The sequence below is a fragment of the Hesperophylax consimilis genome, chromosome 10 (genome assembly GCF_061612785.1).
Source record: "Hesperophylax consimilis isolate HC1 chromosome 10, BYU_Hcon_1.0, whole genome shotgun sequence".
Lineage (NCBI taxonomy): Eukaryota > Metazoa > Arthropoda > Insecta > Trichoptera > Limnephilidae > Hesperophylax > Hesperophylax consimilis.
The window spans coordinates 18,031,916-18,320,273 of NC_142845.1; the positions used below are offsets into that span (position 1 = coordinate 18,031,916).

The 288,358-nt window shown below is 34.2% G+C and overlaps 7 protein-coding genes and 2 non-coding genes across 9 annotated transcripts; 6 read left to right on the forward strand and 3 right to left on the reverse strand.

Moving 5' to 3' along the window:
- Positions 1–18,683: 18,683 nt before the first annotated feature.
- Positions 18,684–18,802, forward strand: LOC149420403 (5S ribosomal RNA). Its single transcript, XR_016302739.1, has one exon. It is a non-coding gene; the product is annotated as a 5S ribosomal RNA (ribosomal RNA).
- Positions 18,803–19,124: 322 nt separating this feature from the next.
- LOC149420404 (5S ribosomal RNA) lies at positions 19,125–19,243 on the forward strand. The gene has a single exon (XR_016302750.1). It is a non-coding gene; the product is annotated as a 5S ribosomal RNA (ribosomal RNA).
- Positions 19,244–20,138: 895 nt separating this feature from the next.
- Positions 20,139–42,848, reverse strand: LOC149420405 (putative inorganic phosphate cotransporter). The gene is made up of 10 exons (XM_089636127.1): positions 42,633–42,848; positions 40,008–40,144; positions 39,159–39,338; positions 37,641–37,779; positions 31,263–31,483; positions 25,250–25,423; positions 23,162–23,294; positions 22,553–22,677; positions 21,354–21,473; positions 20,139–20,967 (listed from the first exon to the last, which is right to left on the reverse strand). The coding sequence occupies exons 1-10, from the start codon at positions 42,700–42,702 to the stop codon at positions 20,830–20,832; spliced, it is 1,437 nt and encodes a 478-aa protein (XP_089492253.1). The 5' UTR covers positions 42,703–42,848; the 3' UTR covers positions 20,139–20,829.
- Positions 42,849–59,712: 16,864 nt separating this feature from the next.
- On the forward strand, positions 59,713–60,564 carry Lamtor4 (Late endosomal/lysosomal adaptor, MAPK and MTOR activator 4). The gene is made up of 2 exons (XM_089636690.1): positions 59,713–59,972; positions 60,396–60,564. Exons 1-2 carry the CDS (start codon positions 59,839–59,841, stop codon positions 60,562–60,564), a joined length of 303 nt encoding a protein of 100 aa, XP_089492816.1. The 5' UTR covers positions 59,713–59,838.
- A 42-nt stretch (positions 60,565–60,606) lies between these two features.
- Positions 60,607–62,355, forward strand: LOC149420407 (man(5)GlcNAc(2)-PP-dolichol translocation protein RFT1). Its single transcript, XM_089636687.1, has one exon. It carries the CDS (start codon positions 60,607–60,609, stop codon positions 62,290–62,292), a length of 1,686 nt encoding a protein of 561 aa, XP_089492813.1. The 3' UTR covers positions 62,293–62,355.
- A 144-nt stretch (positions 62,356–62,499) lies between these two features.
- Slbp (Stem-loop binding protein) lies at positions 62,500–73,752 on the reverse strand. Its single transcript, XM_089636689.1, has 5 exons — positions 73,420–73,752; positions 72,169–72,373; positions 70,181–70,451; positions 69,324–69,458; positions 62,500–67,146 (listed from the first exon to the last, which is right to left on the reverse strand). Exons 1-5 carry the CDS (start codon positions 73,441–73,443, stop codon positions 66,984–66,986), a joined length of 798 nt encoding a protein of 265 aa, XP_089492815.1. The 5' UTR covers positions 73,444–73,752; the 3' UTR covers positions 62,500–66,983.
- An 8,785-nt stretch (positions 73,753–82,537) lies between these two features.
- Positions 82,538–109,939, forward strand: LOC149420409 (U6 small nuclear RNA (adenine-(43)-N(6))-methyltransferase). The gene is made up of 7 exons (XM_089636688.1): positions 82,538–82,781; positions 82,906–83,119; positions 85,953–86,093; positions 94,618–94,762; positions 103,748–103,864; positions 106,104–106,270; positions 108,490–109,939. The coding sequence occupies exons 1-7, from the start codon at positions 82,695–82,697 to the stop codon at positions 109,281–109,283; spliced, it is 1,665 nt and encodes a 554-aa protein (XP_089492814.1). The 5' UTR covers positions 82,538–82,694; the 3' UTR covers positions 109,284–109,939.
- A 2,585-nt stretch (positions 109,940–112,524) lies between these two features.
- LOC149420410 (EF-hand domain-containing family member C2-like) lies at positions 112,525–126,881 on the forward strand. Its single transcript, XM_089636355.1, has 16 exons — positions 112,525–112,647; positions 112,919–113,074; positions 113,473–113,623; positions 114,107–114,219; positions 114,303–114,392; positions 114,485–114,570; positions 115,134–115,299; positions 116,689–116,860; positions 119,403–119,580; positions 121,934–122,084; positions 123,609–123,797; positions 124,519–124,664; positions 124,747–124,860; positions 125,997–126,176; positions 126,566–126,686; positions 126,774–126,881. Exons 1-16 carry the CDS (start codon positions 112,525–112,527, stop codon positions 126,879–126,881), a joined length of 2,244 nt encoding a protein of 747 aa, XP_089492481.1.
- A 95-nt stretch (positions 126,882–126,976) lies between these two features.
- On the reverse strand, positions 126,977–226,840 carry mol (dual oxidase maturation factor 1 mol). Its single transcript, XM_089636129.1, has 9 exons — positions 225,855–226,840; positions 178,913–179,109; positions 178,033–178,090; positions 152,282–152,416; positions 145,279–145,501; positions 133,452–133,663; positions 130,962–131,154; positions 129,792–130,091; positions 126,977–128,864 (listed from the first exon to the last, which is right to left on the reverse strand). Exons 2-9 carry the CDS (start codon positions 179,075–179,077, stop codon positions 128,810–128,812), a joined length of 1,341 nt encoding a protein of 446 aa, XP_089492255.1. The 5' UTR covers positions 179,078–179,109; positions 225,855–226,840; the 3' UTR covers positions 126,977–128,809.
- Positions 226,841–288,358: the final 61,518 nt, after the last annotated feature.

Genomic DNA, 288,358 nt, shown 5'->3' on the forward strand with positions numbered 1-288,358 from the left:
TAACTGCCTTAGAATTGTTCTTAATAATAACTTATGTATTTTTGCTATATATAGATCACCTTCTTTCCTGAACATAGATTCTTTTTTGAATTCACTCCAAACTGTTATCAGTAGTTCCAATAAATTTGAAAGGCAAATCATTATAGGCGACCTTAATATTAACTCTTTATCTCCATTTCACCCCCAATTCGACGACTACCTATGCATGCTTACAGAAAACGGATTCATAACAACAATCAATACACCTACTCGTGAACAGGGCACGAACAAATCCTGTTTTTTTTTTTTTTTTTTTTTTTTACAGTATTACCGCACAAGAGTCCCAACTGCTCCCGTCTGGAGCCAGTGAGACTATGGCATCCCCAATTGGGGTATGTTGTGAGGCTGAGGGTATTGGGGAGGGGAGGGAGATGGGGAAGAAGAAGGTGGGGAAGTACCTGGCTATTCAGATCTGGTCACCAAACACGGCTAAAGCCATTTCAAGCAACGTTTCAATTCTGAATGGTGGTCTTACACCAGGGCGATACTGAGAGTATCTTCCACTCTGGAACGTGCCGCAAATATACTATATATTATTTTAAATTAATTAATTGTGAAATAACACAAATTAATCAAATAAAATTTATTTGCGCACGCCGGGTTCGAACCCGCGACCTTCGGATCTGTAGTCAAAAGCGTATACCACTAGACCACGCCGGCCGTTTGGATCACATCAACACAAAAATATTAACTTCACTGACTCTTTTGTTATCCACACTTCAATTTCCGACCACTACACAACAGCCCTCTGCTTTAAAGATAAACCGCCCTCAACTGCAAAAATTAAGTACGTCCCTCGAACAAACTACAAGAATTTAATTGAGGACTTGCAATTAGAACACTGGCAAAAAGTATTTGATCAAACTGATACTGACATTGCGATGAACGAATTCATCTCCATCCTTCATACATATATATCTAAACATACAAGTAACAAACTCATACCGAACAGCCAGTTAAAACTTACGCCCTGGATATCTCCCGGCCTTGTCAAATCGATTCACAAAAGAAACCAACTCCACAAAAGGGCGCAAAAGTTTCCAGATAATATTTTAGTTCAAACTCACTATAAGAAATACAGGAACTTATGCAAAACGATTATTAAAAATACTAAAGAAAATTATTATAAAGCGTTCGTTTACGAAAATTCTTATTCTCCAAAACGTATGTGGGAAGCATTTCGTAATATTAGTAAAACAAAAATCAACAGGTCTTCCGAAATTAAATCATTAAATATCGGTAACACAAACTCCTCTAATCCTAAAAATATGGCGAATTTTGCTAATAACTACTTCACGTCAGTGGGAACCACACTTGCCAAGAATATCCTCGATAAATGCAATAAAACTGAAACCGATCTTGCCAAGTTGGTCACCTCTAACCTCAGCCATAAAATAGACAATATACAAACATCGACGAACGAAGTCTTGGAAATAATTGACGACCTAAAGCCATCCAACGCTTGTGGACCAGACAAAGTTTCGACAAATCTGCTAAAAGTAATTAAGTCATTCATAGCAACTCCGATAGCTTTTATCTCAAATCTAAGTCTCAAATCAGGAATATTCCCTAACCATCTAAAACATTCGATTGTTGTATTACTACATAAAAAATGGAGATAAATCTGCGATTCAAAATTACCGGCCGATATCTCTGGTCAATTCGGTCTCAAAAATTATCGAAAAAATTGTCAAAAACCGTCTTAGCTTTTACCTAGAAGATAATAAGATTCTTTCTGAAAGACAATTTGGCTTCCGACCGGGTTTAGGTACCGAAAATGCCATTGGCAATCTTACTAAAGTAATTTCTAATAACATCGATCGAGGAATTAAAACCATCGCGCTCTTTCTGGATCTGGCTAAAGCTTTCGATACCATCTCGCACAAAATCCTTTTGAAAAAACTTCAACGAATCGGTATTCAGGGGCAGTTACTTAAATGGTTAGGAAGCTATCTAGAAAATCGAAGCCAAAGAGTTAATATTAGTGGCACTCTAAGCGATCCAGCCAATATCGAATTTGGTGTTCCACAGGGAAGTACTTTAGGACCGATATTGTTTAATATTTATATTAATGATCTTTGTAACAGTAACCTTGCCGATCATATTATCACTTTTGCTGACGATACGTCTTAATATTTGAGGCGAAAAACTGGTTCGAAACGCATAAAAAAGCCGAAATTGGGATAAACAATGTTAAACATTGGCTGGATAATAATCTCCTTACTCTCAACACGGAAAAGACAAAATTTATACGTTTTAGTGCAACTCAAGCGGGACAACCCAAGGAAATACTGAATATTACTATTCACATTTGTAATGAACCGAATACTTGTACTTGCAAAAACCTAGAATCCGTAGATAGTTTAAAATATTTAGGAATCACCATTGACAAATATCTGAGATGGGAAGAACACATTAACTCAACTGCCTCAAAAGTCAGAAAACTTACCCACCTCTTTATGACCATCAGAAATATTCTCTCTGTAAAAGATATGAAATCAATATACTATTCCATGTGTAATTCCCTACTCGAATATGCATCCCTAGGTAGGGGTGGCTGTGCCAAAACAATATTAGACTCCCTGGTTAAAGCACAGAAATCACTCCTAAGAGTCATCCTCAAAAAACCATTCAGGTACCCCAGTGATGCATTATTCACGGAAATAAAAGTTCTCGATGTTAGACAACTGTATATTAGAAAGATTATATTACTTGCACAAAAACAACGTCAGCATTTCCCTTCCATCGACCACCTTCACGACACCTGACTTTCAAGGAATAATCCAATAGTCCCAATAAAAACCACGACGTCCCTTGGGCAACGGCAATTCTCGTACTTAGGACCTAAATTATTTAATATCATTCCTAATGCTTGGAAAACGAAAAGTACAAATGTTTTGCGCAAATTGGTCAACGACTGGCTCCTTGATTTAGGGAGGGTAAAAAGTGAAGATATGTTGATCAATAGATAATCTCATTATAAAAAATATACATGTACATTATTGTCAAAACACTGATACATAATTTTTTAAAGTACATACAATACAAAAACACATATTTATCACCTCTGAACACAATTGTCAATTCTGTATTAATCTGTACTTTATTTATCAATGCTATCGATTATTTTCTAATCATCCAACTATATTATAAACTTATAAACTACCCTCCCCATTTTTTCTACCTTTTTTCTACCTTACTACTCCTGTCTTGATCTGTCTTTTTATTACAACTATCTGGCTGTTATTTACTTTACCGGTTTGTTTTATATTAAGTACTAAATTATAATATGAACTAAACTTGTCAATTTGACTGGCCTAAAACAGGATCCATTCCTAGTTGGCCAGTCAAAGTTTCCGCATGTTTTATTGTATGATTTTTATGTGAAATAAGTTTATTATTATTATTAATAGAGGATAAAAAAGATATCCAGGAACATTTCTGAATACTTAACTCAAAAATTTAATTTTTTACTTGTGCCACTGTTATCGTTCAAGTGTGAATTAATCAATCTCAGAAACTTATGTTGGACTCTCTCAATTTTTATTTGGTACATATTATAAAATAGAGTCCAGATTGTCCAATTATTATACTCTAGATTGCTTTTTACCATCCCAGTGAATAAACGAATTCATTAATTTTAAATCTTTCATCGTCTTCAAAACAAACCCCAAACATTTCATGGCCTTGATACTTATTTAATTTATATGTAGAACAAAAGTAAATTTACTGTCGAAAATAATACCAAGTTGGTTTTGCTCGACCCTTTTTAGCGAAATGCTGTTAAAGCATAGTGGGATTTTTGATTCGGGGAAAAGTTATCGTTTGACATTTTTCAATATTTAGGAATAGTCCATTACGGGTGCAGCACTCTTGTCAACTCACAAGATTAAACTGTAATACATTACAGTCATTGCGAATAGTAAGGGATTTGTAAATTTTAAGATTGTATCAGACGCAAGTCCTTTACATTGACTGTAAATAGGGGGGTGCTGGATCTTCTAGTCGGTGAGCTGCTTTATGTTCAGGGCCTTTTCCGGTTGCTGTGATGTCGTGTATCCAAGGAGAGAGCAGTAGGTAGTCCAAGGAAGCGCAAGGTCAGAAATCAAGGGCGGTTGCAGTGGTTCCAGCGGGAGAAGCAGTCCAGAGTGAAGCGGTCAGAGTACATGTCGGAAGAGAGAGACTTGAGATCGCTTTACGCGCGGTATATATAGGACTAGCGGGAGCGTGCACACATCGGTGTGCGCGCGTCTGAACCGCCCCACGTAAGCGAGGTGCATTTTTGTGCAGCTTCGTGTGTTTTCATATGACTTTAATAGTCAATATTAAAATTATTTATTGAATAGTACTCTTTACGCCGCTTCATCTCATGACAACTGTTTTTCCCTAGCATTTTTAATGTTTTTATAATAAATTGTACAATATGAATCGGTGGGTCCTCAGACCGACATTGGTGTGAGGAAATCCTTATAACTACTTAATATTAATGTTTACATATTTCAATATTACGTTACAACATAGACGCGAGTCCAACCTTTCAACCTGTATATTTTTATTTAGCATTATTGCGGCGAGACTCACGCAAATCTAACATTAATTTGCACAATTATATATGAAAAGAGAAATATTTCTAGCTTTATCGTGCTTTGCGGTGATTGGCTGACCGTCAGAGGGGATGCGACGTAAATACTGTGTCCGGGCGCGCCTTGTGCTCAGTACACGCCGGCTGGGGAGGGGATACGATGTAAATACTAGCTTTCTTATCCTCCAATGGTCAGAAAGCTGCTTTGCGGCCTTTAGGTAGCATTGCGTAATGCGTTCGATACAAAGATCATCAGTAAATAGTAGTATCATAGCTCTATCAAAAACGGTAGTTGTGTCATTGATAAACAAGGAAAACAATATTGGTCCCAAATGTGACGCCTGTGGAACACCGGTGAAGATTTCAAACTGGTGTGGTTGAGTTATACTGATGTTTTTCTTTTGTGCTGATAAAACTTTTAAACCGTCTCAAAACATTCCCGGCTATTCTAAGAGTTTTTAATTTATGTTTTAGAATTTTATGTGAGACTTTTACAAAAGCCTTAATTGCATATTTTTAATTTTTGAATATTTACAGCTGTTTTAGAAGCAAAGTTTAGATAATTTCAATTTTGATTAGCACAAAATGAAATTAGGTTTTTAATAAATATGTTTTTTGATACCTCGGGGGATGAAAATGTATGTAACAATTGGGTAAAAAGCTTTTTTCAGAACCTCTAAAAATGGCTTAAAGTTCGATTATATCCTTTAATTCTAATTACAGGAGAGTTATAAAAATATCCAGTGTTACAAAATCAACGATGTCCAAATCCCCTATTATTTTTAATGTTTTACAATGCATAAACATTATTTAAATAAATAAAAACAATATTTTAATATACGAAAAGTCTTACATAAAATTAAATTTATTTTCTAACAGCCTTTAAATCAACTTTAGATGGCTGGGATATAGTGGTTGATGGGGTAGAATTAATATTCGGAAAAAACCCTAATAATATTGGCCAAGTACGCTATCCAAACTGGTTAATTTATCTTGAATATTTTCACGTCTATCAATACTAGCATTAATTATCGTCTGTAACAACATTTCCTTTGAGGTTTTTTTTATAGATAAATACATAAAAAAGGTGTTCATCAGACATTAATTTTCAGTAGGCGAACTTCTTAGAATTTCCGAATATTGTTATCTGTTGAAGGCGGTTAAATGTGCAAAACACTGATATATCATATAACGCAAAAAACCGTTGGTCACAGGAGACCATAATGACTATTTATTTTTATTTTTTCGATCTGTTATAACTTTGTAAAGCAACAAATTGCCGAGTGGTGTCCCGTCCAGAGCTGCGCCGCGTGTCGCGCCAGTCGTTCCGCGCCTACCCACTATTTTTGATGACCAAGGAGGATAAAGGTAATCAATGTTATAAATCTAAAGCTAATTAAACTAATTAGTTCGAGAGCATAAACTATGGAGTTCCTCAAGGATCCATACTGGGACCACTCCTATTTTAGATGTATATAAATGATATCTGTCAATTAAAACTAAATGGTGGAATCTTCTTATACGCAGATTCTGCAATATTTTACTACGACAAAAATTTTATTAGAACACTAATTGGTATTTGGTAAAACGCTCATCTTCTACCAGTAAAGAGGGGTTTATACTTAAGTCCCGAACAGTCTCGCCTAAATTATCTGATAAAAATATGGGGAAACACACAAATTACATACTTATTTACAAATAATACAGAGTAAAATAATTTTTTAAAAAATCCTCAACTATAACCCAGATACCTAAGATTCGAAACCCATCCATTCAAAGTTTAGTCAGCCTCCTTATTCACAATTAAAAAATAATAAACTGATTAATTATATAATAGTGTAGATACTTCGTACCCTCGTCTGCCAAATACCAAAAATGAAATCGATAAAATTATTGATTACATTAGGGATACGTGACACAGAATTTTCTCTCCATGATTCTCAGCTAAGCGAAAAATGCTATTTGTCCAGGTAATTCCAATAAATACTATTTTTCTAATATTGAAAGGAAATATAAATATCAGCAACTCCACGAATAAGTAAGATCAGTAATTTCAGAAAATGAAACATATTTCTAAAACATGCAAACGCATCAGCACAGGTTTTCCTAATGGGGTTTTCACAAAATTATTTTACCCATTTACACACAATTACTGATTTGATTACTTGAATACCTTTTTATCGAAAATATTTACAAAAATAGTTTTCCTTCATCAGTAAATACTGTCATAAAATCGTTTAAAGCATATGCCCGGGAAATATTATGAAATCATTCCTTTATCAGAAATATTTTTGTAAACAAATTTCCCTTTGTCTGAAATATTCAAAAATGTAAAACGAATATTGTAATATTACCGAAAAAAAATGAAAATCAATAAATTTAAACAGCAACGAAAATATCACGAAAATCGAATACTTTTATACAAAATATAATAAATATCAAAAACATTCAGTCAAATCATTTTTTTTTTTGTATTAGGCAATTCACCCTAAAGAGAGTGCTATGTGCCGTTAAAGTTAAGGGAGATGGTTATAATTTTATGGGAAATCTATACGGGAATAGGAAATCTCAAATATTGAAGTCATTCAAGTCTATGAACTTGTATAGAACTGAGAAAATGCGAGAATTGTTGAGAGAAAGTAAATAAGGAATACTAAGGGGAGATTGGTGGGTGATTTTTATAAGTACACGATAAATGCCTTTGAAGGATGAATGATTTTTACAATTAAAGAAAACGTGATCAAGAGTCTCATTTTCCATGCCGCACTGGCAGAGTGGACTATCTAGGACCCGGATTTTAAACAAATGGGATGCAATGGAGCAATGACCAATTCTCATTCTCGAGATACAGGATATAAATCTTTTGGATTTTTTCTTGCCGTGGAACCAAGGTTTACTTGGAATATGATTTTGTATTCCAACATAAAAAGCACCAGTTCGGGTTTTCGTATTAGTCCAATTTTCTTCCCAGGAGCGGATCATGTTGGATTTAAGAATTGGGATGACGTCAGAGATAAGAATTCTAAAATCTAAAGGATTAGAGCCAGAAATTGTTCCAAGTTAAGCTAGAGAATCGGCTTTCTCGTTACCCTCAATTCCTAAATGGCCAGGGACCCAAACCAATATTGTCTCGAAATTTAATTCATTTAAAGATTTAAGGGTGTTTCTGATATTATAAATAATATAGTCTTCAGGTTTATGGATATTTGAGGAAATTTTCAACACTGCGCTTAGTGAGTCAGTGCACAGTAAGGATCGTCGAATATTGAAAAGCTGGATTTGGCTCAAAGCTTGTTCAATTGCGAAGCATTCTGCAGTAAATATGGAAATTTCTTTAGGCAATTTATAAGACAAATCTAAATCGAATTCGGGAATGTGTACCGCAGCTCCACAATCTTTGTTATCAGACTTAGAACCATCTGTGTAAATGAGAGAAAATTCTGGAAACTTAGAAGATGTAATGTTTTTAAATTTTTCCTCAACATTTTGATTAGATGAGGTTAAAATATCAGTTCGGAAGTCTGAAGTTATAACGTTGGGGATATAATTGATAGAATCAAATGGGATGGTGAAAATAGGAAGGATAGGATCTTTTTGTAGATTTTGGATGGAAGAAGACAGAGATTTGAATGAAAGAAAACTTTTTAGAAGGAGAGGAAGTCGATTTTTATCTGCCGATCTTTTTTCGTTATTTAAGTAATTGAACAAATAATCAAGGCTTTGTTCTAAAGGGTGACGCGATATAGAAAAAGATTTAAAAATATATTTATCAGCTAGGAATTGTCTCCTTAAAATTAAGGGGGGATCAACACATTCTACCTGGAGAGAATTAATTGGAGAAGATTTCATCGCTCCAATAATTATTCTGAGCGCTTTGGACTGAATTCTTTCAAGTTTTTTGTCCAAATATTTAGGAAGAGGATCAAAAAGAAATGTTCCATAATCCAAATGGCTTCGCACTAGAGCACCATACATTAATTTAAGAGTAGTAGGATGAGATCCCCACCACACTCTGGAAACAGCTCGCATAATATTTAGCCCCTTTTCACACTTAGCCGAAATGTTCTGAATATGCGGGAGCCAGGAAAGTTTATGATCCAAAAGTAGTCCAAGAAATTTAATTTGCTTAACGGTTTGAAGAGGGACATTATCAAAGCAGACAGAAAAGGGGGGTATTTTTCTTTTGCGCGTAAAAGCCACTACTTTGGTTTTAGACGTAGCTAAATTCATCCCATTTGTCAACAACCAAACTTTAATATTATGTAAAGCCAAATTCAATTCCTTCGCAGCGCGCGATAGATTTTTGTGTGATAAATATATAAGGAAATCATCAGCAAAATAAAGTCGCTTGATAGATGAAGGAATTACACCGTCTAAATCACTTATATATATATATATTAAATAATAATGGACTGATTACGGACCCCTGAGGTAACCCCTTCCATAGTTTGCGATTTACGGTTTTTGAGGAAAAGTGGATAATAATGGATCTGTCTGTTAGTAAATTAATAATAAATTGAACTAGTTTTAAGGGAATTTTTATTTTAATTATTTTTTCTTTCAAAATGTTAATTAATACATCGTCGTAAGCTGATGAAAGATCAAGAAATGTGGCCAGAGTGCAAGAATTAAGGGACTGAGATATACGGATGTCTGTTGTTAACACACTTAAATTATCTATGGTTGATTTCTTTTTCCGGAAGCCATATTGATTAGGAGAGATAATTCTGTGATTTTCAACAAACCATTCCAATCTGGTCTTTATCAAGTGTTCTGCTACTTTCATTAAACATGACGAAAGAGCAATAGGACGATAGGATGAGATTTCAGATGGATTTTTGCCAGGTTTTAAAATCGGAAGGATTTTTTGAACTTTCCAGACTTCTGGAATAAATCCCGTTTCGAACATGTAATTAATTAGGGATAAAAAATATTCAACCGACATGTCTGAGAATGCTTTAATGAAACTATATAAGATTCCATCAGGGCCAGGAGAAGAGTCTGGAAGGGAATTGATTACTCGATTTAATTCACTTATTGAGAAAGGAGAGTCCAGCCAGCTAGAGGGAGATGGATAAGAAATAAAGGAAGGCATTTCCTCGCATCTGGCAACTGACGGAGGAGCTATCTTATCAGCAAAACCTATAATAATTTCTTCTGGAATATGTTTAGAACGCTGCGGAGTATATGACGAACCGATTTTTTTAAAATTGGACCATACGGATGACTGGGGAGATTCAGGAGACAAGCGTTCACAGAATTTTCGCCATCCAGACCGCTTTTTGTTTTTCAAAACGCGTTTCGCTTCAGCCTGGTTCCTGGTTCCTGTTTCACAGAAAGGTAATTTTCGAAAGACAAACATTTACGGAAAATGGAAATTGCTTCTCTTCTGGATTTAACGAAACTAGTGCATTCTTCATCCCACCATGGGGTGGAATGTTTTATCTTAATGTTAACATTACGTTTTTTAAGTGTTTTTTCTGCAGCTTTTATTATCATGTTAGGAAATAATTCACATTGTAAACTAGTGTTGACAAGGGAAGACTTAGATGCTTGAACAATGGAGTCTAATTCTGAAGAAAAATTTCTCCAATTCGCGTCTTTCGTTTTAAATTTAAAACTATTGTTTATCGAAAAGGAATGCGTGGAAGATATATGGTGGAAGGTAATTATTATAGGAAAATGGTCACTGGAAAGGGGATCTTTAAGGATGTTCCAAGAACATATGGGAATCACCGAAGATGAGCAAAGAGATAAATCGACTGCACTTTTCCGATGTTGAGGGGCAGTGAAACGAGTTGGAGATCCATCATTTAGTATACATAAATTAAAGGTATCCATAAAATCTAATAGATTATGGCCAGAACGGTTTGTTAACTCACTGCCCCAAGAAGGAGAATGAGCATTGAAGTCCCCAAGTATCATATACGGGGGACGAATCTGGGATATAAATGTTGACCATTCGTTTTCAACAAAAATTGTAGAGGGAGGGATATATATTGATAGTAATGTAATATCAGATATAACAGCAGCTACTATCTGAAAATTGTTAGAGAGAGTGTGGAAAATAATTTGTTTAAAAGGGATAGAATTATGTATAATAAGAGCAGCGCCACCTTTGCCATCCAGTCTATCATGTCTTAGACAATGATATCCAGGAATATTAAATTGGTATGAGGGTTTTAACCACGTTTCGGAGATGGCAGCAACTGAAATATTATGTTCATGAAGTAACTGTACAAGATCAATTTTGTTGGCGAATAAACTTCTACTATTCCATTGAAGTATTTTGCTCATTTGCGGATACATCGGGAAGGCTAGAGAGTAAAGATTTCATATAATCGGCAGCGTTGGACGGTACTTTATTGTTATTTGAAAGGATCGTAATTAATAGGGTAATTAAAGTTTGAATAAAAGAAGAATTTTCAATCGTGACTTTAGGGAAGATATCGGAAGTGGAACAGTTTTTTAAGGCAGTCCCATTGGGAGCCTGGGATTTATTATTCCCATTCGGGTTAAGTAAAAGTTCATTATGTAGTTTTTTATCGAAAGAAGGAATAAATTTTGGATTAGATTTTATCGGTTTGAAAATTGTTTCTTTGTGGGAAGATGATAGAGGGGATTTAGGGGAAGAAAAATGAAAGAGAGAAGCGTTAGACGTTATCTCTGCAAAAGATTTTTTTGTAGGAGCGAATAATTTAGAGGCCTGAAAGTAGGAAATATTGTCTGCAGCCATTGACTGTTTGATATTTCTCTGTCTAGATAACTCTGGACAGGCCACACTAACAGCAGTATGGTTGCCCTTACAATTAATACAAATAGGGTTATTCATGGTATTTTGACACTGTTCAAAGGGATGATCCTCTCCGCAATGGAAGCAACGAGGAGGGGAACGACAAATAGGTTTTGAATGGCCAAAACGGCAACAGTTGAAAGATTGGATAGTCGGGAATCTGTATATTTTAACGGGAAGAGCGTTATAATAAATAAATACACGGGATGGTAATGTTTGACCTTCGAAAGTAATAACAACGGATTGGGAAGGTTTCCATATAGTGGTGCCGGTGGAAGTATCCTTGAAATTCAAACGACGTGCTTTTAAAACTTTTGGAGTTAATTGGGAGTCATTAAGAGCATCTACTATTTCTGTTTCTGATAGATCGGTTGGGATACCTCTTACTCTGCCCATTCTGGTTAAATTGAATGTAGGTATGAAAGATTTAAATTTATTATTTGAAAGAAAACCTATTTTTTTAACAAAACCATTAGCTAATGTGGCTGATTTAAATTCTATGGATAGTTTGTATCGACCTTCCGGTTTTATTGATCCATTTATAATACCGAGGTTATTGAGTTTTGAGCTAAAAATAAATTTACCAAAATCCAGGGGATGAATTATTTTCCCCTGTTCAGTCCTTTGGACATTGACAATAAATGGAGCTGAAGATGAAATAGAATACATAAGCTCAATGGCTTTTGCTTCTGGAGGAATTGTATCATTATAACTTCCATGAGAGATTGGGGCTTCGTTTGATAGTGAAAGAGATTTAATTTTAGGAGGTACGCTAAGGCAAAGCGGAGGACGTCGTTTTCGTGAAGGAAGGGTTACAGAAGTCTGGGTATCATCAGTATCGTAGTCGTCTACAATATTAGAAATGGGCTCAGGGTCCGGAGGTCGATTTTCATCTTCTTCCATTTCAACAAATTTAAAAAAAAATTAAACAATAATTATTATTTTAGAAATAATAAATGATAGAAATAATACACGCAACTTCGTCGCAAACCAATAACACAAACAAAAATAATGAATACGAAAAGGTAACAATAAATAAATCTTATCTGTACGCCGCGCCGCCGTCAAAGTAAGCCGTCAAACACAGAGCACTGGTAAACACGACTGCACACTACCGAGGTTCGGTGACTAATCATCCAGTCAAATCATACCGTGAGTGATAATTGATGGGCTAATGCGTAGTAATCATGTTTAGAGTCTTCATTGGCATTATGTTACTTATGTTATTAATCACATATATAAGTTTTCTAACTTTATTCGCTGTTTAATTAATTTGTTATGTCCATGTAAAATAGTTCAATTTGAATGCTTAAGTATTTGATTACCTGAGATCGTGTTAGTGGGTTGCATAGGCAGCTTTTTCGGATGTGCAGTCGTGTATGTTAAGTTTTCATCTAGTCTTGGTTGTCGACTGGGATCTATGCTAAATGTCATATAATTTGTTGAGTTCCCATTTATTGACAGCAGCTTATTGTCTACTAACCAATATATCATAAAATGTATACTTTTTTGATTATTTAATTTTTTTAACTCTGGAACAATATTTTCACGTGGTATAAAAATAAATAAAAAAATCTCATATATATTGAAAAAAAAGAAGAAGTACCACCTTACACAGTATACACGAATCTTAATCGCTCCGAACTAATATTAAAAAATATATGATTTTTAACCCATGAAATAGAAAGTAAAAAGTTTGTGCGGTGTTTGAAGTGTTTACAGTGAAGGATTTCAATTCAATTTAACTCAAAAGTGACTTGTGTACTGAGAAACATTAATAAACATTTGTGATCCAATGATAAAGTGAAGTGACAATCAAAAAGTGACAGTTCAATGTCTTTTACCAGCTACGATAAATTTGTCTAGCGAAATACATCAAATTCCATTGATATAAAATTAGCTAACCATAATTAAACTATTATACGAAGTGTTTTTGAATCGATGAAATAGGACTCATCCCTCTAAAAAAAAAAAAAATTAAAAGATCAATGAACACAACAATAAACAACTATTTTTATTTTCTTTGCTGCTCGGTTCCTATTATAATCTGATAAATCCACAGATCACCTTGCGGCGTTCGTGGGTCAGTGGTATAAACAGCCGGACGAGTTTATGCAGACATTCTGGTGAAATCAGATCGAATCCTACTGAAGCCCAAAGAAAAAAATATTTTATTTAAATTCATACATTTTTATTTTTAAACTAATAATATCCGATCATCGAACCTTTCTTCAAAATGAATAAGCAAAAGAAACCTCAAAAAAAGGCGCCATCTAGCGACTCAGAAGAAGAAGACACAATGACTAATAAAATGATCAAATGCATTGAAAAAAAATTTAATGAATTAACCAGTCAACTTATGAAATCTTTTAATGAACAAATAAAAGAACTTAAGAAGTCCGTTGAATTTTGTTGCGAGAAACTAGACGAATATGAAGAAAAAAACAAAAATAAAGAAATATTGATTAAAAAACTCCAAGTAGAAAATAAAGAAATTAAAATACAAATTAATAAAATGGAGCAAAATGAAATAAAAAACAACGTCGAAATACAGGGTGTTCCTTTTAAGGAAAATGAAAATATTAAAAAAGTGTTTAATAAGATACTAGAAACACTCAAATGCGATATAGAAACTATTAAAGTGGCAAATATTTACAGAATCAAAAATAAAAACCCGAACAAAACTCCTCCCATAGTAGTTTCTCTACAAAACAAAGATAGTAAAGACGTAATCATAACACATAAAAAAATATATGGTATTTTATATACAAAAAACATAAATTTTGAAGAAAACAGCACAATATATATTAACGAACAACTGACCCAACACAATAAACACCTACTTTACCTAGCTAAATCGTCAAGGCTTGGGTATAAATTTATTTGGGCAAAGAACGGAAAAATTTGGATGACAAAAAATGAAAAATCTCCAATCATACAAATAAGAAGCTCAGAAGACATCCCCTCCGAATAAATAATAATAACACCACATAGCAAACACCAATCAACCTCTAACATGGCTGAAGAAAACCACATACATGAAAATTATAAATGTACCAACCCATATGAACTAAATCTACTTTTAAAAATGTTAATTTCTCTATCTTAAACATGAATATTAGAAGTTTACGGAAACACTTCGATGAGTGATTTTCTCCTAGCATAATTGTTTTGACTGAAACTCAAATTAAAAATGTTATTCCATATAACTTATCAGATTATACCACAATTTCCTCTGCCTGTAAGCATACTGGTCATGATGGAGTCACTGTCTTCTTTCATAATACTCTGAAAAATGTTGCCACTGAATTTATTGAATTTAAGTCAGCCAATGCAATAAAATTAACATTTTTTCAAAACAACTATAAATATCATGTACTAGCCATATACAGATTCCCTTCATTAAATGATTTTTTATTTGTAAAAGAATTAAAATCTTTTGTTAGATATCTTGACAGAAACAATTTTACTTTTTCCATTTTGACAGGTGACATTAATATAAATATTAATGATAACAATATAAATGTAAATTGTCAAAATGAGTATCTAGATTGTTTATCAAGCTCTGGATATATGTCATATATCCAGAGCTTGATAAACAACTGGGAAAATGTAATATCAATAGAAAATCCACATTTAGCATTAGAGAATTTCTATAATACTCTTAGAGATTATATTCTAAAAAGTGAAAGTAAAATAGTTGTCACTAACAGAAAATATAAAAAAATTAAACCTTGGATTACAGTTGGATTAATTATATCAATTAAACAAAGGGATAAATTATATAGAGAAATGATAAAATATCAAATGGATTGCCAAAATAATAATCTCAGAACAATGCCTTATCTGAAAACAAAATATCTAATGTACCGAAACTTACTAAATAGACTGATACGAAACTGCAAAAAGAAATACTATTGTGAACAAATCACAAATATTGTAAAAATAATATTAAAAAATCTTGGAATAATAAATGAAATTGCAAACAAAAAAATTATTTCTTCAAATATTGTAAATGAGGTTAAAATAAATAATGAAATAATAACTAACAAATCGACCATTGCAGAATGTTTTAATAACTTTTTTACAAATATAGTAGACGAGGTACTTGAATCTTCCGGCATTAATGTTAATCATGATTATATGGAGACATCTCCTCAATTAGATTCTAATAACGATTCAATTAACTCTATAGAATATTTTTCTCCTATTACATTTAAAGAAATTGAAAAATATATTGATAACCTAAAACCATCCAACTCTAAGGGAAATGATGGACTATCATGTGATACATTAAAAAAAATAAAACAACATGTATTAACGCCATTACAACATATTTTTAATATATGCCTCAAAAATGGTCATTTTCCAGAACAATTTAAAATCTCCACTATAATACCTATTCATAAATCTGGGGATACGCATAAATTAGACAATTACAGACCAATATCCCTTGTTTCAAACCTATCAAAAATATTCGGAAAATGCATCAAATTTAGAGTCATTGAACACTTAGAAAAATATAAAATTCTATCGAAAAACCAATACGGCTTTCGTAAAGATCTAAGCACTGAGGATGCCATATATGAATTGACAAAAAATATTTATACATCTATCGATAAAAAAAAGAAATGTCTTGCCATATTCCTAGATTTAAGAAAAGCTTTCGACACCGTTAATCATAATTTACTCATTAAAAAAATAACTCGACTGGGCTTCAAAAAAGACACACTAAAATTACTATCAAACAATCTTAAAGACAGAACACAAAAAACAAAAATTGGGAATAATTATAGTTCAGAGACACAGATAAAAAAAAACGGAGTTCCGCAGGGAACTGTTCTTGGCCCGATTTTATTCTTAATTTATATTAATGATTTATGTAATTTTGAAATCCCTGGTAAAATTGTTTCTTACGCCGATGACACGGCAATAATAGTGGATGGTAATAATTGGACAGAAACTTTTTCGAAAGCAACTGTATGCATTTCACTTGTTTCAAAATGGTTAAAATACAACAAACTTGTCTTAAACTACAGCAAAACATTTTACTTACCTTTTTATAAAAAGATGAAAAACAAACCAAAAGACAACCTTAAAATTAGAATCCATAATACAACTTGCAATCAAGAATTGTGCTTCCTGTGCAACGAACTCGCTAATGTCAAAAATATAAAATATTTAGGAGTATCAATAGATATTAATCTTAATTGGAAATCACATATTAATCAAACCACTTCTAAACTAAGATATCTTACCTACATATTTTATAGACTCAAGGAAATTTTAAACGCTGAAAAATTGAAAATGATATACTTCTCTCTGGTGCAATCTGCAATCACTTATAGGATGGGGCGGTGCACCTGATACATTTATTAAGCCTCTACAAATAATTCAAAAACACATAATTAAAGTCATATATAACAAAAATAAAACATTCTCGACCGACCTATTATACAAGGAATCTAAATTATTTAACATTCGTAAATTATTTATATTAAAAACTATGAAATATTTATTTAAAAACAAAAATAATTTCAAAATAAATGAAAACAGAATGAGCAAAAGAACAAATAATATATTTTACACCCCCCAAACCAATACTAAATTAATGCAGACACATAGCAGTTTCATTGGTCCTCGTACATTTAACCTTCTACCACTACAAACTCAAATGATAAATAAAAAGATAGAATATATTAAAGAGGTAAAATTATGGCTAAATGAGGCAGATATTGAAACGCTTTTACTATAAATTTATTGATCCTTTCTACAACTCACTTGCTGAAACTTTATAAACTATTGTACATAATGTTTTCTCTTTACTTTTTATAATAACTATAAACAAAAAAAAAACTTTTCTACTAATGTATATTATAGTTTAGGTACTTGAAATATAGTAATCGTTTTATATTACCCACACTCAGGCAGTGCCTTAGTGGGTTTTCATTTCTTGTGTATACTATTTGGTATTATATATTGTGTTATTATATACTATCTATTAATATGTGTAAAGAAATGGAAAGAAATAAAGTAATAAAAAAAATAAATAATAATAATAAGCATTTGCTACTTAATCACACAATAGAAGTAATCACAGTTTATAGATGTTATATTTCTCTCCGGAAAAGATGTAGTTTTGGACTTGTACTTGGTTCCTTCAGTAGTTATCATATATACAATTGTCCAAGAATCAGAAGTGAAAACAAGAACAGTGTCATCCGCATAGCAAATAACATTACTATCAATGTCTAAGGGCCCGTTCCCACTTCCGTTTTCAAATCGGAGGCGGGTCCCGTTTTAAAAACGGATGGCTAATGGCCCTGTTCACACTTCCGTTTTAAAAACGGACCATACTCTACGAAAAAAAATAGTTGCCGATTCAACCAAAACATGATATTTGCTCATTCTTCAGTAATGGTGCGCAATGGACGACGATGAAGCTCTTGTTGTCATGTGGTACTTATTAAAAAGAAGGAAAAAAGTGAAAAGAAAATTTTGGGTACACCCAATCATAGCTGAATGATTTTCTGTGGGAATTTTCCAAGTGTTAATTGATGAGTTGAGAAGTGATGAAGTAAAGTTCTTTAATTATTTTAGAATAATAATGATTGGATTATTTATATAGCGCCGTTTTCACCGTGAGAAAATCACCTCAAGGGCGCTTAATGTCTTAAGAGAATGTCTATCACTTCCTTTAACCATCTACTGGAATGAGTTTCAGAGAGCTTAACATATCAAAATACAAAATTGAGAGATTGCATTTGTCCTGAAGAAAGGCTATCGATATTTTAAAGTAAGAAAACAATAACAACTCAAATATTTTTTATTATGTGTTTATTAAACTAATACGCTCTTCCGTGCATCGTGCATCTCATTAAAGCTTTAAAATTTAAAAAAAAAATGGGTGTGTCAAGCCTACGCAAGACAGAAGTGAAACTTCTAGTATTCTTCTCTCTCTCTCTTTTCATTTCATTCTCTCTTTTTTTCTGTCTATTGACATATTTATAAGTAGCATGTGATAAAAAAAATTAAAAGTTATAAAAAAAGAAAAAAAAAATTAGTTAAAGCGGGGATCGAACCTCGGTTCTTCACGACCACAGTCGTGCGCTCTGCCTGTAGACAGCGAAGATGAGTTAGGAGAGTGAGTTAAACTAGGTATATAATATTTACACCTTGCTAATGTTTTCAGTATTATTAGGGCTTTTTTATACTAATTTTCATATATTTATTGGCAGGTAGAGTAGAAATTAATATTGTTTAGCGTTTGCCAACGACCATACCATGTTGAACACACCGGTTCTCGTCCGATCACCGAAGTTAAGCAACATTGGGCGCGGTCAGTACTTGGATGGGTGACCGCTTGGGAACACCGCGTGCCGTTGGCCTATTTTTTATTTTAATTTCATGTTTTTTTTATTTTTTTATCATTACTATAATTAATAATATCATAAAATTCTTTAACTTTTCAAGTATGCTACAGGCCTAAAATATTACTTAGTGGATTGATATTATGGTCAACCATTGAAAAAAAAAATTCCTACAAACTTATTAATGTAATTACGATCTTTTTCAAGCGCGTATGTAATGATTATTTTTATCAACCTCGCACACACCTTGCTAATTTTTTCAATATTATTAGGGCTTTTTTATACTAATTTTCATATATTTATTGGCAGGTAGAATAGAAATTAATATTGTTTAACTTTTGCCAACGACCATACCATTTTGAACACACCGGTTCTCGTCCGATCACCGAAGTTAAGCAACATTGGGCGCGGTCAGTACTTGGATGGGTGACCGCTTGGGAACACCGCGTGCCGTTGGCCCATTTTTTATTTTAATTTTATGTTTTTTTTCATTTTTTTATCGTTAACATCATAAAAAATTTTATATCATTCTTTAACTTTTCAATTATGCTACAGGCCTAAAATATTACTTAGTGGATTGATATTATGGTCAACCATTAAAAAAAAAAAATTCCTTAAAAACAAAAAAATAATATTCCATGGCCGAGAATCGAACTCGGATCAACTGCTTCGAAAGCAACTATGCTGACCATTACACCACCAACGCCAGTTGTCGAGATGAGCTAAGAAGCATTTATATTTTACTATATCAAAAATATCCTTCCTTTGAAAAATAATGATTCTCCATAAAAAAGGAGTGCACTGCCCGGGAATCGAACCCGGGTCGCAAGAATGGGAATCTTGCATGATGTGCTTCCGCATTCCTAAAATAATTGTGAAATTATAAATACATCCCGGCTGCCAAAAGTCCATATTGAAAAATTAACAATTTTATGATTTTTTTCAAGTCACTGCTTGTATTTAATAAAATGAATTCTTAAAAATATCACCTGAAATAATCAAAACACAAATTAAATAAAACAGTATCTCAGAAAATTGACCAAAAATAATTTCCGGTACCGGGAATCGAACCCGAGCCTCCTGGGTGAGAGCCAGGTATCCTAGCCACTAGACCATACTGGACTTGCGAAATTGTGCGTAAATACGTTATTTAACTTGTTTAATAATTACAACGAATTTTGTACACCATTTTTCTGAACGGTGAGCGGTGGTGGGGGTACCCGCTTTTTCGTTTCGATCTTGACTCGGTTTTACTACGTTCCCGAAAATTCATTACGCGGCTAAAGAAGTTTCACTTCAAAAAGTAAACTTTAAAAAATTTAAATATAAATTTTGATATACAAATGTTGTGTACGCCAAGTGTTTTGTTTTTATTTAGTTAAAAATAAAATATTACTATACTCTTTCTTCGACCAGTGGTATTAAATTTTCGGGATTTATTTCCTTATCCATTATTGAAGTTTTGATTTATTTACTTAACAAAATAACCAAATACAAGGAACCAGCGTGCCTGCTTCCTTGCGACTGCGAGCGGGCGGGGAGGGGTCGGGGTGTGGCGGGGACTCTGCCGGAACGACTAGACAAGTGTGAACAGCTCCATACAACACTATGAGCGAGCGTGTTCCGACACGATTTGAAAACGGACGCGCTGCGCTGGCGATCCATCCGACAAAAAATGTCGGATCCGTTTTCAAATCGTGTCGGACAAGTGTGAACAGCTCCATACACCCACTACAGCCACTAGGGCATCCGTTTTTGAAACGGGACCCGCCTCCGTTTTTAAAACGGAAGTGGGAACGGGCCCTTACTGGCACAAGGAAAGATGTTTATATCCATCTAGGCTTGTTACGTTTCCCACTTTTGATAAATAGGTGTGGTCAGTTATTTATAATTTCAACCAGTTAAATGCAGTATGTTTATACCCACGTTTACTAGTTTTTTATTTTTATTATATTTCTTATGGGATTACATTGATTTTTAGAAAATCATTATTATTATTATCAATTGAAATCTCTCTTCCTAACACAATAACTTGGAATAATAATTTACACTTCTTCATCTTCGTAAATAGGTTCATCCCAAGATTGTTTCTCGGCGCTTCCGAACACCAGGTAGAACAGGTTAGTGAAGAAGTATACGCCAGCCACGATGTAGAACACCAAATTCCACTGAGAAGGGTCAGTCTGAAATATACAACATAGAATGTATATTATATTTTAATATCATACTCTTAACCAACAAACTCATTCTTAGTGTCATTTAACTGAAAAGAAGAAAAAACTATTACTTTTCCAAATCTAATAAAAATTATTTATTTGATAGACTTTTTGTAACGGTATGAAAATCATTTGGGTGTTTGGTACTTTTATTGGCACTGAATTATTGATGATTCTTAGTTTCTACACACCTAGTTAACTTTCATAAATCTGCCAGTGTGTCCTCTGGTGAAGACTCGGAATAATTTGGCAATCCTATATCCAAAAGTCCTCAATCTATTAAATATGCAAAAGCGTATAATGTGTTTTACTTATCTACTATCAATAACTGTAATTTACACGTATATTCTTACCGAATCTGTGACGATAAATCCAATGACGTTAGGAGCAATAAGTCCAAAAATATTAGCCACCATATTGGTGAGTCCAAACATGATCCCCGCAAAGTTTGGAGACAAATCCATGTGGTTGATCTGAAACAATGTGCAAATGGTTACCTTAATATTCTTCGAAGTCTATAATGTATCCTGAACTCATTTTGAACGCACTTTGTGTAATTTTGTGACATACTTGAATAACTATAATAATAAACTTTCTGACGTACTGCTCCTACACAAAATTATACATGCATCAGTTGATACACCAAACATTTTATCCCAAATTAACATCAATATACCATCAAGAAAATCAACAAGGAGGATGAAAGACATTTTCTTTATTAAAGCCTACCACACAAATACAGGATATTTTTCCCCTGTACCGCGAACATTAAGAAATTATAACATTATACATGGCTCTAATAATGAAATAGACATTTTTAATGACCAATTTAAACACTTCAAAAAAAATGTATTACCTTTAATCATATTAAGCTGATATTGTGATGAAGCCCTTTATTTAAAGAGAAGCAACATTGTACCTACCTAATCAGTGTCTCACCAGTACAGGTGTGACAATAACAAATAGTTTATGAACATATTTGTATTTACCTTTTACCCATTCTTATTTGTTATTTACTTGCATATTTAGCTTACATATTATTATAATAGATTAATATTAATATTACTTACATTTTCCTTTTGTTACTATTTTCGTTATTATCATTTTGTTATTATTATGTATTTAAACATCCATGTATATAAATTTTTGGGCACCATGCCTGTTTTATGTACTTAAATAAAAATAAATAAATAAATAACAATTATTTAAAAAAAACTCCTGATGATACTTCCTCCCAAATCACGGGATATTCTTAATTAGGGAGGTATTAATTAACATCAATAAACATATACATTAACATCAAGAATCATGTTCCGTGAAGTTTCTCAGACGAAAACACAAAATGGTTTCTTATTTCAATTGCTAGGAGAACGTTTGCAAACAAATCAGTTATTTACAATGCTTTAAACTTATTAAGACCGAAGAAGAGGTTGATATACTGATTGGAAAATAATTGTAGCAGAGGACTGGAGGCGAACGCGAATGCAGCCAGTGCATAGCTGTGAAGGAGGCAAAATTCCAGACACAAATGTCAAGTGAATTTGCTTCTTACCCTGGTACCCGTGTTGATGGCGCCCGTGAGCCCCACCGTCGTGATGATGATGACCACCGCCAGAGTAGTTTGGTTGGGAGGGACCATGCACAGTATGACCAGGCTCACGGCAGGGCAGACGTTTGCTGAAAATAACATTAACAGCCATTATTTACAGACATGCATTGGAATCTTTTAGACTTTACAACCAACTCAGAGGACATTCGGTCATGGATAATACGTACTAATAGAAACGAAATTATCAGAATAGATGATGTCTGACAGAATTTAAAAAAAAATTCATTTCATATTTATTTAAAATATTGATGTTACATCGCTTTTCTGCCCTTTATAGAGAGATCCCAATATCTGCTTGGAAATATGCACAGAAGAACGTTCTCTCGACAGTTGAAACTTTTTGCTTAGTGAAAATAGTTATCTGCGCAAAGTACTCATGTTTTGTGTAGAGACAGAACATGCGAATATAACGCTGTAGACTACATAAATGTAGAATGCCATCGATGTGGATGTCGATAGCATGTTTGTACAAGCTTTATATTTACTACCCATCGCTTAGCGCTCGCTGTTGGTGTGGTGTAGTTTTTAGGGTTTAGGAGTTTAGGTACAAACCGATGGTGTTGCTCAATTTCCGAACGTCAGACAGGGACATGATCTTCTTGTTAACGGCAAGGTCAGCAATGAAGGCACTGGAACTGCCCACCACCCACATGGCCAAGTAAGGCAGCGATGTCAGAAGGCCACTCTGCAACAAACAATTCGAAGATTGCTTTTCTTATCCACCGGGCAACACCGGCGGGTTTAGATAACTTATTTATTTATTTATATACGAGCTGACGTGTTTTTGGCCCGGCGTCGCTGGGGTTGCTTTTGAGATATATTATTTTTTTATATAATATTCCGTAGTACGTAATTTTAATGTATCTCATAAGGTTTAGCCAGCGTTAGCAATGTAAGCGCCCGAAAATATATTTTTTAAGACTTGATTACAAACCATCGACTTTTCTCTACTTTCTATAAATAAAATATGCTTGTATTATATGTATTAACCTACTTGAAGAAATTCTTTAAATGATAGTACTAAATCCGTTGCGTACTTTAGTTTAAACGCACAAAGAGACAGACGAGGATAGCGACATTATTTTATACTACGAGTATTTAGAGAAGATTCTACGCCTATACGGGCTTTTACAAACATCTGATATACATAATAGTTCAGTACATCAGTAATCAAGAAATAAAAATTAGTTCTACAGAAATTCAATGCAAATAATAGTACCATGCTTAGCTAGGTTATCAATATTATCGAGGTATGTTACCAAAGAAATCAGAAAACAAGTGTGTGTTTTTTTAAGCGGAGACGGTTTACACGTAGTTCCCGTGAGAACTTCGGTTTACACGTAGTTCCCGATAGCACAAAGGGCCATGTGCCCATTTTATCTCAATCCCTTAACAACAACCCAGTCCCTTTAATAAAGTTCACCAGGGTTGTCATTGGGTATGTGGCTATGTCTTCTGGTTCTACTGTATGTCTCCCCAGGTATCTGAGCCTAGTTCCCACCAGGGCAGGACATTGGCACCATAGGTAAATTGGAGTATCTTCATCCTCTTCACATTTCCTGCATCTATTGGTGTTTTCTACTCCCAATATCTGCATGTGTCTCCTGAGATGGCAGTGTCCCGTTAGTCGTCCTACCAGTTCCCTCAGCGAGTTTCTGTTCATATCGAGTAGTTTCTTGGTTCGTCTAGGGTTTGGTCCTTCTATGAGTACTTTGGATTGTCTCATTCCAGGTGCCCTATCCCATTCTTTGCGGTGCTGGGATTTGACCCACCTATCAATATGTAATTTTGTGTGGCAAGCTGCTACTCCTCCGGTCGGCTCGGATGCTACAAGTGGTGCTTTCGCCCCTTTCCTTGCTAGTTTGTCAGCCCGCTCGTTGCCCTCAATACTTTTATGTCCTGGTACCCAGATAGGGTTATTTTATTAATGGTAGCGAGCTCTGTTAGAACAGTCCTGCATTCCATTACCAGTCTAGAGTCGCATAGGTTACTTCCCAGTGACATTAGGGCTGCCTGGCTATCGGAACATATGCTTATGTTTTTATTCCTGTACCCAATACGTATATTCTCCTGTGCGCAGGCCAAGATGGCTTTCATCTCAGCTTGAAACACAGTACAGTGTGTTCCTAGAGGTATACCGAGTTCCCTCTTGGATCCCTGCAGACAGACTCCGGCCCCTGTTCCCTCCTCCATCTTGGACCCATCTGTGAACCAGATTAGTTCCTGTTTGGAGGTAGGACCTGGAACCGTGTCCCATTCCTCCCTTGTGGGGTAGGTCACAAAGAAGTATGTTACTATAGTATTATTGTAACTGTATTCAGTGCAGTTGAACACATCTACAATTTCTGCAAAATTGTTGCCAAATGAATGTAATATGGGCATAAGTGAGTGTCTAAATGACTCGTGATATTGTTGTTGTAATTATAACAGGAATACCAATTTACCGTGAATACCTTGGAAGTTCATCTTTCTAACGAAGTGTGAATCATCTGAAGGAAGTCTTTTATTGCAACTAGGTATGAGAGTTTACTGGTTATCCTGGGAGCCTTAACTACGAAACAACAAAAAGCATTGTCTTCTCGTTTAGAAACTCCAAAATGTTATATGATTAAATAAAAAATGATATCAGTAAAAATGTACCTGTTTCATGTCGATACCGTGAACTTCCTTAAGATACATGGGAGTCTCCAACAGCAGGGTGAGGAAACCGTAGACGATTCCGCAGTGCGACACACAGGTGGCCAACAGGGGCACTGAGGTGAATATGGCACGCCACGGGGTCACCATCTTCCTCGCTGCGTTGGCAGTTGCTTCCTGGAATGATATCTTTGTTTCATATGCAGCTATACAACACATCATAAGTTGACGGTGGCTTTCGGCTGCCATGGAATTATTTAGGTTGCGCTTTTAAGGCCGAGTGTAGTTTTTTATTAATTTAAAATAATGATTATATTATTAAGCAAATCGATTATGATAGTGTTTTCAACAAGTAAATTTTTTTTTATACATTTTTAAAATTAACATAGGCTTGGTAATTATCAAAATCAAATCGAAAATATGACCTTTTTCAGACCGTAATACGTGCGTTTTAAAAAATACTATTAAAGGCTGAATATCGTCAAAAAATACCTGAAGGGGTTTTCTTTAAACGTACGAAAAAAAAACTAAAAAATAAATAAAATAGGTTCGTAGTTTAATTTTTTCATAAACAATAATTGTACTTGTTTTTAAAATGCAGATTATAAAACTTTGGATACGTTTATTTAACAAAACTAAACGATAAATTATTGGTATTATATTTTTCCATTTTTTAAAGTTAATTTAATATTTTTTAAACTACAATTTAAGAAAGAACACTTAGATTTTTAAATTACTTTTAAAATAGGCTGTCTGCTGGCGCCTATTTGAAATTTTAAATACGGTAGAACATCGAACTAAAAGCTTCTTTTAAATATCCCAACAGATGGCGCTATCATGGTTCGCTATCGACTCTTCCCATGTCCATAAGCCAATATTCAACGTATAAATCGGTTTCAGTTATTCAAGCCAAACGGCCACTGGCTTAGGTTATGCTATTCTGTACACTATACTGTAAAACTCTCGCCTCGAAGTTTGCGGGATCCAATATCAGAGTGGGCAAGTAAATTTTATTTGGTTAATTTGTGTTATTCACAATTAATGAATTAATATACGTATGGTATATGCGCGGTACGTTCCATAGTGAAAGATACTCTCAGTATCGCCTGGTGTAAGACCACCATTCAGAATTGAAACGTTGCTTGAAATGGCTTTAGCCGTGTTTGGTGACCAAATCTGAATAGCCAGGTAGATTCACTTATTCAATAAATAATGCCCGTTCTGCGGTCTAAATTTAAATAATGATTTGTGGTCTTTCATCAGGGCGATACTGACAGTATCTAACGCTCTGGAAAATGCCGCAAATATAATACTTATGTACATTGTGAAATAACTCAAATTATTAAAATAAAATGTAGGTTGGTACTCGTGCACGCCAAGATTGTAACCCGCGACGTCACGGAGGTCGTCATCCTGTTGAGTCGGGCCATATCTCGATATTTATTATTGTTTTTGTAAATTATTCTAAAAAAACATTTTTTTTTTTTTTTTTTTGTTTTTTTTATTAGTAAAAAAAAGATACACGAATTACATAATATTAAAATTACATAATATAATTACACAACATAGTAGGTTATTAATTACATAATATAAGTATTCGATGTACCCCCATAAATAAGCAGGGCTTGTGTGTATGGGGGTGTTGTTATATTTGTTTATATTTGGTACGATTCAGTTCAACTGTTCGGAATACTTTTTAAGGTGGCTTTTGAATTCGTTTATATTTGCATTCATGTTTCTAATTTTTTCTGGTAATGAGTTAAAAAATTTAACTCCGAGATATTCATGGTTGAACTGTCCTATTGTTTTTTTACATTTAGGAGTAGGAAGTATTGACGTTTGTCTAAGATTTCTGTTATTTTTAAAGGGTGCAATTTTATTTTGAATATAGTTTTTATAAATTTGTAATGTTGCATGGTAGAAGTATAATGCACTTAATTTTCTGACCTTAAATTGTTTGAATAAAAGTTCGGACGAATATGAATAGGGTTTTTTTTAATATGGTTTTTATTATTAGTTTTTGTGATATGTAAATTGTTTGAGTTTGATTTTTATATGTACCGCCCCAGCCTATAATGCCGTATTGTATAATTGATTGACAGAAAGCGAAGTATATGGTTCTAAGTAATTTTTCGTTTAAAATATCTCTTAAACATCTAAATATATATGTTAGTTTCCTTATTCTGTTGTTCAGAATATTTATATGTGGGGACCATTTTAAACGCTGGTCTATTGTTATGCCTAGGTACTTAATATCGGTCTTGCTTTCTATGTTTGTGCATAACATATTGCATTTGTGGTTTTCTGTATTTTTCACAGAGTGGATAATTATGTTTATTTCTTTAGGTGTTTCTTGTTTTTTAATGAAAAATGGTAAATAATAAGTTTTTTTAGAGTTTAAAGTCAACAGGTTTTCATCAAACCATAATTTTAGTTCATTGATATCTGTATTTGCCATGTTATTTAGTTCTGACCAGGTGTTTGCTTTTAGTAGAAGGACTGTATCGTCAGCGTAAGAGACAATGTCTCCATATTTGGAAATATTGAATATATCATTGACATATATAATAAATAACAATGGTCCCAAAACCGTGCCTTGGGGTATTGAAAAGTCGCTATATTTTGAATCGCTGACTTGATTGAGTAATTTTACTTGTTGAGGTCTTTTATATAAATAACTAGTTATCCATGCTAAGACTTTTCCACTAATCCCTACTGATTTTAATTTACTTATTATTTTTTTATGTGATATGCTGTCGAAAGCTTTTTTGAGGTCTATAAATATGCCAAGACATTTTTTATCGGAATCTAGGGCCGTATATAAATAGTTGGTTATTTTTGCTATCGCGTCGTGAGTACTTGTATTTTTTTTGAATCCGAATTGGTTATAATTAATTATTTTATTTTCTTCTAAGAATGTCCAAATTTGTTTTTTTACAATTTTTTCATATATTTTTGATATATTCGAGAGAAGTGAAATCGGGCGATAATTTTGTGGATCTTTACGACAGTCTGTTTTATAAATGGGGGTTATAATTGCTCTTTTATAGTTATTGGGAAATTCGCCATTTGCTAGACTTAGGTTTATTATATGTGTTATGGGGTGAATTAAGTATTCTTTCATCGATTTTATTGTTTTAGTATCTATGTTATCAAAGCCGGGGGCAGAATCTCCTTTTAGTTTCGAAATAGTTCTGTCAATGTCGATTTCTGTGACTGGGTGAAATTTATTAATTTGACATTGTGTTATTTGGTGTGGATTAGATATATTGGTCTTATTTATGGATTTTGCTAGGTTTTTTCCCACGTTATTAAAATAGTTATTTAAAATATTACAACATTTTTTGTGTCATTTTGTACGTTATATATTATTTCCCCATCTGAGATTTCTGATATGTGCTTATATTTTTTCTTTTTATTTATTATTTCATTTATTGTTGACCATATTTTTTTATTATTGTCTTTAGCTTCTGTTATAATTTTTGAGTAGTAGTCGTTTTTCGTTTTCCTTATTAGTGTAGTTAGTATATTTTTATACTTTTTATAGTATAATACAATTTTACTGTTAACTAGTGGCCTTTGTGTTATTTTATAAAGTTTATTTTTTTTCCTAGTGGCTTTTATTAATCCTAGAGTAATCCAAGGTTTAATTTTTCTTGTTTTTGAGTTGGGGACAACATGAATGAAAAGACCAAACACAAATAACCTGACTGCCATATGTTGTGGCTAGAGTATTTTGAAAGTCTAAGCGAGCAAGCGTAATTACTAGTGCCACGTGATTATGGTGCAAGTGTGAGTTAACGCTCATAAAGGTCATCTGACAGTCAAACCCGGCGTGCGCAAATAATTTTTTATTTGTTTGTGTTATTTCACAATTAATACATTAAACATAATATAAAGTGTGTTTGCAGCACGATCCAGAGTGAAATTTACTCTCAGTATCGCCCTGGTGTGAGACCACCATTCCGAATGGAAACGTTATTTCTAAGCTTTTGCCGTGTTTAGTGACCGGATATAAATAGCCAGGTACTTTTCTACATTTGTCTTCCCCATCTTCTTCCCCTCCCCAATACCTTCACCCTAGTACCCAGATTGGGGATGCCACAGTCTCGCTGTTCCAGACGGGAGCGGTTGAGACTCTTGTGCGGTATATAAAAAATATATGTTTTATTTTTTTGACATCCAGAAACACACCAGACCTGAAAACAAACTGTCTATTGAAAGTGAGAAGTTTGAATGAATATCTTGTTGCATCTTGTATACAAACGTACCTACAGGGCGCAGGCGTGCGACAATTTTTTTTACACCGATATCCTTAGTAAAAATGTATCATTTCATAACGCGCCAGTTCGCTCCATTGCAGAGGGCGGTCGGACATTTTTAGGTCGGGATATCAATTTACCGTCCACTGTAAAACAACTTACAAAAATTTCCACCCGCGCAAGGCGCTTTATAGTTCTGAGTGCTAAGTGGCATTGTTGTTAATGAACTGAATGTTGCCAAATCTGGCGTTTTGCTTCACCAAGGACTGTTGAATACAAGCGAATTTTGGGCCCGATGGCGTTTCTGTGGGCCTTAGAAAACAATAATGTTATTTATAACGGTTATTGTTGACCGAGGTAGAACGAACACAGGTACTCTGTTTTTTGACCAGATGTAGGTATATTTTTTACAATGCGTTCATCTGACGGCCGGCGTAGTCCGGTGGTGAGGCTTTGGACTCCCATTCCGAAGGTCGTGGGTTCGAACCCGGTGTACGCAAATAAGTATTAGCATTTATATCTGAACCTAGATATTTATTCTGGACCACAGAATCAATAAAATTTTATTTTGTTAAAAGTATTTTGGTATTTAAAATTTAAAGTACTTAAAAAATTATTTATTTATATTATTTCATTTAATTCATTGTTATCTATTGAATTTAATGTGTTAATTATTGTGCATAAAACTATGTAAAACCAAATGCCAAAATGTTTTTAATAGAGATATACATAATTAAGAAATTGGCACATACATTATCATACATGTCATAATATGGAAAATCGGGACTAAAGATATATGAAGAAATAATTATAATATAAGCGATTAGTCATAATAGACCCGATATAGTTTTACATGAAAAAATTAAAAAAAATTAACTTATATCATTGATGTCGCTATACCAAATTCCTGTAATATTCAAAAATCTGTTATCGAAAAAATAAGAAAATACACAGATTTAGGAAATGAAATAAAAAGAATTTGGCATGCTCAGACTATAAAAATATTACCATTCGTTATTTCGGCTACTGGCATTATACCTAGCTCTCTAATTAAAAAATTAGGCGTATTAGATCTTTCAAAAAAATTATATATAAAGATGCAAAAGTCGGTCATTTTGAATACATGTAGGATAACAAAAGATTTTTTAAATATTTATGTTGAGGGATCAGTAGGATTTATAGGCCCTGTTAGAAGTTCTACCGAGCCGAACCCTCTGATATGAAAATATCTGGAGTCGGTGAATTATTTTCCCATTTGATCTTTTCTGAGTTGACGTGTTGTTCTTGTATTGTTTTGTATTTATTTTGCTTATATAATGCACTTACATAATGTTGATTGACTAGATGATCATTTGTGGAAAAGTGAGTGGAAGGGTTTAGTTTTTCCTATGGGGAAGATTTAACCCGGACAACAAAATCGGAAGCATAAAAAAAAAGAAATGTCAGGCTTTCTGTAAAAATATTAAAATACATACAATTAAATTAAATGTTACCTTGTATATATTCGTTTACATTCTAATTAAATAAATAATACAAAAAAATAGTGCCATCTGGTAACTGAAATTCATAACTTTTATAACGAAGATTTACATTACCGCCATCTTACTGTTTTCAGGCAAACGTTTTTAAAATAAATTCTAGTTAGAAAAAATATTGTTTTGGAAATGAACAACAGAGTTCGTGTGTATCGAAAATAGTTGATTTTGTCAGGTATACAATCACTCTTGACACTACAATAACAAAAAAATACTCACATCCTTTTCTTCGTAGTTTCCCAGAGAATTTTCAATGTATTTTCTCTCTACTTCAGAAATAGACTTGTGCTGATTTGGACTGTCTGCTCCATAGTAAAACCAGAGCATGGAGACCAGGGTGGCAAGAATTCCAAACAGATAGAATAGGGACGGCCAGCCAAATGTACTGGCGGAGAGGTATCCTGAGACCGGCATGGCTAGAACTGTGCCAAGTGGAGCGCCTGGGGAACAAACGGAAAAAATTCTGATGAGTAAAAATATTTTACTGGATGAAGAAGAACGACAATTTTTTATTAAATTAGAGGAGTGACAAATTCTTATCAGATTAAAGTAGGCAAAACGGAATTCTGGATCAAAAGCACAGTATTTCTAATAATCCAACAGTACAATAGCATAGCGATGACCTGTATACATTTTGTTTTCAAGCATTCTTCGGTTTAGCCCAGTGATCCCTAGCATTGTACGTTAAGTTAAAAAACTTTGGCAGATATACGTACCTCATCGAAACGCTGCCATCTTGGAAAATCTGAAGCCTTTTACGGTTTTAGAAAATTTATCGAAAAATATTGATTTTGAAAACTAACATTTTTTTAAAAAAACTATGTAAAACCCATTACAGAAATATATCTTTTCTCCGAGATTTTGACCTGCTTCTATTTACTTTTTAAACTTATTCTTTGTGGTTTTTTTCCAGGGCCCTGAATTTGCTGTAGGTAGGTAACAAGAAAGCCATAAGGAACATAATATCTACCAAGTATCGTATCTATTGTATAGTATCGCACTTTATTCCGCCCTAGGTCCGATTTTGCTTTAGGGTGACTTGGACTGTATGCATATTATGGATTTTCTCAATACACCAAATTTTTCGTACCTTTATCATCCAATAATTCCATCCAAGAAGAATTCTAACCCAAACAATAAGAATCTATGTACATGTACATGGAGAAAAATGAGTAGGTACGACTTTTTTATCAAAATAATGTTACTAATGTGACTGCATGCCCATTTCCTAATAAAATGTTAGTCATTCAGAATATGTCTGAACACGTGTTCACGCAGGTGGCCTTGTCCTAATAAATATAATAGACAAGATGCGAAAATTTTATCATTTTTAAGAGCACGTGTTACGACTTCCTCATAAAAAAATCGTATTGTCAATTCATTCGTAATAGGCCTGTAATCCCATCTTTCACGGGAAAACTTAAACAGAATAATTTGACCAAATTTTTAATAAATTTTATCAGTAAGTTTTCTGCATAATGTTTCTCTTACCGATAGTTTTAGTCAATTCATTCTCTATGGTTTACATGGCAAGTTCTCTAAGTAATTGCTCCAGTAATAACAGTGATTATTAACAAAATAAAATAATCTAACCTTACTCAATTACAACTGTGAATAAAGTGATTATAAAACTGTGTTAAGTGTTATAAATTTACACGTTTATACGTCCGTAAACTGCAAAAACAAGAACAAATAGTTACAGACTTGACAGCTGCAAGCCACTATTACAACAATAATATTTCCAATATCAGAAGTAACTGAAATAAACATTAAAATGCATCTTTTCGACAAAACTTACTGTGCTCCGTGAAAAAGGCAACAAACATTGAAAAAGACGTACGTTGTGCAAAATGTAGTATGTATTTTCACACTACATGTAGCGGCCTAACTTGCGCCGAATTACAGTCATTCACGGCGAAGTCGGCTCATACTCTTTCGTTCATATGCGACTTCTGTGTCACGCCAAAAGCTGCCTCTCCTCAGGATGAAAAATTAATAGAGAAGCTGAGCGCCGAAGTGAAAAAACTACTTAAGTGTGAATTGACTGATATAAGCAAAGCAATCGATTTTTTCTCTAAAAAAATTGATGCTTATGAGGAAGAAAAGAAAAGAAAAGAAAATACCAAAAAATAAAAGAAGTACAAAATGAAAACAAAACTTTAAAACAAATGGTCAACAAAATTCAAAAAAATGCTTTCGAGACGTCTATAGAAATCCAAGGACTGGAATTAAAAGAAAATTAAAATCCTTACATACCGGTGGAACTCATTCTGAAGAACTAGATTGCGATGATCTACTTCTGCACAACAACATTGAAAACTGCTACTCAACAAAAAAATCAATCACATTGAAATTAAGAACAAAAGAAGCTAAAAACAGAATACTTTTCCAAAAAAAAAAAAGTTGGATATTTTACTGCAAAGGATATGAAATACTCTTCTTCTGAAACAAAGATTTACATAAACGAGAAGCTTACGCCCGCCAACAACCAACTTCTTTGGCTAGCAAGTTCTACAAAATCTATGGGTTACAAATTTGCTTGGACAAAAAACGGAAATGTCTTACTACGAAAAAAACAGGATTCACCAATAATCTATGTGAAGGACGCGAATGATATTCCACTACAATAATTCGGACACCATATAAAAAAAGAAAAAAATAAATAAAAACTTCACACAAAATGGCTAACGCAGACAATATTGTTCCTAAAACCCAAGAATGCGATAACTTCATTGAAATAAATGCAATTTTCGAAGATACTAACTTCAACATCTTGAACATGAATATAAGAAGTATCCAGAAACACTATGACGAATTCTGTATCCTTTTAAATTTTCTATCTTTCCAGCTAGATATAATAATACTTACTGAAACCCAAATACGAGAATGTGTCCCTTTCAGCTTACCTAACTTTAATACCTTGTCAATACCCTCTAGACATACTTCGCATGATAGCCTTACTTTATTTTATAATACTCTATCTTTATCCAACATAAATGTAAATATACTAAAATTCCATTACTCTAATGCTGTCCATGTTACTTTTGCTTTAAGGGGAAAAAATATTCAGTATTGGCTATATATCGATCTCCCTCTTTATCCACAAATCTATTAATTCTCGAAATTGAATCTTTCATAAATGAAGTTAATGTGAACCAATTCGATTTTTCCTTCATTGTAGGAGATATCAACATAAACATACAAAACACAATATTAAATCCAACTGCAAATGAATACTTGAACTTACTGTATACCAAAGGTTAACTATCGTACGTGAACAGTACCACTAGGCCTAATCATCCAAATGATTCATGTTTAGATCACATATTCCTCAAATCAAATAAAAGTTACCCAAATAGATCTGCTACCTTCAAAATTGACATAACAGACCACTATCCGACCTTCTATGGTCATTGTACTGAAAAATCACCTAGCTACACAGATCACATTAACCGTCAGCAAATCAAAACAAAAATTAATTACCTATCTCTAGACATCTCACTAACAGCCGAAACATGGGTCTCAGTGCTTTCTAACGATGACACAAATATATCTCTAAATAACTTTTATGATATAATCCAAAGCCATATTGAAAAATGTTATGAACCATTAGCAGCACCAAAAAGTAAACACAGACACATACAACCATGGATTACACGTGGACTAATAATCTCAATTCAGCATAGAAATAAACTGTTTAAATCATATAATACTCATGAAAAGCATTGCCTATCCACCAATGAAGCACAAAATTACAACAAACGTAACCATTATATTATATATAGAAATTATCTAAATACTCTTATAAAAAAATGCAAACACCGGTATTACTCTGAACAACTGCAAAAAGCACATAATGACTCACGAAAAAAATGGAACATTATAAATGAGATCTCAAACAGGAATCAAAAAGAACACAAAATTCCTCAAAAAATTATAACTGAAAATAATATAATCTTTGATAATCCTAAAGATATTGCAACCAATTTCAACTTTCAACCACTTTTTTACAAACATCGCCTCTACCCTAATTGACAATAATCCTTCTCTTAGCTTGCACTCTCAGCATGTACCCACAGACTTTCTGAAGACTAAAAATTCTACCTTCGAACTATCCGAATTTCCCGAAATAACTGAACTTGAAATCGCAAACCACATTGACAATCTAAACGCTAGGTCTGCAAATGGCCCAGACAACTTAAGTAACACTACAATTAAATCTATAAAAAACATATAATCAAACCATTACACCATATATTTTTCCGAATAAATTCAAACTAGCTAACATCATCCCAATACACAAATCAGGACCTAGATGTAAAACAGACAACTACAGACCAATCACATTAGCTTCTCAATTGTCTGAGATATTAGAAAAATGCATTAAAAAACGTATCGTCGATTTTCTGGAATCGAACTCACTCCTTTCACCTAACCAATATGGCTTTTGAACTAAACTAGGTACTGATGATGCTATATTTAATTTAACCAAAAACAATTATTCTAACCTGGACTCAAACATTAAAACTTTAACCATTTTTTTAGATTTAAAGAAAGCCTTTGACACAGTCAAGCATAGAACTCTCTTAAAGAAAATATCCAACATTGGAATTAAACTTAAATGTCTCATGCTGTTACAAAATTATATATTGAATCGCCAACAATGCACAAAAATTGGAACATATTTGAGCAATTTTGAATTAGTAAAACATGGTGTACCACAAGGAACTGTATTGGGGCAGCTACTCTTTCTAATATATATAAATGACTTATGTAATATTAAAATACCTGGTAAAATTTTCTCATTTGCTGACGATACTGCAATAACAATCAAAGGAAAATCATGGGAAGATACTACTAATAAAACTAACAAATGTATTACTATTGTCAATTATGTATAATAATTATGATGTAAATTATAACTTTAAAAAATGTATTTGAAACTAACTTTAAGCACCTGTTGACAAGCCAATTCAATCGGCTTAGCAGGACTTGTTTGTTGATATTATGTATTAACTATTTATTCAATAAAAAAAAATAAAAAAAGAGTGGCTAGATAGAAACCTACTTACCCTAAATTATGATAAAACTATTTGTATTCCTTTTTATAACACACAGAAGTCGGCTCCTAAAACCAATCTTAATTTGAAGTTTCATAACGTAAATTGTAACCCAAACACATTCTGTAACTGTGAGGAGATGAAATCTGGAAAACTTATTAAGTATTTAGGTGTAACTATAGATTGTCAACTTAAATGGACCAGCCATATTGAAAAAAACTGTTAACAAATTGAGATACCTAAAATATATTTTTAAAAGAATGAGTAATGTAGTAAATATAAAAACCATGAAACTAGTTTATGACTCACTAGTTCATTTATCACATTTCCTATGGAATAATTGGCTGGGGCGGAACTTTCAACAATCATGTAAAACCACTAAAAATTGCCCAAAAATCAATAATTAAGATAATGTACCAAAAAACTAAATCCTATCCCTCTAAACAATTGTTCCAAGAAACTGAAATTTTGGACCTTAAGCAGATCTATAGTGCTCAATGTCTTAAATTTATTTATACGCGACCAAACAACTTTATTAAAAATCAAATCGTGCCAGCCAACGACATGGCGCTTGTGAATATGCTGTGCCTCGCTGCAAAACCAGGTTGGCCCAAAGGCATATTAGTTTTATTGCTCCAAAAATGTATAATTCTTTATGTACAACCTTTAAAAGGGACACGTGTGTAAACCTTCAATTTTTTAAAAAGTACATCAAATCTTGGCTAAAAAACACTGAACTAGATATTTTTTTCTTATAAGTTTTAGCAAAGCTATCTGTAACATTTATATCCATGTAGAGATTATTTTTTATTATTTCACATTCATAAAAAACAGCGGATATATTTTATTATTTGTAATGCTTTGTCTGCTAATTCACTTTTTAAGATGTCTTCTTTAAAAACTAGTATTTACCTTATTTTTTGTAATATTTTAAAACTTTTGCATATTTCATGATTTAGTTTCTTGTATTGCCCACGTAACTCTTTGCCTACAGTAACTCTTTTAAAATAACTTAAATTTATATTTGATATTGTATCTCCACTTAAACCATAGAAATAAGATAAAAATACTTATAATACCCACACTCAGGCTTCGCCTTCGTGGGATTTTTTTAAAATTATGTACATTTATTTCAATATTTTTTATACATTTTTCAATATTTTATGTAACCATGTATGTATAAAAAAAAATCAATAAAAAATAAAAAATAAATAAAAAAATAAAAAAGTTATAAAATGATTGTTTTGAAGATATTGAACCATGTTGCGCTTCTCTCCTGATGAAGGATGTAAAGACTTTCAATCCTTGGTTCAGAATGAGGAGGCACATCACTTAGACGATATACAATTGCACAGTAACCTGCAACTACTTACTCCTTGTAATCATCTATCAGTAGGACTATCATCACCACACCTACCAAACCATGAAGCAGCCAAAATGCCGTAGAAAGAAAATTATTCTTTCCCTGTAGTAAATATAGGAATGTATGCTTTATTATTAAGGATAGTAAACTAGGAAAGAAAGTAAAAGGTTTAACCTGCGTACGCGAGGTTACTGATGCGGCCTCTCTCGTTTAGTGGTGCCCATTTCCCCAGTAAGGTGCTGAGGGTTGGGAATACACATCCTTGGGCCAGCCCCTGCATGAACCTCACCGCCAGAAGAGCTTTCCATTCACCCTTCAAATAAAAGGACAGGTGGAACAGATTTAAAAGTTTTCAGTCTACCACCTCTAACCTGACGGCTCACTAGCAAACACCGCCACCGAAAAGGCCGACTTATTAGATAAATGTTAACTAGACCCTAGATGGCCTAGATGATCGGAGTGCTGTTCCGCCGTCGGTTCCTCACTGCGGTTTCTATATGAAAAAGCTGAGGAGCCAGCATCGGGATATAATAAAGCTAGCATGCCTGACAGAATACCTGCCCTGGTACTGCAGAGGTGCGCTACAGAAATATCTCCTTTCTTAACAAACGGATTGAAATCCTCAGAGCACATGCGTCAGGTAGGTATGCTGTCCCTGTTCTACCGGTATTACAATGGAAGATGCTCCGAGGAACAAGCGTCATTGATCCCTTCGGCACCGGTGCATAGTCGGGAAACACTCCAAACGCGCGCGCAAGATATGTATGTACATGGTTGACATTTGTCACATCAGAATGGGTCGTTTCTACGTCTCGTTCTCGTGTTTCCTCCCTCCTACAACGTGGGTCTCTTCGAGATCCATGTACGCTTCTTCCTCTCATCAAAAAGACCCTCCACTCAGCATCCCCAAAGATGACATAGGCACTGAGAGAAACTATTTTTCTGTGTGGAGTTAATTAATTAAATAATTTAATTACATATTTTTAATAGACATTTACAAGGCATTGATACATTGAATCACGTACCAGGCAACTGCCTGTTTTATGGTGACCAATGCATTATACTTATTTTGAATAAAAGGTAAACAATACAAATTAAGAATTTGGGCCTTACTAATAAACTTGTACTACATCGCATTTGAGATTATTTTTCATAAAAATGGCTCAACAGAAAAACACAAATCGTCCAAATATTATTGATTGCAGTGATCACCTACCTAGGTATATACTAGGTTTGACAAGGGGCGCCAAAATTTTACTCGCGCCAGGCGCCATTTTGTACAGGGCCGGCCCTGGCAACAGTTGCAACAGTTGTAACAGTAGTACCAAATATATGTTATAAAGCGATTCTGCAGTAAAAACTAAACAAATATTTTGTATAAAATACAAAATAAACATTTCAGAATAAATCATATTGTCGTGGTAATAACATAATAATAGTATTCTTTTTAGAAGGGATGAACCTAAGGAAGATTTTTTATAAGTTACTGTAACTGACCAGAGAGACAAAAACATGCTACTAAGAGAGAGAGAAAAGCATGCTCCTCCAACTGACCAAGAGACAGAAAGCACTGCAACTTCAACTGACCAGAGAGACAGAAAGCACTGCAACTACAAATGACTAGAGAGACAGAAATCACTGCTAATCTGACCTTAGAGATAGAAATAAGCACTGCTACTAGGTATAACTGACCAGAGAGACAGCCCAAGGCACGACTAGGCATAACAGCCCATTGATCCCCAGGGCAGCGCCTAACAGCAGCTTCCCTCCCAGCCTGGTGGCCATTATCCCTGCAGGGAACTGCAGCACCAGATAGCCGAGAAAGAAAGACGAAAGGACCAGATTCTGCACGCGCTTGTCCCACGCGTAGAACTAAATACAGAAGAAACAAAGTTACGTAAAAATATATTAATTTATTTATTGTTTTTGTGTTTAATTCGTAGAACCCATTTAAATTTAATTGAAGTCAAATTTAATAATATAATTATTAAGTTCTGCATTTTTTGTTATTTTTACAGCTGTTACGGTTTCAAAGCCATTTTCAAACTGTGGTTTTGACCACGTTTAGACGACTTATTAATATGATTCTATTTTACCTCCTCCCAATTTAAAATTAAAGTTATACAGATTTACTGATAGAATAATTGTGACAATAGATTTCATATTCTGTGGGGGTATTTTGAAGTCTGTTTTCCCCACATTAACGTTATCTTAATTGTTTAACAATGATGTAGCGGTTATTAATAATCTATTGTCACAATTATTTTATCAGTAAATTGGTTTAACCGGTAATAAATCATTTTAAATTGGGTGGGGGTAAAATAGAATCATATTAATAAGTCGTCTAAACGTGGCTCAAACCACAGTTTGAAAATGGCCTTGAAAGCCGAAACAGCTGTAACAATAACAAAAACCAAAAAATACTTGCAGAACTTAATAATTATATTATTAAATTTGATTTTAATTAATTTAAAAAAAATATATACTTTATAAATAAATACTGTTCAAATAATCATGCACATAATAAGAATGGGTTGATACCTTGATTTCGTCACTGGCTGAAGTGTGGCTTGTCATGGCCACTATGGCGATGCTCATCATGGCACGAATGCTGAAGGCCAGCAGCACGCACAGGAACATAAGCACGGCCTGCACGTGGCGCACGCCGAGTGCGAGTTCTTCACAAGATGTATAACACAGGAACAACAGTTAAATACATGGAACAGGGGAATGAGTTTGTGATATTGGGAAGTATGTTTACGAGATATGGGGAGGCAGATAGAGATATTGACAGAATGATAAATGCATGTAACTCAATTAATGGAGGACTGATCGCGGTTAGCGCCAACAGAAAATGTCCAAAGAAGCGAAGATAGCAGTCTGAAACACTTTGTATCAGTTAGATAACACTGAGAAACATCTATTTCCATAGCCGAAAACCGAAAATTCAATATCTATTTCGTTAAAAAAACAAATAACTTTATTTTCTTTACGTGATGTTTTGACATAATAAAATTTAAAAAGGTTTTTTAGGCTTGTTAAAAAAAATCATTTCATTATACCCAAATTATGAACCTAAGAACCTGTTTTAGGTTGTTTGGTTCATATTTTGCGTTTAAAAAGAAAATAATCTCAAAACTTTCATATTATTGTAGAAAGCAATCACTTTGTGGTTTGACATATTTAATAAAATAAAATACTTTTTTGTTTTAAAACCACGATATTTATTAAGTTAACAACCGACCGGTATTAATTTGTACCCTGATGATGCTTAAGTAAAGCGAAACCGGTTGGTTCTTAAATTAATAAATATCGTGGTTTTAAAACAAAAAAGTATTTTATTTTATCAAAACTTTCACATTAATAACCATGGCGGCCGAGTGAACAATCGATTTTAATTTTAACGAAATAACTAGTATAATGCATTATTTTCGATTTGTGGAAACTGATATACTTTTAAGTGCGTATTAACCGTGTCTCACTTTTCTGTATATTTACAAAATCGTATTTATTTATCTCACCGTAGTACGAAATGAGATAGCATGACATTTATGAGGCCTTGTCTCCCAAAAAGACGTGAGAATATTTTTGGAAGCACGGGAATCGAACAGGCGACCTTCCGACCTAAGTCATATACGCTGGTTCTGCAACACGAAATCCATAATAATTAAAATAAGGATTTAACTACGATACGGGATCTGCGGTCTACGATTCTCAGCCAAGATGTAAAAAATGGTTCCATGATAACCCTGGACAGTGACAAACTAACGGTTCCATAATAAATCAAAACAATGACAATTTGTAAAAAATATAGATGCAAAAAATGGTTCCATGATAACTCTGGACAGTGACAAATCAATGGTTCAATAATAACTCAAAACAATGACAATTCAACACACCTTTAAAAAGTGATATAGTTGTAAAAAATGGTTCCACGGCAACTGGAAAGTGACAAATCAACGGTTCCATGATAGCTCAAAACAATGACAATTCAATACATCAAAAAAATCATTAAAAGCGATGAAAAAACAATCTATAAACCTAACCTCCATGACCCATTCAACCTGGTTTATGTTTCATCACTTTTCAGGACCATATATCTTATTTATTTCACTTTTTAAAGGTGTGTTGAATTGGCACTGTGTTGAGTTGTCCGGTTAACCTAATTAAAACCCTTTTGAAACGTGATATAAAGTCGTTAAAATTGATGAAAAATAGTAGCCCATAACATAACCTATAAAACATCAACAACAAAAAACATCATAGTTTACAGGAAATGAATAAAACGTCAACAACAAAAAACATCGTGGTTTACAGGAAATAAATAAAACGTGAACAACAAAAAACATCATAGTTTACAGGAAATAAATAAAACGTCAACACCTTTACCTACCCCTCCTTGCAATTATTTCAAGAAGCTAAACTCTTAGATATAAGAAAAATTTACTTTATGCAATGTCTGAAATATATATTTTCACGAAATGTACATTTTACAAAAAACGAAAATCGTTCTAGCAGTAGAGTAAATAATGCATATGAGGTTCCACTATGCAAAACTAGGCTTGCGCAGAGACATGCTTTTTTCATTGCCCCAAAAATCTACAAATGCACTCTATCACACTATAGAAATTAGATCTAAAAATATATCGTCTTACAGCATATACAAAAATGTAGTAAAGACTTGGATCACTACCATTGACACAAATACTTACCTGCTATAACATCCTACCTTTTGTAAATTTACAAAACCTTAATTTTTCTATTTTTTAACCTTTTTTTCTTAATTATAATTTTGTAAAAACGGAATTATTTGTTTTATAAACTGCACTAAACAAAATAAGTATACCCACGAACTGGCGATGCCTATGTGGGATTTTTTTTTTGGTATATATGCATACTATTCTATTATATTTTTTTATTTAATTGTATTATTTTATTTTTCTTATCTTAAAGCTAACTTTTTTATTTTTTGTAGTACCTTCTTTACCTGTGAATGAAATGCTTTTTGTAATACTATAATAATTTTAATAATGTAATACTTGTTTTTGTAATACTTGATTTTTGTAATTATATTTTTATGCATGTAACAAAAGAAAATTATTAATAAAAAAAAGAACATCATGGTTTACAGGAAATAAATAAAACGTCAACAACAAAAATTTAAACCTTTAACTGGATGGGCCACAATATCATATTCGTAGGCGTAATTTGGCCTCTTCACAGCATCTTTCGTCATTTTCGGCACTTTATCCGTCCCTTGTTTTATACTTGTTTTAATGACTTTCGTTTTCGGGAAAGTCAATACGAGGTTGGAATTAACTAACAATACACAGTGAGCGTTGGTAGCTCACTGAGGAAATTATTATTTTATGACAAAAGATCAAATGGGTGTGCGATTACAGAATTTATTTGAAGAACCATAACCTATCAACTAGAACAGGTCCGTATTGTAATATAATATGAATGTTAGGGTACATAATACAGTTTATGCATGTATTTGCGTGCAGAGATCGAGAAAACTTCAAATAATTCAGTGGAATTACTTTGACTTGGCCCGCTGGATGTGATGAAATTCTTTTAACCGAAAATCAAAAATTCTTTTTCATCAACTACTGTAATATAAATCATTTGCCCGGGAAATATCATGAAAACATTCCTTTACAGGAAATATTTTTAAAACTTTCGAAATTATTAAAAATTCTGCGTTTAAAAAAAAAAATCCTCATCATCATCCGAAATATCACGAAAATGCTGCGGCTACGCTAGGTTTGTGTAACATGGTTTGTGATAGAAAAGAAAGTGCCCCCTTCGTAGCGCCTACTCGCGTCAAGGCAAGAAAACATCCCAGTTTTCAAGTAGTTTAGCGGCTACGCTAGGTTTGTGTAACATGGTTTGTGATAGAAAAGAAAGTGCCCCCTTCGTAGCGCCTACTCGCGTCAAGGCAAGAAAACATCCCAGTTTTCAAGTAGTTTAGCGGCTACGCTAGGTTTGTGTAACATGGTTTGTGATAGAAAAGAAAGTGCCCCCTTCGTAGCGCCTACTCGCGTCAAGGCAAGAAAACATCCCAGTTTTCAAGTAGTTTAGCGGCTACGCTAGGTTTGTGTAACATGGTTTGTGATAGAAAAGAAAGTGCCCCCTTCGTAGCGCCTACTCGCGTCAAGGCAAGAAAACATCCCAGTTTTCAAGTAGTTTAGCGGCTACGCTAGGTTTGTGTAACATGGTTTGTGATACAAAAGTGAATAAAATGTATCTGAATACTTTACGTAAATGAATTAATGTTAGCAAAATTAAAATATAAAATGCATATTTTTTCGTCTCCCCCGACATAAAAACTCACCTTTCGTGATAATAAACCTAAATCTAACTGTTTGAATAAGAAATATTACTGAAATTATAAACATGTTATTTTACGTTATTGATATTATTGCTTACTAGCAACACTTAATTTTGTATGGTGATATATCTTTGGTTATTTTTCTATGGATTTTATTGCCAACAACGCGTCGAAAATGGCGTATTGTATTTTGTTCTGCATCGAAAATTTTTAAGTCGTGTATTTCAGTTTATATTGGTTGCCCCAACCTAATTCTTTCGGATTCGGATTCCCCGGCCCAAAGTTAGTATAAAGATGTATAAAGATTACTAGTTTTATTGTCAGAAAGCGTTCAAAATGGCCAGTTAAATTGTTTGTGCGTCGAAATTTTAAAGTCGTGTAATTCAGTTAATATTGCTTGCCGCAACCCAATTCTTCCAGATTCGGATTCCCCGGCCCAAAGTTAGTATAAAAATAACTAGTTTTATTTTTTATGAATTTCGCCCATAAACCGAAGTTTACCCAAAATCCTCATATCATCCGAAATATCACGAAAATGCTAAGAAAACACATGCCATTCCGGAAGATTATTGAAATCAAAAAAAAAAGTTTACTTAAACGTCAAACAGTGAACAAGTCCAAATTTTTGCTCCTATAAAAACCTAGAAAACTATGTGTAAAGCGTGATATTGCGGAAATCCGACTTCTAATATCAAATTCGAACATCCAATATCAGTTTCATCGATAATCTTTGCCTAAAACAGTGCCTAAAAGTGATAAATAACTAAAATAAACACCAATTCTGGTAATCGCCGTGACACTACGATATTGTGAGAAAATTAGGTTTTAAATATGACATCTGTGAAATCCCACTAATTCCACATATTTACCCAAGTAATTACTTCTTGATTGCTCACAAAATAGAAAGACAATCTTAGTGAACTTAATATAAAAAGTGTGATGTTACCGGGAATGTCAAACGTCAAACGGTGTTATTGTCATTTGCTCTAAATAAATAAACACTATAAACTTAATGCTGTGAAAAGGAATCAAACAATCAATCAATCCTTGGGTAAAATTCGGTTTATGGGAGTCACTCGAATTACCGAAATTGAACTTGATTTAGACTAATTTAGGGCTGGGGAATCCGAATCTGCAATCGGCAACACTTTTTATTTTTTGGTTGGCACTTCTGAAATGACAAAGTATTAAAAAGTCATTAATTTGATTTTCGTAAGTCATAGTTGATAAATAAAACATGGTTTCTATGTATCGCGTACGAAATTTCAAAACCCTATAACTCAGTTAATAGTGCCGACCCCCACCTAATTCTTACAGATTCGAATTCCCCAGCCCTAAATTAGTCTAAATCAAGTTCAATTTCGGTTATTCGAGTGACTCCCATAAACCGAATTTTTTCCTAATCCTTTGCCATTACTTGTTCATATCTTTGCGTAAATAATTATACAAAAACACTGTGGAAATCATCCGCAATGATGAAATGCAAATGCATGGCAACGAAAATATATACTGCAAGACATGTAAGTATAATTTTCATTTATTTTGTTGTCATATAACTGAAATTAGTTTTCACAAGATGAATAGAAACTATAAACAAAGTTTCAAGTGCCCATCTTGTAAAGAAACTAATAAAATTTCTCAAAAAACAAATGATCTGACAGAGACATCTGTGAACGAAGCCTCACAACATAATGAAGATGAGCTGACGGAGACATCTGTGAACAAAACCCTACAACATAATGAAACACCGGGCGATAACGATAAAATTAATTCAATAATTAACCAATTAAACAAAAACTTCAAAAGCTTCCAAGAGATGTCTCTAAAAATATATTCACTACTAGAAAATTTTCAACAAGAAATTAAAAGTCAAATTACAAACATAGATAAAAACTTTATTGAACTAAAGCAAAAATGAACTAAAATGTAACAAAAAAAGTGGAGAATTCCTTAAAAAAAATAACACCTTCAAACAGTAATCAATCGCTCTCGACTTATGGAGCCAAAACAAATCAACTTCCCATAGTGGAAAATAAAATTTCTTTACATCAACCAGCAGATCTCGTAATGCTGCCGCTGGAAAACAAATTTAAAGTACTCATTTTTGGAGATGAGGGTGGAAGACAAATGAGACGAAGTATTGAAAAAAATTCAAAAACAATAGAATGCCGGAGTTATATTTACCCCGGTGCCACTATAGACAAATTTAGTGCAACAATATTACAGTCATGTGAAATTCTTACAAAAAAAGATTTTGTCACCATTTTTACTGGGACAAATGAAAAATCGCCGAAAAATATAATTTGTCTCTTGTACTACATTATAAATAATCTTCACCACACCAATGTTATAGTGCACTCGGTACCTAAAAACAATCATTTGAATGTTTCCAAACTCAACCACGAAATAAGGTCTCACGCTGCTCTATTTAAAAATCATTGTCAATTCATCGATCCAATGAATGAATACGATATCTCGAAATCGATGAGTTTGGCAAGAATAAACTAATTGATATAATTAAGAATAACCACCGGAAAATGTGCTATAATATCGAGAAGGAAATAAACCCATAAACATGAACCCAAATCTACCTACACGCAAACTCCAAAAAACTGGATCCCGATAATGCCGGAAAAATCACCAATTTAACTGACGAAATGGACTCTTATAATAACAAAGAAAAACTAAATAGACGACCGTCACTCATATCGAAAATTACTATTTAGAACCAAAAAACTACACACACGGGTAGATGACGTAAGTCTCTACAAACAGTTGGAAACAAACAAAAACCAAACTTCAATCTCATTCCTATACCTAAATATTAGAAGCCTGAAAGGAAAAGTCGACGAGATCCTGTGCTTATTAAAAACAATTGACTACAAAATCAACAACAAACTTTTGTCAGAAACTTGACTCAAAGAAACGGACGTATTATACATCAATATTGAAGGCTAGAAACTCGAGGCATCCTGCCGACCTGTGGGCATCGGTGGTGGAGTATCCATATTTATTAAAGAACACTTAGAATATAATTTAGTCGAAAATATAGTAGATCCAGACAACAACTTTCTCTGAATACAATTAAAAAAACTTAACTTAAACATTGGAGTGATATATAAAAAACCGAACATCAATTTCCAAGATTTTCTAGATAAGTTAAACACACAGCTGAAAACTCACAAAAGGTCCATAATACTAGGGGACTTTAATATCAACCTACTTGACTCCACAAACACACACACTTGTAAATACACAGAAACCATCAAGTCAAGCAATTTCAATAAAATGAAAAAAATAAACAAAAAACATGCGACGCGTATCACAGAAAGCACCAACACCATTATTGATCACATCATCTCAGACATAAACCTTTCATATTCTATAAAAAACTGTGACACTTCAATATCTAATCACAACCTACTAATTCTTGACATACTGCACACCTACACTAAAAAGAACTCACAAAAACCCTCCTATAAATATACGAAAATTGACTATGATAAACTAGAGGAGGATATTCAACAAAACCCCCTTTCTATAAATAATAACAAGGACTCGGAACTAAACTACAATAACTTTGTAAACTATCTAATAAACAAAATTATATTTTACAGTTCAACAATAATAAAAACAAATAAAACCTGGCTTACTGGTTGGATAAAAAAAGACTTACTAAAAACTATAAAAAAACGAAACTCTAAAAAACAACACTATAGCAGACTATTTAAAAAATGTGAAAATAATACCATAAAAACTTGGAACCTAATTAACAACATCACCAAGAATCAAACAAACACGCAAAGTAAACCATGTAAAAAACTAAAGAGAGATAATGAAATTATCACAGAAGAGATCAAGATATGGGAATGCTTTAATAACTACTTTTGTAATGTTGGCGCCTCTTTGGCTGGTAATATAATTAACAAATACACCCATGAACTGGATGAAAGAATTACATTAAAGTATGAAAGTACGTAATCAATATACCTACAACCCGCAACTGAACCCGAAATACTAGCTATTATAAAATCCCTAAAATCAAACGCGAGTGCTGGAAATGACCAATTGAAATGTGTAACAGTACAAAAACTTGCCCCGCTATTAACACCCATACTAACTAAACTGATTAACCTAAGCCTAAAAGAAGCTCAATTTCCGAACAGTTGTAAAATCGCAAGGGTTATCCCAATATATAAAGGGAGCTTGAAAACTCAAACATCAAACTACAGGCCCATTTCTGTCCTACCAATTCTATCAAAAATATACGAAAGAGTAATATACGATAGGCCAAACAACTTTCTGAAAAAAAAATCATTTCTATATGCCAAACAATACGGTTTCAGTAAAAAGTCTAACACTCTTTCTGAAACTAATGATCTTATAAATAAACTTAGAACTAGCATAGATAATAGAAACTATGTCATAGCAATTCTCGTAGACCTTCAAAAAGCCTTTGACACCGTAAGTCATGAAATACTGATTAAAAAAATAGAAAAAACAGGCGTAACCGGTCCAGCTATCAAATTAATTAAATCATATCTATCAAACAGAAAACAATATATTAGCATAGGAGATAATAACAGTCAGCTAGAGAGTATAAACCATGGAGTTCCGCAAGGATCTATACTGGGGCCCCTTCTATTCCAAATATATATAAATGACATCTGCCAGTTGAAACTACATGGTGAAATATTTCTATACGCAGATGACACTACAATATTTTTCTTCGGAAAAAAACTTAGAAACCCTATTAGAACAATCTCAAAAGGATCTTAATATACTAAGCAGTTGGCTAATAAAAGATATATAGACATAAATATTAATAAAACCGGCTACATGATCCTAAGCTCACCTAAAATAATAATACCGTCGCATAAATCTTTACAATTAGAAGAAAGGGGCCTGCTTATTTTAGACAGCGAAAAATATCTTGGCTTACATATTGATAAACATCTGACATTTAAACAACACGTAGAAAAATTAAAAGCAAAAATCATCCCACTAATTGGTGTATTTGGTAGAATTGCCCATCTCCTACCAAAAGAGGTAAAGAGGGGCTTATACTTTAGTTTAATCCAGTCCCATCTAAATTATTTAATAGCAATATGGGAAACACATACATTACATACCTAAATGATTTACAAACAATACAGAACAAAGTTATTAAAAAAACTCTTCAATTCCCGGACACTCCCACAAAAAAACTATATCAAGAAATGAAACTCTTGAAAATAAGAAAATTGTACGAATACAACATATGCCTCCTAATCTACAAAATCCAAAATGAACTTATACACACAAACATAACATTTAAACAAACGTCACAAGTACACGAACATTATACTAGGCAACATAACAAATTGTACAAAAATACTGTAAGGACTGAAAGTGACAAAAGAGGCACTGGCCACGAGGGTGTACAAATATACAATCTCCTTCCAGATAACCTCAAAACGGAGAGTATAAATGAATTTAAAAAAAAACTTTTTAATCTTAAGTTATCAGAACAAAATTAGAAAACTACTTATTTAATGTTGTATGTACTTATTTGGAATTTCTTAACTTAATAAATAAATAAATTTTAAAAACTAACTATATTTATATTAAACTATCTATATTTAATCGGAAGTACCTATTTAGAAATCCAAATGTATATAATAAGAAATTTTATTAAAATCATTTTTGAAAATATTATAAAAATATACTATTGTGTAAAATATTGTGAAAACTGTTTGGTGCTATATCATTTTTATTTGGTTATTTTTGAATGGGTTGGGTGCGGGTTTTTATACCATGGTGTCACTTTTTTCACATATTCTTAAAGAGAGAGAATTTCGTGTATCGACCTTATTTGTAGAAAAGTTTTCTCCTTCGTAGCGCAGCGCTTTTTTGCATTTTTCAATGTTTGATGCATTTTAATGGTATCCATTTTATAAAATACCAAAAGTTTCCTTTACCAAATTTAGTCCAACTTTCCGAACGATCAAAATCAACAGTAGGTATTTATTGGTTTTACCGAACCTATCAAAAAAATTGCCTGCAGCGTAGCGCTTTGTTTCAGCGTTCTATGTAGTTTTATTTTTTTTTAAATTAAGAAAAATAAAATAGATTTAAAAAGAAAATAGATTTGCGACACCACCGACGGCAAAGTTAATCATGTCAAGCTGTCTGTATGTACCTACTAAAATTAATAAATTGGCCTTCCAGCTAAAAAGTTTTGAAATCCTGAAGAGATAATGCATTGCGCGTTTTGCGTAGTTTAATAACTAGTTACTTCTAAGTTCAGCTCTGTACTCTCGAAAGCTTCTGATTATAAATCATATCGAGATAACAGAGATTGTTACATATCAAACATTATATATTCAGGGCTGACTTTAGGAGTGATATTTATCTTATTTCTGGCTCTTCTTCTCTTTTCCTTCGCCTTCGTTTCCTGACCGGCAATCAGAAGCTGCGGGTTCAATTCCCGTCAGCGGCAGTTATTTTGTTCTCGGAAGATTATTTCAATTTATATTTGTGTTTCAGGCTAATAATTATTGCTTATAATAATTTGTTTAACCTTTGCGCTTTGCATAAAACCTTGTCTTGTAAACACAATAAAAACTTAAAATAGGTACTATGAAAGCAGTTACAGAGCAATTTATACCTAGTAACTTATAATAAACACGAAAAGTTTGTATTTAACGAACATTTATTACGCAGATTGGGTGTTATAAAGAACATAGTTAAAGTTTGATAAGTGTATTATTGTAATTTAATAACCTAGTTAAAGTAAGTTCTTAACTTAATTATTTTAGCTGCAGAAGGTACACCGGGGACAGAATAAAAGCATCTTGTCTAACTCTCAAACCTTCAAGCCTCTCAAAAAAGGACATTACTAGACAAAACTTTTCAATTTGTGAGGCGGGTATGGGTACCACTCAGTGGCGGCTCGTGACTTTAGGGTTACTAGAGTGCTAATATTACAAAAAATGGCGTCATTGATGTTGTTGTGGCTGAAAATATTTTTTATATTTTTTTCGAAAATTTAATTTTTGTATGAAAATTTTTAGGAAATCCGTGCGGCGCACGGTCAAACTGAAATTACCTGAAAATCTTCATAAAAAAAAAGAATTTTAGAAAAAAAAAATCGTTTTCAGCTACAACTTCGGAAATGCCATTTTTAATAATATTAGCACTCTAGTACACCCACAAGTCACGAGCCGCCACTGGTCACTACCACCCGGGAACCATTTATTGGATAACCAACACCCAATATTTATGCCAACACCTCTGACATAGGTCACTCCAAGTGGTTCGCTACGTTTGGTGACTTGGCAGGGATGCCCGGGCTCATGGAGTCAGGTATGTCTAGCTAGGTCATGGCGGCGGATGCGTTTGCGATGCGATCACTAGATTCCTACCCACCCCTCATACCTTTTCCTTCCTAGAACTTCCTCTCCGTCCTTTTTTTTATTTTCCATAAAAAGACCCACCCCACAGCATCCCTAAAGAAGACATAGGCCCCGAAGGATTTTTTTCCTCGGGGCCTCCTGTGTCGAGCTAATGTAAAAAAAAACAAACAAACATCATATTTCTTTAGAGTTTAGAGGCTCTGTAAAATTTCTTCAATATAAAAGTATTTTTTATCTTTTTTACTATATTGCGTAGATTTTTTTTTTTTTTTTTTTTTTTATTTATTCACATTTAAACCCGCTAAACTACTTATGTAGTTTGTCAGCAGGGACATATAGACAACATTTATACATTCATAAGATACAATTTGAACGGTACATAATTACATAAATTGGTTACATTGCAGAAAAGTTTAAATAGTAGCATAAAAGCCTTATATAATAAGCAAGTAAAAATAAATGTATGAACAAATTAGTATTATCAACAAGTACATCAATAGTTTCATAAATAGAGGTAGGTAGTCAGGTATTACAAAATAATTGTTTTTCCATTTTCTAAGAATATGAATTCCATTTCAGGGGCATCAGTATAGATCATTATTATCCAATAACCATTTCCTTAGATTATATTTAACATTAGCAGTATACATGTTATTATTTTTAATTGTCATTGGTAATAAGTTAAACATTTTGGGTACTATATAGTTTAAAGTTCTTTCACCATATTTATTAGTACATTTCGGAACTACCAGTCCTTCATTTTGAGTGAATCTTGTGTTATGTTTATGGCAAACTCTTTCCCTATACAATGAATCAGACAATATAACATGTTGACTTACAATATTATAAAACAATAATCCTCTGACAGGTAAAATATTCAGAGACTTGTACATTAATTTAATGTTACTTCTGTGTTGATTGTCATATTTATGGATTAACAATTTTATAATGGAGTTTTGTAATGTTTGTATATAGCTTACATTAGTTTTACAAGAATGTCCCCAAGAAGTAATTCCATAACGTATAGTGGATTCAGCCAGAGATAAGTAGATTAACTTTAAAGTACTTATAGGCACGAAATATTTTATTTTATATTTTATTTTATAAATCCTACCCACAATAGCTCGTAGACGTTTACAAACATTAGCAATTTGTACATCCCATTTCATGTAGCAGTCAATAGTAACACCCAAATATACATAACTTTTGACAAAATCAATGGTTTCACATGAACAGGGCTGTGCAACATTTTTATGTATGCAGGCAAATGTGTGTGTATATAATGAAGGAATTACATTACATCTGGCGTGTGGAGATCTGATGTGCATAATTTTAGTTTTTTTGGCGTTTATAAAGAGGCCTGCATCATGCGACCATTTCAGTAGGGCAATAAAATCATGTTGCATAAGGTTCATTGCAGTAACCAGATGTGTTATTTGTTCGTCGTTGGAAAGATAAATAATTATTCTCATCATTTTGTCTCAAATATTTACATATGATTACATCGGTAAAATCCAAAAAAATATCAAGTGTATGATTACGGATTTGCGGGATTATTTCATTGACAGTTGAAAGACAAAAACTATTAATATTTTCTTACTAATTCCCTACACAAAAGGAACATGTTTTCTAAATATCGAACGTTTGTCATAATTTTCTTTCAATATCTGTTTGCCCTCGCCCTCCCTTGTTTCGTATGCTGGACCGGTAGAAAATTGGACCTTTTGAGGAGGACGAAATCGATATCGAACAATTAAATTTTCTCTCATACGCTGTCTTACTTTTGTACACTAAAAAAATAGCTTCCTGTCCTAGTAAAATGCTTAATTGTCCAAAACAACCGCGCTGTCAGAAAGCTCATCGAATTATTTCTTATCAATTGAGACCATGTATGTTCAAATACATTCGCAAGAACATAGGCACAACGTGAGATCTACGTGAAGTTTGCTCACTTGTGCTATCTTTGGTTAAATATGTTCAGCAATAATAATGGCACAATATATTATAATAAAACAAATAAAAAAACTTTTTTCCACTTTAATTTTATTGACCGTAACCGGTTTCAGCTCGTTAAAGCCATCTTCGAACTGGTACAGATTATTCTTAGTCTACGGTTTATATACATAACATATGTGGGAGGGAGAGAGGGGTGGTCTACGAGGGTTTTAATCAATTATATTAATTACATTTGTTACTAAGTCGTTTTAGATAGACAATAAAATTAGGTCATTAATAATTCATATTACTTGTAAGGTTTTTCCCTGAACAATATTGAAGTTAGCTACAAACCCAAGGCAAATTACCAAAATAATTAGAAATTCGACAATTAGAATTCCACCATGAAATGTCAGTTTAAAAAATAGAAATATTAAATAATGGCACAATGATCATTGTGCCACTGGTTTTTAGATAATTCGAGTAAAATATTATAATATAACAAAGACATACTCACTTTTAAGGCCACAATAATATTTTTGAGAATTATGCCATTATAATAGAGGATAAAAAGATATCCAGGAACATTTCTGAATACTTAACTCAAAAATGTAATTTTTTGACTTGTGCCACTGTTATCGTTTAAGTGCGAATTAATCAATCTCAAACTTATGTTGGACTCTCTCAATTTTTATTTGGTGCATCTTGTTGAATTAAACTCTAGATTGCTTCTTACCAACCCATTGAATAAAGGAATTCATAAATTTAAAATCTTTTACCGTATTCAAAACAAACCCCAAACATCTCACGGCCTTGATAGTTATTTCATGTATATGTGGAACAAAAGTAAATTTACTGTCAAAAATAATACCAAGGTTCTTTTTTTTGCTCGAACCTTTTTATAAAAATGCTGTTTAACGTAGAGAGGGATTTTGATTAGGGGAAAAGTTATCGTTTGACATTTTTCAATATTTAGGAATAGTTCATTACGGGTGCACCACTCTTGTCAAATCACAAGATTAAACTGTTATACATTACAGTCATTGCGATTAGTAAGAGTTTTGTAAATTTTAAGATCATCAGTAAATAGTAGTATCATAACTCTATCAAAAACGGTAGTTGTGTCATTGATAAACAAGGAAAACAATACTGGTCCCAAATGTGACGCCTGTTGAACGCCGGTGAAGATTTGAAACTGGTGTGAATAGTGTGATTGAGTTTAACCGATCTTTTTCTTTTGTGTAGATGCTGGCTTACCGAGCCTACAACACATCTCGAACGCCCGAAAGCAGATCAGCATACAACAAATCGGCAAAGGAATGCAAGAGAATCAGTAATAGGTTAAAATTCGAACACGACCTGCAGATCAGCAAAAAGCTGGCTGCCTGCCCGCATGGCAGCAGAGCATTCTGGTCGCTTGCGGGCTCAATAGGTCGAAATTTTTGCAAACCCAGTTTGCCACCTCTTACCAGGTCTGACGGCTCACTAGCAAACACCGCCACCGAAAAGGCTAACCTATTAGGGAAAATGTTTGCGGAAAACTCGACCCTCGACGACAGGGGTGCTGTTCCGCCGTCGGTTCCTCACTGCGGCTTCTATATGAAAAAGCTGAGGATCCGGCATCGGGATGTACTCCACGTCATACGGGGGCTCGATGTTAACAAAACTAGTGGACCTGATGGAATACCTGCCCTGGTATTGCAGAGGTGTGTTGCGGAAATAGTTCCAGTTTTGACAAAGCTCTTCAAAATGTCCCTGAAGTGTGGCACTGTGCCCTCTGGTTAGAAAAAAGCGGTAATTCACCCTATTCCCAAGAAAGGTGACCGCTCCAACCCGGCCAACTACCGCCCCATAGCGATCACATCAGTTCTGTCCAAAGTGATGGAAGGTGTGATCAACGACAAACTGCCTACATACCTCGAGAAGAACAAAATTATCAACGACCGTCAATACCACAGACATAGGAATTAATAGACGAGAAGATAATGGCGAGGGGTAAAATCAACTGTTGAAGAACGAAGGGAGTGAAGCTGACTGTGATTCGTCAATAAATCAATCTGACAGTAAATAGGCATCTCGCATTATAATATCACCATTTACTTCTTAAAAGTAAAATCTGCTTTTAAATGAATAGACATTTTTACATGGGAGCGCAAATTACTCGCCACGTTATGAACAAATTTGCGAAGTCCAAATTCGGCAAAAAAATTCGGTTCTATTTTCAGAGTCGAATATTTCGTTTAAGTATTTAGTTAAGACACTTTTATAAATGTTCATAATTTACTTCCCAGCAACCAACCAGCTTTGTGTTTCGCGTCTAGACGTTTCTCGATGTGATAGTAACAACTGATTCATTATTATACGATGTGAATATGCTTAAAATAAAGTAAAATAATGCTTATATATGGAATGTAATACGAAAATTGGGTTTATTCTCTTTTTCACATCTATTTTTACAAGTTTTCATAGTACAAGTCAACATTTTGCCGTGTTATTTCGTAAAATGAACCGATGATGCCTCGACCATAGTTCGCACAAGAATGATGACGTCACGTTTTCAAATTTCACTTGAGGCCATACGCGAGCACAGCCGGCTCCAATGGAACCGGTATGGGGAGTGGGGATAATACGCTTTTAATCACTTAGGGCAGGTCTACTAATATTCATATGTCTATGGTCAATACGGATTCCGGCGGAACCGCTCGTGCGGTGATCTTCTAGCGTATGTGACGCATGTTTGGGGGCGGTGCCTGGAACGTCACGGTGAGACCCAAACGGTCGCACTTGACATATCCAAGGTCTTTGACCGGGTCTGGCACCGAGGACTTGTCAACAAATTGCATTCTTACGGACTTCCCGCATCCCTGTGTACGTGGATTGCTGACTTTTTAAGGGATATGTCGATTCAGGCGGTTGCTGACGGTTTCACCTCTTCCTCGCACTCCATAAATGCTGGCGTCCCACAGGGATCGGTTCTGTCTCCGACTTTGTTTTTGTTGCACATCAATGACCTTTTGACATGTGCACCGATTCATTGCTACGCGGATGACAGTACAGTTCATGATAGCTTTTTGTTTGACAAGCCCCCAAAGGGCACACAAACTCCAACGGCTCGGAGGGCTTTGAAGCAGAGAATGGACGGTTATCTCGAGAGTATTTCCTCCTGGGGTAAAAATAATCACGTCGAATTTAATGTTTCAAAGACCCAATCCTGTCTGATTACGTCTAAAAGGGATCCAAATGATAATCTAGTCTCCTTCAACGGAAGCAATCTTCCGAACAGGCCTTCCATTGATATGCTTGGTGTAACTATAAGTGACCAGCTCAGGTACGGGGGCTCCATCGAAGCCAGAGTAAAGTTGGCCTCTCAGAAGCTGGGCATACTGTACAGGGCCCGCAGATACTTTAATAGTACACAACTGCTCACCCTGTACAAATCGCAAGTGCGCCCTACTGTCGAATTTGGCAGCCATCTCTGGTCGGAGCCCCAAAATACCTGAAAAAAACCCTTGACTCTGTGCAGAAACGGGCGGTCCGTTTGATAGATTCCCCAATCTTAACAAACGGACTGCAATCTTTAGAGCACAGGCGTCAGGTATGTATGCTGTCTTTGTTCTATCGGTATTACAATGGAAGATGCTCTGAGGAACTAGCGTCATTGATCCCTTCGGCACCGGTGCGTAGTCGGGATACACGCCAAACGCGCGCCAACATTTTTACACAGTTGACACTTGTCACATGAGAACGGGTCGCTTCTACGATTCGTTCTTAAGTTCAACAGCTCGGCTGTGGAACGAACTGCCGGCCTCTGTGTTTCCTCCCTCCTACAACATGGGACTCTTCAAGACCCATGTTCACTCCTTCCTCTCCACAAAAAGACCCTCTACACAGCATCCCCAAAGATGACATAGGCCCTGAGGGAAATTATTTTCTTCAGGGCCTCCTGTGTGGAGTAAATATAAAAAAAAAATAAAAAAACTTTTAAACCGTCTCAAAATATTCCCGGCTATTCCAAGAGTTCTTAATTTATGTATCAGAATTTTATGTGAGACTTTTACAAAAACCTTAAAAGTCAGTGTACAACTACGTCTATTTGAAGACGCTTGTTCATAGTATTAAATAAATTTTCTTGATAAATCATAAACTTTGTTAGGGTAGATCTATTTACCATGAAACCATGTTGTCGATGACAGATTATTTAAAAGATCACCTAGCAAATGCGACATGTTATCCGTTACCTGAATGAAACAAATACCAAAATTTAAATAAAGGTTCCCTCTTTTTGAATATTTCTTTCTGCCGACCTAACATTTGCGGTTAACCTGTGAATTCATTGGATAAGTTAAGCTCGGGGGATGAAAATGTGTGTAACAATTGCGTAAAAAGTTTTTTTCAGAACCTCTAAAAATGGCTTAAAGTTAGATTATATCCTTTAATTCTAATTACAGGAGAGTTATAAAAATATCCAGTGTTACAAAATCAACGATGTCCAAATCACCTATTATTTTTAATGTTTTACAATGCACTTAAAAATTACTTAAAAAAATAAAAACAGTATTTTAATATGCGAAAAGTCTTCCATAAAATTAAATTTATTTTCTAACAGCCTAAATCAACTTAAGATGGCTGGATATCCCAGTGGTTAGTGGTTGATGGGGTAGAATTAATATTCGTAAAAACCCTAATAATATTGGCCAAGTACGCTATCCAAACTGGCTAATTTATCTTGAATATTTTCACGTCTATCAATACTAGCAGTAACAACATTTCCTTTGAGGTTTTTTTTATACATAAATACATAAAAAGGTGTTCATCAGACATTAATTTTCAGTAGGCGAACTTCTTAGAATTTCCGAATATTGTTATCTGTTGAAGGCGGTTAAATGTGCAAAACACTGATATATCATATACCGTTGGTCACAGGAGACCATACTGACTATTTATTTTTATTTTTTCGATCTGTTATAACTTTGTAAAGCAACAAATTGCCGAGTGGTGTCCCGTCCAGAGCTATGCCGCGTGTCGCGCCAGTCGTGCCGCGTCTACCCACTATTTTTGATGACCAAGGAGGATAAAGGCAATCAATGTTATATATCTAAAGCTAATTAAACTTCGGAAATAGTTTAGTTGAAACAATTTTTCGTTTTCCTTCAATAAAAAAAATTAAAAAATTTTAATTTTGTTTTTAAATTAAATATATTTTAGTTAACGATAATCTAGTTATTATTTGGTAAACTATTGTAGTTTTATTTTACATTATTTTTAGGCAATTTTATGAGAAGTTAATTTCTTGAAATAATTTTCTAATATATATGTTTTATGGCTAAGGGATACAATGGTCTTGGTAGACCCTTTAATATGAGTTTTTGGTGGTGCACAGGGGTGAAGCAAGCGGGGGAGGAGGGGGACTTTTATTAATAAACAGTATGTTTGTTAATAACCCAGTCTGGAAACCTATGACAAAGCAAACTGCTACCGATACTGCTATTTTTACGGTAAAAAGAACCCTGGAATACTACAGGAATAAAAAGACAACCTCATATGCATGTTTCTTAGACCTGAGCAAGGCCTTCGACAGGGTTTCTCACCCTCTGCTATGGGCTAAACTCAGAGAAAGAGGCATATCATCGGAGGTCATACATATCCTCGACTTGTGGCAAAGACAGCAGGAAAACCTAGTAAGATGGAAGGATGATTTTTCCGAACCTTTCCTCCTAAAGAATGGCGTCAGACAGGGAGGATGCATGTCACCGATACTGTTCAATCTGTACATGGACGAACTCACCGAAAGGCTAAACAATGCAGGAGTATGCTGCCACATCGGAGGACAGTGTCTGAATAACGTCAGTTATGCGGACGATATGGTCCTGATGTCACCACCTATAAGGAGACTGCGCATTCTTCTGAAAATCTGTGAAGAGTATGCTGAAGAAACAAATATGTTATATAACCCCGCTAAAACGGCTCTATTGGTCATAAGACATGGGCAAGGCCCGAAAAATATTCCTCCAGCTACCTTGAACGGTGTGAACTTGAAGGTGACCGAAAGAACTAAATACCTTGGGCACATAATCACCTGTAATCTGATTTTTCTGTTTTCTTTTCTTTGTTATTCTGTTCTATCTTTTTGTTTTTGATTATATATTTTGTTGTATCTCTATATGGAATGTGTGGAACTGCACTAACCTCCCCACATACCGGAATAAACATTTTATTATTATTATTATTATATTATTATTATTTTGTGAAAATACTCCCTGCCGTGGGAAAATTTAAGAAAATTGTGAAAATTCTGCTTTCTCCTAATTTCTTCCAGTTACGGTCAATTTTTTGTCTAGATTGATTGGACTAAATGTTTCCCGATGAAAAAAAAAATGCTTGATTTAAAGTATAAAATTCAAAATTTTAAAGACTTTTGAATGTTATTGCTAAAAATATAGTTAATTTCAAAATTTAACCAAATCGTATTTTAAGATATTGGTTAAGTACTTTTAGCAACACTGAAGTCGACATTACACATTGCAGGTCGGCTTTTTAAATGAGTGCAGGCAATTGATTGGTTTATTTATGAGTGCAGGCAACATTTGAAAAGTGACGTTTCGAATGTGACAGTGATAATTTTAAAACTGCTTATTTGTATTCCCTGCATTCATTATGATCAAGGAGTTGTCTTAGTTCGAGAAGTTTGATCTGACGTTTCTAAATAATGGAGAAGATAAGTGATCAGGTGGGATATTTAGTTCTAACAGAAGACGGGGCCGTCATAGAATCGGGCGGCGAACTTGAAAATGACGAACGAGTAGCCAACATCATCATAGGACTCGTCACACTATCGAACAGGCGAGTAAAGTTATCAGTTGTCAATCTAAATAATTCATGAAACATTGATACGTGTTCCGATTGGTATGTTTTTTGAGGAACTTGCACCAATATTCTAGTAAATCTAGTAAATTTTTTGCATGTCGCTCAGTTCATAAAATCATTTGTCATCCAGTCCAAACTAATTTTCTGATTTCACAAACTCGAGCCATATAATATATAGTGTATTTATATACTGCACTCGGTATCAAATATTGATTTGTGTAATACATACTGAGAAGTGAATTGCCTTAGTGTCATTTTTTGTGTATTGTTATAATATTATGTAAACATGACTAATCGCACTTCATTTAAAATTTGAATTCGGTGTTATGGTCAGACTAATTATAAACCAAACGGTCAATAATATGATAATCTAGTCTCAATAATATGTGATATTTACAGAGTGGACCGAATCGCCTTCCCGACCAATGAATCCTTCAAGAAGATATCCATCACATACGACGACCATTGCTTTATCATCTGCATGTCCAACAAGAAAATCCACATCGTGAAGAAGATGCTCAGCGGTGCCTCAGATCACAGCAGCGACAGCATCGCAATAAACGCCTAAATAAATATCATATTATAACGTTAATTATTATAAAGTATCATAATGGCTCGAAACGTGTTACAGAGCAGTGTGGAGAATGCGTCGTTTAGCATAGTATTCCAAGTGTTGTTCCGGTGTTTGACATTTATCATCAACGCGTGGGTGTTGCGCCATGTAGGCCACGCGGTCATAGGCATCATGAATGTGCGCCTCCTGCTGCTGGAGTCCTCGGTGCTGTTCCTGAGTCGCGAACCCTTTCTGCGCGCCTGCCTCGGCCACAAGCATGGGCCCTCCTGGTCTTGGCCGCAGGTGCTCAACCAGATGTGGCTGTGTGTGCCCCTCAGCGTGCTGTTCTCCGCCCTATTCCTCTACATCTGGGTGCACGTGCTCTCGCTGGGACACCCCGAGTACGAGGCGCAGTACATCTTCGGCTGCTGGAGCGTGGCGCTCTCGTGTGTGGTGGAACTGACCTCCGCCAATATGGCGCTCGTAGCTCAGATATTCTGTTTTGTCAAACTTAGAGTAGCATTAGACACTATTCACCTTTTAATCAGGACATTCATTTTCCTTGCCATCTTAATTTACGACACAGACAAAGCTTTGATTGCGTTTTCCGTAGCGCAAGTTGCTAGTGCTATCACTATTACAGTGAGTTACTACTTATTTTTTTATTGGTATATCAAAAACATAAACATTTATAGAAAGACAAAAGATACCCAAAGGAAAGAAGGCAGGTGGGATTCCTATTTCCGAAACATGGAAGATTTTACCTTTACTTCTCTTTGGGATTTCCTTCCCAGGCGTCTCGGGCGGTTGAATCAGTCATTCGACAAGCAGCTCTGCACTCTGACGGTCAGCTTTGCCAAACAAGGATTTGTGAAACAACTGTTGACTGAGGGGGAAAAATATGTCATGTCTGTAAGCCCGGTCTTGTCGTTCAGCGAGCAAGCCACTTACGACGTCGTCAATAACCTGGGCAGCCTGGCGGCGCGATTTATATTTCGGCCTATCGAGGAAAGTGGATACTTTTACTTTACCCAAATGATCGACAGAAATGGCGATATTCAAAATCAGGAAAAGAAGAAAGTGTCGGAATCCTGCATCGTCCTTTCGCAACTGTGCCGTGTGGTGACATCCATCGGGCTAATTGTGTTGGTGTTCGGGCAGAGCTACGCGCGCACCCTCCTGCTGCTGTATGGAGGTGAGGGCTTCGTGGGCAGTGGATTGCCGGTGCTGCTGATGCGCTGCCACTGTCTCGCCGTCATATTGCTTGCCGTTAACGGAGTCACTGAATGCTACAGCTTCGCCACCATGACGAGTAAGCAACTGGATAGGTACAATTACCTAATGGTTTTCTTTTCCATAAGTTTCTTAGTTCTGTCTTACGTGCTCACCAATCTGCTAGGCCCCGTAGGCTTCATCCTGTCCAACTGCATTAACATGTTAGCGCGAATTCTGCACAGCACGTATTTCATCGCTGACAAGTTCAAGCTGACGGATTACCAGCCTCTGGAAGGGCTGCTGGTGGGGCGCCTCTTTGGCGGGGCTCTGTTGGTGGCGGGATTGGCGTGCAAGGCGTCAGAGCTGCGGGTGTCGGCGCACTCGCAGTTAGCGCACGTTCTGTTAGGGGGTGCGGTGCTGGTGGCAGTGCTCAGCGCCTGGGCATACGAGAACAGGCCTTTGCTAGATTTGTTGTACAAAAAGTATGTAGAAAAGAAGAATGACAATAAGGAAAACAAACGAGAATAGCCTTCTGGAAGATTTGTTTATTTTTTGTATTCTATTTTAAAATAAAGCTAGTTATACATTCTACTGAAGAGCTTTCATTATTAATACATCACCTTTTATAATTATATAATATTCACAACTATAATAATACAAGAAAAATATATTTCTTATAACCTACGTCATCCTGTATTCATATTAATAAGTTCCTTATTACATATGTCATAAAAGTTTGAGCTTTAGCCCCTCAGGTTTCTAGCATATTGACCATTACTTTTCTTAAAGATGCTATCAGAAGGTTGGAGAATTTGTGTGTACTTCCGCATTGATGAAATAAGCCTTTATTGTTAAAAATAAACATAATTTTTGTAATATTTAAATTTTAGTAATTTTTTAATAATTTTTGTAATATTTAAATTTGTCATCTCACTTTTTTATTATTTCATAAAAAAATAATTTATAAAAAAGTTAAAATAATTTTTTCTCAAATATCGGTGGGAACCTCACATTTTAATTGTTCCGTTGTTAACTTCTAGATTTGAATATAAAGTGTAGTATTTTCTCTTTCTAACATCGTTCAGATCATATTTCTCACGACAGCAAGGGAGACATGATTTCTATGAGATAAAAGTGCTTACCAAAAGCGAACAAATCGACTCTACGGTGATAGGTGTTTTTTTCGCAAAACCAATCAAATTAGCCTGATGGGTTTAACGCTAGATGTGGTTATAAACAAAAAGTAATTACATATTGGTCTAAGGATAGGAACAGCAATGTTGGTGAATTTATAAGTAGCCACAAGATATTCAAAACACTATACCTTATTTTTTAATGATAAACTAATGTTTATAAGATAAGGTTTTATGCATAGCATAAAGGATAACAAATAATTATAAGCAATAATTAGCCGCCCGTAATATTAGTTAAGCAAAAATATTTCACCAATAAATGAAGATATTATATGTCTCGACACCATCTAGTGAGAAATTTAGCACTAACAAAGCCTTTCCTACAAAAATAAATTTTGTTGTTTACAGGTGGAAAAAATATAATAAGCAGTAATTGTTGATTGAGATACTAGTGCATATTGAATTAGTTGGCGGGTTGGAAATGAGCCGACATAGCTCAGTGGTTTCAGAGCACCTGGTGGCATTTATTTTAACTCGGGAGATATTTTCAATTTGTATTGATATTTCGGGAGACTAATTATTCACTATGTACCTGTTCAAATTTTAGAACATAGGCACTATATTACATTTGGAATTACAAACACAGTGATAACCACAGACATATGAATATATTAGACTAGAAATTAAAGGTGAGGGGTAAAATCAACTGTTGAAGAACGAAGGGGGTAAAGCTGACTGTGATTCGTCAATAAATCAATCTGACAGTATATAGGCATCTCGCATTATAATATCACCATTTAGTTCTTAAAAGTAAAAATCTGCTTTTGAATGAATAGACATTTTTACATGGGAGCGCAAATTACTCGCCACGTTATGAACAAATTTGCGAAGTCCAAATTCGGCAAAAAAAAATTTCTTCTTTTTTCAGAGTCGAATATTTTGTTTACGTATTTAGTTAAGACACTTTTATAAGTGTTCATAATTTACTTCCCAGTAACAACGATGCGCACACTTGAGAATCGCTACATTCGACCAATGTTGGCTCGATGTGATAGTATATGTTTCTACAACTGATTCATATTATACGACGTGAATAAGCTTAAAATGATGCTTACATATGGAATGTAATACGACAATTGGGTTTATTCTCTTTTACACATATATATCACAAGCCACTATTTTGCCATGTTATTTCATAAAATGCCTCGACCATAGCTCGACGCTAGTTCGAACAAGAATGATGACGTCACATTCTCAAGATTCACGGGAAGCCATACGCGAGCCCAGCCGGCTCCAATGGAACCGGTATGGGGAGTGGGGAATAATACGCTTTTAATCACTTAGGGCAGGTCTACTAATATTCATATGTCTATGGTGATAACACAAACTGGCTGGCTCCAGAGAAAACTACATACATAATATGTATTAGGTATTCGCTGATAGTTTAAGAAATACATAAAAAATAATATTATTTAGGTTCCCAATTTTAAAGATTCCTTAAAAATATTTATTTTTAATTAAATATTCACATTTTTCATAATATATTGCCATAACATTTGTTGAATTTAATGAAGTATACGTTAATAAATTATATTGAATTATTTTTAAATTAGTAACAAAATGACAATATGCAATCGAATTTTTAACATGAACTTTCAAAATCTCAGTAAAATACAAAAATAGTTAATAAAAACTCCCACAAATAATCTAGATCCTTTCACAGCCTGCAATATGTTTAAATACCAGTTTTTATTTATTTTGTAATGTCTCGTAGCTAAGTGTTCCAACAACTCGAGCGATAGAGATTTCTGGGCAATCGGTTTTCTATTCGGCCGAGCTCATTACAAAAAATCATGCCAACAAATATGAAGGCGAAGCTTAGTGCTAAATCACTATTTTGATTAATCATAAAGAATTGTTGTACATTATGAATACCAAAAAATATGCTTTAGATAAATTGAAGGATTTTCCTATTTACCTTGAGTAGAATACAAATAAAAAATATAAATGTAAACTACTACAATTTTTTTGTTTTTCAATTAAAATGTATGAACGCATAAAGGAAACAACTTTTAAAAAATACAGTATTATAGCTAAGATTATCTGTGACAGTTTCACTTAATTAAATTTTTTGCTTTTGTATAAAATTATATACAAAATAAATAAAAACCAGTTTTGTGCTTGAAATCGAACATTTCTAGACTCCGTTTGTCAAGCGATTTTAATGCCTATTACCTACAATATAAGGTATACCAAGAATATACACATTTTTGGCTTGTAGCTTCCTCTTAATAGGGAAACATATGAACTGATGACTGCGGTTTAAAGTCACTTAATACACTTGGATTTCACCGTTTGTCCCATATATTAATTTATTATTGGGTTTTATAAAAAAAAATTTAAACTTATAATTCTTAAAATTCACCTACCCATATTTGGGTAGCTGTCGCTCAAGTGGTTAAGAGTAATTTAATATTAGTTTAAAACATACTAACTTTATAATGTGCCACCTGAAACCATATTTAAAAAATATGGCAATGTGGCAAAGTTAGTTACAAAAAAAAAGCAAAGCATCATTATTACAATACACCAGAAACCATAGCCTCGTTGTATAGGTATAGTATATACCTTGTTGTACACTCTCACAAGGGCATGCCGCTGATATATCCAGGGCCGGCCCTGTGCAGGCGCAATTGGAGCATCGCCCTTTGGGTTTTTACTAGTGCCAGGCGCCGTTTGGCTCAGGACCGGCCATGGATATATCCATTGTGACTTCTTCCACTTTCTCATAAACAACACACGTAACAGAAAGAAAGGTTAAAATAGAGCTCTCTCAGTAACAGGATGCACAGAAAGATTCCAGACCATATAGTCACGAATGTAGAAAATAATAATAGTCAATGTCTGAACATTCAAACTTGCAGCTAATGTGCAGAATTCACTGACGGACTGATCAGAAAAAAAAAATTCTTTACATTTCAGAATGAGTTTGTACGAGGTGAATTTCCAGAATATTTCTAAATTTCCCAACATTGTCTTGAGCATTTTGACTACAAAAAGTTTTTTTCCCTTAGACATACCATCACTGTAATATGAGATACTTGCCGCTTAAATGACCGAATGTCCGTGTTTGAATTCTGCGCACTAACAGGAAAGAACAAAATTCACATAAAATAATAGAAAAAAAAAACTAATGCTTTGGCATAAAAATACATAAATTTTTTAAATGAAAGTCAATGTAACAAAAAATTGTTTTAATTTTAATTACGACAGCACAACTTTTAATAATAAGCATTATCAAATTTGATAACTTGTTTGGAAATTGACACATTTCAAAACTAACCTTACCCGGCTACTGAGAGATTGACATTCCAAATAAAAACCAATGCTTTTTGCATCTCATAGTGTCAATACATCATTAAACATTATGTTCAGTTCAAAGGCACGATAGGTGCCGCAAGAATAACAATTTCACCATAGTAATTATTATTTTTAGGATAATATGAAAAGTAATGTTCTCATATAAATCACTTTATAAAAGAGTTTATGAGTCAAGTAACTTCTGTGCTAAGACCCGGTTTTATAATCCGCGGTACGGTAAAAATTGAGGGACATTTAGTCAAAACTGCATGTATTTTCAACTGTGTTCTGACATTTAAAAAGTTAACAGATGTTCCAATTTTTTAGTGACAGGCTTTTAGGGGGTGTGAAGTCAACAAAAATTAAAATAAATTCAGATGAATTTATTAAGAGGGTTTTTTCATGTAATTTATTGTTCTTCTTTTTTTGGGGCATACTTGGTTTTTACAGCCTCTACAGGCTGCACCCCCCTGGTGGTAACTCTGAACCAAAACATAGATTTTTAACTATCACTAGCTGTAACACAGTTGAAAAAGAGTCTTAGAGCTATGGTAAGCTCTCTTAAAAAAAGTGGTTCACTTATGATTAAGTGTTGAACGTGTATTGCTATTGTTTGTCTTGGTTTATGACAGTAAATTTTAACCACCAGATGAAACTGGGCCTTAGAGCTATGGTAAGCTCTCTTGAAAAGTGGTTCACTTATGGTTAAGTGCTGAATGTGTGTTGCTATTGTTTGTCTTGGTTTGTGTCGGCTTCCATCTTGTCAGAGTCGGGAGTGTCGTAGTTGTGCAGGGCTTTACGCCAGATGAGGATGAGGGCATCCCAGGAGCGTCGCGAATACTTCAGATGCTTGATCGGGGTCTTGGGATGCTCACGAGACCTCATATTCCTGCAAAATACACTATTAGTATAATGTTCACAAACAGTCCAAACGAACCAACCAACTATCTCTAAATACAGGGTTTTCCAATAAGAGGTGTTATTTTGATATTCAATTGTAAAAGATCAATGGTTTCGTTGCTTGTGTGGCAGTCTTGTTGAAAGTAGACGTTGTCCAGATCAATACCATCCAATTCCGGCCATAAAAAATCATTAATCATCTCTCGATAGCGCAATCCATTCACCGTAACTGTTGCTCCAGCCTCATTTTCGAAAAAGTAAGGTCCAATGACTCCGCCGGACCATAAACCGCACCAAACAGTCAGACGTTGAGGATAGAGAGACTTTTCAACAATAACTCTTGGGTTTTCCGAGCCCCCGATGCGACAATTTTGCTTGTTGACAAAGCCACCGAGGTGGAAATGGGCCTCATCACTCAAGATGATTTGCATTTGATTCACTCAAGTGAATTTTAATAATTTCAATGCGTTGTTGAAGCGTGTATCGTTCCATTTTTATTAATGGCATAGTTTCTACTTGTCAAATGTCAAAAAATGACAGCTTCAAAAGTAACAACTACCGAAATAGCGGGCTATTCAAAATAACACCTCTTATTGGAAAACCCTGTAGTATAAAACAAAGTCGCTATCCGCGTCTGTCTGTTTGTGCGCTTAGTTCTTCTAAACTGTGCAACGGATTTTGATGGGGTTTTTACTATCATTTAGACAATTACTTCGAGAAGATTTATATTCATAATACATGCATATTATAGAAAGTAGAGAAAAGTTGAGCAACGCCAGGTACATGTCAGCTAGTTATACAATATGGATAGAATCTCACTGAGGCTGCTAGCAGTACTATTAACAGGACACTGAGGTGAGACCCTCAGGCAGAGTGTGCTGTCCATATATGCACATCAAAAGCACTGCCTACCTTACGTTAGTCGTACAAAAATTTATTTTTGGGGTACTATGCCGTGTTGCGCTACCTCTTTCTATGGCCAACATTTCAGACAGCATCGTAATGCAGTCCAAATGGTTACAGCAGTAATAGCCGGTTTCAATTAAAATCATCAATCTCAAATCATATCTAAAATTTATTAAATAATTTTATTGCAAGAAATTAACTGAAACTTTCAATCGCAAGCCGTACCGACTGCACTAGGTATCAAAGGCAGAAACTAAGGACGGGTTGTTTCTGAGAATTTGAACAATTCTTCAAAGTTCGAAGTTAATTTTCAAGTTCTGTGAAAGTTCTTCGACATCAATTCGTCTATGGTGTCAATATCCCACAATAAGAGGAAGAAAGCTCAGATATCTAGTCATTTAAAAAAAAATTGATTTTTTTTTTTTATATTAACTCACACAGGAGGCCCTGAAGAAAATAATTTCCCTCAGGGCCTATGTCATCTTTGGGGATGCTGTGTGGAGGGTCTTTTTGTGGAGAGGAAGGAGTGAACATGGGTCTTGAAGAGTCCCATGTTGTAGGAGGGAGGAAACACAGAGGCCGGTAGTTCATTCCACAGCCGAGCTGTTGAACTTAAGAATGAATCGTAGAAGCGACAATATGTATTGAATACTGCTTGAATATGCAAGCAGTCACAACTTTAAGGAGCAAATGAGACTGTGGCATCATTGGGGTATGTTGTGAGGCTGAAGGTAGTGGGGAGGGGAAGGAGATGGAGAAGAAGAAGGTGGGGATGTACCTAGCCACCAAACACGGCTGAAGCCATTTCAAGCAACGTTTCAATTCTGAATGGTGGTCTTACACCAGATATCGAGAGTATCTTCTACACTGGAACGTGCCGTACATTATTTTAAATGAATAAATTGTGAAATAACACATATTAATCAATTGAAATGTACTTGCGCACACTGGGATTTGAACCTACGACCTATAGATTGCTAGTCGAGAGCTTAACACGGAGGCCTTAACCAGGAGAAATCGTTAAACACCCGAGGACAACCACGGTGAACTTCATTAAAGGGACTACATACTGTCAAGTAAATTATGTGAAACATGAGTAATAATAACATAATAAAATTAAAATGAAATTAGCTGCAGCTTGTGTGAAAAATCGCCGGTTCAATAACAAGGACCCCATTTGATTTCTAAGGCCCCGATTTGAATCATCCTTCATCACACGTAGTAATTTCCCTATTTGGTAAATTGAAGAATGTAACTTACTTTGGAATGAGTTTAATGTAGTTATCATAGCCAATGGTATTTTTGCCAAAGTCAATTTGCTTCTGTCTTCTCTGAAGCGTGGCCGGATCCTTCTCATATTCACGTCCCGAGCTGCTGCTGCCACCGGAACTCTTCCTGAGGACACACACAATACAATAGAAGGTTAGAGAATTTGTGTGTATTTCCGCTTTGTAATAAAATCCAAATAAATGGAATATTTCTGAACGTATCCGAATACTAAACACTGTTTTCGAAAGGTGATGAAATATAATTTTTGGAAAATAGTAGTATTAGTATTAGTAATCTTCAGTACGCCGTATAAGCTGTCAAAATGTTGATATTTGCGGCTGGCCGATAAGCGTGTGATGTCATGGTACATACAATGACTGTTAATTAACTAATTCTTCTTTTTAAAGATTTTCAATTCAAGTGCATTTTATATTGCTCTTCTCCTTTCCTTCTTGAGCCAACGTTTCAGACAGCCCTGCAGTGTCTTACAATAATAAATTATAATGTACCTATAAGTAAATACATCAAGTATTGAAGTAAGTGTTCTTCGAAACTGGGATCAAAAAGATATTTAAATGTTTTCTAACTTCGGTGTCTCAACATTCTTCAAATAAAAACTCCCGGGTCGACAAAACACTTTGGACTTTCATTTAGTGATAGATTATAATGAAGCTTGGATAGTTTTAATAGCAGGCGGAATGATTCTGTGACCTGGCCTTGGGCTAGCAATAACCACTTAAACTAATATCTTGAATAACACAAAGTGTAAAAATCTGGTTTCTTATTTTGCTTATAGCTTTCCCATTCAAGGTTTTCAATGCAAAATTAAGCATTAATATAATAGATACCTCTGTTTTTTTGCATTGGCAGTGTTCTTATTATCAAAATTGTCTTCCTCATCATCAGAATTATGCTGCGAGTCATTCCCGATCCTCTTGGCTATCCGACTCTCTGAGGGGGGGGAGGTGTTCCTCTCGGGTGGGGGTGGAGCAAGGTCTGGGGACAGCAACCCCATGAAGTCCGTGGGGGCATGTGGGAACTTCGAGGGGGAGGGGGACAGAGAGGGAGCCTGCTTCTCCGGCTTGTTCTCCGCATAAAAGTTTTTAATGCGGATGTACTCTGAAACAAACAAAGTAAAGTTGCAATATTAACTTAAATAAAATTAATCTTAAAACACTATATGCGGGTAGTTCGCGCGCTGGCGGCAACGCATAGCGGGCGAAAACAAAGGTTGCCTACGAAAAAATAGATTTTGCTTTAAATCGCTATAACTTCGAAAATAATGTACAAATTTGAATGAAATTTTCTACGTATCACCATATCAGCTATAGTAAAGTTGGTACCTTTCCAAAGATATTGGTATACAACATTCATATAGAAATATTGGATAGCAAAAGATAGATCTACCCTTCCCGCTGTCGAGCACCAGTAGATCGAACGGGTAGAACTACCTTTCACGCACAAAATGTGTTTAATAAATATGGAAATATCCACAACAATCAGCTTATTGAAATCAACATTAAAATTATCTTTTAATAAAAATTTCAATGGCTGTACATCACAAGAATATTCCTGAAACACACAAAAAAATGTACAATACAATCTATTGTACATTAAAATAGTAATATTTGCAGAATCGTGACAACTTGCGTGCTTGAATTTTATGAAGCTCAGGATTTGGATAAGTATACAGGGTGTCCGGAAACTCGTAGTACAAGCGGGAAACTGGTGAATCTACATCACATTTGGAGTCGATTTTGTAGTATATATTTTTTTTATTTGAGCTTTCGTTATCGAGTAAATCGAGTTTGAAGTTGATTGATTTTTTTTTTTTTTTTTTTTTTTTAATCAAATTCTTATAAATTATTACTGAAGATCAAAGTACCCAACTAATTAAAACTATTTGAAAGTAAAACAAATGAAGAAACTCGGATTTGAAGCATTATTTTGAAATCACCCTTCATTTAACCCGGTGTAATCATAAAATATTTCTGCTCTGCAGGGTTAAAACATCTGTTATTCAACCCTAAACACCAGAAAAAACTTTAACCCTAAAATAGCTGAAAAATATTTATTTTTGGTTTTTTTTTTTTTTTTTGAAAATGCTCAAATCAAAAAACTTTATGTTTTTTTGGGTTCCCAATGTGGTGTAGATTCTCCAGTTTCCCGCTTGTACTACGAGTTTCCGGACACCGTGTATATATTATAATATTTATATTTTAGCGTAAAATACCTGTGACATATTATTATTACAGATGACCTCAAAGGCATTAAGGAGATGGAGAAACAGATAAGGACCATTATCACAAAGAAATCCATTAGAGCAGGTATGCGTCAAGGCATTTTTACTTCTACAGCATAAATGTTTAAATAATACATGGTCCGTGTAAGTTCAATACTGCGCATGAGCCAATAATTTCAAAATTTTCAGTTGAACGGCAAAGGCGACATTGTTTGGTGCTTTCAAATAATGAAATTGACCGGTAGACTGATTGTGCTCGGTTAAAGTCAATACTGCGAATGAAATATCTCCAGTACATAAGCAAGCAAGAGCTTGTATATCCCTAGATAGTTTTTTGTCCCTCCTGAACATTTTTACAAATGGTTGTTCGACTATATTATAGTTTATGCAGTTTGCAGATTTCTATATATGTTAAACTTATGGGAAAACACTGCATCCCATTGACATAAACTCAAGGTTACCTAGAATAACGTCTATCTCTAAATCTTTTGGTTTACGAGTTACAGTGCTATGGAAATATTCCTGGAGAGACGAGTGCACTCTTTTCAAGAAGTTCTATGCTATGAGTTAGGGAAATGATCACATCATTATTACGTTTTGGAACAGCCGTGTCGCTCTCGTCGCTCTCCTGCTGAGTCTCGCTGGTCCAGTCATAGTTCTCTGGGAACTTGATATTGGCTACGGAGAGTCTCTTCTTCTCTTTCCTCTCGTCATCCCCCTTCTCGGGCCTGACTGCTGCGGGGGCCTTGGGCTGGTTTCCTGTGAGACGTCGATTCTGTCTCTGGCTAAATAAAGTGTCCTGAAAACGTAACATTTTACAGCTTATTTAGTTATACACAGGCGCGGCACTCCTAAAGTCATAATGTTCACTCGTACACCTATCCATCAACAGAATTAACCAACATTTTAAACCTCATCGTATTCCTACATTTTGATAAAATTATAAAATTACACACAATCTTTAAAAAGGTATGAAATTGGTAAGAGATAATTGGGGCCAACAGATACTACTTCCCGTGTGCCAGATATATCGTCCGAAGTGGATTCCATTCTGTGCAATAAAATACAATGTACAACGTACTTAAAACAAAACAATTCTTTTTTACTGTTCGTCTATCCTTTTCATAATTTTTTTTCCACTTATAACTTTAAATATATACTTTCTTCCTAACCTGTAACCATAAAAAAGATTGTAAATGGTACTTAACTGGATTATTTTATACTCAACATCTTAAATGCAAAACCCTTGGGATTTACGGAACCAATTTGAGATTGATATTGTTATTTTTACACTTAAAAAAGAACTTGAACTTGCGTGCGTTTTAAATGCGTTTCGGGAAGAGCTTTCTGGAAATGACACAGTATTTAGACATATTAAGTGGTGAATTGGTAACAAAAATATAAAATAATGAGTTTGGTATGTGTATGTTAGCACCACAATTTGCTGTAGTGTGTAGACAGCATAAAGCTGTACAATTAGAGGCGCAGAATTAAATTAGAGCATTGAGAGTGTTGGAGGTCAACTTGAGGTAAAAAAATGGAACCTATTTTTTCACTTCATGTCTCATCTAAATATCAAATATCTCATCAATGGTATACAGACATAATTAGGATTTTACGTTGAAAGAAAACAAGAAACCTAGCATTGTGGCCGAATGGATCACAAATGAAATATCGTTGGCCCGACAACTTTGGTGGTGACGTTAAAATAAGCAGAAAAACTTCGAAGTACATTTTTCACAAGTTTCACTATTAGCACGAATAAGCAAAACGTCATATTATTTCAAAACGTGCTCTCTTACAAAAATGCCAACGTCTTACAAAAGAAATATTTTTAAATCTTACCTGAGGCCTTCGAGAACTCGCCATAGTGAATTGAAGTACTCAAATGATAAAATTAAATTAAGGTATACGTAAATAAACGCAATTTACGAAAGATTCAAGGAAAGGAAAACATCAGGAATCCTTTGACGGCTTGACCACAGAAATAAAAACACTGGCGTATTACAAAGACGCAGCAAAAGTTCAGCTCTGAAAACTGTAATGGAAGTGAAGACTTTTGGTATTTTTCGAAAACAGAGTAAAGAAACTGAATATTTTAAATGAAAAACGAAAACCAACACACTTCTCACTGCATCACTGACACAACGGCAAACGTAAACGTCGGTAACGCGCCAAAAGTTTCTCAAAAGTTTATAGACAAACTACTAATTATAGATATAGATAATAAGATATAGATACCCATTATTAACCATTCTCTCTGGATACCCATAGATGTACCACTCTACTAACCATAGACATCAGGCATCAAAATATCTCAAAATAAATAAAAAAACATGTTTCAGGGGTGAAAACGCCATGTTTACCGTGTTTTCGGGGATAAAAAAAAAACATTTTAAAAAACCATCTTTTTCGAAAGCTTTTTTTTGAGAATTTTAATTAGAAAAAACAATACCTTATTGAATTATCCACAGTGCTTTATTAAAAAACAATAATTGGTAATAAATCGGAATATATTATATATATACAATTGCTCGGTTTAGGTAAAACAGATCAGTTAACATCTGCGTGATTTTATCTTGTTTTGCTCATTTGTTACCCGACAAAAATAACAAAATTTAGGCACGTTTGTTGTTACCGTAAATTAAAAAAAAAACATTTAGCAATAATTTGAGCATAAGATACATAACTCATACCGTCGCATTAATTCGTAGAATGCGTAACTCCCAAATGTAAAATTTTACAGGAGGCACAAAAAACCTCGTAGTGAAAAAAAATGAAAGACGGCTTATTCTTTTTATTTATGTTTCGAACATATAATATATTTGGAAATTTATTTTCAATCATTAAACTTTTGTAAGTTAAGGCTTTCTATTTCAAATCGGAGTTAGGAAGTTTACGTAAAAACCGAGAATGGAGATACGCATTTTACAAAAGATACATACTTTTCTGCGAACAGTTTTATGAACAACCTAGCGGAAAATTTGGGAGATAGGAATTTTACATTTACAAAATAAAACACAACAATTTATGTGTATGTCGAGGCAGTCTATTTAGATGCATTTTAATGATTTTAATGATGCGGAAGGTTATCGTTAAAGGAGTGGTAATCCTTTTCTAATGTCTGTTTTAAGTCTTGTAAATGCTGGTACTTTTCCTTCCTTAAGGGATTAAATCTGACTCTCAAGTGAAATCTTCAAACTCTGGAGATCATTACAGATTCGGCGACGGTTTTGTGCTGGGTGAGATCTACACTGACCGGGAGTAGTCGTGTCAGAGATGATCGTTAAGTGACGCTTGGAGTTGATGAAGGAGATTGTAGAAGAATTTGATCTGACATTGTCGATCACCCTTGTTGTCCTGTAGAAATAAAACTAATGTACTTACTAGGGTTTGCAAGACCCGGGCAAAGAGTAGCCATGACAGGAAACGTTGTGAAAGAGACTCCTCAGAGTGTGAAAATAGGTGGGAGAGACTTGAAAGTGGAACTGGTGAGCAAACATGTGCTTTAAGCGTAGAAACTCTTCATGCTCAGCATCACTTTGAAGTAAAGTGAACGCTTCATCTTGCCCGGCTGGTCGATCCCGAGGCGAGAAGAAAGGACGTCGATAGATGCGAGCGTTCCTGCTTACAATGCAGGACAATTGACCCTCCACCATCATCCCATGAAGCGGGTAATCTTAATGTTGTGACAACCTGGAGTCGCTTGGCAGTTGATGTTACTCATTTCGGTAGGAAATGTTTACTCACATTTATCGATTGCGGTCCAAGTAGATTTGCCGTGTGGCGGGAAATCGAGTCAGATAATGCAGCTTCGATTATCAGACATTTGGAAGAAGTGTTTCGGGAAAGAGGCCCGCCCAAAGTAGTTCTCATGGACAATGGTATGCATTTTGTTCCTACAGTGTTACAGATAAGTGTAAGAGATGGAATGTTCGTCAAAGATTTTGCGCGGCATACCGACCAGCTGGAAACGGTATAGTTGAACGACATCATCAAACAATAAAGAGAACTGCAGCCAGAAGTGGAAGCGATCCCCTGCAGGCAGTGTTTCGGTACAATCTTTGGCTGCAAAAAGTCAGGATGATCGAGGTATTGCGCTGTCTAGTATAGTTCACACTTCACACTCGTGGAGACACCCTTCTGCGCAAGTGAATATAGAAGAGGAAGTATTGACTGAGCTCTAAGTGGGCGATCTTCTTGCGGTTAAACCAGTAGATGGGAGATGCACATCGTGCATGGAAGGGTGACAGGACTTACTTCAGTCAACAACATCGAAGTAGATGGCATACCAAGACATGTGCTTGACCCGCGGAAGATGCCTGACAGAGAACGGACTGTGTCTGAGGAGAGACGAGATGGAATTGCCGCACGTTCCACCGTAAATATTTTGGGTTTGTTTGAAGAGGACAGTGAAGAACCGGATCCGGATATGCATCAGGAGGAGATCCACTTGCAAAGAGATGGTGACCTTGAAGAAGAGATAATCACAGAACAAGGACCTATTAGGTATTTACGAAACCGCAGAGGCACATAAAACAAGAGAGCTACGGCAGAGCGTCACACGGTGCAGAAGACGTCAGTTTAGACTACAGATACAAAACACTATTCGTGACTTCACAATTAAAATTAAGGTTATAAAATGTTCAAAATTGATTAATCAACTTATCTCAGTTAATTTCACGGTAAAACTATTACACCGTAAATAAATTTCCTCTGTCAAAAACACAACAAGCGAGCACGGCTCACCGCTCACCGGCCAATACTGAATTAAGGAGTTACGAAGTATTCGCGAGTAAAAATGGCACCATAATTTTACGCAGTTTTCTAATTTGTGTTTATCTAAAAGGTTAATTTTTTTTTAAATTTTCGAGTTTTACTAGTCGATGCGGGTCTAATTTTAACACCAGATGGCATTAAAAACGTATTTTCGAAAAATTTGGAGTTACGCAGTCTACGAATTAATGCGACGACGATACATATATTGAGCATACCTTTGTATGTCAAAATATTCCTGAGATATATGTGCTCAAATTATTAAAATTTTAATTTCCTTTGTGGTTTGTTCATGAATTTTACTTTCACAACATAGTGATCATTTATTCGCATTTTTTAAATCGCCGTTTTTTAATAATAATTATAGTTATTTCGGGAATCGTCATGCCAATTGCCCCATTGAGACGTAGTGATTTTAGTTGATTAACTAAATATGATCCTATATAATCTACACCTACACATATAGATTTTTTTTTTTTTTTTTAGTTTTTTTTATTAGTAAAAAAAAAGATACACGAATTACATAATATAACAATTACATAATATAATTACACAATATAGTAGGTTATTAATTACATAATATAAGTATTCGATGTACCCCCATAAATAAGCAGGGCTTGTGTGTATGGGGGTGTTGTTATATTTGATGATCCAGAAGTTTCAATTGTTTCTATTATATATATAAATGTATACTTACCTTTTGCAAAATGTTATTCTATTTTCCTTATAATTAGTGTAACCTACTCACCAAGCACAAGAACCAGTTTCATTGATATGTCCCTAGGTATCTACGTGACTTGAATTCACAGAAAGGCCAAAGCAAACACTTGCGCCCGCATCTGTCTCTGTGATTTTACACGCAGATGGAGGTGGCAGTGCACATTATTAGACCTTAAATATTTAGTGAATAGCGTGGCCGCCAATCGCAATAAAAATTTAGAAAGCCAACTTAGAAATACACCCATTGGTCGGCAGATTTAGCTCTAGACCCTCATCAAGTAGTAAATTTGAAATGGGAACGTTAAGCCAGCGACCCGGCAATAAAAAAACCTTCGCCCGAGGCTAGGCCATATTGTAATTGTTTGAAGGTCGTATTAAAAAACGTAATTTAAAAATATTTAACATTAAGTATAATTCTAGATGTTAGAGTAATTGTCAATTTAGATTAGAAATTTAATTGCAACCAGATACCAATTAAGTGTATGCATGCATAATATTAAGAAACCTAATATATATTAAGATTTTGAACCGTAAGTTAATCCGAATCAGCCAGGCAGCGCAAACTAGCGGTGAGAATGGCGATGCCAGCGCCACGGACTCAGACAACGCACCGAAGTGGTGTAAAGCGGAACCACTATGGTTCAGCACCCCACCACAGGCGCTACATGGGCGCTACGGTCGCCGGATCGCGCGGGTGAATACAACTGATTCAGAATGCTCGACAGTCACGATCTCGCCTTTCGGGAGTCACCATCTCGCCTCCGCCGAGAGACCTCTTGCCCTCCCCCTTGGAGCGGTCGCCGAGGCTCTTCCTGTAACCCCGCGAACTTCCGCCCAGGAAGCTGCCCTCTCAGAAGTCGCTGCCTGCCGACTCCGCCCTTCGGCCCAGGCTGAACTGATTCCGCCCTTCGGAACCAGCCCAAGTTGCAGCTGTGTTAACAGTGATAAGTGCGAACGTGGAGATCCGCGGTTCCAGAATCATCGTAAAGGGAAGTGTCTGCACAATTTTTGCATAATTATCTCGTAACGTGACCCAACTTTGAATGAACAATAATTTAGGATTAAGTAAGAGGACAATTAATTTTAAGAATTACAATTTAACACTAGTATTAAGCTTAGACTAAGACTAACCCTTAACTTTATACATTTTTTTGAATAAATTTTTAATAGCGTTGTAATTAAGTAACTTCTTTTTTTTACTCGTTCCTCCTTTTCTTTTACTTGAATAGTATTAATATTAAACTCCCCTTGAGTATAGTTATAACATCTTCTTGGGTGAGATTGCGAATATAAATATATTTTGTACCGATATGTAATTTATATAACACCACTGTACCCACTTATCTATATTAAATAAAAATAAAATATTTTCCGAATTCTAGGGAAATTTCGAAGTGAAATTTAGGGAAATACCATCACTACTGATTTTCATCTTTAAATATTTTGACGATCTACCAATTTTTGTATCTAATCTACCGATATTTTTCACTCAATTCTACCGATTTTCATTTTCGCGGTATGGCATCACTGATGGTGGTATATCCAGGTATAGTGCTATTAGGGTTTCATTTTGTTCAGCACCTTTTTTCTTAGTCTGATTTTTTTTTATAGCTGCTTGAGATGATGACTGTGTTTGCTTGACTGTCGCAGTGCTTGGTTGAGAAAACGACTATGGTTGCTCGACTGTTGAAGTGCTTGTTTTAGGGGATGACTGTGGTTGTTCGACTGTTGTAATGTTTGTTGGAGAGGACGACTGTGGTTGCTCGACTGTAGTAATGCTTGTTGGAGAGGATGACGGTAGATGCTCGACTGTTGTAGTGTTTGTTTGAGAGGATGGTTGCATCTGTAAAAAATATGTACATATTTATTATCGAGTGTATGTCTATAGGTAGATAACAGACTTTTTTTTCAGATTCCAACGAGACAGGAATGGAAGGAGATAGAACATGGCTTTCGAACTAAATGGAACTTTCCAGGCTGTATTGGTGCTATCGATGGCAAACACATAAATATAATTGCTCCTGATGATACTTCAAATTATTATAATTATAAAGGAAACAACAGCATAGTACTCCTAGCACTGGTGGATGACGACTACTGTTTTTCTTATATTGATATTGGATGCAACGGTAGAGCTTCAGACGGAGGAGTATTCGAAAGATCAAGCATAGGACAAGCACTAGCAAATAATACTCTAGAAATTCCTGAACATTCTGTTATAGTTGGAGATGCAGCTTTTCCATTAAAAAAGTATCTCATTAAACCGTTTCCTACCATGACAACTCAAAGAGAAAAAGTCTTCAACTATAGGTTATCAAGGGCCAGACGAATCGTCGAAAATGTGTTTGGTATACTTGTATCAAGATTTAGAGTTTTTGAATCAAATATAGCCCTAAAACCGGAAAAAGTTGATTTCATAGTATTAGCAGCATGTTGTTTACACAATTGGTTGCGAAAAACTACTCCTACTTATATCACTCAAAGATGTGTAGATTATGAAGATATTCAAGTCAGTAATACGATCAACGGCTCCTGGCGTCATCAATTACAAAGTGTATTACAGGATTTACCACCAACACGTAGTAATCATTCATCTAGAGAAGCAATACTTATTCGAAATAAGTATGCTGATCTTTTTATAACAACGGAAGTATTGCCTTGGCAAGATCGAATGATTAACATTTCAGGTTAAAATGATTATAAATGCCTACTATGTACAAAATTCAATAAAGTTTTTGTGAATACCTACTCTTTTGTTTTTTATTTATTTCTATCTTTAAATAAAAATTGCGAAACAAAGAAAAATACGGTATAGATGTGTAAGTACTTACTTCTGTATGGATTGACTTTCTATAGTCAAATCATTATCATTTAGAAATTGAATTTCTTTAAACCATCTCAAACTGGAATTATAAACCTCACTCGCTCCGGCTCCCGATCGTTTTGATTTTTCGACTTTATTTAGTTCTTTGTGATAAGTACTTCTTAAACTTTTTATTTTATTTTTGATCTTTTTCACATTCACGTCAAATTCTTCTTGAATTTTTCTGTAGGCATTGTCACGGGCTACTTTATTTTTATACAGAGAACTATTAGGATTCCAGAGACATTCGTATTCTCTATACAAACAGAAGCGGATTTGCCCTTAGGCCTATGTAGGCCCGGGCCTAGGGCGGCCAGATATTAGGGGCGGCCAATCGTGACAAAAAAGATGATAACAAGAAATTACTCTCTAAGTACCTAAATATTGTACTTAAGAAATAGCGATATGCAAGAGCGTGTTCACACACAGCACACAGCGCGACCCCACGCGGGGGGGGGGGGTGGAGGAAAGTAGGAATAGGATTAAGAGGCAAAGGATTTTTATTTCTTTTTAGCATTGTTCTAAAGTAGCCTATGGAGTTCGGATTTGTGACATCTATGGTCAAAATAGATAAAGCATTGCAATATGCAATAGCTCCGTGTTAAAATAAACGGCTGGCCAAGAAAATGTTTTAAATAATTACAATAAATGTTTTACGAATGCTAGGAAATGTGGTCCATTTTTGGACCGAAATCAATTGCAGAAAAATAAAAGTGGTCCGTTGTCCATTTTTCGACCGAAATCGTTCTAGAAGAACAAACCCGCGTAGGGATTGGAAATACGCACCCGCTCGCGACAGGCGACAGCAGTCAGTGCCGGCAGTGGTCAGTATGCCAGTGTGCGTCCAGCAATTGCAGCGAGTTGACGAGCGTTTTTCTAATTTATTAAAAGTATTCGCGACGCGACGTGTATGTACTGCAATATTAACAAAAATCAAAATATTTTACAGGACGTGGACGATACCTCACGTAAAAAGTGTTATTTCGCATAATTAGATATGGATGGAAAGAAAAGGTTAAGTGGGGCTGAGTATCGCAAGCGAGCTTAAGAAAAAGATAATAAACAACAGGATGTAATTAAAAAAACGCGGAAATTAGACTATTTCTTTGGAAAACCATATGTCATTGATCCAACATGCGACGTTCCAAGTGGTAGCGGTGTTATGTCAACTGATGTTTCTTTAGTGTCTTCAAGTGCAGATATTTTTATCGATGTGGCAAGTGGATTACAGGAAGAAGCCAAAGATGTTCCACTAGTACCAGGAGTGCAGCCTTATCCGGACCAGGAACTGTGCGAAATCAGCGACGATCCAGCCAAATGGACAATTGACGAGTTCACGCGTGATTACTATTGTATTTTTTTACATTAATTCCACACAGGAGGCTTTGAGAAAAATATTTTCTCTCACGACCTATGTCATCTTAGGTGATGCTGTGTGGAGGGTCTTTTTAAGGAAGGGAAGGATAGGAAGTTCTGAAAAGGAAAATGTATGAGGGGTGGGTAGGAATCTGGGGATAAGTGTGTCCAGGAGTGACATACGTATGAAGACATCCCTCCAACTGCGGTGCAAGGCGATGGGTCAAGATAGTCCGGCTGGAAAGGTCAAAAGGCCTCCCTCACCCAGTCTCTCTCGATCCGGCCCGCCACGCAGCAGGTGGGCAGACGTATCCGCCGCCAAGACCTGGACAAATCTCACCCCATGAACAATGAATGATAATGGCAGGAAAATTTAAACGGTTTTGACCCTAGGAACTTACTGAAAAGTTTGGATACTCCTGGTCAATATGATGGGTACTGAGAAACGGGCGGCTACATGGTCTGGGGCATTAGGGCCTAGGGCGGCCAAGACTGCAAATCCGCCCCTGTATACAAATGTGCGAACAACAACAACAACCCCTGCGAACAACAGGTCAGCTACTGGCATGCCCGTACCTCTCGCGACGTTCACACGTGCCGGTTTCATAGCCCCCCTCGTCCCCTCCCTCAACTTGCATGCCAGTAAATCAAATGTTGTGCAATCTACTTGCAAGGCAGGTACAGGCATGCAAGTTAGCGTATACACATGATAGTAGCTGGCATGTGCAAGGAGCTTGCATGCAAGTGTGCCAGCTACAGGCATGTGTATTCAGGCATGGGGACGAGGGGGGCTATGAAACCGGCATGTGTGAACGTCGCGACAAGTACGGGCATGCCAGTAGCTGACCTGTTGTTAGATTAACCACACATTGTACTGCCAATTGCAATACGATGATATTTAATTCACTTCGAATGTTTTCCATTGCCAAAAAGCTTGAGACTACTCAGTCTCAGAGTGATTTGAGACACGTACTGTCTAGTGACTGGCATGTGTATACGTCTTGCAAATACAGGCAAGCAAGGACGCAACTTGCATGCAAGTTTAACTTGCATGTGTATTCTCATTGCGACAGTAACTTGTACATGCCATTAACATGCATGCAAGCTACTGTTCCATTTTACAGGCATGTGTATCGCCGCCTTAAGAGTGAGCAGGAGCAGAGTCATAAATTGAGATAGAGACAGATAGAGAGTGGTTTGTTTATGGTGAGATAGGTTATGTCGCATTGGCGCCAAACGTCAAAAAAACGTTGTCAGTCAGAAATTGTTATTTTTTATGTATTAATAAATTTATAAACATTACTAAGAGTGAAATTGTTTAAAATAGTATGTTTTCTTAAATTATTTACTTGGAATACAAACGCCTTGACTGCTATATTTATCCAATTTCGACGAATCACTCATTATGCATCCTAGAAATATGTACAAGGTCCCTCCAGATTTTTCAAAGTTGGCTATAAATTATCCGGAGTTCTTGAAAATATCTACGATCGTATGTATTCTATTCATGTATCCTCTCCATCTAATATATGATAATATATTTAACTATTATTGCGTACACTTCGAAGTTTGTGGTTATGAAATTCAATGCCATATCATCATTTTTTCTGTTCTAGGATCTAAACGGAACTGTCAGGATAAATTTCAAGGAGCCCAATACCCTCCTTGTGCTTACAAAGTGTCTGCTTCACGCAGATTTTGGTTTAGATGTGGATATTCCCTCCGATCGCTTAGTTCCAACAATACCTTTGAGGTTAAACTATTTGCTTTGGTTGGAAGACATTTTGGATGCTGCAGGAAGAAAGGAAAACGTCAGAGGCATTGACATAGGTAAGCCAATATAATTTTGTTGAATTTTAAAGCCTTAGACACATTACACTGTAGCAGGGGTGCTCAAACATGAACTGCTGGCGATCTACCTCAATATTATTAGATTCCGATCGATCGACTCTGAGAGGCTGCAAGTATGTGTGATGCAGGATTGTTGTCTATGTAGGTAGGGTGTATCGTAGCGCAGGTATAAGTGTATATATAGGGACGTTGCATAATTGCATGGCCACGAATTCACATAGAATTTGGAGGAACGACAGAAATTAGTTCACAAAATGCATTTTTTTAGTCAAGGTAGGTGGAGGTCTGCAATAAAAAGTCAATGAAAAAACTTATATTTATTCAAAATCGCAAAAAATGATTCTCCGGTTCTCCGGTTCTTACAAAAAAGAAACGAGTTCTAGTTTCTAAACTTAACTAAATAATGACTTTGGATGTTGAAGCGTTGCACTGCATGTCCTCAGCATACTTTTCATACGATGGTATGTAATTACCGAGTGCTAATCGTAAGCACGATGACATATGTCAATAAATGCTTCCTTCACAACCATTCCATTTTCAAATGGTTTCTTGTGTTTCGCCAGTATATTGAGATATTTTATATGATGCGATCGTTGCAGCTTTTGATTGTTTGGCTTGTCTTGTGAACAAGGTTTGTTCGTTTTTTAAACTAGCTATCAAATCACATACTTTTCGTTTTCTTAATACACTCTGTGGCGGGAAATCCTTTTCATAATTTTTATGAATGGTTTTATAATGCCTCTCTAAGTTCCCAAGCTTAGGTATTGCAACTGACGCACAACAAATGAGACAAATGCACTTATCTTTCACCATACAAAATAAGAATTCTTCTTCCCAATCATTATTAAAATGATACGTTTTACTTCTCTTCACCGCACTCATTTTGTATTATTTATCAACAAACGTCGTACCGCCTTCAAGTTACAACTCGGACTGACTTGGACTGACTGACTACTGACTCCCACTACTCTGCTCCCACGGCGCAGTATATATATCGGCACTCAGTAGAAAGGTCCAGAGACAGTGCATACCCGCGCTCCGCAGCACGTGGAACTTTCTCAGCTCAAAGCGAATACGAAATTTGCCAGCTGTTCCAGAACAATCTGTTCAGTAACTCAGTCCGCTACAAGCTACAAATAAATAATAAAAAAGAAGGCATGAAAAATGGGAAATTTTTCTCGAGATCGACCGGTCGATTGAGCACCCCTGCACTATAGTATGCGAGCTTAAATTGGGCGTTGCATGTACTATTATATGTTGGGCTGACACACTACGCTATAATCTTCTTCAGGAGAGGGGGTCAGATCAATTGGGGCACTGCCGCGGAATCATTTCTTTGCATGGGATCTGTCACTTTGACAGATGATATCTGCATAATTAGGGCAATCTGTAAATTGTTCTCCTGCCGTAGGTAGGAGAGGGGGTCGCATAATTTTCAAATATAGCCTGACTATCAGATTACAGCGCATATCGTCACCACGCTAACACTTATAACATCTTTTAAAGTATGACTGGTCTGTATGGCAAGCAATATGGAGTCATGTAAGACGCTTTAAACTTATATCCTAATCTGTCACTTCCTTATTTGGAATAACGCAATAAATATCCATGGATATCTGAATTATGGAATTTTGAAGTCGATTCCTTGTCGTATTCTTTTTCCCATGTAAAATATTTGTAATTATACTTCCATTCTCGTGTTGTGCACACAATACACAACCTGCCATAAATAAATACAATATGAATTTAAAAATGGTTAATATTTACCATTTTCAAATGGTAAATATTAACCATTGTTTTTAGGCACAGATTATAGAAATTACGCTTCTTTTAACTTAATTACTACAAGAAACAACTAATTTCGTTTGGAGAGATGTTAAAAGATGCATTAAAGTTCTATTTTTATTCAATCAAAATTCAAAATTTCTCTTTTAACCGCTTCTGTGCCAAGAGCGAGTTAACTCGCATTCTTGGCCTGCTGTGCACAGCTACACTTCTACCTACTGGCATTTAAAAGGTTAACCATCCTTTTGCTGCCATTTTGGTTTTTTTAGTATGGATTAATGTTTGTGAACGTTTCGATTCAATCTAAATGCCATAAATTAATTAAATCAAACTTAAAACCCATTTTGTTCATGTAAATAGTTGTTTATTGTAGTAATTGATTAAAAAAAGTTTAATTTCCATAATCTGTGCTGAAAAGTGTGGAGGTTAGGTAAATAATTACCCTGAAATGAAATGATCAAATTATCTCTAAAACTAAAATGAAATGCTTTCATATTTCACATTATAAAGGTGCCTGAAAACTAGCAAGATAAATTAGTCTAATATTGCCCATTATCGAATAATTTGTCTTGCCCGGCCCGGAAAGGTGTTGGCCATCAACATTGCCCTGTCCTGTCAATATTGCTGTGTACCGCAAGAGTATTACTCAAACTTATTCACAGCACAAAAACATGAACTCCTGCAATAACTCCACTAAACTTGAATACACTTAGAAGCAAAATCCCGAAATTATTTATTAATATTATTTTAATCGGGTTCACAGAGATGCACATATTTATTTGTTTTCTTTTGAAAGGAAATAGATTTGGCCCGGCAATATTGTCGTAATATCGGTAGCCAAGTGTTCTCACTGGCAACACATGGCAATAAGCCGACAAGAATAGGCAATACACGAAAATTTTGTGCTAAATTGCCTGACAATATGGAAATCTATATGGCAATACCTTGCCGTAAAAACATGCTTGTTTACGAGCTCCGTAATAAATGCCGCCATCCAATTTGAGTATTTGTATATTGTTTTGGTAAGGTACGGGAGCGTGCTGCATCTACCCACTGTTAGCCGCCAGGAAACTGCAATGGCACATGATGGCCACCGAGGTGGACGAGAACAGTGTGAATATGGCCTTGAAGAATATCAAACAGAATGATCTCCAGAGATTTATTTCAGGTAAGCATATCTTTAACCTTATCTACTCGGCTGTCATATATGTGATCCATCAGCGGCCATCCCCGTATGCGGATATCGCATTTGTGTTCCATGACATTTCACTAAAACAGATATATTGTGTCAAAACGTGCTGCGTCATGGGAGAGATTGCTTTGAAAGGGTCAACTTTTAAAAGGTTAACTCATTCGCCCAAGCCCATAATACAGGGTTTTCCAATAAGAGGTGTTATTTTGAATAGCCCGCTATTTCGGTAGATGTTACTTTTGAAGCTGTCATTTTTTGACATTTGACAAGTAGAAACTACACCATTAATAAAAATGGAACGATACCACGCTTCAACAACGCATTGAAGTTATTAAAATTCACTTCAGTGAATCAAATGCAAATCATCTTGAGTGATGAGGCCCATTTCCACCTCGGTGGCTTCGTCAACAAGCAAAATTGTCGCATCTGGGGCTCGGAAAACCCAAGAGTTATTGTTGAAAAGGCTCTCTATCCTCAACGTGTGACTGTTTGGTGCGGTTTATGGTCCGGCGGAGTCATTGGACCTTACTTTTTCGAAAATGGAGCTGGAGCAACAGTTACGGTGAATGGATTGCGCTATCGAGAGATGATTAATGATTTTTTATGGCCGGAATTGGATGGTATTGATTTGGACAACGTTTACATTCATCAAGACGGCACTACGTGCCACACAAGCAACGAAACCATTGATCTTTTCCGATTGAATATCAAAATAACACCTCTTATTGGAAAACCCTGTATAATGCACTAATAATTCGTTTCTCAAGCACTATATGTGTTAAAAAAATTATTGACTCTCAAAATGTGCGCACATAGTTCATTATAAAAAAATTGTTCATAAACCTTACAGATGTGCACCTACTAAAAAGCACAAATTAGCTTTTTAATCGATAAAAATACTTGCCCAATTTCTTTAGCTCTATTTTAATGAAATATCACTGTGCAACGCTAGAAAATTACTTAGTATAATGACGGTATTAGCTAATGGAAAGTACAACTACTTAGTAAAATAACTGTGTTGATGGAAAGTACAACTAGTAATGGTCAAAATGGAAGACAGCTACTGAACCAGAACATGAACTGGCCTTTTATACTCTCCATTTGTGTCGCACATTCATTACAGATTTACGTTCACTGTTATTTCATAATCTCCGACCTACATTCATTACACCTAGAAAATACAAATTTTCACAAAAAAAAACAGAAAAATAATAATTTTAATTACAGACACTGAAAAGATAATACACACACACCTTTAAATAGAAATGCATTCCATGTAGATTTGAATGAATAACTAATTTCGCCACTGACTTATGCCGGGATCACACGAGGATAATACCGAAGACAAGTGCCCACTCAACCACTGACCGGTCAGTGGTTGAGTGGGCATAGCGCTTGGGTCTCACCCGAGCGTCGCGTGTTCGATTCCTCAGCTGGCTAAGTCCTCCATCACAACACAAGCAACATTTTCGGCTTTCTGTGATGGTAGTAGGAGATTTTCAAACATTGTTGGGTTATTAGTAACCCGGGAATGTTTGTCTATCTTTTAAAAAAAAAAAAAATATATATATATATATAAAAGTGTCCTGTCCCTGCTCTGTGAATGACCTCTACCGCGCAGGGCAGGACAATGGGACAATACAACAATTTTACCGTATTTCAAATGCGGAATGCTGTCAAAATGGATACACAACGATGCTCGTTACTAGTGAGTTCGCGAAAAATATTAACTTATGCCAAGATGTATTGAGGGGTTCTATTTATGTGACATTTTTAAGCCGAAATACAAGATTCGAGCACCGAGAGTCGAGATTCGTACGTGCAGAGTGGCTGGCTATTGTCCTACTGTTTTGTCAAAATGCATTTACACAACGACTACGTGACTGGGCGCAGTGATGGGGGTAAGACACTATCGTGAGGAGATAGCTTGCTCTTCTATCTCTGTGACGGTGTTCTTGGTTCATTGTTCTGTCTTCCAAACTACTGTTCACACAAGGACAGTGGGTCCGGAGCTGGGACAAGACAGTGTTGTACTGTCCTTGTGTGAGTGATCACCGCATTAGTACCTTTTGACTATTAGATCGAGACAGGGTCAATCCGCACCAAATCATCCAGGCCATGTCACCCACCATCTCAGATTTTGATGAAACTTTAAATTTTTAATCCTTCCATATAGATAAGAAAATATACCAAATTTTACCTTCCTATCTCAACTCGTTTTTTTTTTATGGGCAGTTGAAGTTTGGGCAAAATAAGCGTTTTTACATATTCCGAGCACTCCGGAAGAGCTTGTACCTTCAATGAAAAAAAATTGTATCTTTGTCATTTATAGTGCAAATGCAATGAAAATTTTCAATATTATCAAGAAAACTATGCTGATTGCAGAAAAAAATAAATAAACCCTTTACATTTATCTACTTGACTTTAAAAAATTACCAAAAGTAATTTTTTAAGTAATTTTTGGGACGGAAAAGGTACTTTACAAAAAAGCAATATCTCGGGAAGGTACAGTGTTAATGAAGTAATTTTTTTTTTTATTCATATCTACAAATAGCATAAAATCACATACAAAAATAAAATTCATGGCATTTTACTTGCTTCAATAAATAAAATCCATTTTAAACTTTTTTCAAACTTTTTGTAATTTTTTTTTATTCTTATCTACAATAAACATAGTACAACCTAAAAAAATAAAACTCCTGGTATTTTGTGTGCTTCACAGTGTAGAAACGTTTTTAAAATAAGAAATCTTTATCATACAGAATTGTTCTAGGTTTTTTTAAATCTAGATACAAAAATAAATAAAATCCATTTTAAACTTTTTTCAAACTTTTTGTGATTTTTTTTATATCTATTTTTAGTTTGTAATTGGGCAAGTTATAGTTTAGGTATATAGCTAGTAATATAGGTTGAATGAATGGACTAATATCAAAGAAACAGTCCTAGAGACAAGTCACTACATGGAAATGATGTATCTGCAACAAGAACAAGACAGAACATGAAAATTACTATCTGCCTCATCACTAAGTTTGCAGGATACTACATGCTTTGTTTCCTCTGACATGCTTAGTTCTGAGTCAGCTTCAAAGCAGTGATCATCTATATAAATACAGTAGTTGTTTCATGTTATGGTGTACGTTGTTAAAATGTCTCTAATCGAAACAAGTTTAGTTAAATGTAGTGTGGGACAACATAATGGTACTGAATGTCACAAAAAAAGTTATACTAAGTCAGAGAAATTAACGAGTGTGGATTTGTTAAGTGAATTTGAAAAAAAGCTTATTCAACAAAGAAGTTTTGTAGCTACAGACTTGGTTTTCAACATTTGTGAGCACCACAGAATATTTAACTTAAATAAATATGAAACATTTCAAAAAGCTTGTTTTGACCCGTTCTAAAGCCACAAAAGGAAAATTACAAAAACTTTAAGAACAGTATCCTTGGAATTTTCAGAGAACATTAATACCATTCTAAAAGTAACTAATAAAGCAATCCCTGGACAAAAAATTTGTAATGCATGCAGAGCAAAAATTAGTAAGAGCCAAAACCTTAACAATGAAATTGAAGAGCTTAACACTTTTCAAGAAGACATAAGTGAAGTTGAAAATGTTTTAAACAAAGAAATTTTTTTACAAGAAATCAACACTTCTTTAACTGACATTGGAGAATCTCCATTTAAACTACATGCAATACCATCCCACAGTAAGTCTAGTTACGCTAAACGGAAGTTAGATTCTGCTTGTTCAACCTTAAAGAAAAAAGTAAGTAAAGTTTTAGAAAAAGAATTTTCCCCAGTAAAATGTGATGCAAAAATACCAAGATGTATTCAAGAAAAAGCTAATGACATGGACAGGCTTGTTGAGTTGGTTAAAAAAAAATTGGAAACACAAGTTACACGCCGTGAGAGAATTCAGCTTCTAACTCTCGCTCCAACTTCGTGGAGTAGAAAAAAGGTTGCTGAAGAATTCAGTGTTGGTGAATACTCAGTTCGTAAAGCACGAGAGCTACTAAATGAAAATGGTATCATTGCTTTACCTGATCCAAAAAAAGGAAAACCATTAGACCAAGGAACAGTTACTTTGGTTAAAAATTTCTACCAAAACGATGAATTTTCTCGTGTTATGCCAGGGAAAAAAGATAAAGTTTGCATAACCAAAAATGTTTATGAACAAAAAAGACTATTGCTTTGTAACCTGAATGAACTTTATGCTACCTTCAAGTTTGAATACCCTGCTTCAAAAATTGGGATTTCGAAATTTTGTTGGTTGCATCCCAAATGGTGTGTGCCAGTAGGTTCTCCAGGCTCTCATTCTGTCTGCGTTTGTGCAATTCATCAAAATGTAGTGTTGCTTCTTAATGCTTGTGACAGTGAAGAAACGTACAATGATTTAATGGACTACTTAGTGTGCTCAAAGAACAATAGAGACTGTATGCTTCGACATTGTGATAAGTGTTCAACATCTAGTGAAAATCTTAAGAAACATTTGTTAGAAAAATTTGAAGAATGGGACCAAGAAGATGAAATTACATACAGTGCATGGGTAACTACTGATAGAACACAGCAGGTTTCAGTTACAGTTCCCTTTCATGAATATGTAGAACATCTTGTGAAGAGTCTTGTAAAACTTCTTCCTCATTCTTTTATAACAAAGTCTCAATCAAAATATCTCAAAGAGTCCCTAAAAGCACAGCTTCAGATAAATGAAGCTGTTGTGTTATTAGACTTCAGTGAAAACTTCTCCTATGTTATCCAGAATGAAGTCCAGGGTTACCACTGGACGCAAGACAGTTGTTCACTCCACCCAGTGGTAATTTACACTTGTGAAGAGCCTGGCAAAGATCTCACAGTGTCAAGCTTGTGTGTAATTTCAGATGACTTGGAACATGATGTAAGTTTCGTTTACGAAACTCAAAAAATTGTTGCTCAATTTTTAAATCAAAAATTTCCCCAAATTCAAAGTGTTCATTATTTTACTGATGGTTGCGCAGCGCAATATAAAAACTGCAAAAACTTTTTAAATCTGTGTCACCATCAAAAAGACTTCAACTTGAAAGCATGTTGGTCGTTTTTTGCTACGAGTCATGGGAAATCTCCCTGTGATGGAATAGGTGGAACAGTAAAACGTCTTCTAACTAGAGAAAGTTTGCAACTTGGCCCTGGCAACACTATCACAACTGTAGACAAAACTTTTAAGTTTTGTCAGTCGAGAGTAGAAAATATATATTTTTACTTGCTGAGAAAAGAAAGCTTATTCACTTGCAGGCAACAATTACAGCAGCGTTTTTCACAAGCTAAAACAATACCAGGCACTCGAGGTTTCCACTGCTTTGTTCCTCTGTCTGAAAATGAAGTTGGCACAAAAAGGATAAGTTCAGATTCAGATTATGCTTTGATTTTTAACTTCAGTGGGGAACGAAATCGCTCTGAGCAACTAAGTATGGTACAAATTTGTACAAACTCTTATGTAGCTTGCGTATATGACAACCATTGGTTTTTTGGACTTGTGGTTTCCAAAGATGAAGACGAGTGTGATGTATCAATCAAGTTTATGCATCCTTTTGGCCCAGCTCCATCCTTTTACTGGCCACATCAAAAAGAAGATATTTGTTTTGTTCCACTACAAAATATTTTTAATATCGTTGACCCTCCCACAACAAAAGGTTCAGGAAGAGCTTACTACTTTCTTGAAAAAGACGTTCATCATGCTGATCAAAAGTTCAACCATCTTATGGGTCAGATCAAGAATAAAAGTAAAAAATGAACTTGAACATTTATTTGTAAACAATATTATTGTAATGTACTTTCATTTAACCTAATCCTACATTGCCTGTTTTATTTTTATTGTATTTGTTTTTTAAAGAGTCTTATAAATTTATATTGTTATCCATACCAATTTGCCGTAGACTTCTAGTGGCTAAGAAAGAGGAAGGCCCCAGACCATATGTGACTGTCTTCAGACGGTAATGCTTGAGCACCTCCTGCGGCGACTCGCGCCACACTATCTTCTGCAGGTCACGGTCCGCTTCACACACGTTAATCTGGCGGTACATCTTCTCGATGTCAGCCGTCAGTACTACTTGATGTTTCCTGAAATGCAATAGTTGGGTGTATAAGTCCTTTTGTATAACAGGTCCTGTCATCAAGGCGTCATTGAGAGAAATTCCATTTGAAGTTTTGGCGGAGCCGTCAAAAACGACCCTCACTTTAGTAGTAGTGCTTGATTCTTTTGTCACAGCGTGATGAGGTAAAAAATAGGATTCACGATCCCCCTTTGACTGGTCACACACCTCCATATGACCTAATTCCTCATATTCACGCATGAATTGTATATATTGTGTCTTCAATTCGGGATTTGACACAAATTTTCCTTCTAAATTTTTAAATCTTTTTTCAGCAGTGAGCAATGAACTTCCCAGCTGATCAATGCATGCTCGACGCGGTAAACTTACTACGTATCTACCGTCGTCTTGTCTAGTATGAGTACTAGCAAAACTGGCTTCACAAGCCTTTTCTTCATGATTTAGAATCTTAGTGGGATTAATCTCCTCCAATTTCCAAAATTTTTCTATTTGGTGACTTATTTTATTTATAGATAAATTACAACAATCTGATACAGGCCTTTGCTTTGGGTACATGTGGATTGGTCCTGATATGATCCATCCCAGTTGCGTACGTTGAAGTGTTGGTCCCGATTCGAGTTTCAATCTATCGTTGGTTAGGATTTCCCAAAAGCTCTCCGCGCCCAACAGGATGTCGATGGGTGCAGCTATATTGAAGTTCGGGTCAGCTAGCTCCAATCCTCGTGGTAACTTGAAGTCTTTTTTCGCCATTGTCACTTGTGGTAAATTTGTTGTAATCTCCTGTAAAATCAGACATGATATTTCACTTTTATAATCAGTATGAAGCGAATTCATCTCCACTGAAATTCTCTTTTTTATGTGAGTGATGTTATTATGGATCCCAGAAACGGGTTTGTTTATCAATTCACATGGTAAATTTAATTTATTAGCAAATTCTGCTCTCATAAAATTTGACTGGGCCCCTGAATCAATCAGAATGCGGGCTTTAAAAATTTTATTGTTACTACCCACAACTCCTATGTTGGCAGTTGACAATAATATTATTTTTTCTGCTTTATCCGATGCAGAAAAATTCGATACTGAAACCTCGTTATCAGCATCCATATTGGAGGCCTCCCGCAGAGGTACCTCATTGTGTAGTAAGGTGTTGTGATTATCTTTGCCACAACGCCTGCAAGAAAAGGTTGCCTTGCAACTCTGTGCCTGGTGACCCACCTTTAAACATTTAAAACAAGCTTGGATTTGTATTGAAAAGAGTTAAAAAGTTGATCTTGTTATAAAATATTGCTATGGTGTATGCATTCAGGGTAAGGAACAAGGTACATTATTTTGTTGGTGCCTTAAGCTTACATTGCAAGCTTACCAGCATGTTGTAAAGGACCGAATAAGTTTGACTTTTTTTATTTGCAAATACAGTATCTAGATTTTAAAAAACTTGGAACAATTCTGTATGATTAAGATTTCTCATTTTAAAAACGTTTCTACACTGTGAAGCACACAAAATACCAGGAGTTTTATTTTTTTAGGTTGTACTATGTTTATTGTAGATAAGAATAAAAAAAAAATTACAAAAAGTTTGAAAAAAGTTTAAAATGGATTTTATTTATTGAAGCAAGTAAAATGCCATGAATTTTATTTTTGTATGTGATTCTATGCTATTTGTAGATATGAATAAAAAAAAAAATTACTTCATTAACACTGTACCTTCCCGAGATATTGCTTTTTTGTAAAGTACCTTTTCCGTCCCAAAAATTACTTAAAAAATTACTTTTGGTAATTTTTTAAAGTCAAGTAGATAAATGTAAAGGGTTTATTTATTTTTTTCTGCAATCAGCATAGTTTTCTTGATAATATTGAAAATTTTCATTGCATTTCCACTATAAATGACAAAGATACAATTTTTTTTCATTGAAGGTACAAGCTCTTCCGGAGTGCTCGGAATATGTAAAAACGCTTATTTTGCCCAAACTTCAACTGCCCATAAAAAAACAACGAGTTGAGGTAGGAAGGTAAAATTTGGTATATTTTCTTATCTATATGGAAGGATTAAAAATTTAAAGTTTCATCAAAATCTGAGATGGTGGGTGACAAATCCAAAATTTTCTGGATGATTTGGTGCGGATTGACCCGACAGCCAATCGAAATTCATTTTCAGAAATCGTATACGCCGTTCCATTTGTTTTTGATTTGTACTGAAAGACCAAATTTTGAATACTGAAACACGCCCACATAGCATTTCTTGTACATACACTTGGTCTGAAATAATTGTTTAAATTTTATTTTTCATTTATGGACTTATTTTTGTGAAGTGAGTTTTGAGTTTCAATTTGATAATACTAATGTTAAATTCTGTCTGTGCTCAGTTACAAAATAGACCCTTTCTTTTCTTGGAATATTATTAGTGTTTATTTGTTTCCAGTGAAAAAAGTAGTCAATAACACCCAACTTCTCATGCACTGCTTCAAAACCTTTGGTGGATCTTTGGAGGAAGTGGACTTCTGCATGTGCAATCCACCATTCTACTCTTCCATCCACGATATGGATCTGGCTCGCAGTACGGAAAGGTAGGCACTACATATGTAATTATTGGTTTTTCTGTTACTCTTCTGTTCATAGTATGTGAATGAGAAGTGATTTTGTATCACTGCTTTGTCCAGTTACCATTTTACTTTTTATACCTAACCTAACCTATTTTGTGTCACTGCTTTGTCCAGTTACCGTTTTTAATGTCTACTTTTTATACCTAACCTAACCTATTTTGTATCACTGCTTTGTCCAGTTACCATTTTACTTTTTATACCTAACCTAACCTATTTTGTGTCACTGCTTTGTCCAGTTACCGTTTTTAATGTCTATTTTTTATACCTAACCTAATCTAACCTATTTTGTATCACTGCTTTGTCCATTGAAGGTACACCCACCCTGTCCCACCCCGGTATAGGTGACTTATGGTCACCCCTTCGGAGCTCTCGCATGAATCTAATTTTTTTGAATAAACGGCTCTACAATTTATATAAATGAAGCTAGGCCTTCAATGTCCCCGCATACGGTGTTATGAAGCGGTATGCAAGCGCTTACAAGTACTAAACTAAGGACAACACAGAAAAATAAACAACAAAACAATCAAGTTCAAGTGTCAGGCAGATAGTTGGTGGAGGGGACCCACACTCCAGTACCTGTAAACACATAAAAGTAAAGTAAACAATAGAGTGACGGGGGAGTTTCGCCGAACCACGACTGGCAGTCCTGTTGAGAAATTGGTGGTGGTTGGGGCGACTGGTGCAGGTCAGGACTTCCACACCCCTTAGCCGACCACCCGGTGGTGCCCTGAAGATAAGTATTGGAAAAAGAGGGATAAAACCCTAAAGAACCTAGGGGAAAGAAGCGTCAGGAGGTCGGAGGCAGGGTGGAGGTTACCTCAGCCCGCACAGTCACCCCTCTGACCACCAACGCTCATCAGGGGTGGCGCAGGTGATTGGCGGAGTCCCCCGGTAAGAAAGAATAATAAGAAGCTCCAGTCGTGCATGCGGGGACGAGGCCCGTTATCCAACCCCTAATGGGGAAAATAAACAAAACAAAACAGACAACGGAGTTCAGTTCTCGCCTGTAAACTCGTTGCTGTTACTAAAAAAAAAGAAAAGAAAACCGGAAAAAATACATGCAAAAAGAAGAGAAAATAAGAGGAAAAATGAAAAACAATAATCAATCCAAAAAGTGCCACATAAGGGCAACGGTAAATAAGTAAAAACAAAAGTAACGGTGTAAAAATAAGATCTGCATGGTCTGTAGAGAGGACAGTAAGTATTGAATAAGAATAAGAAGTAAGAGAGATAATTAGTAAACACAAATATATAAGAGTGCTTACAGTGTCTGTAAAAAGAAAAACAGTGTGTTATCCTTAGACAGTGAAAAAGAAACATATGAAAAGAAAACAGAAAATAAGAATTAAAAAGTACAAGACAAGTTAATTAAAAAAAAAACAAAAAACAAAATATAAACGAATGGAAATCATCTGCAACAGCTGGTACAGTAAGAAAAAGAAATAAGATAAGAATAGTAAAATAAGAAAAACAGAATAGCATATACAATAATGAAAGAGTTGTAAAAGAATAAGTCATGGAGCAGGAGCAGTACACCGGGGGTTCCCAATTATTACACTAGTCAACGACTCTAAGCACAGGCCATCTCTCAACCCAGATCCTAGTAAACTTCCTCAAACATTCGAAATTCACACTGTTAGAAACAAGATCGGTGTTCCACACCGGTCTAATGGGGACATTCAGACCTTCTATCATTTCGTCTCTGGCATCCTTCAAAATCTCACAATGCCACAGAATGTGCTCGGCCGACTGGTAATTATTGCCACAAGCGCAATTGGGGTGGGTGGACAGGGCAAGGCTGTGAAGCCTTCCCCTGAATTCCCCATGTCCTGAAAGGAGCTGCGTAACGTGATGGTCCAGTTTGAGGAAGGCCCCTTCCATTCTGAGTTTAACTGAAGGGAAGAAGGAGAAGGTCCATCTTCCCTTGCTCGACCTATCCCAACGGACCTGCCACTCTTTGAGCGACAGGTCCCTCATCGTTCGGAGCAGTCCTGGGAGAGTTCCTGGTCCACCCGGTGTCAGAACGACACCAAGGTGGTTTGCCGGGGATCCTCGGATTAATCGCTGCTTCGCTAACACTTCCCTAATCTCTAGATCAATTGGTAGTACACCAGCCAAAATTGGCAAAGCGTCCGAGGCGACGGTTCGATATGCCCCAGATAGTGCCAGCAGGGGAGTGCGTTGACCCCTATTGAGAGCTAGAAGTATTAAGCAGTTATCCAGGCGGTGCTCCCAAACAGAGGCAGCATATGAGACTTGCGCAACATATACCCCCCTGTAGAGAGCGTGCAGAGCCGGTCTGCGAAGTCCCCACTCAGCCGTGGAGATTCTTCTTAGCTTCAGGAAAAGCGCCTGAGCCCTGCTGGATACATCTTTGACATGAGCCAGAAAGGAGGACGATCGATCTAGAGTGACACCTAAGTATTTGACGTTATCCACAAATTTGATATTAGTGTCTCCCATACGGATGGTAGGGTTTCTTTCCTTACTGAAAGAACCCTTCATCAGGAGACCCATTGTCTTCTGGGGAGCGAAGGTCATTTTATTCCTCTCCCCCCATTTAAGGAGGGTGTCTAAACCTTCACCAGCCTTACGTTCAACTTCTCTTCTACTGTCCCCAGAGACAAGAAACATTTTATCGTCCGCATAGTCGATCATGATACATCCTTCAGGCAAGGGTAACCTAGAGGAGTCATCGAAGGTTATATTCCAAAATTCAGGACCTAGGTTGGAGCCTTGAGGGCACCCCATATCGACTTCGCGTTCAATAACGGTGTCGCCATGAGATATAATGATGGTGCGGCCCGATAAGTAATTGTCCACCGATTTAAATAAAAGTTTTGGGCAGTTCCTATTTTTAACCTTGATGCGTATCATGTCCCACCACGCGTAGTCGAAGGCACTGATAGTGATATCGAGGAAGATTGCAACTACATACCTCTTAGTACAAACCTTCACCCAATTAAGCGCAAACGACATGGCGTGCACGGTGGATCTACCGGGGACGAAGCCAAATTGAAGATCGCTGGACGGGGAGAGTGATTGTCGTAGTCTATGCCGGATAAGTTTTTCCAGGATCTTGCCAAGCACTGGAAGTAAGGTAATGGGCCGATAGGCCTTGACATCAGTTAGTGGCTTGCCGTTCCCCTTAGGTATGACCCTGAGCACGCCTCTCTTCCATTCAGAAGGGAAAACTCCTCTTCTCAAACACGTTTCCATCACTTGGAAGAGTTCCTCCCTAGCGTGGATCCAGACTTGCTTCGCTATCACACCGTTGAGTCTGTCATGCCCTGGTGCCTTCCTAGGACCCAAACCCTTAATTATTGAATCAATTTCTGCTCTAGTGACTGGAATGACTCTATCCTCTTGGGCGAGGTCTCTAGGTGGAAGCCGTGCCAGGTGTCTTACCTGTTTATGGTGGTCACTTTCCCCAATTACTGATTCTACAGGAACTAACTTGCCCAAAAGTGTGTTGAGAGTAGAGGCCACGTCTATCGTCTCAGCGTTCCTACCTTCTGTGATCCCAATGAGACTAGACAAATACCGATCCGATCCTTTTCCGGATTTTTCAATTGCGCTGTGGATTTCCCACGGGTTGGCGTTGCCCACATTATTAACCCAATTATGCCAGGCAGCTCGTTTCGCAGAAAGTACAGCGTGTTTAAAGGTCGCCCTGGTAATGCTTTGTCCTGCTACTGCTTTGTCCAGTTACCGTTCTTAATATCTACTTTTTATACCTAACCTAAACAAACCTATTTTGTATCACTGCTTTGTCCAATTACCGTTTTTAAGGCCAAGTGTAATAGGTACCTTGTTCAGAATGAAACTACAACAATGCCCCCCAGCGGAGGAACTAGGTTTTACTAGCCATTTAAAGACAGTTCTGTACTTAAAAAGTTCTGTTGAAATTCGTAAGATGTCACTAAAACAATGTCATGACACAAGTAAAAATAAATTACTACTAAATTGCTACTTATAAATTCACATATTAATTTATAAGTAGCATGTGATAAAAAAAAATTAAAAGTTATAAAAATATGGGATTCGAACCCGGGTCCTGCATAACGAGTGTCGAACGCTCTGCCTCTAGACCGCGGTCATTACGTATTCGACCAAAATATCATATAGTCAAAATATCTAAAAGTCGCAGCACGAGAGCATTTTATCACTTTAAAAAAAAATTGTTATTAAAAAAATCACAAAAGAAAATTTAAAAAAATTAAAAGTTATAAAAATATGGGATTCGAACCCGGGTCCTGCATAACGAGTGTCGAACGCTCTGCCCCTAGACCGCGGTTATTACGTATTCGACCAAAATATCATATAGTCAAAATATCTAAAAGTCGCAGCACGAGAGCATTTTAGCACTTAAAAAAAATATATTATTAAAAAAATCACAAAAACCACCATCAATTCTGAATTATTATTTTTTTTGACAAAACATATTTATGCTGTAACTTGAAAACCTATACCCATATATTCAAACGTAGCTACACTTTTTGAGAGGTGATGTTGCTTGGCTGAAGGTAAGTGGGTAAGGGAAGGAGATGGGGAAGAGGAAGGTGAGGAAGTACCTGGCTATTCAGATCTAGTCACTAAACACGGCTAAAGCCATTTGGAGCAACGTTTCAATTCTGAATGGTTGTCTTACACCAAGGCGATACTGGGAGTATCTTCCACTCTGGAACGTGCTGCATATATAGTATTTATTATTTTAATTAATCAATTGTGAAATAACACAAATCAATCAAATAAAATTTATTTGCGTACACCGGGTTCGAACCCGCGACCTTCGGAATGGGAGTCCAAAGCCTTACCACCGGACTACGCCGGCCGTCAAATGCACGCATTTTGTTTTCTAAGGCCACAAAATGTGTTCGTGTTTTTATCGGAGGAGACCGGCCTTTACAAATACATGGAGAAACGCCATCGGGCCCAAAATTCGCTTGTATTCAACAAATCGCATCTGGAACGAAACTGACAAATATTCAACTTGACTAATTTAAACAATTAGTTTGAAAGCTTGTTGATATTGATATCCAAAATACTCATCATATCGCAATGTCTGTGGTGGTACTCACTTTCATGTATGAGGTGTATGAACCTATACCCATATATTCAAACGTAGCGACACTTTTTGAGAGATGAGGTTTGTTTGAGTTGCCTTTATGAGCGTTGACTCACACATGCATCATAATCACGTGGCACTAGTAATTACGCTTGCTCGCTTGGACTTTCAAAATACTCTAGCCACAACATATGGCAGTCAGGTTATTTGTGTTTGGTCTTTTCATTCATGTTTTTTGAGAATAATTTACAAAAACAATAATAAATCGATATAGGACCGCTGACCTTCTGTCTCTTGATATGGCCGGACTCAACAGGATGACGACCTCCGTGACGTCGCGGGTTACAATCTTGGCGTGCACGAGTACCAACCTACATTTTATTTTAATAATTTGTGTTATTTCACAATGTACATAAGTATTATATTTGCGGCATTTTCCAGAGCGTTAGATACTGTCAGTATCGCCCTGATGAAAGACCACAAATCATTATTTAAATTTAGACCGCAGAACGGGTATTATTTATTGAATAAGTGAATCTACCTGGCTATTCAGATTTGGTCACCAAACACGGCTAAAGCCATTTCAAGCAACGTTTCAATTCTGAATGGTGGTCTTACACCAGGCGATACTGAGAGTATCTTTCACTATGGAACGTACCGCGAATATACCATACGTATATTAATTCATTAATTGTGAATAACACAAATTAACCAAATAAAATTTACTTGCCCACTCCGGGATTCGATCCCGCAAACTTCGAGTCGAGAGTTTTACAGTATAGTGTACAGAATAGCATAACCTAAGTCAGTGGCCGTTTGGCTTGAATAACTGAAACCGATTTATACGTTGAATATTGGCTTATGGACATGGGAAGAGTCGATAGCGAACTCATGCTAACACATACTCACATACCTAATAGGTTAGATTTTTTTTTCTCTTTTTCTTTACAATACCCAAGACTCCCACCATGATAGCGCCATCTGTTGGGATATTTAAAAGAAGCTTTTAGTTCGATGTTGTACCATATTAAAAATTTCAAATAGGCGCCATCGGACCTCCTATATTAATAGTAATTTAAAAATCTAAGTGTTCTTTCTTAAATTGTAGTATAAAAAATATTAAATTAACTTTAAAAATGGAAAAATATAATACCAATAATTTATCATTTAGTTTTGTTAAATAAACGTATCCAAAGTTTTATAATCTGCATTTTAAAAACAAGTACAATTAGTGTTTATGAAAAAATTAAACTACGAACCTATTTTATTTATTTTTTAGTTTTTTTTTTTCGTACGTTTAAAGAAAACCCCTTAAGGTATTTTTTGACGATATTCAGCCTTTAATAGTATTTTTTTAAACGCACGTATTACGGTCTGAAAAAGGTCATATTTTTGATTTGATTTTGATAATTACTAAGCCTATGTTAAAATTGGTCTACATGAATCCTGGTGATCACAGTTTGTAATTTTTCATAGGCACCTCTTTTGGATGACAAAAACATCTTTGGCGTTTACTGAGTTTCCCCAAAAAACTATTCCGTATTTTATCATTGAGTATACGTATCCATAGTATGCGGTGATTACTGACTCGATGTATAAGATATTTTTAAGGGTGCCTAGAACAAAAGAAAAGCTACTGATTTTTGTTACAACTTTAGATACATTTCTTTCCAGTTTATATTTGCATCTAGTTGTATTCCCAGCAGTGAACATGTTTGGGAATGTTCGATATGATTGTTATTAAAGTTAACATTTATGTTTATAGGTGTAGCTTGTAATGGACAAAATTTTAGAAGTTCAGTTTTGTTTGTGTTAAGCGACAGATTTTGTGATAACAGCCAGTTTGCTATTGATTGACAAGTCTCGTTAACATGTTTATTAAACTCGTCAACGTCTCCAGTACATTCAAATAACAGAGCAGTGTCATCAGCAAACATTGAACATTCTGTGCCAGCAATTATTGGAAGTTCGTATATGTACACAAGGAAGAGGAGAGGCCCAAGAATGCTTCCTTGTGGCACGCCCTTGTTTATGGTTCTCCATTGTAATTCTACCATGTGTTGCATTAAGATAATTTAATTATAAAATAAGTACAGTGGTGCCTCACACAACGAACTTAATTCGTTCCAGGAGCAAGTTCGTTATGCGAAAAGTTCGTTATGTGAAACGCGTTTTCCCATAACAATACATGTTAAAAAAAATAATTCGTTCTGTAGCATAAAATATGGTAAGATGACATAAAAAAAAGATAAATTTTTTGTTATTATTTTTATTTAGATACATCTAAAAACATAATGAAAAAAACACACATTTTTTAATTTTAAGAAATAATCGAATCTTGCACATCTTCATCCATTTTCCGCCGATGGTGCAGTGAAAAACCTGTCCAAAGTCGTTTGTTTCTCTCTTTTCTTCAACATCTGCCGGAAATAACGGACAATAGTATCGGAGTACAGGTCGTTGATCCTGTTTGCTTCAGCGGAATCCGGATAGTGGGCATTGGTAAACTCCTGAACTGCTTTCCATTTGACCAGGATGTTCTTGATGTCAGCAGTTGGAATTGGTTGATTGTTTGATTGTTGCTCCTCATTATCAGATGACGCTTCCCTTTGAGCATTGTCCTGTTGTTGGGCCAGAAGTGTTTGGAGCTCTTCAGTTGTCAGCTCTTCTTTGTGTTCCTCAATAAGCTCCTCTACATCATCATCCTTTGATCTTGAGGTCTCCGCTGGCATTAGACGAAATCATAAGGGTAAGTCTGTCCTTCATGTCTTTGTGTCCTGGCAATTTCTTCTCTTCTTTTGTAATGAATGTTCTGCTTGGCATTCTTTTCCAGAAAAGACCCGTTTCATCGGCATTGAACACTTGTTGTGGGCAGTATCCTTCATCCATAATAAATTTTTGAAAATTAATAGAGAACTTTTCTGCTTCTTTTTTATCAGCACTGCCAGCCTCACCATGCATATTAACGCTGTGGATTCCATACCTTTTCTTAAATCTAAAAAACCACCCCCTGCTGGCTTTGAAATCTTCTTTATTATCTTGATTGCTGCTACTTCCAGGGATGTTTTTCTTTAGATCTTCATAAATTATCTTGGCCTTGTAACAGATAATATCTTGGGTTGTTACGTCACCTTTCACCTGCCTGTCCTTAATCCAAATCGCTAATAGCCTCTCCATTTCCTCGTGGATTGAAGATCTATGTTTTTCATTAAATAGTTTTGATACTCCTTTGGCTACTTTGGCTGATTTTATTGCATCCTTGTTTTTCAAAATGGTGAAAATGGTGGTCTTGTTGAGGCCAAACTCTTTGACGAGGTCACACTGTTTTACCCCACATTCACTCCTTCTAATTATTTCCTGTTTCATTTCAAGAGAAATCACCTTTCTGCTTTTTTTAGAACCCATCATATAAAAAAAATGTTGAGTTTATCTTAAAAGGACGACTGCCGTGATACGTGTGCGATTTAATTCGTAATGAAGAACGATTGCTGCGATACGTGCGTAAGTTAAGCGTACTACGCAGTGACTAACGAGTCTAACGACTGCCTGCGCGGGAGGATGCAATTAATCGGCAGTGATCGTAGAAGATCGGGCGACTTCGTTGTGTGAAGCGAAGTTCGTTGTATGAATCGTGAAATGAACGAAAAGGAAGTTCGTTGTGTGCAGCATTCGCTGTGCGAGGCGTTCGTTGTGTGAGGCACCACTGTATATAAAAACACACGCATATTTGAATGCAACCTTGTCTCCAAGTTTCAAAGCAATCGGCGAAGAACTTTTGTAGATTTAGGATTTTGAACAAACGAACATTAACATTTTTATTTATATAGATCATGAAAGTTATCCTGAATTATGTTGTTTTTGATGAAAATGTTTTATTCCAGGCCTCCCCCGCGCACGGCTCGCACGGGCTCACTGAAGGAGATTGTGACGGAAGGAGGTGAAGTTGCTTTTGTCACTAAGCTCATACAAGAGAGCTTGATACTGAAGAATAAAATTAGGTATGTAAACATCGTAGAATTTGCTCTATTCTAGAACCCTGTTTCCAGAAACATCGCGTTTGATTTTAGAATGTTTTTTGAAAATCACTTTTTCTTATTTAACTTTTTATTTGCTTTCCTTTTAAATAAAAGACATATGTTTTAACTTCTTGATCGCTGACACCAAATTTTCGCCATCCGCCAGCTGATCTATTTTCGTAATACTCACTTATTTTCTAAAAATTATGTTTTTATACATTGTACCTTCTTACCAGATAATGATAATCTACGGTTCCATAATAACTCCTCAAAATGACAATTCAACACATCTGTAAAAATACGTTTATAAATATTTAACCTAGTTTTTGTTTCATCACTTTTCCTAATTTTATAAAGCAGGGTACTCACCTAGAGTGTAGCATGTAATGTATCTGATACTGTATCAATCTGCAAGTGGGTACGACTCGTTCACGGTAACCGCGTATCCAGCTACGACCTCCCGGATCCGCCTTTAGTGCTCGCTATGATGCTCGCAGTGAAACCGCCGTCGGCGGGTCACTGCGAGCACACTGCGCTCCACCCGCGAGTGGCTCGCAGTAGACTCGTGCCTACGTACTCACTTGATACAGTATCAGATACGTTACAGGTTACACGGTTAGGTGAGTACCCTGCTTAACACTTTTTATAGGTGTGTTGAATTGTCATTTTGAGGTGTTATCCGGTCACCATCTACCATAAGGTGATTTCCCCAGAATAGCTAATTATATTCAGAGAAATGTTATTTTGAAAATATCCCGAAGATGTGGGCGCACAAAAGGTTAAGACTAAAAGGAAACATATTTATGACTTATTGAAATTTATTCTCATTTTAATAGTGATAAAGGGAACCATGGAAAATTTACTGGATAATTGAAATTAATTGATTGGTTAATTTAAAAAAGTGTTGTTAATATTTTTTGTTCATTTGTACGTTTTCCCCACTGACGTTGGAAGAGATAGACTTGTCTTAAGTTGAAATCCAGGTATCATTTCGACAAGCTGGACTCAAACCAAGTGACCATATTTTTGGCAAAACGTTTTGAGTAATCTACGACATCAGTCGTACATTGAACGCCGAAGAGCACACATTAAAATAACCAGACCCTGCGCAGAAAAGTAAAGTTTGTTAAGGCGATGCCATACGTGGTAATTCAAAATCATGTGTTTTTGGTTTGAAAATTTGGTCGCCTAGAAATGTTTCAGATGCTTTAATTAAATACTGCGAGTAGAAAACATCTTGGCGGCCTTTGAAATAATCGAGTATTTTTTTAGATAAGTCCTTTTATAAGTCCAGAAAAAATAATGTAAAGGCCTATGAAAACTGCTTTAAAGTTCAAAATCTCCTACTTGCGAACCCATTTTCGGTTATGATTTTATTGTATAATGTGGAAAATTAAGTTATTTATAAAATAAGTGGGAATTTAAACCTTATCGCCATCTACGTAAGGGTTGTTATTGATAGCGGCTCAATTTAAAATATTACACGACTAGTGCATCGCCTTAAAGTCAGTCAACGGTTTGCAGCGCAGTCCATTGTGGGACTTTTCTACACAGAATGTGAATGTTTGTTCTTGAACGAATTGCCGCCTGGTGTAGCGACGCTAAAATTGAATGCGTCGGGTAAAATATAAGTCATTTGTAATAGTGTGACAAACAAGCTTTTGTTTACCCGATTTGGGATATTTAAGTTTTTTACAAAGCCAGTAATTTGCGCTCCATTTTAAAAAGAATTAGTACTTCGTAAACAGATTTTATTTTCGCGCACTAAATGGTGATACATATTACAATGCGAGGTGCTTGTATACTGTTATTATTGATAAATCACTGTCAGGGACTTCCCCACACCACTCCCCCTGCTCTGTGTCACTTGGTTTGTTCCCCTCGCTCTTATGGGTAGCTCTGTCTATCCTTGCTCTGTGGTTTTCCCAAACCTAATAAAAAAAGACCTCAAGAGTTATCAAGGAGAAAACGGCCTTATCTTTGTCCTCAATTTGTTATTTCGATATAATTGTTAGTTCAATTATATTATGTAATCAATAAGTTAATTTGCAACTTAGTTTTTAACCTTTTTACCATATTCCTGATTTTTATAGGATAACGGTTGTACATGGCACTTTTTATGACCTTCATACAAGTGTGCATAGCGCTGAGAGCTTGTTTTATTTATATATGTGCCTGTACAGGCCAAGAGGATAATGGGAGTACCTTGTTTTTTCCACAGGATTTACACTACGATGCTGGGACATAAAAGTTCGTTAAAGCCCCTCCTACGAATACTTAAGGATCGAGGAATAAAGCAAGTGGCGCAGACGGTGTTCTCTCAAGGCAGGACTACTCGCTGGGGCTTAGCTTGGTCCTTTATGGAATCTTCCAATGTACTCAACAGTGGTAAGTCAACAACTGAATACAAATTAATCCTTTGGTTAAAACACTTTTAATGCTGTTTTCTATATATTATGTATACAGTAGAACCCCGTTAATTCGAAAAAACGCGTAATTCGAAATTTTCGCCAAAAAAATTTCCGCAGAAAATTTTTTTCATACATTTTTTTTTTTCAATTCGAAATCCGTTAATTCGTAATTCGACATTTATTTTTGTCCGCACACGAAAATTTGTTTGTGTAATTCGAAAAAAATTGATTTTTGCGAAAATAAATCATAATATTTCGTAAATCTGAATCTAAAAGTCAGCCGTGGCGGTAAAACGCCGAAAAATGTATTTTTACGTGGTTATACATCGTCCTAATTAGTATTATGTAGCATAGGCTTTATTTAAAACCTATAAAGTGAGATAAACATTACCATTTTGCAGCCAAATCGACGTTTCTTACCAAGTTCGTGTGTAATTCTTAGTTTAAATCTCCCGCCAATGTCACCTGCTAGTTCCTAATGCATCCTTCAGGCGGCGCCAGTAGTGGGGACGCCATCAATGATGCTATAATTTCGTGTTTCATTTAATGAAACACGAAATTATAGCATCATTGATGGCGTCCCCACTACTGGCGCCGCCTGAAGGATGCATTAGGAACTAGCAGGTGACATTGGCGGGAGATTTAAACTAAGAATTACACACGAACTTGGTAAGAAACGTCGATTTGGCTGCAAAATGGTAATGTTTATCTCACTTTATAGGTTTTAAATAAAGCTAAGTACATAATATAAGTTTTATTGTAAGGTAAAACTTTTTCATTATTATTTTGTAAATCTGAATCGATTTACACTGGAATGTCGTACTTTTTCAAATTTATTTCGAATATCCGAGTTTGAAGGGCCGAGAAAATACGTTTAACGCGGATATATGTCATAGTTTTACGAGTTTACACCAAATATCTAAATTTAATAGGTCAGCCGCGACGAAACTCGGCCGCGAAATTTTGATTTACGCGTAAATGTATTGTATATTTACAAATTTAATTCGAATATTTGAATTTAAATGGCCCGCTGCGACGGAAATCGGCCGCGAAATCTCGATTTACGCGTAAATATATCGTATTTTTACGAATTTATTTCGAATATCTGAATTTTAAAGGGCCCGCCGCGACGGAAATCGGACGCGAAATTTCAATTTACGCGGAAATATATCGTATTATTATTAACTTTACTTCGAATATCCGAGTTAAAAAATACGGCGCGACGGAAATCGGTCGAAAAATTTCGATTCACGCCGAAATATGACATGTTTTTACGAATTTCCTTCAAATATTTGAACTTAAAAGGCCGGCCGCGACGAAAAACTGCCGATAAAATTCGATTTACGCGGAAATATATCATATTTTTACGAATTTACATCAAACATCTGAATTTAAAGAGTCGGCCGCGACGGAAATCGGCCGTGCATTCTCGATTTACACGGAAATATATCGTATTTTTGCGATTTTATTTCGAATAACTGAATTTAAAGAGCCGGCCGCAAAGGAATACGGCGCGAATTCTCGTTTTACGCGGAAATATATCTTATTTTTACGAATTTAAATTCAGATATTTGAAATAAAGGGCCGGCCGCGACCGATAATTACCGCGAAATCTCGATTTACGCGGAAATATATCCTATTTTTACGAATATCTCAATTTAAAGGGTAGACCGCGACCGAAATCGGCAGCGAAATCTCGATTTACGCGTAAATTTATAGCGTTTTTACGAATTTATTGCGAATAACTGAATTTAAAGGGCCCGCCGCTACGGTAATCGGCCGCGAAAATAAAGAAATAATTGGTATTAATACGAATTTACAACTAAAATACCACCCGGATTTGAAGAAATCGATTTTCGGCGTATTTTTTTTTTCATAAAATTTCGAATTACGTGGGAAGTTGTTAATTCGAAATTTGATTTTTGATGTCCCGTGGATTTCGAATTAACGAGGTTCTACTGTAATCCAATAGCCCTGTTCCTGTCATTCGAGGCAGTTCCCAACCAACAAATAATTTATTTAAGTCATTTCAAACATGTGTACTTCTGGTAAGTTTTTAGATTCTCACGGCCAAAAGCATTTTTATTGTTTGTTTTTGGGGTGTTATGCCCTATATATATTTATATGTACTTCTTCTTAGTACATCTCATCAATATGGTGCCGATGGCATGTAAAATTATGTTATTTCTTTTGCAGGTCCCCCTCCAAAGAAGAACACTAAAGGCAAATGCATGAGCTTCGTTGTACCACCAATAGTAGGGATAGACTACAAAGTGAAGGAGATTACATTTAAATTATTGCAAATATTCAAAGAATTGCAACTACAATGGAAACTTCTACAGCAAAAGGACGTCATTTCAACACTCGAAGTTAAAGCAACCAAAAACACCTGGTCCAATCAACGGAAACTCAGAAGAGAACAGATGTTTAAAGTACAACAAGATTCAAAAAATTGTGGAATTGACGCAAAGCCGAAAGAAGTGCTCTCTCCTGAAGATAATGTCAATATTTGCAGAAAACAAGACGGCCAAATCCTTTCCCCGCAAAATACAAACTTATTTTATACTGACAACAGTGCAATTGATACGAAAACTAACCAATTAAAACGCAAGAACGAAGACTGTTTAGATTCTAATAAAAATAATGTATTATGTTCACCCAGCAAAAAATGCAAAATTGGTGAAAGCGCAAATGAATTAATACCGGTAAAAAGATATGATAAAGATACGGAAATATCTTCTGGCAGTAATAAAACAGAATCTACATTAGTTGCTGAATCTAGTCACTCTCCTTCCAAGGATGTTATAGTTGCACCTGCAGCGGGTTGTTCTTACGATCCAGTACCAGATAACCCTGACTATCTGACGGCTGCGGTGAGCGTGCGGAATAACGAGGACTACATCGTGCTGGAGATAGGTTACGTCAGCGGAGAGGCGGGGAAAGACGGAGTTCATCAAATTGTGCAGTATATAAAAAACAATTGGAAGTAGGTGATTAAAAGCAAATTAAAATATCAACATTGCAGCTAACTCTTCAAAATGACATTTGAAATTCAACATTAACTGCTGCTTGCACCAAATAAACTGAGCAACCAGTTTAAATGTTAAATTTCAGTTTCACCAATGCAAATGAGCATAATTTTCGCTTAACCTCTCTTTCTCAAATATTAATTGTTTTATGTGAATACCGCATGTTCCAAATGTTCCCTGCTAACTGGAGCCAGTGAGACTATTGCATGTCCAGTTGGAGGGCTGAAGTGGAGGAGAAGGAGATGGAAATAGGAAGGTGGGGAAGTTTTCTATTCAGATCTAGTCTTTCACCAAACACGGCTAAAGTTTCTGAATTGTGGTCTTTCACCAGGGTGATATTGATAGAATCTACTATGCTGGAACGTGCCGCATGTATACTATATTATATGATTTAAATGTGAAATATGTTACACAATTGAATTACATAAAATTTACATGAGCACGCCGGCATTCGAATCCACAACCTTCGAATTCGTAGTCGTGGATCTTACCCCTCAGCCACAGAAGCCGTTTACTAACGACGAAGCCATCCACGTTAACTAGTTAAGATAATAACTATTTTGAGAATGATGAATAAAAAGTACCTATGTATTGTTTTAATTCCTGTGATAAAAATATTAAACCGTCTTAAATAAAAATAAATCAACGGTGTTTTATTTCATAATTATTTCAAACGTGCATCTTGGATATATAAGAACTATTTTTAAAACAATGCATTGTGTTGCTAGGCTGCAGTTTTTCACCCTGGCAACTCAACTTAAATGCTATTAATAATTATTATTTTGGTAGCCATGGTAGCGTTCTTTTGATGGTTGTCAATTTTGACAAAATACCTACACTCATTATTTTTTGTCCTGTAACTGTAAAAAGGATTTAATTACTAAATTATTGTGCAATGTCGGTCCCAAGATTACCAATGGTGCCAGGCCTATCCTTCAATTCTAATGTAATATTCACACTATTTTTATTTTTTTATTTTGGTTCTACGCCCAGCCAGACTTTTACATGGATTTTAAGAACAGAATATACCTAGTGAGCTATCGAAAATAATACACAATATTTTTAAAGCATGATTAAACTGATAAACTGAATAAGAATCAATGTTAGTAAAACATGTGGTAAAATTTTGATCGCGCTGGCCTCGCTTATTATGAATATTTTTTAGATAAAACCTTCGCAAAACCGCTCAACATCGCAGAAATAGTTAACTTAAATAAAATTTGAACGTAAAAAAATAAAATCCAGGTAATAAAATTCAATCACAACGCACACAATGCATGCATTTTAGGTAAATACTAATTTGACGGAATTTTTTAACATTAAAAAAAACGCCCGCGCGATTATGTCTCTAGCCACTTCTAGCCGTTCGTTTCGTCCTATAGTAACAGAAATACCAACAAAACAAAATGACATTTGACAATAAACAAATAAAGTTTGAAAATGGACGGTCTCGTTTCACAAACGAAAGCTAATTTTAATTTTACGTAATTGAAATTTTTATTGCAATATTTTCCACCGCCCCGAATGCAAAAAGTTGTGTCGTACAGTAATTAAGGTGAATCTAAAGGTTTTATCTAAAAAATATTCATAATAAGCGAGGCCAACGCGATCGAAATTTTACCAAACATGTAACAGTAACATAAAATAATATAGAAACTAGAACAATAATACTTGTAAGACAAATCACTAAAACTACATTACCTACACTTCTATAATTTGTAGGATTTAACAAAGTGCTGGTATAGTTTACGCTTAATTCTATAAATGGAGTCAATAAATATATCAATGGTACCCCCAAACTTGTTGCCCATATCATGCATCCTATGGTTAGTGAGTGTGTCTGATAGTTGGTTGTGTATGTATTGCAAGTAGAATGTTACATTTTGTCCTGTGTTCCTAGTCGGCACAAGGAATTTAACAGTGGCAACGATGGCAGGACTGTCAATTAGGTTGTTAATGACTGTGTAAAACAACCAGGTCTGACATAATTCTCCTGTCAGACAGTCTTATTAGATGCAATTAATTCATCAAATTGACATAATTAATGTATTCAATTGGAATTCTGAACTTAAAATATACGTACCTAAGAAACTTGTGCTGAACTCTTTCCATATTGTTAGAGTGAACTTTATAGAAAGGGGACCAAATAGGTAAATCAAATGGCACTTGACTTCTGACTAATGAAATATAGAGGGTTCTCATACCATCTAAGAAAAATAAAGAAGTCTACTATCAAGTATACTTATTTATTAATTATTGAAGACAATTTTTGCGATTCCTAAACGAAAATCACATCTAGGACTCGAACCCGGGACCCTTGCCTTGCCGGGGCACCGCTCTACCAACTGAGCTAATGGGACCCTATGACCGTTTCCATAAAAGTGTTGCGACAATTTTTTCTTCTTCCCCTTGTCCTATTCGAGTCGGGAAGTCCTATTTGTGTCGAGTCCTATTGTCCACTGCATCGACAAGGCGCCTCCAGGTGTCCCTGTCCTGCGCTACTTCAGCGGCTTCCGTTCATAGCAGGCCCAGCGACTCCATGCACAGCCTCTGGTGTTTTCTTAACTACGTCTGAGGCGGCCCACTGGATGTCTTCCCTCTGGAAGCCACCTTACGATCATTTCATATTTAAATCTAACTAAAGCATTTTAAATGTAGTTTGAACTATTTTCTTAACATATTAAACATCCCTGTGGATGAAACGCATTTCACAAAAATTACATTATGTACATACATATATTTTTTTTTATTTTTTTTTTTAAAAGAAAGACAAACATTCCCGGGTTACGAATAACCCAACAATGTTTGAAAATCTCCTACTACCACCACAGAAAGCCGAAAATGTTGCTTGTGTTGTGATGGAGGACTTAGCCAGCCGAGGAATCGAACACGCGACGCTCGGGTGAGACCCAAGCGCTATGCCCACTCAACCACTGACCGGTTTCTGTGTTTTGGAAGAATATAAATTATATTCTTCCAAAACACAGAAATGATTATAGACCTGTAATCTAGCGGTTTGTACATGTAAATGATTGACATAATGCAATGCTTAAAAACTAATTACACTATGCTTCCTCAATGGAATCATTGTCTGACTGATAAGAAATACATTTGAACCAATCGCTGTGAAAAATTACCCTTTACCTCATCCCTATTCCTAACATCCACTTACCCTGACTTTAATCATCAACACCCTGAGAGGATGGATCATGTTCCCTGCAGCCAGCCTAATAGAGAAAAGCCCGATATGCTGGCAGCGGAAAGTGAAGGATACGAGTATACGACGAAGACTGGACTTGGAGAAGCAGATTTCTTGGATTCTCTTGTAATCCAACATGACTTCTCCGGACTTGCCTATCAACACACAGGCAACCAAATCTGTTAGCCACCGATAACTGAACAGCTGCCCAAATAATGGAATGGAGATGGAGAATTATATCATTTCTATTAATTATATTTTATAATTAGTTTTTCTAGTATTGTTATTACTTATATTATTTTATTCGTGTTTTTATTATGTTACTACCAGGATACGGGCATACGCCTAGTTTGGTGGGTCTATTTTTTTCAATTAAATTAAATTCTGATGCTTTTAGATTGGGAGGGACTATTTTGGACGCAGCCAACACTTCTGTTTGGCCGAGTCTGGAAAGATCAGGATGCTGGTGGACAAGCCAGTTCCCGGGCCACCCTCACTTTACGTCAAGAGCCTGACTCCTTGTCAACCCTCTTGGCTACTTTTTGATAAAGAGGTTCTTTATTTCTTTAATAATGTCATATTTTATGTCACCATGGAGAAAATAGACATTTTATGTCATCACCGACAAAATGCACAGATTATGTCCATCTTCCCACGGGTCGGTAGCAATTGACATAAACCGAATGCTGCAAGACCTTTTCGCAGAAAATTAAGTTCACTGTAGTAAGGTAATGGTCTGCAGCGCAGTTCAGTGGGGAACTTTTCTGCGCAGGGTCTTACAGAATTTGGTTTATGTTGATTGGTTCATGGTCCCCAAGAGGAAGCTAGCACCAATTTTATAATTTAATGTTCTCTCACGTTCTGTACAAAAGAAATACTGAACTATTTATTAGATCTTGATTTCATAATTTACGTTGTTTTCTTGGTTTTCACAAACAAAACAATCCTCAGGCTCTAGTTTTTTCTGCCTACTACCAACAAACTCTGGAAGAAATGCGCTATGGCCCAGCATTGATTCGAGAAGTAAAGATATACTTCTATCTTGAAGATGGTACGATGAAAGTCATTGAACCGGTGACGATCAATAGCAGTCTTTCGCAAGGTAAGATCTAAGTTTTAGGTTGGAGACACATTACGCTATACACATCAAAGCGTTTTATATAACACCATAAAATCCCATATAGGACTATATGCCGTGATCTGCTAGCATCTGCCTACGGCAGGAAAGGAGGTGAGATCAATTTACGGAGCGCCGTGATCACGCGGCTGTCATCTGACAGATCCCATACAAAGAAATGATAATCTGCAGCAGTTCCCCAATTGAACTGACCCTGAGGAAGATTATAGCGTAGTGTGACACAAGCTGCATAGGCCACTCCCAAATAAGCATTGATGCGTATAGCATAATGTGTCTTAGACTTTAAGGTTATCGCACACATATCACCCCAGTTGGTTGACGGCGAAGCGATGCTGATCCGTTGCCAAGCTGAAATGTGTGAGATAACCTTAATGAGAATCAATGATTATTGCACGAAATTATGTCTTCTTTCTGATCTTAATCAATTTTTAAATTATAAATCAACAGGAACCGTCGTGAGCCGTCAGAAAGTACCTCTGCCAAAATTGGAAAATTGTTATTTCGACGTACTTCACTTAAACATTGGAAAAGAGATTAATGTTTTCGGGAAAGTTTATTTGGTTGGTGTTCAATAATTTCAAGCTCTTTAAAATGCTATTATAATAGAAAAACATAATGATTAAAATGGATGAATTGTTTTCAGATTGTAGATTGTGACAAATTCACAAGGTCTTTTCTGAATCGCCTAGGAATAGGAGTTCCCGATCCAATTGAAGTCCCGAAACTTGATTGTGTAGGGGGTGTTTTTGCCTAATTAATGATTGAAGTAATTCTTTGTACATACATATAGTTTGTGGATACATATTAATATTATCTTTTTCACAGTTGAAGCAATTCAAAGGAATACCAAAAGTGGTTGAGCATATAAAATCAGAAAAGCAGTTCCTTGAATTTGATAAAAAGGTTTTGAAGTAAGTTCATTGTGTCTCTAAACAGATTACCTCTGTTTTTATAATATTGTTTTTTTGATTGAAATTGGGTTTCTGGACGTGTTGGCATCGTGGATAACGATATTATGGATTTCTTGGCAAAACAAGGAGCATCCAACCATGTTCTTACACTCATAAACCATGTTCCCCTAACTGACATTTTTTGCATCCTCAATTCAAATCAACAATTCCCCCATTCAAAAGAAATTTCCTCACTTATTTTAATAAGATTTGGAAATTGCTCCGTTCCCTCTCACCTTTTTAAAATTCACGCGCTTGACTCCAGAGATTGTACTTTCTGCGGTCTAGAAGTGGGAATTTTAGATCACATATTTTTTAGTTGTCTCTCTAAACAAATATCCTTTCTTCCAATATCTCATCTCTTCTAAGTCTGAACTCGACTGAAATTTGCCCATTTAAATAAAATAAATATATAAATACAGCTTTCCTTGAAGAGTGAAAGCAAGAAAGATTTGAAATAAGAAGATAAACCTTGTTTATAACTTGTAACTTTACTACTAATGAAATTTTAAACTAATATTAAGGTTCCAAGGGTACTGGGATGACAGAGATTCAGAATATGGAAAGTTGTACCACCTCGAAATAATGTATTTCCTTGCCGATGATACTATAGAAATAAAGCAAAAGTTGGGATGTGATGAGAGTACGGATATCAAAAAAATCTTCTTACGACGAACTCCATTACCTAAGGTGTGTATCCTAATGGTGTGATATCCTGGATAGTAGTTTAAGAGGTTACTCATAGATGGCAATGGTAACAAATAAAGTTGTCGATAATGCCGGGATTGAGACTAAGGACGGGTTGTTTCGGAGAATTTGAACAATTCTTCAAATTTCAAAGGTAATTTTTAAGTTTTGTGAAAGATTTTTTCAAGTTCTGTTATTATTTCAGTTCTGTAAATCTACTAGCCTATAATGATATAATAACAGAACTTGAATAGGACTTTCACAGAACCCGAAAATGAACATTGAAATTTGATGAATTGTTCAAATTCTCCAAAACAACCGGTTCTTAGATAAATACGATTGCAAACCCAAGATCGAGGCCCAGAATGTTTCCTACCTCTTGCTAATAAGCCGTCCGAGCTCATTGTAATCTATCACCAATCAAAGAACAAAGTGTTTTTTTTGACCCCGGAGTTTTAAATAAATTAAAAGAGAATATGAAAACCAGTGTGCAATATAGTTGTGAGTGATGAATACTTGGAGCAGGTGGATGAGATTGTGTATTTGATTTGGGAAGTAAGTTTACAAGAGATGGGAAGCCTGACAGAGATATTGAAAGAAGGGTAAATGCAGGTAACTCTATTAATGGAGGACTGAACGTGGTCGGCGCTAATAAAGGAGCATAGCTAGCAGTCCACAATGGAGTGCTGGTACCTAACCTGGTGTATGGCAATGAGGCATGGAACTGGCAGAGGAAGAATGAAAGTAGACTGAATGCTGTAGATATGAGATCCCTGAGGCGTATGTGTGGTAAAACCATGTATGATCGTGTGAGAAATGTGGAGATCTGTAATGAATGCAAGGCTGATGTGAGTGTAATGAGTCTTATACATACTCTTCTATTATTCTGACTCTTGACATGGCTCGACTTGAGTATCTGGTTACCAGATCTGAATAATAATAATAAAAATGATTGGAATATTTGTATAGCGCCATTTTCGTAAGAAAATCACCTCAAGGGCGCTTAACAACTTATTTTATGCATTTAATCTATTCGTATCACTAAAGACTTATAACTTGTGGATTATAACTAAGATTAATGTCTAGTGATTTACAACTAAGATTCAGGTACTTCCCCTCCCCTCTACCTACAGCCTCACCAATTGGGGATGCCGTGTCTCACAATCTTCAGATGGTTGGGATTCTAGTGCAGTATGCACATGCACATAAAAAAAGCTAAAAAAGTGTCAAATATCAGAAGAGTATGTATGAATGTGAACAAAGCAAATAGTGTGTGCCGAGGCAGATTTGTGTAGCGATCTATCCTCTCTGCCTACCCCTATGGAGAAACGGTGTGATGGTCAGTTAGTCAGTTTAAAATGGAAGATGTACAATGGTTGTTTTGGTTTTCAGGAGATGCGCTATGCCCTCATGTCACCTGACGCCATCCACCCCGAACCTCTGCAGAACTTTGGTCCGTCGGACCTCATCATCGGGGCTCCAATAAACGTATACGGCAGGATGGTCATTCTTTCGGACTGCGACGAGTTCACTAAAGAATATTACCGCGTCAAATATGGACTAGGTAACAATCCAAAGATGGTTCTATGACAAAACAGAACAATTAAGAAAAGTGAAGAAAACGGAAGGAATAAAATCTAACCTATTATTTTATCATGTTCTGTTTTGTCACTGTTCTGTTTTATTCTGTTACATCCAAAGACACCCATTTTATGTTGTTTATATAATCTCCTTTATTATTAGATTCCTATTTAACCCATTGTATTCTTAAATAATATTAAAATACATAAGTAATGAAATTCTATAGAAATACATACACCACAAAAAATTATGATCCAAATAACTCGTTCCAGAGTGCTAGATCTGTCTATCTCAGTATCTACCTGGTGAGAGTTCACAATTTAGAATCCAAAAGTTGCTTGAAATGGCTTTAGCAATGTGTAGTGACCAGATCTAAATAGCCAGATACTTCCCAAGGTTCCTTTTCTCCATCTCCTTCCCATTCCCACTTCCTTTAGTCTCATAACATTCCCCATATTGGGAATGTTATAGTCCTGATGTTCTGAGATTAAAAGAAGTGGGAGTGATAGGATATGTGAATTTGTGAGGTTTAGAAGCATCAGACTATTCTCTACTGCTCCAATACTCACTACTAAACCCATTTCGAGCCATGTTTATATTCTGGCATCATATGAAATATTGTGACAAACAACATAATATAAGAATCGATTAGATTAAGTAAGGTTAGGTTTGTTGTTTGTTTTTTCTTTATTTCTTTCTTTTTCTTCAATGTTCTATTTTTTCACAGTTCTGTTTTGTCATAGAACCATAATATGATATCGAGGGCTTAAAGTCAAATAACGTTATCTACAATAAATTTACCGAAGGCTTAATGTCAATCAATATTATCTACGAAAAGACAGAGAAATAATAATTATTACTATTACATAATATGGTTTTTTGTAGATAAAGTTATTTGAACTAGAAGACCTAGAATTATTTGCATGTTTTTTTTTGTAGATAACATTATTGGAACTAGAAGACCTAGAATTATTTGCATGTTTTTTTGTAGATAATATTATTGGAACTAGAAGACCTAGAATTATTTGCATGTTTCTTTGTAGATAACATTATTGGAACTAGAAGACCAATAATTATTTGCATGTTTCTTTGTAGATAACATTATTGGAACTAGAAGACCAATAATTATTTGCATGTTTTTTTGTAGATAACAATATTGGAACTAGAAGACCTAGAATTATTTGCATGTTTTTTTGTGGATAACATTATTTGAACTAGAAGACCTAATATTATTTGTAGGTTTTTTTTGTAGATTTATTATGTGACTTTATTTGTAAATAACGCCATTTGCCTTTAAGACCTAGAATTATTTTCCTGTCTTTTCTAAATGATGTTGTTTCACTTTAGGCCTCAAAATATTGATACTTGGAACAGTGTATATCAATATTTATTTATTTATTTATTTATTTATTATTTTATTTACGCCCTAATGGGCTTTTACATGAAAATATACATTTACATTGATTACAATAATTGAACATAAGAAGATAAATGGAGTTAATTGTAAGAAAGCAACACATATAATAAAATTTTGTGCAAATTAGCAAAACACTAATAAGATGGATTCAATATAAAATATACCCAAGCATGAAATAGTAAGTAAAAGAAAGTTCAACATAAAAAGTAAGTAAGTGGGTGTGTTTAAACCCAGTATTAATTGTGAGTTTAACAAATCGATAAACCAATATAAATTAGAGTGTAACTTACTCGTGAGGTAAAGAACATTATAACAGAGATTTAAAAAAAAAAAAAAAAAAAAAATAACAAAATAAGAGTTGCACCTGTAAAAAGCAAAAACTAATAGAATTTAGCAATATCGACATGAATAAGAAATAATAAGATCTGAGATGGAACATAGTGTTATGTATAAAAAGTAGTTAGTAGGTATAAGCATACAATTATAAGTGTATAGTAGAGCAAATAAAAAACAAACAAATATGGATATAATTTACTTGAAAGGTTTCGAATGGGAGAAGATGTAATAAAATTATTAAAGCTATAAAAGTTAATTATTAGCCGATAGAATCGAAATAAGTTGCCTTTTAAAGCTCACAAAATTGTCAAAACCAAACATATCTATAAGTTCACAGTATTTATTCGCAAGGTTGTGAATTCTAGGAATTGGTGAAAAAATAGAATAATTAGTGTTGAGGTTCTTGTTAAATTTAAAAGTATCTTTACTGCGAGTTTGCCTAGCAGGAACATTAATGCAAATAAGTTCCAACAAATTAGGGCTGTCAATTAAAGATTTAATAATTTTGAATAAAAATAGCAAATCAATTAACACTCTTCTATCAGATAATTTAAGAAGTTTAGTTTCAGCAAGCAAGTTATTGTAATTTATAAATTCGATTGGAATTTTCATTTTAAAATTAATGTACCGAAGGAATTTATTTTGTACCTTTTCTAATGATTGAGAATGGACCTTGTAGTACGGTGACCATACGGTGGAATTGTATTCTAATTTGCTTCGTACTAACGAGCAATACAGATGTTTTAATGTTGACATACTTGCATGTTTGCAGATAACTTTGAGCCGGTACCGCCGCCCGCCCCCTTCAAGCGGCCCGTCCCGCCGAAGGAGCGCCGACCGCTGCCGCCCTGGAATGGGTACGGCACCCATGACGACTCCTCGGGAAACTGCATCGCCATCACGCCCAAAACCGTTAAAGTGGACCAGCTCAAGTTCTACGAGAAAGACAAGTAAAGCTACTTTCAATAAAAACAAATTTTTTTTAGGATTTATGTCACATCGATACCTGTATCGGACAGAAACTTATACCTAAAATTTTTATATTATATTGCCAGTAACTCGGTCGTTTATTAACATTAATGGGTTATTTACAATCATGGGCGCTACCCGACTCACTAGACAATAAATCTGTTCTGAGAAAATTTTTGGTTTGTGAAAATTGTTAGTTTAGTTTGCCTATAATAATACTAGCCCAGACTGTGAAAAATCTTGGTATATTATAATTACAATTTTGAAATTGACAATTAAAACAATTTTCTTTTTAAATATTATGTGGATATCTACCCACTTTATTGCGTGTCTGAATCCTTAACACAATCAGTTGAACACAGCAATTTTGAAAATGAAGCAAAAAATCAAAAAATGTGCCACATAAACTGAGTCGCCCGGCCGCCCATCATCCCTCACCCCGTCCCTCGCGACCTGTCCCGAGCGCTCAGGAGTTCTACTCTGTATTAGTCAGCACGGCCCCAGAAAATGTTTGTTAGCAAACAACGTTGCTGCATTGTGCAGATTTAAATGGGTATTGGTTTTGGTCTCCGTGGTTGAGGGGTAAGACGCTCGAAGGTTGCGGGTTCAAATCCCGGCGTGTACAAGTAAATTTAATTTGATTAATTTGTTTGATTTCACAATTTATTTATTTAAAATAATACATAGTATATACTTTCGGCACATTCGAAAGCGGAAGATATTTTCAGTATCGCCCTGGTGTTATACCACCATAGCTTGAAATGGCTTGGTGACAATATCTCATTAGGTAGGTACTCCCCCACCTTCCTCTTCCCCATCTTCTTCCTCTCCCCACTACCTTCAGCCTCACAACATACCCCAATTGGGGATGCCATAGTCTCACTGGCTCCGACGGTTGGGAGCAGTTGAGACTCTTGTGAAGTATTCATATAAAAAAAGAGGGTCAGAGGCACGGAGGTAAGAAAAGAGAGAAGATGGCACTTGGGCAACGGGGCACAAACGTCAAATAAACTCAACCGCGATCAAATAGGGGACTGTTTATTCATAAACTATAAACGGTGTTTGTTACCTTTATGATGAAGTGTAGTGGAAAATTTCGTAAAAATTACAGGAAGAAAGTCAAAAACTTTCGATGGCGTTACTTTTCACTTGTAAGAAGTCTTACTGTTGTTTTTTTCTGGCACACATTTGTTGTACGTAGCGGACATCTTCGCAGTGCATGGTAGCGAAGTTATGCGATAATGGGCTTTGAAGAAAGTTACTTAGCTTACAATCGCATAGCATTGGTTTGTCAGATGGAACATTGTTATTCCAAAGGGTCGATAACATATACGATACATGTCACAATTAGATTTATTCATAGTTGAAATTTCATTTCTATTTTAATTAATGCCATCTGCATTAGTAGTTGGCTGAATGTTTTGCTGGTGTGCCGCAAGATGGATGGGCGTGACAATTTTAAATCCGCCCACAGGCCCCGCGTACCTCGTACTTCCTTATTGCAAGCTGGCGACAAAGGTCTAGTAGAAAATGTTCAGATTGCCATCTCCTCTCCTTTTTTTACCTCCATGGTCAAAGGGCTCGATAACCGTGATAGCTTGATATATTGGGACGAATGGCAACCCTATACCAAATGCATAGACAACTTTAAGATTATGTTAAAAATGGTAACTGGATAAAACAGAACACAGTGAAATAATAGGTAAGGTTTTTATTAGGTTAGGTTTCTTTTCTTTACTTTTCTTATGTATTCTCTTTTGTCATGAAATCGTAAAATATAGATATCCACTTGTTGGAGAAACAATTGTTTTTTGGTCCTAGACTCTGAACAGTCGAATAAAATAAAGGTGTTCTACAAATTTTTACCAATAACACTGGTTATTTTAATCCTATGTCTAGAATGTCTCGATCATTCAACGATATTGCTAAAACACATGCTTGCATAGATATTTTCGTAAATAATATAACTTGTTTCAAGAGATATCTCCACGATTTCTGTACCTAAAAAAAGAAAAAAAAAAAAACAAATATTGTTTGTTGATTTTTGATGGTTTGATATTTTTTATTATATACCTAAATTAAACATATTTTTAAAATTATTATGTCTTGTAATTTTAAGCTTTGTATAAAAAAATACTGATATTGTTGTGTTTCCTTCAGTGAATGTGCAAATGTGATTGCTGCAGACACATTAGTCTAAGTACATTTATATTTGTATGTAAATTTATTTTATACTAACCACAAAATGTATTTTAAATGTCCTGTTTGTGTCTCAAATAGAAATAAAAAAAGTATTAATATAATGAACAGAGACTGTAAGTAACTGCATTTCAGACTTGGTTATGACTCCAACATCCTGAGGTTCTGTGCCCGCCTTGTCACCAGCATCCCAGAATACGCTCATCGCAAGTTCATCATCAGTCTCTTCCTCTTCAACGACAGTATGACTGTCTATGAAAAGGGAGACAGGAACTCTCCATATCCGGTAATACAACAATACATTGCAACCATTACCCACCCCAAACATTGACTTTCTCTGACAATCTGACAGGCCATTAACCCATAATTCGTTCACTGTCGATCACTCCCACCGCTAGTATTTTAACCTTCGAAAACTAAATCTGCTTACAAACAAGACTTCTTTTTTACCTGGTGTGTGAATTGTTCGCCTCCGTCACTAGGCATAACTAAAAATCCCAGATCTCATGAAAAAGGTTTCGACTTATTTACAAAATCTGAGTATTTCAATAGAAGATTAAAAAATGATGTAAAATAACGCTTGCCTGTAAAATGTAATGCGATATTTATTGGTGATTATTATGTATTTACACAGGTTGAATGCATGGGAAACCGTACATGCTGAGATATTCTGAAAAATGTTCGTTAGATGATAGTAAAAATTCAAATGATGAACTGGGCTAATGCCAAAATAGGTTGTCACCTGGTCGCCTCCAGGCCGTCGAAATGGAATGCAAATTTGGCTTTTGGGCAGGTCAATTTATTTCGATGTCAGTGCTTACACTGTACAAAGCTAACTGTATCTTGTATGGTCTCAAATTACTTAATTATGAACCTACGTTGAACATAGGTTCATATAGCTAGTTTTTATGCACTTTCCATAAGCTATATGACCGTAGGCAGAGATGTGCTTTATTTCAAATAAATCCATTTCAAATGGAAATGCAAAATGCAAAATGGGTATTTTCCATTTTGCATTTTAAATGCTTTTCTAAAAACCATTTTGCATTTTGCATTTTAAATGCTTTTCTCAATGCATTTTCCATTTTAAATGCTTTTCTGCAACATTCTTCATACTATCTCCAATCATCTTTTTTTCATAAGTGCCAAATATCAGTCGGTCCTCAACCTCGTTATGAGACATAATTTACATTTGTCAAGTTGCTCCCTGGTAGGAGCCCTGGCAATTGAGTGATACCATTAAAAAAAATACTGATTCAAATACTGAACATGGGGCCATGACACTGTAATATTAAATGTTAGATAGCAGTTTCTATGTTTTTACATTGGCAACATTAGTCCCGCGTAAATTTTTTGTGGTTTCATAATCTGTAGTCGTGGTGTTTTTGGATTTACCATCATGTAATATGTTTGTTCTACATTGATGTCCATTATAATAAAAATTATTATCATTAATAATCATTAATTATCATTAATAACAAAATTGTTTAAAAATTCAATAATTATTTTAATTGTTTGACCTGAGAAACCATTTTGCATTTTGAAAATAGGTATTTTGCATTTTGCATTTGAAATGGTTTTCTAAAAACCATTTTGCATTTTGTATTTTCAAATGGAAAAGTTTTGACCCATTTCCATTTTGCATTTCAAATGGTTTTGGGTACCCGTTTTGCACATCTCTGACCGTATGTTCATAAAAACCACAGCAACAAAAAGGTGGCATGCGTCAATCTTACCCAGTACAGTCTATTTACAAGATTCGTATGAGAGTTGGTTTTGTACTTAAGACTACAGTTTTAATATATTCCAGGGAGGTATGTTCTTCAAGCGCGCTCTAGTCCTGCTACCCGGCCAGGACCTGTGGGTACCGGAGAAGCCACGGAACTATGTGGCTGCTGACCTGTGGCTGGGGAATATCCTTACCATCAACCATCACTGTTTCCTGCTGGTCGATGCAGATGAGTACACGCTGCGCTATATGGAGCTACACCCACACGAGGTTTGCTATTAACTATTATTCATATGGTTGCATGACAAAATAGAACATATAAGAAGTGATGGAAAAAATCACATAATTTAACCTAATCTAAGCTAACCTTACTAACTTAATCACAAACTCTACATTTAAATAAACACTATTTTATGTGCCCCTTCTTCTTAGAGAATATTATGTGTTTTATGATGAATGGACAAAAAATCATAACAGTGACAATCAGAACATGATAAAATAATAGGTTAACTAGGTTATTAGGATAGGTTTTTAGGCAGTTAAAAAAAAAAAAACACTTTTAATGACTAAATTTATATCACTTCACACAAAATATCTGATTCACATTTGTCACCGTTGTGATTTGTCATGGAACTGTTTTTATTTATTCATTCCAAATGTTTAAAATTATGCAGAAAACATGTTTTTAATTTGGATGTAGGACAAAGTGTTGGATGTTGTTTAATTTTGGTGGACAAACTGGGTCTTGAAAACACATTAAAAATATTTTTAATATTTTTTTTTTTTACGTGTATTGTATAATTAAATGCTTTCTAAGAACAACTGCATACTTCAAGTTTGCCAAAAATGGTCTGTTGGACAAAAACGAACTAGACCGACGAAATATACAATATGTATTTCCTGTGCTAAATAAATAAATAAAAAAATAAGAAATAAATTAGTAAATCATACTTTTTTGTATAAAACATAATTTTTCATTTGATTTTTTCAGTTTCCCCAAGCTGACATCAAACTCATCATGGCGAAAATAAGGAATTTCCTTCTATCCAAAGAAAATTTTTACAAAGACTTTGTTGCCAAGAACATGCCTTCATCTACCTCGGAAAAACCTCACATGATATCCAAATCTTGCATGGAGTGAGTTCTATTTATAATAATAATTGTAAATATTATTGGAATACTCAAAATTAAAAATAATAATTCTATTATTCTCTTGCAGTCGAGCGCTGAAAGAAATAATGTGCGATAAATTGTGCGAACACGAGTTTATGACCATCTGCCGTTACTTTGCTGAAGATGAAGAAGCTCCTAAACCCAAGCGATCCTTAATCAGGTAAATTATATGATTCTACTTATTTAATATGGGAAGTCCTGTTTCAGCTTGACCATTTTGCATCTCGTCTGTCTTTAAATTTCGACGGTCCCCAAGAAAATTGTTGGATGTGCAAATTTGCAAATTATAACCTACTAATTTAATTTGAGAAATATATTATCAAAAACAGTAAATATGCAGAAATTACAACTACAAAGCTCTACTGCAAAACTACAAATTCGCATATCCGACATTGTTTTTCGGGACCGTCGATTTGTTTGTGCGATCCGTTTTAGTTTTAGAAAATCTGCAGCATTCACTTCATTATTCAAGCAAGCCTTTCTTTGACTAGGTTGCTTACTTTGACTATGGTTCAGTAAAGATTCTTTTTTCGAATGTGAAATGGTTGTGTTTATTTGGACTTTCTTTTTGCAATGTTTCAACATTTTGGTTCCTATCTGTCTGAAGAAAGTTTGAAAAAAGAATTGTCATTGAGATAGTGACAGTTTATTTATGGATAGTGACATAACTTTGAAGATTAAACACTGATTTACCTATGTTTTCAATTTCTCATCTTGATGGAAAGAATTTTAAAACATTTGTTTTTATTAGTTTTTGGTTTTTATTGGTTTTTCCGCTTCCAATAGCTGCTTGTGTCTCGTGAAGTGGCAGCGTCCTATGTACTACTAGCTCCCTGGTGAATTTTTATTAAAATTGAGTAACCTGCTTTCATTTAATTTTTTTATACTTTATATTACACGTCACAAGAGATCCCCTATCTTCACAATGTAAGGACAGGGGAACCAAATCGCCACCCGGTTAGGCAGTGTTGTGAGGCGGGTTAAGGTAGGGGTTGTGAGAAGGGATTAATTAATGCGGGTCTTGAAGAAGCCTGAAATGAGACTACGCGATGCCTATCCGATTCCGAGCTGATATGCGTTCGGTAATCTTTATTCGGCTTTCTAGAGAAGCCCCGATATTTGAGGCGGTCTGAGATACTTACTCCAAGTATTTCAATGGAATCGTAATTGGGAAGGGTGCTGCCATCAAAAGATGAATGGTTTGGGCCGTGAGCACGTTGAATGGTCTCATTTCGGGTGTATTTCCCGTTCCTTCCAGAGTTCGATATTTAGTGTTGAGTTATTTACTTGTTCCAGGGCTTTGGTGTACGGAGAACTGGTTGGAAAGCTGTGGCAGAACCTTGACCGACTAACGGAGCACCTGTGCTACCTGGACGAGTACCAGACCGGGGAGCTGTCAGAAAAGGACATCTGGCAGGCCCTGCAGTCCATCCGCATTCCCCTCAAACACGACCTCATGAAGGACATGCTCTCCGTGTGCGTAGCAGCCTTTTTCTCTCTTCGTGTCATTTGGGTTTAGTCAAAATATATTTAACATCAACTTCGATCATGTCATGTCTGGGGTACTGTGTGGAGAACCCTTTTCCAGGAAAGGAAGGCGTGAACCAGTTGTAAGAGGGAGGAAACACAGAAGTCTGAAAATTATTCCACAGTCAAGCTGTTGTGCACAAGAATGAGTCCTAAAAATTACACATTCTCTCTTGTGGCAGTTGTCAATAGTGATATTTTTTGGCATGTGTTTGGTTTGTCTCCCGGTTATTTGAACCTACTTCTGTAATAATGTATAAATACCACCAATACTAGTACAAATTGTAAGTACATTTTTTCACAAATTTTAATCTCTATTTAATGGTGTTTCATTCCAGCATAAAGAGGAATGACAACGGAGATTATTGTTACGCTGATTTACTTGATTTCTTGAATTTCAAACTGAAACCCCCAGCTCATTTCCAAGTTCCTCCCTCTAAATCTACCAAACCAGACAGGGTAAGGATAATTTCAATTACTGGAACATTATTTTAATCTGTAAATGAAAATTATCAAATCTGTGCATGTTTTGTTCTCCATTTTCAGAAACCGAAGTTTGAAGTAGATGCAAAAGTGGACTCAGAACTATGTCTAAACTGGAACGAATTTATCAAGTATCTCAATCTTGAGTACACCTTACAAGAAAATCCGTAAATTAATTAAAAATCAATTGTGTAGTTTTAAAAAAACTAGTTTTCATCTGTTTATTTTTGTATACATGTATACATTTTTTTTATATTTGTGTGTTTTTTATGTGTATTTTTGTGTGGTTATGCCACAAAATAAAACCAATTCATAATTTATAAAAAAAACATCAGTTCAAGTTTATTAAAATTATTGTAATATTACAGTCACTTCCATCAATTGAAAAATCTAAAAATTTACCTAAGTTTACTTAATATTATGGCAAAGACTTGAAACTAATGCAACACTTTCACTTATCGCCTATCGCGTCAGGTTACACGTCATACGCACGTACTTCATAAGTAGCTTACGATTAATATCCTACTTATTTATTAGATTTCCTAACTTTACGATAACTCCTTCCATTGAATCAATAGGCGGATTATCAGGAGACTAGAACTCCCATAAGGTATCTATAGACATACATAATATATTATTAAAATTTCATTACATAATAATATTATAATGTTTTATCCATTTTTGTGTTCGGTAATTTATAAAATATTTACGTTATCAATAATGCGATTTCATTTACAATTTTGGCAGGAAAATATGAATATAAATTTGATCTCTGTGAGAATATTCTTTTTATGCATTTGATTAATCCAACGCTTTATTAGTTTATTTGATTTATTCGCATTTTGCAAACAAAATTATGATGAAATTTAATGTTAACGTTACATTTTTTCTTTACTTAATTTTGCGCAATATTATCATTTGCACAGAAAAAGTAAAGAAGTTTGCAGTCAAACATTTGTAAATTACAATATAAAGTCAATGTTTGCTTAAAATAATTTTTCCTGATAGTTTTATTCACTGGTGCGGTGAAAATATAAATAAATCTACATCCGTTACAATTATTCTACATATCCATCTAATACTTTTGTCATAATAATTGATTTCAGATTACTTAAATTATTACATTCAAAATTAAAACATAATATATCACAATACAATTTTATCATGGTTTTTTTTTTAATACAATGAAAACCTCCTTTCCGAAATGATCACTCGAGCCCTTCGTCTTGAATGTTTCCGTAAATAATTTAAAATGTTTGAAATAGTTGCACTAAATGCACTTTTCAGTCATTGGACTCATTTTAACCCGCCACCACACTATTAACCAAATGTTGTGAAATGTAATATTTAATCGAACATATATTAATTTCTAAATTGTATTCGCTAAATACCTTAGAAAGAATATCTTAATTCAGTCAGCTCTTTGAAACGGCCGGGAAGTTCTTTATAAAATATGACATATTTAATGAAAATAATTTAGGTTACAAAAAATTAAAATTCATGGAGAAATCTATTTATGTTAAGTCGGGATCTCACCTGATCTATTTCATAGAATCTATGAAATAGATCCGTGAGAATGGGCTTTTTCTATGTTATAGAAACCCAAAGTTGAATGGACTTCAACTTTCATTCTATCACAGAGAGACTCGTAGAATAGATCAGGTGAAAACGCACCATTCGGTAAGCGGAACTATTTAATTTATTTTTTGGATTTATAAGCTTAGATTTTCGATCGAATCACATTGATTTAGTAATACTTTTTTACAAGCATTTGGTCGCTAGTGTGGAGGGCTGTTTAACATTGGGATGTTGTGATTTTTTTATTCTCTTCTAAATCATGGATGCTTACATAATACACAATTCAGGACTTGCATTATCTACAGCCTACCTAGATTATGAATAATGTTCAGTCACGTTTGACGACATCTTGTAGGTATAATGAGTGTCTCTCAATCGTACATCTGATACCCACAAAGTTTAGAATAAGTTTAGTTTCCTACTCCTAAGATGGCGTTTGTTTGAGCTCCATGAAGTTGCGGTTTGCAGACAGATGAACCAGCACCCGGACACAGACTTGTGATCAGCTGTAGTTGTATCCACTACCAACCAGCAGACACATTGTTTTTCTTCTCTGCATGCTGCTGTGGATGCACCCTGGAAACAGAAATAACCGTGTTATTAGGTATCTGAAGAGCCAGGTATTTCCCCCACCTTCCTCTTCCCCATTTTCTTCCATACCTCAATTGGAGAAGCCACAATCTTGCTGGCTTCGGTTAGCAGGGAGCACTTGGAACTTTTGTGCAGTATTCACATAATGCTGACTATCTCTATGTTAATAACACCGAATACCCTAGAATATTAATAATTCGCACACTCCAGTAAAATATTGGCAGTATTTACTGTAGTACAGGGTTTTCCAATAAGAGGTGTTATTTTGAATAGCCCGCTATTTCAGTAGATGTTACTTTTAAAGCTGTCATTTTTTGACATTCGACAAGTAGAAACTACGCCATTAATAAAAATGGAACGATACACGCTTCAACAACGCATTGAAATTATTAAAATTCACTTGAGTGAATCAAATGCAAATCATCTTGAGTGATGAGACCCATTTCCACCTCGGTGGCTTCGTCAACAAGCAAAATTATCGCATCTGGGGCTCGGAAAACCCAAGAGTTATTGTTGAAAAGCCTCTCTATCCTCAACGTGTGACTGTTTGGTGCGGTTTATGGTCCGGCGGAGTCATTAGACCTTACTTTTTCGAAAATGAGGCTGGAGCAACAGTTACGGTGAATGGATTGCGCTATCAAGAGATGATTAATGATTTTTTATGGCCGGAATTGGATGGTATTGATCTGGACAACGTTTACTTTCAACAAGACGGCTCTACGTGCCACACAAACAACGAAACCATTGATCTTTTACGATTGAATATCAAAATAACACCTCTTATTGGAAAAACCTGTAGTGTAGCATGTTGCATTCCTTCCCGACAACAGTGTCAAATAATTGAATTTATACGGGTTGTTACGGCACAAACAGTAATTTCCCAAAGTGAAATGAAATTATAGCAATACTCACTGATACGTTCTAGTGAGCTCCTTATGTACTGGTAGAGCGTCTTTCTTGACTCCTTGCAGCTCCATAGCCAGGGGTGATATTTTAGGCGTCTGGGGGACAATGCTGGATGCCATGCTGCTGGCGGAGTCGTTCCTCTCGTAGGGTGGGGGGATGAACGGCTGCTTGCGGAAGGCGAACCTCCACGGCGACTTGGGCGCGTCCATTTCGTAGGCCCGGTTGTCTATGCCAATACGGCCGGGTTTGATGGTCTCATTTATTGATGTGGATGTTGTCATGTCTCTGGTTTTGGATGAGAGACGCCTGGAAATTCACAAAATAATAATATTAGCTATATGCCAGATCTGCCTGCAATGGTTCTAGGCCGAGCGCCAAGCCCAACTGAATGACAATCAGTACCTACCATCTGGATCCCATATTACCCCCATATCTGGAAAGAGTTAATATCATAATACCAGCTGTCTAATAGTATTATTAATATTAGATACTATCGGAAAATAATGAGAAGGCATGACACGACCCTTCATCAGACTACAGTTCGATAATATGCAATCATTTACAAACTCTAACCTAAAAAATTGGAAATGAATTCGTGCATTTAAAAAAAAAAGGTTTGAGCCACAATTATGTAAATCTATTATATTCTTCCTCCGGAGAACACGGATGTTACTTCTTTGTAACGAATACGTGTAGTTTTTAAAAAACCCTGTTTTTAGCTCTTGACATCAGAAAAATACAAGATTATTAATAATATTTATTTTTATTTTTATGAAACTCCTCCACACCGACCTTTTTATATAGCAATACGGGGTCAGTTTTTCAATTTTGGCTTGTGTTTTCTTAACACTGACAATGACGATTTCTTGCGAGCATTGGCTTACAGTACAGTCACAAACTCGGTGGAGTTACCGTATGACGCACCATGCGTTCGTCAATTTGCCGCCCTAGCGAGCAAATACGAGATTTTTTTTTCATCACATCAGATTTGAAGGTGTCCTTAAGTAGGTACCTAAGTCTTTTGACAGCTCTAGCCACTGGCTTAACCCTTTTTTACCGGTGCTCACAACTGAGTTGACATATCTCTAATTATTTCAATATTCTGTAAGTATACTAAACACAGAGTTTATATTTTAGGTATTATATTACAGATTTTAGTGAATATTCATTTGTTACCTCAATATTCTAGAGCCGAGGCTTTGTTCGTCTTTGCTGCCTCTCTTCTTGAACCTCGTGTCGTGGCTCTCCTCGATGATGACGTGCCGGTCGTAGGGGGTGTCATAATCCACCTCCACCAGCGTTGAGAAGCGGTGCGGGTACATCCAATCGATGATGGAGATGATGCTGCCCACGAGGATGCACAGGCAGCCTGTTGACAACACAACACAACGGTCAAACGTTACTCTTGTCCACAATAGATATCTCCGACTGTAATAACCATACACCCATGCATTCCTGCAATTATTCCCATACAGACACTATTGCAATCGCATTAATCCCAAACTAAAAAAAAGAGGAAATGTAAGACGGCATAATAACCCAAAAAGTAATCACGATTTAACTCTATTGGCTGTGAAAATCTCAAATCATATTTACTCTAAGGACGGGTTGTTTCAGAGAATTTGAACAATTCATCAAATTTCAACATTTATTTTTAGGTTCTGTTAAAGTCCTATTCAAGTTCTGTTATTATATCAATATAGGCTAGTTGCTTGACAGAACTGAAATAATAACAGAACTTGAAATAATCTTTCACAGAACTTGAAAATGAATTTGAAATTTGAAGAATTGTTGAAATTCTCTGAAACAACCCGTCCTTAGAAAATAATAATAAATTAATTTATTGAGATTGAAAGGTACATTATATAATGACAGCTAAGTCTAGTTCAATACAGTCTATAGGTTAGGTTAGGTTAGTAAGGTTAAGATAGGTTAGTTAGATGAGGTTTTCATAAAAAAGCTAATCTATTACAGTCGTCACCAATTTCACCATGACTGAAATGGTATAGGCTTTGTAAATACGCATCCTGGTCGTATTACATATTTGGTTTTGTTAGATTCGTGAGTGGGTTGGTGGTCAAAGTTTTGAAGAACTATAAAATAGCCTTAGCACAAATTCTAATGAGATTCTTATTAGAAGCCGATCCCAACTTCCGACCTCTAAAATATTGGAAAATAGTCCCACTGGCTCCGAGCAATTGCAACTCTGGTGCGGTAATCACAGAAAAATATTGCGCAATGCGTGAACTAAGTAGTCATAAGGTAATTTGGAATTGTAGATTTTAAGTACCTACTTCCGTAAATCAAGTCAATACCAATATGTGTAGCAAAATGCATTACTTTTATATTTCTTCATATCAAATTCACTCTCCCATGAGATCAAGTAAAAATTAAATTGTTTTGACTACCTAAGCATGTAGTCGACTTATTTTCTGCTCATTTAGGTACCTACCTAATTTACTTGGCTAATTTCTATGGTGCGGCATTAGTGAAATATCGCCTGGAGGGCGCTCTAGAAAATAACGAAAACTGTTATTAAATTATATATTATCATGCCTACAACCTACAAGCAACATAGATACTAGAAGTCTTATTAATTAGATTCTTACACGCCCGTTCAGCACTGGTGTGGTAAAGCCGGCCTCGAGCCTGTTTTAAAAACACCAATGGTTTTAACCAAACAGACGCCATCGTAATAAGTGAAGTTTTCACTGTTCCGACCTTACGAATCGCGTAATATTATAAAACAGGAAATTGCTATTTAAAAAATCGAGCATTGTCATGCTGTGAATAGGATGACTACAGCGAATAGCGAATACTACATGGTTTTCCAATAAGAGGTGTTATTTTGAATAGCCCGCTATTTCGGTAGATGTTACTTTTAAAGCTGTCATTTTTTGACATTTGACAAGTAAAAACTACGCCATTAATAAAAATGGAACGATACACGCTTCAACAACGCATTGAAATTATTAAAATTCACTTGAGTGAATCAAATGCAAATCATCTTGAGTGATGAGGCCCATTTCCACCTCGGTGGCTTCGTCAACGAGCAAAATTGTCGCATCTGGGGCTCGGAATACCCAAGAGTTATTGTTGAAAAGCCTCTCTATCCTCAACGTGTGACTGTTTGGTGCGGTTTATGGTCCGGCGTAGTCATTGGACCTTACATTTTAGAAAATGAGGCTGGAGCAACAGTTACGGTGAATGGATTGCGCTATCGAGAGATGATTAATGATTTTTTATGGCCGGAATTGGATGGTATTGATCTGGACAACGTTTAACTTCAACAAGATGGAGCTACGTGCCACACAAGCAACGAAACCATTGATTTCTTTTACGATTGAATATCAAAATAACACCTCTTATTGGAAAACCCTGTATTTACATGCTTTGTAAAATTATTTTTAGATACTACCACGTTTATTTTTATGTTCATATTGAATCATTACGCTACACTATGATACCTACTCGCAGGTGTCTGAGAAGATTGGCAATCAATAAGTTAATATTGATGTTGGGAGTTGGTTTTCCAGGAAATATACATAATTTACGAGGTATGTTCTCCGTTGGGGAGGTGGATATGACCTCCAAGGACACGGACATCAGGTAGCCCCCGTAACAGGTTCATCAGCAGCCGCGAAAGTACACGGTGTGTATATGTACCTGCAAGCAGCACGAGCCAGAAGCACCAGCCCAGCGAGAAGTGCAGCATGCCCCCCTCCAGCGGCACGGTGAGCGCGCGCGCCGGCAGCAGCGCCCAGTAGCCCAGGCCAGCCGCCAGCAGCCAGCAGCCCGTGCCCACCATCAGGTAGCCTCCGTAGCGCGGCACCACCACCAGCAGTAGGTTCATCAGCAGCCAAGACGCGAAAGCCACCCTGAAAGATAAACAACGGTTAGGATCGTGTTTTATTGTTCTGTCTTATGTCTCTTGGGGCGGAGGGCATCCACTAGGAAACCACTTCTGTTAAAAAAGTTTGATAACATCGGTATCCATGAGAACTTCTCCATCGAAATCCTAATTATCAGGCAGTGCCTTTGTGGGTTTTCCTTAACTTGCCTTTTTAATATTTTATATTAGAAAGAAAAATCGAAGCTTTGTTATTCGAATATAACCTTATCGAGTTTGTTGTTGCTTTCATCGAGTCTTGAGTGAATCCCAGGCCTATTTCAATGATTTAAATTGTTGTTATGCGGGAATCATTTATTTATATGAATCTAATCTCCTTACTTATTTCAATCTACTCTCCGCTAATTAATTCATTCGTATTTTTGTGCAAATTGACGTCGCAAATAACCTGCAAAATATAATATTAATCCGCAAATCTGCGAACATTCGGTATGAAGTAGGTATTGTATTGTATTAACCTGCGCTAAGTATCTTGAGGCCCGCAGGCGCTGCATGATTGTTGCTAAGCGGATTCTGATTAAATCTCTACAAATTACGACAGAAGTCTTCAGCCTTGGAGCGAATTAAGCGAAGTGAACACAAATAATGCTTTATCGTGTTCAATATCTAAATGGAAGTGAATTCAGATTTCTGAATCAATATTGAAATAGATTATTATGATGTGGCCGTGGCGTAATCTAATTGAAACTATCTTAAGTATTATAAATTTATTCATTTTGGTGAATTTTTAGTATTTTCATCAAAACAAACTTTGATCTAAAACGATGTTTAAAAGTTTTTATTATCTTTTCTGTCTAAAATGGATCTCCATAAACCCTACATCAATGTGTCTAAAATGGCTCATCTCCAAGACCCTTACATCATTTTGTCTAAAATGGCTCATCTCCAAGGCCCCTACATCATTCTGTCTAAAATGGCTCATCTCCAAGACCCCTACATCATTGTGTCTAAAATGGCTCATCTCAAAGCCCCTTACATCATTGTGTCTAAAATGGCTCATCTTCAAGACCCCTACATCATTGTGTCTAAATAGCTCATCTCCAAGACTCCAACATTATTTTGTCTAAAATAGCTCATCTCTAAGACCCCTAAATCATTTTACAAAATTCAAAAAGTTGACTATGCTAACCCTTAATTTTATTGTAAAATTGTGATTTTTTTTTGTTGTTTTCTTTCCAAAGACGACAGAAAGACAGCCACCATCCTACTTCTTTGAAATTTTTGCTTAAGGTAAACAGAAACATGTCAGTTTCACATTATCCTTAAACAAGTCATGTTAATTTCCAAGTCCTTAGAGTCAGACGTTGCTGCAATGTGCAAACAATAAACGAAATTTAATTTAATTTATATTAGTTACCTATGTATCCACAAACACATTTAAACAAACACATTTGTCTTATAAGAGATGTTGATGAAAATGTATACATTTGCTTTTAAAAGCTTATACTCAATTTGTTCATCAATAATGACTTAAAATCATTAATCTAAAATCGTTTTAGGTCATTAGTCGTTGGGCATCAAACTTGCCTGTCTCCATACAAGATATTAAATAATAAAAAAATAAAAAAAACATAACTCTCAACTACATAGAACAAATAATAACAATTGTGGTATTAACCCAATGCAAATAACTCGCAATTACATCTAATCTATAACTTGCAATTAGCTAATATCTCCGTGGACTTGTCTTATATTACCGGAATAAACAATCACTTCTAATTTCTACACCAGGTCAACAATCAATAGTTCTCTTTATATAAACGAAACTTTAAAAGCTTAAATTGCTTGTAATTTCCAATCACAACAATGAACGGAAAAAAACGGAATGTTGTATTGTGATACTTTAAAAAAATCCATGTAATGGACATTGGGATCATTTCTACTAGGCTGTATCCTTTACTGGTCAGGTAGGTACTTTCTCGTTAAATTAGATATACGGGTAAATCAGTTTAAAGACTCTTGATTGTGTAGTGGTGTGTACTGGATGAGTAAAAAAATAATTGAATTTTACATAATTTTGTTTTTGTTAAATCGGTCATCCAGCGATAAAATGTTTTCAGAACATCGGACAAAACAAGAACATCGGGTGGGAGGCACAACTGGGTGGCCCTGCCCCAACGTTTCATGTTTGGACAAACATTTGATTCAATGTTTGTGGTAATATTGTCGCTGGAGATCCGCCACTAGGAGGCTGGAGAATGAAAAAAACATAAAAAAAACATTGTCGAATGGAATCGAAGTCTACATTTAAGGCGAAGCTTAGTGCCGAATCACTATTTTGATTAATCTTTATAACGAATTGGTGTATATTATGAATACCAAATAATATGCTTTAAATAAATTGAAAGTTTTCCTATCGTTTCGCTTGAGCAGAATAGAAATAAAAAAATAAATTACTAAATAAAAAATATAAATGTAAAGTACAATTTTTTGTAAATTGAAATGTATGAACGCGTAAAATAAACAACTTATAGCTAAAAAATACAGCATTATAGCTAAGATTATCTGTGACAGTTTCACTTGGTTAACTTTTTTGCTTTATTATAAAATTATTTACAAAATAAATAAAAAAACAGTTTTTTGCTTGAAATCGAACGTTTCTAGACTCCGTTTGTCAAGCGATTTTAATGCCTACGATATATGTACCAAGAATATACACATTTTTGGCTTGTAGCTTCCTCTTAATAACGTGTCTCATTTAAAATGATTTTCTTGTAAGTCAACCATCAATTATAGAAGTCACGCGACACGCACTACAAAAAAATTTTTTTTTTAAAGATTACGCCTTTACGTTTTCCTAATTTGGATAATCTAGCACTGATTATTTATAATTGTATACACGTGACATATATAAGTCGTTCTGGAAAAGTTAAAATATGAACAAAATGTCCAAACGCTCCTGTTGTCATCGGTATCGTCGTCTGTCATCGGACGGTAGTGATGATGACAGTTGATTGGGATACAATATTTGGCGGGTTTTGATAAGAATTATCTTCAAGAGTTAAAAGTTCGTGAAGTTCTAATTGGCTCTGCTAGGGCCAACCTTGTGCGTGTTTAATCAATGGCATTGGACTAACAGCTATCAGCTGTGCGATGTTGTCACAATGCCTTCACTAGTCCACTGGGATAATGGGCGATTTGAAAATATTGCATAAATAATGTGAGCCGACATAAATATTAAATATTAATGCATTCGTCGTGATGGTATAAAAGCTAACAACAGGGAATCTAATCCATTAAATAATATTAATCCTATAAAATCGAGCTCAGAACACTTTGGAGAAGCCTCAATTTAATATACCTACCAATATTGTTGTTTCCACTGCAAATAATGTATATTTGCTAAATATCCGTTTACGTCATTTAAAAACAAATATAAACCTGAAAATTTTTTATTTTTTTCTACTGTTATATGTACCACCTATTCTTATAAACAGACGCATTCATTAGTTTTTATGAACAGACGTATTCATTAGTTTTTATGAACAGACTTATTCATTGGTTTTTATGAACAGACTTATTCATAAGTTTTTATGAACAGACGTATTCATTAGTTTTTATGAACAGACGTATTAATTAGTTTTTATGAACAGACTTATTCATTAGTTTTTATGAACAGACTTATTCATTAGTTTTTATGAACAGACGTATTAATTAGTTCTTTTTGGTTTGACTGAGGATTAAACCTTCCTCCCCAGGGGCTGATTAAAACAAGTGAACCGTGCTGACACTTAAGCCAAATCTTAACTGGACGGTACCGAGATTTATTTCGTATATTAACTGCAGTTAATCTTAACTTTAACTGGCAGAGAAAGGATGAAAGTAAACTGAATGCTGTAGAAATGAGATCCCTTAGGCGTATGTGTGATCATGTATGATCGTGTGAGAAATGTGGAGATCCAAAAAGAGTGCAAGGCTGATGTAAACGTAATTGAAATTGAAATAGATGAATTTAAAAACTAAAGTACTGAAATTGCCGCTGCGCAAGAAAAAATAATACAATATCTGACAAAATATGGTTTAGTTACAACAGTATAACTAAATTGAATGGTTTGTATTTTCAATGCAAAAAAACTGATTCACGCGATTTTTAATTGGTCACAGTTTTAAATTTTTTCTAATGTCTTCAATAATAATATTGTTCAATCTTTAATAAAAAAAGTATACTTAAAAAAATAAAAAAAGTCCTGTTGTGTAATTATTTTTACGCTTGACGGCTGTTTCACAGTTTGGTAATGCCTAAAGAAGGCGAAACAGCTGTCACGCATAGTAATAATTACACAGCAAGAGGACTTGTTTGTAAATATAAACTGTTGATAACAGTAAAAATAAATCGTTACGCATTCATTTTGAAAAGTGAGAAAATAAAATGATTTCTTATAAAAATAGCAAAAAATAATTATTGTTACTGAATGTGCTGTCCATTGTGCGGAATTAGTCCGTGTTTGAAATTAATGACCATTAATCATCTCGGAACATCATCAGCCATTAGCGGAATGACTTATTCAGCGCTGTATGTGGAAGAGGCTGGGAGGGGAGAGGGTGGGGGTAGTGAAGTAAGTGCTGAAGACGAAGGTAGGTCCCGAGTCGGCGACTGCACCCAACTACCCGACTCATGTTCTTAAGCTTAACTAGTAATAATAAGATCACGTCCAGGGTCCAGAAACGCTGCTTGAAATGGCTTTAGTCATGTTTGGTGACTAGGTCTGAATAGCCACACACTTTACCACTTTCCTTTTCCCTTTCTCCTTCTCATATTCATTCAATCAAATTGTGATCAGCAGACAAGCATAACAACATAATAATTTAACAAATAGATTCGGCATTTTACGGGGTCTTAAATGTCAAAAAAACAAAATGGTTCGGATTGGCCACTTGATAGAAATTTACATATAAATTTCTGTGAAATACCCCACCCCTAGGATATTACGATTATAAAACTCTTCAAGTTTTCAAGTGTTACCATAAGCCAGGGGTTCCCAACCCCGTGCCCGCGGGCACCATGGCGCCCGCGGAACGATGCATATGTGCCCGCCACTATTCGACATTGTAAATAATTTTTACATAAACATTAATTAAAAATGTGAATTATTTTTATTTATTTGTTAGAGTTTTAATTTTTTTGAGTGCCTAGGTTTATCAAATACGTTCGTATGTTTGCGATATTGTATTATGAGTGGTTCCTTTGCTGACAGTACTTGTAGCAACCTGTCTAGCGGCGAGCCAGGCGAACACATGGCACATGACTCTGCCAGCCAGGGGGGTATAACTCCGATACTTTTTTGGTTTTTGATGACGTCAGTTCCAGACTATCCAATGAAAAGCCATCCTGGTTTGATCTCTCACTCTCTCCCGTGTAACAGAGAGAGAGAGGCTACGCTCCATTTCCCCCGGAAACAATGTGACCAATGTGACGCCATTATTGCGTCATGGTTGCGTCCTTCTGACAGATTCAGATTGTTTGCGTGAGTGGTTTATTTATGTTGTTTGCTTTCGTGAATTCATGAGTTGTTGTTGTGTGAAAATGTCTAAAATTATGAAGCTGTGTTGTGTGTACAGACAGACAGACCACTCGTCATAAATACCCAAAATACGGAAGTTACAAAAGTACAAAAGAAACAAAAATGCCAAATGGATCCCTTCGAAGATGCGCACTGCTGACTTTAAATCTACCCGGCATCGGTAGTTATGCAGATTTAAGACAGTATCGGACCCGTTATGACGAAAATACAGGTGTGAATATCCTTTTGTTTGTCTTCAGTGTTCCATGTAATGTGTAACTTAATTTCACCTAAGAATTGAATAACTTCATGACTAAATCCTCAAATTAAAATATTTAATAATTTAAAACAATATTAGCGACTCAAATGAATATTTAAACCAGAAAAAGCTTCAGTCGCAGACTTCGTAAACATTTAAAATGTGTTTTGTGCTTATAAATTTATTTGTTTCTTTCTGTTATCTTACTGAAATAAAATAAAAAAATACTTTACAACATGTAACAAAGTTTTTCATTTTTCTGATTAACAGAGAAATGTTAACATTCAATGCTGTCGTAGAAAAGCACAATCATTGTTTGAAAATGTTTTTCCTTAGTGGAATTCAAATTTCAAGTAATTTTGAGTTATTTTACGACGGCCTCGGGACGACAGATTTTCAACTTACAAAGCGCCGTCCTGAGAAAATGTGCCGTAAGGAAAGATACCTTATAGCTCATTTTCGCAGGACCGCACTTTGTGAGTTAGAGCCTTGTCGTCCTGAGAGAATCTGTTAACATTTCTAAAATTTATTTTTAAAATAATATTTTAGGCTGATTAATAGCACAATATTATCTATCCTAGGTGCCTACCTAGGGAAGATCATATTGTCTATGGCCGCGCTTTTTTGTTTTGTTTCCTCTACTTTGCTGAGTGGTTTGTTTATGCCTCAATTCTGGATGTGACGTCATCAGTGGACAAAATTTCTCCCTACTAAAGGCCGAAGTTATCAATCTAGTGATTGGTTTATTTATGCTGCCAGCTCTGTCTGTCAGTGAAAGCAATAAGCATGGCCCCGACAGCCAAACTGACAGTAGTCACGTGTTCGAACCGTCCCGATCGGTTCAGAAATCATCGGCTCACTTCGGCTTTTCGGCGTGTACAAGAAGTGATGTGCAAATTAGTATTCCCCGTCTGGAACCGTGTTGTTGTCATTTTGATTGCGATTGCTGCCCCGAGTTTATCGATTAAAAATAGGTGGTGCCCCGCCACCCTACCGATATTTTAGATTGTGCTCTAGAGTTCAAAAAGGTTGGGAACCCCTGCCATAAGCCATTATATTTTCCTGAAAAAATGGCTTCAAAAATAGGTACTTACAAATAGTAATTAGTATCCACTGAAAGAGGCAGCAAAACAGGAATGTTCAAATTTCGAACCATCGAAATCCTAAAGGATTATTTTTAGTATGTAGATATGTGTTTAATGTATTCTAGGTAGATTCCTACTTACCTACAATTATTATCCGAATTGAAGTTGTTGAATTATTATTCCACGTTTCATCTGTGTTAACGGCGATTATGAAACAATTTACTTCAATGGCTTGTTTTGTGGCATACAAATCACCTTGGTATTATTATAAGAAATAATTCAATTATTTGATTTATTTATAAGCATTACGTAGACGGCAAATGCGAAACATCTCTTAAATGCGAATAATTGAGAACATAGAGAGAGGTACATATTTTTTGGTGCCTTAAGGGCTATTTATTTTGAGTGACCCATTAAATATTATTGTTGGTTGATTATTACTTGGGTAATATTTGAGCAGTGGCGGTTAGTGAACATTAACTAGATATTAGCGGGGACTGTGTTCAAAGAAAAATTTGCTATTTTTACAGAATTTGAAGAATTCATCAAAATTCAAAGATAATTTTCAAGTTATTATTTCAGTTATGTGAAACAATTGGTCTTTAATGATACAAAGAGAAAATTGAGTATTGCTATTTTATTAAGGATCACTTCAAATTTATTTGTGATCCGGTTAAAAACGGGATTGCAGGCCATTTCCTTATATATGGAAATTATTACTTTTAGTGAATTCCTAATATATCGGAAAAGAGTGTTCATACTCCTGCATTTGTCTTGATAATATATAATGACGAAATTCGTAAATAGAATTCGGTTTTAACCGGATTACGATTAATTTTTATTTAATTTTTAATTTTTATTTATGTAATTATTATACTGAATAAGCTTGAAGAGAACATTCACTGAAACTTGAAAAATGAAATTTGATGAATTGTTTAAATTCTGTGAAACAACTGGCCCTTAGAAATTGAAGAGAAGTTTCGCCTCGTTTTAAAAAAAATCTAAATGGTGCTTTACATAGCTACCAAAAGTACTAATATATTAAAATAAATGTTTTTTAAAAATATATGTACCGACTAGGAAAACAAGACAAAATGTAACGTTTTTCTGCAACACGTACACAACCAACTATCAGACACACTAACTAACCAATAAGTTTGGGTGTACTATTGATATATTTACTGATTTAATTTATAGAGTTAAACGTAATCTACTATACCAGCAATTTTCTGAATCCTACAAATTATAGTAGCTTAGGTAATGGAAGTTTATTGATTTGTCTATTTTATGTTACTGTTACATGTTTTAATAACATTATTTCATATTAGTATAGGTACCAGTTTACATTACTGCATACTTAAAAAAATTTTGTATGATTTTCGATAGCTCATTATGTATATTCTGTTCTTATAATCTATACAAAAGCAGCTGGGCGTAAAATACAAATAAAAAATGCAAACAAGGATCACTGCTACGAAATTCCAGATTTTCAAAGAGCTGTGAAATTGTTCCGATTTAAGGGATAACCTGTCAATAACGAGAAACTTACAGTCAAAGAAGATCAAAATACGTAACGTAGCGCAAACGGAAACATTGTTATGAAATTTTTACTGATTAATTAAGGCGATGCCATACGTAATAATGCAAAATCGTTTGTTTTTGGTTTGAAAATTTGGTCGCCTAGAAATGTTTCAGATGCTTTAATTAAATACTGCGAGTAGAATACATCTTGGCCTTTGAAATTATCGAGTATTTTTTAGATAGGTCTTTTTATAAGCCCCGACAAAAATAATGTATAAGGCCTATGAAAACTGCTTTAAAGTTCAAAATCTCCTACTTACGAACCCATTTAACCCATTATGATTTTATTGTATAGTGTGGAAAATTAAGTTATTTATAAAATGATCGAAAAAAAATTTAAATATTAATGCCTGACAATCCACAAAATAAAATAAAAGGCAGTTTTTGGCCATGTTTTTTTCTTGCATAAATCAAAACAGGCCGATGGTGTTAATCGGGAATTTAAACCTTATCGCCATCTACGTAAGGGTTGTCATTGATAGCGGCTCAATTTAAAATATTACACGACGTAGTGCATCGCCTTAATCCAACTAAAAGCCCAAACATAGTCACTAGCCGCCACTGCAAATGAAATATAATTATCTTAACAAAATAATTAGACAGTTTATGTCGTCATTGGATATAATGGATATTGGTCTGTCTGAGACCGAGGAGATGAAAGGTATTATGTAACTTGGTGACATCCGTTTTCTTTCAAATCGGTATAGATCAGTAATTCAAAGAACATCTTCCACTCTGTAACAAGATATAAATACAGGTACCTACCTACATCACCCACACCTACCGATATTTGAAAAACTCAAAGATATGAACATATTTTTGTGTCCTGCGCCCTGCTTTAAGGTTAAACGCGACGCTCGTTATATTGCACTATTATTATTTGTATAGCGCCGTTTTTATTCAAAATCACTTCATAGATGGCGTTAATTAATTTATTTTATTAAAATACGCTTTTTGCAGTGTGTTGCAATATTGTACATACGCAATATGAATAAATAGTTTTTTTAGTTTAAAAACTCAATTCTTTCGAGAAAGGAATACAAATACAATACTGTACCGGTGATTCAATCCAATATTGTATTTGTATGTCTTTTTCGAAAGAATTGAGTGTTTTTACGGTCAAATATTTTTATTTTTTTATTATTATTTTAATATAGATCATAGTTACATTAATACATACATATTTTGCAAAATATAATATTTAGTTTCATAATTGGTCATGTATACCTTATCAGAAAAAAAGAGCTCTTGTGCCTGATAAGGGAGCCACGATTCTTACTTAGATTCAATGTTATAATATTATGTTATGTTTAAAATATAAATATAATATATATATATATATAGATATATATTTTTTAATATAAGTTTTTTTGGAAAAAAGTTTGATTTTATTTATTTGTTCTTGTTGGTTCGTAATACAGCGCAATTCGGAAGGGAGATTATTGTAGTTTTTTATGGCTTGGTAAATATAATGGTTTTGCATTTGAGTTGTTTTAAAGATTGGCGTAATAAATTGATTTCCATTTCTCATCAGTTTGTAAAATTCTTGATATTCTGTGTTATTTTTTTCTTTACACATTTTTATAATTGAAGTTTGCTTAAATATATCATCAATATATGTTTATTCAAATTCATCAAAACAAATAATGTGTCTTAATATTGTGAAACAATACCTTGCAAAAAGCGTATTTTAATAAAATAAATTAATTAACGCCATCTGTGAACACGTAAAATATAGCGAGCGTCGCGTTTAACCTTAAACCGGTGATTTCGGAACTGTCAAACAATATTGACAAAAAAAAATTAGACTTGAATCCACAATTCAGAGTAAAATAATTTGTATTAATCATTTTGTTGTTCATTAAAATTTGATTACAATAAACTTCCTGAACCTGGCCGGTATGCAATAACTAACATGTAGCACGTAGAACGTTACCAGACTGCAGATTTATCTATAATAGTGAAGCTGTGATCTGAATATAGCTGCACAATCTCCTCGAAGAACTATCTATCTACCATGATTTATTAATCCTTGTTTCCAAACTGGGCGCCGATTATTATTGCTTCTGACGGATTTTACCTACATATATACTGGTCTACTAGGTAGGTACTTTAAATGATAATTAAGTACTATACGAGAAGCTGACTGACTACCAACAATTAGATTTGACCGTTACTTTTGCAGCTTTAACTAATTACCCTTTATATAAGAACCGACTGCAAATCATTATTATTATCAGAAGAAAATGCATCGAACACAACGACATTTTCTCAAACCCTTGTAATTTAAACATAATCTCAAATTATTACTTATGCGAGTATTGGAAAAATGGAAATCACGCAGTACAGACCAGGGCAGCATCGGGATGTGTGATATATGCTAGTAGCAAATAAAGTTTATATTGTTCTCCAAGAGATGTCTCTAGTATATAGGTTCGCCCCACCAGTTCAGAAGCAAGATGAGTTAGCAGTTAGGTTTCTACCAACATAGATATTTTGAGGGCATAAGAGAAGTTTCCTGACTGTCCTACACACTCGTTCCCAATTCCTAGTTTCTATTGTAAATAAAAACTAATAAACATGTTTTAAATTTTACACACTGATCAACTAGCGTTTACCATACATACATGGATGTTTATCAGTTGTACAAAGTTTAAAATACGTTTTTTTAGTAAGGGGGTATGTTGTTGTGAGAAAGGAGTTTTTATTAACAAGAACCATTCACAACAAACTGGCGCAGCCGGTAGATTACGAACCTATGCTCCCAAAAGGAATCTGATTTCCAATCAAACACTAACATGGAACCGTTAAATATTAATTTATTACTTTTCTTCTTTCTTATAGATTTCATTAACGTAAATATTACGTTACTTATAAACCTATTTATGGGATCACCGCAAATTCGCCCGTAGAAAAAGTGCTTGCCAACGAAAGGCAAAGACGACGCCCGTACATTCCTCACACGCGAGGCATATACGTATACGAAGTTCTGTGCGTTACTCGTTACTCGAGAATAATAAATAAGCAATCGAATTTCCTCACTTCTTGCTACGAACCCGCTTCGTCCATCTTGACAGGACAGTCATCAGCCGGTATCTCAGTAGAGCTACGCGAAGCATTCAATAAGATAAAGAACATAGAATGTAAAGGAGCTCACCAAAGCAGTATGCCCGCGTAGTATCCGGCGGCACGGTATTGTCCGCCCCAAGCGAATCCCTCGAGGCCCAGGGAGAAGTACTCGGCCACGGTGAGGATGGGGAATGGCAGGCCTCTACGAAGGGCTTGCGCATAGCTGGCCGCCATGGCCCCCGCGCCCAGCCACGCGAACCGCTCGTTGAAGTCGATGTCGGCGGGAGCCGTGTAGTTGTAGCGGGATACGGCTGCAACAAACAAACAAACAAACTCATTCAATATTGAAGGCAATACATTTAATACCTAAACGTTTAGGAATAAGATCTTAAAATAATCATTATATAAATATCAAGGAACGCGTGACTAACTCAGTAGAAAATAATGAAGACAACCCACTTTTCACAAACTTGGGATACCGTTAAAAATTTGTGGAAGATTTAAGCTAACTTTCCGATTCTGAAAATCGGCATGGTACTAAATTTGGTGTGATTTTAATATTTTGATTAATAAATACTGGTTTTACACATAATATCATTGATCCTTAATTGATTCGAACTGCCTACAACGTCATTATGATTAGCAAATGCTAATGGCTAGTAAAACGGCTGTCACCGACGTTGGACGGCGTGACTTCAACAATGCCATATTCATGAATAAAAACGAACATGTTGTTATGATGGCAAATCAAAATTGCACATTTTAAATGGTTATAGAAAACTTATTTATCAAAATAAAAATGCTATTATTCTCTGATATTGATTTGATAGAGATTTTTACGGCCAAAAGAATTATCGCGATTTATTTCGTGACCTTTCCAGCTGTACCTATTCTCAACCATCGTCTTGCACCGCAGTTGGAGGGGTGGATTCAAACGTCCGTCACTCCTGGACACACCGAGCCCTGGATTCCTGTATGTCCCTCATACCTTCTTCTTTCCAAGAATTTCCCTTCTTTAGCAAATTTTGAATTCCCAAAGATGACAGAGGCCCCGAGGGAAATTATTTTCATCGGGGCTTCCTGTGTTGAGTCAACATAAAAAATGTTAATCCTTTCATGTAATTCTGCACGAAACAACAAACTGTTGAAATAGCATAGAGAATCTACATACACTGTTTTCATAGTGAAGCGATAACTGATACGTTACATCAAGGGTTTACAATCCCGCAATCCCGCGGGATTTCAGCAATGTTTTATCCTTGTACTAGTGAGGAAGCAGATAGAGCGTTTTCCGCAGCTGGGCTTTTTTGGTCTCTCTATAATCTATGTTTTTATGATCTTATTTTCAGTCTTCAATACTTACGTAACGTTTTGAATGTTTTTTTTTAAAAATAATATTACTAACACCAAAGGTGACTCCCTGACTGACTATTTCGAGTCATATTTTATGTATATTTAAAAATCAAAGTATTTTTAAAATACTAATTATGTTTCAATATCTTTTTAAAACCAAAAATGATCGAGTCGAAAAGTCATATTAAATTACTTACTTATATCTTTTTAATGTATTTTTATATAGAATAAAAGATAATTAATACCAAATAACATAATTTTTTTATGAAATGTTGGCATTATTAAAAATCAATTAATAAAAATCCTGCGTGATTGAATAGACTTTTGTAAATTCTATCCCGCAATCCCGCGGGATTTTTGCAAACCTGCGGGATTTGCAAACCCTAGTTACACCAGAGAAATAAAACTCATGGTTCACTTTGTTCTGTATTGACCGCTTGCCACATTAACGAATTGAAATGTACCTATCTACCTACAATAATTCATTCCTTTCATTTTGTCCCATAATATTCTATACTTGTGCATTTGTTTGTTAGTTGTTACTTTCCGATGTCCGAAGAACGTTAAGAAACCAGTCATTCTTAGCCAATTCAGTAATCCATTAAAATCCAACTCTTAGTTAAGAACAATATCACACTGTGATTCAAAACATCTGATGCAACGCAATCATTAATATTATAATCGGTTATTTTAGAGTTATGTTAACACTTCTAGATTCATTTAATGATGCAAAATTAAGTCATGTTGAGAGTAGAAATTATTTGCTAACACAATGTGGAAGAATATTATATTATGAACTTATTAAAATAAGCAATTAACACATTCAATTCAGATTGGTAGCTACATTGGCGGGATCTTAATTACATTCAAATTCTCGGATATAAAAAGGCTATTTATTTAAAATGCGCCTCGCTTGGCGTGGAATCCCGACTGAAACTGCAGGCCTTTCGAATACTTTATTATACAAGTATTATACGTAACACAGGAAACTTCTAATTATTATCTCAACAGGTAATAGGTACCGTAAAATGGGGAAAATAAACAATATTTACATGAAAACTTTCATACATATTTTTTGCATACACTTGCAATATAAAACTATCGAAATAATTTTAAAAATGTGTTTGGGGAGTCAAAAAAAACATTGTGATTAAAATCACCATTTGGAGTGATCTATTTTGGTATACCGTTTGTAGTGGAGTATTTTGGTATACCGTTTGTACTGAAGTATCTTGGTAGACAGTGGAGTATTTTATTTAAAAAAATACTCTATCGATATATTTATATAAACATATATTATATAGATAGACACTGATACATTTTGAAATAAAAGTGTCGCGAAACTATTATTCTTCGAGGAATTCTTAAAATACATTTACATTTTTCTGTCCGAAAATATCTAAAAAACAGATTCACAAATTCAACCATCAATATGTTTGAATATAACTAAAAACCGACTTATTTTTAGTTTTATATTCGAATGATCAATTAATCCACATACCCGAAATAAATCATTGAAAAAATCAACCCATAAAACAAAAGTTTTTTTAAACTGTAATACTACATCTATTTTTAAATGTATTTTTTTTTGTGTTTCAGTTGAGAATCGAACCATCCTTCCCAATAACTGGAGTCGATAACTCTACCTTCCTCGGGAATGAACGACATTTATTTCGTATATTAACTGTTGTAATATGTCCGCGTGTGTATAGTTTGCTAACAATCGATGTATTTATAGAACGCATTGTCATAGACGACGAGTCTATCTGTCGAGTTTCAGCTTGATCGGATGTAGGGAAGTGGGTTAATTTCCGCTTCCAAGATTTGCATTAAAGAAAACAAAAGTGAAATTTAAATGGATATTTTTAAAAGAAACGAGTAATTTCTGAATGGTAACGAAAATTATGCAGTTATCAGTGATGATCAAAGTCACCCCATATTAACCGAAGCGTGGGCCTAACCACGGATTATGGGAAAGGATGAAAAGAACGAAGCAACAGCAAGCGGCTTTTCGCGGTATTTGTCGTTGACATCTTTTTAGTGAATTAATTAAACATAAAAAAATGGACTTTGTTTCATGGACGTGTTAAGGCCCTTCAAGTTAAAATAAGATGACATAGTTGTCCTTCTGATCCTTAACGTGGTGGGGGCTCTCAACAATTTATTTCCCCTCACCTTCAGGTGGTCGAGCTGTAAGAAATTTGAAAGAACGCCTGGTTTATCATCTGCTAATAATGTTGAGCTAGCAATGTGATGTTTATCTTTCCTAATTTGTATTGGCAATGCCAATTTACGAGCGATATCATTAAGTCAACATGTTTAATAAATTACCGTATGAAAATTTTCGATGGTTTGTGTGATTTTTAGGTGTTTACCCATACAACGCTTAAAAACACAATATTTGGCAAAGAGGGGTTCCCGTCAAGCCTTAAGTTCGTCGAACTTATGTAAATTCTTCAGAAAATCACATAGAAACAATGCAAATATTTTCACGTATGGTTTCGTATATGTAAACTATCTTAAAACGATATGCTGCAACCTAATAAATTGTATTCATTCTACTGGTTTATGTCAGGTTGCGTTATTGCTTCCCACTTCCCACATAAAGCTACACAAATAGCCTCTCTTAAACCCATAAACACTGTCGTAGTCTGAATTAGCCATTGAATATAGAATAACAGTATTAGTTATTGACAACTCATGGTCAAAGGAATGGACAGGACTTGTTCACGTCGCATTTTACCATAGCGAACAACAGCACTTGCAGCTTGCATTCTGTCGATCTAATTTCTGTGTGGAAGTATACACTTTATATTATATAGTATATATATCTGTGTGCAGTATTCGGTGCATTAAAGTTCCCGATAGAATCTGTAACACGGAAACAGCACGATATCCGCCTTTACAGCAGCGAAAGTGAAACTTGTTCGATTTGCAGTCGCGCCAAGTGGCACTGGCCAGATGAAACAATGGAATAAATGGTTAGGAATTATACCTGTTTAGTAGTATTTCAAGATTACTATGTAACTAATAATCAAGAACATAAGAAATAATTAATAACGCGAAAAACACGATTGTCGAGTCATCTCAGAAGCTATAGGTTGGTAAAAATCAAGCAATAGAAAGCTTTACTATTGACGTTTAAATACTGCTGAAATTAATTTTGTTCTATTCGTAAGATTTAGTAAAAAAAATTGTGATTGTTTACATTATCGCTGTATGAAGATGTAGGTACTTTGTAGTTATTTTAGAAGGCCGTATATCTGTCTGGACTTAAGAATTTTATTTGTGGATATCACATTATCATAAGTGGGGTTTTATAATTCGCCTGACAAAATGACTTAATTGATTTGCTGGCTTAAAAGTCAAACAACTTCCCACCACTATATACACCACTGTATTGCTGATTGCTGCCAACGAGTTAAGATTAAAGATTCGTTCAGTTTACAAAAATAGAAAAAATCACATTTGCGGCACGGTTAACGGTATATATTTAAAGTTTTTATCTTTGATAATCTGGGATTTATTCAAACAAGAAAACTTACGACTTCCGTGACAGAAGTCCGAACCCAGGTGCGATTTTGTGTTAGACCTAATTATTTCTTGAAATGGCTTTAATTATGTTTAGTGATCAGGTTTGAATAGACAGGTATTTCCCAACAATCCTCTTTTACTTCTTAAGCCCACTTAACCACCTGTACTTCCTTCTTGGTTGGAACTTTTAAGTAAAATCAAAAGAAAATTTCCCATATAAACTTACAACCTCGATCTAACCCTTATCTTACATTAGAAGTATCTGGTCCGTCCCACACACAAGATTATAATAAGCACCCTGTACAAAACCAAGCTCAACAATTTATTTCATTTTTCGTATCCTGTTTGACGTAACTGAAATCATCAAAATCAAAACAATCTAAACAAAAATAGCTTAGTTTTATTATTGTCATGAATATCATAATGATGTCTTCTCTTTATATATATAAAGGCTCGGGCCAATTTCCCAATCCGTTCCGCTTTATTGAGGTGATTCACACGCACCCACAATATCCATAGACTCGACGACTGAGGGTATACAAGATTATACCTTCAGTAACCCAAAGTGACACTATGATGATAAAATAATCTTTCTTCCCGTTACACGCGTCGAGTCACGAGAAAGATTACAGTGGACCTATCACCAAAATCTGTAGTAAGTTATTTTTTCAAGAAAACTAGACAACTTGTTGTCTTATAATTAATCGTTTGGAAGTCAGTTTATGCAGAAATGCTTAAAATTAAATAGTTTCGTTCTGAACTTCAATTTCTAAAAGCTGTTAGTAAATTTAAAGATCTGTAGGTACTTCAATTTTCGTCCTGTCCAATACCTGTAGCAAACGAGAGGAAATCGTTGAAGCTCTCTTTTGGTAAAGAAGGGTTCACCTAGTAGAACTGAACAGAGAATAGAGAAGAGTAGGTAGTCTGATAGTCTATAATGAGGGGAGAGGGAGACGTGACAACAATCGGCGACAAACACTTCGCGACATGAACCGCGCTCGTTTACCGCAAATTGCAAAACTATTCGTGATGCAGCCTGACGTATCCATGTCAGCCGTACAGTCATGCAGTAACACATTCATATATCTCACGGTGGCGGGCAGGACTCGCTCCTTGCTCTGGTGGTATTTTACCAGCCTTCAGGATAATATGGATTCTAATTAAGCTTGAAGCAATCGTGTAATTCTGTTGGACCTAAAGATAACGATGGGCTCGACATTGAATATGTGGAATGAATACCAGATGATTGGAAACCGAAAACTATGATTTCCTAGTGGAAAGACTTGGAGGCAGAATGTAGCAGAATGAAAAGGTCCGTGAACAAGGCGAATGGCTGGGGATTAGAGCCAGCGTAGAGCTTTACAAAAGTTAGTATAATGATGATGATGAAATATACTTCGATAAGAAGGTTCAATGCGCAGCACATCGTCTTGTGGACGATTAAATAATGTTTGTTTTATTGAATACGGCTAGATAACATTTATCGCCAGTGTTTGATACGGTCCTGTTCACAGCCTGTAGCGGGATCCGTGTTCGTGATGTCATCAACGTACACACACCAGAACGTGGAGAGATTCCAAATTACTGCGACATCGTCACTCCGTGCTCTGTGATGTGGACTCATTGAACAATGAACATTGAAGGCGACCATTGTCTTATAATGTCCTTCGTGCAATTGCAGTGAGTATATCACGACAGGGTTTACAGTTTATTGAACAGTGATAATAAACTTATTACTTCATATTTAAACGGAATATTATTGATAGGTGTAAGTTGTGATGCGTGTATGTTGGGATGGGTGTATGTTGTCATGGGTGCATGTTGTGATGGGTGTATGTTTTGATGGGTGCATGTTGTAATGGGTGTATGTTGTTATTAATGTAAGTAGTAATGGGCGTATGTTGTGATGAGTGTATGTTGTGATGGGTGTAAGTTGTGATGGGTGTATGTTGTGATGGGTGTAGGTTGTGAAGGGTGTATGATGTGATGGGTGTATGTTGTGATGGGTGTAAGTTGTGATGCATGTATGTTGTGATGGACGTAAGAGTATATGTCGTGATGAGTGTTAGTTGTAATAGGTGTATGTTGCGATGAGTGCATGTTTTAAAGAGTGTATGTTGTGAAGCGTTTATGTGATGATGGGTGTATGTTATGATGGGGGCATGTTGTGATGGGAGTATGTTGTGATGGGTGGACGGACTCACCTAACAGCGTGATGTTGACATGGTCCAGGCCGACGTGCGCGCCCAGGCGGGCTACAACCTTCTCGGTGGAGAAGGCGCGGTAGGAGGACTCAATGGTGGCGGAGGCCACGTGCCACCCAGACCCGTGGCGGGCAACTGCAACAAACAAGCATTTACAGATATTACTTCTCTGGTACCGATATTTTTAAAAATCGTAAATCATCAACGAAATAGTGTTAAAACAAATAACATATCTTGAGGACTTAGGTCAACATTGTTACAAGTGTGAAAATAACCTTTAAAAAGTCATTGTCACAAACAAAACTCTCTGCGTTAGGTATACGAAACGAAAGAGGACGCAATATGTAAATATGTAATATGTAAATATGTAAATATCTTACCCGTAGGTACGTATCACAAAATTAGAATTTACACTGTTTCTCATATCTACTTGAACATATGATTAACGTGTTGTTTATTGCAATTAATAATATTGCAATTTATACCTGCAGGTTCTGTCACCTCAGTGCACTGTACAGTAATTCTAGTAAACTTTTAAGAATAAAATAGAACTACTATACCGAGTACATTATTCAATTGTAATGTTTACATTATTTTATTATTTTGCCGCTCATTTTATAATAAACTTTTATTCCGTCTACTTTTTTAACAATTTATGAGTGGAATAATGTCTTATTGTTTTTCACATTAAGTGCAATAAGTTAGATAATCAGGGTTAAATTATTATTTATGTAATTCTTGAGGTATTAAATATGCTACATTACGATTGAACCCATAAATCTGGCATCATGACCCAGAAAATAACGCACCTATCTTTCTGTTCTTACAGCGTTATAATAATTCTAATTCTACCTTCACCGTTTATGTAAATCAAAGAGAACAAAAAAACACACCTTAACCTATTCCTTGGCTTTCGAAGCCTATTAAATTTCAAGCTAATTTATCACTGTCATATTTTTATCCATGCATATTTAATATTTGAACATTCAAACCAGTTTGAGGGTCAGACATGACACAGCTTCCACAATTTAAAAAAAAGAGTTTGCTACTAAAATGGTTATATTGGAAAGCAAGAACATTAAAATGTATAACTTCTAAAAAATAATATTTCTGTAAAAATAATGTAAAATATAATATTTCTTTGTTATAATGTTTTGAGAACAAATTTGAAAACGTAATACAACAAAAATCTAACCTTGTGTAATATAAGAATTTTCTTGTATTACACAAGGAGATAACTTACAGATACAAAATATTGTAATTTATTAAAAATCTCTTAGAATTATTCGTAATCTTATTAAAAACGGGAATGCAGGCCCAGAATGAATTAATAGGTTTTCTTTAAACATTAAGTAAATACGAATATATTATAACGATTTCGCATTTCATCATTATACGAGTATATTATCAAGGTAAATGTAGGTTCATGAACACTATTAAGAATATAATAAAAGTTTATCAGGAAACGGCCGGCAATCCCATTTTTAACCAGATTTTCATCTTTTTAAGAGATTCTTAATAAATTAGCAATACTCATTTGTCTCTGTGTAGAAAAACGGTTATTGTCACCACCGGGAAGTGAACCATATGATTTGATGATTATTGACATTTATAATTATGATTTGATGATTATTGACATTTTACAATATATAATTCATATATAATTTGATGTTCAATATATAATCCATATTTAATTTGGTGTTCAATATATAATCATACAAAATGAGTTGATAAATATATAATCCATTTATAAGTTCTTTAATGCATCGGGTTTCCGCAAAGGCATGGATATTGCTGGCAAGTCCTTCATCATTGCAAAAATATTTCATGATATAATTATCTCTAATTATATGCGCATTTTAACACACTAAAATAAATACTGCTTCAAAATAATTCATTAATATGTTTTAAATATTTTTCACGCGCTATCATAGTTTAAAGTTCCAAAATAATAATTATCAGGATCCATATGTAATATACCATAACTAGGAATATTTACCGATACCAACATGACCATACTTACATAAATAAATCTATCTACTACACTAAAATGAATATTTATAATACCGGGTTTGACGGCAACTTAAAAAAGCAAAATATAAAAATCATTTTTCAGATTATGGGAAAATGTATTGTTCGTAAAATTTAACACGGTGGAATATAGATCGTGATTTTAACTATCCGAGATTGGAGATAAGTATTAACCTGCGGCCTGGGGAGGTCACTTTGGATTCAACATTTACCAAATACTATCATTATTAGGCTGTCTATCTAGTAAGGTTCAAATAGATTTTTTTCACTACACAAATTGTCGCTGCCAATAGAGATGTTAATTAATAAAAAAATAGATCTACCAGCTTTCCCAAATAATATTGAAATTCATTGACATTTGGCACCTTCTTTCAAAATATCTAACCAACTTCTTTATTAGTTACCCATGCATTGAAGAAATGTTATACAGGGTTTTCCAATAAGAGATGTTATTTTGATATTCAATCGTAAAAGATTAATGGTTTCGTTGCTTTTGTGGCACGTAGCGCCGTCTTATTGAAAGTAAACGTTGTCCAGATCAATACCATCCAATTTTGGCCATAAAAAATCATTAATCATCTCTCGATAGCGCCATCCATTCAGAGTAACTGTTGCTCCAGCCTCATTTTCGAAAAAGTAAGGTCCAATGACTCCGCCGGACCATAAACCGCACCAAACAATCACACGTTGAGGATAAAGAGGCTTTTCAACAATAATTCTTGAGTTTTCCGAGCCCCAGATGCGATAATTTTGCTTGTTTACGAAGCCACCGAGGTGGGAATGGGCCTCATCACTCAAGATGATTTGCATTTGATTCACTCAAGTGAATTTTAATAATTTAATGCGTTGTTGAAGCGTGTATCGTTCCATTTTTATTAATGGCGTAGTTTCTACTTGTCAAATGTCAAAAAATGACAGCTTCAAAAGTAACATCTACCGAAATAGCGGGCTATTCAAAATAACACCTCTTATTGGAAAAACCTGTATATTATACTTTTGAATGTAAATATAAAATGTAACATTGTGGTTATCCATTATAAGTAAATGAAACAATAATGCTTTGTTTGAACCACTATTTTTTAAAGCCCACCGGTATCGGGACAATCCCTCCTTCCTCAGGAAAAAATATATACGAACATAAATTAACAAAATAATCGGAGAACATATACACTATTAAGTGTTGAAGTGGGGGTGGAGGTGTGAAAAAGGATTAGTGAGGAGTGGAGGGAGGAGAAGTTCCCATTCACGAACGGTGAATGGGAACATAACTAAGATAATATTTTTTGTTTATTGATAATGGACTTATTATTTTTAAGGGATTTCTTAATTTCCAAGTTATTGTGAGACTACTTTATTTCCCCCCTACATGTGGCAATACTAACGCGAATTAATCCGCTGCTATACGCAAGCGAGCATGACAAGAGGAATCTTCATTCCCGTTTTAGCGTTCGATTCAACCGCCAGTACTACCTTCTTTCTGCCACCGTCACCGCGCTCTGCGTATATTATAAAATTCGTCCTCACGAATAAACTAAATCAATTGTGCGGACACTCGTTTCAATCTCCAATCTCTCGTACACAATTTAAGGATTGGGAAGGCGCCGTAAATTACAGCTAATTACAAGCCCTACACAAGCCTTTGCCACATTATCTAAATTTTTTCCTTTATTATTAATACGGAGAATATTCATTACTATTTTTTTTCTAATTATTTACAATTTCGTAAATATTTTATATATATATAAGTATTTAAAAGCCTTAATAGGCGTAAAATAAAACCACGATTATTTGCAATGATTCCAATAATATGGTTAGCGAAGTTGGAAAAAAAATATTACTAAAACACCTTAAATATTCTTTGATTCTAATGTTGAAATTACTACTTGTTTTTCCGATATAAAACGAGGAATAATTATATAAATTATTATTGTATCATTTTGTTTATGGATAAAACTACTAACTGAATTAGAGTGCCATTAAAAATATTCGATTCATTGTTTAACGTCATTTACCTAGACCAAACCGTAGAACACACAAATTAAATCAGTATTATCACGTTTCCACAATACAATGATAGAGTGATTAAGGTTGTTTTAGAACAATACGCCAGTTTAACACGGTCACGTTGCTTGGTTTCGCAATCCACCAAATCCTCGTATATCAGAGTCGTGCAAAAATACCGAGCGATTTATAATTATTTCCTGGATCAGTATTCTCTGCGTGAATCATATCCCACATAGAAGGCAGACATTGTTTTGTTGATTTTCATTGTTTTCTGACGGCACTCAATGCCATTTATTTATATTTTTGACAATTGACGTTTCCAATAGGACATGTTTTCTTTTACGTTACGTGTGTGGAATCAAGTAAGTTCTGTAAGGAAAGGATTGCATTCAAATATTTGACTCTGAAAGTAATAGAAATTTATACAGCGGAAAAATTTACGTCACGGCTTTGAAATCTACGTGATAACGTGACCGGCTTCCGAGCTTTGGCTTACAGGTTAATGTTTTACATGTGATAGCCAACCTCCAATAGGAGACGATCTCAGTAAAAATGAAAAATGAATTTAACGTAACATCTGATAAAAATAAGTTACGAACGCGTAATTGGTAAGTGGGTTTGAGTACTGCCGTCCGGGGACCAATTAATGGATAACCTCTGTCGCAGGTCACCCCTAGTGGCAAACTACGTTTGGTGATTTAAGGCGATGCCATAAGTAGTAATTCAAAATCATGTGTTTTTGGTTTGAAAATTTGGTCGCCTAGAAATGTTTCAGATGCTTTAATTAAATACTGCGAGCAGAATACATCTTGGCCTTTGAAATAATCGAGTATTTTTTACATAAGTCTTTTTATAAGCCCAGAAAAAAAGAATGTAAAGGCCTATGAAAACTGCTTTAAAGTTCAAAATATCCTACTTACCAACCCATTTTCGGTTATGATTTTATTGTATAATGTGGCAAATTAAGTTATTTATAAAATGATCGAAAAAAAAATATTTATGCCTGAACATCTACAGAATAAAATAAAGGGCACTTTTTGGCCATGTTTTTTTCTTGCATAAATCAAAACAGGCGGATGGTGTTGAGCGGGAATTTAAACCTTATCGCCATCTACGTAAGGGTTATTATTGATAGCGGCTCAATTTAAAATATTAAATGACGTAGTGCATCGCCTTAAGGGGATACCTGGGTTCATGGGGTAAACTTGTCTAAATTTTGGCTGCGGATGCATCTAGCCTCATGCTGCCTAAGCTCTCCGTCGCACCGAAGTGGAAATAATGGATTCATACCACCTATTCAAAAATATATAAAATATTCAAAACCTCTTCGTCCTGCATCAAAGCAAACATAATTATTCTGATTTTATCTGATATGTATTTCGGTAATTTAAAGAATTTAACCAACTAATGTACCTACTCTTTTTATTTTAATTATAATTTATATACATATTTATTTAAATTATTATTGTTTTGAATTTATTTTTTTTAAATTGTAATTATTTTTAATTAAAATTATTATTTTTTTTTTTTAAATATATTTTTTTTAATTTTTTATTTTTAAATTATTTTAATATTTTTTTTAAAGAAAGACAAACATTTACGGGTTACGAATAGCCTGACAATATTTGATGATATTCATTGAAAATTTTAATTACCCAGTTAGTAGAGAAATCTCGGATCTAACTGGGGAGCTGGTCGATTTACTAAATAAATACATAATATTTATAAATAGTTAAGGTGGTCATAAATAGTAGGCATCGTTATTACAACAAAAATACAAGTTGGTTTTTTACAAGTATTAAAAGGATAAAAGTAAAAAAAAATAACAATACATAAAAATAATTGTAAACGTGTATATCTGAAAATTATTGATCATTGTGTAAGTTTTCTCTAAAAAAAGTAATGTCAGTTGTTTTGTACATTTTATATAGTTTTTCATTATGTTTCACATGCTTGTAAAAAACCAACGGGCGTTCAATAAATAACTGTGAACATAAATTGTAAAAAATAAATAACTATTACGTCTTCCTAACAGTAAATGAACCATAATGTTATTTCAGAACCCAAGAATTACGTGAAAAGAGTATTCCAACACTAATGGCCACAATAGGGTATTTTTACTGTTTTTTTTACTCTCGTAAAAATTATGATTATGAAGGTGTTTTTTATTTTATTTTTATGTTGCCGAATAAATTTTCAATAATAATGTGTCATTTTCGACATGTCGCCAAAACGACATGTTTGTTACTATTCGCAAATTCGACAGCGTTGACGTCACACCGGGCAACGTTGTAACAGCCGTCTTATAAGCCAGCTGCGGCGTCTACGTCATAATGACGTTGTATGCAGTTGGAAACGTTTCAGAATGTGCTGTTTTTTAAATAAATAATTATTAATGAATAAATTAAATTTTCACATTTGGAACACATTGATCAGAACCATAAAAATAAGCTTTAAATCTTTATAACATTTTTAACGGTATTCACATTTTGTGCAGTTGTTAATTGTTTAAAAGAATAATATTCATATTAATGCTAATCATGGTGAAGCGCAGAAATAGAAGGATTTATGATTGCTTGCAGGAGTCATTAATACTAAAAATTATAGGAAGCATATAATCAAAGATACAAATCAAATTGATGATTTATGTAGAAAATGTTTGGCTTTTCCGGAAACTATAGAACATATTATATCGGGATGTTCTATATTAGCGCCATCCGAGTATACATTTAGGAATAATCAAGTTTTAAAAATAATTTCACCAAAGTTTGGTGAAAAATATTACCATTTGTTATTTCGGCTACTGTCATTATACCTAGCTCTCTCATTCAAAATTTAGGCGTATTATATCTGTTAAAGAATTTATACATAAAAATGCAAAAATCAGTCATTTTAAATACATGAAGGATTACGAAAGATTTTTTAAATATTTATATTTAGGGATCAGTAGGATTTATAGGCCCTGTTAGAGTTCTACCGAGCCAAACCCTCTGATATGAAAATATCTGGAGTCGGTGAATTATTTTCCCATTTGATCTCTGGTGATTTGAAGTGTTGTTTTTGTATTATTTTGTATTTATAATGCTTAAATAATACACTTGCATATTGCGGATTGACTAGATGATCATTTGTTGAAAAGTGTGTCGAAGGGTTTAGTTTTTCCTCTGGGGAAGATTTAACTCGGACATAAAGTCGGAAGAAAAAAATTGTAAGTAAATTAACATTTGAATCATATATACAAATGGTGGATAGCTATTCATGATTCAAACAAAAGGTATATCCTTCTCAAGGATCTACTCTGCTGTTTGTTTACATCACATTATCAGTTAGTCGATAAATTATTGGATGATCCTAATTTAACCTTGTCTTGTCATTTAAGTTATCTAAATCAATTATTAACTGCCTCTGCCCTTGAATTAACTGCCTCTGTATTAAGTCCTGTGATAGGCAAGGATAATTGAGATTTTTTTATTGAAAGTGCGGACACGTCTCATCGACACCAACGGCTCTAGAATACAGCGCGACTGACCTCTCGGTGACAATAAAAATGAGTTCGTTAGTACACAGTTAGTATTTTCATAAGCTGCTACCGAGAACATTATTTATACTGTTAAGGTTCCACAGGTATGCGAGGCCAAATCTCTTTAGGTCTACACAAATGATTATCTGTCTTTTTGCATGTAAGTATAGGGTTTTCAAATAAGAGGTGTTATTTTGAATATTAATGAAGGAATTAATGATTTTTTATGGCCGGAATTGGATGGTATTGATCTGGACAACGATTACTTTCAACAAGGCGGCGCTACGTGCCACACAAGCAACGAAACCATTGATATTTTACGGGAAAAGTTTCCAGACCGTGTTATCTCTCGAAGAGGTGATCACAATTGGCCACCGAGATCTTGTGATTTAACACCTTGCGACTTCTTATTTTGGGACCACGTGAAAGAGAAGGTCTACGCTAACAACCCAGCGTCAATTCAAGACCTCAAAGATGGATTCGTGAGGCTATTGAGGACATAATGCAGCCACTTTGCGATTTGGTTATGGAAAATTTCATGAAAAGGATATGGTCCTGTAGGCGTGGTCGTGGTGGTCATTTGGCTGATGATTTTTTCACTATTAACGGCATACCTTCCTCTTTATAATGAAATTAACATTCGATCATTTATATTAAAAAATGGCATTTTTCTTTGAATATCAAAATAACACCTCTTATTGGAAAACCCTGTACTTATTATAATCATCAGATCGAATGGTCATTGTGTTGCTTACTTAACAGTCCGTGGACAGTAGTAGACAGTAAAAGATATGTTATTACTTCAAATGACACGTTTGCTTGTAGTAAGCTAGCTGTACTTGGTCTTAGATAAGCGGTTCGTGTCATGCAACCTATAACGCATTATTTTATAGAATACATTCGCTCTCATCTCGACTCCAAAGCATTAATCTACACGCAAGTTTTTTTTTTAGTAAATGTTAACAATCTCAATAATAAGAGATGCAATTAGCCATGACCAATACAATGTTAGTACCTATACCAACTTTAGTTATTGGAAGGTCAGTTTTATAAGCAGCTCTTCTTTGAAAATATTCTTTGTGTACATTTTCGTACATACGAACCAAGTTAGCAGTGGGGTTAGAAATTTTAGGAATTCGTTGGTCGAATAACAAGTTGGTCGTTGAAGAATAATTTGATGATGGAATCGTTTATACAATCTAAACTGAAATTTCGGTGCATTTCATCGTAGAAAACATATATTTTACGTCATATTACACATGTCATATATCAATCTTATTATGGGAGAATTTACTACTTTTAAACATTTATAATCAAATAATATATACCTACGTTAAATTGAACGACTGTTTTTTTTCAGCAATACGAAATTAACCCCTTAGTCTCCTGGCATATTCTGTCAGACGTTCGGAGAATTTTCGTTTTGCAATAAAATAAAAATAAATGTAATATTTCTGAACCTATCCGAAAAACAGAAAAAACAATTTTTGGTGATAAACGCTTTCAAAATTTGTTATTAGAAATTAACGGAAAATTTATGTTAAAAATTATTAATCCCAACATAAATTTTTTTTTAAAATGACTAAGCTTACATTTTTGTAAAAAAAAATTTAACAAAAAAAAAATATTAGACAAACGTTAATGTCATCTTACTTACTAGTTTATATCTTTTTATGTAAAAAGAATGAATAAAAAAATCACAAAATTTAGTTTTCTTTTCAAATTGCGAACGGTACATTTTATTTCTTCTGTGGTCAACTTCTAGATTTGTGTATAAAGCGTGATGTTTTTCTTTCTAATACCGTTTAGATCATATTTCTCACCATGATAAGGGAAACACAACAATTTCTATGAGAATATATAAGCTGTTCCCAAAAGCGAACAAATTAGGCTGAGGGGTTAATACTAATACTTATCCGTATATATCGAGAGCTCATGAACATGCCCTTATTAGGGCGGTCAAAGGCATTACTAACATAGTGAATACTATTTTTTAGAAACATTCCAGAAACTCTCTTTTATAATCGCCATTTGTTTTTATTGGTAAACTAGCTGAAATCCTCGGCGTTGCCCGAACTATACAAAGACTTTTTCGAAATTAGATGTAGAAAATTTTATTCATCTCGTTTTGATGTCAAGTGTGCAAAATTTTATCAATCTCGGAATATAAAACCGTAGATTTGCATAGCAATCAAATCCACGCCGCCGCGGCCGTGTCGGTGCCGCCCGCCCCAGTTAGGGCCCGTTCCCACTTCCGTTTTCAAATCGGAGGCGGGTCCCGTTTTAAAAACGGATGCCCTAGTGGCTGTAGTGGATGTATGGAGCTGTTCACACTTGTCCGACACGATTTGAAAACGGATCCGACATTTTTTGTCGGATGGCTCGCCTACGCAGCGCGTCCGTTTTCAAATCGTGTCGGAACACGCTCGCTCATAGTGTTGTATGGAGCTGTTCACACTTGTCGTCCAGTCGTTCCGGCAGAGTCCCCGCAAAACCCCGACCCCTCCCCGCCCGCTCCCTGTCGCAAGGAAGCAGGCACGCTGCGTGCTTGTATTTGGTTATTTTGTTAAGTAAATAAATCAAAACTACAATAATGGATAAGGAAATAAATCCCGAAAATTTAATACCACTGGTCGAAGAAAGAGTATGGTAATATTTTATCTTTAACTAAATAAAAACAAAACACTTGGTGTACACAAGTTTTGTACATCAAAATTTTTATTTTTATTTTTTTAAGTTTACTTTTTTTAAATTTTAAAGCTTTAATGAGATGCACGGAAGAGCGTATTAGTTAAATAAACACATAATAAAAATATTTGAGTTGTTATTGTTTTCTTACTTTAAAATATCGATAGCCTTTCTTCAGGACAAATGCACTTTCTCAATTTTGTATTTTGATATGTTAAGCTCTCTGAAACTCATTCCAGTAGATGGTTAAAGGAAGTGATAGACATTCTCTTAAGCCATTAAGCGCCCTTGAGGTGATTTTTCATGGTGAAAACGGCGCTATATAAATAATCCAATCATTATTATTCTAAAATAATTAAAGAACTTTAGTTCATCACTTCTCAACTCACCAATTAACACTTGGAAAATTCCTACAGAAAATCATTCGGCTATGATTGGGTGTACCTAAAATTTTCTTTTCACTTTTTTCCTTCTTTTTAATAAGTACAACATGACAACAAGAGCTTCATCGTCGTCCATTGCGCACCATTACTGAAGAATGAGCAAATAACATGTTTTTGTTGAATCGACAATTATTTTTTTTCGTAGAGTATGGTCCGTTTTTAAAACGGATCCGTTTTTAAAACGGTAGTGTGAACAGGGCCATTGGCCATCCGTTTTTAAAACGGGACCCGCCTCCGATTTGAAAACGGAAGTGGGAACGGGCCCTAACTCTTCAATGTAAATATATAAGATACGCATCGTCCACTTTAACCCTTCAGTACTTTCATCACATATGTTCAGTTTGCAATGTTTTCTGTGTATTCAAATGCGCTATAAACATCCTTTTTTTCATTTTCCGTAAAAACAATACTGTTGAATAAATTGGATAAAATTATCTTTCCGGTCGATTAAAATAAACATTACTGTCATTACGGTCATTTAAAATAAACATTACTATTTCTAAATAATAACATTTTAATATCAAACGTGAAATGTTGTCTAAACACATTTTTACCTATTTTTTTAACTCCAATCATAGAAAAATTGAGAGAACTCGATATTTCGAAAACACATTCGTTTTGTTTGGAAAATTTCTAAGAAAACTGTACCTTCACTTTTATCTCATTCTAATTATTAAAGTTAAACCGATTATTGCGATAACGGCGCAAAATATGAATTATTTATTTTGGCTATTTTTACGATTTTATAAATGGAACCCTGTAAAAATATTAGGCAAACTGAAGAGAATAATTATACCTCTTTCTAACGTCAAAAAAATTATGTATTTCCGCATGAAAAAAAAAGATAAAAATACCTTTATAAAATATGGACGCCCGGTCATATATGACCCTCGAAAGCTGGAGGGGTTAAGACAATACGCGTGTATTTTAATGTACATTTATGCAGCTAATTCATACATGTAAAATACATTTTTTTATCAACTGTCTCAACATGTCAGAATTGAAATAATAACGTATTTTTACATTTAAAAAATCTATATTATTTCAATATTTTTTCCGACTTTTTTTCCGGGTTAAATCTTCCCCACAAGAAAAACTAAACCCTTCCACACACTTTTCCACAAATGATCATATCGTCAATCCACATTATGCAAGTGCTTTATATAAGCATAATAAATACAAAAACAACACGTAAAATCACCAGAGATCAAATGGGAAAAGAATTCACCGACTACAGATATATTCATATCAGAGGTTCGGCTCGGTAGAACTTCTAATTGGACCTATAAATACTTACTACTGATCCCTCAATATAAATATTAAAAAAAAAATTCGTAATCCTACATGTATTTAAAATGACTGATTTTTGCATTTTTATGTATAAATTCTTTGAAAGATCTAATACGCCTAAATTTTGAATGAAAGAGCTAGGTATAATGCCAGAAGCCGAAATAACAAATTGTAATATTTTTGTAAAATAAAAATTAAAAATATTATTATTAGAATGCCATCTATTGAGAAACCGACCAAATTATCCAGATGTACCCTGTTGGACCTTCACTACAAGGACAGTCTCATCGCCTAGTCAGCGTGATCCTCGCTCAGATACAATCATTGCAGGTATTAGTATTGTCGTTGATCGATCGAGATGATAATGTGTATATTGAGATTGTGATCAAAAGAACGTACTGCATCCTCAATAAGGCCTGACGTATCGTTTGAATCTCTGAAACTAGGTTTGTGTTATGGATAAGATAATTTAAAACATTCAACTACGTGTAGCACCTATACACAATATCTAAATATTGGCGCCTATAGGTTTAGTCTACTAAGTTAAACTAACTGATATAAAATATTGCTAATTTATTAAAATTCTGGTCAAATCATCTATATTCTTGTTAAAAACGGAACTGCAGGCCTTTAACGAATGCATTGACAGATTTACTAACTAAGTATCAGTAAAAGGCGAATGTGTTATGAGGGTGGCGGAACACGATTTCATAAAAAAAAATATTTTTCAGGAAAAGCATACCTGCATGAACACATATTCTGAATGCCCTCGTATTTTACCAGGAAATGGATTGCCATCACGTTTTTAACAAAATTTCAATAAGTCAGTTTTTCAATTTTTCTCCGTGTATGCATGTAAGTACCGAAAGACTGACTGAGAATATTGCAGTAAAAAATTTTAATTGTCATTTTTCTGTCCGATATTTTTTTTTAAAAATGATATATATGTTTTTTACTACAACGCTATGGAATCGCTGGTTTAAGTATTTTAGGTAAGTGATGATACACCCTGCCTATAATCTTATTACTTTGTTTAGTATTTATGACTACAAAAATAAAGCAATACTTGCTGTACCTAATAAAACTTCCCATCGACACTGGTGACAGGACAAAGTGATAGCATGCCGATTTCCTGATAAAATATCTGTCATTCAAAATATAACCAGAACAAGTGTTCTCTTCCCAATAAATATCGCAACGGAATGAAAGAAAATCAGTATGTCATTATCAATATCAATATTTGTATGAACACTTGTTCCGCCGTCATCACAAAACATTGGCTTTTAACTGATACTTTGTTAGAAACTCTGTCAAATCATTGATTAAAGGCCTGCAGTCCCGTTTTTAACAGGAAACTGAATAATTTAACAGTATTTTATATCGGTAAGTTTTCACCGTGTACAAGCTAAAAATGTCAACTTGTAAGCATTTGACAAATTCGCTTAAAAACGGGTCTTCTTACTCGTTTTTACGTGTCTACTGATCATGAACTCTGTAAAAGCTGTGGAATTACTTTCGGTTTTAATTTTACATCCCTCATAAAACGGCGGACTCTGCTTCCCTACTTTCTATAGATTAAATGACTCTTTGCCCAGTAACTTCGGATTACAGGTTGTCCGGGGATAAAGTGCGCTAACTAGCAAACAAGTTAAATAACTTTTTTCGAAATTCCAACGTTTTAAGGTAAAAAAGTTGAATTTTTTGCATGGGAAAATAAAAATTCTTCTACGGTAAAATATTTTTGCAGTAGAAAATAAGCATTGGAATTTCTAAAAAAGTTTTTTTTCTTTTACCATAATTAAAAATGACCTCCGTACAAACTGTATATTATTTCGACACTTTCTTAAAAATTACTTACCAACTGTTTTAACGAAAGAAAAAATAACATTAATACTAAATTACCCATTTCGATCTCCTAGCAAGTAGGAAAATTTCAATGACGTGATTTTCAAGCCTCAATTTTAAAAAATTTTACTCTCTCACATATGAGATTTTCTCTTGCGTCAACAATTTTAGAATTCGCTATAAACTATAAACTATTAATCATCATTGCTGTATATCATGTATACGTAGAAATCTGTTGTTCAACCTGCTGATTATTTCTAAGCGATTTTATTTTCATCAGCTTCATTCGCTGACGATAATCTAAAGCTTCAGTCATCATTTCGTGATCGGAAGATTGAAAACGTGATGAGAATGCATCGCGGTGATCCTTAATTGGTGAGTACGGCCAGTGTCTCTTTGTTGTTTGTCATCGGGTATTAGTATTAGTGGCGAAAGAGGACAAGGAGAGGGATAGGGAGAGGACAAAGAGAAGATGAGAGGGCAAAAAGGGGACAAGGAGATAAGGAGGTCCACCGGGCTGGAGCATGCTCGCTCTGCCTCATACCTGCTACTTGCTAACCTAACTGCTAGGTCAAGTATACATCATTCACGACACAAATCCACAAATACTTGTTGATGTGTAAATCTTGTACATAAGGCCGATAGACAAAATTCTATTTAAAAACTGCGTTACTATCAAAGATTAAAGAAAAACGTTATATAAAAAATTAGTTTTTCTGAAAAAACGTTTTTTTTCATAAAGCGTTTTTTCATAAAAACGTTTTATGAAAAAAAATTCTTTAAATGCAGCAAACTTAGTTTGTGGCACAATTTGAATAAAAATTATTTAAAAAAAATTGTAATTATTTTTATAGTTATGTTTGTAATTATATTTATAATTATTTTTACAAAGTTTTTATAATTGTTTTTTTTTTACTGTCCAGGAAAATACGAAAAATGTGTTTTGTAGAAACCAAACGACGTTAGTTTAAATGCAAATGTATCTTGTCGAATTTTTTTTTGTTATCACTGCCCCTGTTAGTTTCATGTGCTCGTTTTTTTGAAGGCAGATGCTCATATTCTTTTTGTCTTTCTCGTCTCGTGCGCATTCATAATATTTTATAAATATTCTAAATTAATGTTTTGATTTGAAAGTTCTCACCTGCTCTGATGATGGATACTGTAACGTCGTTTGAAATGTTGGCTAAAGAAGGAACACTGCATAATAATTTGTTTGTTTTTTTTTTTTAAATAAGTTATACAATTTTACTAAACTAGGTTTCACTATTTATTTAACGAATAATACATTTAAAGCAAATTAAACTTTAAAATAGACTTAATTTATATTTGAACTAAGGAAGGCAGTACTAAAAATAACCACAGAGAGATTAAAAAATCGAAAAATTGCTAATTTTGAAGTGACTCTCGTGGGAACGTTAGATTTTGTACTATATTTATAATTTTTTTAAAGCAAACATTCCCAGTTTGCGAATGACCTGAAAATATTTGAATTTCTATTACTTCCTTCAATTTTGAAGGCGGATATAGACACCGCCGCCTCGAGAACCATTTATTAAACATACACCTCTGCCATGGGTCACAAGTGATTTGCAATGTTTGGTGACTTAGCCGAGGTATCCGGCTTCTTGGAGCGAGGTTTGTCAAGTTCTTGGCGGCGGATGTGCCTGTTCTTTCCCAGAGGAAGTTCTTTCCCAGAACTGCCTCTCGTTACTTTCCTGAAAAAGACCCTCCACACACACAGCATTCCCAAAGATGGCATAGACTCTGAAGGAAATTATTTTTCTAAGGACCTCCTGTGTGGAGCTAATGAAAAAAGTTATCATTGGGGATGTTGTGTGGGGAATTTGAAGAGATATGTTCCTGTGTGAAGCTAATGTTAAAAAAAATCATTGTATTGATAAAAGTATGTTTTGTGCAATGACGGAGTTCAAATCAAATTTAGCTAGGAGATGATTGAACCCTAAGTTTTGGTCTACTCGGCTACTAACTTACTTCCCTCATTGCTAATAATAAACAGCAATGAAGGAATGCGGCAATGAGGCTCACTCCAGAAAATGGGCTTGTTCTGATCTGATGACTGAAAGGGAAACCTTGTGGGAGGCTAATGACACCGGGCGAGCGGGTAAGCACCAAACCCGGAACAAACTGGGAGCATGCAAAACTGGAAAGCAACCGGTAACTGTTGATATTTATCTCCCCTACAGACATAATAATTTATATGGGTATTGTTGTAAACGGCAATCGATAAATAAAAATGCCTTTTACGAAAATAATTAGTGTGTAGGATGGCCTGGAGGCCAATTTCCTTTTATGCTCTCAATATATTAAATTATAATTTATGTTAAATATTAAATCTCTTACAGATTTAATACTGTTACAAAGAATACTACATTTTAAAATTGACTGTCCCGAATTACTTCAATGTATCAATATCCATGTTCCCAAAAAAGACATTTCTTACCTTTTTACTTCAATAACACCAAGGACACTAGCTTACCAAAATTCTCGTATTCCGAGACTTCACAATCTCGGAAACAAATATTCTGATCTGGGTGATATATTTCATTTGAAAACTAATCAGTATAAATTTTAATTATTATTTGACAAGTTCTAGTATTTTCATCAAAAAAATGTAGACAATTTGTCTCGACGCCATCTAGTGAGAGAGTTAGCACTTACAATTCCTTTCTCATCTAAAATAAAGTTGGTTGTTTCAGGTGAAAAAATGTAACAAGCAGTAATTGTTGAATGAAACACTAGTATATATTGAATTATTTCGCGGATAAAAGATAGCCGCCATAGCTCAGTGGTCAGAGCTGTCGACCGGAAATCGAAAGGACACGGGTTCATGTCCCGTTGGCGTCATGTATCTTTTAGCAGGAGACTTTTCAATGTGGATGAGTGTTTCAGGCTAATAATTATTGCTTATAAAATAAGTATAAATGTTGTATATTCTATCACTTTTATTCTTCTAGACACATATAGACCTATGTACCCATATAACTTCTCCGTTTCTACTATTTTGTTTTGTTGAATCTTTTAAACTCAATTATATGCGTGAGGATTCATTTTTGCCATTATGTTTACATTCTTCTTTATTGTATTAATTTTTAAGTATTTACTCTGATACAAAATGCTTTTTTTTTAAGAAAAGCCCACTAGGGCGTGTAATAAATAAATAAATAAATAAAATCTGTCGCTAGACCACCTTGATTTTGAACAACTTTATAAGATAATAGCACCATTTAACTAAAACAGATATTTAACTAACCATTATAGGAAGAGAGGATAGACCGCCATGTAACCATGTCTGGGTACCATCTCATCACCCCATTAATATTCACATTCATATGATATCGTCTCACTCTTAATCTTTTGTTATTCTAACTCTTGTTTATGATCATGACTCTACCAGTAGTGCTTTGTCCACTGGTGAAGTATATTAATTTTTATACCAAATTTTTATAACTTTCACCTCGTAATATATTCTTCTAATATTCCTTTTCTACGATCTACATTCCAAACTCAATCTTTGTGTTATTCGTGGTACAACTCAAGTTGTACCACGAATACGCCTCAGGTATCTATTACACGTGATTTTTTAAACTGAAACATAATGTTTTCAAAATGATATGCGTACTAACATACAAATATTAAAATAGTTCTATAATATGTACCGAAACGTCTATTATTTTCTACTAGCGCAGAACCGTGAAAAATCACGGGATATTATAATTATAGGATTTGTGAAGTTAAAAGTATTTATAAAATATTTGCCTATCAAAAAAAATAATTTGAGATGAAAACCAACAGTAAACTTACAAAATCAGTATTCAAATTTAACATTTGTCCAAAATGTGAACAAAAGAAATACACATAACAAATAGAGAATTATAATTATTAATTATCAAATTAAAATAGTTTTTGTAAGTAGGTATACTTTATCGCTTGTCTGATGTGAATTTAAACCTACTTGATTTGAACTTTTACACATTACGCATGCATATTTCAAATCACGCACGCATGCACCGACACTGAGCATGCTTAAATTTTAAATAAAAAACACGTATATTATGTTAACTGTGTCTAATGTATCATTTTTTAAATGGGATTTCGATAAGCAGTTTGTAGGTACCTATTAAGAAAAAATTAAACGGAGTGACTAGTTACTAACTGATGTAGCACGCATGCTCTGCTCGGTAAGGTATGTGCTTTGTGTATTATTATTAGCACTCACCTATTGTGGCTTCAACGAAGGTCACAAGTCACAACAACAAAGTGTCATTAAAGTGCATAACATGCATTCAGTACCTACTTGCATTTCGCTGTAGGCCAGAGCGGCTAGCTATAACAGATATTACTAATTTAAAAAAAATCTGAATTAAATAATAATTTATTTTAAGAAAATCAAAATTAATAATGTTGTATTATTAACTTCTTCAAATTTGTATTTTAGTTTTTATTATTGTGATCAACAATAAAAATCAACAATACAAAAAGTTTTTTTTTTTACCATAATACATCTATTTTAAAATGTCTTGTGAAACTTAAGCCCCCGTATTTCAAATTACATATTGCTATATTTATAATATATTGCTCTTGAACAATTAAAGTTTTTAATTTCTCATAAAAATATATGTTATTTTAAGATAATACCTATACATTTATAGAGCCAAAACGGTAATTATATGAAACTAGCAGTTGAAAACCCGCTCCGCGGGTAATAATGAAAATGAATAATGACTTTTGAATAATTTTGAAAAATTCAGGTCTTAAAATACTTCACACAGGATATAAAACATCGCAAATAAATAATTTTGAAATTTTAGAAATAAGAAAACATGTCAATATAAAATCAGATATAATTATTAAGCAAAAAAAATTATAAACCCTCTTTTAAATATTTTCCCACTCAACTGGTCTTTCCCGTCTAACGATATTGTAATTCCTAATTCCGATAAACTCCACCCACTCTTACCCCTCCCCCCTATTTCCACTTCTTCTTTCCAACTATAATCTATATTTAATTTTTGGCTTCAATATATACTTACTCCTGATGAGGTAAACTTCGCTCATGTAACATGTAGAGGTTGTATGTAATTAAGTGATGTAAACAAAGTTATTTATGTTTTAATAAAATAAATAATGCCATCACAAAGTGATAAGCTTCCAGAAGAAATCTTCTTAATAAACGCTTGTTAATGGTCAAGTAATTTTGCGTATTGTTAGCTGCATATTTAAATATTCGTGCCAGTCATTTGTTTCGTTCTTATACCGCCAGAGGGGAAGAGTGGTCGAATTTTGCCTGCAGATCCCCATTCGGGATTCACCCGAAACACACGATTTTAATTCGACCAATGAGAGGGCCTAGATCGTACAGACAGAAAGCGTAATAATACTATCAGAAGATTACCTGGATAGAAAAAAATCGCAAAGTATGCTCCGAAAATGATTTAAAACATATTTTCTTCTGTTATTTAATATGTTAAAGGTTTACAAAAATTCAGTGTATCTTTAAAGGTAACTTAGGAATTTATCGAGAGATTTTGGCTGTATTGTAAACGAGTCATTTTTCATTAAATATTTTCATAATTTTAGCTTAGTTGTAATATATTTTTTTAATATTATTTTAACAAACCATCTTCTTCTTTTTGAAAGTTTACTACAGAGCTTTGAAAAAAATTGATTTGACTGAGGATTGAACCTTCCAATACAGGAATTGGAGTTAACAGCTCTACCAACCTCGCCAAATGCGATTCTGGTAGGACCGACATTTATTTAGAATATTAACTGCTGTAATGCCATCCGATTTCATAGAAATACGTATAGGTCCACGTGTGCGTACGTGTTGTTACAAAAGTTGATAGAATGCATTGGTATTGACGACGAGTCAATCTGCCGAGTTTCAGCTTGTTTCGATGTCGGGAAGTGGGTTAATTTCCGCTTCCAAGATTTGCATTCATTCATAAGCGATAACAAAAATGAAGTTCAAGTAGACATATTTAAAAGTATAGTTTTTTATTTGTATTTGTATCCCGTTTGTTCCGTTACGCCAATTTGCCTTTGACAGGCCGTGTGCTGACAAATAGTATGGTCAGAATTTGAACTGTACAGTTTGAATTCACACACGTCAAATATAATCACGGAGTGCCGTGAGCCGTACAATCGCATCGAAACGTTCGTCTTGTCAAAAGCAATGTGTGTACTCTCGCCGGTTATTGATCGGAATAATCCTTTAAACGTATTTTATCGCAACTATCGCAATCCAATTCAACATAACGAGTGCTACCGTACAACGATCACCATTCCAGTGCTGACAGATGATTCTCGAGATGCAGATTTCGTTCGCCACCCGGTAAGCTGACTGTGAATTAACCTTACAAATTGTGTTATCGCATTCACCTGTCATAACCATAGGCTTTATCCATGGTTTATCTGTGTGGAATAGCCCTTCAAAATACGTCTATCCCAACCCTCGTTCGTTCCTCGAACACCGTTTTTTTACACACTTTATCGTAAAGTATAAAAGTGAGTATTCAGTGTCTTTGTAATAAATAATGTGAATACAAGAGTCTAAAAACTTCTAACTAGCCAGTCGGTTAACGGCATCCCCAGTTGTCGGGAAGGGAAAGGTTGGATAGTACCTGGCTGATCAGATCTGGTCACTAAACACGGTTAAAGCCATTTCAAGATTGAATTCACTAAAGCGATAGTAAAAGTATTACCATTTTGTTCATTATAGGAAACTGAAAAATAAATCAATTTAAAATCTCCCCACATTGATTACTTGATACGTAATTTTATAAAGCGATTATAACAAAGCTTTGCTTTAAAGCTTCCAAACTGACGTAATAGTGAAAATACTGACCTTGATATCTAGAAAAAATACTTAAATACTTCCCTGCTAAGTTTTATTATAAAATATAAAACAGACTATTAAAATGGCAAGTAACTCAGCGACCCATGACGTACTCGATGCCGTGACGTCACAGGTGATGACGTCACACACCTGACTTATGTATGTTGGCACAATGGGAGTGGAGCAGTTCCTTAATGGAACTTGTTGCCGCTGCGTTCAAGATCACGGCGTGCGGAAAGTGAAGCAATCATAATGAAAGCATTTTTATATTTTATTTTTATGTTGACGAATAAATTTTCTATAACGATTTAAAATGTGATATTTTTGATTTGCTGCCAAAACGACAGGTTGATTTTTGTTCGTGAATTCGACGATGCACCGGCCAATTTTGCGTCGGTGACAGCCGTCTTACCAGCCAGTAAGGCTTCCACGTATTAATGACTTAGTAACCAGTTGAAACCGTTTCGGAATGTGCGGTTTTACGAATGAAAATATGGAATATTAAATTTTAATATATAAAAATTCAGACTGCGTATGTTTGTGTTCGCAAATTTTGAAAAGCAGTCCACCGATATCATAGAATTTTTTTTTTTTAATGTTTGTTCTTATAAATGCCAGGAGTGTTTAAATAAGGTTTGAATGGTAGAATAAATCGTGGACGTCCGAGGAATACTTAACGCAATATGTCTGCAGTGGAATGAGATACGGAGTCAAATTAAAATCGACGTAATGTAGTTTTTTAAAAGTAAAATTTTGTTATAAACTAGCAATGGTGAAAATAGTCCACTAGTAGTAAGATAAAAAACCGTATTCTACATTCATACAGAAATGTTTTTAAAGTTGATTGTTATAGTAAAAAAAGTATTAAAAAAGTACTGGAGGATTCTAAGAATCATTAATTATACCATCAATCATCCATGTTAATTCTCAGTTTGACTACACCACTACATTTTATCGATAAAATGATTGAAAAATACTGATTTTTGATTATTGAGATAATGATTTCAATGTGAATATTATGATAACATATTATTATTTTTAAATGTTTTTAACTCAGATGACTAAAAAATATTGCGAATTAAGTCATACGAGAATAGATGGAAAGATTTCTAATTAATGTTTGCTAGATATATTTTCTAAGGAGGGAGAACTTGTTGAACCATGTATGCTGCCTGAGCTCACTTGCATTAGTGTACAAACACAAAGGACGCGGGTTTCAGCTTTCAGATTATCGGTGCTCAGTGTCTGTTCGTCGGCGGCATTTGGCGCCACAACTCGGACACGTTAAAGCGGGTAAAATCTGCTCCACCTGCGCAGTAGCCTGACAGTAGCTGTCAGTTTTAACAAAATGTCGAGCTCGTCAGATGAAGATTTTTAACTTTTGGAGAATCCTTTCTTGAAATTAGAGTGTTTTTTTGATATCCCAGACTTGCCATTTGTTGAAAACAGCATCAATTAACAGGTCGCTCATTTTGAAACTGACTTCCTGCTCAACAAAATAAGCCTCACTTACCGGCATCACCGGCGAGTAGGAATTAAGAATGTATTCCGGTAAAGCTTATCGGCGCCGCTACGCGCGTACACAAATCTGAACCTGCCTTTGCTATGTGCGGTCTCATACGTAAGCCTCAGCATATTATGCTGTTTGGAATTGCGATTTGGGTAACACCCACCTTTTTTAGTTTTCACAACTGCGCATAGGGTTTTGATTGTCGCTAAGATAGCAATTTTAGATATTTCACTTCTTGCGTTTGCTACATCTGTTGATATTATTGAGAACTAAAATTAATTTTACCAAAAGTTGGACATACTCTCCAAATTCGCCGTGCATTTAACGGCAACACGTAGTAAGGGTCGACAGAAGTCCACCTATCGTTAGGTATTTGGTACTTGATAAATAAACTTTTATTTCGGTGGAAAAATACTAGCGACGTTACTTGACCTGGACGCGCGCGGAACTTAAAACGCCTACAATTCTCAAACTAAGGATTTTACAGATTTAATTAATTAAATATTTTTTATATTTATTAAAATGTAACTTATGTATATACTTTTATAAAAGTATATACATAAGTAAATAATTACATATTTTAAAAATATTTTTTATTGTTTTAAGCTTTTTTATATCAACAGGGTTTGAACTCTAGGTTCCTACAATAATTTTAAAGAGTTATCTAATATGTTTGCATTATAACATTATGAACTACAATCTACCACATTTTACCCCATTACGACGTATGTGTGCTGACGGAAAATCGGCTCTACTCGGAAATAAAATCAACAGAACTCGGACTAAAGGCGAAGCTCAATTAATGCTAAATAGTGATTTTCCATTAATCTTTATAACGAATTTGTTTACATTATGAATACCAAATAAAATGCTTTATATAAATTGATGCTTTTCTTATTTTTTCCCTTGAGGAGAATTCAAATGAAAAAATTATTTACTCCATATAAAATATAAATGTAAGCTACTAAAAAATGTATTTATTCAATAAAAATGTATGAATGCACAAATGAATCAACTTTTAAAAAATAACATATTATGGGTAAGATTATCTGTGACAGTTTCCTTTGATTAATTTTTTGCGTACTTAATAAATTTTTATACAAAATAAATAAAAACCACTTTTGCGCATGAAATCGAGTGTTTCTTGACTCCATTTTCCAAGAGATTTTAATGCCTACTACCTGTGTATTCGTCACGAAATAAGGCAAACAAAGAATATGCATATTTTTGGCTTGTAGCTTCCTCTTAAGACGCGGCATTCTGCATTTCGAATTGTAGATGAGCGACGCCCACCACTTTTACTTATCATAGAGTTCGTATAGGGTTACCAATACATTGAATTTTTTCCTATAGAACAATATTATTCCATGGAAAAATATCTATTTATCCTTTAGTTTATTAACTTATTTACCTGAAATCGACCTTAGAGCGTTGGAATTTTGAAAATATTACATTTTATTTTTTACTTGTACAATCACGCAGAATTACCTGCATCCTGTGTGGAGTTACGTAACAAAAACATCATCATCATTTAATGGCCAATACAAAACAAACTTACTCGGTTTTTCCAGTTATCAATGCATTAAATATGTCTTTAAATGGACGCATTCTAAAAAATAATATAAAATATAAAATTATAAAAACAACTGGAAAAAGTTGAAAATGTTTTGTAATACAGAGTTGTCCCTTGAGGATAATTTCTAATACTCGATTTTTCGCTTTACTTCACTTTTTTCTTTTTTAAATAAAAATTGAATTTCATAAAGATATTTGTAAATTTTGTAAAAGTATACGTGATAGATACATATGAATAAAAAATGTTATTCAAAATATTTTTTTTGTTTTAAACCACTTTATTTTGCTATATACGTCGACCGGTTTCGGTTGATCTCAACCTACTACTATTTCTAATTCTTCTAAATTATTAAGGCGTATTCCTATTTTATTTTTATGTATAATTTTGACTCCTGTATTTTAATCAAAAGTATGGTTAGTATTAATTAAATGTTCGGCAAAGTCTGAATAACCAGTATTTGTTAAACACCTGACGTGTTTTACTCTAATATTTCCAGAGTGGCAAAAAACGACTGCGGAATTCATTCAAGAAATAATCTCACAGTTTTAGAACAATCAGCTTCCATCGCCTTGTAGCAAACGAATTTTTGGCGACTCGGTAGCTTTTGTACACAAGCCGCGGCCTTTGGAGATTTCATATATGTTTGTTAATTATTTCTCATTTTTGAAAAACAATATTATTTAACCGATAAATGCAATATTCACGTTAAATAAGGTATTCAAATATATTAAATTAAATATTATTTACAATAAATCAATTTTAGATGCCAAAAATTCTGACACACGTCCACTATGCCTGCCGACTGCGCGGGGACTGACGAATGTTTGAAATGGTCTTATGTAAATCTTAATGTTAGAGAGAGCGCGCTAATATTTAACGTCATTGAAATGAACAGACGTAAGCGACTGCTGAGAAAATATTTAATAAAACACCACACATTTAAAATAGAAAAAAATCTCTCGTTATAGTTTTATTTGCATTTAAACATACACTCTAAATTTTTTTCATTCCTTTAACATATTAAATAACAGAACAAAACGTGTTTTTAATAAGTTTCGGAGCTTACTTTGCGATTTTTTTCTATCGAGGGAATTTCATATAGTTAACGTTTCGGCAAAACAAATGTATAGATATAATCTTCAAAAATAACATTTATTTTTTTTGGAACTTCAAGACTTAAGGAGTTAGCGAGAAACTGCTTATAAATCGGTAGAAATTGAAAATGCCGGGTCTTAAACAAAAATTCTCGTCGGCCGCGGCGCGCCTGCTCCAGTCGGCCACCTAATCCACCTAGCGCCGACTAATCAGAAAGCCGAAACCCGCGTCCTTTGTGTTAGCATACTTAGATAGCAAAGTGCTCTACAGAAACTGAAAACGACAGTTAATCGAAAGGAAGGGTTTATTGCCGCAGAACTGTGAATCCAATAAATCGATTTTCTTGCAAAAAAAGTAAAAAGATATTGCGATACTTTTCCTACTTCAGTATTTCAACACAAAATAAAAAGTGTCATCATTTAGTTTTTTTGTTCTCTGGCACCGTTGGACCGTTTTAAGAAAATCGGTAAAAATCATTTACGTAATAGATGAAATAACAATAAAAAATAAGGATAGTAATTAATCATTGAATAAGAAGATAATATTAAAAAATCAAAGAACAAGACACAGAAAATATAAAAAAATAACGGACACAACTAGAAATCTAACCCAGGATCTTTTGTCTTACCTAGACAGCATCTTAACCAGCCGACTATTAGGTGACCTAATTATTAAACATCATATTTGTCGTTGTCATACTTCAAAATCAGAAATAACAATATTATCTTGCAACTAATTTTTTCCTATATTTTTGGCAGATACCCTTTTTAATGGTCACACATTTCTAATGAATTGTAACCTAGATAGTGTTAATAATAATTGATATACCGGAATTTTAATTTTATAATTTCAAAAATTATTATCAAATTTATTTAAAATATGAAACTTACCGAGAATCACGGTTCCCACGAAGAGGCTCAGGCTAACTGTAGTGAATGTGGTAAATCTCTGGAAAAAAAAGTTTTTTTAAATAACAAAATGCACCATTGCTGTAGCATAATTTACAGTCTAATTCAAAAAAATTAAATGATGTTCACCATCTGAAATATAACTAACTAACTAACCATCACGCCGTTTACTCTCAGGGGTAGGCAGAGAGGACGGACCGCCAAAAAACTCGGTCTACATACTATTGTGTACTATTGCTCGGAGATAAGTTACTGATAAAAAATATTGTTAATTTATTGTAAACCTTATTCATTTTCCTGTTAAAAATAGGACTAGAGGCCTATAACGAATGATTTGACAAATTTCATAACAAACTATTAGTAAAGTACAAATATGTTATGAGGAAGTCGGAACATGCGTTCTTCAAAAAAATTTTTTTTTCATCTTGTCCATTGTATTGTATTCGGACCAGGCCACCTGCGTTGAACACTTGTTCAGATATATTTTGAATGACTTATATTTTATGGGGAAATGGTCATACACTTTAATTTTTAACAGTATCTTGATAAAAAAGCCGTACTAATTTTTCTCCGTGTGGCTCTGTTTCAACCTCTCCCTGTTTCTGATATATTATGAATCTAACATCTAACAAAAAGTGACATTGCAACGGTGTCCTTTCAGTGACAGGACAATTAGTATGCAAAGTATTCCAAAATTTAAAATGATAATCTAATGTTTATAAGACAAAGTTTTTTATGCACAGCACAAAGGATAACAAATTATTATAAGCAATAATTCCTTGGGAGATATTTTTAATTTGTATGGATATTTCAGGAGACTAATTATAGCTAATAATAATTTGTTGAGGTTTTCCTGTCTCACCTCTTTTCTCATCCCGGGGAAGACGACCAGGAAGGCGAAGTACAGGGTGGCGAACACCACGTAGAGCGTGATGAGCGCCACGTCCCCCGTGACGGGCGTGCGGTTGTTGAAGCTGTACAGGGTGGGCCCGCCATCGCTGCGGAATGCGTCGAACCATCCCCTCATGCTGGCAGTTGTAGCTGTGGCTCTTTAGCCCCCTGCCAACAAAACAAATTAAACATCTAGACTTGTAAAAATAACACTATTTTTTTAGTACTTCTTTAAACCAAATTATTTGAAATATATTTTTTTTAAATTTGAAATACATATTACAGATTTACAGAAGAAAAACAAATGGTTCTGAAAACTAATTAAAATAACTACCCAATTCAATAGAGAAAAAAACGTTTCTCGTGTTTGAGTTTGGGAGTCGTCCCATTACAGTATACAGAAGGTAAAGAAAAGAAACAAAGTTTTTTTTTATAAAGTAAGAAAAAACAAATTAATATAGCATGATAACAAAAGTATACATAATGAAATATACTAATATAGCAGTTACTAAATTAGATACACAGTAAATGTATATAAATTTAAAAATATGGATGCAGTAAAATAAAAATAATATTATTACATTTCGATTAATAAGTATATGGTAAGTACATGGAGTTATTCTATTTATTTATTCAAATACAACCCAACTCATGAAAAACTTGTTTGATTGATGGTCCCTTCTCTTTCTTTCTGTACAATATACTTTCCTATTAACCAACTAAAGCGACTGGTGTCATATTTATACATTTACCATATTATTTAATTCATAACATTTCTCAATATATAAATATGGAAACACATGAAACTGCTTACAGAGGTTTAAAGCAAATGATTCCACCGTTTATACCATTATTTATATTCTATTAACTAGGCACATTATGGCAAGCGATAATAATAATAATATTTGGATGATTTGTATAGCGCTGTTTTTGTGCAACCTCAAGGGCGCTCAAAAGTTTTTGCAAAATTGGCAAGTATTCCAAAAATCGCTACAATTCAGTACCTTATTCTTTTCAAGATTTCCCCAGAACACTGTCTCTTAGGATGGGTTGTTTATTCATCAAACTTCAAAGTTGATTTTCAAGTTCTGTGAAGGTCTATCCATGTTCTATCACTATTTCGATTTTGTGAAGCAACTGTTCAATTGTGATTTAATAATAGAATATGAATAGAACCTTCATAGAACTTTACAATCAACTTTGAAATACGATGAATTGTTCAAATTCTGTGAAATAACCCGTCCTTAATAATGATTCTGTAAATGTTTAAAAAAATGTGAACGCCTCAGCACAGGTTCTCCAAATATGAGGTGTTTGCGAAATACTTTAATATATAAATCATTTACAGTACACATCATTCATACTTTATTCTTTTTAAAATTTTATTTATTAATGAATTTATGAATTATATGGTTTTTTGATTTTCTCAAATACCACACTAGGGTCTTGTCCATATTATACATAGCATGGTACTATATCATTATGGGCAATCTATGTACGTATTGTGTACAGGGAAATAATATAATAGATCTAATTTAACTGTCAAATAATATAATAATAAATTTGCTATGCATTCAATACAGCGAAAACATAAAACCCTGGAAAACAATGTTATTCGACCTATAAAAAACGCTCAGTCATAAATATTTCCCAGATAAATGAATGATTTAATTTTCTTTCTGAGCTATTTTATTCCCGATTATCCGGCCAACGAAAATTCGCTATCTAGTTATGATGCAAATTCTACATTCTATGTGATATACAATACCGAATACGGTCCTCCGAGCGGAGTAACTCCTGCAGCAATTCTGCACTTTTTAGTTTTTAGCATATTTTTCCCATTCCCAAAATTTGAAACAAACATCCAAAACGTTAAATTCAAATTACTTTGATTACACCTGAACGACGTTATTTTTTATGATAATTATGTTCTAAATTAAAAGTGAGATCACAAATCAAAGAGTCCCAAAATATCTAAGTAACCAAGATAAAATACGCGACTTGTCAAATAATGATACATTGATTTTTGTAACCGCTGCGTCATCAGTGTTCTATATTGGGGGTAGCTGACTGCTCGCGTCAGCAATAATCATTGCGCGTGGCTGACCACCCATGATTATTTACACACTCTCTCTGAAAGACAATGATCGCAGCACTAGGACAATACGCATTGCATTGTCACGAATCAACCGCGTTGCAAACAATACGATTCGATTTGTCCAAATCCTGTGCCCTTTGCAGGACAATAATGAAAGTATTTGTTATTTGTAAAGTGTTTGTATTGCTGATTTAATAAAATAGTGTTGAAAAGGTGACAGGAGGCCATTTCCTAATAAACTATTAGTACTTACATAACATACCGGAAAACGAGTTCATGCAGCTGCGTTTATCGTGTTATTATATAAAATGGCGAAATGCGAAAATATGGGTATCTTTATGAACATGTGATCCGAGATCGTCATAACACATTCGTGTTTTACTGATAGTTTATTAGGAATTCTGTCAATACGAATAATGTGAAGAGATTTTAATAAATTAGCAATTTTTTATGTCGGTTAATTTTCATAGTGTTGCATGGATAGGCACTTCACACGCAATTAAACGATGGTGCCTACAGAACATAATTTAAATTGTTGTAATAATATCCACAAATCAGCGGCGGTCCTTATTTGCCTTTAAATGACTTAATTTTCAAAACATTTACCATAATGATAATATTAATAATAAGCTGGTATTAGAAATGGCTGCAAGGAATGTTTTCATGTCCAACGTAACAATAGTTATTTCGATATTTCTCAAGCTCTAAGCTAAAACTGGCAATTATACGTAATATTTCAACGCTTTGTTTGTGGAGATAAGTGAATGCTATACTAAATCCAGTTCAAACTTCGGCTTGGCTTCGAGCTCGTCAGCTTTTACTTCGGACAGCTTTATCGTAACTAGGAAGTATCAGAGTTGGCATTATAACGATTCCAGTTATGGTATTTAACTCAATTTGTAAGCAGTACAAAGGAAATTATTCTTGCTTCTTGCGTCAAAGAGAAATATCGCATTTTAAACAAACGTATCCTGCTTAGACATTCCGAGACTTTTGCGTAATGTTCTACATTTAGCCGCGCACAAGGACTTGAGAATAAGTTATATCGTATACAACCGGGAATTAATAACGGATCTTTCAATAGATGCACGGACTGGCTTGTTGGGTGTCGAATCGTGTTACCTCAAAGAGGAGGAAACGTTACACTATTGCAACACACTTAACCGACATAATACTTTTGGCCGTGAGAATATTTTATAAAATGTTAAATAAATATACCCGAAATTTGACGATTTAAAAAAATACAGGGTTTTCCAATAAGAGGTGTTATTTCGATATTCAATCGTAAAAGATCAATGGTTTAGTTACTTGTGTGGCACGTAGCGCCGTCTTGTTGAAAGTAAACGTTGTCCAGATCAATATCATCCAATTTCAGCCATAAAAAAATCATTAATCATCTCTCGATAGCGCAATCCATTCACCGTAACTGTTGCTCCAGCCTCATTTTCATAAAAGTGAGGTCCAATGTCTCCGCCGGACCAAAAACGCCCCAAAAAGTCACACGTTGAGAATAGAGAGGCTTTTCAACAATAACTCTTGGGTTTTCCGAGCCCCAGATGCGACAATTTTGCTTGTTGACGAAGCCACCGAGGTGGAAATGGGCCTCATCACTCAAGATGATTTGCATTTGATTCACTCAAGTGAATTTTAATAATTTCAATGCGTTGTTCAAGCGTGTATCGTTCCACTTTTATTAATGGCGTAGTTTCTACTTGTCAAATGTTAAAAAATGACAGCTTCAAAAGTAACATCTACCGAAATAGCGGGCTATTCAAAATAACACCTCTTATTGGAAAATCCTGTATATATATAAGTGAGCAAAGCCGGAGGGTGCTTTGGACTCTTTACCATAATAATGTGGATTATAATTAGATATATTCATGATTTCATTCTGCTGCAAAAAATATGCAAAGCTTGTTAAAATACAATAATTCAAATTAAATTCTCAAGGTTGGCAATTGACTAAATATGATATTATTTTGAATCATCATGATCACAAGCAATTACCGTAAAGTATTCGTTCTTTGTTTGGTATTTAGGTGTCCGAACTAACAACGTGCTGTTAGTGCAAAAAACATTATGTAAGCACGTTATGATAATAGTACTTGCATGATTTTACAAAATTACACACATACGTTTAGCCGTCACGTTCATCAGAATAGCGAAATGGTAGATTGTTGAGCCTAACCCGGAACAGATGAACAGCCTGCGCCGGATTGTGATTTGTGGATTGTGGATTGTATTGTTCAAGGCTAAGCTGGAGATTTTCTTATTATGCGGCCGATTTCCTATGTAATCACACTCAACTGACGCAAATCAAATACTTGATGAATACGAAAAAAAAATCAAGAAAATAAGTTGTTATGTAGATACCTACACATTACTTTTTTGATAGTTTCCTATATTGCATATATTATTATTTCCTATTTTCATAAAAAATAGCATAAGCGTCAGTAAGTAAACTAATCTGAAACTGTAATTAATATTCATAATTTTTAATGTACACATATTTTTTGTGCTTTTGGAAAAAAGGCAATATATCTCGTCTATGTATGGCACTCTGACTTAACACTTAAAGCGAAGCTTAATGCCAACTCACTATTTTGATTAATCTTTATGACGAATTGGTGCACATTATGAATACCAAAAAATATGCTTTAGATAAATTGAAGGTTTTTCTATCGTTTCGCTTGAGTAGAATACAAATACAAAAATAAATTAGTCAGTAAAAAATATAAATGTAAACTCATAAAAAAAATATTTTTTTATAAAAATGTATGAACCCATAAAGGAAACAACTTTAAAAAAATACAGTATTGTAGCTAAGATTATCTGTGAATGTTTCACTCGATTAACTTTTTTGCTTTCTTATAAAATTATTTACAAAATAAATAAAAACCAGTTTTGTGCTAGACTCCGTTTGTCAAGCGATTTTAATGCCTATTACCTACAATATAAGGTATACCAAGAATATATACATTTGTGGCTTGTAGCTTCCTCTTGACTCTGGTATAGATATTTTCAACTACGTACACGGTATCCATGGGTCTAATTGGACCCAAATTCAATTATTTATTGTTAACGTTGTATTGGGTAAGTTTTTTTAATATTTTATTTAAATTTAAATTTATTGTAATATTATATTGTACACCAAGTAATAATATTATCTAATATTAAGTTTATTGACACAATAAACACAGGTGTACAAGAAGAAGATACGCTTTTCTTGATATGAACTCAATAATTTATTATTTTTTCTAATAAAATCTTTTGAATTCAAAATAATTAAAATTAAGACACATCGAAACATAAAATCACTTAATTTTTCTTAATAAATAGAAGTAAAGAAAAAATAACAATCAACCTCTTTCATGATGTTTTAAATACTAGCCGGCTTACTAATAAACGTGATTTAAATTATATAACTATTTACCATACATTAATAGTTGTTTATCAGCTGTGTAAAATTTTGAAACACGTTTATTAGTAAAGCCCAAGATGTAAGAAAACATTATTTGAACACAAGCCTTCACTAAAAAAAATAATAGGGAATTACAATTTTTTTTTGCTTAATTTTTTTTTTTTAGAATACTGCAGTGAACTTTATGTAATATTTCACGTCTTATGTAGATAATGTTAGGTTTATGTAATACTGGGCACGGGGTTTGTGAATATCGATGTTCCTGTTCGATGTTTGATTACAGTCGGTCATAGGTTTGTCCGGGTCTATTTTGACCCATGTATACATGTTAAGTGTTAAGATTACTTTCTATACAATATATAATTTTTGAGATATTCTAGTCGATGTATCTTTTACAACGCGTGAATTACAAATTTCTTTATAAATATCGTTGATAATTATTTTTCGCATGCCATTTTGGATAACCATGCAACTTTAATAAAGATTTTCGAAAGATTTATTGTAGATAGTTAAAACATATGTTATTATGAAAAATTACAAACGATCCATTTTAGAAACTTTTTATTGTTTAGATACATCCGACATGTGTCTTTAGCAATGAGGTGAACCATCAGGACTTACTTAAAACTAAATTACAAATATGGACTTGAAGATGTAGCGGGAGAAGAAATGATTGAAGATGAGGTGAGGGTGTTTAAAATGTGAAAAAGACGGAGGAGCATTCAACATTTAAAGTTCCTCGAAGTTTTAATTATATAAAAAAAATCACAAACTTTACAATATAGTTCATGGATTCCAGATTTTTTCTTTTTTTAATTCCTTATCTAACCTTTATGCTTATTTAAGAAATATGATATTATCTTTGAGTTTTAATCTAAAATGATGACCTCTATCGGTGAAAGGATAACAAACAATTATCCAATTAGATTCGCAAGAAATGTCGTGTACTGTTTGGTCCCTTTGTGGTCGAGGATTGAAGAATTCAACAATTCTCAGTAACTGAATTCGGCCAGCCTTGTCAATCTTCTTATAGAAACTACTTGGCATTGGTACTTTAATTAAAATCAGCTTGCAAAATACAGCAAAATCTTTCCACTCACAAGTGCTATTGATATTGAAGAGCTGGGTGAAAGGTTTTAAATCATAAAGGACCTGTTTAATTTATTTGATATACTTACATACACAAAGACTAATGAGGTATGTAGTTATTTAAATGTTAAGTCTCCCGATTTTACACCATTATTAATTCATTGATTAATTGAGTTTTTTTGCTGTGTAGGGTATAATTATAATCGGGTGGAATTTATTTGTCAATATTTAAAACAGTTGAAGTCCTCGGCGTCGCCAGGGAATTTGTCAGGACAAAATAAGATGTAGACAGTAATTAAACAGCGGAGAAAAAAACTCCTTTAATTTTTAACGTAATTTTTGCAATTCATCAATATATAGTATAAAAATTCTTCTTCAAGGGGTGGGCGCAGTTACTCATAATCTAATGTAGACTGAGTTGTCTTCTCGTTTTGAAGGTCAGGTGTGCAACATTTCATCAATCTTGGAATAAAACTGTAGATATGTGTAAAAATCAAATCACGACGCCCGCCAGAGGCACTCTATATTAATAAATTAACTATTTGAGCAAAAATAAATGTTAAATATGGCTCAAGCAGTGGCGGTTTTCTCTAAAGTGCGTTTGTGCGGCGAACCCCCATTAAAAATATGAGAAAATAAAACATCCTTGTTTTATAATAATATAAGCACATTATAGATAGCACGCTATTAAAATTTCGCCTTCAAAACCCGCGCCACCGAAAAATACGATGCCTATTCCAAATTTGTGCGAGTTAAAATCCGCGCCAAACTCTCCATACAAAATAATCTTAGCCGGTACAGACCCTATGACGGTGATATATACAAAATTTGGTCTTTCTTTGCAAAAATAAGACAAATTGTGTGCGCCGAACACGCGTTGTGATATCACGTGACCTCCGAACATTGACGAATGTAACCGAAGAAACCCGAGAACTTCGCGGCCGACATTTAACCTTTGAACCATAGGGATGCAAGTTAAGTGTTATTTTTTTATGTTATATTATGGTATTTAACTTTGTAGTCATTTTTGTACATATTTTTGTTTTCTTGTTTCTGCATTTCTCCAACCGTTTGCTTATGGCATTTGTAAATCTACTACCTATTTTTAAATTTATTTCGTGCCACCTTTATTTGTTTTTTTTGATGTTTTAAAATATCTATTATATATTCTACGAAATTATTCTTCTCTAAAAAACAATAATAATTAGCAACGTACCTACATTGAGTGCTATAAAAACATTAAACAATTTAATTCCTATAAAACTTTTCTCATTATCTAATAATTGTGTCTAGGTAAAGTGATTTAAAAACAATAATATGTAGGTACCCCTCCCACTAACTTTATTTAAGTTGTGTGACTGCTGCCGTATTCGACTATTTGACGTAGGACAACAGTAAGTAAATTTTAATTAGATATGTTTATCTTCTCTTGAATTTCTGAACCCCCTGTTAAAAAGACCACGAACCGCCACTGGGCTCAAGTGAAATAGTTTGAAACTGAAACATATTTAACAATTATTTTACAAGCAATAATTATTCGCCTGAAACACTCATCCACATTGAAAAATCTCCTGATAAAAGATACATGACGCCAACGGGACTCGAACCCGTGTCCCTTCGATTTCCGGTCGACAGCTCTGACCACTGAGCTATGGCGGCTTATCTCTTACCCGCGAAATGATTCAATATATACTAGTGTTTCATTCAACAATTACTGCTTGTTACATTTGTTCACCTGAAAACAACCAACTTTATTTTATATGAGAAAGGCATTGTAAGTGCTAACTCTCTCACTAGATGGCGTCGAGACAAATTGTCTACATTTTTAGGCGAAATACTTGAACTTGTCAAATATTAATTTGCTGTCATGTATCTTTTATCAGGAGATTTTTCAATGTGGATGAGTGTTTCAGGCGAATAATTATTGCTTGTAAAATAATTGTTACCCTTTGTGCCATGCATAAAATCTTGTCTAAAAACATTAGTTTACCAAAAAAATAATAATTGAAACATATTTATTAACATTTTTAATTGGAAAACATACAGTTAGAATCTGTTGCTGTAAGGTAATTTTCCCAATTTTTTTCATGTATTTATAAAAATGTATACGATAATTGTAAAAAAAAATTCTTTCTGAATTTTTTTTGTGTCGAAATTTTTTTTTCTTATTATTACGGTGACCATTAGTTGAAAAATATTGTAATATTCACGCGATACCACATACGTGTGTTGTTAATTTTAAGTTAAGCAAAAAATTATACTGTTTAATTTTAGGACAATTCCATATCCAAGCAGAACCGGAATCACCCCTAGTACGTTAAATTCTTTAATTTTAAGGTTAAAGACAAGTGTTTGTCCTTAAATAGAACCGTAATAGCTCATCTGCTTAGGCACGGGGCCTCCATCGAACATCGAAACCACAATTAAAATATATATTATTTTTGATAGAAACAGAGTTAAACACGTCTAGACCAGCTGATAATTATAAAGCAACTAGATCACAGACCACAGAGTTGTTTCTTTTGCAGGCATGTCAATAGTTCTGGCGTTTCATAAATAATATTGACCTTTCAGTGGAACAGTACCAATTAAAATAACAAGAAATCGTGTAGGTACTCCTTTTTTGTTTTCTTCTTGGACAGTATTTCCTTTTCAACAAATCGTATCTTGATGCCCTTAAGCGTAAGAGACAAGTTGAACATCTGTCTACTTTTGAGTGCTTTATTTTACAAACCATCTTGAGTGATCGGTTTTATAAAAGTATTCCATAGATAGCTCTATGGCAACATCTCTTCCTTTCTGTTTAAGGACGAATGAATATGAAAGATTTAACTGAGTTGTTATCGGCTATACTCTGAGACTATTCATAATTTGCTTTTTAAATTATTTCTTTTTTAGCACTTGGAACCAACTTGCGTATTCTTTTTGTTGGTGATATTAAAATAATTTTCATATTTTCAGCTTAAAAGTTTTACCACCATCGTCATTGTAGAAAAAATAACAATACCTCAGAACATCACAAGGTCAGATGGTAATGGGTCCGAATCCCACACAGTGCAAACATATATTAACCTTATTTTTAATTATAAATAAAGGTTTATTAGACAAGTTTTTTTATACATAGCACAAAGGATGACAAATTATTAAAAGCAGTAATTATTACCCTGAAATACCCATACATTTCGTAAGTACATCTATTTGATCTTCGATTTTGTTTTCTTGATTGAATGAAGAGGAATCTTGGAAGTAGAAATTAACGCACTTCCCGAATTCCGATCTAGCTGAAACTCAGCAAATAGACTTGTTGTTGCTTACAATACATTTTATAATCTTTTGGTGGCACTTATTCGCACACACGCACGCTTACACGCATTTTTCTGTAAATGGATGAATTTATAAAAAAAATACAATTAATGTACGAAATAAATGTCGGTACAATCAAATTATAATTTTACTAAGGACGGGTTGTTTCGGAGTATTTGAACAATTCATCAAATTTCAACGTTCATTTCGGGGATCTGTGAAAGTCCAATTCAAGTTCTGTTATTATATCATTATAGGCTAGTTGCTCGACAAAACTGAAATAAAAACAGAACTTGAAAAAATCTTTCACAGAACTTGAAAATGAACGTTGAAATTTGACGAATTGTTCAAATACTCCGAAACAACCCGTCCTAAGTCACTAGCGTTGATGACTCCAGTTCCTGGGAGGAAGGTTCAATAGATGTTTTGTAGTAAATAAACTTTTATTAAATATTTTGAACAGTAGAAATTAATTGCAGTAGAAAGTAGAAAGGAATCTTTAAAAAATAATATATTTCAATAAAAATAAACATTTCGGTTGACATAAAATATAGACTAAAAAATTACGAACCTGTTAAAAATTCCTAAGTTTCACCTCCCACGGCTGAGCGAGGTTGTTAATTATTATGGACAATTAATTTGAAACTATTACTTAGTTTTCAACAGCTCTATTTTGCTCAAGGTGGGTCAGTTTAGGTTAGGTAATATTACCTAAACAACGTAATTAGTAGACAGATTATTTTACGCTGATTATTAATAAAGTAGTGATAACATTTCAAAAGTGCGACATTTAAAGTTTCAAACTAGTTACTTCGTCATTTGACTGGTTTACGTTAATAACAGAATTTGATTCTACATAATAACTTTTGTACCTTACTACTGCATTGATTAGTAAAAATCTGATGAAATTCTGTAACATATTGAAATCATGTCGCATATTGACTTAAATAAAAGCGTTTGTTTGTATAGATGGATGTCAGAATTATTTATAAATCGTCATTTAAAAATGTATGAATTTTTGCAATATGCTCTATAATTGGTCTGATGAGTTTTAACGTCATGGTAGTTAGAGTGGCAGTTGAATTGGATGCCTACACACTTCGAATTATTCCGAAATATGTGACGAATGATTTGGATATCCTTGACGAATGATCTGGATAGGTAGATATGACGAATGATTTAGATACTTTTGACGAATGATTTGGATACTTTTTGACGAATGATTTGGATACTTTTGACGAATGATTTTGATATTTTTGACGAATGATTTGGATACTTTTGACGAATGATTTTGATACTTTTGACGAATGATTTGGATACTTTTGACAAATGATTTAGCTACCCTTCTCGAATGATCTGGATAAGTACATGTAACGAATGGTTTGGGTGCATGTGACGCAATGTACCGTATGTATGTTCGTTTGGGCGGGTTATAACAAATAATTTTTAGATAGATACTTAATAACCACCGTTATTTAAATTAATACAACCGGTACATTTTTCTAACAAATTCCTTAACCTGCATAGTCAATAGGTACAAATGAGTATTTTCAGAACTGCTTTTCTTTCCTTGACATCAAATCAATGAATAAGAAATATTCATGAACAATTACCGGTTTCATTCGTCACGGAGTTATTGACAGGTTTGTCATTTATAAATTATAGCTTTAATACATGTCGCGGGAAATACAAGGTTACGGTAATGACATAATCTAAAGGGAAGGTATTTCACGAGACGGGGTTTAGCATACTTGTGATAAGAACGGATGCGAAATAATGGAAGCATCGAACATCATTGATACAAGTACAGGATACAAACAACCAATATTTAAAAGATTAGGATCGATGAACTATTTTTTAAAAAGTTTTATTAATTTCCTTCTTGTTAGTCCGATGTTATCTATCGTTATCGATCGTAAGGACGATCATATATTAGTTCGATCATCAGTCAAAATGTTTGCTCTCACCAATAAAATTTATTATCGCTAACTCAAACATTGAGCTTGTATAGGGTGTAATAATAAAGTGTTATAATAAAGATTATCCTCAAACTACCAATCACAAGCAGCTCTGATGAAATCTTTAGGAAAATCTGTGTTATGGACATTAGGCAACTTTATGACAAAAACATACTAGCATACCTCTTCAAACACAAAACTACTTTTGACAATGTCCAAACTGCTCGTGATACTAGAACCAAAGGACATAATCTCTTACAAATCCCTTTCGCTAAAAGAACTTTTGGCCAGAGAAATTTTAGATATTTTGCAACAAGGCTATATAATGCTCTCCCAGAGACATCAAGTCTTGGATCATCAGCCAAGACAGATCCAAGATCAAAATTTTTATAAAAATCCCCTCATAAGTATGTACTCCAACTAGATGCTGATTAACCAATTTATCATTTATTATTATTATTTTTTATCATTTTCACATTGTCATTTATGTTATGAAATATTATATGTATCAAATAATATGTAAACATTAATTTATGTACTCAATACATCTGTCTCAACACAGGTTTATCCTAGTGAGACAGACATCGAAAAAAACCTATAAAAAAACTTTATATTGTTAGTAAAAAAAAAAATTATTGCGTGTCAGAAAAAAATCAAAACTTTGTGTGTTCACCTGCCATAAAAAAATAAGTATAAGATTTTTAAATGTATCAGTTGTAATAGAGGATAATATCCCTGACCTGGTGAGTATGATGAATTATCATGTACCCAATAAATACAACAGTAGACTCCGTGCTCCATTTAATGTAGTTGCTTCTCGCACAATTTTTATGTTCTCAGAGAGTGCATGGTTTGGGGAATGAAACTTGCTCTGTCAACATATAGATGTATAAACCTTTCGGAAAAAAATCTCTAAATGATAGTGAAAACCCTTTCAAAATCCGTTCCGTAGTTTAGAAGAACTAAGCGCACAAACAGACAGACGCGGAAAACTACTTTGTTTTATACTATTTACTAACTGACGTGTATCCGGCGTTGCTGGGGGTTATTCTTAGAAGATAGACAAATACCATCGCAGATTTTCTGTAGGCCTTTTTAAGATGTACAATTCCGTAGAACACACAGACATAGGAATTAATAGACGAGAAGATAATGGCGAGGGGTAAAATCAACTGTTGAAGAACGAAGGGAGTAAGGCTGACTGTGATTCGTCAATAAATCAATCTGACAGTAAATAGGCATCTCGCATTATAATATCACCATTTACTTCTTAAAAGTAAAATCTGCTTTTGAATGAATAGACATTTTTACATGGGAGCGCAAATTACTCGCCACGTTATGAACTAATTTGCGAAGTCCAAATTCGGCAAAAAAATTCGGTTGTATTTTCAGAGTCGAATATTTCGTTTAAGTATTTAGTTAAGACACTTTTATAAATGTTCATAATTTACTTCCCAGCAACCAACCAGCTTTGTGTTTCGCGTCCAGACGTTTCTCGATGTGATAGTATAATATGTTTCTAAAACTGATCTATATTATACGATGTGAATATGCTTAAAATAAAGTAAAATAATGCTTTTATATGGAATGTAATACGACAATTGGGTTTATTCTCTTTTTCACATCTATTTTTACAAGTTTTCATAGTACAAGTCAACATTTTGCCGTGTTATTTCGTAAAATGAACCGATGATGCCTCGACCATAGTTCGCACAAGAATGATGACGTCACGTTTTCAAATTTCACTTGAGGCCATACGCCAGCACAGCCGGTTCCAATGGAACCGGTATGGGGAGTGGGGATAATACGCTTTTAATCACTTAGGGCAGGTCTACTAATATTCATATGTCTATGGTAGAACATTATTTTGATGTATCTCATGAGGCTTAGCCAGCGTTAGCAATGTAAGCGCCCGAAAATATTTTTTTACGAATTGATTACAAAACATCGACTTTTCTCTGCTTTCTATAAGTATAATGTTCGTATATTATTTATATAAACCTTCCGGAAAAAATCTCTAAATGATAGTGAAAATTCTATCAAAATCTGTTGCGCAGTTTAGATGATCTACTCGTAAGTGCACAAACAGAAGGATGCGGATAGCGACTTTATTTTAAACTATTTAGAGATAAGTTAAGATGTGTAATAAACCCTTTATCAGTTTTTTTTATTGTGCTTATAAGATTATTATAACCACTGTGTACTTATGTTCTGTATAAAAAAGGTAAATAATATGCATTTAAAGTCGAATGGGCGTTTAAATAATTAAATAAATAGTAATATTGTCCAACTTGAGTATTAAATTACGAGTTACACTTTTATTATTTTTACCTTTATTTATAGCTAAATTAAAGTAAAGTTAGTTATTTTTGCAAAATCAAAACTGTTAAAGTCTTATAATTTTTTTTATGTAGTGTATCCTCAGGCTATTTATATAATTGAATTACAAACACATAGGTTACATAGGTTCCTACACATACAAAAAAACTATGCTTCTTTTTAAAATAATGGTCGGGATAAACACCTGCAAAAGATTTTAATACATGCAATAAAAACCGATATTGTAATTTCAAAATTGAAAAGGCAATAAACTTATTGCTTACATACCTCCTCGTAATGCAAAAACTTCATATAGACCCGCCCAGATGCGGGATACAGCCCGGGGCGAAATTCGAGTTTGACCTTCTCAACACATTATCTTAAGGTCTAGGTTTCCATATGGCTTCTCGTAGTGTTTATGCAAACATGTGAAATGAAACAACATTATTTCCGGAGAGCGTATATTGACATAGGTCTGCATCATAATCTACGTAGTCATTTACGAGTACCTACATTAGACATAGCAAGCAGTTTTGTCGATTTCGAAGCGACAAATTTCGCAATACTAGTTTATACTAGTTACACAGATGCATTAAGTTAGTTCTATTCAAGCCCTTATTCACGTTTATCGGTTTCAGAGATACATTCACTGCAAACGTTTTATTTGTAACATACTGTAACTATTTTCGATATCTACGCACACCATTATATTTGGGGGCTTGTGCTAATGTTACAGGAGCCCATGTCAAATACGTAAATTGATAGATTATTTGTCGATTTCTTCGTGTACAACATGTCAACATATTGTTTTTACAGATGATGATAGGTGGTTATGTCAGACCACACTTTTCTAAAGCGACTGACGTACGCTGTTGGGCGTTTGAAATAAGATATCTACATTTTAGAGTACTTTTTGATACCTTACTCAAATGATCAAAAACGGACTGAGGCATTTCTAGCATAAACCCCCAGATTACGTACGTTGTTTTTACTTTATGATTCATGATGTGCGGTAGTTCTTTTATGGTAAATAATTTTCGTACCACTTACGTACGTTGTTTTTACTTTATGATTCATGATGTGCGGCAGTTCTTTTATGGTAAATAATTTTCGAACCAGGATCTTAAAGATCTCCAACGGAGGAAGGAATCACACGGAAAAAACATGGCAAATGCCAAGTATAGAATGTTGGACACGCATCTGGCGTAAATAATAATTGTGATTGGCTTGTAGGAGCTCGGAGCTTGTGTGTCTCATTATAACAATACCATTATGCTTTTAAATTAAAAATGTATTATGAAAACATTACAATTAACAATAAATCACCACAATAGATTCGTTATTTCAAGAGGATTAAGGTTTTCGTACACCCTTAGAAATTTTTCTGTAAATACACTTGAAATATCAGGCTTAGCACAATATAGATGGATGCACCAAGGGGGATTGGATCGAGACTTGAGAAAAGCGATAATATAATAAAAATAAAAACCGATTCTAAGTGGCCATCGTTGCTTAGAAGGCATTAAGCATACAATTAGTGTATGTACTAAATTGTACTATATTGTGTTCAAAGGTTATTCGTGTGTTTTATCACAATTTTTAAAATAAAATATTACATCTAAACGTGCGTTTTACAAAAGTAAATTTGATAAAAACATTATAATTGTTCTAACAAATGATCGAGCGAAGATTAGCGTCAAAGATTAAAGTGATTAGGTAAACCAATTGGATCTCGTGATCGTTGTAGGGATCTAGCTAATGTAATGATTTCATGTTTCTGTGTATCGTGAATCTTCGGATGGTTAGTACTTTACGAGCCTTCATTCTGCTTCAAGGTTTTGGTAATAATTGGTCTGAAATTATGTAGGTACGCACAGTTTTATTGCCTTGTTAATGCTCCATTATTTATAAACCTGGGTCTACTTGTACAGATGTAAGGCTTCGTAAAGCACCGTGATTGGAGTCTCTCATCTAATATCTGATTACTGCCACTTGTTGGCCTTGGGAAGGATATTGGAGCTATATAGACTGTTCAAAGGAAAAGGGTAGGACCTCTGATATTCTTGATCATTTCCGTGATCCTTCACAGGCTACAACCACTTACGTAATTTTATATATGTATTTGTACATATTTTTTATTAATTTAATCGTTCTGTTGGGCTTTTATATGATACATATTTTACATGATTTACTGCAGAATACAATGCTAACAGAAGGTTTTTATTTGTAAAACTACAGCAAAATAAATATCCCAAAACTTAAAAAAAATAAACATACTACATGGTACATATCATTTTCCATTTAGATGTACATAATATAAGAAAAGAGAAAAAATAAATAAACCAGTTTTAAAAGTTTAGATGGCATAAAATTAATACAAATTACTAGAACATGTTAATAATACGTAATTTACAGAGAATGCAATAAGAAGTAAATTTTAAAAAATGTAATCGCTCCTACGCGATACTCCTAAATAATAATATAATGCTACATAAAAAAACATCATTCAGGTATTTCTTTTACATATAATGATAAAATTATATTAAATGTGTCGATATTTGAGGTGAATTTATTTCAAAGTGTATGAAGGCGAAATACAGGTGCGTGTGTGTGGTAGTTAGACCCGGAATTATTTTTGTAGAGTATATTTTGCCTGGTTGGTCGATTTAGTACTTAAGTCGATGAGATTCAGGAGTTCACAACAGTCTAGTTTGTAATTAATAATTTTTTACAAAAAAGTCATTTATTTTTCATCTATGGGGTTTTCCAATAAGAGGTGTTATTTTGAATATTAATTAAGGAATTAATGATTTTTTTATGGCCGGAATTGGATGGTATTGATCTGGACAACGTTTACTTTCAACAAGACGGCGCTACGTGCCACACAAGCAACGAAACCATTGATCTTTTACGGGAAAAGTTTCCGGACCGTGTTATCTCTCGAAGAGGTGATCACAATTGGCCACCGAGATCTTGTGATTTAACATCTTGCGACTTCTTCCTTTGGGGCCACGTGAAAGGGGAGGTCTACGCCAACAGCCCAGCGTCTATTCAAGACCTCAAACATGGAATTCGTGAGGCTATTGAGGACATAAGGTAGCCACTTTGCGATTTGGTTATGGAAAATTTCATGAAAAGGATATGATCCTGTAGGCGTGGTCGTGGTGGTCATTTGACTGATTTTATTTTTTACTATTTATTGCATACTTTTTTCTTTACAATAAAATAAACATTCGATTATTTATATTAAAAAATGGCATTTTTCTTTGAATATCAAAATAAAACCTCTTATTGGAAAACCCTGTATTCTCAAGATTATGTATTTTAAGCGTATTTATTATGAATGTATACTTTATGTGTAGAATGGGTATGTGAAGTTTCAAGTTAATAAATCATAAAAAAATTGTGATTATCAAATGCATATATTTGTTATATGCATTTGATAATTTGAGGGTGATATTGAATTATTATTTATAATTCGTGCTACAATACCTGATAAGTCTCGCCTAGTTCAAAGCAAGTCAACTATCAACTACAGAGATAACCATAATTTTAAAAAAATCTATTAAAATTTTGTGATTTGTATAGCGCTGTTTTTAGTGCAAAATCATATTTTTTCAAACTAACACACGATTTGATTGGTTGGAAGGTGATAAAAACTTTAATTTTATTTTCTATGATATGTTCCACTAACTCAATTTATTTTTTATATTCAATAGATAATATAATTATTCAATGTATTAAAAAAGTTTATTCATAAACAAGTCCTGCTGTATTACTATGAGTGTTATTATTAAACTGTATGATAGAAAGGCGAAACAGTCATCACGCGTACTAATAATTTAACATCAAAACTTGTTCATAAATAAACTATATAGTAAGAAAACTTTAAATTAAAATCGAGCTTTGCAAATCAAACATGATAACAATAAATAAATTTCTCAGTTACATAATGGAAAAAGCCTTCACAATAAATGAGACATTGTATTTATGTAGCAGAATTTCGTCAAGAGTCCCTGGAGTCAATGGACTTTTCATAAAATACAATACAAAAAGACAATCAAATGACACCCGATCAATTACTTCCTTTCCAATTGATTCCCGATTAAGCAGTGTTCGGTATTGGTAATATTTAAGTAACGATCCGATTAAGATAGCGATTAACGAAATCCGCCACTCGGAATGTTTCAGTAATAAGATATTGTATAAAACGCCATTAACTTCCGTGGGCGGCAAAGTAAAACGAATAAGTGACATTCCCTTTTGAAAACGCAACAACCAATGATAAAGAATACATCAGATAAGTCACTTAGTTTTTATTTAACCACTTTTATCGTCTAGATACAGCCGACATGTTTCAAGAGCAATACTCACCTCATCAGGCTTTATTTGACGTGTACCCGGCGTTGATCGACTTTTCTCTACTTTCAATAAATATAAAACCCATGTATTTTATATATAAACTTTCGAGAAGAAATTCTCTAAATGATATTGAAAACCCTAACAAACTCCGTTGCATAGTTTATAAGAACTAAGCGCACAAACAGAGAGACGCGGATAGTGAATTTGTTTTATACTATTTATAGATACCAATGTATTTTCACGATTACGAATTTACGAAAAGTTTATCGGGAAACGGCCTGTAATCCCTTTATTAGTTCATTATGATATGGGATGTTCCGGGAGGTTCCCGAATGTTTCAGACTATTCCCAAGAATTCCACAACATTTCTGAATGTTCCGGGAATGCTCTCGAATACTCTCGAATGTTTTGGATTGTGCTAGAAATTTCTATAGGACGAAACTTCCAGCCCTTATATCTTCAAAAGCACGCTCTTCAGGTAAAACGGGAACCTTCTTCATGGATGGGAGATAGAAGGCTACAACATCATATAAATCCCTTGATCGTAGCGGTACTTTTTTCTGAGTTTTAGCGGCAAGCACATTGGTCACTTACTTTTATAATATGGATATATTCATAAAAATGGTGCCACAAAATAAGTGAAGATGTGATTTTAATTTTACATCATACTTTTGTGTTCTTTGATGTCAGAGCAAAAACCGTACATTTCTGCCATGTATCTCGATATTGATTGTATATTGAACCAATTGATACACAGTATATTCGGTGACGTTATTACAAATCTTGCGTACTTTATATCATTGGAAACTACTAAAGAATGCCAACTTAGGTTCCAGATTAGTCTTGAGTCGTGACCACCGAAAGATAAATGTAAGGGCGTTGAATGGGAAATAACAATAATTAAACTCTCAGTAGGTAATTCTGCATCGCCTGTTGCGTTAGCGAATTGTTATATGTGCAATGCAAGTACAACGCAATAAAACATGCCTAACCTTAGACGGACTGACGGACACAGCGAGCATTGCAGCTAAAGTGCAACGAGCTTGTATTATTTTAAAAACAAAGTTACATTATGTCAAGAATACATAAACGAAGTGATTTCAAAATATTCCAAAGAAAATGGTTTAATTTTGTTTCTATCAACGCCGGGTACATGTCAGGTAGTTAATTTTTAACTAGCTGTCCCCGGCGTTACTCCACCTTTTTCTACTTTCTGTAAGTATCATATATGCGTGTATTAAATTAATAATTATACATGAATTTTCGAGATGAAATTCTCTAAATGATATTGAAAACACTATCAAAATCCGTTGAGTGGTTTAGAAGAACTAAGCGCACAAACAGACAGACGCCGATAGCGATTTTATTTTATACTATTTATAGATTTTGTTGTAGCCAGACATGAATTATTTTAAAACAACTTACACTGAATTTCTTTTATAACTTTAATGAACAGTCAATTTGTAAGCATATGATTATTGATTTCAAAATTTCTCTTCAGTTCTCCACACACTCTCTTCCTTTTATTATGATTACTCACATATGTATGTATTCATTAGTTAAGAGGAAGCTACAAGCCAAAAATGTGTATATTCTTAGTATACCTTATACGCTTGACAAATGGAGTCTAGAAACGTTCGATTTCAAGCAAAAAACTGGTTTTAATTTATTTTTTAAATAATTTTATGAGAAAGCAAAAAAGTTAATCAAGTGAAACTGTCACAGATAATCTTAGCTATAACACTGTATTTTTTAAAAGTTGTTTCCTTTATGCGTTCATACATTTCTATTGAAAAAATATTTCTATATTTATTTGTATTCTACTCAAGCGAAGCGATAGGAAGACCTTCAATTTATCTAAAGCATATTTTTTGATATTCATAATGTACACCAATTCGTTATAAAGATTAATCAAAATAGTGCTTTGGCATTAAGCTTCGCCTTAAGATTAAAAACCGTTCTCATCTCAGGCAAAATAATTAAGATACACAATATGTACTTTTAACATCTATAAATTAATACACTTTATCACTTGTACCATCATGTATTATGTATGTCTAAATAAACGAATAAATAAATGTGAGTAAAATTGAATTGATTGCGTTGCCCATATGTAATGCCTACAATTATTCTGATTGCAGTTCTATTAGGGTTAACAATACACAATCTTAATTAGATGCACTTATCTTTTAGCTAATTGTCGTAGCTTTGAGCCTGCTCAGAGCTCACAGTCAGTGATGTTGTAATTGGATTGCCCTACTTGGAGAATGAACGTTTGTTTCTCTTATCTTGCTTTACCCGCATAGGTTCGGCCTTGCGACTGAGCATTACGAAAAACGATGAAGTTTTTAAGTATTTAAAAACCCACGAGAGATGCTTTTTAATTCCTGCTTTTTAAAAATGTCCATCAAATTTAATTAAATAATTGGATTATTAAACAAGACCTAGTTGAAATCCTTGCGGTAAGCCATTTCTGTTTTTGACGGCTATTTGAAACGCAGAGCGCCGGATGCCCTTTACTTTCTCTACATTATGCTGAATGGAATTATGATTCATTATTCTTACTTGGTTTACGTTAACGGAAATAGCGTACCGAAACAAAATGTAAAGTACACAAATGCTCAAGTATTTATACCTGTACTAGTGTATTCTTCATTCCCCTTTGTGAAATCATTTTTATATATATTTTAAGTATTTTTATATTTGTTACTAGCTGTACAACGCCACGCGTTACTGTGGCTCAGTGTGTCTGTGCTGATAGAGAGACAATGGCGCGTGTTGCTTTTACGTCCAACAGATGGCGCTTTAAAAAAAAGCCTGTTTAAAAAAAACATATTTTTACCTGTCTCATCCATATAAAAACACGCTCGTATTCGGATATAACTTTATTTCAAAATTTCAAGGCAATTATTGAAGAACTTTCGGAGATTTAACATTTTGAACAAACGAGCATTAACATTTTTATTTATATAGATAGATAGATAGAAGATTACATGAAAAAAATTGTTAGAAAAAGGTTTAATTGATATTCAATAAAACCTGTTCAATTTGTATTGTACATTAATTCGTGAAAAACTCTATTACATAATTCCTTATTCAACTTTTTTATACACCAAAAGTCGTAACGTCTGCTCTTAGGTACATATAAAATCAATTAAAATCCATGAATCAAATGCAATCATTGAAACCAAATTACATATTTTTTTATCTCATTACATAGGTATTTATCATTATGATCTTTAATCAAAACAAAATTATATAATAATAAATAATAACCAATATCCTTATTGTTCAGCCTTGAATTTTTTAAAGAGCTATCTCAATATTTGCCGACGAACCATCTTCAGTTCTTGGCTATCCTTGGCCCTGAGATCTCAGACTAAAGTATGGGTCATTCGTTACAAAAAACGCGTATTATGACGTCATCAGTTATGCAATAGAGGAATAGATGAAGAGAAAATACTTTTTTTTGTGAGTATGAAAATTTATCTTTGTTTTTTGTTGTGATAATTAATGATTACACATTGTCGATTCGATATATACGTTATGCACCTACGTAAGTTTATTTGATGTTAAACTCAATGCGTAAGAAGTTATTCAAAGATGAACTAACTAAAACTCTTCGCACATAATAATGTCTTATTTTTGTAATATGTTATCTTGATATGCCATCTTAAACAACCACCAGAATAAACACCATAAAATAAATGTTTTTCTTACTTGCAATAAGCGATTTTTAGTTTGTTATAATTTATTTATAAATTTTATATTTATTTTTATTTTTAAAAGTTGTATTATCAGAGGTAAAGTCATTAGGAGGAAATCAATAATTGTTTTTATTTTGGCCATACACATTAACTGTCGATTTTATGAAAACAAATAACCTTTTTAATAACTTGAATTCAAAAAAACTTTCGTCATGATAACTTAAATTGATATCATGCAAAATCAGTTCTTCGTCTTGTCATCAATAAGGAGTTACAAAAAACGAAATCACACTCGGGAATAAGTTATTACAACTATATTTTTATACACAACATCTAAACGTTAAAGTAATGTAAACTAAGTTATTTGTCTTTTTAATAAAATAAATATTGACATAACAAAGTGATAAACAGTTAGAAGAACCTTTCTTAGAAAAAATAATAAGTTAGTAATCGCTGTGAGGTTCGTTGGTTCATACTGGATCCATTCGACAGCCAATGAGTGAATCTTTAACTGTTTTCGTCATAATAATATACCAAATTACTGATATAGAGATAATAAAATGATTCAACATTCCTCTGCAATATTTTGAACTTGATTTATTGTAGACTAGCTAATGTGTACCAGGCTTTGCTCGACTTTTCTCTACTTTCAATAAATATAATATCCATGTACAAAAAAAACCATGTACAAAAAAACTATCAAATTTCGTTGCATAGTTTATAAGAACTCACACAAACAGAGAGACGCGGATAGTGACTTTGTTTTATACTATTTAAAGATACCAATGTATTGTAACGATTGCGAATTTACTAAAAGTTTATCAGGAAACGGCTTCTAATCTCATTTTTAGTTCATTATAATCTGGGATGTTTCGGGATGTTCCCGAACGCTCCTGACAATTCCCGAACATTCAACCACATTCCAGAATGTTCCGGGATGTTCTTGAATCTTGTGGAATGCTCTCAAATACTCTCGAATGTTGAGGAATGTTTTATAAATTTCTAGAGGGCAAAACTTGCAGCCCTTATATCTTGAAAAGCACGCCCTTCATGTAAAAACGGGAACCTTCTTCATGGATGGAAGATAGGGGTTACCACACCATGTAACTCCCTTGATCGTACCAGAATTCGTTTCTGAGTACGCACGCACATTGTACACTTACTTTATAATATATATTTCTTTTGAAAAAACGTTTTTAAACAAAAATATTTAAATGTAAACGTTCAATGCAGACTTGAAACAAACAACTTGACTTCAGTCAAGACCGAATTCAACTCAGACAGACCTCTTCACTGCCTCGATAGAACAAAGATCACTTCACCTTGACAATTGACAGTTGTTGTTGACATAAGAACACAATCAAGAGATCCAACATCATCAACAATCAACATACTAGACCTTGCTACCAAAGAGTATTGTATAGATGAGTGATTTTTTAAATAAAGTTTTCAATTTACATTCCAGACTTAAGGATGTCTACTTAAGAAGCAGGATATTTAATTATGCTAATATTAATTAATGATGCACGAACAGATTTATGAGAAGATTGAAATAAATATGGTTTTCAGACAGCGTTAGGCCAATATTCTTTTAGTTAATTTATTAGTAACATTGAGATTTCATCTCAGATCGTATCTTTAGAGACAAAGACACAGAGTGATAAATTTTATACTGAATTTTAATTTCGAAGAATCTTGTACAAATATTTTCTTAAAGGTCGTTTGTTTTTTATATATGTATATTTTTAAATTGGAGTTTTTTCGCACATAACTCTTAACATAATTAACCACTTGAGTGCTCGCGTCAATAACTGGAATATGAGTTGGATAATTGTAGTTAGCGTTGGAAAGTTCAAAATCATACCTTTGAATTTTATTACCGAGACATAAAAACTGATTATAGTGCTTTATAGCCCACGAATTTAGCTATATTTTACCGCTTATCCTATATTTTTAGGATTTTCAAAAAAAAAATTAAAAATCTTAAACGAGTGATATCTGCTAGTCAAAAATAGCATATTATGGCGTGCGATCACTCAAGACGTTTTGCAAACTCGGCATAAAATGTCCAAAACGAATGGTTAAATTAAAACTCTAAATCTATTGTACTACTAATTATTAGATGTCAAAAAGACAAGCGATTAAAAAGATAATATTGAAATATTAATCTGTTTTATATGTTCTCCTAATAGTCCCAGAGAGACGTCGTAAGTGCCGTCATCATTCAAACATCTTCTGTCTTTTTGGTTTTCATACAAGACGTGTGAGAAGGAAGATTTCTCGTCGATGACGTACGTCCGACCTCCTACTACTATATTAACATGGGCACATCGTTAATATGAATAGATACTTTCAGCATCGCATTGGTGAAAGACCACCATTCAAAATCGAAACGTTGCATGAAATTGCTTCAGCCGTGTTTCTCAAAAGCAATCCATCGACTCCCTGAACTCCCTTCAGTATTAGAACACACAGTTCAATTATCTCTCACACAGAGTATACTCCCTTATGAATCTAGTGTTTATATAGTATCTCCTGAACTTTATAACCACATAATACTAGTGTGGGTGTTTTATAAGATTCAGATGTCCAGATACCGTATAGGTCGTCTTTTCAAATGGATGCTGGACGAAAAACGACATGTTTCTATTTTGGTAGCGCTTTTCATACAGTTTAAGATGGCGGACATTATTTGAAATTAGTCGTCTCTCATTGTTAAACATTACTTTTATATGTGGAAATGTTGCAAATTTATTCAGTTTAATATCTAAAATATTGATAAAAATACAATAATATGGTTTTATTACTGATTGTGAACGTGAATACAGTTCGGTATTGTGAATTTCGGATGTATTTTTGATGATTTGTTAACGGCAACGGCAACGGCAAATGACAGAAGCTTTCGTGTGATCAATGTTATCAATGTTTCGTGTGATGTTTGAGATGTTGCCATTTTTGATGATTTAGTACCATACCGAAATATTATTTCTTCTCTAATAGCAAATATCTGTATGAAATGGTAGGAATGAAATAATGATACGTGTAAAGCAAGGATTTTTTATACAGGTCGGGAAATATTTTCTACATGGAAATAGGTATGAAAAAAAGCATTGTGTAACGCCACTTAGCCCAGCGTCTAGCGATAAGTGAGGGATTTAAGACAACTCCGCGGGTCATTATACTGTTTTATGTCAAGTAATTAGACATCAAATGAGTCCCATCACTTTATGATTGGCTCTTTGTCCGCTAGCAGTTGAGGGTTTTTCAAACAGAGGCGTTTCGTGAATTTTCTTATAGAATTTCTGTAGTTTTAAACGACTTTTTATTTTTATCCTAAAAGTTTTATTATTTGATTACCACTATTAGTAAATAACTATTAAAATTTTATTATATTATATGCAGGTACATTATTGCTTGTACCAATTCATGACACAATCAGTTCAATCAAAAACAAATCCGAGTTCATTGAACCAGAGTTATAATAACCGAAAATAGTACTTTTGATATGGTGACCGGAGAGATAGTAAAGTGATATAAAGTCATGAAAAGTGATGAAACAAAAACAAGGTTAAATAAGTTACGTAGGTTAGGTTTAAATATTTATATTTTAGACTTTATATATATCTAACCGTTTGATTTTAAAACCAGCCTTACTAAACGTTTTATATTTAATTCACCATTTAAATGAAAAAAATCTTACTTTATGAATAAAGGTGTATTGTCTTGAAAAGGTAGGTTAGCAATCCAAGTGGTGGAAATTTCTCCTTCATGTAAATCATAATACATTATTTTTATGATTTTATAGATAATATTTGATTTGTGAAAACTTTGTCCGCTAGCAGCTGAAGGTTTTAAAATAGGGGCGTTTCGTCAATTTTCTTCTGAAAATTTTGAATTCTTAAAGAACTTTGATTAAATTTTTGTAGGTCTAAACAATATGAAGACAACAAAGAATCAGAGAAGTTAAGTCTTACCATTGATTCCAAGCCTTGAATCTTGATATCAAATAAATGTAGGTATACAATAAAACAATAATAATATCATACATACAAGGGTCCCAACTCCCAACTGATGATTCCAATAATATAATAATACCATACAAGGGTCCCAACTGATGAATGCGGTAGTGAGAAGGGTGTCAGGAAAATATAATATGGCGTGCAAATGGATGGTAAAAGTTGTCGGATACTTCCCGATTTGCTGTTAAGGCGATGCACTATGTAGTAATGCAAAATCAAGTGTTTTTAGTTTGAAAATTTGGTTGCCTAGAAATATTTCAGATGCTTTAATTAAATACTGCGAGTAGAATACATCTTGGCCTTTAAAATGATCGAGTATTTTTTAGATAAGTCTTTTTATAAGCCCAGAAAAAAAATAATGTATAAGGCCTATGAAAACTGTTTAAAGTACAAAATCTCCTACTTACAAACCTATTTTCGGTTATAGTTTTATTGTATAATGTGGAAAATTAAGTTATTTATAAAATGATCGAAAAAAATTTGTGCCTGAAAATCCACAAAATAAAATAAAAGGCACTTTTTGGCCATGTTTTTTTCTTGCATAAATCAAAAAAGGTAGATGGTGTTAAGCGGGAATTTAAGCCTTATCGCCATCTAAGTAAGGTGTGTTATTGATAGCGGCTCGATTTAAAATATTACACGACGTAGTGCATCGCCTTAAATGATGTATGGACGTGGATGAACTAGAAGTGGCATATTACTGGGACAGAGCCTGTGACCATCACCATCTGTGTCTGCGAACAATTGTCGTAATGATTATTTAGAGAATTCACGTTTTATCTGTAATTACATTATGAGGTTATGTTAGGATTTCAAATGATTCCGCAAATAATATTTATATATCTACTATCATTATCAATCTAATCTATCCTTAACCAATCAAAATATTTCTCCAAAATAGAGCAATGAGAACAATACTCAGACGAAATAGGTATTCAAAAGTAAATAAAATGTTAAACGAACTAAATTGGCTAACGGTGAAACAGATGTTGACCTTGAACACGATGATATTTTTACACAAAATTGTAAACAACCTGCTACCCAAATATTTTTCGAATAAAATTGTATACAACAAGGACATACACAAACATAAAACTAGGACGTACAATCAAATTAGGCTACCAAAGAAGGACAAAGCGAATACCCAGAATAGTATATTATATAAAGGGATGAAATACTATAACGCACTGCCGGAAAACCTTAAGTCTGCCCCAATTGAAAAGTTCAAGATGTTGTGTAGGAGCCACATCAAGCAAGAAAAAAAAACATAGTATATTTGTATGTAATAATTAATTAGTCATTTGTAAACTTAAATGTACAAATTACTAAAATAAAAACAATAAATAAAATAAAAATAAATCATAATATTTTTCTGAATAAATTCGTACTCTTCACATGTATTCAAAATTAAGTATTAATCGTAGTAGATTGATTTTTCAGCTAGCTCAATACTTGGATAAGGAATGTACAAACAATAGAGATGGCCATTGAAAGTATGCCGCAGGCGAAAATCAAACAAAAAATACACCGTGATGCTCCGACTCTAGGCTAAGTGGAATGAGTCCCGCCATTGACAATAATAATAGCGAACTAAACGCTGTGACAGCGAGGAGGCACTGCTGCGTGAATAACTTGTCGAGAAGGTCGCCGCGCCCGAGTTGCGACTGCAAATCGCACGCCGCTAATAATACTGCCACGCTTTTTTATTTTTATGTGAATACCGCACACGAGTCCCAACCATCTGGAGCCAGTGAGACTATGTCATCCCCGATTGGGGTATATTGTAAGGCTGAAGGTAGTGGGAGGGGAAGGAGATGGGAAGAGGAAGGTGAGGAACTACCTGACTATTCAGATTCTGCCACCAAACACGGCTAAAGCCATTTCAAGCAACGTTTTAATTCTAAATGGTGGTCATACACCAGGGCGATACTGAGAGTATCTTACAATCATGCTGCTTTTTTATACTTATTATTTGTCATCATATCAATGTTTTTGCTGTCAAATTTGCAAACATATGTATTAATAATAATTGAATGCCATTTGCATATATTATATGCAAATGGCATTCAATTCGTATGTAGATATAAGTTTAAAATTAGTTTCGAAGTATAAAGTTAAAAGGTTAAATAAATACTATAATAGAAGTTAGTGTTATAAAAGGAGACACATCGATTTTTAATGGTAGATACACATCATATACATATTTTTAATGGTAGATACACATCATATACATAAATTCAATACATATTTTTAATTGTAGATACACATCATATACATAAATTCAATAAATATTTTTAATGGTAGATACACATCATAAACATAAATTCAATACATATTTTTAATGATAGATACACATCATATACATAAATTCAATACATATTTTTAATGGTAGATAAACATCATAAATTCAACAGATATTTTAATGGTAGATACACATCATATACTTAAATTCAATACATATTTTAAATGGCAGATACACATCATATACATAAATTCAATACATATTTTAATGGTAGATACACATCAAATACATAAATTCAATACATATTTTAATGGTAGATACACATCAAATACTTAAATTCAATACATATTTTTAATGGCAGATACACATCATATACATAAATTCAATACATATTTTTAATGGTAGATACACATCATATACATAAATTCAATACATATTTTAATGGTAGATATACATCAAATACATAAATTCAATACATATTTTAATGGTAGATACACATCAAATACATAAATTCAATACATATTTTAATGGTAGATGTATCTATTTTTAATGGTAGATGTGTACATCATATACATAAATTCAATACATATATTTAATGAAAGATTCATAAACATAACTTTAGTATATTTTTTACATTATCATTTTCACCAGTTTGGTAGTAAATTCAAATCGTGAATTGAATAATGGTACATAACTAGTGACGGTTTAGTTGAAGCGTCTCTGGATGCATTTGAAACTAACGAAGATGCCCTTTATCATAAATCAATGTCAACGAACTCGTGAATAATAAAGCATTTCATGTGTTCGGCAGCTAAACCACGTCTCATCTTTAAATCCCCCTGAAGTGTACAATGGAGATATTTGCAAGTCAAAAGGGAACCGTCGATTCACATTCCGATATTACCATAAAACGTGTCTTGTGATATTTACTGTGATTCATCAAAAATAAACTGGGTAGTATAAATACTGAATCAAATATCAATGACGGGTTGTTTCTCGGAATTTGAACAATTCATCAAATTTCAAAGCTATGAAACAACTCGTCCTTAAAGTCCCCATATTGAATAAATGGTTACATAAAATCAAAACCACCAAAAAGATTATTATTTACTTATAATTCCTAATTTGAAAAACAATATAAAAATAATTTTTTGATAAAATATTATTAAATCATAGGTAGGTACCTAACTCAAAGTTTGAATCATTCTTCATTTTATACTAAATACTCGTAGTATAAAATAAGGTCGCTATTCGCGTCTGTATGTTTGTGCGCTTAGGTCTTCTAAACTACGCAAAGGATTTTGATGGGGTTTTTACTATCATTTAGAGAATTTCTTTCGGAAGGTTTATGTATATCATATATACATATTATATTTATATAAAGTACAGAAAAGTCTCCAAGCAACGCCGGGTAGATGTCGGCTAGTTTATAAATGACACTTAAATTCAAAACAAATTTGAGTTCATTGAACGTGAATAATTTCACGCAAGAGTATCGAGCATCACAGAGTACCGAAAGTATGTTGTTAGCGCGGTTGACTCTAGTCCCTGGAGAGGAAGATTCAATCCTCAATTAAACCAATTTTTTTTCTTCTTTTGAAATCAGAAATTTTGGAATTCCCTAGCTGGACCAAGATGAGGCGAAACTAGATTGAAAATTGAAAATAGATATTTTATAGTAAAAAAATAAATGTTTTTACAGGTATAATAATACCCCAAAAACACGCTATGCTATGCGTTATTCAAAACAATTTAATCTAAGTCCCATCAAAAAATGTATTTAAATTGTTTGCAAATAAGAAAATGGAAATTTTAAGTCGTCGCTGGTAAGTGATAATATTGATAATTGTTTCAAATATTACCATCGAATTGATACTAACAATGACAAATTATGCACAGTAAACAGAGGACATGAAAAACGTGCCGTAAAAATATGCAAATGATGACAAAATTACCTTTATAGCTAAGATCATCACTCATAAAGCCTGACATTTGATGTTTATCGTATTCAACAGACTGTATAGACAAGATATACATTTTTACCATTGTTGTTCAATGACTAAGTACCTGAGGAACTTTTTACTATAGAGCGCTTCTGAAACGTTTTTGCGTGTACAAAAAATGTGACGAATTTTTGTAAATTTGATTTAATTTATCACATACGTATTTTTGTGAATCTCTAATATCTTGTTCAGTGGGTTTTACCGTGCGGGGAATCCTATTTTTATAATAAGTTGTGTTTGGTGTGAAGTGTTTCTCAATTAGGTTTTTTTGGTTATGGAGTTTTTAGAATACAAATGTTGGGTTGGAAGATAAGTTAGGGATGCCATAAGTTAGGGACGGGATAAGTGAATTTAATAATTATTGTTTCGGACGCAGTCAAGATTTACACTCCAAATGATACAAGGAAGAGTGTTAGAAGTGTACACAAGACATTATGTGATGTTCTATCCTCACCATACAATAGCACAATTCCGAGTAACTAATTTAGGGATATCTGTATATATTATTTGAACACGTGCTCCCGTAACTGCTGATTCTTGGACCGTGTCAGCATTTAATCACATTTTGATCAGCCGTCAAGCATCATATCAATCCAACGGTAATTAATCCACTAGAACTCCTTATAGTTTTTGAATGTTTTATTGTTTTATATAATGTTTCGTAGCGACAACGTCATCTAATGACAGTTAACAAAACACCGTACCGATAAAAGAACCGACGTGTGAATTCGAATGTTATCCGGAGTTATAATTAATGCAATTTTATACGATTGCCTGTGAATACCTCCACCATACGAGCGCTGCCAACATCCCAACCAACTCTTCCGTAAGTCACATTTGCGAATACCTATCTTTTTGGTTCAGCGAACAGAGCGTTAATTTACATAGGCACGTACCTGCCTAGATTATAAATTATAACCCTTATCATCTAACCCATTTGTCGATAATCCACGCGAATATCGCACATTTAATATTATGATTGTGTATTTGCTAGGTATATCGAACGAATACATGTAGTTAGAAGCTAGATATAGGAATCCATATAATTTTCTTATAATAATGTAGCTTGTAGAGTCTAGAAAATGAAATAATGCGCCTTAGGGTTGATGCATGAACCTAATATTCCCTGGACGGAGCTATTTGAGAACAATCCAAAGATGCGGTGTGAGGGGAAAGATGTAAGAAAAATGCCAAAACCATCTTATTTTTTTAATGACATCCCATTCCTTGTCTCATGAAATACCCAAAAACAATTAAATAGTTCAGATAATTCCATTTTCCACGCAAATCATTCCAAAAGGTGGTTATGGGTTTAAAGGTGTTTGGCTGCCAGGCAATTTTCCCTCACCATAGATTTGGCTTCAATGCCATTCATACACAATCGCACTAATGCTCTGTCCAGGGCTTTTAGGTTCATGATGGGTTGCTGCGTATATACGCATTTTGGTAGGAGGCGGAATCAGCTGAAAAAAATCACTTATCACCATTCTGAATTCCCCAAAAATTCCGAATAACTTCAGCAAAGCTAGGCACAGCGCACTACACGGAGGGGCATATTGCACATTTTTTAGTTTGCCAAGCTCATCAAATTCTTAATGATCATAATACCAATATAACGTAGGTGTAGCTAAGTAAACTATATGCAAATAATAAATGGCAACTAAGTTATGATGATGAGTTATCATAATATTATACCTATAAGTATATTTAGACAATAAATTACCTGTTTATCTGACAGATAAGTAGGTATCCAATCAAAGACAATTATCTATTTAACGTTTGAAGCACATTCAACGGTTTTAGAAGCACTTGCTTGAGATGATTTATGTAATAGATTCGATTGTAATCTGACCTCCCACGGTAGCGGTGGGAGATGGAACGGCCGCACTTTTATTATTTATTTTGCACATTTAGCAGCTGGCAGGAAGACTGAAGTAATTTTTAATTTTAAGCAGTGACGGTTCGTGGCCTATCTCATTGGAAGATTAATCGAAAAATATTCCCTCATTTATAAATCTTTCGTTGGTCTTTTCCATAACTATGCATATATTTTCCCCTAGATCTAAAGGAATGTTATAAAATCACTGCAGCATAGATTAATGACCTAACAACGCAATACAACAAGGCGAAGATTAATGCTAAATCTCTATTTTGATTAATCTTTATAACGAATTGGTACACATTATGAATACCAAAAAATATGCTTTAGATAAATTGAAGGTTTTATTATCGTTTCCCTTGAGTAGAATACAATTAAAAAATAAATTACTTAATAAAAATATAAATTTAAGCTACTAAACAAAATATTTTATCATTAGAAATGTATGAACACGTATTATAGCTAAGATTATATGTGACAGTTTTCCTTGATTAACTTTTTTGATTTCTTAGAAAATTACTTACAAAATAAATATTTAAAAAAAATACTTTTGTTTTTGAAATCGAACGTTTCTAGACTCCGTTTGTCATTTTGATGCCTACATTTGTGACAATATAAGGCATACCAAGAATATACACATTTTTGGCTTATAGCTTCCTCTTAAGGCGTCTGTGGCTAATGAATATAATGTCGTTAGTTATAAACTGTTTTTAGGCTTACAGAAATAACAAATAACCCAAGAAAATGTTTGTTTTTTTATGTAAAAAGTTATACAACATAATCAATAATTAACTTCTGTAAATGACACCTCTAAACGCGATAATAAAAGAAAAAAAACCTATCGATTCTTGCAAAAACAGTACAAATTCGCTGGGCACCCGGGCAGCTAACAGATTTCTTAGAATTTCAGAACAGAATTCATAACGCACCTATGGGATTAATTTCGGACTAGCTGTCGACATTATTTATGAACGGGAGATATTTAGCATGGAATGTGAATAGCGAGTTGTTAGTGTAGTAAAATTTTTATTGAAGTTTGTCTTATTTTCTTAACTTTTTATGAGTATTCACTGCGCATTTTGAACTAGTGCCCTATTTCAAAGCCTTTCTTTATAATTCAGGCTCAACGTAAACAATTTCAAAACGTTCAATTGTAAACAACGCGCTATGGAGTTGTTTACATTGTGGATTTGTTTAAAATTGCATTTTGTTAGCTTATTCATATTATTTTCAAATACAATACTGTTACTTTATGTATATCACTCCTGATTATACACATATGTATCTCAGTTACAGAGGTGACTTTTCAGAAAAACAGCGCTATATGAATTATCCAATTATTACCATCTCCCCTGAATAAAGGTCGGTTGTGCTGAAAACGGAAGACATATTGTTACAAATTAAAGCGACGTACACGAAGTTACACTATTTCATTAGAAGTAATGTTCAATAATGAACAGATTGTGTAATGTGCAATAGTGTGAAATACCTATGATTAGATCCGTTTATGTTTTATTCGTCTCTACTCTAACGAAAGCAGAAGAATTGCAATGAAACCTGTTGGTTTGGTGTGTTGTTTCAAGTTAAAAAGATATATAAAAAGGATGTAGTTGTGTGAGCAAATAAAATATTTATCATTTGCACAATAATTTTCCTTGTATTATTAATATAATTCCCGTGGGTGGAGATTGAGCGAAAAACAACGAAATGCGCGCAGTCACGTGCTTTACGCGACCACAGTTTTGTGATCACCTTGACAGATGAAATGTCGCAAAATACTTGAAATATCAATCGAATAATTTAAAATTAAATATATTTTTTTTAATAATAGATTTTAGGTCACCAAATATCTGAAGGCGGAATTGTAGAAATTTAATCGACTAATCGTCGTGCGAATGACAAAACGATCATGACCGCGATTATTGACCCCAGATCAAATTTGTAGGCTGCTTATAATAAAATCCGTAATATGGGGCGACTTTGATAATCGCGCATATCTACTTCATTTTCGCTAACACTCACAAATAACATAATTCTATTTAAATACATCTATTTGAATTTGTATATGAACCATTTTTTTCGGAATTAATGAATGCAAATCTTGGAAGCGGAAATGAACCCACTTACCGACACCCAATCGAGTTGAAACTCGGCAGATAAGACTCGTTGTGATGACAATGCATTCTGTCAACTTTTATCGCTTTTAACGCAGTTATCTGAAATCCGATGATATTACAGTAGTTTATATTGTCGGCCCTACAAGATCGGCATTTTTTGAGATGTCGATTCTAGTTCCTAGGAAGGATGGTTCAATCCTCAGTAAAATCATTTCATTTTTTCAGTAAAATAAAAATGTTTATTCGGCTTGATTTTTTTCAGACGACGCGGATAAATAAGCATTCATTAAACAAAGCCTACTTCAAAATAAGATACTGCAAAATCGACTCTAAATGTGGTGTGGATTCACTAGTTTCTCGCAATACTACGACTTCCCGGACACCATCGGAAGCTGAAGCTGAAGATTCTGTTGCCAATAAGAAAAACAATAATGTTAAAAGGCAAATTGGAAGGCCCTTTGTTCAGCATTAACAACATCCAAGATAACGTGTGTAAGAACGCATCGCTATGTGAAGTGTCGATTAGCCTCGTATTTCGCAGCCTCAGCTCTCAGGGAAGATATTTAGTGACCAATTATCAGCCTACTTATTGGAATATCATAAAGAACATCACGATGTTGTGTGAATCTGAAAATTGCCATAATGAGGCATGCCGAGCAACTATTCGATCACCGGAGGCGCTCATTTGCAGATAATGCTAGAACGTACCTACTATTATTACCATTTGGGTTGTTTTAGTGTTGTTAATGTTATTAATAAAGGAATTCTGAACACTAAAAACAAGAACATTAAAGCATCTAGCATGTGAATATACACATTATAATTTTGCGCAATCTCACAACACCCCGGTCAGAGAGGGTACTAATTTAGAAGTTATTATACTGATTAATTTTTGGTTACTATAAAGTGTTGCGGTTCCTCCTCCTTTAGCCTACGTTCCGGACAGCGTTACAGTTTCCATCATTAGGGCAGATGTGAAGATTATTTTGAAGTTTGCGTTTATATTATTTATTTATTCATTTTCGGGAAATAGACGGTTTACATTTAATCAGTTTGTACATGAGTATTATGGTTCTATGATAACTCAACACAGTGACAATTCAACACACTTTGAAACAATTTTTTTTAAACTTAACCTAACCTAACTTAACCTAACCTACTTAACCCAGTAAATAAAGTTTTTGTTTCATCACTTTCCATGACTTTATATAACTTTTTAAAGATGTGATGATTTATCCGGTCACCAAATTATATAGCAAAATAAAACTAATTATGGATTTCCTCCTTGTGACTTTAACCGAGACAACATAGTATGGAATAAGTTATTTAAATTTGTGAGAAAGGAATATGAATTAAAATTATGCAGAAATGTTAAACGCGTTGATCATTTTAATGTGGTTTTCTGCGTTTAGTTTTGGTGTAGTCGTCTATTGCTTGATGCCAAGAGCCGAGTTCATTTATTTTTTGCATTTCACCATACAGAAATCATGGTTTTTTCTCATAAAAATCAACCTCACTAGGAGTAAGCCTGTATCGAGGTTATCAATTTACATTTGAGTGAACCAAACATAGAGTAATCACAAAAATAAAGTAATACTACATACAAAGACAAAATATTTCAAAAAGAAAGAAAAAAATATGTATTCGATGAGTTACCAGATAATAATATAATGAGCTAGTAAGCTTAGTCATGATAATACTTTTGGCAGTGAAAATCTCAAAACACATGCAATTTAAAAGTTGTTAATCAAATAAATAATGTAAAAAAAAAACAAATTAAAATGTACTGTTGCGAATGGTTCTAATTGATAATTAAACCTCCTTCACAAAAAAATATTGCGTGTTTATTTATACTAAAAACTCGTATATTTTTTATTTTTTATTTTATTTATTAAAAGTATACAATACAGAATATAGTATATTATATAAAGCATTGTACTCCCAGGAGTTAATAAACTCATTGCGGGAATTATACGCATTACATGAAACATATAGTTGTATGTATTAAATGGACATATAATGGGACATACACAACATTATTATTTCAGATAGTCATTAATAAGTTGAAGTTTGAGCATGTTAGTTTGGGTCTTTTTACATTGACTTGCACATTTGATCTCGTTAGGTAGTTGATTATATTTTGTGTGAGCTATGTATTCTAGGGATCTTAGTCCATATTTTGTTGATTTGATTTTTGGTATATGAAGTTTGTTGTGATTTCTTGTGTTGTGTTGGTGTACGTCGCAATTGTAATAGAGTGTAGTGTTGGAATGTGCCGAGTGTTGAATTACTTGTAATATAGTTTTCGTTATTTCAAAAGTGGGAATGGTATTAAAAGGAAGTATTTGGGTGTTTCTGTAGATGTCTTTGACATGTGTGTCCCAAGGTAAACTGAAAATATTTCGCAGGGCTCTATTTTGGACGACTTGGACTTCTGAAATCATTTTTTTTGTAGCAAATCCCCAGATTCCGGCGAGATATATTAGATGTGAGTGAATCATAGCATGGTAAATCGATTATAATAGAGAGGGAGGAAGTAACCCGCGAAGTCTATATAAAACACCCGTTATAGGAGTAATTTTGGATAGAACATGTTTAAATTGGTGATTCCATGTGAGTTGTGAATCAATGAAAAGGCCAAGATATTTTGTAACATCAGCCCTTTCAAGGCGGTTATTATCAAGACTTATATTAAGACTTACATTTTTTTTATTTGCAAACAGTATGTTATGTGTTTTTTTTATGTTTAGGCTAAGTTTGTTTAATCGCAGCCAGTTTGCCAGGCAAGCTATATCCCTTTCCATTTCCTTTTCAAGTTCGTTTAAATCATTATTGTGATAAAGAATCACTGTGTCATCTGCATAGAGTTGTATTGTACCCTTAAGTCCCCATTTAGCAATATCATTTATGTATATTAAAAATAGTAATGGTCCAAGTACGGAGCCCTGAGGCACGCCACATTTATCGTTCCCATGCTGCTTGTCCCTTTTCCAACAAAGGTCTATAATGAGGAATGAGTGTATAGGACGGCCCTTTTCCAACAAAGGTCTATAATGAGGAATGAGTGTATAGGACGGCCGGGAGGAGAGCGTCATCTTTATTACGCTTTCAAAAATCTATACCATTGAAACCTCACGGTTCTTTGTACCTTGGTCCCTTTAATGGAGGGGCGACCGTACGCATATTCTACCGACATCTGTCGAAAAAGTGTATAACCTTTAAGATCTATCTACACTAGAGCCATCTGTGTCTTGTAGCTCGAACTATAACATATAATAAATATGAAAATGCGAAAAATTACTTCACACGGATCCAGGAATAAAAGATTACTCAACTGAATAAAATAGTGGAGAAGACGCTCCGAATGGTTGCTTCGAAACCTAAGTGACCGTTACCATTACAGTTGATGTTATTCCAGGCTGCAATCTGCAGGACGAAGATTGCCACGAAGATAATCAACCTCCGATAAGAAAGGACACCAAAATTACAAACAAAATAATTTTAATTAATTTCTAAACCTTCAAGATAAACAATAAGAGATGATTTATCAACAATTTATCAGATTGTGATGCCGTTCTATCAATATCGACCGCGGCTAACGAAGCATAATGTAAACCAAACATTCCTGCCTGAGACACGTGCGATCTAATAATGTACAAAGTTAGTACTAATAAATTATTAAAATCATTGTTTTAATAATGCAAGCATTCTTTCGCACATCCGTCCACGTGTGACAAAGTGCGTGCTTTGTATCAGCACAATACAAAAAAAGGTAAATTACATTACAAATAAGGTAGTAGGTACATACATTTATTTTAAAACACTTTATTATTACACATCTCCACTGGTTTAAGAAAGGTCCTTTCTTCTTCAGGCTCATATTAAAACCTATATAAGATACGAAACACTGAAAGATATATATATATATATTTTTTTTTATAGTGAATACCTCACAAGAGTCCCAACTGCTCCCGTCTGGAGCCAGTGAGACTATGGCATCCCCAATTGGGGGATGTTGTGAGGCTGAAGGTAAGTGGGGAAGAGAAAGAGGAAGGTGAGGAAGTACCTGGCTATTCAGATCTAGTCACTAAACACGGCTAAAGCCATTTGGAGCAACGTTTCAATTCTGAATGGTGGTCTTACACCAGGGCGATACTGGTAGTATCTTCCACTCTGGAACGTGCCGCAAATATACTATATTACTATATATTATTTTAATTAATTAATTGTGAAATAACACAAATTAATCAAATAAAATTTATTTGCGCACGCCGGGTTCGAACCCGCGACCTTCGGAATGGCAGTCCAATGCGTTGCCACTGGACTATGCCGGCCGTCAATAGATACATATACAATCGGAATGGCAGTCCAATGCGTTACCACTGGACTATGCCGGCCGTCATATAGATACATATTTAGGTTCAATTTATTGGAATAGTTTTTGATGTTGATCAATGCAATATTTATTAATTTAAAAATCATTGGGAATAAGTCGAGAATAATTAATATTGGTTTTGTATATATATATTTTTTATTAATATTTGTCTGCCTTGGAGCTTCGAAACTGGAGAGAGCTGGCGCGGGACCGAGATGAGTGGAGGAAAACTCTTGAGGAGGCCAAGACCCACCAGGGGTTGTAGAGCCAAAAGTGATGATGATGAATTTATATTGGTAATTCCTAATTTTTCCCAACCATCTAGAGTCAGTGAGACCATTCGATCCCCATTGGGGTATGTTGTGAGGCAGTGGGGAGGGGAAGGAGATGGAGAAAGGAAAGGTGGGGGAGTACTCTGGAATGTGCTGCAAGCATACTATATATTATTTTTAATGAATAAATTTTGAAATAACACAAAATAATCAAATAAAATTGCTTGCGCACGCCCGGATTTGAACCCTCGACCTTCGGCTTGCTAGTCGAGAGTCTTCTGAAATATGAGATCGATAAAAATTACGGAAAATGTTCAGGTCTCAATCGCTCAGGTCGGAGTATTGTCTGAGGTGCTGGGTTCAATTGCCAGTTTCAACCGTTACCATTTTTATTTTCTGTGTATTGTTCTGTTTCATGTTTCATTCAGAATTATTAATAATATTTTCTTCAATGTATTGGAGTGGAAACAAAGGGGTAAGCAGAGTGGTTTACTGGAATACATTTATAATAGGGCTACAAGATAAAATTACATGGTTATTAAAGAAATCTATTTTATCCTTTATTATTACGGTGAAGAATTTTAACTCCCGTGTCCTTATTGAAAGTATGATCGCTGAAAATGAGATGAAGAATAGTAGGCACTTCTGAAACCGGTAGAGATGTCCTAAAATATATTTGTTTAAAACAAAATTTGTTTATATTGTACCTATGACAAGCCACAGAGTAAATACTTAATCGTGAAAGTAATATAACTTGTTTTATTATTAGTTTAATGAACGAATGTGTGAAGAAGTAAATATTAAAAATTCTACCTTCCCATTTGCACCATTGCGTGATGAGTATGTTTGCTTAGAAGCCAGTCAAGGTCACGGTTGTAAAACTCGGAAATTAATTACTCATTACGATTAATTCAATATCTATACTGATTGCATTTATGTAGTCAATTCTAAGTTATTCTGCGATATGAGACCTTCGCGTGTGTTCTTGCAGAACTCGGCGAAACCATTTTCAAGGAAGTACAAGTAAAAGCAATAGGAATCTAAATTGGGGCAAAATAGCTGCCGTGTATATTACAAATTACACGGTCTATCGTATTAATAAAGTTGATACATCTTATATGTACTTGGTGAGGTGGTATCGTGTTGGTGAGTTTGCAGAAAAGTTCAAGGTTAGTTATCCATACTTTTTATTGGTTTCTGGTGAATCCGCGAATTCTCACCGATTCTACTCGTGTTATCATATTACGTAGGTAAGCCATTATTTGATGCTACAAATAAATAAAATCTCACATGCAGTTCGGATTTTCAGAATTATTAGTGGATCCAAAAATAGACATAAAAAGGTGAGTAATCAGGTATGATTTGAGATTTTCAAGTCCAAAAGTATATGATGGACACTGCAATGCTGTCCGAAACGTTGGCTAAAGAAGGAGGTAGCGCAACACGGCATAATACCCCAAAAACAAATAACTATAAGGTGAGTAATCGTTATGATTTTAACAAAATACAGACAAAAGAAACACATTTGGAAAATAAACAAAATTATCACTGTGCGTAAATACCACAATTAAAAAACAGTATTATCTGATTAACTTATTTAAGCTTATAAACTTTACTAAAATAATAATTTAATAATTGAAGAAGATAATATAGACTAAAAATTGAAAAAGAAAAAAAAAACACAAAAAAAAAAAGTTTTACAAGGATTGATATATCTACCAATTGAGCTTTTGAAATTTGAAATGAGATCCCTGAAGAGTATGTGTGGTAAAACCATGTTTGATCGTGTGAGGAATGTGGAGATCCGTAAAGAGTGCAAGGCTGATGTAAGCGTAATGAGTAAGATTAAGAAAGGGACGCTTAGATAGTTTGGGCACGTAGAGCGAATGAGCAAAGATAGGAGTGTAAGGAGGATATACGAGTGTGATGCAAATGCGAATGGTAGCAGAAGTCGGGGACGCCCGAGGAAGACATGGTACGATCAAGTGAATCAGATACTCAAGTCGGGCCATGTCAAGAGTCAGAATAATATAAGAGTATGTATGAGACGATGTATGAGTGTGAATGAGGCAAGAAGTGTGTGCCAAGACCGAGTTGTTTGGCGGTCCGTCCTCTCTGCCTACCCCTGAGGGGAAACGGCGTGATTGTTAGTTAGTTAGTTAGTTAGTTAGAGCTTGTTCCACCTAATTACGTATCGTTGTTTTCATCACTTCCATTTTTAAATTACTGAAAATATGATCTTCAATTATTTCCCATATTTTTAAGAGCTAGATGATGTTTTCAATATACCTATCCAATATTGGTTATATGAGACATCTTTTGACTTTTCTAATAAGCCTTATATTAATATTTATTGCCTACCGGTTTCGCTTATACCCAAGATTCATCAGAGATATAATAACTTATGTAGATTTCAAACCGTAGAATGATTGCTTTCTGTGATTAGTTATACAACATAATTTAGCTTGTACCTTGTTAGTTCCTTTTCCATTTGTAATTGCATAAATATTGAAACATTTTTATTGTTATTATTTTTAACGCTTTTCAGTCTAACCGCTATCTTCTCAAATCTCATTTCATTCGGTTATAATAATTTATAATGGACGCACGGCAAAGAGTTAACAAAAAATCTGAGTAAGTACTGTCTTCAAAACCGCCACGGGTTACTAAACCCTAAAAAATGCCAAGTTTTGTTGCCATGCCGAGGGACGTAGAACTGTAGTTATGCGAAAACTACTGGCAACAATTTATTTAAAAAAAACTAAGTAGGTTCGTTAATTATTCGTCTCAAAGCCAAAGGCGGATGGAGAGTAAAAACCTCACACTGATAGCGATATAGTCACTGTTTTCTCTGCTCGCCTGTGAATGTTCAAGAGTCAAGATAGGCAAATAATGGGACAGTAAATTTGTAACTTTTCAAGGTTTTTTTTTTAAAGCTTTTTTTTCTATTTGGATTAGTAAAGTTTGGTGCCTCCAGAAGGTGAATTTATATCCGTAGAATCTTCGCGACAGAAGCTTTATTAAACGGAGTAAAATGATAATTGCTGATTTATTAAAATCTTGTTAAAAAGGGGACTGCAGGCTGTGTCCTAATAAACTTTGAGTACATTCATAAGGTACCGGAAAACATTTTCATGCAGCTGCGTTTTATGATAAATATTATGACGAAATGCGATATTAGAATTTTTATTAACACGTGTTCCGACAACCTCACAAAACATTCGTGTTTTACTGATAGTTCGTTAGTAAGTCTGTCAATTAATTCGTTAAAGGCTTGGAGTACCGTTTTTAAATAGGAACACGAATAATTAAACACGATTTATAATAAATTAGCAGTATTTTTCTCCGTGTACGCGATAATACAGAAGCGTTATTACGAGCATATTTGTTAGAAACTGTTTTTAATAAGCTTTTTTCTATTTGGTTTGGCAAGAAATAAGGTGTAAGGTGTTTCCACATGGCGTTTTTATTCCCGCAGAAAAAAGAATTTAGTATCTAATTACGAAAAATTGGTAGTAATTTAACCAATATTACAGAAGTTTTTGTCGGGTTTTAATAGTATTTTATGGAAATCGAACCAATTCCTAATTTAAAAAAAATATAATATATATAATTACTACAGTTACATCAACAGCTAATGTATGAGTAAAAATACGATTTGCAGAACTTGAATGGATGGAATTTTAATAATGATAGCAAAATATTAATGCGATTTGCGCTGAAAACTTTTTGACGACTTAATCCTTGAGGTTACAAGAAGATTATAAGGATGTTTGAAGCTTTGTGACGTAGTGCTTGTGTGTAGGAATAGTATATGCAGAAGTGGAGGGTACATACAGTAGAAGGCCTTCAGAAGTTCACGTTTTCTTCGGCCGAACAATGAACACAAATAGAAGAAAAAAAGTGTACCGGATTAAGCGTTCCATGCATAACAGTCTCCTCACCCACATAAGGCAGGCTGCTGTGGCGGAACAAAGTGGCGAATCATTAATATAAAATAAGTTTTACTATTTTACAAGTTGACCACTTTTGGTGATTAAATAATGGGCTTTTGAAATCTAGTATTTTTTTGCACATGCGGTTATTTTTGAAAACTTTAGATTTCGTGGTATCAACGTATTTAACTCAATCATTTTGAAAACCTAACCTAACCTGCTCCCACAATTTTTTTATGTACATGGTTCGACTTAAGTAATACACGAATACTGGCATATTATGGATCTGCATAGATATTTTCATAGATTTTCTGGCTTGTTATTGTACGAAAAATCACTGGATTATCTGAATTCTTGAAACATCAGTTTCATATTTGAAAATAACATTTAAATTCAAAGCAAATTTGAGTTCATTGGACCAAAGTTATGCAGGATGTACAGACAACCGAAGTAAGTATTTTGTTATTATATCAATTACATTTTCCCTCTCTTTTTTTCGACAGGACGATTCACACTAGTCCTTGACTGGGTGATCACGATCAGCCTAAAAACACTCGTAACAAGAACAAAAACACAATAAAAATCAGACTAGTCCTTGACTGGGTGATCACGATCAGCCTAAAAACACTCTTAACAAGAACAAAAACAGAATAAAAATCAGACTAGCCCTTGACTGGGTGATCATGATCAGCCTAAAAACACTCTTAACAAGAACAAAAACACAATAAAAATCATACTAGTCCTTGACTGGGTGATCACGATTAGCCTAAAAACACTCGTAACAAGAACAAAAACACAATAAAAATCAGACTAGTCCTTGACTGGGTGATCACGATCAGCCTAAAAACACTCTTAACAAGAACAAAAACAGAATAAAAATCAGACTAGCCCTTGACTGGGTGATCATGATCAGCCTAAAAACACTCTTAACAAGAACAAAAACAGAATAAAAAACAGACTAGTCCTTGACTGGGTGATCACAATCAGCCTAAAAACACTCGTTACAAGAACTAAAACACAATACATATCAGACTAGTCATTTAATGGGTGATCATAATAAGCCTAAAACACTTGTAACAAGAAAAATCTTCACGTAATTATTACAACGTAGTTCCACATAGAGGTATATTATAAAAAATAAAACGGAATTTTTATGCAGTCTTCACAACAGCAGTTTCCATTCCATCAGTTTTAGGTGAGATGTTATTCATAATGGAATATGTATTATAATCCGGATTTAATACAACTTTTAATCTCATTTTTTTAGCAAAATTTCAAGGCCTCCATGAATAGATAATGCGGTTATTTTCGTGTTTTATATATCTAAATAGCCAACCAGTTTGATAATTATGCCAGCCTCAGGAAGCTGTAGGCTGTAGCCTTTATAGATGATGCTGTATTTATAGCTGAGACGGGATGGCTTTACCTGCTGTGATACCTAGTATAGGTGCAGGTGTACTAGTGTGTGCGTGCGCTGGAGACATCCGGGAGGAAAAACCCAGCAGTGATGTTAATTTTATATGGTTTTATTTAATAAGTACACATTACGTCAAAATTTGCATAGATCTTTCCGTGAAGTTTAGTTAGGTTTTGTGATGGGATTTTTTGTCCTGAGATTTCTTCCTTGAGAAGTCTTTTTACTATGCATAACTTGTAATGAAAATGATGTATGTCGCTATCCACTGTGATTATTAAATTTTACCTATCAGCGTCATACCTACCGCCTCTGTTGTCGAGTGGTAAGGCTTACGACTAGCAAGCTGGAGGTCGCGGGATCAAATCCCGGCGCGCGTAAGTAAATATGTTTTAAATATTGAAGACAATATTAGTGATTTTTAAACGAAAATCTGAAACAGAAAAATCAGAAAAGGAAACGGTCACATCTGGGACTCGAACCCAGGACCCTTGTCTTTCCGGGACAATGCTCTACCAACTGCGCTAATGGGACCCTATCCTCCTCGGTCACTTTTAACTGTATCATACTTCGAATAAGAACTACCAACGTTGTCTTCATTTTTTCACCGCACATTTTTATTGGCAACTATCTTTATGTATGATCGCAAGATTCAACCCGAACTAAATGCAATCCTAGACAGCGTCTTATAGATAAACCTATCTTATTGTTTTTATTTTTAATGTGCGACATCTATTGACTTTTTCTGCAAGTCAAGAAAATGAATTATTATTTTTCGGAATAACTTATTGAGTAAAACCTCAAATTATAAAAACAATAAGATAGGTTTATCTATAAGACGCTGTCTAGGATTGCATTTAGTTCGGGTTGAATCTTGCGATCATACATAAAGATAGTTGCCAATAAAAATGTGCGGTGAAAAAATGAAGACAACGTTGGTAGTTCTTATTCGAAGTATGATACAGTTAAAAGTGACCGAGGAGGATAGGGTCCCATTAGCGCAGTTGGTAGAGCATTGTCCCGGAAAGACAAGGGTCCTGGGTTCGAGTCCCAGATGTGACCGTTTCCTTTTCTGATTTTTCTGTTTCAGATTTTCGTTTAAAAATCACTAATATTGTCTTCAATATTTAAAATATTATAATTTGAGGTTTTACTCAATAAGTTATTCCGAAAAATAATAATAAATATGTTTTATTTGATTAATTTGTGTTAATTTCACAAATTACTCATTTTGAATAATATATAGTATATTTGCGGCACGTTTCGGAGTGGAAGATACTTTCAGTATTGCCCTGATGTAAGACCACCATTCAGAATTGAAACGTTGCTTGAAAGAGCTTTGGCCATGTTTGGCGACCAGATCTGAATAGCCAGGTACTTCCCCACCTTCCTCTTCCTCATCTCCATCACCTCCTCACTACTTTCAGCCTCACAACATAACCCAATTGGGGATACCATAGTCTCATGTATCCAGTCTGTGGGAGCAGTTAGGACTCTTGTGCGGTTTCACATAAAAAAATAGACATTCTTCGATAATGTAGAGCGGTCACTCAGGTTTGATTATAAAGTACGCAATGTAAGGGTGGGCGAGCAAACTGGCCGCGGTACTTACTTCAGCAGTAAAACAATAATTCGGATAGTAATTAATGATTTCGAAACTCACTTAGGTATTTAATTTATTGTTATATTATCTAAATTACAGACTAGGTGTTGTCGTCTACAGAAAACCGATGATATTATTTTATAATTTCTCCACGACAGTTATTGAAGTTTTTGGTTGTTTTTAAACCCCGATCAAAAAGAATATAATACTACCACGAGAAGTAGACATTTTCAATTGTACTTTGAAAACATGTATAAAGTCAAACTGGCTAAATCTCTATCACGTAATGCGAAAATTATGGATACTCATTTTTAACGTTTTCACTTTTAATGATAAACGTTACAATAATGTTATATTTTTATTTTTCTAAAATTTCACATTTTGTCTTTTGTTTTTGTTTACATTGTACTATTATATTTCTGATATAACTACTTAATTTAATGGAACCTATTTGGTTTATCGTGGTATGTTCATTATACAATGCAAATTAACATGTAAATATATATGTATAACTGTTTGATTTCTAAATACAAAGATAATCTTTCAGGACAGCTGGATACGCTTAATTCTACTTTTGTTAAATAACAACTCAATTCAATTTAATAATTACTATAAAATACAACTATTTACATCGGGCTAGATAAATAAAAATACTGCATTAGAGTTTTATCTTTTATCAATATTTCTTGCGTTTTGACAGTTCGACCATGTTTGTTCTTGTTTAACGTAATTGTATTGAGCATGTCCAACGATTCTAAAAGCTTAACTGAAATGAAAAAAAAAAAATGTCAACTCACCTTTATCTCAAGATAATCAGCTGATCAGCGAAACTTCAGCTGATCTTTCAAAATACAATAAACCAGTCGCAGAATGGAAAGCAGACGAGGAATCACTAAGCCATGTAAACAATATAATGTCACTCACAAGTCCTACGTGAGATAATTCAACTCAGCAAAAATTTTTAATCGCATCTCTCAGCAATAAAGTGCTAAGTGTTTCCATCAGCTGATCCCGGAGAGATTTCACTTTCTTTCTAACACCCGATCTGTTTACTTTATCGATTTGCACGACCCTCCTTGTTAAGTGCAACGGCTATTATTGTATTATGTATTAAAGTTGAAAATTATTGAAATTGCTGAAACTGTGTCACAGAGACAAATAATATCAGCTGTTTGTATTTAATCTGTATATAATTCAAGATATTTCAAACACTTTTAATTCAATGTTACTTTATAATGAAGTCAGTCACAAAGTTATATTCTCCTAATAATCGCTGTGCTCACAATTTTATTTATTTATTTTATCCCGTCATAACTGCATTGTACGCAGCCACAATTGCTGTAACGTTACAACAATAAAAACTCGCAGCTCGAAATGTCGTAATTTGAGAGTTGCATAATAAAATTATTCACTGTCAATGTTGCGAGAACACTGTGAGACTTGAACGTTTCCGCGTTTTTACAAACTTCGACATTCACCGCGACGATTACGCTGTGTTTTGACTTACAAATTGTTTTGCAAACTCTGCGTCAAAACATCAAAAGTCACAACACATCACAATAAAAAATAAATTAAAAAGAAATTCTTATTAACTTTTCACAGGTATAAAAATAATTTAAGTATATTTTTTTTAAATTTTGTTTTTATGAATATTTTACAGCGGGTATTTCGCGGTTTTGAAGCGTCGTTTTAATGCGTCGGCGTCCGCGCTTTAGTCCGGCGTCGTCGGTTATTCGTTCGGCACTGATCGTTGGCCGCCTTGTCGCGGGGCTGATACCTGATACGGCCGTGCTGATCGGCTGATCGGCTGATACGGCCGCGCAGCGAGGAGGAAGGAAGACGGCCGCCGCGGAACGCTCAAGGTCCGCTAAGAGGAAAATGTTTTCATCTCGGAATTACATGGACGAGAGCAGTGACAACACCTTACTCTTTGACGTTATGTGCTCCGGTCAACGTATGCCCACTTTATTATTAGCTTAAGACCGGAGTGCGTTGATTTTTAACTTGCAATAATTGTTTTTTTTTGTGTTGATTAATGTTGAGTTGATTGAAAATATAGAAAACATAAGATAGATATTTTTTTAATAATGTTAAAGATTCCGCCAACAGTTAGGGATTTGTATTTTTTATTAGGAAAATTATACAGAGAGTAATAAACAATAGTAATTTGAAAATCAAAATAATTAAATTAATAAATAATCTAGGTACGTACTTAATTACTACCTACTACTAATTTTAGTTTAGGCTGGTTTTGTGTTTCAAAACGATTCTTGGTTGAATAGAATTACCACACTACGCTAAAATTTAGAAAAAAATAATAATTTTTTAAATAATAAAGTGATACTATGGATACATTCTTGAGAAATACTATGGGTACATTCTTAAGAGATACTATGGGTACATTCTTAAGAAATACTATGGGTACAATCTGAAGAAATACTATGGGTATATTCTTAAGAAATACTATGGATAAAATCTTAAGAAATACTATGGATACAATCTTAAGAAATACTACGGGTACAATCTTAAAAAATACTATGGGTACATTATTAAGAAATACTATCGGTACAATCTTAAAAAACACTACGGGTAAAATTTTAAGAAATACTATGGGTACATCCTTAATAAATACCTAGTATAAGTGTATGTTTAGTTAACTAACTAACTAACTAACTAACCATCACGCCGTTTCCCCGCAGGGGTAGGCAGAGAGGACGGACCGCCAAACAACTCGGTCCTGGCACACACTCCTTGCCTCATTCACATTCATACATCGTCTCATACATACTCTTCTATTGTTCTGACTCTTGACATGGCCCGACTCAAGTATCTGATTCACTTGGTCGTGCATTTAAATGTATAGTTTAGTTAAAGTTTTTTTTATATTCCGGATGATACAGGGTGATTACTGACATTATTTGGAGTAAAAAAATGTATGTGAAATTTTGGTCTCCAGTGAATTTCTGATGTTTTTTTTTCAACTACTTTCGAAAAAAAATTTCGAAAACAATTTCTACTTATTTTGTAGAAAAAAATCATATAAAAGTCACCCGAGACCGAATTTCATTTGCATTTTTACTGGTTAAAGTAAGTCAAGTACGTCCATAGAAATACCACGTAACTCAACCGAAAAAAAAACAAAACATTTTCCGCTAAAACAACATCAATACCGTAATTTTTTTTAAATCTTAGCCTAATAAAAAGTCACTAGATGCCTATGGGTACTACAATAAGGGAAAAAAAGAGGTAATTTATGTATTTCATGTCTAAGATCTCGGATTTCAGATCTATACAATTGAATTTCAGAAAATATGTTAACTAAGGAAATAAATAGGTTTTATTTTATAAGGTATTTTATTGGCGACGAATCTATCTAGTGGTTTTTAAATTAATGCAGTGGGATGATTAATTATGTGTTGATTAATGTTTTATATGAACTTATTGACGCAGTCTATCGGAATTAAATATATTGACTAACAAATCAATAGATAATACACGAGATCATCGATTAGCTGCGATGGGAGTTTTAAGGCGATGGAACATAATATTACATAAATATTTAGGAGCAACGTAATAAAAATTCTCATAAACTTGCCCAAGGTTATGTACCGTATAGATTTGCTTAAGAAAATGAAATGATAAAAATTAAAATCAGATGAAATGCGTCACTTTTAATCTTAACATTCAAAATACCAGGATACGACATAACAGAACATATGTTCTGACTCAGCATAAAACAATACACCAGGAATGATGATGATTAAGGTATTAGATTAAAAAAAGTAGATACAGTCCATATAAATATCTGCCAAGGATGCCAAGCAATACGATGTAATGCAAAATATATATATATACATGAAAACATTATTTCTATAATACTCACTTAATAAGTGAATTCATAGATAAGTTACCTACTACATATTTCTAACGATTTAAATCAAGCCACAGAATAACCCCGTTTAATTACCAATCAACGCCGTGAAGTGGTTTAATATTCATTTCATTTAATTGCGAACTGGAACCAAACAAACACCTTTTATAATAATAAAAGCCAATCAAACAGTTAGATATTCATCGATTATGTTTCCTTTATTCAGACAACTGAAAGATTGGCTCATTAAATAAATAACCAATTAGATATGTTTATTAATAATTATAACGTTGAGTAACAAACAATACAATAGATATAGGTATTTGAATGTTTGTGGCCGATCCACGGTTTAATGTTGCCTTCAAAAGGTGAAAATAACAACAAACTAATTAATGATTGATAACGAATTACAATATGCAGGATTTTCCAATAGGAGGTGTTATTTTGATATTCAATCGAAAAAGATCAATGGTTTCGTTGTTTGTGTGGCACGTAGCGCCGTTTTGTTGGAAATAAACGTTGTCTAGATCAATACCATCCAATTCCGGCAATAAAAAATCATTAATTATCTCTCGATAGCGCAATCCATTCACCGTAACTGTTGCTCCAGCCTCATTTTCATAAAAGTGAGGTCCAATGACTCCGCCGGACCATAAACCGCACCAAACAGTCACACGTTGAGAATAAATATGCTTTTCAACAATAAATCTTGGGTTTTCCCAGCCCCAGATGCAACAATTTTGCTTGTTGATGAAGCCACCGAGGTGGAAATGGGCCTCATCACTCAAGATGATTTGCATTTGATTCACTCAAGTGAATTTTAATAATTTCAGTGCGTTGTTGAAGCGTGTATCGTTCCATTTGTATTAATGACGTAGTTTCTACTTGACAAATGTTAAAAAATGACAGCTTCAAAAGTAACATCTACCGAAAGAGCGGGCTTTTTAAAATAACACCTCTTATTGGAAAACCCTGTATAAAAACATTCCGAATTTATTCAAACTAGCCACGGGAACCATATATTTTGCTAGCCATATAGTACATTAGCAAAAAATTGGACCACGTTCATAAATCAAACTAAGCTATCACTTACTTAAATGCAGATGGCGTCAGAATACTGATAACAATTATTTATTTGCTGCAGTAAATTATGATTATTCTTTTAACCAGGAAGAAGACACAATATTTAAATGATTTGGAATAAATTATACCTATTCTTATTATGTGTTGAATGTAATGTTACAGGAAATATTCACATTTAAATAATCTGCCACTTTTTAATGCAAGATGAATTAGATACATCATTTTGCATTAGTTTAATGTAAAGGATTTTCCAATAAGAGGTGTTATTTTGAATAGCCCGCTATTTCGGTAGATGTTACTTTAAAAGCTGCAATTTTTTAACATTTGATAAGTAGAAACTACATTATTAATAAAAATGGAACAATACACACTTTAACAACGCACTTAAATTATTAAAATTCACTATTATTAATTATTAGAATTCCATAAAAAAAATCATCTTGAGTGATGAGGCCCATTTCCACCTCGGTAGCTTCGTCAACAAGCACGGAAAACCCAAAAGTTATTGTTGAAAAGCTTTTTTTTCCTCAACATGTGACTGTTTGGTACGGTTTATGATCCGGCGGAGTCATTGGACCTTACTTTTTCGAAAATGAGGCTGGAGCAACAGTTACGGTGAATGGATCGCTATCGAGAGTTGATTAATGATTTTTTTATGGCCGAAATTGGATGGTATTGATCTGGACAACGTTTACTTTCAACAGGACGGCGCTACGTGCCACACAAGCAACGAAACCATCGATCTTTTACGATTAAATATCAAAATAACACCTCTTATTTGAAAACCCTGTATATTAAACATTAGCTTCCTCCTAAGTAACATGCACCAGTAGTGCGACAATAAACGTGTAGATAGTGTACCTACACTCCAGTATTATTATTGTACCCATTATTATTATTTGAGATCATCCACTGATCTCTCCAGAATACAAGTATTATACAAAGAACCAGTCCGTTAAAAAGTGACTCAGTCAATAGTCAACACAAATTGGTGTAATCTGCAGATCACTTCGATTAGGTATAGGTATAGTCTATCTGTTGCTTAAAAATGATTTTCTTGAAGCGAAAGGTCCTTCTAGTTTGTTATATGTGATAAGGTAATATTAACATTTAAAAGTGAAATAGATTTGACTTCTGATTATTCTATCAATCAGTCAGCAGACGCCAGGGTCAAAGAGGAGTCAGCAAAAGATAGAACGATCAATTGGACTTCGCGCCACAACACCGGATGGACCACGGAATCGTGTTCAACAACATCAATGAGAGATATTGTTTGAGATACCAGAACAAAGATGATCTACATACCTACGCTCATTTAATAAGCCCATGCAAAAATAGATCGTGTAAATTGTTTAAATGGCCTCGCAACTGACTTTGGATTTTGGGTCTCTTTCCCACATAAATGTTAATTGTTTTAATGGTTTTGCAACTGAATTTGGATTTTGGGTCTGTTTCCCACAACAATGAAAATAGATCGTGTAAATTGTTTTAATGGACTCGACTTTGGATTTTGGGTCTGTTTTCCACAACAATGAAAATAGATCGTGTAAATTGTTTTAAGGGACTCGACTTTGGATTTCGGGTCTGTTTCCCACAGCAATAAAAATGTTTTTTAAGAAATATTATAAATTATTGCTTTTCTAAATTGAAGTACATTCGTATCAATTTAAACAAACAAAAAACTATGATACGTGTTGTGATATTTATGGAAAGTTTTAGACGCGAAATGATGACCTGATTAAATTTAATGTAATTAATTGCTAAATAAGTGATTCATTATTCTTGTTTGTATACTTTCAGATTGTTTTAAGTGAACAAAGAAAAGTAATTTAGACTATTAATGATATTTTTTAAACTGATAGAAACAATTTCGCCACCTTTCCCTCTCGGTGAATTGCATAAATCTCCGTCAAATTACATATTATAGTTGTGCGAATTTTCATCATCGGCAAGTGAGATAATTTCTCGCGTTGCCCAACTGTTCGAGGAAGAGTTGGTTTGGCATGCGGCATTGGGACAGGGGTAAGCCGGACAGGTAGAAGTGTGGCAGAATGAAAGTAAAATAAATAACGCGTGACCGTGAGATGCAGTGACAGTGACTGAGGCAAGGTCGCCCGGTGACCGGAACCGGGGACACGTGAGATACATTGCACACTCAACACTGAGCGGTGCCTGGTGCCCATTCAACGAGCTATCGGCTGCAGACACTGGCCCCCAGTGACATATATGTCCAGTACACGTGACAAATACCACGTAACTATAAAACACGTAAAGAATGCATTATAGTGACACGAATTTGCATAAGAGTGTTCAATGTCATGAATCCACCTTTTACAAGTTATCTAGAAAATTGCACCATTGCCTTTAACACCTATTCGGTGACACAGAAAAAATCCGACAGAGATTGCAGAGAAGTTATAAACGTTATGTCTGGCTCCTGATACATCTTTTTGGGTTTCACGACAAGACAGAACACAAAAGCGAAGTGAAGAAATGTGAAGGGAAAAACTTAAGACTAACATGAAATTTTTTAATTATGTAAATTTAATTTTACGAGACAAGGTTTTCTTGCAAAGCATAATAAGCAATAATAACTATCCCGAAACACAAATATAAAATAAAAAGAGGAAAAAATAATTTCTTGTCGGCGACATTTATTTTTTCTCGGAAGATTTCTTCGATTTATATTTGTGTTTCAGGCTAATAACCTAACCTGTTTTGTTCATGTCACATGTTCTGCGTGTTAACATTTATCATCAACATTCTGGTAACAGGTAAAATGTTCTGTTTTGCAGCTGTTCTGTTTTATCTGGTTACCATACTTTAGGTATTCATCTTAATTCATCGCTACCTATTTCGAATATATTTATTTAATATTTTTATTTATTTATTCACAATTTTTATTTATTTATTTACTGTTTTTATTTATTTACTATTTTTGTTTATTTGTTATTATTTATTTATTGAAAATTTTTATGGGGCTTTTACATTTGATACATAGATTTTGTACATAATTGATAATAAATAATGGCTGCAATTTTTTTTCTTACATTACAGTGGTTTACAATTGAATAAACTAAATAATAATAAGTCTTAACAATTATCAGTAATAATAACTTGTCAAAAGAAAGTTCCTTAAGTATGTTTTAAAAATTAACACGTTTTTGTTACATTAACAATGTCGATATCATTGGTATATTCATTTGTCAGGTGAAGAATTGGCTTGTTTGCTACTAGGCCAGTGCAATTAGCGCCAAAAAGGGGGTCGCGATCGAAGTAATTCCGGTAGTCCCAATTTTTTTATATGTTATATAAACTGATCCCCTGATGTAAAATCTAAGTTTCCGACCTTGGCGCACCTGTACTCGCGCCGCCATTTTGAAAAAACTGGCCGAAATCGGGCCAAAATCTAGTTTTTCCCACATATCTCATTTCCAATGCAAATTTCGGCTAAAGTATTTTAACAAATATAATAGAACATAAAATAACCTACAACTTTTAAATATTAGATCTAGAACAAGAATCAACTCGAACTAAATGCAATCTAGAAAGTTTCTGGGATAAATATATCCTATTTTATTTTTAACGTGCGACATCTATTGACTTTTCTGCAATCATAGAAAGCAGCCAATAACAATGTGCGATGATAAAGTGAAGATAATGTTGGTAGTTCTTATTCGAAGTATGATATAGTTAAAAATGACCGAAGGAGTTCGAGTCCCATTAGCTCAGTTGGTAGAGCGGCTTCCTAGCAAGACGAGGGTCCTGGGTTCAAGTCCTAGATGTGACCATACATTTTTCTGATAATTGGCTGTTTCAAAAGTCTTCAATAATTTAAGAAAAAACTAAGTTATTGATTGTAAATGTGTCTTATGAGGAACACATGTAACAAGATTAACTGGTTAATGATATACTGGAGAGTGCTCCACTGATCAAATGATCTCCACTCTTCCTTCAATGTTGCAGCAGCAGGGGGTCAGTGGGCCATCGCACAATAAAGTGGAACATTGCCATAAGTAAATATGTAACTCAGTAATTTTCACTTTCATCACATTAAATACATTATCATTGTTCTTACGAGTATTATTCATTCAATGACGTAGATACCAATCTAACATACATACTCATACAACATCTCGAGACACAACAACAGTGGCCGGCAATATTATGCATTAACATTTCATTTCCTTGTATTCATATGATTATAATACTGGAATTCTGACGTTACTCAAGCGGAGAGTGGGTATTTGTAATTTATATATTGTATATTGTGTCCTTCATGTCGTATTTCGTAAATTTCTCACTAACAACGACAACAATAAAATTATTGAATTAATAACTATTAAAAAAAAGAGTTGACATGCCAGGATCGTGGAACCTATTTAATGTTGAATTTATGACTTCCTGTATTTTAAGGTTTATGAAAAAAGGCCGAAATAATATTTTTGAACGACAATAGCAGTTGGGAGAGGTGTAATAAAATAAAAAAAACTTGTACAGGTAGAATAATAATGAATTAGATAGTAATGATATTCAGCCCTACTAATAAATGTGGTGTAAATATTATGCAATTGTTATCCAATCGTGTAACTAAATTTGACCAAACTGATATTTGACAGCCATATAAAGTTTTACACATATTTTTATAGCGGAAGAGGATAACTTGATGCAATAAATAATTATTTTAAATATGTTATGTTATATTTCTTTTTTGAAGATGTTGTAAAAACGAACAATTTTAAAAACTAGATAAAATTACAACAACAGGGACACAAAAAGGTAAAAAAAGGCAAACCGCATATGTTTTTATTCCAAACGTCGAAATTTTTTACAGAATATGAAATTTGGATAGCACATTTCTTTTATTTAGGGAAGCTGCAGGAAAACTGTAACTTTACTTTTTATCTCGTTTATACAATAGAAAAAATGCTTAGAATTACCAGAAAATAATCGAAAAAATCTGACATTTTGAACTAACTGAAGAAGCACACGCGCATGCGTCAGTCCGTGTTGCCAGTTCATTTGCACTAATTCGCAGCACAGTTAAAGAAAAAAAAACGATTATTATGAATTAAAAACAGCGTTTCTACATACTTTATTCAACGTGTAAGTGATTTTTTTTATTAATAAGGCTGTTAATGTACACATAATGTTCATTCTTTTTTTCTTTCGACAGTTTATTCAATTCTTTCGATAATGCAGTGTACATAATAATATGCAACGTTGGTCACGATATTTATTTAAAAAATATATAATAACAGTATGCATAGTTAAATTTTTTTTCATAATTATTCTACAGGTGAGCTCTAGGAGCTTGAGTTTATGGATGAAGTATTTACATACAAAAATATGCTTAAACGGCGATGTGTAAACAATATCCAAAGATTACAAAACGTAATTCAACATACAAAGTACCTGAACGTTCAAGATGACATAGACACCTGGTCCTTGCCAGTTGAATAGAAAGATATATTTTCAATAATTATTATATTTATTCAAATACAAGGGTAAGAAAGAAGAAAGTATGTCGGTTAGAAGCGAATATAAATAAATTGGTCACGGAGCGCAGAAGGACAGAGTAGTAATTTATTATCTTCAAAACTCCGCTCACCTTTTATACGGTCCATAATGAATCAATAAGCCACTTTCTGAAGCTCGCATTTTATAGTCGTGCATATCTAATTTACTTGATACCATTTAAATTCAGACCCCAGGGTCAAATACGAGTTAACTAAAATATCAACCTCTTGTTTCCAATGAGTAATGCCTCCTAAATTTACATTAGCTTATATATGTATATATATATAAAATACAGGTAGGTACCTACACCCTAATCATTTACGAGTTTCGCTTCGTGTGAAGAAATGTAAAATACAAATAATAAAGATGGGGGAATGATAACAAACTAAAGTTTATTGGAGGTGTTATCTCAATAAATTAAATATGTAGTGATTTTACGATTATAGCAATCCCGATCCCACGATGTGTCGAGCGTTGATCCTTGCTGTTTCCGGAACAACCTTATAAGTCGTTCTTATTCACTCATCTCTACAGCCTATAATTATTTATTTATAAAACACGGTGATACTCTATTTAGGGAATGTATTTTAGCTTTCGGCGCCTTGTTCTTGTAGCGTGGAGAATGAATAATTGTTTCCGCCTCCTAGAACGCGCGAGGCGAAACCTACTTCAAGAACTTATTGTACATTGAATGAACAACCTTCTTAGTCTTACCTGCTGTCTCACCTGGTACTATTTAGTCACGCTTTTTTCCTCGCAACACCTGTCCTGTCGGTGTCAAATGAAAGTACCTACATTTTGTACACACAGGGTCAATATGAATAGATATTGTATTTTTATTTTGTTTGATCATGATTGCTTTTGATTAAGTTAGTGTAAGACAAATAATATTAATATGTAAATGATTAATAAAACAACTTTCCTGCAGGTCAGTTTTGATTACATTTTTTATACCAGCGCGGTTTTGTGGTTTATTATTATTGCAAGCACTACAAAGACTACACTACTATAGGAAAAAAATCCCCAGAACCAAATTTTTTAGGATACAGTCATTTTAAGGAAAAAGATGTGAGGGGTGTGTAGGAATCTAGAGACCAATGTGTCTAGAAGTGACGGACGTATGAATCTATACCCCATGCTGCGTTGTAAGACGATGGGTCGAGAGGGTAACTAGTTGTCTAGTTACCCTCTCGTTACCCTAGTTACCCTCTCGAAACACACCTATAAAAGGTGATATAAAGTAATTAACAATTATGAAACAAAAACTAGGTTAAATATGTTATGTTGGTTAGGTTTATATGTTAGTTTTTTTCATCGTTTTTAAAACATCACTTTTTAAAGGGGTGTTGAAATGTCATCGTGTTAAGTTATCGTGGAACCGTCGAAAGAGACCAGTTGGAAAGATCAAAAGAAAGAAAGATATTAGTTTGTGTTGTTCGATTCTCAAGTTAAGTATTCAGTATGTTGTATTTTCTTCAAAAAACTTTTTATAAATGATCGCTTTCTCCATTGGTACAGAATGTTTTTTTTAATGTATAGATTATAACTTTTGAGATATTCTCAACTACCATACTAGGCTCATGTCTGTATTATGGTAGTCCTACATGATTTAGATTATAATGTAAGAACTAGGAAAATAAACAATATACATGTTATTATATAAACCATTATAGAAATAAAATAAAATTAAACTGAAAGATGAGAATGAGGCGATGTGTGAATGTGGTGCGGTGCAGACCACCGAACGTGTAGTCAAAGAATACCAGCTACATTCATTCCCCGGCGGGATTGATGAGGTTCACATGGCGACGCCTGAGGCCCTAGAATGGATCGCAGACCTGGATATCCCCCTCTGACCCCCCCACCATACGAAAGAAGAAGAATGATGAGAAAATACAAATAAAAATAAAAATATTGAAAAGTAACAAAATACATACTAAATTATAACAATTATTTTTTATTAAACAGGTGAATTTTTTTTATTAATACAGGTGAATACAGAGTACAATACCTATGCTGAAGAGTAAAATACAGGTGATTCATGATAGGTAAATAATAATATTTGGATGATTAATATAAGGCCTTTTTGTTCAAAATCACCTCAAGTCAAGTTATTTCACAACAGTTGTCATGAACCTTGTCTGTCTTTCATGCTATTAAATGTATATTTTATTCCGGCTCTTACGACATTGCGTATGACAAACATTGTGTATAAAGTCGAATCTTTGACATATTGATGAGCTGCATATAAATATTACAATTACTGAGAAAAAATCGTCATTCAGAGCACACGTCAAGAACCCCGTCTAACCTTCATAGTAGGTATTTACAGTTTTGAGGACGTAACATATACCGTATGACTAATAATTATTCATAAAGTTAATTCCTTGAACTAACCCAGGAAGCGTATGGGGTAAAATGAATTCAAACTAACGTCAACTGAAGAAACTGAAACTGAACCGTTTCTCTTGCTTTTGTGCCTACTTCCCTCAAACTATTCCATTCGATCATAACATTAATATGAGTTTTGATTCCTCTGCTTCCGTTCTGGAACGTATTACGTTTTATGTCACCGATAACTTCACCAAAGCAGGCAGCACAGGATTTTTTATTTTTAGAGGCAGGACCAACTTACCAATGAACATGTCCCTTTGGGGAGAACGAGAACATTATTAAATCATCTTTCTTCTGAGGTGGGCAATTTTCAGTTAAACTACAGTGACTTCAAGATTGCGATAAAATTTTTTTGGCTTTTAAATACTGCGCTTCAACTGATGTAATGTTATTAATTGTAAACTTTGTAAAACGTAATTGAATTCACCAAACAACTATCAAACGAAACAAGTACCCAAGTAGAAACCAATTCGCGTTTTAAAAAGAAGTCTTAACTCGTTCAAAAATAAGTCTTAACTTGTCTTGGCAGATGACATAAAATCTGTACAATTCTTGAAATATTTTTAAAATAACACTTTGGGAGGTGGATATGGGTACCGCCGCCCCGGGAACCATTTATTGGATAACAAACACCTCTGCCGTAGGTCACCCCAAGTGGTTCTGATCTTGGCGGCGGATACGTCTGCCCACCAACTTCGTGGCAGGCCGGATCGAGAGAGAAAGTGGTTGAAGCAGACCTGTTGACCTCTCCAACAGGACTCTCACGAAACTTTCCCTTGCACCTCAGTGGGAGAGATAGATTCGTTAGACCGTCACATACAAACCCGCCCCTCATACCATTTTCCTTCCAAAACTTCCATTCCTAAAAATACCCTCCACACATCATTCCCAAGGATGACACAGACCCCGATGGGAATTATTTTCCTTAAGGCCTCCAGTGTAGAGCTGATGTAAAAAATTAAAGTGAAATAAATAATGCATTTTTATGAATATGTTCAATTTTAAAAAACTTGTGTCTTAATTCTGTGAAATCTTCTGGGTATTTTGAACCCAAAAACATCAAAAATCTGTGACATTGAAATTAGAAACTGATTATTCACCATCCGTATAATCCTTCTCCTTCCAACCAAGGTTCTTTGCATATATTATCTGTAGTCTACACTTCTTTACCAACAGACTGAAACAGGCCGCTTTGTCGCGCTTAGAAATAATGTCTTTTCAAACGGAGGCCTTCGGGTTCATTGACTGGACGTAAAAAAATCTTCCAAATTAATTGGCCAAATAACCCTGACTTGTAATTCTAAAATAATAACTTAAAAGTTATTAAAGGGCAAATGGAAACGTTCAAACTTATTTTTAACTTTGTAGACATTGATTTTACATTTAAAAAAAATTATGATAATATTATATAAATTTATTGTAATACTAAAATAATTATTTAAATAAATTTATGTAGGTATATTTTTTTCGCAGTATTCATACCGCTTTACTCGTTTTTCAAAATAACTATTTTTAACACAACCGTTAATTCAAAACAAAAACAAAAAACTTTTTTATTATTTTTTAAACTGCCGTTGTTAATGGTCAGCACAAAAAAAACATCCTTTCTAGTCTGCTAATACAAGAAATAGTTACTATTAATGAATTATTTGTAAATTCTATAAGGTATGAATGAAGTTTCTAAAGTGGATGAAGCTCTTATTGTCGCCCTGGTGTAGGACAGCCATTCAGAATTGAAACTTTATTTGAAATGGCTTTAGTGCGTTTAGTGATCAGATCTGACTAGCCAGGTACTCGCCCACCTTCCTTTCCCCATCTCCTTCCCCTCGCCACAACCTTCAGTCTCACAACATACCCCAATTGGGGATGCCATAGTCTCATTGGCTCTAGACGGTTAGGAGCAGTTGGAACCCTAAAAAGTGAAAAACTTTTTAAGTTCTGTAGATATGGAAGACATACTGAAATTTTAGGTAAAAGGTTCGAAAAAGTCTTCACTGATTTTCAAACTGCATACAGACATTTCGGTATATATTTCTTAGGATTTAAAAGATTACATTTTGAGGATTCTTGTTATATTTTCTATGTGTTCTTCTTCTTTTGTTTTCTTTGAAAGGAATTTTTATCAATTGTAAGTTATTGATATTTATTATACACGTAGTTGCGATGCTATATCTCATTTACTTATTATAAAGATAGAAGGGTGAAATATCTAGGGTACCATGAGCGAACACCCTATGACCTATTCAGCCGTTCAAATGCTTCTGCGCACTGTTGGCCTCACTCACTTAAGTCACTCGGCAAGCACTCGGTAGCATTCGGCTATCTCCGTATCAGACTAGTGACATCTTCCGAAATGCCCGAATACTACACAATCCGGATGGAACTTATTGCTTGAATTAGCAGATTACAAAGTTATTTTTGAGGGCTGAACCATAGTTTTTAATACTACGTGAATATACGAAAGACCTTTTTGCTGTAGCTCAATTATTAATAAATTATTTGTATTATTTGCACTATGGTGGCAGGCATACCAAAGGGTTTGTTTTGTGATATATGCCAAACCCGTAGTATAGAGAATGAATCACGTGTGTACGAGGTTTGTTCAAAAGAAAAGGTGAATTTTAATTTTTTTCGAAAAGTATTTATTTATTCATCAAAATACGTTTTCTCCCCTTCAAAGTAATCCCCCTCAGATATAAAAGCCAGTGATGCTAAAAAAAGATAAAAATTATTATTTTTCTAGAGTTCACATCGTAATTTGTATAAGGTACTTAGTGCCGAATTTCCCAAAAATGTGTTGAAATTTCCTTAGAATATTTTAGTTAATGTAGTTTAATTTCCCATGATTTTCGTGCTTTTTCCCGTTTCACTAAAAAAGTTCTTTCACTCCAAAATCTAGGGAAATTTTCTTAGACATCACATACCTGATGGGAGCGAAGATTGACATATAATAGGTGATATCTCACAAAAGCCACCCTATACAAAATGTACAATATTATTATTATTATCTCTTGGCTCAAAAAAACAGGGAATGCCATAGTCCCAATCGAACGTCGGACAGTCAGGAGCAGTTAGGTTTCTTGTATTTATTAGTATATCGAGCCTTACCGTGGCTTTTTTATATATTCACACAAATCCATAGAATAAATCCATAGGGATCCATAGAAGCCCGAGTAAATCAGGCCTCCAAAAAGTTGGGCGTCTTGTACAGGGCTAGGAGATTCTCCAACAGTGACCAGCTGCTGACCCTGTACAAGTCTCAAGTCCGCCCAACTATTGAGTTTGGGAGCCACCTCTGGGATGGTGCCCCAAAATACTTGATAAACCTGCTTGAATCTGTGCAAAGGAGAGCGATCCGTCTGATTGACAATCCGTTGTTAACAGACCGATTGCCTTCTCTAATGCATAGACGCAATGTAGGCATGCTGTGTCTGTTCTACAGGTATTTCAATGGAGCCTGCTCCAAGGAGCTAGCAGCATTGATTCCTGATGCACCGGTTCACGTGCGCGAAACTCGACGGACACGAACTGAACATCCGTTCACGGTTGACGTTGGCTTCATGAGATCGGGCCGTTTTTACGACTCGTTTTTGTGTAAGTCGGCTCGTATGTGGAACGAGCTACCGCCATCTGTTTTTCCTCCCTCCTATAATCCGAGCCTCTTCAAGGCCCGCATTAACAAATCCCTTCCTACAGCCCCTACCTTATTCCGCCTCACAACGCCGCCCAACCGGGTGGTGACATAGTTCCCCTGTCAGTACACTGCACAGGCAGGGACACTCTTGTGAGGTGTCAAATAAAAAAAAAAAATAAAAAAATAAAAAAAAGTAAGGCTCACTAGACATCAACTGCCAACCAGACTAACCAAATTATCTGGGCAGGTAGAGAGGATAGAACACATAACTCTGTCTCAGCACCCACTTCTTACTTCATTCATATACCGTTTAATACTGTTATTATTATATTCTGACTCTTGACATAACCAGACTAAAGTATTTGATTAACTTGATCGTGCAATATCTTCCTTGGGCGTCCTTAACTTGCTCTCCCACTATCTTTCACTTTCTACACGGAGAAAACGTACTGATACTAATAAATGATAAAATACTGTTTATATCAACGGGGAAGGCATGACAGAGTTCCTAACAGTTAAGTATCAGTTAAAAGCAAATGTTTTACGAGGACGGTGGAAAACATGTTCACACAAATACAAGAACACGTGAACAACGTTTTCTCGATATATTCTGAATGACTATTGGTTTATCAGGTAATCGGCATGCTATCACATTTTTTAACAGGATCATTTATCTCCCTGTGTATTCTCCTTTCACTGCTCTACATGCCCAACAAACCATCTAGGCGTTCGTCTATAATATTAACCATTAAGCTCACATCAGCCTTCCATTCTTTCCAAATCTCCACATTTTTAACATGGTCATACAGAGTTGGCGGTAATCTAGTTTTAATACATACTTATCTGGCGAGGTAGGTACCTACATATCCATAAACTAATAACTAACTAACCCAAATAATAATCTATTAATGGTATCGAAGCATTACAGATTTTTTTCTTCTGACCTAGAGATAGAGTACAGCCCTGGTTCTAATTAGTTTTTTCATACACCATTCAGAGATACATCATATTTACATACTGGCAATTATAATGAAGCGAAATTGAATAAATAATACTACCTCGAAAGTGTATTAAAAGGAGCAGATTAAAAAACATATTTTTCGGTCGATCTGTGAGCGGTATAATTAATTAGTTAATTAACTCCTTTACTTAATTGAGCTGATGATTAATTTTTTGAGTGAATGCTCAACTTTATGCACGAATGTAATAAAATGTATTGGGTCGATTAATTACTGGGTAATTAATTAAAGGTTAAATCAAATGTAAAATTTATATGATAACTAGAATCTAAATATAGAATTTCTAACATACTTAGGTGAAGATAAAACGATATCATATTATACGAGAGATAAAGCGTTCAAGATGTTCATAAATGTTTTAAAATAGGTAAAGGCTTTTCCTTATTGTTCTAATAGATATCTAACATACAGGGATTTACATCGTTCACAAATCAATCATTCTTGAGAGATATAAAGTCATAAAAAGTGATTGAAAAAAATCTAAGATAAATAGGTTAGGTAAGATTTATAGGCATTTTTTATCCTTTTAAATGACTTTTTATCACTTTCTAAAAGTAAGTTGAATTGCTACTGTCTTGAGATGCCATGGAATCCATTTTCATCATGTCATATTTTGGAACGCTGTGTAGAGGTTTTTTTTAAACTAAGCCCCTTTGTAAGTATTTACTCCAACTAGATGCATTTATTTTCCTTATATATTTATAATACTGTCGTCCCTGTACCTACACTTTATATTATCTTTCTATTGTCTCCATGGTTTAAAGTGCACACAACTTTGTAATTTGTGTTTTGATTTAGTTATGCATGTAAATATCTGAATACGTCTGTCTCGAACAAAGATATTAGAAGAACGAGATGTGCTATGCGCAGTTCGTACTGAGTGGAATTGTTTTGCCGAGTGTCGCCGGTTTTGTTCACCAATACTACTGCACACCTTCGCTTGCGCTAAGGTATCCGCACTAATACATAGAACAGATTTCTGTGCGTACACGTCCCGATACCGTTCAAAGTACCCTAATTAGGTAGTACTCCGGCTACGGTCCGGCGGCCAACATAGCATATCTCGTTCTTCTAATATCTTTGGTCTCGAACAAGGTGTACCTTAGGGAGACAGATGTCGAAAAACACATTTAAAAAACTTTATATTGATAAATTAAAATAAAAATAAATTGTTTTGGCGACAAATCGAAAATGACACTTTTCAAATCATTGTGGAAAGTATATTCGTCAATTAAGTAACAAGTTTTACAGTGATTAATTGGATTAACCGTGTAAAATTACACATATGCCCTGATGATGGACTCTATAATGCTGTCCGAAATGTTGGCTGAAGAAGGAGGTAGCGCAAGACGGTATCATACCAAAAACATAAATCAACAAAATATTATTTGTGGTTTTTAATGGCAGTGGTACTGAGGCAAATATGATAGTATTGCATTCTTAATGACTATAAATAAATAGTATAATATGAATAGTACATATTCAGTATAAATAAATAGTATAATATGTTCTATATGTATTTTGTTTCATCCTTTCCTTTTATTTTTTTTTCTTCTCTAAAATAATAGTTTATTATGTGTTTTTTTACTATCAAATATCAATTGTATATCATGGTCACCCTAATGTTTACTATATTATACTGTAATGAATTGGCTGAAATTAGCTTAATAGGTACCAGGTAGGTACCCAATTCGTAGAAACATTAATGTAACAATACTGTTCTCTCAATATACAGGGTGTCCGAAAACTCGTAGTACAAGCGGGAAACTGGTGAATCTACATCACATTTGGAGTCGATTTTGTGGTATATTTTTTTTTATTTGAGCTTTCGTTATCGAGTAAATCGAGTTTTAAGTTGATTTTTTTTATTTTATTTTTTTTTTTTAATCAAATTCTTATAAATTATTACTGAAGATCAAAGTACCCAACTAATTAAAACTATGTGAAAGTAAAACAAATGAAGAAACTCGGATTTGAAGCATTATTTTGAAATCACCCTTCATTTAACCCGGTGTAATCATAAAATATTTCTGCTCTGCAGGGTTAAAACATCTGTTATTCAACCCTAAACACCAGAAAAAACTTTAACCCTAAAATAGCCGAAAAATATTTTTTTTTGTTTTTTTTTTTTTTGAAAATGCTCAAATCAAAAAACTTTATGTTTTTTTGGGTTCCCCATGTGGTGTAGATTCTCCAGTTTCCCGCTTGTACTACGAGTTTCCGGACACCGTGTATAAAGTTTGTGATATTTTTATTATTATGTAAAATTATTAACCTCAACACAGGCTTGTCCTAGTAAGGTTAAAATTATAACGTTAAAAGATACAATGTAAAGAAACAATACACAATAGGATTGTTGTAAACGGAAGTGGCGCCATCTGTTATTTAAAAAAAGAATTTTTATCTGCTAGTGTTTTAATACTTTCAGGTAAACACATTCTATATTTATATATCCGTGATTCTTCACGGGTCTGCGCTATTATGCTATGTTTTTTTCTCCGTAATAAACTTATTTATGACTATATGCGATGCATGTAATTGGCTAATATTAACAAAGTAACATAACTAACAATCAGTGCAGTATATCCCACAGCGAGTCATGTTATTATTAATGCAGAAAGGAAGTAGTAACAGGTAGTGTACTAGTGTGGATCAGGTTGGTTGTCCGCAGTAATTTAAGTAAAATAATTCGTGCCACCGATTAGCCTAGTGTTTGCTTCTTGTTTAAACGTATTATTACAGATTTGATAGAGGACAGTGGTGAACGGCCGCTATAAAACATTTCATTAAGAATTTTAATTGGCATTTTCAAGGCGAGCGGGATAGCACACAATACACAGCGCAGATCACAAAACACAGCAAACAGCACTACAGCAAGTAGCGGGAACAGTGGGGGATCAATCACCCAACCTTGCAGTAACAAATGTTTCTTTCCAGCTCATAAATTAAACTGTTCATCCTATGTAAATATCATATTATCGACGGTGTCCGGAAACTCGTAGTACAAGCGGGAATCTACACCACATAACTTTTTTGAGTTGAGCTTTCGATTTGTCTCATTCGAATCTAAAGTTGGCGTGTAATATTGTTTTATGATTATTCCAAATCCCAGTTCCCACTCAAATTGCATTTTCCCTTGTTTTGGTTCCGTTCCTAAAAGTAAACTTACCTTGGAATAAAGAAGATTTGAAAAAAGAAGACCGATGCCGGTTTAAATTTTGTTCGAATATTGTTGCATATTATTTCACTTCCCGTAACAATTAATCTCGTGAAAGTCCGTAAAATAGTGAAAATTATCATTCCAAAGTTAAATAATTTAGATAGTGTTGGATGGTGATGGTTGTTATTAATTGTAGGGTCCTTTTAAATTAAACACTGTTATTTTTGAGACAATCTGAATCACTTTATTAACATGTACACCATGAATGTACACTTTTTACAGGGTTTTAATGCACTATACTAGATACAGGTCGGTTCCCGTAGTTCTTTAGGAAAGGTGAAACCTTTGATTGTTCTGGAGCAAGAGGTGGTTTTTAGGAAAGCCTAGTATTTTATATGAAAAAGTGTTCACCAACACATTGACACCTTCAAATTCAACAGGCAGCAATACAGGACACTGTTCTTACCGACCTTATACACTGCGATCAAAATAATACAATGGTAAATAGACTTGGTGTTGTGGAAATCTCTAACATTAACAGTGCTTACAAGACGTACATCTATGAACTGTATAGAATCATAGCATCTTGCATAGAATCTTCCAGAAACTAAAAGAACTCCAAAAGAAACAACCATCATCAACAGGTAAAGGCTTCCTTTTATCACTCCTAGTATTCCTTTTGATAAATAAACACGATGGCTCGAACTATTTCCTAGTCAAAATACAGTCAATTTCAAGTACCAATCATCGGTACATAGTCTTAAAATAATCTGTTGATAGGGGGTTAATAACAGACTGATATTATTTTTGCCAAGCGATCGCTCAAGACGTTTTTGCAAACTTGCTATATATAATATGCCAAAAATCTTAACTTAACACATTTTATCTTTATTCGATTACACGATGATTACTTGAAATATTGACTCGATCTTTGGGTGATTTGCACAATAAAGTATTGAATGTGAATTGATAGTAATGAGATAGAATAGAAAAAGTCTAGTGATCGTTTTCTTTGTTAAACACCAATGCCTTACAAAGGCATTGTAGAACTGACAATATTTAAAAATACTGATCGTAATCTGCTCATCGTATGTGTACAATTTAGCAGGATAAACGAGTACCTATATTTAAACGATTTTAAGTTATAATATTTATAATAAGTAGTAAAGAAATAAAATAAAATACACCTATGAAGTAAGTAGTAAAGAAATAGCATAACATATATATGAATACAATCAAATACACCCATGAAGTAAGTAGTACAGAAATATAAGAAAATGGTTCCATGATAACTCAACACAGTGACAACTCAACACACTTTTAAAAAGTTATATAATCATTAGAAATGATGAAAAAATTTTTTAAACCTAACCTAACCTAACCTAACCTACTTAACCCAGTTAATAAAGTTTTTGTTTCATCACTTTCCATGACTTTATATAACTTTTTAAAGATGTGATGAATTATCATTGTGATGATTTATCCGGTCACCAATAAAATACATCCACGAAGTAAGTAGTAAAGAAATAGCATAAAATATAAATGAATATTAACATACACCCACGAAGTAAGTAGTAAAGAAATAGCATCAAATACAAATGAATACATTAAAATACACCCACAAAGTAAGTTGTAAAGAAATAGCATTAAATTCAAATGAATACAATAAAATTCATCCGTGAAGTAACAAATTATATTCAAGGGTTAAATAGTATTTAAAAAAAATTTAATACAAATTTTTAGAAGCACTCTTTGTTCTTAGAAAACGAAATTACCTCCCGTTGCTCAAATAACAGTAAACTGTATAAAATAAAAAACGGAACGAAGTAGGTAGGTAAGTATACTGAAAAATAAACCAATAAGCTAGTAAACCCACCTCAATGAAAATAGTAATGGCGAGGTTGTATGACGTTCGCTGAATAATATAATGCAAATCACGTGGTCAAAAATCCTGAAATATTCTAGATGTTATAAAATAATAATTGGGTTTGTTTTTAAACATAAATCTGAAGTGATTTATATGTTTGTATGTTTGATAATGCTCATCAGGTTTGATGTACAGAGAACAGAGTTAATGTCCTTGTTACGAACATACGCACAGTGTATTTCACTATTGCATGCAATTCCCAAAGACCCCGAAGTTTTATGAGTTTTTATATAAGGCTGAATAAATTTCCACATTTTTTTATTGCGGCATTAAAAACTTATGTACGAAGTTGGTATTAATTAATTCTTCCGCGTATTAATTACATCTCAATATCTTATAAAATTGAGCTGTTCGAATTGAGAAATATTTAATCCCACTTTATTGTTTTTACATAAGCATTTATTACCAGCACTTTTACATTAACTTAAAATTAAATATTACAAATATATTCAAGTAATTTCAAAAGAAATGGCTCACACATGTAGATATTATGCTCAGGATTCCAAAATATTATTAACTACCGTAAATGGGGTGACTTTGTCAATTTTCAATTTTGAAACTAAATAACTTTTTTATAAAATCATATTTATTGCTTATGAAAACTATCGAAATATGTATAAAGAATTTTGTATAGGTACGCGTTTGGGGAATAAAAAAAAACACGGTGATCAAAGTTTTTACGCCAATCTCAAACAATTGTGTATTAATAAAGGCGAATTCGAATGTTCATTTGTCGATAGAGATTGTTAATTTTCAATATTAATTACATGAAATTATTATAATTGTTGAGAAATTCATAAAATTTATGAACATTTTTCTCTGTCCGGAAAAAGTAGCTTTACAATTCAACAATTTATATGTTTTAATGTAAATATAAATCAACTAATTCGACACTTATTTTCTAAGCGTAATTGTTTCCACGTTGCCTGAAAAAGATAATTAAAGAGAAGCGAGTAATTTTTAAGTGATAATGAGAATTATGCAGAAATCCGCGATGATCGAAATCGCCCCTCGATTCAAAAGTCGCCCCATATTACGATTAACATAAACATTCCACCTTCTATTTAAGAGGGAAGACGTTTTGTTGGTCGCCATAGACTTTGAGGAAAATATATGTAGAATACATCAATTGAGACGAATAAACGCAATTTAGGACGTCTGAAAGCAATTAGAGAAAGAGAATGATAACGCTGGTAATAATAATACGCAACATAATAATGTTGCATCACCCACACACAACCTTTTTCGTTTAGACAAATTTGTCAGTGTTATTTTTGTGCAAGAATGACTTACAAGATCTTGATCTATTTAAAACTGCCTGTTTAAGTCAGATAAAAAGCAATGTCAGATGTGTAATTAGTCACAGCATAGTTACACTTACGACAGTCCCCGTTGCATTGAACTAACATGCATTCAAATTAATTAACCAGTGACATTTAGGCTACAATACCCGATACCCGGAAATTCGTCACTTCCTCGGAGAGCGTGACTCACTGGACATAACTTTGAGAATTTGATATGCGCCTGAAAAGTGTTTGTTACCTGTCAAGTGTCGTAATTCGGATTGCGACACTTTGCTGTTTGATGTTGCCCTTGTGCCTCGGGTCTCTAGTCTCGTTCCGGGCGGTTCAACGGCCAAAGAAATCGAAGGTGAACTGTCGCATTTATCACCAAAATATGTTGAGGCATGCTCTTCTTGGTTAATGTAACAAAAACTAACAAATTTCTGCTTGTGTTGGATTAACTTTATAGATAACCACCACCGCAATTGTTCTCGTGGGAATAATGAAGAAGTAACTATACAGATGGTAAGTGTTTTTACACTATGGTGGCAAAACATATTTATTAATTTAAAGGAGTAACATTTGTTAAAGAAATAATAAAACAGAACACTTGCGAAAGCTATCATTAATATTTATTAATGAAATATATTAATTTAGCTCTTTCGTAACTAAATTCCGTGCAGTTGAACATATCTAGGTACTGCCAACTGCATGCAATCTAGGTACCAGCAAGGGTCAAAATGACCCAGTCATTATATTTCCCTGAGTCCTAATATTTTTCTTACAATTGAAAATAATTTTTGATCGAGTATTGCTACACTTGTTAATATTTTCACACCTAGTTATTGTAATGGTTACTAGCTTTGCCTATTAATCTTGCTACGAGCTTTACCTGAGAGCTTTGACTACAAATTATGGCAATGAACGAATTTTGGCTGTGTTGTGAACAATTTTCATCAATAGTTTAGTTTCCAGAAGATTAATTAAGGTAAAGAAAATAAAATTATAAATTATATAAAGTATACTGATTCCAAAAAAAGACAAGAAGTAATTCAAAACAAACTACAATAACAAGGATATAATTAATTGTAGGTTACCCACCTCGCCGCGACCTGATAAGGAGTAATTAATTACTCTGTTCCGAATATATCGTATTCAATTGACCAAATCAATGCCAGATACCGGATATTAAACAATCAAGTTATGTGGGTGACCATTTTAGAAATCATTCAGAAGATACCCATCGTACCTACCCTAATACTAAGCTCAGATAAATAATGGTGTACAGTGTACACCATTAAATAAACTAATCAATTCGTTACTGAAAGATACCTACTAATCCAAAAGCTTACTTAACTTAACTTAAAGCGTTATTTTATTTAACTTTCCAAGAACATTTTTTACTTATCACTATCTTATTATAAGCGTCTATCTAAGCAAAACGCATTATAATTTTGTTTTTATTAGAATATGCGCTATGGTGTCAATAAAACGTAAAAACTATAAAACTGATAAGTATCTGAAATAAGCAAAGTGTAAATTGAAATATCACATGAAGTGGAACTATTTCAAGTTAAATAAATGAATAAAATAACCTATCTATATACTACGGCCCAGTTGTTTCGCAGAAATTTTAATGTACAAAACATTGTAATCAAGAGGGGTTCCCGTTAAACGCCGATTCTAGGCACGTTTCACTTTTATATCAAATTTTAATGAGCTGACAATATTATAGTTGTCCTCTTTTGTTCATTCACAATTTGTTCAAAGGCTGAAACGTACTTAGAATCGGCATCAACGAGAACCTTTGATGTGTCAAACAAACAAAATTTGCTCCAAATAGCCATTTGATGACATAATCACATGTGAATTTGAGCTTTTAAATTTTTAGGGAGTTTTTGACCATCGATTCAAAATGAGAGAAAGAGAACGGAAGGATAGGGTAGTAATTTATATCGTAACAATAACCAGGCAGTGTTTCATTGTCTTTTCAAATGATTCAAATTTTCCCACTCAGGTATGGAAATAACTCATGTGCTATTTAATAATGTATAACAGTTGTGAATGTGACAAATCAGTCCGACCTGCTGCTAATACGTGTATTGCCACGGTTGTGGTATGCGATCGAGGTCGGGCAGCAGCCGAAGGTTCTCAGGTTCAAGTCAGTGCACTGGATCAATGTCGGAAACCTTAGCTGGTCGGTGGCCGACTCCGGTGTCACCTTCCACTACTGACTTCACAGAAAGCAACAAGTGTGGAAGTTCCTTCAAGTAACTTGTTGTCTGACGCCTTATAAACAAAGCTACGTGAGCTTTTACACTGATTATAGACATAGAACCGATAAACAATAAATATAGACATTTAAGTGCTTACTTGGTTTTGTGTATAAAATATGTGTTCTAGACGGGAACATATTTTAACTTCCTTATTCTACTGCCATATGTAGTGCTGAGAGTGTGAATAACAACTTACAAACGAATTTTCCTGCCTCTACATTATAACCATTTTTTATAAATTGTGTTTGTTTTGTAGTCCTACATTAATATGAACTTTTTTCTAATTATGAAAAACAAGCTTTTTTAATCTACTGGATATATTTATTTACTCGTAACAGCTATTTCTCCACCCACAGATTGAATTCGCCACCACCCTCATCACAATTTCTCACTAATAGATATTTTTGTTAAATTTGATGATATGGGATAGTCTATGGGTCAGTAGGTAAATAGATACCAGTGGGGAGTAATCTATAAAGACTGAAAATCTGTGTCAATCTTAAACAAATTAATAAAGATAAATTTAACAATTCATAAAAAAGAGATAAAATATGAGTTTCAACAACAACCTACTTGAAACTTAACGCCAACAAATGGCGCAACAACTGATGAGGGTCTCGGCAGGATTAAGTGCTGTTGCGATAATCAACACCCGAAAAACTACAGCCTATCCTTGGTCGAGGACCAATGCAAGCCACTGGAAGATATATCAGTTATCTATAAATTAAAACATTAGTAATGTTGTGGCAATGGCCTTATTTCGGTAATGGTTCATGTTAATCATAGTGGATTTAATTTAAATTATAGACGTGATTTTCAAGGGTTGATTTATATGCCGTATATAATTAAATCTGGCTTCCTGGTAGGAATCAATCATTTGATGACAAGTTAATTGTCATTATTACTGAACTCACCGGTTACCAGTTCATCAGTCATCACACGTGAGGCTTGCCGAACTTAATGACTAAATAATCCTTGACTGGTCAATGATTTGAACTCGGGATTTCACCCACCACAAGAGTTTTGACCTTACGGCAAAATACTTTAATTATAGGTGTACTCAAATCATCATTCAACAACCTGCCTTGTTCAACTGTTAACAAATTAGTCTCAAACGCCTTAGGTGTTGTATTAACTTCTTTTACCCTATCACGAACATGGTTGTTATACAAAATAGCATGCCAAAATTGACTGAAGTACGGATAAACGATAAACGTATCCTGAAAACCTATGAAATCAGCTTTTTAAAACTAAATCTTCAAGTTTAATAAAAAGCCAAGATTCAAATGCAATATTCTTGATTCATATAGAGTTTATATAGGGAAGCTTATAGAGCTTATAAATAAGGAGAAATGTACAGCTAAACAATCTTTTGGTACAAAAATGTATGTTACAAATATTTACCCTAGGCAGTGACAGCATGGATCAATCAGGCTTCAATTTTGTAGGACCAACCTATGATTGGTAACGACTTCAAAATTCTTTGTTATTTTTGTGAGTAATTTTTGGGAAAAGCGGTCTTATTTTTCAGCAAAAGAGATGTCATGTTCTCTTTTTGATATTGTTCAGCAAAACAGTGGCAAATAGATATAAAAAAAACATAAATATCCGACAGTAAGTCTTGCTTTAGTGATTTATGTTGTGACCTATGAAGTGAATTATTGATAACTTGCAAAAAATTCATTCAAAGTATTTCAAAGGATCATCATTTATCATTCATTGGAAGAGATCTAGGCCAAGCAAATTAAAACTAATTTATATAAATCAATCCGTCAAAATGAATCGAAATAACGTTCTTTAAGAACCCTCGGTCTTAAACTAACTGCATGTGTTTATCACTTTGTTTTTCAAACAATAGCAGCCGGGGCCACTGCATATATTGACTCTAAGCAGTTCAAATGAGCCTTGAATCTTCGATCATTAAACTGACCAAAGGATTGTACTTCCATATTTGAATACCACGTCTCCTGACCTTATTCAGTACGTGACCCAAGTCTGCCCTCGTCTCTTAGTCCAACCAAAACACGTCAAGTTTAACGGATAGAGATTCATTTGATCCATTGCATTGTACTGAATCCAAACGTGCTGAAGGCTCGAGTAATTAGCTGTCCGGATTAAACTCGATTCGGTGATTGATAGCGCAGATTACGGAAATATTTGTGGACCTAATAAATCTGTTTAGACCTATGAAAGGACGTAGGCCTAATTATAGTTCGTAGACCTAGATTAAAAATAAGTGTTTTAGTCATAAATTCATTGCCGAAACTAAACGTTCACGGTCTTCTAGTACCTGGAGAATTTAACCAATGACTCATTATTACAAAGGTGTTGAATCCTCACTTTACATTTATTAGCAGATATATATTTTAATATATTAGCAGATATATATGTAAATTTATTAGCAGATATATATAGATGTAATATTGTCCATTTTGATTTAGAAAATGTTTAATGTAAACGCACTAACGTTCGCACAAAGAAAATGTTTAATGTAAACGCACTAACGTTCGCACAAAGAAAATGTTTAACGTAAACGTACTAACGTTCGCACAAAGAAAATATTTAATGTAAACGTAACGTTCGCACCAAAGATATTAGAAGAACGAGAGTAGCAGTAGCAGTTCGTACTGAGTGGAATTGTTTTGCCGAGTGTCGCCGGTTTTGTTCACCAATACTACTGCACACCTTCGCTTGCGCTAAGGTATCCGCACTAATACATAGAACAGATTTCTGTGCGTACACGTTCCGATACCGTTCAAAGTACCCTAATTAGGTAGTACTCCGGCTACGGTCCGGCGGCTAACATAGCATATCTCGTTCTTCTAATATCTTTGGTTCGCACCAAGAAAAGATCATTTTTTCAATGATAACCTTAATTTAAAAACCTCTACAGTATCAACTTATGTGTGCTATATCTTCATATTTCATTTTAGTTTATAGCACATTCCATTTGCACGCCTTTGAATATGTAACTACATATTAGCAGGTTGGTTACCAACACTTTGTTTTAAATAAATGTTTAGTATTTTCAACTAAACTAAAGTTTGAGTTAAATTCTTGCTTACAAAGCAAGAATTCAACTCAAACAAGCGATGTTCAGTTCATATTCTCTTCCAGAACAGTGATAAAATGTTGCCATAGAATAAGCCACGGAACTCAACATTATGAAGTTCATATCTAATGGGTTCTGTAAAATACGAGTATACGCTATTAAAAGAAGTAAAGACAAACACGTAAATCTAAAACATGGTAAAGTCGTTATTTTATTTAAAAATAATATTTTAACTCTTTCATGTGTTCGTTTTAAGCTACATATTTAGCTACTGGAGTGATTGGTGATACATTTACCATATTAGTTAATTTATACCATTCCTCAAAATATTAATATGAAAACATATAAAACTGCTTACTGCGACTTAAAGCTAATGAATGCACCTACATTTCTCAGTTTATCCCATTTCTTTATGTTCTATAAACATGGCACATGGTAACAAGATATCTCTCAAAACGTTTTTGAAAAATGGCAAAATATGCCAAAAATCATTCCAATGGGTTTTTATACAGCGTAAAAAATTAATATCAAAGTTTATTGCAGCAATAAAACACTGACATTAGATAAATTATGCCATAAATTATTATATTAAGAATGGCTGAGTTGAACTACCACTGGCATTATATTTACTGCACTGTATTATTATATCGGCAATGCTGTTATAATATTTATAGTGGGTACATAATACATTTCAAAGATTATTATTTGACGTCCGCAATTAAAACTAATTAGCGTAAGTAAGTATTCCACTGGATGTTTATGCAAATAGATTAACCTCTGACTGCAGAAGACAACTTCACACTTACTTGAAATCCTTGTGCATATCGCCATTATTTATAGGAGAATCGAATTCACAGAGACGGGAAAAACTGCCGCGCACAATCACGCCATGATTACATGGATAGATACTTAGGAAGCACGCAGTATAAACAAAGATATAAAACCGCTCCAGAACTACTGTCAATTCCACACCAGTCAGTACTTTATAAAATATTAACCTTTGACACTTTGTACTTCTCCAAAATTCTTTTCTCCAAACTTCGAGAAAGCACAGCTTGAAACGACTCCAGCAAAAATCACGATTCTTCGATTCTCTTTCCATTCCTGTGCACCGAAGCAGAGGGAGTTTTTAAATGATTCCAAAATAGAAATTTGAAATAGAGGTTCTTTCTGATTCTACTAAGGATCTACTCTAGTTGCTGGAGGCTAATCCCAAGTTCAGGTCTAGGTTCTAGACTCGTCAACAATGTGTTTAGCTTGCCTTTGCAACCACCAGGCTGATCCAGATTTTTTTTCTGGGAGGGGCACAAGGTTCAGACTGGCAAAAAGTGTTGCATATTTGGGATTAACAAACAAAATTCAACAATAACTGGAAAAATATTCTTGTAATTTTAATATAAAGGTTATTATTATAGAAATAGTCAAAAAATACATACATAATAACGACAGTTTTCTTTTATGTTTCCTGCTGAAGAGGGACCATATTAAACTCCTTGTTTTTTAAATCCGCTCTTAGCTACTCGTACCACCATCAATGGAGATACGCTCTATTAATCCAGCCCCAAGGTTCTCATTGACCCTCATTGATTGACATTTGCTCTATGTTGTGGTCTAGGTGCCAAAAAATCAGCGGTCATCCCCTCAACAGTAGAAGAAGAAGGTCCACCTGCCCTGTCTGGGCCTTTTCCCCGACATTCAGTTAGAGTTCGCTTCATCTGTTTATAGCGTAGCATAGCGTCCGCCTTAAATATCCACAGTATCAAGGTGACATCTATTACATAATGTTATGGTCCATGGCATCCCCTTTCCTTAATTTCTTAGTGGGAAGTATTTCACCGATTTCCAAGATTATGTATATTCTATTGCCAGAAAAGGTAGTACAATTTTTCTTCACTCAATCATCCGTTGGATGATGATGATGATGATGATGATGATGATGATGATGATGATGATGATGATGATGATGATGATGATGATGATGATGATGATGATGATGATGATGATGATGATGATGATGATGATGATGATGATGATGATGATGATGATGATGATGATGATGATGATGATGATGATGATGATGATGATGATGATGATGATGATGATGATGATGATGATGATGATGATGATGATGATGATGATGATGATGCTGATGATGATGATGATGATGATGATGATGATGATGATGATGATGATGATGATGATGATGATGATGATGATGATGATGATGATGATGATGATGATGATGATGATGATGAATGATGATGATGATGATGATGATGATGATGATGATGATGCCTATTGATGATGATGCCTACTTAAACTATGTTATATTCTTCTCTGGCATAAGGGTAACTGATGCAACACACAACGCAATCCAACCAAGTCAGATTACAAACATTTTTTTTTTATTGTTTTCGTTTTATAACTCATTTCATCAGTCAGCCTTTTCTTTGTCTTATTTGAAAAATACAAGATGAAAAGCGATATTCACGTATGGTGGCTTACTTTATTTGAAATGTTTAAGAGTTGGTTCATTGGTCTTGAAGTGTTCCGATGGTGTTGTAAGAGAATACGTTTTTATATTATTACCTTCATAATATCATAATAATAAAGTTCTCCACATTGTATCCAACTAATGCCCAATTTAATCCTCAAGGTCTGCCCTTTAGGTGCCGAATAAGATGCTGGTAACAGAAAAAAAATATTCAGTAATTTATATAACAATAAGCTGTTATTATAGAAGGTACTGTCGTAATTTTCGTTGTCAAATAAGATATTAAAAATGACCTCAGATTTGATTCTAACTTCCAAATTCGGTATTTTAACATAGCCTTCGGGGGTTTAAATGATTTTCAGAAAAAAAATATCCGAAACGCTGGAGAACGAATTATTATAATTAACAAAACGGAGACCGTTTACGTAGTTCCCGTGAGCACTCGGCCATGGGTATATTGCGTCCCCCATTTTACCTCATTTCTTTGACAGGTTCCTTTGATAAAGTTCACCAGGGTTGTCATTGGATATTCGGTCATGTCTCCCGGTTCCACGATGTATATTCCCAGGTAGCCGAGCATTGTTCCCACTAGAGCAGGGACATGGAGTCTCTTTACATGCATCAATTGGTTTTTTCCACTCCCAACAGCGGAATGTGTCCTCTGAGATGGCAGTGTCCCGTTTAATCTTGCCGGTTCTCTCAATGAATTTCTGTTCATATTGAGTAGTAAGAGAACGAAAAATAATAATGAAAATTCACGCTCGTTTTTCACGCATCATCAGGACTACACACACCTATCATGACTATATACTATAGAGTATGGTAATTTTTTCCTACCATTTATTGCTAAAGGTAGATTGGTTCCGCATCTCTGACCTCGAACATCTCGCATTCAAATCTATATAAATATCAGGAACATAAGGGGTAAATTTTTCAAGGACATCTGTAATTGCTGACGTGACCGTTCAACAGGTTATAAGCCATTATCAGCGAAGAAGTATCCCATCTGTGATAGCAAGGTTGTCAATAGCCAGAATTCTAAAAAGAAAGGCTGATGCATATTGTACCGATGCCGATTTAAACGAAATAGAATGAAAAGTATTTTAAAATCGTCGGGGTATATGGTGAATGAAATATGTGCATCTTATTCTCTTTTCGCATTTTTCTACTAATTTGTACAATTAGGAATTTTATTCTTGTCCTTCCAGTATTCTTTTTGTTGGGCCAGGATCTGACAGTATAGCTGACCGAATCTTTTTAAACATCCACTGTTGTCTTTACGATAGCCGCTTATTTTCTGGTCTTCATTTAGACATTACCTAATTGCACCAGCAATCTTTGTTTCTAACTACAGACCTGACCTGCCCAATCATTTCTGAGTTGTGCCATCCTTTCGTCAATATCCGTGATGTGGGAATATTGTTGTTATCCGTCATTTTATTGTTTTGTCATTAGGTAGAAATAATCCATTCTCTTTTCTCTCCGTATAAACAGATGAGCGAACTAACTGAATGTCGGGGAAAAGGCCCATATAGGTCAGATGGACCTTCTCCTTCTACTGTTGAGGGGATGACCGCTGCTTTTTTTGCACTTATACCAAAACATCAAAACGTCAAAAGCGCAAATGTCAATCAATGAGAACTTTGCGAAGCTATAACATTCACATGTGGCTCGACCCCTGTTCTGTTCAGCAAGTGTTTGAACCCCACCTCTTTCTAATTTTTGTTTCACAGAAAAATAAAACAGCTTCCGGGGGCGCTTAGCGAGATGCATTTTGTTAAAATTCCTTACAGGAGGAGGCGGTAATACTATTTTCTGGCCTAGACAGATAATACATCTATGTTTTAGATGATTTATTTGCCCACTTTAATCACATTGATGTTTAAAGTAATTATTTATTTTTGGTCAAGATCACATCAGTCTCAACCATCAAAATTAGATTAAAAGTATTGTTTTAGTTATGTAGGTAGAAGGTGAGTTGCCCTGACACAAAAAAGGGCTAATTAATTTTATTGTAGAACTCTCTCCCTCCATTATCTAGCGTCATTATCTTATAAGTCCTCGCGACGTGCTCAACTTCCCAAGTGCGTGTGATTGTGTATTAATATTTTCATCAACAATAATATAATACAACGTACCTCAATGGCACCTAAGCAATCAAGCAGTGGTGATGTATTCGAATTTTACGATTAAGAATTTTAAAATAACTTTTGAAAATCTTGTAATCAACGTGCTTTTAATTTATTTAGAGTAGATACTACAGGGTTTTCCAATAAGAGGTGTTATTTTGAATAGCCCGCTATTTCGGTAGATGTTACTTTTGAAGCTGTCATTTTTTGACATTTGACAAATAAAAACTACGCCTCTAATAAAAATGGAACGATACACGCTTCAACAACGCATTCAAATTATTAAAATTCACTTGAGTGAATCAAATGCAAATCATCTTGAGTGATGAGGCCCATTTCCACCTCGGTGGATTCGTCAACAAGCAAAATTGTCGCATCTGGGGCTCAGAAAACCCAAGAGTTATTGTTGAAAAGCCTCTCTTTTCTCAACGTGTGACTGTTTGGTGCGGTTTATGGTCCGGCAGAGTCATTGGATCTTACTTTTTAGAAAATGAGGCTGGAGCAACAGTTACGGTGAATGGATTGCGCTATCGAGAGATGATTAATGATTTTTTATAGCCGGAATTGGATGATATTAATCTGGACAACGTTTACTTTCAACAAGACGGCGCTAAATACCACACAAACAACGAAACCATTGATCTTTTACGATTGAATATCTAATAACACCTCTTATTGGAAAACCCTGTATCTATCTTACACCTAATAATCAGTTTACCAAATTTGAAAATTGTTTTGCGGAAAGTTTATTCAATTTAAAAAAATTTGACCAGGGGTCTACCTACGTTTTCTGTTAATCTTAATATATAAAATCACGTGTCACTGTGTTCTAATCTCCGAAACCGCCCAACCGTTTTCCATGAAATTTTGTGAATATTTATGGTCGGTGCCAGCTTGAAATATAGGATAGTTTTAGATCGGATAGGTGGCGTGCTGTCAAGATTGTCGAAATTTCAACAATTTTTTTTCTGATCTCATTTAAAAATACGTAGAACCATTTTTTTTTACTTTCCTACATAGAAGGCGATCTGTGGCAGGACAACATCTGCCCGAGCTTACTAGTAATTAATATGAATAAGTTTTTGTACATGCTAAATATTAAATTGTTAATACCATCACTTTGCAGGTGGCCAAAAGAGGAACTAACTAACGGTATTGGCGTAGCTATAGCATTAATATACGGGGGGAGGGGGTTCGACCCGAGGGGGTTTTGGTTATCCCTATCCCCTCCTTTTGCGACATAATATTTTGTTAAATCCACAGATATTTCGCTAAATATCTACTGTGTGCTACTCCCAACTACAAATTTAAGTACTAAGTCTAGGGGCTTCATCATTATAGCTGGCACCCACCCTTACACTACACGTCATATTATTATGCAATTAAATTAAATACAACCAGTTTCAAATTTACTACATTTAATTAAACTTCCTCATTCATATCTCCTCCCCCTCCCCACTATATTCAGCCGCACTACATACCCTAATTGGGTAAGCCATAATCCCACTGGCTCTAGATGATTGGAAAAGGTTGAGACTCTTGTGAGTGCCCTAGTGGTGATTTTCACTAAAAAGAATTATTGTTTAATTTCTATCTTTAAAATATTTCAATCTCTTGAAAAATTACACGTATGATAATATATTTTATACGTCCTTTAAATAATGTGTGAGCTTTTAAAAAAATCCGAAACGTAACCGTAGGTCAACAAGGCACGCATTATAATAATTATTATCAACAAACGAATTATTGAGCATGAATCTGCTTACACAACGTTACTATAAAACAGTAAACCTCTCGATGGGTTAGCGGTTAGCAGCTATAATATTTATTGTTAGCCGACTGTGGCTGGCTTGAAAATACAACTTCTTACAGCGGCCGCAAGATGTCACTGCAAGTATTAAAAATATATTGTATAAAAATGTTTTGCATAATAAAATGTGCTTCGCACTAGGTTTTATTTTGTATAATAGTAATAATTATTAGGTACTTATTTCATTTGTTAAAAGATTGTCAGTTACAAACCAGACATTTAAACATAATATATGAACAAAGGTACTTACCCTTGATGTTTAATCGAATTAGGGTAAGATTTGGTATTAGAGTTGGAATAAGTTTTATATAATGTAGGTATTTTTTTATGATTATTACAATGAATTTTCGGGTTCCATGCTAACTCAACACAGTGACTAAAGACGATGATTTTTTTTTTTAACCTAACCTACTTAACCCAGTTAATAAAGTTTTTGTTTCATCACTTTCCATGACTTTATATAACTTTTTAAAGATGTGATGAATTTTCATTTTGATGATTTATCCGGTCACCGAATTTTCCAAAACATTTTTGCCAAACTACAGAAAAAAAGATTTTCTTCGTAAATAATCTGAAAAGTTTTAAAAGGGATTGTAATAATTAAATTAATAAATAATATAACATAATTATAATTAACCTAAACGCATTCTGCACAGTTTTTAACCTCGAATTGAAATATAAATGCAACAGAAAACTAATTCAACAAAGTTTTTCAAATTGAATTGAATTAAAAGTTAAAAAACAACTTTAACACAGATTTTAGGGCGAAGTTGATATCTATGTATACAAATTTTATATTTATGAAGAAGAGTGTCTGTAGCGGGTGGTGTGGCTTTGTTTTTTTTTATAAAAATCTACAGTTTTCTACAATCTACAATCAAATCTACAATCTACCTTCAAAACAAGAGAAAATAAACCGTCTACATTCGAAAAACCACCCTCATCCCTTGTTACCTCTTAAAACAGAATTTTGATACTTCTTGATGAAATTTTGCACACTTGATGTTCAAAATAAGAGGAAAATTACTAGTTACAATTCATATTAATCACAATTTTTTCAGTCGGACTTACATGAATGGTTATTTGATGTCTAATAATAATACATGTTTTATTAACTTCCGTTTTTTGTAACAAAGAGATATAATGATATCCTCACTGGGATCTCGCGTGCTGAGGATTTCATTTAGATAATATTAAAATTTAGTAACATGAATAATGTTTAATTGTTTTTGGTTAACTGGAGGATAGAATGGATAACTTGAATGAGACACTTTACTTTTTTGGAAGAAAATTTTATTGACACCGTACAACAATGTATTCCCAATAAGTAATTTCTCCCCAACGGATTGAGATGTTCCTTTCAAAGAAGTTAAATGCAGAACAATGGCGTTACGATGCGTTTTATTAATCTCAGTCTGTTGGATGGAGAAAAAATGATAACCTGCCATCTGTCCCAAAAAGCCCAAACCATCAGAATCACAACCAGTTCAACCTAAGAGATAAAACTATGGTTTGGATCTTTGCTTAGTTTCAACAAATAATATGATGATATTTTAAGTTTTTTACTGTTTTTTATGAAATAATAGTAAATATATTACATAGTGTTTTAGTGCAGTTGGGTGATTTGAAATGTTTTTATTGGTAGTTGCTTGTTGGATATGTTTTTGAATCTGCATGTACGGTCTTATTAAAAAAACGTTGTGAATATTTTACTCGATTTGATAAACGATTGTGCACGTGAAAACCTTACTAATTGAAACGTAAAATAGAAACAGACATAAAATAGCTGATCCAAAGATATATAAATTGCTTATTTAGTCAAAGTGGTTATTTATCAGTTGTATAAACTTGAAATAATAATAATTTCTCGTCGAATTTCGGATTTTCCAAAGTATTTTAATTTTTCTTCCATATGAAGATGTCGTCAAAATAAATGCCATTTTAGAAACAAGGTAAAATTACCTTTTAGATTTTTGTATTTGAAATATACTTTCATATTTAAAAAGTGCAATATTAAAAAATTGAAAAAAAAAGATTTTCGTTTGCAGTACCCCATCTGATAAAACGGTATTCTAACAGTGATTGGCAAACAGCCATGTATATCTTGATCAAGTCTGTTTTAATTGGTAGTTTTACCTGCCTACTAAGATTTATAGAAATTATGCCAAAACTCTTTTCCAAGGTACTTGTTAATGTCTACCTAATTGGTAAAGCAGGAGATCCCACGACTCCCCCATGCAGGTTTGTTGGTAACAGCTTGGTCAGATTTCTATCGTCTTTCAATAGTAAATGCCTCCATATAAGCGCAGTTCGTCTTTTGTGTGCTTAATGGTCAACGCTGACTCCTTTAGGGGATTGACTTCGCTAACACGTTATAATTATTGTGCAATTACAATGGGAAAAGGCCATTGGCGTACGGAAAACTTTATCATCTACTTATAGAAATAAAAAATGATCTGTTTTTAATGTGTGTATGATTCGTTCACATCGAAAATAAATAATCCCTAAAAATCACATTGACATTCAAGGATAGACGTAGTTAGGCACACCCCTGATAAATCCGTTGTAAAGCTTACATAATCTTTTTTTTCTTATGTTTTACCGTTTTTTTTTTAAAAGACAAGTGTTACGAAAATCTTGACAATATTTGAAAAAAACTCCTACTCCAGCATTATAAATGGAAGATGTTGCTTGTGCAATGATTCAGGATTCAGGACTTTGGCAGCAGTACTCTGTCGAACGACGCCTGGAAGGTAACTCGACGTATTAGTACACTCTGTTACTAAACAGGTCAAATATTTTATATGCTTTAATAATGTTAGGAAAAATCAATACAACAACTGGAGTCCCACAGGGTTCACACCTTAGTCCAGTCTAGTTTATCTTATTTATAATTGCATGATATTACAAAAATATTTAATGATTTATTTTTCTCACTTTTTGCAAATGACTTAATGAAATATTTACTATATTAATAATCTTATTTTATTTATTGTTAATTTGGTGCATTTGACAAATCGGACACAGACCGATCGAATTTAATAATCAGTTAACCAAACCGTTCATATGTAAAATTAAGACATAACTCATAGCAAGACTTTCAATGGCAGGACCATACGAGTAAGTGTTGAGCCTTAAGGGTATTAAGCAATCACAATACTTTCTCTAATTAGACAACCTTAAAAGACTTTTGCCTCACCTGATACTTTCGGCTCGAAAATAAACTAACTTGCGTCACAGATTTGTTTCTACGAAGCAGCAAAGGTTTCACTGCACTGATATTCGTGCAGTTAAATACATCAATCATTTCTGCGTATACGTATTGCCGACTGCATGAAATCTAGGTACATGCGAGTACTTATCCAAATAACTCCTGAAATTATTATTATAACTGAAATAGAATTTTGGATCAATCAGTTTTTTTTGGTATAAATGGGAGTACTCACTTCAAATTAGACCAAGGTTTACAAGATGGCTGCCGGGAAATTTCCCCTCACTCCAGGAAATTTCTTTTGGCTTCAATGTCATTCATACAAAATTCCACTAATGCTCTGTCCAGGGTCTCTTAGATTTGTGTGTGAAAAGGTATTGTTTAAAAAAATAATGCAAATGCGGCAGCGACGCTTTCAAAAATATTTGACGCCATGGATCAAAAAAGCGAAATCAGTTGTAATTAACCAACTGAATGTGATTCATATCATTTCGAGCAAATTATGCCAAGTTTGCAAAAACGTGTTGAGCGATCGTTTGACATAATGTGCAAATGTATAGAACGTAAAAATATGGGATAAATGGTGAAATCTAGGTGGATTCATTGGCTTCTAACCGCAGTAAGCAGTTGCATACGTTTTTATATAAATATTTTTAGGAATGTTATTAATTAAATAATATGGTAAATGTATGTAGATGACACCAATCGCTCGAGTGGAGAAGTAAAAATGCTTTAATTATTTATAAAAATCAGCTTTAATGCATTAATTATTTGTAAGAATGAATGCTTTAATTATTTATAAAAATCAGCTTTAATGCTTTAATTATTTGTAAAAATGAATGCTTTAATTATTTGTAAAAATCAGCGGTGATTTTGTCCAGCCACTGCTCGCCACTGAAAATAGACAGAGGTGTAGAATTCTATTGAAGTACGAAATAGGCAACGTACAAATAGCATCCACTAGAAAGGATGAAACTGAGTGAGAATATAATGTGTGTCGGCCATAAGCGGGACAGATGATTTTAGCGTATAAGGAAAAACAGGAAAAGCGAATATTGAGATATGTCAAAGATTAGTTGTTCTGCGAACCACTCGAGAACTGAGAGCGTGGCCAGTCAGTGACAGTGCAGGTATTGAGCCCATTGAGATGAATGGACTATTATTCATCGTTTATATTTCTCAATGACATATTGTTATGTAGAAGTAGTGGAAAATGTAGCATAACTAAATTTGTTAATAGAGGATATCTGTGACATGATCCTAAAAAGCTTATTAGGTTCACGATCTGTGAGACCTTTGGTATTAATGGTTGTTCGATCTGCTCGTAAATTGAAGCAATCCACAAAAAAAATACTTTTATTTAATATTATACAGGGTTTTCCAATAAGAGGTGTTATTTTGAATAGCTCGCTATTTCGGTAGATGTTACTTTTGAAGCTGTCATTTTTTGACATTTGGCAAGTAGAAACTACGTTATTAATAAAAATGGAACGATACACGCTTCAACAACGCATTGAAATTATTAAAATTCACTTGATTTTCACCTCGCTGGCTTCGTCAACAAGCAAAATTGTCGTATCTGGGGCTCGGAAAACCCAAGAGTTATTGTTAAAAAGCCTCTCCATCCTCAACGTGTGACTGTTTGGTGCGGTTTATGGTCCGGCGGAGTCATTGGACCTTACTTTTTCGAAAATGAGGCTGGAGCAACAGTTACGGTGAATGGATTGCGCTATCGAGAGAAGATTAATGATTTTTTATGGCGGAAATTGGATGGTATTGATCTGGATAACGTTTACTTTCAACAAGACGGCGCTACGTGCCACACAAGCAACGAAACCATTGATCTTTTACGATTGAATATCAAAATAACACCTCTTATTGGAAAACCCTGTATTATACAGATTGGAAGATACTCGCATAAGAAACGTAGCTTGATATGGATTTAGCCGTGTTAGGTGACCAGATCTGGTTGGCCAGGTACTCCCCCCACTGTTTTCTTCGGCATCTTCTTCCCCTCCTCAATATCTTCAGCCTCACAAGATACCCCAATAGGGGATGCCCTCTCACTATGCCCTATCACTAGCTCCAGACCAGGGGGGTATAACTCCGATCGAAAATTGGAACTGAAATATTGTGGCTTCATATGATTGCCCAACTATATCCACCAATGAAAAACTCTGAAAGTCTATGGAATAAATTTTTCATGTTTTTCATTGGTGTATATTATAATAAGTAAGCTCCGAATGAGAATTTTATTGTCTATATTTTGGCATATCTAAGTCCAATTTGTTTCATACCAAAAGCCCGAAGATATCGATCTAGTGAGTGGTTTATTTATGCTCCAGATTGTTGGGAACAGTTGGGACTCTTGAGCGGTAATAACATAAAAAGCGAAGAATATATTTATTTACTAAATAAACAAATATATTTGTTGTGCACTTTAATTTTATTACACTCAACCGGTTACGGAAGACCCCTTCCTTGGTCAAGAGAATATTAAAAATAACTTAAAATACACAATACTGACAGATGTATAAAAAAATTCTAAAATAGGTAGAAATTCTGGGAAGAGTTTTCTGGAAATATATCAAGAACAGGACTTGGAGATAAATTTATCTCATTGTTCAATAAACTAGAGTTATTATTAAGGGTTTATGTATTTTTTCAATGATAACATAAAAACAGTGTGGCGTTATTTTAATAAAATAAAATAAACTAAATGTTTACACCACTATTTAATAAAAAATATCAAATCTGTGATATAGACTTCTCTCTAACGGGAAGCTTTTTTTTCATTCTTGTAAAGTGAATATGTTTGTATTGATGTTTATTAAGTAATCGCATAAATTATGAACTTTGTTGGCCGTTAAACATTGATAAAGCGATTCCTAAACGAAAATTCGAAACAGAAAAAGATACGGTCACATCTAGGACTCGAACCCAGGACCCTTGCCTTGCCGGGGCACCGCTTTACCAACTGAGCTAATGGGACCCTATCTCCATCAATCATATTTAACTGTTTCATAACTTCGAATAAGAACTACCAACATTGACTTAATTTTATCACCGCAAATTTGTATTTGAAGCTATCATTATGTATGATCGCAAGATTAAACTCGAACTAAATGCAATCTAGACAGTGTCTTAGATAAATATATCTTATTTTTATTTTAATGTGCGACATCTATTGACTTTTTCTGCAAGTCTTGGATGTATATTTTATTTTTGGAATAACTTTATGAGTAAAACTTAAAATTGTAATATTTAATTTAATTTAACAATGTTGGTACTTTTTATTCGCAATATGATACAGTTAAATATGACCGTAGGAGACAGGGTCCCATTAGCTCAGTTGGTAGAGCGGTGCCCCGGCAAGGTAAGGGTCCTGGGTCCTATATGTGACCGTATTGTTTCAGAATTTTCTGTTTCGAATTTTTTAGGAATCGCTAATATTGCCTTGAATAATTAAATATTACAATTTGAGGTTTTACTCTTTACTAAATTTCTTCCAAAAAAAACCTAAAATAAAGTTATCTTTAATGAAATTCACTTGACTCGAGACGAAGCTAAAGAATGTGTTTACATTATTCATGAATTATTCTTATAATACCGTGAAAAAATATTAAAAAGTGGAAAAAGTGTGTCTGCGCAACAATAAACAGCTCTTTTAGATTGGTAACAATAATCATACTTAATAACATGTTTCAAATAAAGGTTTTATCAAGGAAGTATTGTTAGTCGTAACCGTTATTTATTCAAAATGTCGCAATGGATATAAATGTTAAAACTGCACCTGTGTTTGAAGACAATGTGAGATAAATAACGTGAGCATAACGGCGGATACTACTACTAGTGCCTATTATAGACTGGAAAGGTAGTCTTACTAACCGACTAATTTAACTACATTTACTTTAAATGGGTCATCGGATGAACGAACAATGTTTCGTCACAAACTAACTACTTTAAGATCCTTTTTACCATGCAGTTTAGATTGAAGGTGTAAGTGACTCAAAGGAAATATTGGATGGTAATAAGATTAACGTTAGGTTAACATTCATTGATACTGTAGTGGTACGCCACTACTTGACTCGAACGTTATTCTAGAAGTTTTCAAACAAGCTTCAGGATTTTCTTTTTTTTTAAATATTTGTTTCTGTAGCAACTGGAATGTTTTATTTTCCACCTAGATAAGCGACAACGTGAACGAAATGGTTAGTACAGTACCACCAACCGCCACATCGAGATCAAATTATTTTGCCTACGTGACGCGCTTCGGAACATTCTCGAACCTTCCTTTCGTAAATCATTTTGTTGTATTTTCTACGTTTATTTATTGTTTTCGGATGTATTATTAAAAACCGCTTCAGTCAAATTTCCTAGTTATTTATTAATAAAAAGAATACCGAACATAAATACAATACTATGCATTCTGATCTTTCTGTAGGTTATTTTTTCGGCAAGGGACACAAAATTTTAGATTTAAAGTACTCAATCTAAAAATCTTATTCATTTATTCAATATTCGAGCTGATTGAAATTACGTTATACAAGTTTTTGTAAAAAATTTGCCCTTTTTTACATTAACTCCTCACAGGAGGCGCTGAGGAAAATAATTTCTCTCAGGTCTATGTCATTTTTGTGTGTGCTGTATAGAGGATCTTTTTGAAGAAACGAAGGTGTAATGTATGGAGTATCGTAGCGGGTGAAGATCGTACCCAGTAATGATTCTTTTAGGTGATCTATGTACTGGTATTTATTGGGGAGCCGCTGTTGACAAAAGAGAGACCAATCATAGTATTCATCGCCTTTAATACCATCTCGCAAGCATGCTATCTCGCTTGTACTTACACTCATTCATACAAACAACACAGAAGGAGTGAACATGGGTCTTGAAGAGAAGAGCTGTTGAACTCAAGAACGAGGCAAAGAAACGACCTGTTCTCATGTACCAAATGTTAATCGTGTACAAATGTTGGGCGGGCGTTAGGCTTGTTTCTCGACCACGCACCTGAAATAAGTTAACACTTATTAAAGTTATGATATATTTGTTAAAAATAGCTTTAAAGTTAAGTTAATGTATGGCAAGAGATTTGCAGACAGTGTTTTGAGTCAGGGATCTTTGAGATGTGACACGAAGAAGACAATAAAGTGATCTTCGTTTCAGTTTTTTGTGTTTCTGTGAAATAAAAGTATTATAATAAGTAACACAATGGTAGACATTAATTGTACATAAGCAGGATGGTGCTATGTTACTAAGTAAAAGGATGTAATTGAGGATAATGAAGTGAAGCGATCTTCTTGTCCGTCTTTCGCGATGAATGTGAGGTTGTGTGGATTGTTAGTTGCATAGCATAAAGAAGAAAACTAGAAGTGCCTTCCATATAAATAAACTAATGTGCCACTGACTTAGTACCCTTTGGTTCTAGACCATTTAGTGCGTGGTCTATCTCTCTAACCCTTGCATGTAATTGTATATTGCCATCCCATTTGAATTTGGCAATCACGGTGAAACACGGTTTTGTATGGAAATGTAGGCCTCGTTTAGGCATACCACAAGGCACTTCTCGTATTATTCTTCATTCTGTGGTTAGTTTTGTTTTTGTATGGTTGTGTGGTTAATGTTTGTGTGGCTATGTTTTGGTGTGGTTGCGTGGTTTGTTAGTTGCACGCCACGGCAAGAATAGACACGACGGAAGCATTACAGAAAAGTGCACCGACCTTAAGATCAACACCGCAGATATGAACTGTTACTCCTATTTCATTATCTTGCGGTTAAAGTATATATTTTCAAAAAGGGTTCCGTATGACGGAATGAAACCATCGACAGAAAGAATTAGAGGTTAGGACATTTTTTTTGACAAACAAATCACTCTTACAACTCACAAAGGTGTGTTAGTTTGTTTTCTATGTTACTTTATAAAAATGTTGCTGTAACAAACTGAAATCGAAAGCGTTGTTATACAGAATAAAGTTATAAATAACCCCCATTGAGGTTACATGAAGTCTTTTGTGGTAAATTTTATAACTATCTAAAATTAACTATTTTATCCAAAAAATGTTATAGATATTTGAGGTATTCGACTACAACTCAAAAAGCTATTTGGTTTCAAATCAATTTTTCACAAGCTTCATATTTTGTAGAAGAGATAGCACGAGTGAATTAAATGAATTGCTGTGCATTTCCAAACGTTCAATTTATTTTTATGGAGGAACCCAACCGATGTAGACAGAATAAAATATCTAAAATGATTTTTTTCTTTCATTGTTTAATTCCCCAAAACAACGCTCTAATGAAATCCGTCACAAATTTAGTTTTGGTCATCGAAGTGAACAATAATTTGAAATGATGAAATCTGTCTGTCTTGCACTGCATGCTCTGAATCTATGGTTTCAGTAATTTGTGGTTCTCATTCAGATCAATATTGCTTCTCGAAGTGGAAACTTTCGACAGATTTCTTAACGTGAAACAACTAACACGAATAGCGCCAATAAAACCTATTTTATTATCAACACGCATTGTGGTAGCTTTGCGTGACAACTTTTTTGTTATTAAAATTCTAGTAATATCAATGTTTTATAATAAAAATAATAAATACATCGACGAAGAAGATAAATACTAACGAAACATGAAACAGAACAGGTAACAGGAAATAAAAAAAAAAGATAACGTTATCAACTGGGAAATAAAGTCAATATGTATCCCATATTACGCTCATTCACTCACGATAAAAAGATTTCAAAATAAATTCTTAAGATTTATTAATTTCAGAATGGGTGTTACAAGGGAATGTGTCAACTATGATTATCTACTATGTCAACTCAATTTTTTAGAATTATCTGAATGTAGAATAGTTAATGACCTAACATGTTTATATAAAATCATAAATTCAATAATTGACGGCCCTGAACTATTATACTTGATTTCTTTACATACAACTCGCAAACCAACATCGAGGCATTATCTACCGTTATATTGTGATAACTGATAACTCCAACACAGAATCACAATTATATACCCCGTTCGCCATACACAAAATTTGGGTAATGACTATAAAGATGTAGTTAATATTTTCAAGACATCATTCACCAAATATAAACAAGTCATTACCCAATTTATTTCAGAAAGAAGAACATTTAATTTAATATAATTTAACTATACAAACTACGTAGCTCGGTTTATCTTACTAACTTATCTTAACAATGTATTGTAATTATAACGATAATCCGAGTATTATATTTTTCCATCTTGTATGGTGTATTACAGTGATGGGCAAAGTACGGCCCGCGGGCCAAGTCCGGCCCGCCAGGCTAGTCAATCCGGCCCGCGACATTGTTTTGAATAACCCTACCACAATTTACCAATTGAACAAAATGTATTTTCTACGTAGATAGAATAAAACACTTAACGGTTTCCTTCTCATTGTGTTTTAAGTACGGTATTATTGCATCTAATATTAGTTTGCACACAACCTCGCGCTTTGCAGATCGGTAGCATGGCGAATGCATGGCGATGTGAAGTGCAATGCGTGTGTTGCTCGGCTAAGTTCGGGACGAATCGGGCGCTACCATTTTCGTTTCCTCTGTTGTCAAGGTCAGTGTTCAATCGTTCAATGTTCATCAGTGTAGTTCGGACAGTCACGACGCGACGTCGCGTGCGTAGTCAGTGTCAAGTCACCTCTGCGGCTGTATGCCTGGCTTGTGTTTCTATGGTTGTGCTTTTTTGGTAGTGTTTTTGAAATTTTTGATCGTTACAGTGGCAAGTAAAAAACGTATTATTGATTCAGAATGTCGTATTTTTAAAGATGAATGGACTTGGAAATACTTTTTTACACATATTTAGGATAAACCTGTGTGCCTCATATGCAATGAAGCTGTAGCGGTATTTAAGGAATTCAACCTCTCACGACACTTCATGACAAAACATAACAACGCCACTTATGAAACTATGACCGAAGAGTAACGGAAGAAAAAAGCAGAAGCTCTACGTAAGAAACTGTCAGGTCAGCAAAATATTTTTAAAAAACAAAATGTTCTCAAAAGCTAGCTACACATGCCACTTACGTTGTAGCATACAATATTGCAAAAAGTAACAAAGCATTTTCTGATGGTGAATTTCTAAAAACTTGTATGATCCAAGTATGTGACATTTTGTGTCCTGACAAAACAAAGGATTTTGAGACAGTAAGTCTCGAAATCGAAAGTTTGTCTCGAAAAACAATTTCTTCTAGAATTGAAGTAATTGATAAGCAGTTTGTCTCACAACTAGAGTCAAAGATAAGCGAGTTTAAATTCTGTTCTTTTGCGTTGGATGAAAGTACGGACATAATTGACAGCTCAGTTACTTTTCTAGAGAGTTTTCGAACGAGTTTGGGATTTAAAGGACGAATTAATCTCTTTCATGGAAGAAAAAGAAATGGACGAATGTGAACATATGAAAGATATTGTATGGCTTTCAGACTTTGCATTTCTTACAGATCTTCTCAGTCACATCAATAAATTGAACCTTAAACTCCAGGGAAGAAATCAATTAATCAATAATATTTTGGGTCATATCAGGAGTTTCAAAATGCGATTGAATCTATTCTCTAAACAACTAGTCAAGAAAGACTTTACCCATTTTCCAAGACTAAAAACTATTGCAGTTAGGAAGGACCAACTTAAGAACTACGAGAAAAGCGTGAAATATCTTTATGAAGAATTTGAACGAAGATTCCAAGACTTCAAAGTTATAGAACAGGACCTGGACATTTTTAGCATTCCATTTAATATGGATTGTGAATCAGTCAAACCAGAATTGCAGCTCGAATTGATTGAGTTGCAATGTAACTCTGAATTGAAGCAACTGTTTCTCAACGTTTCCAAAATTGAGTTCTACAAAGCCCTGTCAAAATCAAGTTTCCCAAACCTGAAATCTCACGCTCAGAAGATAATTGCGATGTTTGCATCTTCCTACATCTGTGAACAGGTGTTTTCTACTATGAAGCTTCGCAAAAACAGTGTTAGAAACCGATTGACTGACCACCTTAGCTTCACTACTGCGAATCAGCTCATCCCAGTTTTTACCAGATTATGATAAACTTTTAGAAGCTCAGCCACAGTTTCATATGTCACATACGCCTTCATACTCTTCTAAAAAATAATCAATTTTTGTTACTTTTTTACCATTTTAGTACGGCTAAAGCATGGCCCGCCTAGATAATTTTTTATTTTATCTGGCCCTTTCCTTAAAAAGTTTGCCCATCTCTGGTGTAGTATCAAGTTTCGATTTTATTTAGTTTTTTACTTTGTTTTTGTTTTAGAGGTTGTTTTTCATTTTGTCTTCTATTTTCTTTTTGATTTTGTTTTCAGATTTTGCTTTGATTTTTTTTTGATCTTGATTTTTTTTTTTTTTGATTTGGTTGTGCTTATTTAGATGTTCTTTATAATAAATAAAAACAAAAAATTGTTTATCTGATACACTATCTAGGTTACAAACGAATTATTTAGAACTTGTGATCATTCAAAAAGATGGCTGCCAAAAATATGGGAAAAATTAGTTGCCAGATAATATTGTTTATTTTGAATTTGAAATATAAGATCGACAAATATGACGTATAATAAATAGGACCTTATGGACGGGTGGATAAGACGTTGTCCCGGTAAGACAGATAACGCAGTTGAGATCGTTATCTTTTTATTTTCTGTGTCTTGTTCTGTTTCATGTTTCGTTCAGATTTGTTGGTATTATCTGCTTCTATTGATATATTAAATTGACGGGTGTATTAACTTCAAAAGTTAAAGAAAAGTTGTTCCAATAAAAATGAATAAATAAATAAACTAAGAAACTAAAATAGCTCGCGTGAGAGCGTGTGGATCAATAAAAGATAAAAATGAGGAGAAAAACTCTGTTTACGGGTTTGGTGGTGTATTTTGTAGAAAACCGTGATTTTTCTGATAATTATAATAACTTATAAATAAGGGTTTGATATTATGTAAGTTCTGTTCAAATCAAAGATAATAGAAAACAATGTACAAAATCACAAATAATCGTTATATAATAATATGATCTTTGCAATTTGACTAGATAGCGTGGGTTTTAATCGTGTATTATTTACAAATGCTGAAATAATCTATATGCATCTCAGTAAAATCTCTTCTCTAGACGTTGACTCTGATGTTGTCATAGTATATAAATCAATGTTTACAATGACATAAATAATAATACTTTCGGCTAATGGCATTATACCTAGCTCTCTCATTCAAAATTTAGGTGTAAAAGATCTGTCAAAGAATTTATACATAAAAATACAAAAATCAGTAATTTTAAATACATGTAGGATTACTAAAGATATTTGAAATATTTATATTGAGGGATCAGTAGGATTTACAGGTCCAATTAGAAGTTCTACTGAGCTGAACCCTCTGATATGAAAATATCTGGAGTCGGTGAATTATTTTCCTATTTGATCTCTGGTGAGTTGACGTGTTGTTTTTGTATTTATTATGCTTATATAATGCATTTGCGTAATATGGATTGCCTAGATCAGGGGTCTCCAAACTTTTCAGCCGGAGGGCCACATTGACTACTCCAGTGAGTTCAGAGGGCCAAAACCGTTTTAATTTCTAAACACCCATATTTTCTGTCCTAGGGAGGGGAGGGGGGGGTATACTCGTTTCTCAGACCTTGATATCATTGCGAATTAAATGAAGATTTTTCAAAAAAATCCTCTTGATATATACACCGTTTGCGCCCGTATTTTTCGCGCAATACTTGTGGACGCAATGTATTGGTGCCCAGTACTTCGCCAACGAGCATATATATTCGCACGAATAAATTCGCGGAGTTTTCTCCCTTTCTGAGCAAGGTCTTAGCCATTAGCTGTCGCGGGTCCTTGATGACACTGGTCATAAGATGTCGCGGGCCGGATGGAAGACACTGGCGGGCCGGATACGGCCCGCGGGCCGTAGTTTGGAGACCCCTGGCCTAGATGATCATTTGTAGAAAAGTGTGTGGAAGAGTTTAGTTTTTCCTGTGGGGAAGATTTAACCCGGACATAAAGTCGGAAAAAAATAATAATAAAAACAATTGACATTTAAAAAAAAAACATTGTAAAATTTTAACTATTAACCTACTTGAAAGTAGTGAGTACCTATCATTAAAATCCATAAAATGTCTTTTTGGTCATTGGAATAGGTACTTTTAAATTGAAGGCATAACACTGGGACATTCCTAGTTCCTAGTATGGTGGGTGAAAAATATGCTTAAAATAATTATTCTGCAATTTAAAATGTGGTCTACATAACTATCTTAGATCATACAATGTACGAATACACTTAAAATTAAAAAGTGGAAGACAAAATAATACCCGATCATGCTGATACTGCATTATGTCTTAGCAATATTCAAATACATGTTTACAATTCCCATTGTTTATGACGCCATAGCATGTTTCACCTGAACACATTAAAAATCAATATCGCCTATTTTAACCCTATGACCTAAATGTGACGACTATATAATAATAGTGTGCTGAAGTAGACATTTTCCTCGATAATTTATAAGGATTCAGAAAAACTGTTGCACTGATTATATTATGTATTACTTGGGTCCCTATTTGTGTCTCTTGCGTCTCTTGTGTCTCTGTTTGTTTTTTTCTGTACTAACCCAGTTAAATAAATAATTTATTTTTTTGACTAACGAAATAAAATTGCCGTTGCACCTGCCATGCACCTACACTCTTTTCTAATCGATATACCAGTAGCGTAAAATCGACGCATGGTATTTCGTAAAGTTACAAGTCTTTTTTTAGATTAAAATATGATGATAAATTGATGTAGTGATGATTTTTTCACTCGCGTTAGAGTCGAGTAACCTAACTTTAGAGATATTTAATCCTCAGTTAGGTGTAGGCTTGAAAGTGGGTCGGTAATTTGGGGTCCACACCAGGTAAAGTATTTATTCCCTAATGTTGGAGGTATTGCTGGAGAAATTCAGAAATTCTCTACATGAGGTAGTATGGCTACTACTCGTGGCTCTATCCTACCGACTTTATTTTGGGTATGCTCGGAACGAATCATCTATGGGTCAGAAGTGATGTACCACATTGCTATACATTTCTTCTGATTGATTCTTGGATGGTTTGAAAACTCTGTAATGGAGAGTATTTATTTCTAAATTTTTCTTCACCCACAGGATAGATTATTCTATCTCCCAGCCTGCAGGACTAACTTGAGAATGGTCTTGCCGGAGGGGAGAGCATTCTTTCTGTTGAACAATTCGGATATCGACATACTTAGCACCGATGAAGCTGTCTTTAAAATGTAAACTCTGTTACTACTAGTATAAATAAATTCCCACTATTTATATTTATGAATTTATATAAAAGCCCATTAAAATGTACCATTTTGTAATGTTCTTAAAATATTGAATTGTACTTGGTGGGTAGATTTTATTACTATTAAATAAAACGAATTTTGATAAGCATTTAAGAACTATAATTTTTGTTTGTGAGTATTGCTAATTTATTAGAAATCTCTTCAACTTATTGGGAATTCGCTTAGAAACGGAATTGCAGGCCGTTACTATTACTATTAGTAAATTATTTAGGAAATGCCAAAAAAAAAAAAGTATTTTTATGAACACATCCGAACACGTTCCGGAATCGTGATAATTTATTCGTATTTTCCTAACAGTTAGGGATAGTTATCAGTAAATCTATTAGTTCATTCTTTAAGGGCCTGCAATCCCGTTTTTTACCAGATTACTAATGATTTGAAGAGATTATTTATAAATTAGCTATAGGGAATCATTTTTCTCCGTGCAAAAAAAAATTTAAAATTGTCACAGAAAACCAGATTTCTTTAATTTTCCCCTAATAAAAACATTGATCAACCGATATTATATAATTAATATGCTAGATTCAACTAATTCGATTTCAAAACAGTAGTTTATTCAGAAGTAGCGGTAATGGCGCCGGTAAGCGCTAAGCGCTAAGCGCTAATGGTAATGCTTCGTAATAAGCACTTTCTAACGAGGTTGCACGAAAACGCGGAATTAATACAAATATTATTCTTGGTTATTTTAATTCTAAACATCGGTCATCATTTCTGTAACTCTACGCGTCATGTTGGCTAATAACCAACTCCTGGTTAAATGGTACAAACTGAAAACATCACCATACAGTGTTGTCTATGCGGCAAAACACATTTTTATCAAAGTACCACCGCAGTTTTCTTTGATATTGTACCGACAATGAATAATTATGGATTACATATATCTAATAGTTTTTTATTCATCTTTTCCTTTAGACATACACGGCATATTTCACTTCTACTAAATATTAAATTATTCACGTTTAAAGTACCGTTTACGTATGTCCTCACAATAACTTAGTAAAGGAGAAAACTAACCGACTGTTAATTTAGTAAAAATCTGTTCAAATTTTTGGTTTTCCTATTAAAAACGGGATTGCAGGCCTATAACGAATGAATTGACAAATTTCCTAACAAACTATCAGTAAAACACGAATATGTTACGAGGAAGTTGGAACACGTGTTCTCAAAAATTATAATATTTTCGAATTTCGTCAATTATATGTATTATGACAAGACCACCTGCGTGAACGCGTGTTCAGATATATTCTGAATGACTAATGTTTTATTGGGAAATGGGCATGCAGTCATAATTTTAACAGTATTTTGATAAAAAAAGCCGTTCTCATTTTTCTCTGTGTAATTTCTGTGGATGAAAATTAATTGTTTTAATCTTTAGATTTTGATGTAGATACGAATTATAATAAAAAAATACTAAATAGGAAGAAAGTGTGTAAAGAGATAAAGAGAATGAATTTAAAATAAAAATTACATGCTCACTAATTGTAATTGACCGTTAATAAAACCTTAATGAAAAATGAAGTGACAGTGCACCATTAATGTTATTATTGGCTTCTATGCGAAGAAGCCCGTTGTGCCTGATACTAAACTTTCCTTACCAGAAATTGATTGTCAACATTACAGTTCGATATTTTATTTTTTAATTGTCTAGGACACCTAGGTAGGTACATAAAAATTCAAACCTTAATCTAAAGATATCCTCCATTTTTTGTTTGAAAATTTAAAAACTAGTGTTTCTTAAACCGACATGGCATTTTTTAAATTTTTAATTTCTAATAAAATAACTAATATAAAATTCAGATGCGATCAACAGCGACCCGGGCATAGAGGTTTGTTCGCTCGCCCAGCGCTAATAAGTGGCGCAGAAATAAAACTATAACTTTTGATAAACCAAGAGGAAATTTAACAACAGGAATTACGTGCGAATTACTTTTTCTTACTAAAGCAGTTTTGTATGTTAGTTTTTCTTAAAGTTTCATTTTAACATCGTTAAAAATACAAAAAAATAAAATAAGGTCCCGATATTTAAATAAAGAAACAAGTTTTTTTTACTGCTCAATTTTTGAAGAGTTTTTTGCGTTTTTTCCGAGAGTTTTTTTGAAGAGTTTTTTCCTGTTAATCGTAATTTTAATATTGAAATATTTTGAAATTAAATAAAAACTTTGTTTTTAAAAATAATGTTTTTTTAAAACACTGATTTTATTTAAAATAACCAACCGGTTTCGCTTTAGTTAAGCTTCAAAATAAAATAAAACTAAAAAATACAATCCATTATTTTTCAGAACTTTGCAGTTGCGGATTTTGCGGTTGGTTAAAATTTTTTGAATAAATCATTCAACCATGCAATATATCTATAGCGATGTGAACTCGGTCGTTGTCTGAGTTGAGATCGCATTTGGGTCCCGGCCAGGCGAAGTGTGTTCAATTTATCGGCCGGCTAAGTCCTCCATCACAACACAAGCAACATTTTAAGCTTACTGTGGTTTAAATAGGAAATTTTCAATTATTGTTATAATCCGAGAATGTTGAATGACTTCAGGAAAATAAAATTTAGTCGGTCATAAGCACAGACATAGGAATTAATAGACGAGAAGACAATGGCGAGGGGTAAAATCAACTGTTGAAGAACGAAGGGGGTTAAGCTGACTGTGATTCGTCAATAAATCAATCTGACAGTAAATAGGCATCTCGCATTATAATATCACCATTTAGTTCTTAAAAGTAAAATCTGCTTTTGAATGAATAGACATTTTTACATGGGAGCGCAAATTACTCGCCACGTTATGAACTAATTTGCGAAGTCCAAATTCGGCAAAGTAAATTTCTTCTGTTTGCAGAGTCGTAGTTAGTTTCAGAGTATTTAGTTAAGACACTTTTACAAATGTTTCATAATTTACTTACCCCAGTAAACAACGATGAGCACACTTGAGAATCGCTACATTGTGATGTGATAGTATATGTTTCTAAAACTGATCCATATAATACGGTGTGAATAAGCTTAAAATAAAGTAAAATAATGCTTACTTATGGAATGTAATACGACAATTGGGTTTATTCTCTTTTTCACATCTATTTTTACAAGTTTTCATATCACAAGTCAACATTTTGCCGTGTTATTTCGTAAAATGAACCGACGATGCCTCGACCATAGTTCGCACAAGAATGATGACGTCACGTTTTCAAATTTCACTTGAGGCCATACGCGAGCCCAGCCGGCTCCAATGGAACCGGTATGGGGAGTGGGGATAATACGCTTTTAATCACTTAGGGCAGGTCTACTAATATTCATATGTCTATGGTCATAAGTAAAATTCCCCGGTACCATCTACCTGTGGATTCGTCTCTGGCGACAAAACTAAAATATGAATTTATAATGGAATGTTATAGTGAGTCTAAAAGTTGTCACGAAAGCTCAGTAGTTTTAGCAATCACCACTAAAGAAGACCTTTGCTTTCAAATCCCGGTAACAGCCATAATTTATTTAGGCTTTGCAATAGTATTATTTGATGTCTAATTAATATTCTTTCAATATTAAATAGTTTCGTTGCAATATGAAATTAACAACTCGGTAGGTGCCTAGTTTTATGTCGCAATGAGGAAATTTGTAGAATATTAATTACATAGCTGTGCTGTCAACTCAAAGTACGTAATTTCTCAACTTACATTTAAAATATTATAAGAAGAAATTTATTTAAAAAATATTTATTAGAAGCTCACAAAAAACAGCATGAGGCTGTTTAACCCTAGATTTGTCACTGTTCTTCAATAATCTAGCCGTTCGACTTTTTGCGAAAATTTTCTGAAGATCTTTTTTTCAATGAGATATTTATTATTTTCATTATTATGTAGCAAAGTATAGAATAATAATTTATGTTAATAAGCAGTAATATAAATATAGAATAAGGAGTAATTTAAATATAGGATATTGAGTAATTTAAAGATAGAAAAATGTGTAATGTAAATGTAGAATAATGTGTAATGTAAATATTGAGTAATGAATAATGTAAATATAGAATAATGTGTAATATAAATGTAGAGTAATGAATAATGTAAGTATATGATAATAACTAATGTAAATATAAAATAATGAATAAGGTAAATATGGAATATTAAGTAATTTAAATATAGAATTATGAGTAATGTAAATGTAGAATAATGTGTAATGTAAATATTGAGTAATGAATAATGTAAATATAGAATAATAGTAATGTAAATATAGAATAATGAATAATATAAATATAGAATAATAAGTAATGTAAATTAAACAACATAATAACAAACATTTATCTTTTTTTTCTGAGACATCGTGAAGAGAAAGAATTTGAATCAATATTTAAGAATTTTTGAATCAATAAGTTTTCAAATGCGTCTGGCTTTTATCAACTGCTGTAATATCATCCAATTTGACGTGTGTATGCATGATTGTGACCAACAGTTGATAGAACGCATTGTCTTCAACAACGAGTCGAGCTACCGAGTTTTTCTTTATCAGATGTCGGAAAGTGGATTAATTATCGCATCCAAGATTTACAAAAATAAAAACGAAATTTAATGGATGTATTTAAAAAATCAACGCTGGTAATAAAGTTTATGTGCGATACTTATAAGGCGCGATCATTCTTGCTCACATCAACATCGATGCTTAATTAAAAAATCATCATTTTCATAATCTCAAATATGAGCTAATAATTCTATAACGGGGGGGAGACATATATTTTATGTATCTACCTGACGTATGCCGCGCATGCGCCGTCACGTGACTTCATCTGGCAGAAGAAAGTTTTTCAGCGTTATACTGTCTTCTCTGTCTCATCCACGCTCACTCGTATCTCGCCGCACTGCTCTGATGGTCAGAAACTGCCTACGGCAAGTCCACTTTCTCTACCCAAGTATTCTTGCAAACATGGTTGACAGCTGCAACTTTTAATAATAATTATAAGAGACATTATTATTTTTCTAACTCTTTCTTACAACATGTTTTATTATTTTAATTTAATTATTATACCTTTGCTACAAGCTGCCTTGAACCTATACACGGTATCCGAATACTCGTAGTACAAACGGGAAAATGGTTATTACAAATCACATTTGAAGTCAATTTTGTAGTGTAACTTTTTTTATTTGAGCTTTTGTTTTCGAGTGAATGGAGTCCGTTGGTATTTTTAAGTCAAATTTGAAATAAATCGGCGGCTAGGTAATTGATATTAGCTGTTTAAAGTATTTTAAAGGAAATGAAAAAAATAAAATCGTAGTTCTCAAATCTAGAAATATTTATTTTACTCTCTGCGTGACGTTGACTCACAAGTTTCCCACTTGTACTACGAGTTTCTTAACACCGTGTAGCTATATACTCGTACATTTCTAATATTTTTTTTACTCAGAGAATTTGAATATATGACTTAATAAGTCCATAGAACATTTATAAAAAAAAGTAATCGTCGCAACTCGTCTTTCAACGCTTGAAAAATAAGTATTGCTCATTTATTAAGAATCTCTTCAAATAATCTCTTCGTGATTCGGTTAAAAATGGGATTGCAGGCTCTTAGAAAATAAATTGATAGGCATCCTGGTAAACTTCTGGTAAAATACTAATGTATTATCACGAATATTTTTCATTTCCTATAATCTAGTCCCGGAAAGAGGTCTTCCACACGTCATCGACGTTCTATAGTTGTCCCAGAGAGAGGTCTTACACACGTCATCGACGTTTTATAGTAGTCCCAGAGAGAGATCTTACGGCATCTTCATTTTTACACGTGTTGTATACGGAGAAAACTTACTGATATAAAATACTTCTAATTTATTAATAATCTCTTCAATTATTTGGTAATTTGGTTAAATATGGGACTGTAGGTCTTTAGCGAATGAATTTATAGATGTCCTGTCAAACTTTTAGTAAAAGAGGAATGTATTATCTCGATTTCGGAACACGTGTTCATAACATTTTCGCATATCGTCATTATATTATATATTATCAAGACAAAAGCAGGTGCATGAACACGTGTTCGGATATATTAGGAATTTACTAAAAGTTTATCAGGAAATGGCCTGCAATCCCATTTTTAACCGGGTATCAAAAATTTGAAGAGATCTTAATATTTTTTTATAGTCGTTTTTCTCCGCGCAAGGTAGCCATGAACAGCATTACTAATACTAACACGTTCATGCCTGCCTATCGGTAGGTAATCGGGTAACATTTAATTTTTTAAATTATCTCAATTATTGTATTTGCTGGTTAAATGTTTTTTAACACTCATCTCATAGTAGGTAAATAAATATTTTGTATGACTTCACTGGACACTATTGCATACATTTTGTGTGTAACTTCACTGGACACTATTGCATACATATTGTGTTTAACTTCATTGGACATTATTGCATACATTTTACCAATGTTCACTTAGAAAGCTCATATAACTAACATAATTTTTGGAGACTTCGTAATACCAATTTTAGTGTCTCTAGTAAAGAGTTCTTTAACATTGTTATTTTTTAGCATTTTCATCAATTAGGAGCTGACCTCATTCTTTACGTGTCAGTAATGTTAGTATCGTATTTATTGATTTTAATGTGGTGTTAGCAGTTGTTTTTATAGTATAAATATGCAGGTAAATAGTATTGATTCCGTTGATATTGTTAATTTTCTTTTCCAACTTTAGAAAGAAAAATTCAATTTTTTAAATAAAGATTATAATCGTTTATTTTGGTAGTTGCAGGTACAAACATGTTAAATGAATACGTAAACCTAAACTATGGTGTGTTTCAGCGTGCGTTTCTGAGATGAATTACAGAATTTTTACCGTTTTGAATACACAGATAATACCCACCATTTTTTACCTTGTGAACGGTTATTTAATTTATAAATATTTTGTGGCAGCCCTGGTGGCTAGGCCGTTTGGTGTAGCATGTGGGTAGGTACTGTGAAATAAGTAAAATTTAAAAGGATAAACGAAAGCTCATCCCACCCAGGGTAAAATAAATAAACGATCGCATAAAGCGGTGTTAAGATAGAGACATGATTAATTTGTAATTGAAATGGTTTCGAAAGGAAGCAAGTCAATAATTTATATTTTCATTATAAAAATATCTAATAATTTCTAAGCCACGGAATATTGGTAACCTACAAGTAAGAATTACGTGCGCTTTGACATTTCTTTTCGCAAGGTACCAAATAAGTTTGTTCAACCAATCTTTTAAAGAAACCAGAATGATTTTATATTGCGAATAAAAAACAAATAAAAAAGGAAAGGTGGTTTTGAGATTCGATATACATTTTGAATTAGATTGCAAACAAATAACTTATTTAAAAAAAAGATAACCTTTCCTATATATAACTTAAATATGTATAACAAAATATATTCCTTCTACCTTCATAATAAGTAAAATGATCCAAGAATACTAACACCTACAATGATTGCCTGGATGTGCAGAAAAACAGATTTGTGACAAGGACGTCGACAATGTGCAGAAAAACGAATTAGTGACGACTACGTCGACAGTGTGCACAAACACAGTTTAGTGACGACGACGTCGAAAATGTGCAGAAAAACGAATTAGTGACGACTACGTCGACAGTGTGTACAAACACAGAATAGTAACGACGACATCGACAACGTGCAGAAAAACGGATTAGTGACGACTACGTCGACAGTGTGCACAAACATAGTTTAGTGACGAGGACGTCGACAATGTGCAGAAAAACGATTAAGTGAAAATTACGTCGACAGTGTTCACAAACACAGTTTAGTGACGACGACGTCGACAATGTGCAGAAAAACGAATTAGTGACGACTACGTCGACAGTGTGCACAAACACAGTTTAGTGACGAGGACGTCGACAATGTGCAGAAAAACGAATTAGTGACGACTACGTCGACAATGTGCAGAAAAACAGAATAGTGACGACGACGTCGACAATTTGCACAAACACAGTTTAGTGACGACGACGTCGACAATGTGCAGAAAACGGATTAGTGACGACTACGTCGACAGTGTGCACAAACACAGTTTAGTGACGAAGACGTCGACAATGTGCAGAAAAACGGATTAGTGACGACTACGTCAGCAGTGTGCACAAACACAGTTTAGTGACGACGACGTTGACAATGTGCAGAAAAACGGATTAGTGACGACTACGTCGACAATGTGCAGAAAAACAGATTAGTGAAGACTACGTCGACAGTGTGCACAAACACAGAATAGTAACGACGACGTCGACAATGTACAGAAAAACAGATTAGTGACGACGACGTCGACAATGTGCAAAAAAGCAGATTTGCGGTTGAGCGATTTGATTGTAATCATTTTGCACCGTCTAGCGCAGTATTTCTCTTCACCAGAGGGCAATTTGAATATTTTGGGGACAGTGGGCAAATTGTTAACTATTAGTATTATTTTAATATTCTTTTCCTCAGCTATTAAAAACTAAAATATTTATTTAACCCGATCATATTTAAGTACCTACATAATTATATTTTATTGGTTGAACCTCTTCAAACAAAAAACAAGAGATTAATTCAAGAACCACTGGTTTAGACAATGTGTATTATTATTTGAAGTAGCCATTATTTTACATGGTAAAATTATGCGTATTATTTTAGGGGGGAGGGGCGTGGAGATTATGGGAGCATTGAAATGGGACATGGTTCAAATTAGGTTGAGAAACACTAGTGTGTATTATAATAAAACCTACATTTTTAAACTTACAGTGATTTTAAGTAAGTAGTTAACTTCCCACAATAAACCAATTGTCGTCCCTATGGAATCCAAGACATACATAAAACAACGTGACTTATTAATGAAATAAGTTCAAATTAAGCAAAAATCTAAATGTTACCTAAGCCATTGTTTAAATTACAAACCATTTTATGTAAGATTAACTCTGTTACCATAATATAACTTGCAGTTGCAACATGTCAATCACCAATAACTAAGTGCCGCTTGAAAGTTAAGTTCTAGGATTGTTGCAAACGAGACAAACAATTGTTGTTGTTATTGATTGTTGCAAAGTTGTTTGTGCATAACGAAATAATAATTGTTAAACAGAACTCAGAAAATAACAAAAAATCAAACAACATTTTTTTATGTGATATAATTTTTTTTGGTTTATCGTTCCTCCCAAGGGATTGGATACCACTGCACTGACAATCGAGCCAAATCTCAATTGGGTAGGACCAACATCTATTTTTAAACATGTATAAATTTTGTATATTAATTGCTGAAATGTCATCCAATTTCAGAGAAATGCTTATATGTCCATGTGTTTGCGTGATTGCCACCAGTATGTATGCATTGTCATCGACAACGAGTGTATTTGCGGCGTTTCAGCTCGTTCGGATGTCGGAAAGTAGGTTAATTTCTACTTCATTTATACATCAATTCAAGAAATATATTAAAATTAAATAAATGTTTTAAAAAATTACCATAAATACACATTTATTTTAAAAATAATTAGAAAAAAATTGTTATAATGCGCCCATATTGAAACCTTTCAGAACCCTGCTAACTAAAACGATTAATGTTCTCTTTATAGGAACCTGATGATTTTTTTGAAAAGATGATTGACAAGTTTTTTTAATTTGATTACCAGCAGGACTGCAACGTGCCCTTCCGGTTATGTTTTTATTTATTCTTCAATCACACCACTATTTATTATGCAGTTAAAGTGAGTAACAGAAGGAGACGAGAAACAGGAAAATTAAATGTACCTTCAGATCTGGTTATTGAAAACGGTTAAAGTCAATTCAGACAACTATCGATTCTGATTGGTGTTCTTCCACCAAGAAAGTAATAAAAGTTCCAAAAAATTACATCTAGGTAACGTCAGTATAAGAGTAACTTTTATAAGATACATGGATGTGAATTAAGCAAGGAATATGTGCCTTGACAGAGGTGTGTGGCGGTCTATCCTTTCTGCCTACCCCTGACGCGAAACATCCTGATGGTCAGTTATATTAACTTTATAAATCTTCAAAGAATTCAATCCACGAGTCGAGAATATACTATTTCGTTAAACCTTTACATATTCAATTTATTACGGAGGCCATGTTTGGAAACCGTTTTTCTTTGTGAAGGCATCACACAATATACAATAATGCATTAACTTCGTGAACAGCGATGGGACCCGTGGCACGTGTGGTGCAAAGGGTCTAACTCTGTAATGAAGTCCAATTTATTAATGTAGCGAGAGACAGGCCTACCTGCAAAAATAATACATTTTCGTAATCATACCCACCTTTGACCTCTTGATGGTGTAACAGACCATAAAGCCAGGATTCAATGTGTAAAATTAATGGAAGCTTTCAAAAACTCAACGCACAATTTTAAAAACTACACACAGCCTACTTTTGGTCATAAAGCTTTGCATGCCAATCTATACACATGTTATTTTCAAAATTGAAACTGATTGTGTGAAAATTTAAAACTATCGATAAAGTAGGTGCTTATAATATTTTTTTAACAGAGTTTTTATTAAAATTTTCTTTTTCAAATGAGTATTATAATTATTATCAATTTTTCACGATAGTACCTAATTTCCAATTTTTAAAATTGCATGCACTAGTAGCATTAATCTTAAACCTGAAATTTTCAATAATTTAATATGTGTTATTGGGAATGTATCTTAAAAAAATTATTATCAAAATAATAATATAATATCAATAAATAATATTAACAAAATGAAAGCAGTGGATGTTAGCAATTTATGGTAGGAGTCTTTTCTGAAAACATAAAATATAATTTTGAAAACCTAATAGATCCTAAAGTTAACCAAAGTAAAATAAAGTTTTACCATTAAAAAAATCAAATAGACCAAAAAGTACAAATTATAATGTTGAAATAAAATACAGGGTGTATCGGCACGTACCCGACAAACTTTAACCAGCTATTCCTTAGCACATTTGGAGTAAAAAATGTTATGGGCACTTTGCTGTGCGGTAAAATTTTTTTTAATAAAAAATTTACCATTCATATTTTCACCACATGTCACCACTGTTTTATCCTTTGTCAAAGTTTGAAAACCCACCTGGCAATATTTTATTCGAGTTTCGTTGAATAATATACGTACGTACCTACATTAGCGCGCTTTTACGATCACAACGAAATGGCACGGCACCATTCGTCTCATTTTTAACTATTATTATTTAGTGTGTGCGAAAGAGCGAAGACGCTTTTCGACATACTTGCTTATAACAGCTGTTGAACACGAAAAACAATGCCAATGACAGTGATGTAGTGTGGAAATTTTTATTTTTTTTGTTTTTAATTGAAAAAAAAATTCTACTGGACAGCAAAGTGTCCATAACATTTTTACTCCAAATGTGCTAAGGAATAGCTGGTTGAAGTTTGTCGGGTTAGTGCCGATACACCCTGTATTTACTGTGAACAATAGAAATAGTTTCAGAGAGTTCTAATTCAAATAATTTTAGAAAGTTAATCGATTGAAAAAATAAATTTAAAAAAAAGCATATCAATAATTTATTCATAGCAAAAAGCGTTGTGTTTATTCATCACCCCAAGATTGTGTATTTATTTATGAGTAATTGGATCCACCCACTTGATTTGCTGACTCCAGTCAGCATTAAACTATTCTTTAGCAGTTGTGTAAGCAACCACCTTCCTTTGGTGGGCGGGTAGAATGGCAGAAGAATTATTGTAACAAATGTTTTATATTTTGATAGCCATCAATTTATGAAAAACTTAGCAGAGATTACTGCCATTCCTAAATAGTTACACAAGCCATTTAAAAAATATAAATATGCATATTTTGTTTCAGTGACAACAACAATTATCACAGTGACACGCTATTAAATTGACTCCAGTTTAAAGCCAAATAAGTAAACATTCTTAATATATAAAAATAATACTATTATATACATCGAATTACAGCAACAGTGCAATAAAGGAGTTTCAAGTTATTCCGAAGTATCTGTGTTAGTTTAAAAACCAATATTCTCTTCAATGTTCTTATAATTTGTTATCACCGAACGTTCAGTCCGAACTCGAAAGTGTGTCGTGTGTGTGTGTTTGTTTGTGTGTGTGTATGTTAGAGGGTGTGTGTGTGTGTGTG

What these genes read in the sequence shown, in the direction of transcription:
- LOC149420405 (XM_089636127.1), bottom strand. Translation starts at nt 42,702, where the DNA reads ATGACGAAAGATGCTGTGAAGAGGCCAAATTACGCCTACGAATATGAT. An exon ending in GAAATTGAGCAACACCATCG is followed by an intron (nt 22,678 to 23,161) that starts GTTTGTACCTAA and finishes TGTTATTTTCAG; the next exon opens with CAAACGTCTGCCCTGCCGTG. An exon ending in GATTTATCGTCACAGATTCG is followed by an intron (nt 20,968 to 21,353) that starts GTAAGAATATAC and finishes TGTATATTTCAG; the next exon opens with ACTGACCCTTCTCAGTGGAA.
- Lamtor4 (XM_089636690.1), top strand. Translation starts at nt 59,839, where the DNA reads ATGGAGAAGATAAGTGATCAGGTGGGATATTTAGTTCTAACAGAAGAC. An exon ending in CTCGTCACACTATCGAACAG is followed by an intron (nt 59,973 to 60,395) that starts GCGAGTAAAGTT and finishes TGATATTTACAG; the next exon opens with AGTGGACCGAATCGCCTTCC.
- LOC149420407 (XM_089636687.1), top strand. Translation starts at nt 60,607, where the DNA reads ATGGCTCGAAACGTGTTACAGAGCAGTGTGGAGAATGCGTCGTTTAGC.
- Slbp (XM_089636689.1), bottom strand. Translation starts at nt 73,443, where the DNA reads ATGGCGAGTTCTCGAAGGCCTCAG. An exon ending in GCCAATGCAAAAAAACAGAG is followed by an intron (nt 69,459 to 70,180) that starts GTATCTATTATA and finishes GTGTGTCCTCAG; the next exon opens with GAAGAGTTCCGGTGGCAGCA. An exon ending in TACATTAAACTCATTCCAAA is followed by an intron (nt 67,147 to 69,323) that starts GTAAGTTACATT and finishes TGTATTTTGCAG; the next exon opens with GAATATGAGGTCTCGTGAGC.
- LOC149420409 (XM_089636688.1), top strand. Translation starts at nt 82,695, where the DNA reads ATGCATCCTAGAAATATGTACAAGGTCCCTCCAGATTTTTCAAAGTTG. An exon ending in TCTCCAGAGATTTATTTCAG is followed by an intron (nt 86,094 to 94,617) that starts GTAAGCATATCT and finishes ATTTGTTTCCAG; the next exon opens with TGAAAAAAGTAGTCAATAAC. An exon ending in TTCCAATGTACTCAACAGTG is followed by an intron (nt 106,271 to 108,489) that starts GTAAGTCAACAA and finishes TTTCTTTTGCAG; the next exon opens with GTCCCCCTCCAAAGAAGAAC.
- LOC149420410 (XM_089636355.1), top strand. Translation starts at nt 112,525, where the DNA reads ATGGATCATGTTCCCTGCAGCCAGCCTAATAGAGAAAAGCCCGATATG. An exon ending in GGCTACTTTTTGATAAAGAG is followed by an intron (nt 113,075 to 113,472) that starts GTTCTTTATTTC and finishes AACAATCCTCAG; the next exon opens with GCTCTAGTTTTTTCTGCCTA. An exon ending in AAGTCCCGAAACTTGATTGT is followed by an intron (nt 114,393 to 114,484) that starts GTAGGGGGTGTT and finishes TCTTTTTCACAG; the next exon opens with TTGAAGCAATTCAAAGGAAT.
- mol (XM_089636129.1), bottom strand. Translation starts at nt 179,077, where the DNA reads ATGAGGGGATGGTTCGACGCATTCCGCAGCGATGGCGGGCCCACCCTG. An exon ending in CTGGCTCGTGCTGCTTGCAG is followed by an intron (nt 131,155 to 133,451) that starts GTACATATACAC and finishes TGTTGTCAACAG; the next exon opens with GCTGCCTGTGCATCCTCGTG. An exon ending in GAGCTCACTAGAACGTATCA is followed by an intron (nt 128,865 to 129,791) that starts GTGAGTATTGCT and finishes TTCTGTTTCCAG; the next exon opens with GGTGCATCCACAGCAGCATG.